The sequence below is a fragment of the Ochlerotatus camptorhynchus genome, unplaced genomic scaffold (assembly GCF_037179485.1).
Source record: "Ochlerotatus camptorhynchus isolate MF236.1 unplaced genomic scaffold, CSIRO-AGI_Acam_v1.1 ptg000112l, whole genome shotgun sequence".
NCBI lineage: Eukaryota > Metazoa > Arthropoda > Insecta > Diptera > Culicidae > Ochlerotatus > Ochlerotatus camptorhynchus.
Window position 1 is genome coordinate 702,798 of NW_027040602.1, and position 288,358 is coordinate 991,155.

At 40.1% G+C, this 288,358-nt stretch overlaps 8 protein-coding genes and 1 non-coding gene across 10 annotated transcripts; 5 read left to right on the forward strand and 4 right to left on the reverse strand.

Annotated features, from left to right (window-relative positions):
- The first annotated feature begins 14,992 nt into the window (after nucleotides 1-14,992).
- On the forward strand, nucleotides 14,993-23,245 carry sano (serrano). The gene is made up of 4 exons (XM_065219870.1): nucleotides 14,993-15,990; nucleotides 16,051-17,088; nucleotides 20,926-21,292; nucleotides 21,483-23,245. Exons 1-3 carry the CDS (start codon nucleotides 15,374-15,376, stop codon nucleotides 21,257-21,259), a joined length of 1,989 nt encoding a protein of 662 aa, XP_065075942.1. The 5' UTR covers nucleotides 14,993-15,373; the 3' UTR covers nucleotides 21,260-21,292; nucleotides 21,483-23,245.
- A 9,666-nt stretch (nucleotides 23,246-32,911) lies between these two features.
- Nucleotides 32,912-34,015, reverse strand: LOC135699519 (microtubule-associated protein RP/EB family member 1-like). Of its 2 annotated transcripts, none has more exons than XM_065219798.1 (4): nucleotides 33,799-34,015; nucleotides 33,299-33,739; nucleotides 33,111-33,228; nucleotides 32,912-33,050 (listed from the first exon to the last, which is right to left on the reverse strand). In XM_065219798.1, exons 1-4 carry the CDS (start codon nucleotides 33,917-33,919, stop codon nucleotides 32,975-32,977), a joined length of 756 nt encoding a protein of 251 aa, XP_065075870.1. In that variant the 5' UTR covers nucleotides 33,920-34,015; the 3' UTR covers nucleotides 32,912-32,974. The 2 variants fall into 2 exon arrangements, with proteins under 2 accessions (XP_065075870.1, XP_065075869.1); XM_065219797.1 differs by having other exon boundaries at nucleotides 33,111-33,231; nucleotides 33,799-34,014.
- A 351-nt stretch (nucleotides 34,016-34,366) lies between these two features.
- Nucleotides 34,367-93,412, forward strand: Atat (alpha-tubulin acetylase). Its single transcript, XM_065219874.1, has 8 exons — nucleotides 34,367-34,601; nucleotides 59,073-59,516; nucleotides 75,215-75,364; nucleotides 75,637-75,881; nucleotides 81,056-81,167; nucleotides 81,427-81,583; nucleotides 91,139-91,182; nucleotides 91,886-93,412. The coding sequence occupies exons 2-8, from the start codon at nucleotides 59,410-59,412 to the stop codon at nucleotides 92,661-92,663; spliced, it is 1,593 nt and encodes a 530-aa protein (XP_065075946.1). The 5' UTR covers nucleotides 34,367-34,601; nucleotides 59,073-59,409; the 3' UTR covers nucleotides 92,664-93,412.
- A 5,838-nt stretch (nucleotides 93,413-99,250) lies between these two features.
- Nucleotides 99,251-138,115, reverse strand: dos (daughter of sevenless). The gene is made up of 7 exons (XM_065219859.1): nucleotides 136,985-138,115; nucleotides 108,468-109,846; nucleotides 108,338-108,407; nucleotides 107,987-108,268; nucleotides 107,716-107,907; nucleotides 107,552-107,653; nucleotides 99,251-100,305 (listed from the first exon to the last, which is right to left on the reverse strand). Exons 1-7 carry the CDS (start codon nucleotides 137,057-137,059, stop codon nucleotides 100,021-100,023), a joined length of 2,385 nt encoding a protein of 794 aa, XP_065075931.1. The 5' UTR covers nucleotides 137,060-138,115; the 3' UTR covers nucleotides 99,251-100,020.
- Nucleotides 117,029-117,150, reverse strand: TRNAY-GUA (transfer RNA tyrosine (anticodon GUA)). The gene is made up of 2 exons: nucleotides 117,114-117,150; nucleotides 117,029-117,064 (listed from the first exon to the last, which is right to left on the reverse strand). It is a non-coding gene; the product is annotated as a tRNA-Tyr (tRNA).
- Nucleotides 138,116-138,373: 258 nt separating the features above from the next.
- Mulk (acylglycerol kinase-like protein Mulk) lies at nucleotides 138,374-140,923 on the forward strand. Its single transcript, XM_065219799.1, has 3 exons — nucleotides 138,374-138,604; nucleotides 139,620-139,755; nucleotides 139,816-140,923. The coding sequence occupies exons 1-3, from the start codon at nucleotides 138,495-138,497 to the stop codon at nucleotides 140,884-140,886; spliced, it is 1,317 nt and encodes a 438-aa protein (XP_065075871.1). The 5' UTR covers nucleotides 138,374-138,494; the 3' UTR covers nucleotides 140,887-140,923.
- LOC135699522 (polyisoprenoid diphosphate/phosphate phosphohydrolase PLPP6) lies at nucleotides 140,785-142,218 on the reverse strand. Its single transcript, XM_065219800.1, has 4 exons — nucleotides 142,160-142,218; nucleotides 141,867-141,999; nucleotides 141,647-141,802; nucleotides 140,785-141,581 (listed from the first exon to the last, which is right to left on the reverse strand). The coding sequence occupies exons 2-4, from the start codon at nucleotides 141,894-141,896 to the stop codon at nucleotides 141,087-141,089; spliced, it is 681 nt and encodes a 226-aa protein (XP_065075872.1). The 5' UTR covers nucleotides 141,897-141,999; nucleotides 142,160-142,218; the 3' UTR covers nucleotides 140,785-141,086.
- A 4,786-nt stretch (nucleotides 142,219-147,004) lies between these two features.
- Nucleotides 147,005-161,248, forward strand: Urm1 (Ubiquitin-related modifier 1). Its single transcript, XM_065219801.1, has 4 exons — nucleotides 147,005-147,247; nucleotides 147,525-147,592; nucleotides 160,638-160,768; nucleotides 160,849-161,248. The coding sequence occupies exons 1-4, from the start codon at nucleotides 147,186-147,188 to the stop codon at nucleotides 160,915-160,917; spliced, it is 330 nt and encodes a 109-aa protein (XP_065075873.1). The 5' UTR covers nucleotides 147,005-147,185; the 3' UTR covers nucleotides 160,918-161,248.
- A 42,932-nt stretch (nucleotides 161,249-204,180) lies between these two features.
- Nucleotides 204,181-204,885, forward strand: LOC135699559 (FACT complex subunit spt16-like). The gene has a single exon (XM_065219834.1). The coding sequence runs from the start codon at nucleotides 204,181-204,183 to the stop codon at nucleotides 204,883-204,885; it is 705 nt and encodes a 234-aa protein (XP_065075906.1).
- The last annotated feature ends 83,473 nt before the right edge of the window (nucleotides 204,886-288,358 follow it).

Sequence of the window (288,358 nt, forward strand, 5' to 3'; positions counted from 1 at the left end):
CGTCTGACATCGATTTCCGGCCTCTAGGCCTCTACACGTCATCCCTTTTTCAGTTCCTGTTCTCACATTGCACAACAACTTCTTATATGGACAAGCTTTCGAGACATAACATATTAAGTAAGTTCATGTGCACACTAGCGCCGCGTAGTGAGAGAGTTCTGAAATAACCTGACAATCATCCGAAAGGACTTAGTCACCTGAACAACTTTGCTCAAGACAGTAACCTTCTATATGGCCAGGTGCTCGAGATACAACTTATACAGGAAGTTCACTTGCACGCTAGTGCCGCGTAGTAACAGAGTTCTGAACTAATATGGCCACCATCCGAAAGGACTTGGTCACCTGAACAACTTTGCTGAAGACAGCAACTTTTTGTATAGCCAGGATCACGAAATATTCTAACTTGGGTCCAACGTTCTATATATTATAACGCCCGTCATTAGTAATATAAAATTGAAGCGTCTCTACCGGCGTAGTTCTCAATTAAACCTGAATCCAATGAAACAGGCTTGTTGGTCTATCCCAGTACAACAAATTTGTCCAAGACAGTATAGCTTTATATATTGAAATAAATGAGATAATCCACCACAGCCCCCATAAGTGAAAATCCCATAAGCTGTGGATTTCCTTATTCGCGGATAGCCGGCAATAAGGATCCGGCAATAAGGGATACCGGTAATAAGGAATCCGGCAATAAGGATTCCTGACTGTAATTCACTATAGAACAAGGCCTCGTCCTGAAGTATGCCCCATGAGTGTGGAGAAGAACCCGCCCTTTATCCACGAAATGTTAGCGACAGGAACTTCGCAATCTCACGCTCCCTATTCAAATCGTTTCAATCGGGTGCCCTTTTGGACCCTCTGTTCCCTTTTGTATACGTATTTAATTTAAATATTAATAGATGTCAACCTGAAATCTAAAGTTCGTCATCCATTCGGCATGTTTAAATTGATCAACAGGCTTCTGATTCTAATTCATAAACAGTGCTGTCAACAATATCACTTGCGACACTGATATCTGATATTACTTACCAGCATAACATCGGTTGGTACGGATTTGATATAGCAAAAAATGTGGATGTCACTTGGATGCAGTTGAAAATCATACATTCATCTCAATAAATTTATCATTGTTTGGGTTCATTGCATTGTTCATAAACTGTGTAAATTCTTGTCGCTTGTCGAAAACTCCCTTACTAAGAAAGCGAACTTCATTTTTCGTCTTGAAGTGAATTTTGAAATTCTCTGTAATTTGGACCCTGGGCTAATGATATAAACTATTTAAGTTATCATAATGCAAAATGCTTGTGATGTCTAAAATGCATCGTGGGCTGCATAAATTCGTGCGTTGGAAAACAATGATCAATGCACCACTACTATAATAGGTATAAATAATATTTTAAGGTTTCAATTAAATTCCAGGTAATTTCGCAATTTTCCGGTTTGATTTCAAATCCCGGAAAATTGCCTGTAATTAACCGATGGAAGCCGCTTCTGCCGGTAGTCACAAGTACAAGACCACCCACATTGAAATGTATGGGCTTGGCAGTTTTGATTCTCAGAATGTATGTTGTTTAAAATACTTTATTAAAGTGATTTTTAGCCGAGGGCTAGTTCATCACATGAGAATCTATGAAAATGTTTAGTTATTGTTCGATTACACAAAACTTACGAAACTTATCCCGATCATTTATGTACTGTAGTAGTACCCGCTTTGCAGTTAAATGTGATAATGCTGAGGACTCCATGAATCAATTATTTGTTTCCTTACTGGAAGACCGCTTAACTACCACGGAGGGTGTTTCCATCTGTGAGAAAAAGCTAGCAGTAGGCTCACTAGCAGCTTTGAGAATGATTAATTAAAGTAAACATTGTTTCCTTCTTTATTAGTGTACAATGCAAAATGAAAACCTTCTAATTCAGCACAACTAGGCAACAGTATCAATATTTTTGAAAGCCAAAATAGAATTCTCGTTACGTTGAGCAAAAAACTTCTCTCAGCAACTCAGCAATTGAACCGTGCACAGTAAATCAACATTTAAAAAAGCTCCCAGTCTCATGTGAAAGCCAACCGAGCCCTAGGCTGAGATGCCGCAACAGTTCCCAACTCGAATGTTGCATGAAACCAATCGCAATCAAAAATTAGGATTCGATGGCCACCATTCATTCCCTCATTCGTTTCAATTTATCGATCACAGCAGGCTGTTTATCAGGACTTTCGCTTTTTACGCCCTTATCGCGTGTCACAGCCTACTTGACTCTCGCGGCACGCAGCTTCCACGTATCGTTGATTTATCGGTTGTAATCACTTCCCTTCGGTAGGGCTCGTAATCGTCGGCAAACAGCTATAAATTCAATCTGACCTTTTTATGTCGCTTTCGGAATTATGCATCATAAAACACCACAGTTCCAATCTTCCCGGAACAAGCTACGGCAAAAGCCACCAACTCAAGGGCTCTTGTTAAAGGAAGTTCAAGGATCCGTTCGGGCGCGGACCGCCGGCCGCCGCTGCCGCATTGCACAGATTTCTTGATGTTGCCTTTTTGTCATCAAAGACGACGCGCTCGCGGAGAAAAGGACGTGCTTTGGCATTTTCACCGCTTGCTTTTCTCTTCTGTCAATAGAAAAAAAGCTCGCTTTCCGTGTCGAACTCAAGGCTTGCTGCCTCGGAAGATGCGAGCAAATTATGGTGCCTTATTAAAATCCTATTTAATTCCGAGGACATACCGCCGTGAGGGAATTTATTACCCGCACTACTCGGCTGGCGCCTTCTCCCCGGTTCTAGACGATTGGTAACTTTTCTGGAACGTTGTGACGTGACAGCGATAATTATTAATTAATTGGAAATGCAACGAAGAAGAACGTGATAGTTTTTCTTCCCCGCTGTGGTTTCGCGCCCTACTGAGTACCAACCGCTTGATTGCCGTTGATGGCTGGTAAGTGGTGCTCTTCGCTGTTAGTCTGGGAAAAGCGAAGAACATCCCTAAATCATAAAGAAACCAGTTCCAGACTTCTATTTATGCTATTCAGCCTGGCGCTCGCACGTTCTTGGTCTGCGTGCAAAACTTACTGAAGCATCCATTTAATTAGACCACACGGCACACACCACAGCCCTAGTACTGTGCTCGTGACACTTGACCTGTTTTGTTGATGTTAACGCGTACAACGTTCACATTGACATTGACGAGGTCGCATCAGGTGGTCGCAGTCGAGGGTTATCGCGATCAAGAACTCTTGATTTTATCCTCAGTTCCTTAGTAAGTAGGGGCGCCCATCAGTGCCTACTACGATAAAAAAAACAAGCAGTAATTAAATGGAAACTTTGATTTTTTTTTTTCGCTGCGATCTAATCGTGTGCAGACGTCGAATAAAGTCGGTGGCTTGATTTTGAACTGGGACAAACACATCCCATTAAACTTTGACAGTAGATTCGAAAATTTTCTTTATGGGCTTACCTCTCACGAAAATGACATTCTCCCGTAACTTTCTGTCATAGCAGACGAAATCGAAACAAAGTTCCCCGTTTTCCTCCAGAGAAGCGGGTGAACAAGGGAACAGACAATGCGGCTTTATGATTATGTCTTTATTATTCAAAACCTGAATGCTGTTCCTATGTCACGATGACGGCAATAGTGATGATGATGATTATGATGACGATGGCAGCGATTAAGGATGATGACAACGTTAAATAAACTTCACACTTTCGACAACGACGATTGAGGTTTTTGACTTTGGTTGGCGAAGCGCCATCTCACGGAGGAACGCCAAATTGAAAGTGATTGCGCCTCGTCCATGCTCACCCCGTCCAAGGTTGTCACTTTCATCGCCCTCTATGGATATTGGGTTGGAGTGTTAACAATGGGGCTCGCTAATGGGGCGACCTTTGTTGGTGATTGGAGCAGAACGGAATGACTCGCGAGTGAGAAAGAGTTGCGCAATGATATTTAACGATAATCAATCGATCGTGTCACGTTTCTTCTTTATTTGGAACCGATTTGTGAGCCTTTGCACTGGATGCCGTGGATGAGACAATTGTGACTGATGTACAGGTCAATCGAAGTAACGACGGAAAATTTGAATACTAATCAAAGCAAACGTTTGATAAAATTTTACTAAAATTAATCATCTTATCATTTATTTATTTATGGGTAATTCACTTATAAACAACCTATAAAATATTAATACATGCTCGTGCGAACCTCTCCTAACGGTTCAATATTATAGAGGCCATAATTGCGTTTTCACTTGTCCTACACAATAAGTGACGACCTGTCAGATCTTTATTTAATTTTTGGGAAGCAAATTGATCCATTCCGCGGATGGATTTATAGATTTAAATTGGTCACACATGCCTCAAGTATTGCGTAACTTAATTGACAGATGCCTCGCTTTTTTCTGTCATTCCGATGACGCAATTAGCCCGATTGGGAGAATAATAAATACATCACCGCAAACAAGTCAATTTTATCCTCTCGAGAGCCACCGTACCTTTACCACCATGAAATTGATCGTCTCCCTACAGACGACGCTTCATCATATGCAAATTTTGCCATAATTTAGAAATTATGCTGCCCTCCTTCCCATCGACAGAAGCGCAAGCGGTAGCATTCTCATTAAGGCGTCCGTTCAAACTAGGAAAATTATTGATTCAATTATCCATCTCCGTCATGATGTATTTATCATCATCCAAGCGAACCCATAGTTGATTAGCTCTCCAAGTGAAGGACTAGACGGCGAAGGGAGGAAACAAACAACTCCGGTGGATGCTCGCTCAATCAATCTCTAATACATACTCTTTTCATCGTCCAACTGCACCCTGATACTAATCGCACCATCCATCCAGACCCAGACGCACAGGGACTCCCCGATTCGAGTCGGAAGCCACGTTTCAGAGTTGGGAAGCAATCAATTTTGAGTGAAAACAGAATTAATCACTCACCTCTTTTCGAGACTCTCCTGCCAGCTCACTCACTCAGAGGCATCGAAGGAGGCGACGACGACGATCTGCCATGGTTACCAATTGACGACGATACCAATCTGAGATCTGAAAGAGGGGGTGTTCAAATTCTAAACGGAAAACTTTCAACTCCACCCGGTCCGGTTCGGTTTGAACGGATGCACTTTGAGGGAAAGTGTAAGAGGAAAACCACCTCCAGAAGGGAATGACATGAAGGCAATTAATTTTTAATCATAGTCAATTAATATGATAGAATGATTAGATTATACTACCGGCTTGTATGTAAGCAAGCAGAGCTAGGTGATGTCTTCGGGTAGATGATCTGTAATTGAATGATGTGCGGAGTGATGATGAAATTTAAGAAGAGATTTACAATTTGAGCACTTATACGTGCAATTGGATTCAGCTCAACCGTGAGGGCTTTGATAGTTCAGTAGGTAGAGCGGTGGAATAAAGTAGGTGTTGATTTGATAGTGAATCTCCATAGGTCACTGGTGACCAATTCCTCACCAGAAATTACAAATCTACTCGTACAATTTTGTGCACTCAAATCAAACTTGTAGAGTGAGATACCGAAAATTCATGGTATCCTGTATATCCAAAAAAAGTATTACATTCAGAAAGATGTTCGGTTTCTCTTGTTCAAAGCCTAGATTTTTTTTGTAAAACAACTGCTGTGTCTTTACCGACTGAGCTAACGGAGGCCCCTAACAAACCAGTACCGCTGGTAGATCACCTATTCGTGGTGCGTTACTGGTATAAGGCCTGTACTCGAAAAAAAATGCACCAGACAAAAGTGTTCGCCAAAAATTTATTTTAAGTCGGATTTTCTTGAAAATTTCAGGGAATAAACTAATATATATGGATTATGTTTCGGCATAATTACTTTATTCAATTTTCTCTCCATCGCTGAAGCCCGCACCTTTCCCTTAAAACCCCTCATTACATTTTGTGCAATGGTGGAGCCGACCTTTTTGGTCACTTTGATCCATTCTTTCTTCAACTCCAGTTCGTTCTTAAACACCTTGGACGATTTTCGAACTTTTGCCTTCATTATGGCCCAAAATCTTTCCACCGGACGAATCTCTGGTGAATTTGGGGGGTTGACGGTTTTTGGTACAAAAACAACGTTATTGTCTCTGTACCAATCCAACGTCGATCGCGCGTAATGGCATGATGCCAGGTCCAGCCAAAACTAATGTCTCGCCTCCGTGCGACCGCAGGAAGGGCAACAGACGCTTCTGGAGGCACTCGGTGCGGTAAATTTCGCTGCCAGAGCAAGTATTTTTTGGCGAATTTGTCCACTTTCTTCTTCCTTATGTCTTCCGGAACATCAAACCGTGATTTGGCAACGTAGAACTCCAGCCCCGGTATCTGCTTTGCGTCTGCCTTGATGTAGGTTTCGTCATCCATAACCACACACATCGGTTTCGTTAACCACTCTCGATACAGTTTCCTTGCGCGGGATTTGGCCGCCGTGTTTTGTTGATCACGCCGGTTCGGTGCCTTCCGGACCTTGAATACACGAAGCCCAGCTCGTTTCATGGTTTTCTGAACGAACCAGGCGGAAAACCATTCAGAGCCGCGTCGCGAATCGAAACGTTTGGATTACGCTTGAAATAATCCAACACCTTCCGGGCCTTCACAGGGTCAGCTGTCTTCGATTTTCGTCCACTTCCAGCCCGCCGCTCGGTCGTCTGGGACTCCTTAAACGATTTTACCACCCGAGACACAGTTGTATGGGTGATTCCCAGTTGTCTTCCGATCCATCTCATGGTCGCAGTCGGATTTTCCATGACGGTGCGCAAAATTCTCCGGCGATTTTCTTCTTGTTTCGATGACATCTCAATAACCACTGAACCGATTGTTATGAAATTTTGCACATGTAAACAATTCACTCCAAACTAGTTATATCCAGATTTTCATCAATGTTTACCCACGGATAAAAATGGTGCATTTTTTTCGAGTACAATCCTTAAGATCTACTTCCGAACCCTACCCCTGACAACTTCAAACTAGGGGAACAAGATTTTTTTTTTAATCAAAGGAACACATTTTAGTTCTTGTTACATTTTATATGCTTGTGTGCGTGTGGGAGAGAGCGAAACAGCTCGAAATCGTGTGGAAAGTTAGATCAGTGCTCGAGTGTTGAGGTGCGGCTTCTCGATAGTTGTTTTGTTTTGATTTGCTAGAAGCATCATCGCCGCTAAGTGATTAAGATTAATCTCACTAGCACAAACGAAGTGACAGACGGAGCGGCTCGAAAACTTTGGTGACTAACCTGCTATTGCAATTTTTCAGTGTACCACATGGCAACACCACTACTACTGGCTTGTACCACATGGCAACACTACTAATGGATTGTACTAGAATGTTTTGGTTCTATTTCCTTCACTCTACTCTAAACTGAAATGCATAAAAAAATGACAAAATGATACGCACTCTTTGCACACTGTCAAAGAATCATTTCTTCGCCAGTTAGTCGTCTGTCACTTCGTTTGTGTCACTAGTAGTGAGAGGTGAAATCCCAATAGGGCCGGAGCTGTTGGTCGAAGCGGAGGCACCAGTAGCAGTGTTTTATTTTTTTATGATGATGCTGATCTGCTGCTGGTGATGATGATGTGTGATGCGTTTAAAAAAAATGAGAGGTTGAATCCAAGACACGGCCTAAGATTCGGCGTAGGATTACGATGATGTCGCGGCAAAAGTATAGAAAATATAAAATTGATTTCTTAACTCGGTATCAGTGAAAAATATGGATTGGTTGAAATTCGGAAGCAATTTGAGAGTTCTGTTTTTTGAGGTGCTCTGTCCATGTCCATGTAGTACAAGCCAATCCTGGACAATATGTCTTGGATTCAAACCCTTTATCAGTCATTTGTGGTCCTGAAAAGGACCGATGGGTTGGAAGCTAGGAAGCTAGTTAAGAGCAATACTGTGGATATTTTTCCTCGATGTTCTTGGAGATCATAGCGGTGCGGAAATGAAATATGTATTAGTGAAAACACATCAATCACAGAATCTTAGCCTACCGGACGGTACCTATGTTTATGCTTTTTGATGCAAATTTCAAGCCCCTTCTATTAAGAGAATTCGGCAAGGTTTTTCTTTGGCATAATGCTCTTAATATGAGGGGCTTAGATTTGCACTAAAAGGCATAACGATCGGTACCGTTTGACATGCTCAGTGCTCAGTGCTTGGTATCAATATTCGGCGACTGTGTTAGGGAAATCACTTTTCCCATCACGGAAATGCCTCGTTTTCTGATGACAAAATTACGCATTTAGGTGCACAAAACGTACGGAATTTTTGGTTTATTCAATAGATAATAATAAAAAAGCGAATATTGATTGGAGGAATTTCTTGCTCAAATTTTTGCAATCGCGAGATATTCAATTATGTATATACATTCGAGATTTTTTGCTTTTTCTAGCGTCCTGATGTGGAATTCGGTCATTGCGTGAATTTGTATGTATCACTGACGCATTTGACCACAAACTTTTTGTTGCTGGGTACATTATTATCAAAAAGCTTTGGGGGTGATGTGGCTGGCAGAAAGGCGAGCGAACGTTCAATGAAAATTAACTCTTAAACAAAAACAACTTATGGTGATCCTAAAAAGGACTGTTTTGTCGTAATGGTTGAGTAATGCTGAGCTATTAGGGTGTTCACCATGGATGAGGATGGCGAGCTGTATGATGTTTGGAGCAAAGGTGACGCGCTTGGCATAGATGACCCGCAGCGACTCACGAAGAAACTGATTCCGATCCATAGCGGTGCGGTTTCTTCCTCCTTCTATGGAGGCTCATGTGGTATCTGCAGCTCGCTGATTGCAGGCTGCCTTTCGTTGTGTACTAGAGAACAATGTTCAACGTCACACGCTGAAAGGACTGTTCTGTAAGGCCGCAGGAAATTCGATTTTTAAATCTGTGTTTGGAATAGCGCTCTTTTCAAGCAATCTGAGAAAATTGTGATCCGGAGATGAACTAGCCATAGGCTAAAAATCTCCTTAATAAAAAACTTAACAAAAAAAGGATTATTTTGATCACCATTGCAACAGTTGGACATTTGTGTATTTTTCAATAGCTGCCTATTGAAAATTAATAAAGTGTTCGTTTTAGCAGATTGGTAGATACATTTCCAATCGTTTGGCTTGTTTAGAATTAAAATCCATCTGCTATTGACAGAGTTATATGTGGTCAAAACCTGACCTCTTTTCGTAATGCGGACGGTTTTGGTTTTTTGAAATTGCATCCCCAGTATGTTTCCGAAAGACGTAATCCTACGTCAAAAATCTCATGCTTTGTATGCCTTGTTAGTAGTGATACGACTCGCTTTTTATGCCTTGTTAATAGTGAAAAGACTCGGAGGAGTAGTCACAGGTTCTGTTGAGTTGTGAAGTTGTGAATTTATATCAAATTTTAAATTAAAATTAATTTTTTTTTAAGAAGGAATACTTCAAGATAAGCTTAACTGGGTAAATTGTTCAGCGCTTATCTACTATAGTGCAAGGTAAAAGTGGTTGTTGCTGATATATTTTCAATTAACTCGGCGCAAGTTGTGTATCAAATGGACATGTGCCTAATCGTATTTTATAAAATACGCGTCCGAAATTTTTTTTTCATAAATTTGATGTTTGCAGATAATTTCGCTGTTCATAATGTTATGATGATTAAGGTTTTTTGCATTAGAAAGAGTGCCAAAATTTGTTTAAGGTTGTGTTGGTGTTGCCATGGGGATTGTATTTGGTAAGCTTGTTCCAGTTAATAGCAATCCGTTTGTTTCCTGGTTTTGCGGTTTTAGTTAGAACATAAGAAAAACGATACAGTCGGTATGGTGTGCACCCGAATGCACGAACATAATTTAGTCTTTTGAGGCAAAAGACAGGCTACTATTGTAGAAAATCGCAACTGATAGATATTGGGCGGTTTAACGGCGCCGGTGGTGTAGTGGTAAGCGTGATTACCTCTCACCCCAGAAGGCCTGGGTTCAATCCCAGTCGGCGCCGCCGGGATGTTCTGAGGCATAACATCTCTGATCACGCCTTCCTTCGGATGGGAAGTAAAGCCGTTGGTCCCCGGTTCATGAGTTGATGGGTCGATAGGTAGGGTCCAGGTGTGGGAGCTGCCTTCCTGGCACGTCGGTAGCATTGGTGCTCAGCACGGAAAACAAGATCGACGGAAAAAACAAACCAAGGGAGATATTGGGCGGAACGTTTAGAAAAAAATAGGTCGCACGCTTGATCAAGTTTGGGATACTTTATTGACTGCTTTCATTTGACTGCTGCTTGCTGAGCATACCGATTTTTAAGATTTTATACCGATTTAAACATTTTTTTTAGTAATCAAAATTATTACTGCCTGCCCGCGCTCGAATTTTGGAGAAAATTTTTGTGATAGACTTGGATCTTTTTGAATACCTCATATTTTTTGAGCATTCAACATTCTAAACAATCATCTCTAAAGATGCCTTATGCTTGATACTCTTTCGACTAATGTGTGCATTTCCCACCGTTTTTGCCTACCCATCAATCGAGAAACAGTCGATGGCTCTTTCCGGTTTTCCTAGGCAATCGAGAAATGTATTTTAAACATTATTTAACTTCCGGAAGTTTTTATTCATTTTTAAGCTTCCTTTCTCCCCTCAGTTTTTTAACATTTCCGGAGCTTCAAGGCTGCTATCAAATTTTTATTGCGGATCCACACTAGCTGCAAACACATTTAAGAAGTTCTGAAACTTCAGAAAAGTCCAGACTTTTGTGTTAGTTTCGATAAATTAAAGACAGTTTCAAAAACTTCAGTTACAATTCGAAAACCCGGAAATTTCAGAAAAGTCCAGCGAAATCCAGTGAACTTAAGGAAACATCATAAATCTTTTGGAATCTTCGCAAGTCTAAAGAACTTCAGGGAAATTTAATGGTTTGAACTTTAGTGAAGCTCAGAGAACATCAGGACAGCTCAATTAATGTCAATGAAATTCTGAGAAACTCAGGCAATTTCCGAAAACTTCAGCAATGTCCATGCAACTTTAGGAAACGTGAGGGAAGTTACATGAACATTATATCATTGTGAGAACATTTTATGGGAAGTTCTATGCTTTTTAATGGCAGTGTCGATAACTTTTAAAAATTAAAAAAAAAACGGGAAGATCAGAGAACTTCAATGCTAATGTTACAATAAATTCAAGAAAATTGCGAGAGATCTTAAGATATTTCGTAATCTTCAAGAAAGTCCAGAGATCTTCTAAAATGATTAGAGATATTCCGTTAGTTTTATTATAATCAGGGAAGCTCCGAGCGCTTCGAGGATGACCAGAGAACTCCGAAACAGCCCCTAATTTCAGGTAAATTACAAGAACTTTTAAGGAATTTCGAGCAATTATGGAATATTCCTAAGTGCATTTCATGAATGTTGAGAAAACTTCAGGGAAATTTAGGAGTCTTCAGGGATGTTTTTTTGAATATCAGGAAAATTTTCTGGATCATTAGAACATCCCCCAGGAATCTCCGAGGGAATTTCTTTCTTCTGGAATTATGTCCTTGTTTCTTTCGACTGTTCCGTAAGCCTTCCGACTTTTTTCAGATGTTTCTTCCAATCTACCTTAGGAAGTTTCTGCCAGCGTCTCCAGGAAGTTTATTTCGTCTTCTCAAGGAAGTTCAATTAATTCTCCCAGAAATTTCTTTCGTCTTCTTTTGGAAGTTCGACCATAAGCCCCAGGTTTTTTTGTTCGAATTCTATTCACAATCACAATCGTTAAAATTTTTGCTTTCAAAAACGGCAAAAATATAAAATTAAATAAATAGTAAATACCGATAAATACCGATTTTGTAATACATTTGATACCGATAAGCTTTAAAACAATCTGGCAACGCTGATTGTTACCGATCGGGTAACAGTTTTTCGTTGCGTAGAATTGTGAGACGATAGGAAAAGAAACAGTGTTCAGTGTCCCATAATGAAGAGGGCCACGATGGAACAGCGGATAGAGCAAAACGCATAACAAAAGGGTGGTGGATGAGCTATGATTAAGAGGAGAGAAGGTCAGTGAGTCTGGAGCTGTGGAACAGAGTGTATCAGGTGAAATTTGGATGGGGTTCAGAGACGTGAGGCACGTTGTTAGAGTGCACTTTTGGAAGGTAGTGTGTGAAGAGCATATAAGGCGGTGATAGTGTGCCTTTCGTAGGCCGAGATTGATGCCCACCCCAACAACTGCCAACAGGCTTAGACCAGCAGTCAGGGATGTAGACACGTCCCCTTCAGAGACGGCGCAGAAGTCCCGGTATCAAACAGTTGTGAGTTTCAATATTAATAGAATTAACTACACGCCACTGACCGTATCGTACGTGACTCTTTGATTCAGTCCCAGGAGGAAGCTATACTGATGGCCATTGGAACCTTTCGACTATTGCTCGGTTAAATGTATCGTTCAAAATACAGATCTGGAAATGACTATCTTGTTATAAGTATAGTTTTCACCCACTAGGATCTTGATCCTTGGATAATGACTACGAACATTTAAGCTGATGGGAGCTGGTATCGGAACTTGTGGCATCCGGAGAGCCGAGTCTCATGGCTTCCGTAGCATTATGGGCCGCAGAAATGAACAACATTCCCATGGATTTCCCCCCATACGATGCCCTTCTACTTGAAGCTCATAAAGGGCACCAAGTTAGACACGTTCAAATATTATCGGTTCAGAACAAAATTTAGAACTTATTAAAATTGACTATCATAATTCAATTCACTTGATATTTTTCTACAGACGCTTACTTTGAACATTCCCATGTGGACATTATGGTCCTAAAGGTTTCTTTTAAAGAAAATCTATTATTTCACCCTAAAAAATACCAATAGTATTGGAACCATTGAATTAGAAAGCATGCATTAAGCACTCCTCGCAAAAAATAGAGAAAATGTACTTCCCCTTCCCATTCGTCACTTTGTTACACTACCTAATGCATTGCTTGTCACACATTTGTAACCCCCCCCCCCCCCCAGACCGTGACGTACTTAATGGATGCTCCCTTAGAGGCTTGAACTAGTTTCAAGTGGATAGTTAAAATGATTTTAATCACAGATTATAAAAAAATGTGGCGATATTGGTGACGCACTCATTAAATGGGTTAATGAGCTGAACGATAACCTTACAAAAATGCTCCATTTTCCATGTTTCATTTTATCGTTTAAAAAACCATATTGTTATTTTCAAATTATTGTTATTCATAGATTCGGTGGTTCGGTAAACTATGATTAATCTGTTAAATGTTTAGTAGTCTTGAGAATAAACAGTTTCGTTGTGTTCAGCTTTTATTTCATAATATATACAGTCAACAACAACATACATTCTTCCACAAATATGAAACACTTCCATATGATGAACACGCTAGACTGGCTGTACAGTAATTAAATGTTCGTTAATTGTAGGGGACTGTTCACATTTAAAGCTCTTTGGTTAAACAATCGTCTTCTAGGATTCTGATGTTAGAGAAAACGGATCAAAAAGACTTGGTTTACTTCATTTTTACATTTTAGATCACTGAAAAACATACATTTTGTTATATCCTTTCGTAGGCAGATTTGAAATACTTACCCCTTACAATGAATTCACACTTCATTTCAAATAAACTAATTTTATACTTTAAAAAATGATCAGATCACGCGACTAAAATTATCGAACTGATGGAGCAAAAAACAACAAACACAGCACTAGCAACCGGTCATAATCAAACGTTACTACGATGAAAATAAAACCTAGAAACAAAATACTTAAACATATTTAGCGATACTTACGAGATATTTAAAAATATTTAATAAATATTGGAACTAAAGTTTAGAGTGGGATGCCCCTAGTTCCTACCCATTCCTCTCTTGACCTGCGTTCTGGCGCGGCTGGCGCTAGTATCGCCTAGTTTGAGGTCCCCAGTTTTTACACATTGAGGATAATTGCTAGCCCCAAGCATCGTCTATTGATTCTTTGTGTAATTACAGCTGATCTGGCAATAACGCTCATATATAGGGAATCCCCTGATATTTCGCACATAAGCCCTTTTCACATGTTGCTCGAGAATTAAATTTTTATTTCTTGCCATACTTTGGAATCCTTATCCACAAATATTTTCCAACTCCATTCAATTATTTCGAGAATATTTAAATTTGAAAGAACTGGTCATGTTTACTGCCTATAATCCCATATCAGTCCCATATGGAAAAAGTAGACATTGAGAAAATGGCAGTTGAAGTAACGAAGTGCAATTCTCATGTAAATATTTGAAAAATTAAGGTAAATTAAATGGTAAACCAGTTACAATGAAGCTTGCATGCTTTGTTATATCTGCGAAAATATGGCAATACAAAAAGCATAGCTGTAACTTAACCTCTGGGCGATATAATTTCAGAATGGGACTGATATGCGATTACTTTGTTTGATGGGACAAACTGACTTGATGTTGTTTTCACATTTTTCATGATCAAAGTCCGTAGTTTTATCATTTATATGAAAGTAGATGCCAATTGATAGTGGATAACATAGTTATCTTAAAATTAACGAAAAACCATGTGGGACTGATATGCGATTATAGGCAGTTTATGAGAAGGAAAAATCTCCTAAGAATAATAAATTCTGATTTCTAATTATTTATTTTGTTCTGCGCATAATGTTCGGTGGCGTCATCAATCATTCTGACATCTTGTGAGCGCCAAGAAGTGAAGGTTCAATTCGCACTCCAGCTGGTGGAACTTTTCATTGATTGTACTGTACTGTACATGTGGTTGAAATTTCATCAGAAACGATGATGCAAAATAGCCTAATAGCCTAATCATGCTAAATATTTACCAATCTTCAAAATACCGTAAAATTACAAAATTGACAAAATTCAAGGATCATGGAATTTGTTTAAGTCCCGGATCGTAAAATTACACTTAGCTTGCGATCTGGAACCACAAAATGTGTCCATTTATTTATTTCGTATTTCTAATAAAAAAAAAATAATTATAAAAACTCTAACCAATTTCGAATTTCCCTCCCATTTTCAGACAATGCCAGCAGCTTGAACCGCTAGCTTCCACCACGATCAACCCAGCTCACCCTGTTCGCTTCCACCATTCACCGTACCAACCCGGCCACCATCACCGATCCACCCTGTCCCCCGGACGGTTCCCGCTGCGCTTCGGCACCGTGTCGCAGCACGACGAGACAGTTACTCCGGACCATACGCGCTTACCGCCGCCATCGCCGCCACCCCCGCAGAAACCGACCGAAAATGTGATAGTGCCACAAGCGGCGAGCTTCAGCCAGCAGATCGCAAACTACTTCCTCCGTATCCGCCGTCGAACGACGCAAGTTGTTCACCATCAAGATAGCCATCCCAGCCATTCCCTGTCCCCAGAAGGATCCAACACCGCCAATTCCAACGCCACGATGGCCGCTACGGATGGCCAGATCATACTGGCTGCATCCCGCTTCGGCGATACGCAACCAGTCTATCTGAAAGATTTCGCCAAAACCGATCTACCCGCCGTCGGGAAGATCGTCAAAGGCCAGTACTACAATCTGGGCGTGCCAACCCTCTCAAACCCTTCGCTGCAGAGTACAGCCCTGTTTTTAAATGCCGGCAAAAAGTACCAAATCCTAGCCCAACCCATCAAGATCAAGGAGGGTCGCAAGAGTACCAACGTCGGTCCGAAGGTCCTTATTCCCGAAACTTACCCCGGGTTCTTTGAACTCCTCAGCGAAGATGGTCGATCGACGCGTTGCATAGAGAGTGTCCTGGAGCTGTCGAAACGACGGAACTTCCGGGTGCTGGTCCGTGAGACGGTCCGCTGCAATCACAACAGTAAATCGCTGCATGCCGGCGAAATTCTCACCACGATCTCAGACAACGGCAAGTATCTGCAGTGCAAGACGTCCAAGGACGAAATCGTCAATTTGCCATTAGAAGCCAAAGCCAAATTCTCACCTATTGCTAAAGAGGATAGTATTAGCGGTGTACATACAGTCAACAATCTGTTGCAGAAACGAATGCCAGTAACTGTTAGGTAGGTTGATCTTCACTTATTTTTTTTAACAGCATTTTAATCACTTTTATAATTCTACAGATTAGTCCACGGTACGGCACCCAAAGGACTGAAGCAACCATTCGTACCGGAACTGCGCCTGTTGGGTTGCGTTGAAGTGGATCGGATATTTGCGTTGCCCCTCCAGAAAGACATGGATTTGATCTCGGTCCCTCTAAACGCCAAGATAAAGATCCAAAGAGCGAAAAACATGGACCAACTGGATCACTTTATCGAGTATTCTCGTTTCCTGGACAAGGCGCAACGTCTACTGGTAGACGCCCGTGATCGGCTACAGATCATCGACCTCAAGCTAGGCGAGAAAGACAAGAAAGAAACGGCCAAGCAAACCAGCAACCGCAAGGTGGCTTCGACCCTATCCGGCCTGACGGCCAACGGGTACTTATTGAAGAAAAGCAACAGCTGTGATTCGAATCGGTATTCACCGCCCCTAGGTAGTAGTAGTCAGAATGGATCCGTCGCCGACGAGTACGACGAAATTGATCAGATCTACGACTACGTTCGTGGCCTAGCACCGTTACCGAAAAACCTCAACAAGTTCGAAGCGATCGTGGAACCGACCTCGACGAACAACAGCTACATCCCCGTCGCCACTCACCAACATAACCTCAAAACAGTCGAAAACATCAAATCCACCAGCAATAGCATCAACAACAACTACAGTCACTACGATACCGGCAACTACTCCAACATCATCAAGCACACCAACGGCAGCAGTATCATGAACGGCAACAGTCTGGAATCGACTAAGCACAGCGCCACAATGGCCAACGCAATCAACAACAACCATATCATCATACACCGGGAGGAACACAAACCGATTCCACCGCCAATAGAAACCATCCCCGGGAAGAAGTTGCCGGAGAAGCGTCAACGGCCGACGTTGCCAAAATTATACTTCAAAAACAATCTCGGGGTGCACCACCAGAAGAGTCCCACGTCGGTGGCCGTCAGTCCGATGGGTGGAGGCCCACCGACGCCAGGACATCCACCGTTGAACGGATTGGGAACACCGAAGGAGATTGCGATCGAGCCGCAGAGCCCACTGTTCCATATAAGGTGAGTCGAGAAGGGAATAGAAAATCCGGAATTTGATTTTTTTTTTGTCGTTCACTAGAATTAATGAAACTATGAAAGTAGTCAATTTCAAAATATTTCATTGGAACGTTACCGAAAAAACACGAAAGTATTTTTTTAAATCTACTTTTTTATCCAATAAAATTTCTCAATACAGTTGACGTGCTTTATGGAGTGCCCCAATTCTCACAATAATCCCTCAGATGCAACTAAGGATTTTACTCAGAACTAAGTATCTTAGATTACTCCTCAGAAATGATTTGAAATTTTACTTAGCCTCCTTAAAATTTGCTTGCCCTCAGTACTCTCCCTAAATATCATTGAAATTCTACTCACCCATTCCCTTCCCTTGCTCCCCATAATTGGTTGAAACTCTCGTCTAAGTTATCCCTTGAAATTATCCTCAGATCTTGATCGCAACCGTTCATGAGATTCCCATGGAAATGTTTATCAGAATTCCTTTAAAACGTCATAGTTCTCACTGAATTCCTCTCAAAGTTCCCTAGAAACGCTCTTAGCGACTACATGAGTTTAAAGTTAGGATTATTTTAGAATTCTTTCTAAAATCTCTTCAGAATTCGTTTTGAGTCCGCTTCAGAATAATGTTAAAACTCACCTCAGAACTAACTTTCAGCAAATTCTATTACAATAATTTTCAAAATAAGCTTAGAATTTTGGCCATAATTCTTTTGGAATGTTTTGACGTCCAACAGCTCGAGCTTTTTGCTTATTTGCAAACATTTTAAATTTACTATGGCTGAAATCTCAAATAGCAAATCTGACAGTTAGACAGTAGATTTTACTGTCACTTTCCCGGAATGTATCAAATCCGAATGCATTGTGCGCCGCACTTAGATACTGAAGATTCTAAAATCTTAAATAACAAAATCTTAGTGCGTACTGTCGTAAGATGACAAAGGGGCGTAAATCCGAGGGGGGCGACACATCTAAATCTCAAATTTAGATGCTCAACAAATCTCACACTAGCGAATCAATCTTCGAAAAATCTTCTTTCATTTGTCGCATCTACTTGCATCGCTCATCATCTTTTTGCAGGAAATCTTCAGAATCGTCATCAATCTTCTTTCTATCTACTCAGCGTGCGCGCAGCTAGCCACAGCAAAACACAATCTTTTCTGCATCGTAGTCGTCCCCCTCGCGTAAATCCTTATTGAAATTTATCAGACAACATATAGGGCTTGTTGTTTTGATTTAATTTTGAAGCCCTTTGCCTCTATTTTTCGGGTGGATTTTTTTTACACAAAATTGAATGCAGATGACTTCTAAATGTATTTACCTTTCCGTACGTACTGTAAGATTTGTGAGAGAAACAAATTGTTGAGATATTGTTAAAAATCTAACACTGCTTCTTGACCCCAAACTCGGCTTATGGATTCTAAATTATGCCTAATGCATTGAATCGCCATTGAATTCACTGCGGCCTATCGGATAAAGATAAAAATTCATTCGATCGGAGCGCTTCGGTTGTTCTTGAGAAAAAGTGGGTTTAAGGTGATTCCATGTAGAGTCCACAAATGGCCGCCGCGTAGGCTATACATGCACTTCCACTTCGAATTTTCATTACATAAATCTCGGAAATCGGTGCCCCATTTCACCTGAAATTTCTACTTCATGTATGCTGCAGTGCAGCAAACATGGAGTAACCATTTGAATGTTGCACGTGTCGTAGAAGCTGATATTTGTGCACTTAAAGTTTCGAAGTGGTTTCGAGAATAAGGATATCACAGCAATTCACCTTAAACATTCATATCACACGTTCTAATTGACTTCGTTCGGTAGCTATTGAACTAAAGTATCGTATCAAACGCACAATTGACTTATTAACTCTGAAACAATGAATTTATTTGATGTTTTCTGCTCGATAGGCCCAAAATGGGCGATTAGGCCAGTTAGTAGTGCTCTACCCTACTTTAATTTTTATTTAATGATATTTTTTTTTTATTCCTTATTACGGAGATTTTTAGCCTTTGGCTAGTTCATCTCCGTTTAATGATAACTAAAAATTGCAAAAAAATCACATGATATTTTGAACGTGATTGAAATAAAGCTAAAAATGTGAATGCAGGCAAGCAATATATCATTATTCTTCTACCACTCCGATCGAGCTATGTTACAGAGCAAGTTTGTCATGGTAGTCGTAGCAACCGTTTTGTCTGTATTGTTGGTTGCTTTATGTGTTTGGATTGACTGAATAGGATATAAGAGAAACATACATTTAGGCGTTTCCTGGGCAAGCTTTTGTTATCATCGGTGATCAACAAACGATTTTTATGAATTTTGAGAACTTGATTGGATATGCTCAAATTTAGCAAAAATCGAGATTAATGATTATTGTAACTAACTCTTTGATTTATTTGGAGTCGCAATAATTTATAACATCGAAAATTACCAATTTCCTATACATTTTTGTATGGCTCCTAGGGTGTATTATGCAATTGGTTCATTCTTAGCTTTATATTGTAACACGATACATAACACACATGATTTAGAATTAAGCTGATTCTTACAGTTTGGTGGAGCCGTGCTTTTAAATAGTCTTTATATTTCCACTAGTAGGGTAACTGATGATGGTTGGACCTATTCAGGTCGGTATCACACGACGTCAAAATTCATGTCGTATTTTTTGTATGAATTCAACATATAATTATGAAAAATGCATGCTTAGGGGAAAGATCTACCTTTCTTGTTCCTAATAATAACATAAAAAGTTAAATATTATGAACAAATGATTTTATAAAACGTTTTTATTCAGCAAAGAATTATGATGTTGGTTGGACCTATACTGATCTTGGTTGGACCTAAAAAATGATGATGGTTGGACCTATTTTTACAAATGCTAGTTTTTAGCCCATACTTGTTCAAAAACTTTGTTTATGGCTTGCTATTATGAAAAAGCCTTTTTATACAGTTTTTATGAATCTGTTATTTAAAAAAAATCAACGAATTTGAGTTTCACTGCGTTTTAAAAAAAAAGTTCACTTTCCACGCATTAGCTATTCATCATGGCTCATTTTCTCGGAAATTACTGGTCCGATTTGAAAAAAAAAATCAACGTCAAACCACAGACAAACAGACGTAACTCTTCATTGTGTATCTTCGTTCATGCATTTAACGGTTGATTTGAATATTATCAGTTCCGCGAACTACTCGCCGCAGCGCTGGCATCGGATCACTTTGACGTTTCTATATATTCTATAGAAATTTTATGCAATATTGTTTACGAGTTAGCGAACAAGCTTGTTTTCCGCGAGAAGCCAGATAGATGTCGTTACTGAGGTTATATGTTTTGAGATACTATGTTTTCAAGAACAAGTTTTTCAAAGAGTTACGTCTGTTTGTCTATGGTCAAACTGTAGGTATTGTGGCCCTATTGAAAGCTATCAAATATTTTTGGAATCGGTTAACTGGTTCCGGAGATATGGCCGGAACAAGTTCCAGGGATATGTACCATGGACCTAAATTTGACATGGAAGGAATAAAACCTATGATGCGACACTTCACATTACTTCCAAATTCGATAACAAGATCAATAACAATATTGAGTGGACCACATTAGCCACTTCCGGGCATGTTCTGGGAAGTGATTATAATAGTATTCCCTATATTAGATATTATTATAATAGTATTCCCTAGGAAAGTCCAATAGGTTTTCTAGACCGGGAGTCGAACCCACCGCCTCCGATGTGGCAATACCGTGCTTTAACTGACTGGGCGGAGGCACATCTAGTGATATTTTTATAATCAAAATCAAAATCTTCCATTAAACAAAAAATAACACCGCGAACATCTACATTCCAGATACAAAAGCCTCAGCTCGCTGCAGCTGGCGCAGGACTCCCATCCGCCGACACCGATCTCACCCTCGCCCAAGGGCAGCAGCAACACTCAGGACAAGAACCACATGCTCTCCAAGTCGGCCAGTACCGGGCGCGAAGGAACCCTGGATTCGTCCCGCAGCGGTGGCCGAACGTCCGGCGATTCCAAACTGCCGGAGAAGAAAACCCGGCGCCTGAGTCGACCGCGCAGTCTTTCGAATTTGGTGTGGGACCTCCGTCCGCACAAGTCAGACAAATCGAAGAAGAAGCTCTACCTGCACCAGTTCGATCGGCAACAGGGGACGCTCTACTTGTAAGACGCACAGGGTGTGTAATGTTATCGTAAAATGGTAGGTTTTGAGTATACAGTAGTCCCACGATATATGCGGGCGGTGTACCGTCCACCCGTCGCTATTTTTCGGTTGATTGTCTGTTTATGAAGGACAGGCGAGAAACAGCGGTGGGTGGATGGTACCACCTGTATGTAGAAAAATTCCAACAAATGTGTGAACATTTCTAAATTGGATTTGCTTTTTTCAGTTATAAAGATTTCGAAAAAAAAATAGTCAACTGCAGGAGAAGTTCATGCAACTTCAGATAACAACACAAAATGAAACGAGGTGCTGCACCCCCAAAGCTCCTCTTCACGTGACGGCGGTATTTGGAATTTCAATTTGAGAGCAAAAACATAACAACAACAAACAAACAAACAAACAAAAAACAGTTAACTAATCACTAGATGTCTTTAGCGATATAAAACAAAACAACAACAAAGAAGAAAATGTTGATAGGAAAGTCATACAAACAAAACAACAACATGTTAAATAAATAAATACAAAACTTAAATACTGTTACTAATGTGTTCGATGTTTGAAATTAGTCTCTCTGGCGTCACGCTACCACGCTGTATTTAGATTAACGTTAAACGACACTGCGACAAAACAAAGAAAAAAAGGCTAGTAAATGTTCTTGTTTACTTGTTGTATACATAGTACAGTACATACAGACAAACACACATACATCACCATCACTGTCCAGTCAGTAAACGAAGGAGATTAATTACAAACAATGCTATCGAATTACCAGAAGAGGGCAAGCAGCAGGAAAGGCATTATGCACGAAGGTGTGGCGCAAGCGTTAAATTCAGTTTCCAGATCGCATGGAAGCAAAGGAGAACAAGAAACGGATATATCTGCTGAACAACAGAATAATAGTTTTACTTTCGCCATTCGTCGATAAGGCTGTGGTAATTATTACTTTAAAAGACGTACTGCTTAATAATCTATTCCAGAGGACGATTTGAACGACAGAAACGAAAACAAGTTAAACACGTGCTGATTCGATCGAATCGATTCGTACAATTAGATAAGTTTATTGAAGAAAAGGACACCCTTTAATTATCTTTTATCGAATACTTCTCTCAAAAAGAAAACGATTGTGTTTAATCAATTGAAAGGTTTAAGTTCTTTTGCTTTTCCGAACAGAAATCGCAGAAATGGTAGTCCCTCTCGCAATTTGCCCCAAATCACCCCCACCCCCCCCCCCCCCCTTCCACTCGAATCAACAACATGACTAAATAAATACTAAGAATGCTCAAATTTATTTAGTTTATGGTTGCTGCACAGCCCAATCCCTTTAAAACATCCTAAAACTTATTTTCATACAGTCACAAACTCACTAGCTGAATTCCATTTCGAAGCAAACAGCGAAAAGCAAATGAAATTTTCACTTTTCAAAAGTCATCACTATTATTTTTTATTTAGTCCCTGAAAAGTCTAACTATTCCAGTTAATTATTAAACAAAAGAAGACAACTAGCAATTTAACAAATCTAATTTGTAAGATTTTACAACAATGCGGAAAACGAATGTATGCTGGTGTGTTATATTATTTTTTTTTTACGAGAACAGTGAACAATCAGTCAGGATTCTATTTTTCTTTTAGTTTTCGTCTCGTTATTATCACTGTCAAATCAACTGTATACGTTTGAGAAGATTTTGCTCGCCGCAAAATCGGACGAAGATTGTTTGAGTACGGAATTCAAAATTCTCTAAGATGTAAATTCTAGATTCTAGCCTGTTCGTTTGAATCCAGGCAAGGCATTATTGATAGCCGCGCTGTTTTTTCCTCCAATTTCCTCTTTGAGACAAACAAAAAAAAAAGAAACTAAACGCAAACACACTATAGGTGAGAAAAAAAAAGTTCTAGCTCTTAACAATTCTTCATTAAACAAAAGAAATGGAAGCTTATTGGAAAATATTTTATTGGAAGAGATGAGAAATAAATATGAAAAAATGATTAAAACTATTGACTAATTTGCAAATAACAGACGATCCGAACATCCTGTCGATTTGTTTTTTTTTCTACTGAGGCTAAACAACTGTATACGTGATTTTCTTGAGCCCCTTCCTGGTTGATAATTAGGCCTATTCTGCGCTGCGTGTGAGGTGACAGTGAAGTGACAATTCTCGCGTCCCTTTTCAAATAGACCAATGTAACATATCCACCATTTTGAGAAAATCGAAGTTGAAGTTCGACAGATTATTATTTTAACTGTTTAGAAACAATACAGTTTGCAATACCATTTTGAATGTAGTCAGTGAATAATAACGTTGAAAATCCATTAGAAACGGTAAAATCACAATTTTACTTTGAATTTCATGCTACATTATAGAAAAAACCACATGTTGACTAGTCAAGTTGTACATCGGACATGTTTCCTTTGGTTTGTTTTTTACCCAACTAACAATTTTCGTAATGTAAACGCTTTACTCATTTCAATTATACAGTCTCAAGCTGTATTCAAACGTTATACGATATGAGGAAACCTTTACTCAACCTCTATACAAGCAAATCTGGCGAACTTAGTCAGCTACTTATGGCTGTTGGAACGGTCGGGAGAAGCTCTTATTGCATATCCATTAACGCTTCTATACAGCTGTTATCCTGCTGTTTAGTTGTGTGTGAACTTGAAAGGCGCTTATTCAAACTTTTCCCGGTTATCCAATAATCACTACACAGCTTTCTCTTGAAGCCGGGTTAAATACTGTTTACGCTTTTTTTATGAAGGAATTTATTGAGTTTATTTTGCTGTGAATCAAATTAATCGAAATTAGTTACAAATCATCACCAAATTACTTACCCTGCACCGGAACCTGGAATCGAACTCGAGACGACCTCTTTGGCAAACCTTGACACTACCAACTGTGCTACGCCAACACTTTGAACTTATGTAAACAAATCAACATTCCCTTCTACAACAAAATTGCTGAGTAGAGGCTTTATAATAGTGAACACGAATCACTTTTCTCGACTAGTTATAAAAGAGCAGAGTAAAAGCTGTAAAACTGCACACGTCTAAAAATAAACCTAGTTGACTGTGAAAATGCTTCCGAAGTTGTTCTAACACAGTTTATAAGCTGAGTACAGGTTGTTTAGTTGTTGAAAAAGCACTTTTGATGTTTATGTTATTCAGCAAGAGTGGTTGGTTGTTTAGAAGCCATCAAATGAGTAATATATTCACTTTGTTAGCTTTGTTTTGCAGCTACAAGTTGAAAGTTGATTAGTGTGTGTATAGAAGTGACATTAGCGTTTATTGGCTTATGTTATTCAGTGCGACTGACAAATTGAATAATGGTTGTGAGAAAGTTGAGTAAACGCTCTCCAAAACTATTTTGCTAGCTTTTGCTTGTAGCTGTATCTGCAGCTTCTTTTCAGCTACTTTACAGTACAACGCTGGAAAAGTTGGCTTACAAAGCTGAAAATGTTAGTTGGGTACCTATCGACCCATCAACTCATGAACCGGGCACCAACGGCTTTACTTCCCATCCGAAGGAAGGCGTGATCAGAGATGTTATGCCTCAGAACATCCCGGCGGCGCCGACTGGGATTGAACCCAGGCCTGCTGGGGTGAGAGGTAATCACGCTTACCACTACACCACCGGCGCCGTTCAAATCGGACATGTTACATTGGACGATTTTTCTCATTGACATAATCAAACGGACGTTTTGTCTACATGATACTAGAATCCCTTTCACAGATTTCAGCGTAGAATACCTAACTTTAGGTTGGCCCCGCCTTTAGAAAATGAGCACCAATCATGTTAGGCAGTCCGAATGACCGAAATAACAATCATGTACCCATCATTTCAAACTGTACATTGGACAATTTTTGACCTATGATTAAATAAATGAAATTAAATTTGGATGGATGTGTTTGTATCACATACAATGATAGAAAAGCAATAGTTTGTATCGCTTAACTCTATTTGTTTACATTTGTTACATTGATCTATTTGAAAAGTGACGCGAGAATTGTCACCTCGGGTGACGTGAGTCTCCATGCAAATCAAATGGAGAGTCACCTCACCCAAGGTGACAATTGTCACTTCACGTCCCCTCACACGCCGCGCAGAATAGGCCTAAATAGGTTGGTGCCCGTAGCCTCGAGTAAGTATTCGGTCCCCTCCTCTACTAAGACTAGTGTTAAGAAACATCGTAAAAAGTTCAATAATTTTTATATGGACGTCTCTCTGACTGTATAAAATTACAGGTAATAGTTAGCTACATACTTTCTTCAGGAAAGTTGTACCAAGTTGATTATTTACAAAAATATGAAAGGGCAGGTTGACGATTGACGACCTACTTTCTTTAAATTTTGATATAGCCATTCATAATAAAAATCGATAGCGATCGTCACTATTTCATGAAGAAATTATAAGATCCTCTAATTCTAATCGTGAATCATTTATAAATCTATAAATATATAAATTATAAAGACTGTATCATGTAAAATGATCTCAAAAAATTCATTCTAATTCGGATATTTTTGAAACTCTCAGTCGCAGCTAATAAACACATATTAGGTATGTTTTTGCATAGTTGGTTTATTCAACCTCCTCTCCTAGGCGAAATGTCCGCACCTTCTAACACACTTTCATCCATTCTTTATTCAAATCCTTGTCGTTTTTTAGGCCTGGAGAACAGAGTTTGCCCTTCATAATAGCCCAGAATTTTTCTATTGGGTGAAGTTCTGGCGAATTTGGCTTTGTACCACTCCATAACTGGTTTCGCGTAATGGCACGATGCCAGATCCGGCCAAAACAAATTGTCACCTTGGTGGGACCGGAGAAAGGATGGCAGACGCTCCTGGAGGCATTTTTCTCTATATATTTGGCCGTTGATGGTGCCGGTCATTATGTACGGCTTGCTGAATTTGCCGCACCCACAGATCGCCTGCCACACTAAGTACTTCTTGGTAAATTTGTCGACTTTCTTCTTCCGGAACTTCTCCGGAACATCCAGGCGGGACTTGCCGACGAAAAACTCCAGGCCGGGGATCTGCTTGGCGTCCGCTTTAAAGTAGGTCTCGTCGTCCATTACGATGCATTTCGGCTGCACCAACCACTCGCGGTACAGCTTCCTGGCGCGGGATTTGGCCACCGTATTCTGTTTATCAGTTTGGTTAGGCGCCTTCCTTACCTTGAAGACATGAAGTCTGGCCCGCTTCATTGTCTGCTGGACGAACCAGACGGAAGAATTGACCTTCTGGGACACGTCCCGAATCGTCATCCACAACTGAAATTTTATATACCTGCTAATCTATCTTATTGCATCAACATTTTGACTGTATCCCATAGGAACGTATTTTTCACTTTTAGGACCACAATTAAATTCCGGAGAACTTCTAGATTTGGGCGTAATTGATTTTGTAAACAAACACGTCAATCGCCGATTTCTCGCGAATTAAAGCTCAATCTTAAAAATTAACAACACAAACAGGTAGATGAATGATTCTTCTACCATTTGGTATAGTTTGTTTGCAAGATTGAGCGTTTATTCGAGAGAAATCGGCGATTGACTTGTTTGTTTACAAAAGCAATTACGCCCAATCTCAAAGTTCCCCGGAATTATGGACAGACCCTGCACTTCAGTCAGGGAGCGTATAGGGCGTCGTTGTGCCAAATTGGTCGTGGCACATTTCGAGTTTGAGAGAGTGATTGCATTTAGATCAAAAGTGCCTGAGAAAAATGCAAGTACTTTCGCGGATTACCCGAAGTTGCGATAGTGAAGGTATTATCACATACAAGCAGACATAAAAATCTTAAAATGTTCATCTAAATCGCTTTTAACGGTCAATTTAAATGTTTCTTAGTTGGTAGTACCGCCACTTGCGGTGCACATAATCAATTCCCTAGCGTTTGACGTTTACACACTACAGTCATCTGTTGAGTTCAATGTGTTGTGTCTGCTTGTCTGTGATATAACATTGAGGTAACGTTAAGATAAAATCAAAACATTGAGAAATATAATGCATCACTTTCAGAAATACTTCATTTCGCAACCGATGAACCATTTTGACGGCCATATGAGTACCCAAGTAACCATATACTCGCCCCGTAACGTGGGTAGATCACCTTTTCGTGGTACGTTACGGGATGTAAGATCTACCACCGATTCCTAGTCCTGACTACTTCAAACTAGGGGAACAGGATTTTTCAGTAATCAAAGAAACACATCATAGTCCTTGTTACTTTTTTATGCCTTATTGATAGTGATAAGTCCTCGGGTTGCCTGGACCGAGGATGATCTTGAAACAAGGAAAAAAATGAGTTAGTTAGTCTTCACCTATATGATTCCTAAACTTCTATTCGTTGTTCCCTAGTTTGAAGTGGTTAAGACTAGGGTTCTGATGCATGGTCATTATCGGTATCTTTGTTAGTTTTTGTTGCTAAGGAATAATCCAATTTTGACTGACAAAGGGGCGCGCCTTTGGAGGGTGTTTCAACACTCCGAAGGCTATAAATAGTGGGACCTTTCAATTAGAATTGATTCCTTGCGATGAAAACAAGAATGACAACTGTATCAAAACCGAATACTTCATCATTTCTCAATAGTGATGGAGTAATACGACATGCACTAAACTAAGAACACGGGATATACTACAATTAATTATATGATTTGAGTAGTAGCTATACTGAAGATCCGAGAGATGTCGCCCCTTCAGTGGCAGGAAAATCATTTTTGCAGTATGAAGAATATCAAAAAATCCACGATTTGTGACTAAACATGCTTTCACAGAAGAAAACAAATAAACGAGATGTTACCTTATCACCATAGTAATGTACTCGTGCAATTTTTGTGCACTAAAAACTGCCCATAATGACGATAATGAATAAAAACTGAAAATTTCCATGCATTCCCAAATAGTTTCCTACAATTCCCATACATTCGAAGTGACTGGCCCTCTGGATGTGGATGATGTCAATAACAACAAAACATGATTAATAGATCAAATTACTGGTCGCAGTAGTTTCATGCCCCGAACAGAGGGGAAAAAAAACATATAGTCGCAATATAGCTTGTATATTCTTACTTTACTTGAGTATAGTTAGTTGGGGAATCTGATGAAACTGTCACTTCTTGAAACTGATCCCTTTCGTATTTCTTTCATTCTCTTTTCGCACACGGAGCGCTCGGTGGACCAGCGACTGTGGACGTGAGCCTCGTCCCAGATCACCATGGCAATTCAGTGACAGATGGTGGACATGAAACCGACCACACCAACCAGCGAGGAAGGAGTCAACATCGAACCAGGAACGGAAATTAGTGCGGATTTATCTCCCTCGGTAAACAAGAAAAGCCCGGAAAAGGCGGAATAATGTTAGAATCAACCAAGGACGATCTACGGCAGGAAATTTCCGGTGAAGCACGGAATAAAATACGAAGCGTTAGAGAAAAACTCTAAGGGATTCCAAAAGAAGCAATTAACGGCGGCGGAAGAGCAGAATATGGTGAGAGCTGTCCAAATTAAGGTGATACTCTAAGGAAGCCTTAGCGTGAAACTTTAAAGGCACAAATCTCAGCTTCCACAAAACAAACAAATTTGAAATTGCTACTCCTTGTTTGCTGTCCTACTACAAGCAGAGAGTAGCAATTTCAAATTTGTATGTTTTGTGGAAGCTAAGGCTTCCTTAGAGTATCACCTTAAATATCAAAATTAAACTAAATAGGGCAGAGAACTACTTCGGCCTAATAGCCCATTTTGGGCCAATCGAGCAGAAAACTTCAAATACATCCATGATTTCAGAGTTAAAAAGTCAATTATGCGTTTAGTACGATACTTTAGCTCATAACTTACCGAACGAAGTCAATGAGAACGCGTGATATGAAGGTTTGCACACATAATTCCCAAAAACAAAAGAAGCGCTCCGACCGAATCAATTTTTATCTTCATCCGATAGGCCGAGTTTGGCGTCAAGAAGCAGTGTTAGACTTTTAACGATATCTCAACGATTGGTTTCTCTTTATCAAATCTTGCGGTACGTACGGAAAAGTAAACAAATTTGGAAGCCATCAGTAATAATAACATTCCGTTTGGTGCTAAACTGCGCTAGATTAAGAAAGACTAAGTGCGGGTTGTGCCTAATAGGCCGGAAATGGGGTAGTTAACCCTACATGCCAGGTTTGAAAATAATATTTTCGAACCTGGAAGTGTGTGTATATATAACCAATATCCATTAACGGTGATGCATACATGCGGGGCTTATTGTGAGTGAAAGTAACCTCGGAATGGGCGTGACTCTCCAAACATTCTGAAATGAGTTGCTGGATCTGCAATAGACCTATCACCTTCTAACTCCCGGACTAAAGCTGTCTACAATGACCATAAATGCGACATTTTAGAGAGAGTTCTTCCATAATAACACTGCCGACCAGTGGGGAATACACACACACACACAATTAAATTATGGGCAGAAGTAAATAAATGAGCTAGTTATGATTTCATATAATGAGAATCCTGCCCAGAACATGTGAAAAATAACATAAAATATTATTGTGCCATCGGCGTGAAGAAATTTAATAAAAAATAATCACCATAAAAACTCAAAACTACCTCTCGCTCATATGGTCATATCTCAAAAACAAGAGTTTTGGCCAAGTTTGGCTCAAATAGGTGACATCGACCACAGGTGGTGTACCCACTTGACCTGGAATGACCCTTATAAAAATATAAAATTAAAACTACATAAACCAATAAATGCTGGGAACCCAATTGAAGCGATTTGGATGGGGAGAGTGAAAATGTCAACTCTCTGTTGCTAACATTTCGTGGATAAAGGGCGGGCTCTTCTTCCCATTCATTGGGGCATCTTCCTGTTGGATGGCTCGTTTTCTGACCAATTGACTCATTAAGTTGTTGGAAGGAGATTATTAACTGTCCCAAGGAGATAAATAGGCGAATCGCCTATCAATCCATCCATCCGTTTTTGGCCCTTCATGTCAACCATTTCAAGTCCGTGCATGGCTCAGGGATCACAACGAATTCTTAAGTTTAATTTTCAATAGTCTTGTGCAGAAAAAAAAAAACATTATTCATAATAATAAAATTGTTCATTCATAGAAAATAAAAATAAAGCTACAGTAATGACCCGATTTTGTCAGCCCCCTTTTTGAAATTGTTTTCTAATGTTTGACATGGGTTTCGTACTTTTTCAATGGTCTTATTGCACCAAAGTAAACCTTAAACATCCATCTTGAAGATGATTGAGAAAGATTTGGATTGAAAGATAATAGCAACAATCAATACGAAACTAACGATTTTAAATTGGCTCACCACTTTAGTAGCCTATTGGTCCCAAGCAAACGATTAACGTACCCTATTCTAGTTGAAATTCTATTACTACACTATGTTTGTTTTGATTCGCTATGAAAGTTTGACAGATAACATCAGGGGTGTGTGGATTCATGCAGAACATGCAGGGGTGAGTGAAATAGCTTGGGACTGCTTGGGACCGTTGTTCTGGTACTGAGTGAGCCAAAAATAATAATGATTTTCTTCGGGACCCAGTGGTCTTAGAGTTACCTCTATGATAATAGTCAGATGTGCGGAGGGGGCTGTCAAAACTGAGTCAATAGTGTAACAATTTAAGTGACCGAATGAATAAGATAAATGTTTCCCGGTTTTCCCATCGAATTCCCGGGTTTTACCCGGTTTTCCCGATTACTTTTCAAATTACCGGTTTAGCGGCGCCGGTTGTGTAGTGGTAAGCGTGATAACCTCTCACCCCAGCAGGCCTGGGTTCAATCCAAGTCGACTCCGCCAACATCTCTGATCACGCCTTCCTTTTCCTTCGGAAGGGAAGTAAAGCCGTTTGTCCCCGGTCCATGAGTTGATGGGTCGATAGGGTACAGGTGTGGGAGCTGCCTCCCTGGCGTCGGTAGCATTGGTGCTCAGCATGGAAAACAAGATCAACGGAAAACAAATCAAGGAAAAAAAAATTACCGGTTTTCCCGGCTCGGTGGCAACCCTGCACGTGAAAAAAAAATTCGTTCCGAAATTCGTGAACCTTAAGTCACGAATATCGGAACTAGTCAATTTTTCGCAGGCCAGTGACAAGGTCTATACCAACAGCAGCGTTTGACAGTAGGCAGCATGTCCCGGGCTCAAATTATTTATTTTGCTGTGCTGGGCCCGCTGTCACGGTATGACATGTTGCCTACGCGCTTGCCACTGGGCTGATTTTTCGTTTACGAAAGTACATCATGAATCAAAATCATGTCATGGTGAACATTGTTCCACAAAGTAAACGTAACGCCTGCGTTATGGCGTACCGGACACCAGCAAAGTCAATAAAAGTCATAGAATCGTGAACTCTGTTCTGAATATCATGTTCTAGTTGTGGTAAAAGTGATTTATCTAGATAGAGCTGGAATAAGTGCCTAACAGCTTTTGTAAACAATTACTTCTATCCATGATTTCTAGAAATTCAAGGCTCGCCCACGTAAACCAACATCATCATCGGGTAGGGAAAGAGTTCCCCTATCCGATGGTTATAATCGTCTGTGTGGGCGTGCCTTGAGTTCCTAGAAATCATCGATAGAAGTCATTGTTTACACAAACTGTTAGGCCCTTATTCCAGCTCTATCTAGTTATGTTCTTGAGTTGTGCTTGGTATCGGGAACCTATTCTGGAAAACGGGAACATGGTTGATGGGCTGTTAAATATCAACATTAAAATAATTTCCAATATTTTAAATGGAGTGAGGAAGTGAAAGGAAAACAACGAAAGACTTGTTGCAGGTTTCACCCACACCCCAAACAAGAAGCAGATCTCCATCCAGCAGATGGAATCGACACACTTTCAGCTCAACAAATCAACACCACCTTTGACTTCCATCGGAGCAAGAACATCAGATGCGTTCGGGGATGCTTTTCTTCGAGGTTTACGGCCAGTCATTGGCATTGTGTCGGGCCACCATGCTGATGATACGGCTGAGCTGCATTCACTAATAATCAACACACTATTCTCGATGGATCCCAGCACTCTGTGAGGATAAATTAGACAACAACTGAAAATGACAGCTACAGCTGTACATGTGATCCAAGTTTACGATTTCAGGAACGGCCGAATATTGTTGTCACATTTACTAACATTCATTTAAACTACATTTGGCCATTTGTGTTGTACTTCACAGCATTATTTTGCACATTGACGAAAAGGTTTCTCTGTTGGTTTCTGTAGCAATTTATAGATTTTAAAGGCAGTCAGTGGCCTAAGGTACCATTTCCTATCACACCTCACAATTTTAAGAAATCAAATCTCAAGATTCAAGAGGATCAGAAATTTCGGACATTTTATGTTCCTCCGCAGTCAAAATAAAATGGAATGCAGAAAACAACCAATTATAGTCTTTACGTACCTTCACAAAACCATTATATTTTGACTTGTGAAATCGCGAACTGTAACAATGAGACTGTGACTCTCCAAGGATACACCCAAGTAACCAACAAGCCCGCTAATTCGCCTTTTTGCAATATAAGGCTGATACATGCCTAACATAGGGCATGTTAAGCTTTATATTAGAAGCATATTAGCGTTATATTGCAAAAAGGCGAATAAGCGGGTTTGTTACTTGGTTACAACATTAGCAACAAGTATTTCAGTAAAAATCCTTAACACATCTAAATTTATTAAACTATGCGCAACCAATTAAAAATACTCACAAAAGCAGACCAATCTTCTTAAAAATCTCATTCTTCCGAATACATGATTTCCTTTGCACGATCACATAGGTCCCGATGCAGTTCGTTATCGTCATCGTTAATTCTGAAAGAAAGAGTTTCAATAAACGTAAGCAAAATCTGTCCAAAGCGCTTGTCAACCTACAGGGTCTCGATCAAGGTCAACTTCTGATAGTAGTAATCCCGTTCCAGCTCAGCGGTTTCCATTTTGAGCGTTAAATCATCCCGTTCCTGCATCAGAGTTTGCACTTGCTCCATCAACTCTGCTGTGGAACAAAGAGATAAAAATTGAAGATTTCACAAACTGAAAACAAACTTAGTTTTATAACAAACCCGATATTTTAATTTCAGGAGTGGTCTTCTTTTCACCGGATTTGTATGTCGTCTTCAACCCACCACCACCGCCACCGGAACCACTTCCAGTCCCCTTCGGTCCACCACTGACGTTTGCCCGCTGATTGGGTCGCAGCGTGTTCGGCGTACCGTATGCCATCGAATGGTGATTCCGTGCTCCAACCGGGTCGTACTCCTTTCCGTCGTAGTTGGCGTCGAAAAACTTCTTGAACCACTGCAGGAACTCAAAGTTATCCTGGAAGCGGCCCTTGATTAGCCTATCGATCGGGACCGCTTTCTCCACTTGCATCGAGACCAACGTATTTTGGAAAATTTTCAAATTGTTCAGGAAATCATGCTCCAGATTGGTGCAGTATTTGACGCGTTTCAGCGGTACACTCCCAGGGAAGAGAATGTCCATCATCTGGCAGTAGGCGGCGCCTTTGAGTGGTAAACGAACATTCATTAGAGATGGCGGTAGGAATAAAAAACATGCCTACCTGTGCATAGTTCTTCGATTTTTTTGAACTCCGACAGCAGGGTTCGATTAACCCATGCTAACATTTCTTTCCGGGACAGATTATCCGTCGTAACACTGGTACTATACACGTTTACAGCCATTTTTGCTACTCACTTAACTCACTTACACGACAATGCCAAATTGTTAACAATAGTGCTTTGTGATCATGGGCTGTTGACTGATGATGGGCCAACCCCAGCAATGCCTACTGCGGTTCAGTTCAAATTGTATCACCCAAGTTCTCTCTTCCCAACTGAGATGGAAGCACACTCAGTTTCAAAGCATACTTTGGTTCGAGCTTTTCCACGAAAAAGCAAATAGGTAGCAGTGTACTAAACATGCACGAATCGTCGACGTCGCCATCCAGACAGAGAGCTTTACTTGTTGTTTTCCTTGAGAGCGTCGATATTTATTTTTTCGGGGGGCTATGCGTCAACGCCGTAGTAGGACTCTCACGTGCTCTTCTCTCGTTGGGACCGTTGGTTGGCGTCGTGCGCGAACGTCGAGCAGCGGGAGAACGTCGTCGCCTACTGCCATCGAGCCAACAAGCCCCATCAGTCTTGTGAGAAATCGTGAACGGTTCAGTTTGGCCTCCAGTAGAGTTTCGGTAAACGCTTGCTTTGATCGGTTCGGTCTGTGTGTTACCTTTTTTGCTGTGAGTGTGCAATTCCATCGGATATAGGTGCAAACATCTGATCAGGCGTCGCCAATAGCAACTGCTTTAGTTTACGGGCTGCTCGTGACATCGCTAATTGAATCATCATCTTCATCGCCGCAAAGAATGTGAGTATACGGCAAAGAATAGAACAAACAGCCGGTGCTATTTTTAGGGAGCAACTTATCGGTTGAGAATGCAGCAGTAGCTGTCTCACACCTCGCACGTGCGTGGAGAAGTTCAATGTTTTCGGCAAAGGCGGCTGTCTGTCCATCTAGTAGACTGCGACTAGCAGGGACGAGGAGGAGGAGTTCGACCAACAAAACGATGGATGCTGAGATGGAAAAGCATTTTTTGTTCACTACCTTCTCAAACATGGAGCGGAAGTTTCCTCACTCAACACGCGCTGTTTTTCCGGCTATACACTGCTGATGGAGTATCGATTTTTCCATCGAGTTGAGACCAGCCTACACTCTCAATACGAAAAGGTGCGAAGAATCATTTGGAGGTTGCAAACATGCCCGAAATAGGAACTTCATCGCAAATGCGTGAGTGTTTTCCGAATGTGGGCATTTAGAAGCTTCAATTAATGAGGCAGACTTCCAGAACTGGTCTTGTATAAAGACTTAGGGATGATAGTATGCAATTAATGTGCACAAATTTATTCAACTCAGTAGGTAGGCACTGACGAAAACAGCTTGCTCATGATAACTCATAAATAATTATAAGAAATTAGAAATTTTCAACCCAAACAAAACACAATTAATCAAAACCACTTGTCACTGTACTTGCTGCAAATACCTCTTGGTAGTTGCTGGTTAGGGAGCATCAGCACGATTTTTAACCCGTACATAAATGATTAATTTTTGCTTTCTCTCTCTCGGTTCAGCTCTACCATGTTAAATTGACAATGAGTTTTTTCTTCTTCTGTTCGTGAATGGTTAGGTATTATTTTGACGGCCGGATTTAAGCGGATGATTCGCTGATTGCGATTAAATTGATGTTGTATGAATGGGATGGAAGGGGTCTTCTTCCGATATGACTGATTGGTTTGGAATTGAAACATACGCAATCAGTTGGATTGGTCGCTTAAAGGCGATCATGTGTATCGACTGTCGTCATTCGAAACAAGAAGTGATTTTAATTTTGTTCGAATTGAAAAGATTTTGGCCACAATCACTAGAGGTAGAAATGACCATTTAATTCTACTTCGATGATGTGATTTATTGAGAGCTGCACACATAATTGGATAATTGGATTGGGTGTATTGAGATAAACACATTGGAACTATTTTAAATAAGTACGATTACATTAGCAAAAATCACCATCTTAGCGCCCCTTGGTGGGACTTTGTATGGGAGTGAGCTGTCAACGAATAGATTTAGTGTCAACGATCAAAAATTTAAATCTTGATTTAAAAATCGAGATGAATGTCTACGGGATCGATGAAAATATACGAAGCTCTATCAGATGATATATAAAAATTGGTATATTTTTCGAAGTTAAACAACCCAATTGTTGATCACGATCTCCATCTTTAGAACTTGCACATTTCGCAAGAATTGTTAGCTCCTAATGAAATGGTTCATTGTATTTATTTAAATCGATAAAAGTAAAATTGATTTCAACACATGCAATGAGTCATTTCTTAACACTCCGAACACGATCTTCCGGTAAAATATGTAACGGCAAATTGGCAATGTTTGAAAAATAACTGCTCAGAAATTTATCGATAGATTTTAAATCTATTGATAACGTCAGTAGTGTGCTTTGGTCATTTTTTTTTTTTTTCTTTATTTGAGAGATTTTTAGCCATAGGCTAGTTCATCTCTTAGTGCTTTGGTCAGAAATTTTATTGTTTTTGCTATGGTCATTCATGTCGGTTTGTCGGTGGTAAGAAGTTACACTGAAACAAATCGACATATACGGTTTATTGGATCCATCTTATAACATAGCAATGTCAGAAGATTTATTCATCTATGTGATGATTGATAGATTCCATTGGATCATCACTTAAAAACTATGACTGTGATATGGTATGATTTCTATAGTAATTTCACATACAGTACATGGCATTCCTTTACTTCGAACGTGGTTAGTGATGGATAAGATGTATATAAATATTGTCCGATGTATTTTATGGTGAAAACCTGTTGATATGTCATGGGTGGGAACAGACATCTAGAAACTAATGGAAATTCATATATGTATATTTTATTGGAGTTGCTTTTAACGATGATTGAAGTTTGTTGATGTATCGCGTATAACTAGACATGTACAAACTATTGGACAGTCATTTAAGTGTGCACTATAGGAAAACATGCATATCTCATTGGAATTGGTCAATCAAAGCAAAAGCAAAGCTGGTCATGCGACACCTAGTTTTTAGATCCGCAATTACAAAAATGATGATGTACAAAAAAAAAATCATGCAGTTTGACAGATATCAAAACGTCATTACCATTTTCACCCATTTCGCAATCAGTGAGTCAATCGTCAGTTTGATTCTTCAATAGATTCCTTTGATTTTTGACGTTTGAAGATTGTTAACAGATCTATCCTAATAATTATATAGTCATATATATTTGCCTTTTAAGAAATCTAACAGCAAACATTTGTTTTGGAATGATTTTTGGGATGAATATCGCTCCCAATAAAATACATATTAGGGTAAACGCTCCTATAGTTGCGGTACGTTAGAAGCGTTAGGTTCCTATAGTTGTGTATTGAATCTCCATGCACAACTATAGGAACCTAACGCTTCTAACGTACCGCAAGGAGGAAGGAGCGTTTACCCTATATGATTGTTCTGCATAAATTATCGAAATAATTTTCAACGATGCACGTAAACTACACGATATCGTACACTAATTGTTAGTCGAACTGAATATTGCTAACAACAATGATACTGTATCGAGTACTGTGCTGAATAATCTTTACTTGCTATTGTCCCATAAGATAAGAGGTTCTGGAGAAGAATGTATTGAGATTGAAGAAAAAAATATTCTAAAGGGTGTCCACGATGAAATTGCCACACACAAAATTGATTCGCAAAATTCGAGTTTTCATCCGATTGCCATCAAATTTTCAGGGATTGAGAAATAACTATTAAACTTAATTTTACCATTTTACTCGTATTTTATTTACAGTCCATACGCAAATGCCCGCACCTTGGCCTTAACCCCGGCCATAAGATTCTGCACAACCTGTGAATCAACCGTTTTTTGCATGTAAACCCATACTTTCTTCAGTTCCTCGACTGTCTTCACTACCTTAGGTCGTTTAAGAAGGTGCTGCTTCATAATCGCCCAGTACTTCTCGATGGGGCGGAGCTCCGGAGTGTTGGGAGGGTTGAACATTTTCGGCACGAAATTGACCTTATTGTCCGCATACCACTTCAGCACGTCCTTGGAGTAGTGGCATGAGGCCAAATCCGGCCAGAAGATTGTTGGGACGTTGTGGGCCTTCAGGAGAGGAAGCAGCCGCTTCTGGAGGCACTCTTTTATGTACACCTGTCCGTTCATCGTGTCCTGGGTCACGAAAGGTGCACTCCGCTTCCCGCACGTGCAGATGGCTTGCCAAACCAGGAATTTCTTCGCAAATTTGGACATCTTCTGAGTGCGGACATGCTCCGGAACGCTGAACTTATCCTTGGCCGTGAAAAACAGGTTGCCGGGGTTTGAAGTCGGCCTTCACATATGTTTCGTCGTCCATGATGCAGAATTCAACTATCGTCAGCATGTTGAGGTACAACTTCCTGGCACGGGTTTTGGCGGACTTGTTCTGCTTCTCGTCGCGATTAGGGGCCTTTTGTACCTTGAACGTTCGAAGCCTAGCCTTAGTTTTGGCCTTCTGGACAAAACTTCGGCTTAGGTGCAGCTTCTTAGCCACATCTCTAACGGAGGCGTTCGGATTTCGGTTGAAGGCCCAACTACGCGGTTGTGATTTTTGGTGTTGTACGGAATACTTTTTCCTTCACTTCTGGGCTTCCGATCGGTGGTCAACCGTTCCTCGAACCGCTTAATCACTCGCGACACCGTGGAATTCGCGATTCCCAACGTTTTAGCGATGGAACGATGCGAGAGATCCTTGTTCTCGTGATGAATGCGCAAGATTTTATCACGCACGAGCTGTTCTTTCGACTCCATTTCCGCGAGTTTTGATCACAGGACTTTAAAACTTGCAGGATGTAAATAATGCACTATGAACTAAATCCACCCAAATTTTCATTAAATTCTACCCAACGGTTAAAAAGTTAGAGCAATTTCATAGTGTGGCAATTTCATCGTGGACACCCTTTACTAAACTGCAATATTTACTTTGCTAAGATTGTAATTTTAAGCTTTCTACACGGCTTATTCAGATTCCAGCACTAGAACTGGAACTTCATGAACCAGTTCCATGAGCTCATATAATTAAGTCGTTGTTTTATTGCACACAGGAACATTAAGAAAGATTTTAAACGAAACCACCGAAACGGAACATAAATTTGTCAGTACTATTTTTCTTCACTCTAGCAAAACGAGCATAACGTTGCACTACATTTCATGTCGGGAGAGCTGTTCTTACTTCATGCTATCTCTATCTCGAAGTCAGCCTATCTCTGCGAGCTCTATATGCGCCTGCAAGCTCTACCTCGAAGTCAGCCGTGGCCTAGTGGAACCGAGCAAAGACACCAAAAGCATCACACCTCACTAGTCCTGGATCGATTCCCAAATCAGCTACGCAACTGTGAAGGCACTAGAAACACCACCTCCCACTGCCTGATGTTTATTTTTCGATTTATTTTTAGAACCGATAAAATATATGTGTCAAAACAAGAAGTAAATTTCATGGGTGGGTGGGAACAGACAATGTTTCATGTACATTTTAATTAAATTGATTTATGACATGTATATGATATTGTAGTGAAAAGTAAAGCTTATGCTTATGGGTTTCAACTCCATTTCAGTTAATTCTTATAATATGACCGATTTTCATTTCTCATATGACGATCATAAAAAGTTACTTCCACATAACAGGAATATGTTATATTGGTTCAGTGTAGCACCGTAGTGAGGGTTTAGCGAAAACGCTTCCTCTCAAGACAGATACAAGTAAAAGTGGCGAATTTGATGTGTTTGTACTTAGAACTCTTCAGGGCAGATTTAAGTGCCCCTCTCTAATTAAATAATAAAATATGGTTGTTGTGTTGTTATGTATGTTGTTGATCCAGTGAAGGATATATGTTCAAGACTAACAGAAATATTAAAGATTGAACAATTTCCACGATCCCTGAAAAAGAAATCAACATTTTGAGCCTAGGAAATTGTCAAGGGTCTTGGATATGAACAATCTTAAAGGATGAATTTTCAAGAGTATTTCGATTATATTGGTATAAATTCAAACTTTTACAGTTTATTCGACTTTGATGATTTGCTTATACGGTTTGGCGTTGGAAGTCCTATTGACAAGCATAGCTTTGATCTTTTCAGGACATTTCGGTACGTTTGGGATCTTCGATACCTTGAAAAAGGTTTGAAATGAACCGAAACGTCGGCAGAAGATTAAAACTATAGTTTCCAATACCCCGAAGACTGCAAAGCAAAGCCGAACGTAGGTATCGTAGGTGGTACGAATTCAAAACTATTAAGAGCAAGACGGATATCTATGACTGGACAGATAGTAAATATGAAATAACTACTCTCCCAAATAAAGACATATCCCGCTCCAACAATTAAGGATTGTCCTGACCACGTCCTTACAACTGGTAGGATAGGAAAGGTATGTTAGTCCAACATTTACTTAAGAGAGATGCAGAGAACTCTACGACCCCTCATAAACACAGCGCTGTTACAAGATTTTCTAAATTTGATCCGCGAAATCCGCGATTTCTCAAATGAAATCCGCAATTTCTCAAAAGAAATTCGCGATTTCTCAAAAGAAATCCGCGACTTCAAATACTAATCCGCGACAAAAAAAACTGTTTTCATAGCATTTTAAGCTTATTGCTTATAGCATATTAGATTTTTGCCTGCTCTCAACAACATTTTAATTGAGAGCTTTCTATGCCTGTACCATCCTATGCCCAAGGAAGTAGAGACATTTTCCAACCCGAAAAATTAACAGACCGAACAGGAATTGAACTCAGTCGCCTCCAGAATGGACTTGCTTTGTAGCTGCGCCTTTACCGATTGAGCTAAAGGAGTATCGTTTGTATCCTTTGAAAAAAATAAATAAATAAAAAATAACATTGTATCACCTTCAGCTATTTATGTATAGTACCGTATGCGTGATAATGTTTGCACCATTGAGCAATGTCAAAATTAAGTTTTTTTTATTGATTCAAAGGGAGATGTTTCTCAGAGTCTTAAACTATGTTAATCATCAATCGAGTTTCCAGTTGCTGCAATTACGGCCTCCACACGCTTCCGGAATGCACGGCAGGTTCAAATAATGTAGCCTGGATCCATTTATCCACAGGTACCGGTCAATGTTTGTCTGAGGCTTGCTGTACTCGGGTGGCGTTTAAAACAGGCTTTGGCCTTCATGACGCGCCATATTGAGTAATCCAGCGGATTAAGATCGGGGCTGGATGGCAGCCACATATCCTTCGCCCAGAACGGAAGATGTTCCTGCAACCACTTCTGAGTGCGGTTCGAGGTGTGGCACTGAGCCCCAGCTTGTTGAAATAAAACATTTGGCTTCGGACCGTACTGTTCTTTGATCCACGGAAGAACATACTTACTTAAAATCCCGATGTAGACCTCCGCGTTGATCTTGTCGCCTTCTGGAATGAACACCGGGTCCATTTTTTTGCCATCGGAAGCCACCAATCCAAACACCATAACGCTAGCAGGATGCTTGGTCAGATACACGTTCTTGTGCTCGTCGGCCACGTATTTTACCGGAAGAGAACTAATATACCGGTCGGTTCTGGAATTTGATACGGGATCGACGGTAAACATGCTCTCGTCGGTGCACAGGATTACCGGATTTTTTCGCTTAAGGAAAACTACGTCCACCGACAACACGCCTTTCGACAGGGTTTCGGTACGTCCACGTACTTTGCCACTCTGGGGGACGTGCTCAAGGAAGCTTACGACCAGGAACATCACGTTGAAATCATCTCTTTGGACATCTCCAAGGCTTTCAACCGGATGTGGACGCCAGCCGTCCTGAAAAAACTAACAAACTGGGGCTTGAAGGGGCATATGATGTATTTCATACGAAACTTCTTGACCCACCTGTCATTTCGTGTATTGGTTGGGGAACACGCGGTCGAAAAGTTTCAGCGAGGAGACCGGAGTCCCTCAAGGCTCCGTTATCGCAGTCACGTTGTTTCTGGTGGCAATGAACGGGGTATTTGACCGGCTACCTGTGCGCATTTATATATTTGTTTACGCTGACGATGTGCTGATTGTGGCGACCGGTCCTACACAGATCCGAACCCTACGGCAAGCGCAAGCGGCAGTCTCTGCCGTCGTCAAATGGACCGACTCGATGGGTTTCCAGCTATCCGCCAGGAAGAGCATCCGATGCCACGTATGTCCGTCTCAGCACCGAGTCAATAGCACCCCAATTACGATCCACGACCAAGCCAATTCGGACCATTCGAGCGGCATGGGACCATTCGAGTGGCATGGGAAGCCGTAACAGAACTGCCTTAATCCGCAAAGTCAAAGGGTCAACTGAACCATGGAGAGAACTGGACAACCTGAGGGATTAACGCGTGATTTCGCGGCTTCGAACCGGGCACACTAAACTCTACTATAACTATGGTGGCCTGCTGTTCCGCAGAAGCTTCATCATCTGTGGGGTACCCTACACCGTCGAACACATGCTGTGCAACTGCCCGGAGTTCCAAAATCTTCGGGAGTCACTCTGCCTAACTTCCAGCATCAGCGATCTGCTCGGGAACGATACTTCGGCCTCGGCAGCCCTAGTAACCTTCTTAAAAGAAGCCAAAATCTACCACTTGGTATAGCAGGAATTTCTTTCGGGCGTCGGGACATCTCAGCTGGATGGATTTCCCCTATTGGACCCATGCCAGCTGAACTCTGTTTTGCTTGGATTAATCGTTTGTAGCTTGTCTTAAATCATTTTGTTTTCTGTTGTTCCTCTGTTTCATTATTTTATATATTGTTATTTTTTCATATAAGTTGAAGAGCCAGCAACCAAAGTTCTTTACTAAATGTTAATATACCATGTATCTAGAGGTAACTCACTCTGAGCCCTCTCCTTTCTTCGGAGATGAACTAGCCATAGGCTAAAAATCTCCTTAATAAAGAACTAAAAAAAAAGCTTAAGGAAGTTCAAAATTTTCTTGCATCGTTCGACTCGTAGCTCCCGGATGCGGTTGGTAATCATGTGAGTTTTTTTTTCTCCGTGCCCTCGACTTCGCCCCGCAATCTTCCTTTACGATCTTCCGTGCAGTAAAGTCACTGATCCCGTGTTCCTTTGCCATTTTCCTTATTGAACGTACTAGATTCACCCGAATCTTCCTTTTGATAGCAGCGATAACCTTCGGAACCCGAGCTGACCTCGGACGACCTGTGGCCACCTTCGCGGATAGTTGTCCTTTCTTTTCTCGGTCTAAAACCCTTTTGACGGTCCACCGGGACACTCCCACGACGATTGAAATGTCTTTTTGCGACATTTGCGTGGGACAAATCACGAATACGCTGCCACTTCGTCATGGTGCAGGTCTTCATCAACCGATGCCTGCGGTATATAATTCGTGCCTGGTGGCCTCACAACTGGATCTCGAATGCCGAGCTCCATCGTCGATGTCATCAGAAGCCGATAGCAACAGAAATTCGAGAGCGAAAGTGGAGGTGGGTCGGCCACACACTTCGACGGGGCGGAAACGAAATCTGCAAGCAAGCGCTGGATTGGAATCCGGTAGGACATCGCAGCAGAGGCAAACCCAGGGGCTCATGGCGGCGGAGCCTCAATAAGGAAATTAAGCAAGTCGATAGGAATCTGACCTGGGCCCAGGTCAAGGCAAAAACGAGCAGCCGCCCAGGATGGAAGTCTTTCACGTTGGCCCTTTGCACCGCTGGTGGTGCACAGGACCCTTAAGTAAGTAAGTAAGCTAAACATTAGAATAATTAATTAACTAGAACAAAGATGAAGAGCCAAAGGCTAACCAATTGAAATGTAGAACCAAATGTTGAAACATAAAAAAAAACCAGCAAATAAACGTAAATTTTACTACTTTTATTACTCCATATAAACCATATAATTATGTTCCTGAAAAAAAATAACATATTTCAACATTTTCAACACGCTCCGCTATACTTTGTTAGTTTCATGCGACAGCCACATAGGGTAAATGACGGCTTCGGCAATACCTTCTTAACCTATTATCGTCAAAGTCCTAGAGCACTCAAATTTGGCCAATAGGTGCTCTGAAACACAATGTATCCACATGTCAAAATTGAGCTCTTAAGGACGTTATTTACCCCCTGACAAAAATAGAATAAGGTATTGCCGAAGCCGTCATTAACCCTAGTAAGGAAACGCAAACCCTGATCGGTTCCAGATCGCTCTCTCGGATTCATAAGGTCAACCGTCTTACAAATGAAACTGCTACTACCAATGTATGTTCTTCGTGTTTGGCTTTATTACGTCCCCACTAGGACTTTATGCCGGCTCTCAACTTCGTGTTCTTTGAACACTTCCACTGTTGTTGATTGAGAGCTTTCTAGGGGTGTACCATTTTCGCAAAAATATTATTTCATGTCCACGAAGGCCGAGACATTTTTCAACCCGAAAAATTCCTCCTCCAGCACGCCTTTACCGACTGAGCTCAGGGAGGCCCCCAACTACCGATGTACAACATTCCAAATAGGGAGATGCGATCGTCCTTAACTCGAGGCATATTCATGACCATTCAGCGTTCGGTCGTAAGCTAGAGCCGCTGTTGCGCGCATAGTCAATTGTTTTCTTGTTCTTCCTTTGATAGATCATGTTGCTCGTCGGAGTAAATTTCTAGAAATCTCCTAGTCGATGTCATTCGTTCAATCGGAAATCTACTTTATTAAGAAAAGGGAAATCAATCGGTAGAGTAAACCGTGACGACGACTTGGCACTAGGGTGGCCCAAAATGACACTTTGTCTGGAAACTTCAAATCGTCCTGGAAACTGGGCTTACCCTCCAATGATAGCCATTTGTTCACAGCTGAACAGATATTTCTAATGCATCGACGTTTAGTGCAACCCAACCCTTTTATATTATTACACATTCCTTGGGGTCCATAGGGGCTGTTCATAAACGACGTAGATCGATTTTTGGAGGTTTTAGACCCCTCGTCTACTCCCGCGTAGACAATCGTTCATACATTGTTTTAGAAATTTTTATGGACCGTAGACATTGGTCAAGCCTCCCCCCCCCTACATAAAGACTCTACGTAGTTTATGAACAGCCCCATACGATGTGCGAAAATTTTTCACGGCCTGCTAGATGCTCCATATACATTTTTCTCATTTATCATTTGGGTTGCTCTAAATTTCGATACATATTTATAGAGTGCATTTTAAATAGGTCGTATGTAACTAACGAAAACAAAGTAACATTTTAATTCTACCAGACACTACTACCAACCAGTGGAAACTAACGATTTTAAATTGGCTCACTACTTGACTAGCCTATTGGTCCCAAGCAAATCGATTAACGTACCCCATTCTAGTCAAAATTCTAGTACTACACAATGTTTGTTTTGATTAGCTATGAAAGTTTGACAGATAAAATGAGGGGTTCATGGATTTTCCTATGTTTCGAGGGGTGCATCGATTAGCTTGGGACCGAAGACAGTACCAGAGCTGAGTCAAAAAGTTGAGCACGTTTCTTCAAGACCTACTAATCTTAGAGTTACCTCTATGCTACTACTCTGCATACTCTTCCTAAAGGCAAAATTTGACCCCGCTATCTCATTTCTGTTTCATTTTCTCATAAAAAAAAAAACTATTTGTCGTATTTGCCCACTAATCAAAACATCTATGTTTTGTCAATGAATGTTACATAAGACACCTAACATCTATGGAGGTGTCAATCGTCGTACGTAACAAATTTGTCAGAAGCGTCCTGTTTTTTTCCTAATAAAGCAAATTTTGCAAATCTTCAATGTAAAATGATGGTGGGTGGTCTATAAAATGATAATTATGCTTTCCGTGAGATAGTACTCATGATAATACATTTTAAAACCACTAAAATACGCACGGTCGAATGTAACACCACGGCATGCAAAAGGTCGTATAATATTGATTGGTTAAAAATCGTTTTTTAACAGGAACGCTATCAATACCTTGCTCAGTCAATAACATCACTCCTGAGATGTTAGTTAATGGGAATTTTGAAATAAATACCTATCTCATTGAAAATAGAAACAATTTTGTGTTAACCAAAACAAAACACCTCGTTTCTCTAAATGACAAAATTTTTACATACGACCCAATCAAAAAGGACTCCAGATTTGTTCAGCTATGTCTATGAAAATTCTACTTTTTAGCGAAAATCTCATCGGGCTACCTTTAAATCACGTGAGTCCCCAGGTTTCCAGATAAAGTGCTATTTTGGACCACCCTACTTGACACAAGAGTTGACGTAATCTCCGTTTTTCTCGCGGTTGACCTTACCGAACGACGACGGCCGCAGAATCATGATCGCGAAAGTTCGCAGTCTGTTGTTGTGCAGATTCTTGAAAGATGACTACTTCAATCTATCCATGCTGTTCGCATGTAGTGAATCATCGTGCGTGTGTGTATTGCAAGGTACAAGGGGGAACGGGGGAGACTATCAAATTGGTCTGATGAGGAAGCTGATATGAATCTTTATGAACAAATCAGTCGCGGACACTGGCATTGTTTAGTGCAGCACACCGCATCGCATACCGACCGCGGGGAGGTAAATAAAATCAACCGCAGCGTGGTCGTCCGCCTCCACAGTAGAGGCCATGAAGTAGGGCCTACGCGTGCTCGTGAAGCGCGAGCCCGGAAAGAGGCGGGAAGGCGTTTGAACGTGTTTAGTTCGTTTGCCTTTCTAATTAAAGTGAATCATAAATGAGTCGTTTGCCGGAAATTGTAATTTTGTACAACATTTTAATATATTTCATTAACCATTCACAATTAAGTCTACTGGAGTAATCCCTCTTGCAGAGTGTTAAGTCATAAATAAACCCAAAGTTGGACGCAGGTTACTTTGTCCGCATACCAACACTACATCATCTCCCCGTTGCTGCTGCTGTTGTTTACATTGAGAGCTCACGCGAAAGAGCTGTTTAGTAAATCTCTCAGCAAGCGTCTACTATTCCACATCGAACAAGCAGCGTGTGTTTTAAAGGCAGTCGGAGAGCTAAGTTACCGCTGAATGAGTATACTTGCGACGCGAGAGCCTTCCTCGGTGGGGTTAGAAATCACAGTAAGCTGAGCGTACTCGACGAACAGAATACAATCAGACGTCGTGCTAGAAGGTTGGTAATTCAATCCGTTCCGCGCTTTCTCATAGAGGTACCCTTTGTAGGTGCTCTGATTTTGTTAGTGCTTTTCTGTGTTTGTTTCGCTGTTGTTATTATTATTACGGCAGTGCATAAACAGTCGTTGTGTTTTCCACAAAAGCCTACTACAAATACAACGCCCACGTATGTGGTAGCATTTTCATAATAACGTCAAAACTGTTATGATATCGTCGAGGAACTTTGATCCATGGCAGGAGTTGCCATAGCAGAGCTTGTATTGCAAAGCTACTTCGATGGGATCGAAACAAAAAAAAACAGTGCAAAAGAGTGGTAGTGAATCATAGTGCAGGCAGCTGAGGTGTTTCTGTTTGTAGTTGGCGCTATGCGACTTTGCTGTATTTTTTTGTTTTAGTATTTTGGGGCGCTATCTTGAGAGGTTTCCAAGTGCCGCGAAGTGAAGGAGTAAAAGGTTTCTGCTGGTGGTGACTCATTGCTTCAGGGGAGAAAAAAGAAGTCGTTCGTTACTTGCGGTTATGCCGTGCGAGTGCCGATTGCCGATTGCCGCTAGTTTCAACTACAACGGTTGTGCTGTATCACTGGTTGGAGGGCGCACCAGCCCGTAAATAAGTGGAGAAATACGGTTTGTTGCGGGTTTTGTACCAAATGAGCCCGCGTTCACTGGGGCGCGATATCCAGGCGGATGGGTTAGGTTAAACCGCAAAATTTCTGCTGCCAGGTTTGATTTGATGGATTGTACTGTAAATTAACATAAGGAGCGCAGGTACATGGAAGGAGTGATAACAGAGCGATTGCATACGTTTGCCTTGGCAGTGACTTTCGGAAGAAACCTTATCTTCGATTGCTCATGTTTATAAGGTGTTGCGACCAGACGTTCGGTTTCTGTATGATTGAGCGTACATTATTTTTTTTTATTAATTAGGTAGAGATTGACTGCCGCTCATGGCAAGTCCGTCCCATAGCACAAATCAGCAAGCCGAGAAAAACGCATTTTAAGTTTGTTTCGTATCATTGCTTCTTATGTAATGGGACAACCCATTTGACTGTATTTTCTCAAACTTTTCCAGAACAAAGTTGTTGAGTTCATGCAGTATAATGAAACTATGGGTGATTAGCTAACACTTCCATTGAAAATCTTAGTTTTGTCAAAAACGCAAATGGGACCGACTTGCGATAAGCGGCAGTTGAATGCAGTGAATTTTTTATGTTGTCGAGGTTGTTTGTGCTATTGAAACATATTCTGAATAGATTATTTATTTACTATTTCCGATGAAGGATTCACTGCAGCTTTTAAGCCTAATAAAAAGCAGTTTGCTGATCAAACATTGCTATTCTATTAGTATAGAACCAAACAAACCTGAATCTTCAAACGAAACAAAACTTACCATTAAAAATCAATATCAAAACTTTGGTAATTTATAGAATTGAACATTGAGGAATTGTAAACAGGCTTGCAATTGCTCATTACAGCTAAAATGCTAGTTTTCGTAATTATGAAACCATGGGATACAATAATGATAATTTTTATTTGTAAGAAGCGAGAAGAGGTGGTAAAGTTAAATAATTCTAACGTACAAAATTCTGAATGAAAGTCCTGAGTATTTGCATAGTTTCTTTTAATTTTTGAGGTCATCTCGCTCCAGAAATTTAACACTCGCCAGATGTCGTACAGAGATTTACAGATGCTCTTTTCATCAACGTGGTGTGAAAATATGGAATGAACTGCCTATGAATTGCAAACAACTTTAAAAATCAAAGTAAACAATTATTTTCTAGATGGAACTGATCATCTCTCAGTGTAGTAAGAGCTTTGAGAACACATGCGGTTATTTGCACTACGCTTTATACATATATAAATAAATAAATAAATCTGTAAACGTAATTTTTTTTCCAAAAAGTCACATGGGACTATTATGCATTTATGGGTAGTATAGAAACTATTTAAAACAGTTTCGAAATTGATGTTTTCTTCAAGGTGCAAGTCAGCCGTACTCAGAGCAAATAATTTCGCTGCGTGTGAATTTTAGTAACTCATAATTACCCTATACTGATCAAAGTAGTCTCGCTTTTTTCAACAAATACTAACCTTCAATGATTTTTTTTAATCGAAACAGACGTCATCTACTGCACCTATCTATTGCACCGAGGACATGCTCAGAAGATATTCGTTTGCTGGAAGGTAGGGACAATCGTAGCCCTTTTTATTGACATCATGACGTTTCTGTTCCTCCTGGGATATGAGCTTCGTGGCGACGTTCCTTGTGCTTTTGGATATTGCAAATTCAGAGAAAAATTAGCATTTGGCGTCAGATTATCAGCTTTAATAGATTGCTGTGGCTGTCAGTTGCGTCGAATTATTTTCCGTGAAACGGAAATACTACTTCTGTTAAAATTAGAATGATGTCAAATTCCAATTGTTGCGATAAATTGCAGTTTATAAGCAGAGTTGCGACCTATCACAATCACGATCATCAAACAGCTGATGGTAGTAACGCTTTGTACATTCCTATCAATGTGCTCGTCGAAGCTCTCTCCATGACCATCCATCAAGTTGATGAAAGAAGTAAAAAGCAACTGGTGAATGTCGTCTTCTGTTGTGATCCATCACCGATCTGGTCATTCCTGACAATCACGACACTCATCTGTGCTCGTTTTGAAGCAGTTGCTGCTTTGCTTGCTTATGTGAGTGCTTTGGTGAGTGAACCCAACAGCTTCCGTTTAATGTTGCTTGGTTTGTTTGTAACTCACACACTCGCGCCTGCCAAGACGAACTTGGAATGCGTAGGCATTGTTTTCATTTTCTTCTGTCGTTTCGCTTTTTCTCATGATCGTACTGCAGAAGTCTTCACAGTTTTCGTTGTGCTTTTCATTATCAGCAGCGAGTGTAACGTTTTGCTTGTGAGCAGCGACCATTACTGGTGATTGTTGTTTGCCATGCCTCTAACTCTCACTGCGTGACAAAACGATCTGTCAGCGATAGTCGGTTGATGCGAAGACGAGTGTCACGTGAGTGTTATGATATTTTGCATCACTGTTTATAAGTCAATGATGTTAGCGTATGGACACTATCCGCTCTTGAGCTAAAGCGCAGTGTATTCAATTAGGAATTCAGTGTTAAAATTTTCCTGTCAGCTTAATTCCAGGCAAAGTCAGCTGCAGATTCTTGTTGGTGGACTCAATTTCTCATGCTACTCATGGGAATTGAGCAAAGTGTTCCTCTCACCACTGCTAAATACTCAAAGAAGCATTAAACAGTACAGCTCGGTGACGGTATCCGTTGACTCAGACCTGGTGGTCGTCTTGAATCAGTTTTCAGTTGCTTATGAAATTACTGTTGAAAAATATTACAAATTTCTACTCAAAACTCAGATTGCTATGTGTATTGGATGTTGATCAACGCGAGTTACTCAGAGTTGCTCACAGTTATTCAGAGTTACTCCAAATTAACTCTGATTTTACTCATGATCAAAAGCTGTCTTGCCTCTTGGTTTACTATTATCCGTCAATCTTAAACTAAAAAATATCTTCCACTTTTTGGAAGTTTTAAGTTGACTAAAATCAGTTACAACATCTGTCAGTAAATCGAGATTTCTAATTTCTACGCTAATCCTCTTGCCGGTTTAATCAATTCTAAAAAAGATTGATAGTTGTATTTGTAAACAAAATCTTCAATCTTCTGGGATTTTTTTTTAAATTTGTTAGATTCCAAGACTAACATATACGGACTTGGAGAAATTTTCCCGTCAAAGAGACTTACAGAAATATTCAACGAGCAAAAAAAAATGTCAAATTAGAGGAGTTTACGTATTCTCGTCAATCTAAGCATTTTCTCAGCGTCACGCACACATATGATGTGTTTGTTTGTTTACATTTGTCTGCTGATTGTTTCTCTATCCATTCCAATAGAAAAATGAGGTTGCAATCTTTGTAATCAAATTCGTTCGAAGCATTTACCATTGCGCGACAGATGACGCGATTGTGTCGGTCTCATAGCGCTCGTATGAGAAAATGGAAGAGTTGCCAGTCTTCTTGATATGTTGTCTTCGGTTTATACTCCGTTCACATTACAGCGTATATCACGTGATATACGCTGTCTTGCAATGAGCACTCATACATCTAGTTTTCACTGGAAATCCTATGTATGAGTGCTCATTGCAAGACAGCCTATATTACGTGGTATAGGCTGTAATGTGAACGGGGTATTAGATCTAATGTTGGATCTACTCAGTACAACACACCAGCGTTGCCAGATATAACGATTTATCGGTATTTATTTCGATTTCCGAACTAGATACCGATATACAGATAAGGTTCCTCCGAGGGGGGCGACTCTATCTACGATGCAGGGAAAATTGTGTTTTGTTGTGCTTTGCTGCACACACGCTGAGTAGATAGAAAGAAGATTGATGACGATTCTGAAGATTTCCTGCAAAAAGATGATGCGCGATGCAAGTAGATGCGATAAATGAAAGAAGATTTTTCGAAGATTGATTCGCTAGTGTGAGATTTGTTGAGCATCTAGAATTGAGATTTAGATGTGTCGCCCCCTTCGGGTTCCTCAGAATACCGATTTTTGAGATTTTATACCGATTTATACCGATTTTTTTTTAAATAACCAAAATTATTATTGCCTGCCCGCGCTTGAATTTCGGAGAATTTTTTTGTTAGAGACTTGTATATTTTTGAGTACCTCATATTTTTTGTGCCTTTAAAATTCTAAACAATCATCTCTAAAGATGCCTTATGCTTGATACTCTTTCGACTAATGTTTGCATTTTCTCACCGTTTTTGGCTACCCATCAATCGAGAAATAGTCGGCTCTTTCCGGTAATTCATAGGGAATCGAGAAATATGTTTTAAACGTTATTTAACTTCCGGAAATTTTATTTATTTTCAAACATCCTGAAGTTTTATCCACCTTTCCTTGAATTTTCTTCCACCTTACCTTGGAAGCTTCTTCAGCCTTCGCTCGAATGATTCTTTCATCTTCTCTCACCAGCTTTATTAATTAAAGCGATTAATTAAAGACAGTTTCAAAAACATCTGTTAAAATTCGAAAATCTGGAAATTTCAGAAAAGTCCAGCGAACTCCAGTGAACTTAAGGAAACTTCATAAATATTTTAAAAACTTCACAAGTCCAAAGTCTTCAGGAACTTTAGTGATTTAGATCAATTAATTTCATTGAAATTGCTGAATTATAAAGGATTTCCGAGAACTTCCGCAATGTCCTGAGGGGCTCATGCAAATTTAGGAAACGTAAGGCATGTTACATGAACATTAGAACATTTTATGGGAAGTTCTATGCTTTTTAATGGCGGTGCCGATAACTTTTAAAAAATTAAAAAAAAATCGGGAAGATCAGAGAACTTCAATGCTGATGTTGCAATAAATTCAAGAAATTGTGAGAACACTTAGAAGATTTCGTAATCTTCATGTAAGTCCAGAGACATTCAAAGATGATTAGAGATATTCCGGTAGCCTTATTAAAATCAAGGAAGTTCCGAGCGCTTCATCCAGAGAACTCCAAAACAGCCCCTAATTTCAGGAAAATTACAAGAAGTTTTAAGGAATTTCGAGGAATTATGGAATATTCCTAAGTGCATTTCAGGAATTTTTCGAAAACTTCAGGGAAATTGCGGAGTCTTCGGGGATGTTTTATTAATATCAGGAAAATTTTCTGGATCATTAGAACATTCCTCAGGAATCTCTTTCTCCCGGAATTATGTCCTTGTTTCTTTCGACTGTTCCGTAAGCGCTCTGGCTTCCGACTTTCTTCCAGTCTACCTTAGGAAGTTCCTTTTGTCTTCTCCAAGAAGTTCAATTAATTCACCCAGAAATTTCATTCGTCTTCTTCTGGAAGTTTGACCATAAGCCAAAGGTTTTTTTTTGTTCGACTTCTATTGGAAGGTTATTCCGAGCTTCTTCTGGCTTTCCATGGAAATTGCTACTTCTGAAAATTAGCTTCCGGTTTCCGAAACTTTTTTGGCTTTCTTTGGATGTGACATCCGATTTTATCCGATAGTTTATTTAAATTTGCACCACAAATTTCTCAATTCGTGTCTTGGAAGTTTCCCGGATGTTTTTCCAGTTTTTCTCGAACTTCATCCAGGAGAGCTTCTTTCGTCTTTCTCTGGATGTTTTTTCAGCTCCATTCAGAAGCTAATTCAAATATTCACCAGAGTTTTCTTCCGGAATTTTCCGATCATAGTTAAAAAAAAATTGCTTTTTTTAACGGCTTTCTCAGTCTTAAAACACTGCAACGACTACGATGTAATCTGCCGGACATTTTGGTCATGGGTTGTGGCTTTTTTCAAGGGAAAATATTGTTTGTCACAACAACGACTGATTTTCCATGTTTTGGTTTCATTTAATGATATTTAATTGAAAAAAAAAACGCTGCTTGGTCACAATTTTGATCACCACTTGAGGACAGCGATATTTTTAAATATTCAATTAAAAAAATTAAAGAGTGTTTTAAGACTGAGAAATTAACGGCGACAAAGCAATTCCCCTCAAATCCCAGTCGTCATTAAAATTTTCGACGGCAAAAATATAAAATTTAATAAATAGTAAATACCGATTTTTTAATACCTTTGATACCGATAAGCTTTAAAACAATATGGCAACGCTGCAACGCACACTTTACCTCTCTTTTTTGAGCGGATTTCAACACAAAATGGAATGTTTCTACCTGGGAGGGAGACCCGGACTCGAAACAAGCCAGTATTGGAGGATACCATTAACCAATGTTTTTGCCAAAATCTTTGGTGGCATGATAAAATACAAAACAGAAAAGGACATTTTAGCACTGCACCCTGAACAACGTCAAACAAGCACTACACGCTCAAAGTAAAACATGCAATATTGCTACGGATTCACTTGGGCCTACGGATGAAGATAAAAATGGAATGGAAAACTTTATTCGGTCTGATCGCATATTTTTATTTTTGAGAAAAATGGGTGCATTCTCATATACTTTGTTTGGTAGCTTTTGAGCTACCAAGTTGTTTATGCCGAAACCTTTTAAATAGGGGAAATGCAGGTAATGTCGGCCTAAGTGTCCCTAATTTGGGCCCATACATAAATTCAGCAATCGTCTAAATTTTCAATAGCAACCAAAAATATCCATTAGTAACATCCCAATAACGCGTTCATCTAGATAAAATTGATAAATAGCAGATTTTTAGCGATGGGCCCAATCTTAGATCCATAGGCCAACATTAGAGACATTTCCCCTATTTAATATTTTCAGCTCAATAAGCCCAAAATAGGGGATTAGGTCGAAGTAGTTTTTCTACTTCTTCTTTCTATTTACATAAATTTAAGTTTTTAGTTATCGATAAACTGTGCTATCCAAGCATGGCTATTTATGACAGTCAAGAAGTTGACAAAAAACTTAAATACCTTGGACTAAGGTAATTTTATAAAACTACAAAGTCGTCGATTTTTCCTATATTCCAATGTTTTCAACCATTTATTTTAGCTTAGTAGCAAATACATATATTACCAATATGGTTCACTCTTTCGTTTTATCGTCGACACGATTTTCCACCAACAAGTGCGCCTATGCGTCAGAAAAGTTAACTAATTTATTCTAAACTCATAACGAAGGGTGCATCAAAGTTACAGCAGATGTATAAAACAAAACTTGCTCAACCAATTATTTTCGTGTTCTCATAAGTATCTACAGACTTAAGCAATGTACACAAATTATTTCACTGATTGTAATTAATGTAACAGAATTGTATTGTTCATGTGTAATGATTGCATGTCCCTCACCCCTCGACTGAAATCAAATGCATGTTGGTTCCTTATTTTGACGTTAGATGGTGTGTTTCCTGCGTGACGTTTGGAAAAGTGAAGAGTGAGCTATAAGGAGCTGCAGCGTGACGTCCCAAATGAACTAAGTTTTAATCGGCTGAACATTTTTGACAGTTCAGTGGTACTGTTTACAAGCACTTTTTAAAGTTTTCTCCCATACCTCTCCGTGCAAAATTTAGAAACTTTTATTATTTTTCTAGTTCTCATATTCGAAACGAGCGCTAACGTTAGATCACCGATAAACCGACATGAAACTTAAACTTAACCCTTGATCGAGAATCCATAACGGCCTATTCAAATGTGCAGCGATCCCATCTGTCAAAACCATAGAAATGTATTATCTAGATTAAAATAATTTGTCCGAAATAGATTAGACACGAACCAGCTCATAAATTGTGTACGCGTGTTCGTGGTTAGGATAAATATTTTCCGCGAACACGGCGGCAGATGTCAGTTTGGTGCTTTGATCTTTGTAATTTGTATGATCGTTCATGTCGGTTTGTCGGTGGTTAGCTCGCCAATATAGTTAATAAAGTATATTTGTTATAGTAATATAAAAGAAAAACATAGTCGAAATAATTTATGAGTTTCCAACAAACTTCTTCGATCTCAGCCGATTCCAAGATGCTACAAATGTCTACAAACTGTTGTTTATGATTTTTTTGGGGTTTGAAAAACTCGTCCAATTTAAATTACAAAAATTATACAAAGTATTGCAATCAATTTATTTCACTTGAAAAACAAAACAAAATAGGCCACCGAAAACAAATCCAATGAGAATTGAAAACAAAATATGCACAATATACAATAACCACTTAAAACAGATGATTTCCTGGAAGAACTGTTCCGTTACACGCATTCAGCTACCGGCAAAATTGCTCAAAGCAGAAGAAAACTACAAACACACCTGCGAAAAAAGGTGCAAAAACTTCATTCATCTAGCGTTTTTCTTATCTCTATCCGCAGCAAGTTCGCATATTTTTCACTTCCCGCGTGCACATGTAGGTATATACAAACATAAAATTTTGCACGGAAGATTAAATGGAAAAATTGAAAAAAATTAGGCCATCACGATGGCAACCAGCATCACCGCGCGCCTACTTGGATCGGGCTCGGTGTGTGCCGTTCTACAAATTTCAATAAAAGGGAAATTAGCCGGTATGATTCGGACAAATTTCGCGATATTGACTCTCGATTTGCTCCAATTCCGCTCGAAACTTTCGTTTGGAATAACCACCCCACTTGTCGCGTGATTGCGATCTGGAGTAAGTGTGCGCGCGTTGGTGAAAAATAAGCAGTGAGTGGGATAATTGTAGCATTTAAAAAAAAATGAGCTGAGTAGTTGGGGCACAATTGAATCGCAACTCCGTCGCAGCCTACTTCGTGGCGTTAGTTGTTGTTATTCTGGCATCACGCAGTTGGCCTTGTTTCCATCTACGGCCGTTGACGACGACGGCGACAACAATGCTGATGATGCCTACTATGGAAAGGTAGATCAAGTTACAGTGACTTCCCCCCAGGAGATCATAGGAAGTAGTTACATATAGGAATAGGAATTTCTCGACTCAATGGGCAAACCTTGAAATCGTAGGTAGAATAAATAAATGCTGCCTAGGAACAGTTGGATGTTTTAAGGGGGAAATTGTGCCTAGTGCGATGAGTATTTGGGTCGCGTCAGAGGCGTCAGAATGCTATTTTTTTTAGTTCGACAGCGCACTGTTCCCGATATTGGGGCTCGAGTGTTTTGGTTTCAATTTCAGCAACATCATTGGTGGCGGTCGTCGCCAAGGTAGCTTACAAAAACAAAAACAAAAGGTAAATGGGAGAGTAATTGATTAAACCTGGGAGAAAGTGAAAATGGTATTTTGTAGCTACTGAATAGTTATCAATTTTGAGGCACAAATTCATCAATCACTTGAACATTATTTATCTAAGATTGCTTCTGTGGTGATTTGAATGTCAATGCTTCCATTTACTTACCAACTGCCTGCGAAATAAAAGTTCACAACTTCCAACTGCCAGCAAGTGGCAAATCTAACATCTAATTACATTTTAAAAAAAATAGGAAAAGCCTAAAGGCGAAAAACGAGTGAAAACGACTCGCAGTTTATTTATCTCTTCAAATCGACCACCGAAAATGTGGGTCATCGAACTGAATGAGCGCGCGCGCGTCGTCTTCGATGGATGAAGATCGCTTCAATCAGCGCCTTCTTGGATCGCTGCATGCATACAGACATATGTACGCCGAAGAGATGACTCCAGCCGGTATTGAACCCGGGAAGAAGACCGTGACGCTACCGACCGAAGACGACGACGACTGGACCAGGCGTGTAGTTGAAAGTGGGTAAAAGTCGCGATAAAATGCACAATTTGATGTCGGTGCTTGGTTGGGCCGTTGGGGGCTTTCGCTTCGGTTTCTATTTCTTCTCTTGAGATCTGACTTTCGATCCGGTCGCCACTTCCAACTACGACACGAAAATGACGTCGTCTGAAAAAGGGGACTTAACGCCTCTTTTCGTCTTTCTTCATCGGTAAGATGGAATAAATTACCACGATGCTAATCCACACTAAATAAGCAAGTTATTATTCTGACGCCGTCTATGTACAACAAAAGAAAAACTAGTTAAGGTTCACTATTTCGTAACATGCCGTTGTTGGAAAATCAAATTAACATATCAGAAGCGAACGAAAAGTGGGGAGTCACATGAGAAATGATTTTCAAGTCAGAAAGGTTCGACGCACTACCTAGATTCGCCTTTACGACCCAAAATCCTTTGAGAGGTTATGTTTGCGTTTTCTTGACTCCGGGGGCAAGGCTTGCGCCACTATTTCCTTCAACTTGACTTTTGTTGCCGAAAAGAACAAGAGTGCTTGAACTGGACAGAGGCTTCTGGTAATTTTTATAGCCACTCCTCACCACCATGTTGCAGCCAGTTGTTGGCAAAGGAAATCGATTCGAATAATTAAGAACACATTTTGGGTGAACGGTTCTGGTTGACCTCAATAGGCGCCGTTTCGTCTGCCGTTGCGTAAGATTCGGAAATACACGTAAATAAAATTGAGTTGAAAAATGCGATGAAAATGAAGTGGCGCTTCCTAACAGTGTCTGTTTTGAAACCGAACCTAAGCGATCGAAGTAGCTTGTGCACGTGCTTTCACCGTTGCTAGGGGTGGAGTCAAAGCTAGGCTATTCTAATAAATATGAACGTGAAAATAAACATGCAACCTATGAGCACTATCATAACAGTGCACACCACTCATCAAATACCAATGCATCGTACGGACGGACAATGCAACAACGACAGACAGTGGTGAAGCATTTCCCGCTAATTTTCCACTCCGGTTATTTTCCTCTTACCGGCAGTCGTCGGTCAATTGGCGGGCACAAATCTAGATCAACAACAAGCCGTGTTTAATATCTAGCATTATTGAAATCGACAAACTACATGGATCGAAGGCGGATGACCCAGGTAAAAGAGTTAAAAGAAAATTTTCAATTACCTACATACCTTCCAACGGACGACAAGTGAACGGACGATGGTTAGATTAGTCGAAATTATGTAAGGTGGGCTTGGTGCTGCATTTTGGGATTAGTCGAGCGAAACGGATGAGTATGGTTTTTTAGGCTCTCAATCCTCACGTAATTGTAGTACACCCAACCGAGAAATGTAAGATTCTATTACTGCTTTGCATATGTTTGTAATGTGGTCAACAGAAGGTATTTTAAATAATTTTGCTATTTATTTAGCACGCATAAAAATTTGGTTCTCGAGAAAGTTTTACACAAAAATATTCATTCTGGAAAAACTTTCTTGTACGCTACGATCCGTTGTAAGAACTGACATAACATATGTTGTAAGAAAACATACAGAGGATGTAATAAATCGTCCCTTGCATTTGATGGTGTATGCCATTTGTTTTGCATGTAGGTACAGACATGACAGTTTTCAAATGACACTTTTCAAACCCATTCAATGAAAAAGGCCAAATTGCTTTTTTCTCTGGTCAACCTGAACCAACCGGTTGTCGTAGGCCATTGTATGTTCATAAAATCGACGTTCGTTATCCGAGGAAATGCAATCAGGTCAACGGTCTTCTAATAATAAAAAAAAAAACAAATCCATCATAATTCGAATCGGATTAGCATCGAAATCGATTCGTTGGGGAGTTTCCTCAAAGTCGTAGTAAACAACAAACACAACCACAAATCATATAACACCCCTGCACAATTACACTCCATTCTTTTATCATTCCCTTTGAATCAACCTACATTTCCTGACCAATTGTAACGAATTCTCCTTATTCTTCTTCTTCTTCCACAGAACATCTTATTTTGTACCCAGCCCAGGATATTGTGATGAATCGTGCTTAATAAATTTATTAACTTGCGGTCATTCCACACAAACCGTTCGGAAAACAGATCAAAGGAAGCCACACGTGCGGCGGTGCTTAGTGTTTTGAGTGTTTGGCATTTGAAATGCATGCCTGTCAATTTCCGTAAGGTGAAGAAACAACGGCGGGAGGAAATTTCCAGTGCAATTTACGTTCAACGATTTCTCCGGGTTTGAATTTCGGTGCTGTGCAAAGAAGGGAATAGTTTCGTCCCGATCGATTTTAATTACAAAAGTGTTTGGAAGTTACCGAATATAGCAACACAAGATGGAGTTTCGTTTCAACTGTCATCCCCTGTTTCGGCAGCGCATCGTGCGGATTGACAACTCACTCCTGCCGACTGGATTCGTGGCGCAGCACAGGCGAGAAGCTCTGTAAGTTGTATGGCTCATTTTTATTTCTAAGATATCTCGGGAAGATATCTCGGGAAGGGATAAGAAAACCAACCTTATGACAGTTTTTTGCAGCAACCCAAGCAGAAAGTCTTATGCTTCAAGAAATATGTCATCAAGCGTATTTAGATATGGCCTCAAAAATAATATGAAAATAAATCCCGCAAGGTATCTTCGTTCCATTTGAATTTTAAAACGAAACATTTTGCATCTCGAGCAAGCAAAACTTTGAATTGGTTTACTTTATAGTTGTCAAAATAAAGGGACTAACTGGTAAGCAAATAATCAGTGCAAGTGTGTGCAGTGTAAATGGAAATGGTGTTACATTGTATCACTAATTAGCATTACCAAGCAAGTAGGTCAAAATTATTACCGGTAGCCATGGAGTTTTAAGAAAATAAATGGATACCGATAGAAAAAATAGGATAAATAATTGATTTATTGGGCACCCCTGCCTTTCAAGTTGAAAGTCACGAGTCCAATTCTCATCCACAGGTACAAATAACCTGGAGAGTGGCAAAGAGGCTACCCTACAAACATTCAAAGCTATGTAACAGCTTATTCTACCAAAAATAAGCTTATTCTGTTCTAATTAGGAATGTTCAACTTTTATTTAACCTACATACAGGGCTGTTACAAGATTTACATTTCAAGATTATGGACACAGGATCAAGTTTCACGGTTTAGAAAATAATAGAAATTTTGAAGATTTAGATTTTTTTAAATTATATGATCCTGGATTTAGAAAAATCTTCAAGTTTTAGGGTGTTTTATTTATTATTAAATATTCCGTACATGGAGTGGGGAATTAGGGAGAAGATTGGGGAACGTGAGCAATTTTCATGTTCCAAAACTGGCATAATTATTTGAAATGAAAAACTTTGAAATTTATCGTTGCGAACTTTTTTTTTTTATAATTACTTTATTTGTACAGGCTCAATCGAATAAACTTTACAGAGCCGAGTTATCCTTTGCGTTATACATTATTACTGTCTTAAATTTAAAGTTAAAGGAACTGGACCGAGTACTCGCGGTTGTCTCGAGGTTAGTGGAGATTTACAATTTTTTGGATGGGAAAAGGGAAGAAGGAGGTTTGAAATGTGGTTTACGATACAACTATTTAATTAATCCTAAAGCATGAAATTATTTCTATTCATCTTGAAAACAAACATTGAAAAAAAAAACCCACACGTACAAAATACAAACTAAGCACAAGGTTAATCAAACTTACAATCTAAGGTTAATATCCTTAAAGTAAACATATATGAGTTTCATAAACTCCAGATCGCGTCTAGCCAAAATATCCCGAACTGGAACATTAGGTTGTCTACCTCGAGCCCGAAGGGAATCATAAAAATGTGATCTGACTCCACGATACTCCGCACAAGACCAAAGGATGTGATCAGCGTCCTGGTAACCTTGTCCACATTCACAGAGATTGCTGTCTCCCAACCCCACACGGAACAAGTGAGCGTTTAGACAATAGTGATTGGACATGAGACGAGACATCACGCGTATGAAGTCTCGACTCAAGTTTAACCCTTTGAACCATGCAAACTTCGACACCTTAGGGATAATTGAATGTAGCCATCGTCCCAAGCTCCCTTCACTCCATTGATGTTGCCAGCTAACGAGCGACTGCTGACGATAAATAGAGAAAAAATCACTATAGGCGATCTGTCGATCATAAATGTCGCCTTCCATAGCGCCCACCTTCGCAAGTGAATCCGCCTTCTCATTGCCCAAAATTGAGCAATGCGAAGGGACCCACGCGAAGGTGATGATGAAAGAGCGCACGGATAAAGTACTAAGCAGTTCTCGTATTTTCAAGAGCAAATACGAGAAGTGCTTTACCGGCCTAATGGAACGGATAGCCTCGACAGAACTGAGACTATCCGTAAAAATAAAGTAGTGGTCTGGAAGAAGTGAAGCAATAGTTTCCAAAGTGTAGTGAATTGCAGCCAGTTCAGCCACATACACAGAACAAGGAGCTTCAAGTTTTCGAGAGGCGCTATGAAATGCATTAAATACACCAAAACCAGCGGACTCCTCTATTAGAGATCCATCTGTGAAAAACGTTCTTGCAGAATCAACATGGCCAAACTTTGCAGCGTATAATGACGGAGCAATCATAGGACGATGATGCTCTGGAATTCCGCGGATTTCCTGCGTCATAGATAAATCAAAATTGACTGAATTGCCGAAATCGGAGAAGATTACACGATTGGGAATATTTCTTGAAGGGCTGACATCCTGTGTTAAATATAGGTAGTACAAAGTCATAAAACATGTTTGAGGATTTAGCTCCAGAAGCTTCTCAAAATTTTCGATCACCAGTGGGTTCATTACTTCGCAACGGGTGAGGAGCCTAAGAGATAACTCTGAAAAACGGACGGATAGTGGCAACATGCCCGCCAGCACTTCGAGACTCATAGTATGAGTCGAGTGCATGCATCCTAACGCGATACGAAGACAACGATACTGGATCCGTTCCAGCTTGATGATGTGCGTTTTAGCTGCCGACTGGAAGCAAAAACTACCGTACTCTAAAACCGATAAAATCGTTGTCCGGTACAACGTCAGAAGATCTTGTGGATGGGCTCCCCACCACGTTCCGGTAATTGATCGAAGTTGGCATTTTCATCTCAGATACTCAATGTGGGATCTCCAGGTGCATTTGGAATCGAACCAGACCCCGAGATATTTAAAAGACATGGAATGAGTGATCGGTTTACCCAAAAGTTGAAGCTTCGGTTGTGCTGGGCTATGCTTCCTAGAAAAAACGACCAACTCAGTTTTCTCCGTGGAGAATTCGATACCTAGCTGAATAGCCCAAGTAGACAAATTGTCCAAGGTATCCTGTAAGGGTCCTTGCAGGTCAACCTCTTTTGGCCCTGTGATAGACACTACGCCGTCATCTGCAAGTTGTCTCAACGTGCAATTGTCACTAAGACAGACATCAATTTCTCTAACGTAGAAATTGTACAAAAGGGGGCTTAAACATGAGCCTTGGGGGAGACCCATGTAGCTAAATCGAAAAGCTGTAGAGTTTCCATGAGAAAAGCTCATATGTTTTTCTGACAGCAAATTGTACAAAAAATTATTCATTAATGGAGACAATCCACAAGCGTGGAGTTTCTCTGAAAGAACTTCAACGGATACTGAATCAAAAGCCCCCTTGATATCCAAGAATACAGAAGCCATTTGCTCTTTCTTAGCAAAAGCCAACTGAATTTCCGAGGAAAGCAACGCGAGACAGTCGTTCGTTCCCTTACCCCTACGGAAACCAAATTGAGTATCTGAAAGAAGGTGGTTCGTCTCAACCCATTTGTCGAGGCGAAAAAGGATCATTTTCTCCATCAATTTCCGAATACACGACAGCATCGCGATGGGCCGATACGAATTGTGATCCGACGCGGGTTTATCAGGCTTTTTAATGGCTATCACCCTTACTCGTCTCCAATCGTGGGGAACAATATTGAGCTCCAAGAACTGATTGTACAAGTTCAACATGCGCCTCTTAGCGACGTCTGGGAGGTTTTTCAGCAAGTTGAACTTGATTCTATCAGATCCCGGGGCAGAATTACCACACGAAAGGAGAGCGAGTGAAAGTTCGACCATTGAAAAAGGCTGACTGATTTCGTGTACCGAATTCGCGGTTTCGCGAGGAATCAACTGCGACGGCACGGAATCCGGACACACTTTTCGCGCGAATTTAAGAATCCATTGATCCGAGCATTCCTCGCTTTCGTTGTTAGTAGACCGGTTACGCATTCTTCGCGCCGTACTCCAAAGCGTATTCATAGACGTTTCGCGCGACTAAATACTTGAACGAATCTAATTTCGGAATAAGACTTCGACAATTCCACTGTAGAACAGTGATCAAATCCCCGACCTCGTTTGGAAAATTATCCATCGAAGGAGATGATAGCTGCAAGAAGGGGCCATTTTGAAGTCAATTGCTTCAAGAAGGATTTCACAGTCGGAAGCAATGTGAGGACAATGCTTTTCAGAGGATCAGAAATGTTGAGGTATTTGAGAATACCGTCCACAATGTCATCAAATGAGAACAGCCCAGATGAAGAAGGGGTTTCTGTTCTTAAAATTGGGGCATCAGGGGTTTTGGATGTCCCCGGAAGAGGTGGAAAATCCTGGGTATAATCAGTTCTGCGGAATCCAGGAGGAGTAGAAGTCTCCTTTTTTCCACCACTCCTTGATTTGGGCAAGCTGATTTGGGGTTCTTGATCTGCAACTTTCCGCGAACGGATGCGTTTTCGTTTCCGGGCAGAACCTTCCGGAAAACTGAAAGAAACTCCCTCCTCAGCCAAGTCAGAGCCAGACTCGTCATCTGACAAAAGAGCGAAGGGATTTGTTTCGTTGGTCGATGGCTTGGCTGTCTTAAGCATTTCTGCAAAAGACCGCCTGGAACGTTCCTTAAGGGAGCGTTTCATTTTGTCCCCGAGCTGTTTGTACGCCGGGCACGACGAGAGAGCATGAGGAGGAGTTCCATTGCAGTACACGCATTTTGGTGCAGTAGCTGCGCAGGTGCCATCCTCATGCTTCTCCCCGCATGTGGAGCAGCGTGCCTTGTTGCCGCAGTGGGAGGCCGTATGTCCCAACCGCTTACAATTCCGGCAGTTCATGACCCGAGGTACAAACAACCGCACAGGAAGACGAAGTTTTCCCAGCTCGATGTATTGAGGAAGGGCAGATCCAGAAAAGGTCACCCGAAACGAGTCTGTGGGGGTAAAACTCTTTTTACCCTCGCTGAGCGATACTGACTTCATTCTATGAACGGCCAGTATCTTTACCGGAGGAAGCAAGGGGTTCTTGAATCGGCCATCTGCTTGCTTCTCCAGTATCTCGGGGTTCAGGCTCGCCTCAGTGACCACGCCTTCGATCTCCACATCAGAAGCTGGAATGTACACCCTATATTCCAGTGTGAAAAACTGGGAAACAGCAATTTCATTGGCCTGTTTCAGGTTAGCGACGGTCACACGAAGTTTGTTGTGCCTAACCTTCGTTATTTCGGTCACGGCAGAGAATCGCTTTGTCAGATCATCAGATATCTGAACAACATTCAAGGGTTTGTTTTTGGGCTGAAAATAGACAACCCATGGGCCAGTCGAGTCATTCGGGTAGGCCCGCAATCTGGTGCTTTTCTCATCCTGCCCATTGACAGACTGAGACGACGAACCAGGGATGACATCATCATTATTCTGAGATGAATGGTCATCCATGTCGTCTTCTGACAAAACAATCGTTGCGAACTTGAAATTAATCAAATGGAGTGCGCTTTGAGTATCATTTGAGAACGGTTGTGTTTTTTTTTACTTTAAATGGTGTTGCTTGTTTTTGTGTGGTTTACATGTATAAATTTTCAAGTGACACAGATGCGTCTTTTCAACTTTAGTACATTTGAGATTTTAATAATTATTAGTTCCTAGTCCTATCAGGCCTATTTTAAAGTATGACCACCTTGGTGGGATTGGTTTGATTTGAATTGGAAAAAGGAGACAACTTATAACTACTTTTTACAACTACAACTAACCTACAACTACTATATACACCTAACCTACTATATACAAATTGCTTATCAAAGCATTTTTGATGTATTGCATTTCTGCACAAACCTAGTCTTAATGTCATCAATTTTGGAATCTAATTTTGGAACATTTGCCTCTTGGTGGAGATCTGAAATTTTTGTGTCAAAGGGACGATCAAGAATCATCCTAAGCACTCTGTTCTGAGCGACTTAGATTTTGTTCCTGTGAGTCTGTGCACATGATTCCCACACCGGAGCTGCGTAGAGGATCGCAGCGGTTTTGTTTTTGCTCCGCTTAAGAGATGAACTAGCCTATGGCTAAAAATCTCTATAATAAAGAAAAAAAAAAAAATTGCTCCGCTGCGTGCCTTTATATTGTTTTATTTTATTTTTTTTTTTTAGTCCGGCCTGTCTTTGTGCTGGCGTGGAGTTTTTTTGGTGCTCGCATTTTGTTGGGTTTGTGTCCCGGACGCGATGATTTGATTTGGAAAGATTTGTGCAGCTGTTTTCCCCCTGTTGCTTGGGTGGGTGTGCTCTTGCTTTCATTTGTTGCCGGTGTGACTCGACCGCGCTGATCTATTGTTGGGTTATTGCGATAAGCATTGTTTTTTTTTTTGTGCACGGAGTGGTTTGAAGAGGAAATGAAATAAAATGCTCTTGTTTGAGCTTGGTCTGTGGCTGATCGGTCATGAGCGTGCCAACCAGAAGAAATGAAGTGATATGGATGAGAAGTTTATCATATGTGATTGTGCGACTGGAGTCGACCGAAAAAAAAAGGTTTTGATGCCGCTTTGTGAGGGTGGCGTTATACAACAAGCGAAATGAGGTGAATATTTGTCAGTGCTGTGTTGGGAGAGCCGATCTGATAGATTGGTGGTGTGGTGTGTGCTGGAAAAGGTTTGCGTGCCGAGAGGAAATGGAGCGATATTAAAAAAAAAAGGTTTGATCTGCCAAGTTGCCGTGCAGCCCTGAATTTGGTTGGAGGAAAATATGCATGGAAGCTTCTGGAATACGCTCCCGGACAGTAGGGTAAACGCTTCTATAGTTGTGGTGCGTTGAAGGCGTTGGGTTCCTGTAGTTGTGTATGGAGACTCCCGTATACAACTGTAGGAGCCTAGCGGTTCTGACGTGCCGCAGCTGGGGGAGCGTTTCCCCTATGTGGTCGGGATACATACGTGTATTGATTTGGTGAGTGTGTTCCAGTTGAGGTTTGTATCGTGATTTTCGTTTGCTTCCCGGCGCGTTTGATCGGTTTGTAAGGTCTGTTGTGTGAGATGTCGTGATCGCCGCCATCGAACATGCAGGTTTGACACTCGGTAGATTATATTAGGGCGTTGCGTAGTTTTATTTTTTGTATATTTTTCAGTCGTGTTTGATCCATGTGCTACGCTTTAATTGTATTAAGGTTTAGTTTGAAGCTTCATTCATAATGAGGTACGATATTGCTTTCGAACGTGCGGGCAAACTGTTGGAAAATGTGGAATACAAAAGCATTATTTTCGGTAGAATATAACTTTTGCTCGACCAAGGTTCATACAGATATTTAAGTCTTGTTGGGGAAGGATGTTAAATTGCTTCATCCGCTTTGAAAAACATTGTTAACTGCTTTCGGGGGCGTCATTTTATTTGAATTGATTTTTACCCGGGCTTGATATATCGTCAATCGTATCATAAATTGGTCGGTGTAATATGAATGGCACGGTGGCTTTAGAGTAACCCTTTTTGCTTACTGAGTAGAATATCATGGGTTAGACCCAATCCTGAATTGATCTATCCCGGGCCTCTATTGTAAAAAAAACCATTACTGATATAATTTGGGCTGAACGGACAATAATTTGTTTAGATAATATATGACATACGTTAGATATTTGTCAATAATTGTATTTGTTATTATGACTGCATGGAAATAACAGCAACTCGATGATTAAAACGGAGCTCGTTTGCCTAGTGTCAAACGTTTTTGCTTACTGAGCAGAAGACCGTGGGTTCGACCCCAAGCTCCTTCGTGTTATATGATCGTTAGGACATCAATTCAGCTTTTCGTTTACCAAAACGAACCCTGCTGCAAACCCAACTCTATTATCCAACATCCCAGTCATTCCTTGTGGGAGTGCAGAGGTTTTCTCGGCTTCCATCAAAGCGAGTGTCACGTCAACACATTCCTACCTACCCATTCCTTTCTTGACCTGTGTTCGGGCGCGGCCGGCGCTGGTATTGCCTAGTTTGAGATCACCAGTTTTTACACATTGAGGATGATTGCTAGTCCCAAGCATCGTCTATTGGTTATTTGTTTAATTCTGGGATTTTGGCACTTTGAAAAGTTTCTAGCTCTTGGACTTGGAGTTCGAAACTTGGAGGCTTTGATATTTTATGAGATCTTTAAGTAAATCTTAAACTTCAACTTTCAAAGGTTTTGAATGTAAAACTGATTGTCATGTCTTGAAATCGTTTGCGGAAATAACGTTGTTGTTTTACCAGAAATAACATATTTTAACGCAATTAGAAAACAGCTGTCTTATAAACATGAAAATTATCCAAAATGTTCTGGAATACTCAGGAAATTTGATTTAGTTAAATGAGTAGACACCCTGCATACGAATAAGCTAAAATGTTCCTTCAATTTCCTTAAATAAATTCACATTCACTAGAGAAGATGCCGAAGGCATGAGAAGCCCCAATAATTTAAAATAATATTGGTAGAAAACAACAAAGATACATCATTCATATTGACGGCAAGATTTGAGATGGTTCCATTGTTCTGAAACTTACTGATTTGTTACAAGTTCTCAACATTAGTTAGATTAACTTTGACATAAACTTATGTTCACTGTCATAATACCAAACCTGCAAAATGCGTGTTGTTGCTGTGACACATCTCGCCTGTCCCGTTGCAGTGAAGCGAGCTTGATCGTAGCATCACCATACATTTTGCAAATTTCAATTCCATTGTTGCATTTAAATTAAATACTGCATTTCCAGATAAAAAATTTAAAATGTAGGCATCTTAATCATTCTGTACTGGTAATCTTACTTCTAAATATTTTGCTATTGATAATGGAAAACTGAATGAATTGTAAAAAAAACTGGAATATTTCAAACTTTAACTGTTTGACTTGATGCGCCAAAAAACTGGATTTATCCAGTTTAAACTGGAATGTTGGCATCACTGCTGATATCATTTGTAACAAAGTTACAAATATATATTTAAAGACATAAATAAAAAAGAAACATACAGAACCCTATTGCAATACTAAGTTCACTTGATCAACACGTTCTTAGTCTCTGGATCTACTCTAAATAGAATATCAGATGAGGGTTTCCAACTGAAAATCGGTAGGTGGAGTTTATGCCAACGGAAATACGGATAGAGTAAAAAGAGAACTCACCAATTGGATGATTAATAGATCAACTGCACTGAAGTGAACAAGGTCGAAGTCTGAGTAGAACGGATACCCAGAAAGAAATAAAAATGAGTCAGCGTTCGGCTATTGCCAGAATAGATATTGTGAAATCAGTAGACATTATTGAGAATCTTGGTTAGTAAAATGGTGATAGGATAAATATTTATTACTAAATAGTAGCTTTTACAGAAAACTAATATCTAATGCGAGAAGTGCGGTAGTCTGAAACCACGTGTGTGAAAAACACAGTTTGTACAGGTTATTGTCCTAGACAACCTTACAAGCTACACGTGGTGTATCTCTGTACACCGAACACCAAACATAAAGCTCGACGATCTGATACACCCAGGACGGACGGGGGAATCGCGTGTAATTGCATCGAAGCCATGACCACGTGTAACGATGACGTATGCAACCAGTGGAAACCACCACCCACTGGCGTCACCCAGCGTATCACCGAACCGCCAATCCACCCAGGAATAAAAAAACAGGTTAGACCAGAAATAAACCCCACCATTTTTCAAAACCCTACTAACCATACATTAGTTAAACAAAAGTCTATAAAACCTACACAACAATTTATTTCAAGGCTATCGACCCTAAGGTTACTTTGAGGGGATCTGAAGCGTAGTAGTTTGTTTTAAGTATCTAATTGGAATATTCGCGTGTCGTGTATGTATTCCTGTAGTCAGCTAAAGGCAAAAGAACATAGGAAACCTCTTCTGCCGATATGATGAGGCTCTTCCCCTTTTATTAAGTTTAAATTTTTGGAGTTCGGAAACCACTTTACCGCCTTCTGAGTTCGGATTGAACTCGCCATGAGATCTCTAAGCCGGGACGGGTCCAATTGAGAATTGCTTTCTTCACGGTAGACACGTCTACCTGGCGCTTAAGTGAAGTCAGTAACCAATTCCCTGTCCAAAACACCCGACCCGTTATACATTATACACATACAAATGACCATAAACGCGATTTTCGCGACAACATTGAATGTTTTCGCGATTTTATCAACTGAAAGTTCAAATCCACAAAAATCGCTAAATCCGCGAAATCCACGCTTATTGTAACAGCCCTGTATATATAGTAAAACATAAGAAACGCATGACATTATAACCCTTGATAAAGGCCGAAATTCTATGCCGAAACGTCGGGAATTTAAAAATCAATTAAACCATAAAAGCCATAAAAAGATGGATTCTGCAGTCCTTTCATTTTTCCATGTAACGTACTCTCTATAATTCAATATTTCTACAACTTGATGCCTCCTTTACACATTTATACAGTGTTATTTTAATTCAAAACTTGATACATCAAAAGTAGACGTTAACATAGGAAAAAAAAAACTAAAAAAAAAACTTTAATTAATCCAGCTATGGTGAAATCTGACCCTTCTTACTAATAAACATTTCACCATTTTTATATGATATGATTTAAGGTATCGCATGATGGATTTTAACCCACTTTCCAGGGGTTTAAAACATGACCAGATGTAGCCAGTGTAGTCCTGGGCAGTTAAAATGACTGCCGTTGAACTGGATTTTTAATTCTCAATTCATTTGAGATGTCACATGATGGATTTTAGTCGTTTTAGTTTCATCAGTCTCATCATATTCCGATCATATCTCCGGAACAAATTGACATGTTCCAAAACTATTCAAAAGCGTTCTATATGATCTAGAGGTGAACTAGCCTTAGGCTAAAAATCTCTATAATAATGATTAAAAAAAAATCTATATGATCTTAGTAGCTTTCATTTGGTGGTTGTTGTGTCCTATTGGGGGGTTCAGTGGATGACGGGAAATACGACTTAGTTCCCTAAATCCGTGTTTTTCGGATGTTGTTCCGTCCATATCTCCGGAACTAGTAGACCGATTCTATAAATATTTAAAAGCGTTCATTTGGTGGTTGTTGCGTACAATTCAGTTCAATGGTTGCCGCGAAACACGTGTTAGAAAAAAAGAAAGCGAAACTCGTATAAATGTGTATTAAATGCATCCTAAATGTATACTTCCACCAATTATAACGCATGGGTAGCTCCTACATATATGCAACCTAAATTTCTTCATGCATAAACCATAACACCTAATCTAGAAAAAGAAAACATCAGGAGAGGGCAGAAATAAAACGAGACAATTTAATTCTACTCCGTGACGAAAAATGACATAGGAGACAAGAACCTCAGCTAGCTCGTTTCTCGATTTTTTGTGAAATAGGTTGAGACAGCAATATCGGAATTCTCTTTCGGAATCGTATGCTGAACTGTTTCACACATTTCGTTCGGGAACATTTATTCTCATTTCAGCGAAATGATTATCTGAAGAACTGCGAAAGAACTTTTTTTCAAATGAACTTTCCACCATTGCATGCACACACATACATTATCCAATCTCGTCGAGCTTAGTCGGGCCTCGGATCGAAAGTCGGTTTTCCAAGCGATAAGTATACACATCTTTGTAAGAAGGGTAAACAAATCTTGATCAACAATAGAAAAGGGCCCATCAGTATTTGTAAGTAAACCGTTCTACAGCCCTTTACTCACAAAGCGAAGGCCACCCACGCAAACCAACACCACCATCGGATAGGGGAAACTTCTACACTTCTACCTACATGATGATGGTGTTGGTTTGTGTGGGCGGCCTTCGATTTGTGAAGAATGGGCTTTGGAACGGTTTGTTTACAAATGCTGATGGGCCCTTTTCTATTGTTGATCCAGAAATGATAACTGGTGATCATATTGAGTTACCACGACCCATCAGTTTCTGCTGTAATCGGGGAAATGGGGTGTACCGTACCTTCTACGTTTCAATTTTCGATTCTCAACAATCCTTTTTCACGATATTGTAATGAAATAATTTATTTCAATATTTCATTAAATAGTGTTAAATAGTATTTTTGAAACGTTTTCCCTGACAAATGTAGAAGTTTGCGGAAGTAATAAAATATGCAAATTTTAATTGTTCCTCGAAATCAGCATTCACTGTGGTGCTGTGTTTGGCAAAATTACTTATTTTATTTTATTGTGAGTCTTTGAATTCGAAATTGAAATCAGATTTCGATCAAATGAACGTATTATAAAAATGATGTTATGTGAAAAACTTATACTAATTGTCTACCTTTATTAGGCATGTATATTTTTTTATTACTTTATTAAAGAGATTTTCAGCCTTCGTCAATATTAGGCATATTTTTAACTACTTCGCGATAAAATATGCAGTTTTTTGCATATTGCTTTTCATTAAAACTTGCATGATCAACTTCACCCCAGAATTGAGATTTGCAGTTCTAATCTAATTTTCATTTTCATTTTATGATGTACAAGGGGGTCAGGAGCCATGTCACCGATGTGAATATTCACACCATCCATAATACACCTGGGAAGGGAAGAGGAGTGAGCAACACAGCATCTTTACCCATGGGGGTTAAAAAAGTTCTGCAAGGTACACTTATGGTCAACCAGCTGCTCAGGGATTGTAGAAAGGAAGAGGGTTGGGTAGGCTAAAAATGCAGAATTAGCTGCCGTTACGATTGAATGCGCATGTTTAAAAAACGTTGATCCAGGTACCTATCGTATAAATTTGAATATCATCTAGTTATGGTTATTGTCAATAATACTTACATTTTGATAAAGATGATGCTGCCTATTTTACCTTATATGTGATATTAATAATCACAGAATCCAACTTTGAATCGTAGATCAGGTCCATTAACAATACACTCGTTCCGAGAAGGGGGTCATGGTACCACTCATCATGTATAGTCATCTTCTTCTTCTTCTTCTTCAGATTCGCTCACCACCCGGAAAGAACGTTCGGTGTGGTTAGTAATATCAAATAGTGTTACATGCAAACGAAAAAGAGATACAACAAGGATTAGTTTTTTAAAGCAATAGTTTCATCTGAATACCCAACTAACCATATCTCAGTGACATTTTCTCACTCTGAACCTACATTTAAAGTTATTTTGTGATTATATGGTTACTTTGGTACTCACATGAAATGTTGTGCAAGTACCACAAGTTTAACAACGCCCAACTATGGACAGCTCAATGTTAATACAATTCACTCTTTGAATCAGCGTGCACCACAATGATAATCTACTAAGAAACTCCTAAGAATGTATAGAGATAAAGCTCAAAATTACAATTTTAACTGATGGTACTTTATAAACATCAAACTGTCCAATATTGGACCCTGCCAACATACGGCGCCAGCACGGTAATGTGGGCCGTCAGAATGGTTCATCGGTTGCGAAGTGAAGTGCTTCTCAAACTGAAGCGTTACATTTCTCAATGTTTCAACGTTATCCTAACGTAAACTTAATATTATCACCCATATGCCCGTCCACGCCCGAAACCCATCCACCACACAAAATCAAATAAAAATGTTTCTGTATGGCAAACACGTCCAGAAATAAACGAGAATATGGGTGTATATCTTCACTGTAACAACTACGGGTAATCATCGAAAATACTTGCATTTTACTCAGGTACTTTTGAGCAAACTGCAATCACTCTCTCATACTCGAAATGTGCCACGACCAATTTGACACAACGACGCCCTATACGCTCTCTGACCAAAGCGCAGGGACTGGAAGCAACACCCTTTATGTGAGCAATAAATAAATCAATCATTTGAGAACTTCTAGCACAACCGTGCACATACCAAATTTCAAGAATTGACAGTCTTAACCCTTTATAAGGCCGAGCACACCAAGCATGCAATCAACTCCTACTACAATGAAATATGAAGTTCACGTGGTATAGTAAAAACAATTTTATTTTTAATAAAATAAATCAAAAATATTGTATGAAAAAGTTTCAGTGCCAACATTTCAAAGGGGCGTAGTTGCTTTTGTAAACAATGGCTTTAGCCGTCGATTTCTCGCAACTAAAAGCTCGCCCCTTTAAATTAATGCTAGCTGGTAGAGGAAACATTCATCTATCTGTTGGTGTCATTATTGTTCATGAGTGAGTTATTATTCGCGAGAAATTGACGGCTAAAGCTATTGTTTACAAATGCAATTACCCCCCTTTCCACCCAAATTCAGATTCCCTTCAAACATTCTCAAAGAGGGGTATTTTTTTTTCTGAGCCGATATCAAAATTCCTGGATTTTTTTTTAAATCTTTATTTTAGAGATTTTTAGCCTTAGGCTAGTTCATCTCTTAATTCCTGAAATGTTGACTACTGATTGAACAAATATTTAAGGTTTATCTGTACAATTTTGGGTTTGATCGATTGGGTCTGCCGGCATCTAGAGGAGTTTTAGTACATCTCTTCTTATTTGAGAACCTTTTTTCAAACTGCTATACTTATAAGAACAATGAAGCAAATGAGCTGAAATTTTGCTCATTTAAGAAAAAATTGGTTCTTTCATTTGGTTTTAATTTTATAAAAACACGTTTAGCACGATCAAAGCTACAGTTCAATTTTGTTTGGATCAAAATGGCGGTTTGTTGACATTAATATTGCTGTCAAATTCTCGTTTTACATTTGTTGTGGCTCAAAAACATCTGTAATATTGTCAAATGTTAGTAGTTTCCACCAGTTGAAACAGGAATAGAAAGCTGTTGCGTACCATTTACTGTGGATTGTAGGTGGAAAACAGAACGTGGAGGAGCTGAATTAACCGTGAATTACGCCAGCTGCTACGATTTTTTTTTTACTTTATTAAAGAGATTTTTAGCCTTAGGCTAGTTCATCTCTAGCAGCTGCTACGAGAACCACCCCTCCACACCGCAAAAATCGGGCAACTACGGTGGGCTGGGCACGTCGTAAGAATGTCAGAAGACAACCCAGTAAAAAAGTTTATCAATAACGACCCAATTGGAACAAAACAAATCTTCCAATGGCTTTCATCGAAACGTTTTCAAAACAATCTAAAAAAAAAATCGTTCATGAGCATTTCTAAATGGCGGAACGACTGAGAAAATACCCCCAAATAGAAATCCAGCTGTGGGACTTCCCCTCGTTCCTATTTATCTCATTTCAAAGTTAATTAATTCCGCGTTCAATTCAATTTGAACCGGAGTCAGCGTAACCGATACAACAACAAATGGTACAACTCTGCTGACTCCGCAAATAATTCGATTCATTTTCCACTATAATAGCAATAAAAAAACCCAAAAGTGGTGAAAAGCGTGCACGGCTATCACTGTTGGCATCTCCGATACCGGTTATCGGCGGATAGTTTGAATTATAACAATCTGCACTGTAATCACCTCGTTCATTAGCAAAAATGGCAGATCTATCGTACGCGTCAACTTATCTCATCTCGTCTCAACTCTACTTGAGAGTTGTATTTCGTTAATGGCTCATTAATGCATCGACGCCACGTCATTATCGGATGAATGCAGTATATTCTGATCCGATATCACAACGTCCGATCCCTCAATCAATTTATGCTAGAGTACGGAAACGTACACCCGCTTGCCGATTCCGGATTTGGTCGTACAATTTTAATTTACGACCGATACGCGGTGACCCCAAATATGGTATCGCGTAGTCCACTTATAACTGGTTCCCACGTTAGGAGCCAGTTGTTTTTGGAGTCAACCGAATCGATCGAAAACAATGCGATAGGTCGTTGTGGGCGGTTGCGGTTTTGCGGCCAAATATGAACGATATTTCCGAAGCAAATGGGACTTAATTGTCTATTGTTGATGAATTAGATTTCGTAGATAAAGCATCAAATTATCCCTAATTATTATTGTTTTTTTTTTTCATTCATTTGCAGCGATGCCACAGCACAAATCTCCGAAATCATCAACTTTGTCGGCCAGTTGTCTGCACAAGCACAGGGACTATCGAATCCAGTGACCAACTCACAGAAGCTTCGCAATTCCGACCACCACATCTATCTGATGTTTGAATCGAATCAGAAACAGTAAGTATGAAAAAATGTGCGTTGCTTTTGAGCGGGTTCCCTTATCGGCCAGGTCAGGACTTCAGTAAAATTATTAAAACTAATGACCGAATGGCAAAGGGAAAACTAGCTCAATTTTCCTCACGTTAAAAGAAATGGAAACCGTTGCGTGCCGCGTCCTCATTTCGCTTTCATGCTGCACGAAAGCAAATGCTTTAGGACAAAGAAGGAACAGATTCTACAATATCCTTTGTTTCCCTTTCTATTTCTTTTCTGGTGAACCATCATTACAGTGGACTGGTCGTCGGTATTTTGAAAGTCGGTCGCAAATCCTTGTACGTGTTTGACCAGAACGGCGAGACGATTAACGTGACGGCGCCGTGCGTACTGGACTTTTACGTGCATGAATCGCGACAACGTGGCGGACTGGGCCGGGAGCTTTTTGAACATATGCTCAGCGAGGAACACATCCATCCGGAGGAGATGGCCATCGACCGGCCGTCGGAGAAGCTGCTCGGATTCCTGCAGAAGCATTATGGTGAGTAATGATGAAAATGATGTTAGATAGGGTTGTCGAACGTCTTCAGCAGGGGGAAGATGATTTTCCAAGCAGGGGTTAACTATAGCTTTCTAGACCCTAGTGATGGAAGATGTGTTGGGTTGGTTAAAGATATCATGGACCTAAAATAAATTAGGATTATGAAAGTGTCTACATAAGGTTTAGGGGAACATTTTAAGATAAGAAACATACATTTGTTTTTTTCAAGATCCCGGAAAGAACTTTAGTGACTAAAAACCATCATGATACTTACAGAAAATAGCATCATCTAGAACTTTTAAATTTTTATCGATTTCGAATCACCCTACACGAAAAAATTTAAGCGTGTAAGCTCTAGCATGTTGAAACATGCTTAGAATCTAATTCTAAGCATGTTTCAACATGCTAGAGCTTACACGCTTAATTTTTTTCGTCGAGATTCCAATAACTAAGTAGTTCTGCAATTTATTTTGCTAAGATTCAGTAATACAATTGCCGAGACTCAGCTAACAAACAGATATTTTGCAGCTAGTTTAAGTGTGTACACAGTTAGAAATTATTACCAACTTCGGTACTTTTATCCGAACTTTCAACAGCTGAACCGTTCGGTAAAACTCAGGGATTAATTTTAAGGCTTGAAAACAAGGGAAACTTCACCACAATGGCGATTATTTAAACAAGGCTGACAGTGTTTACAAAATTAAAATTTAGTGAAACAGCTTTTGAATTGAGGGTCAAAGTTTTACTGAACGTTCGGCTGTTGAAAGTTTGGTAAAAAATACCGAAGTCGGTAGTAACTTCTAAGTGTGTAGACATAATCGCGACATCTCAGACTCGTTTTTTTTTGGATGTCGAATAAAATTCTAGAGATGAAGAAACTTCAAGATTCTGATACTTGAAACGTTTTCGCAATGATTCTGGGTCTAAGAGATCAGATAAATACTCATACATTTAGAAAAAAAAAACGTAGATTATTTAACTGTCAGAGACTTGCCAACTTTTGTCAACATGTTGCGACTTTTTGAATATGAGAATCATTTTAGAGATGTTGGAGTTTGATAAATATTCTTTTAGCTGTGATAATCATCAAAATTTTAGCCTGATGGCCCATTCGTCCCAATCTTATAAAAAATCCTAAAAAACTGCTTACGTAATTATTGAATTTTCCCTTGGAACAAATTCAAATTCACAAGGCATGAAAAGCTCTTTATAAAAAACCCTTTTTTTAAAGCTTTATTTAAGAGATTTTTAGCCTTAGGCTAGTTCATCTCTAACAATAAATAACTGTGGAAGGCGTTCAATGAAAACTAACTTTAGAGTCGCGCATAAGAAGCGTCATAAACCACACAAAAAACAAAGAATCAAGGCATACTTCTAAATAGAAGGTTTTAGAAAACTAAAATTAAAAAAGGTAAAGAAATGAGTCTTTTCAAATTAATTTCTAGATTTGATATTTTATTAGGAAAACTACTATGCAAAGTTGCTAAAGTAGGTAAGGTCTTCACACTCGCTAGTTCCGTTTGAATTTTAGAGAGATGTTTTTTTCTTAATGCAGGCATCGTTTAGTAGACCAGGGTGTCTACTAATTGTGCTTTAAATAGAATGCCTTGGGTTGTCCAAGTTTTTCCAGGACTTCAAAGTAAATTTTCCAGGCATTTAAATACACTTTTAAGTGTGTTGATTATTTCCTTTTAATTCCGTTATAATTGCTTATCTTTTGAAAGATACGCGTATTTCGTCTACTATTTGCAGACTTCATCAGTACCAAGTACTCAACACCACTGAAGAATCTATCGTTCATCTAAGACTTATATACTAATCAATAGGTACTAAAGATCAGCAAGTATTCAACGATCACGGGAAAAAAAGAGTTCCCATATTCGTGAACCACAACCGTGAACCATAGTTCACGGTGTATATTTGAGAAAATTTTGTTCTGGATAGTTGGCCGTGATTTTTAGTTCACGGTCCGTTCCCGTTTTCGGGAACGGATTTTTTTCCGAGTACAGGCAAATCAAAGAAAACAGCTCATATTTTCGAAACCACTAGACTTAATGGGTATCGAGATTTCAATTCAGGTAGTAATCGATAAAAGAACAAGGAACCTTTTAGGCGTACTTTGACAACTCTTACACCAGTAACTGGTACCGGTGAATTACTACAAAAACATGACCAAACCTTTGAATTCAAAGTTTAGAAGTTTTGGCCTAGATTTAGTATTCAGTAGCAATAATACAGTCACCCCAGTATTATGGGTCATTCACAATTAGGGGCCACTTCCATTTGATTAACACGCAGAACTGACTGACCCATAATAGTGACTAGCTGGCCCATAATACTGAGATGACTGTATATACATTGGTCAACCGAAAAGGACTTTGGAAACAAGGTTGTTGAAATACAACATTTGGCTTCGGACCGTACTGTTCTTTGATCCACGGAAGAACATAGTTACTTAAAATCCCGATGTAGACCTCCGTGTTGACCTGGTCGCCTTCTGGAATGAACACCGAGTCCATTTTTTTGCCATCGGAAGCCACCAATCCAAACACCATAACGCTAGCATTTTTTTTCTTTATTTAAGAGATTTTTAGCCATAGGTTAGTTTATCTCTACATAACGCTAGCAGGATGCTTGATCAGATACACGTTCTTGTGCTCGTCGGCCACGTCTTTTACCGGAAGAGAACTAATATACCGGTCGGTTCTGGAATTTGATACGGGATCGACGGTAAACATGCTCTCGTCGGTGAACAGGATTACCAGATTTTTTCGCTTAAGGAAGTTCAAGATTTTCTTGCATCGTTCGACTCGTAGCTCCCGGATGCGGTTGGTAATCATGTGAATTTTTTTCGGTGCCCTCGACTTCACCCAGCAATCTTCCTTTACGATCTTCCGTGTCGTAAAATCACTGATCCCGTGTTCCTTTGCCATTTTCCGTATTGAACGCACTGGATTCACCCGAATCTTCCTTTTGATAGCAGCGATAGGAACCCGAGCTGACCTCGGACGACCTGTGGCCACCTTCGCGGATAGTTGTCCTTTCTTTTCTCGGTCTAAAACCCTTTGGACGGTCCACCGGGACACTCCCATGGCGATTGAAATGTCTTTTTGCGACATTTGCACGTGGGACAAAAATCACGAATACACTGCCACTTCGTCATGGTGCAACTGTCAAACTAAGTAAATCATTTTATTTTATACACAGCCTACTACGGTATGAGCTATAGGTTACGTGCATGCAAAGAAAACCAAGGATACAATGCCTGGATACAGGTGAAACGGGAACCTTATTTGTACGATGGTGCAAACATTATCACGCATACGGTACACGTATTTCGGTTACAATGTGCAGATTTCTTCAGAGTCTTGTACTAATAGACTAGTTTCACTAAAGACGTCAGCATTCATCAGGATTTTCCTCGAAATTCAATTCCCTTGCAATTTATCTCGTTATTCTATTCATACTCTCCTCAGAATGCCATTGGAATGATCCTCAGAATTTTCATTGAAATATTTCCAGAATTTCCTTTAAATTCTTCTCCTTGCCTTGGAATTCTACTCACAATATTGGAATTCTCTCTTTATTAACTTGCAATTTTCCACATAAATCCCGCAAATTCTCTTCAAAATTAGTTTAGAATTCTAGTTAGAACTCTTTTGGAACTGGCCTCCAAAGTTCTGATGGAATTCTTCTCACATTTAATTGTATTCCTCCTAAGTATTCCCGGAAAAGTGTCATGGAATTATGCATATAATTGCCTTCGTATGTTTCCAGAACTTCATTGGAACTCTTCTCAGAATTATGGTGAAATTATCATGAGAATTCTCTTGCAAAATTTTCTCCGGATTTCTTTGCAAAATTTCCTTTGAATGATATTCAGAATTCCCAAAAAAATCTTTTCAGAACTACCTAGGAATTCACTTTAGGTTTACCTGAAATTTGAAGTTCCTCAGAACTACCTTGAACCCAGTCCTTAGATTTCACTTGAAATTTTCCTCACAATTTTGGAATTGTCCTCCAAATTCTTTTCAAATTATCGCTAAAGTTCCATGAAAATATTCTCATCAAATTCAGTCATGAAGCTAATATTTTCTTCAAATCTGGAGTCTTGGAAAATGTTCAATGTTCGATATCTTGAATATTTATCTTTTTAAAAGACTCCTGAAAATTTCTCCAAGTTTGGTTCAGGTTTTTAAAAAAATTGCTAACCATAAAATCTGTAAAAAATATTCATCTTCCAGAAAATAGGAAAAACAATTTAAGTTTCAGATTTGTTTTATACTTTATTTAGTGATATTTAGCGGTTGGAAGCCTGCTTTTAAAATGTATTGTGTTACTGAAGATAAATCTGGCATTATTAAGTTTAAGAAAATACAGTTAATTGCATTTTAACATATTTTGATTTTTTTAAATTGTGTTTTGAAGTACTTTAATAAATTATTTTCTTAACATTTTGCTTGACAAGGGATTAAATATTCCATGAAGAAGAAAAGCAAAGTCCCTGAAGGACTAAATAAAGCAAAAAGAAGAAGACTTTTGATTTCAAAATATAACATTTTCGGAATTGATAATCTTGTTAATTGATTAATCGAATCGAAATCGGACACCACTCAGTATTTTTTTCTTTTCATTTTTCTTTATTAAATAGACTTACCTTGCACTGGTTCGTCCCTGAAACCACCCAGTTAAGTTACCTTACTTTTGACTAAGACTGTTAAAGCATTTGGTAATTGAACACCACGGGTGCATTCCTTGTCAATGTAATTACCGCTAATTTTCACACAGAGAATTTCGCTGCAAACACCATGCAACCTGACTGGCAAATGATCCTGCAAGCCACAGGAACAGGAGCAATCCTCGTCCATCTAAACGGGATGGCAATCGCCGTTTTATCAAGGCAAATATTTGTTTCACTTTTCCGCACTGGCCGGAAGAAATTCATTAGATCGCAGGAGGCGTGTTTCCATGCCACAGACACGTACATATGGCCAACTGAACAAACACGTTCGCTTCATGCTCGTCACGCAAGGCACACTCTGACTAAATACCCCATGGAAGTAATTTATTATCCACAACTACGTCCAGCAGAGAATGCCAGCAAGCGAACTATTGTAAATTTTACACTAAAGGTTTTCTTTCTTTTTCCGTTTTCCAACTTTTCCATTTTCCAGGACTCTACAAGAAGATACCACAAATGAACAATTTCGTCGTATACGAGGGTTTCTTCACCAACAAGGAGCATGCTTCGGACATCGACGGTCGCCGTATGCACATCACTGCTAGGTAAGTCCATCGCAGTTTTACCGAAAACAAATATAAAATATGAAAATCACGCCAAGAAATTAACACTTTGTGGTGCTTTACGTTTCAACGGAAAACTATAAGGAGAGTTTATGGGGCGCGTTTTTCTATTTAATCACAATAATCTCAGCCAGTAACCGGCAATTTGTGTAGCTAATCTTTCACAATGCTTTACCTTCTTATTTCTAACCCCTCACTTCAATCAATCAACAAACAATCAACCCCCTCGCACCAACAACAGTCCTAACACGAACCTCTTCGGGCCCACATTCACCAGCGTCGGGGACCAGAGGAGGTCCAGTTCGCAAACGCGTCAACCGATCGTATCCCCGCCAGTCGTTCAGCAACCCCCGGTGGGTCGCTATGCGGCAAAACGACCGTCCTGCAGTATGGCACAGGTAACTAAAACAGAACAAACCGCCTTCTAACGTTTATCAACTACTAAATTTGATGACAATTATAAACATCCTTGCACGCTTTAACCCATGAACAAGCTCTAAACGCTTAACCATTTTTCCCATTGATATTCCATTCACGGAAAGCTTAACTATTTTCACTCGGCAAGCTAACTTCCGCTATATGCTCCTGTTCGTGGCTTTAAGGGAGAACAAAAAAAAAGAGGATTTAACTTATATCTTTTTATAGTTTTTGGAATAGTTGAACGAAAGTTGGAACTGAGTGTGATAACAGCTGGCAGAACATTGGCCACCACACCGAAAGCTATTAAAATGCAAATCTTGACGCCTTCTAAAAACGAAAACCTTGCACGCCATTTAACTTTAACCAACCACCCCATGCTGGATTGTGGAACACCTCACTTAACTTCTTCGGTAGGTTGTGGGTTATTAAATGGAGTAATAAATTAAAATGGGAACAGCAAGAATCCTTGGCGATGTTTTCTTGCCGAGATATGGGTTGATAGTTTGGTTTCTTTCGTTGAGGTTGGTTGATGTGATTGCAGCAAGGGTAAATTGAATTTTATCTGGATTGATTAAATAACAGGAGCAAACTTGGGAAATTATGTGCAAGCAAAAAATAAACCTAACCAAGGTATTTATGAGGCAAAAAAACATTATTTTGTGCACATTCAAGTGTGTCCAAAATTTCTACAGCTACTTGGATTTTGATACGTACAGTCAACATCCATAAAAATCAAGTCTTACGATATTAGTTTCACTAAATTACAATTATTGGGTATTAACCTAAGCAGCAATTAAATTAGGGTCGAAACTGAAAAGTCCACATTTTAAGCAAAAATTCGTACGTCGATTTGGCGATTTGCTCGAGAATTTGTTGTTAGGGGAAGATTGGGATTTTGGTTTTTCTTTAAATGGCACCTCTTTTTTATGTATTAAGGATATGATCAAAATATGGTTATGTTATTTTTTCAACAGTATTTTGTTATAGAAAAAAAAATGCTCCGGATATATTCCAAATGCAATTGAGAGGTGTCTGATAAAAATAATTTATTTAAATTTTATCTGCTGCTTTATTTTATTTATTTTTTGATCTCTTCTAGAAAAGGAAAATTAGAAACTTGCAATAAAAATTGCTACCATATTTTGAGTATTTCTTGAAATGTCAATCTATAATGTTTCGACGTAACAGCTGCCAGTCGCCATATCGCTGGTAAAACGCAGTGGAACTGACCTGTACGGCAGTGACCACTACCCCATACAAATTCAACTCTCGGCGACCTTCGTCTCGGTGGTAACACGGAGGCCGCGATGGCGGTGAACAAGCGGACTGGGAAAGCTACGGCGCCACTGTGGAGACTCTACTACTACAGCGGAACCCGAACAATATCGAGGACCTCTCGGACGCCATATACGAGGCAGTAACGGCCACCATCCACAAGACCAGCAGCGTACCGGGGAAAAAAGCGATCCCGCTGAATGGATTTCCTGGAAGGGATGAACGCAGCGAATCAACACCCTTAGTCGCAAACGACGCACGACACCACTTTACGTCCAGGTTAATGGTTCCACGGTTTCCGATCCGGAAACGGTAGCTGATGAACTTGGTACCTACTTCGCCGAGCTCGCAACCAAGTGACAAGTATGACAACAAGTTCAAGCAGAAAACCAAGTCATCGACCGCATCCATCGCAGACTTCTTAGTACCCCCCGACACCGCCAGTACCGGTATAAACCAAGCTTTCTCTTGGCATGAACTGCAGCATGCCCTTCGCTACAGCAATGGGAAGTCGGCGGGACCCGACGAAATCGGATATCCTCTACTCAAGAGGCTACCGGTACCAGGACAGCTACGGATGCTAGACCTCTTCAACAAGCTCTGGCTCACTAACGGGTACCCAGCAGTATGGAAGGAAAGCTTGGTAGTTCCCATCCCGAAAGCCAGGGTAGCCACCCGTGAAGTCAGCAAATTCCGTCCATTAGCGCTAACATGTGGTATGGCAAAAGTCCTAAAGCGTATGGTCGATCGAAGACTGAAGCAACACCTCGAAGCTGAAAATTTCTTTGATCACCGACAGCACGCTTTCCGACAAGGTTTCGGAACGTCTACCTACTTTGCAACCCTAGGGGAAGTTCTCAAGAACGTCTACGACAGTGGCCTGCACACCGAGATAGTATCGCTCGACATATCGAAGGCCTTCAACAGAACGGGACAACCCTCATCCTTAAGCAAATAATCGACTGGGGTCTTAACGAATCCATCGTTCACTTCATCCGGAACTTCTTGTCCAACCGCTCATACCGAGTCGCAGTCGGCAACAGCAAATCCCGGATTTTCGGATCGGTTATCGCCGTTTCCCTGTTTCTCGTGGCGATGAACGGAGTCTTCCGTCAACTACCGAAAAACATATATGTGTTCGTCTATGCCGACGACATCCTCATCGCCACCACCGGACCCACGCCAGTACGTACAAGGATGAGAGTCCAAGCGGCAGTCTCCGCCGTTGCCAGGTGAGCCAACTCAGTAGGCTTTGAATTATCAGCCTCTAAAAGAATCAGGTGCCATGTCTGCCCTTCTCGACACAGAATTAGCGGACCACCGATCAAAATCGACGACCAGTCCATACCGCTGAAGAAGACAGTCCGAGTTCTGGGAGTTCTCGTTGACCGATTCCTCAACTTTGAACAGCAGTTCAATGCAGTCGAGAAAAATTGCCGCAACCGAGTGAATCTCATCCGGACCATTTCCCGACGTGGCGAGTGCAATTATCAACAGTCGCCTTCTATGCGGGTTGGAGATGACCTGCATAGCAACGGATAAGCTTTTAGCTACGTTGTTAGCACCAGTCTACAACATCTACGTCCGGATTGTCTCTGGCCTACTGCCATCCACGCCCGCTGACGCTGCATGCATCGACGCAGGCATCCTGCCTTTCCGCTTCCGTATAACCGCAGCTATCGCAACCAAAGCCGCTGCTTTCATCTCGAAGACATCCGGAAATCAAGGGATCATCTCCTCCGCACGGCTGCCAACGAAGATCTCCCTCCAGTGGTCAGGATCTACTTGCAAGGAGACAAATGCTGGTAAACACCATTACCGAAAATCAAAAACCGGATTAAGGACAGGTTCAAAGCCGGAGACAATTCATGGTCATGGTGGTCATGAAAAGGACTGTAACTGAAATAGGGGGGGGCACTGCGGAATACCAGCCAGCTCTGAAGCTGACTTTCTGGCTAAGGCAGGACCATCTGCCCCTCGCTATACAAACGAAGTACCGTTACACGATGTCAAGCGCTGGATCGTGAGCAAAGTACGGGAAGCTTGGGACGCAACCGCTCCCTCTTCATCAGACGGATCAAAGGGACGACGAGGAAATGGACAGAACAGTTGAACCAGCGGGATCAGAAGATAGCGTCGCGTTTGAGGACCAGTCACACCAAGATCTCGCACGCCGTTCCACAGGACTTGCGTAGGTTGTAGAACTCCAGCCGTATGCCCTCAGTATCAGAACCTGCGAGAATTCCATGCGCGACCTTCTGGGTGATGATTCCTCCACACTGGCAGCAGTAATGCGCTTTTTTAAAGGATGCTGCATTGTACTTTAAAGTTTAGTCTTTTTTTAATTCCATTCGGCTGTTGAGACATCTCGGCCTGGTGGGGGCCCTCCCGGTTCCCCCGGTGTGGAGCTCTGTCTTATTCAGATTTTAATGCTGTGTCTTTAATATGTCGTGTAAATGTACGATCGAGCCAGGAACCAATTTTCGGTTGAAGTAAACACTATAAAAAACTACTCTGTTGGGGGTCCTCCTTCTGAGGCCCCATCTTTCATGGACGAGATGTACTGGCTAAAAATCTTAAAAATAAAGTAAAAAAAATCTATAATATTTCTAGGTATCTAAAATCTGTCGCTCTATTTATGTGCATCATATATATACTACATACTTCTTTGAATTGTTCAATGAAATAGTTGTAGTCATAAACCACTGTGAACTAGCTAAACATGTTGTATCTACTCGAAATCCTGATCGTCTCGAGAAAGTTGCCATATTCGGAAAAGTTGTTAAGCAGAGATCTTCTGTTAAGTTTGGAGTTCCATAAATACGTACTACTAGAGTCCGTATGAACGACAGGTGTATTTTACATTTCTATATATTTCCATACATTAATCGCTTTTTAAATTTGTGTATTCGTCAAAATTGATTAGAAAACCAAGATCCGCTGGGTAATCAAGAGCTTATTCCAGAATTATCTGACTATATGGCATTTACTGTACATTAGGGTGGGTCAACTTTACAACTACCTGTTCCCCATTGCTCTTTCATACAAACTTGACCCACCCTTAGGTAGGCCTTGTAAAGTAAAATCTGACGAGTCAACACAACGCAAACGGATCTAATGTGGGTGGCCCTTAACCGTTCACCAGTGCAAGCGCGTCCCTAAACAATTTCTACATTGACCAATGAAATAGAAAGTGAAACTGATAGTTTCCACTTTCCCTAGCAAAGCTAACCCACTTGAAAAGCGACGCATGGCAGGACCTTTTTTTCTCTGCATTGCTGGACAATGACCTGCATTTTGTCCTATAAAAAACTAGCCCACACACCTTGCCCTGTTTGGCTTCCATTCGAGTCAATGCCAGCCAATCCTTTTTCCGTGGCTTTATGAATGCATATTTCTTAGCCCTATCGTGTCAGCCTCTTCCTGCCAGTCATAGTAGGCCAATCGTGTCGTGGCCGGTCAGTGTTAATTTTAAAATTTGCGGCGAAATTGTGTCACATTTGCCGCATGCTTTGTTCCGTTGTTATATTCACAGCAGAATCGCATGATTTCGCTTCATTTAAGTGGTTTGCTGCTTGCAAGTCTACTTTAAAAATTCACCAGCACACAAGGTCATCACTGACGTGCTAATGATGACGACGACGACGACGACACAGGCTTGGCACGTAAATAGGTACTTACATAGAATTGATTTTCGATTTACAAAAAAAAAAGGCTCATCGCGCATTAAATTGATACGTTCACACAAGGAAATGGATACATCCAATGTACAGCAATCACTCATTCATTCAAGCATTCTGAGCAATCCTGAGTGTTGGTGCAAAGGACCATCACTTTACAGCAATGGTTGCATCAAATGGAAGGATCATTAGCCACGTCATGTTCAAGTAGAACATCCATCAGGGAAAGTGTTCTTCGTTTGCATCCTTCCTCACCTGGCCTGTAGGGGAAGTTTAGCATATGCTGCTTTCTGTTTTAAAACCATTAGAAATCATTTACAGTGATTTTGATGTTAATGATGATGACAAGTTCGTTTATTATTCTCCATGCAATAATTTGTAATTTGCTTCTTTTTCGAGAGTTTGCCAGCTTACAACTTAGTATTCTTGAAGCTCCGTAACGTGGGTAGATTACCTTTTCGTGGTACGTTACGGGATGTAAGATCTACCACCGATTCCTAGTCCTGACTACTTCAAACTAGGGGAACAGGATTTTTCAGTAATCTAAGGAACACATCTTACTCCTTGTTACTTTTTATGCCTTGTTGATAGTGACAAGACGAGGATGATCTTGAAACAAGAAACTATGTGATTCCTAATCTTCAATTCGTTGTTCCCTAGTTTGAAGTGGTTAAGACTAGGGTTCTGATGCATGGTCATTATCGGTGTCATACCTTAATTTTGCTGCTAAGGAATCCAATTTTGTCTGACAAAGGGGCGCGCCATGCAATAATTTGTAATTTGCTTCTTTTTCGAGAGTTTTGCCAGCTCTCAACTTAGTATTCTTGAAGCACTTCCACAGTTATTAATTGAGAGCTTCAGGGTGTCGACTACATGGATAATTTTAGGGAATTCCATTTAAGACCTGGACATTTAGGGAATCTCAGAGATTTTTTTTTTAAATATCAGGGGAATCTCTGACTGATCTCGCTAGCCTCATACAATTTAATAGGCATATCCATTAAGGTTAAAATCCCTCAAAAATATCAGAGCCTTGATATAAATCTCTTTGCATCTTTGAATAGAGCTATGCATTGTTGGTTGTGACAAAATTTATTCTCCAAGTGGATAATTGCGTCACTGTGTAAACCGGATGATGTTCAACAAAATGGGTTGGGGCTGTTCATATGCTACGTTGACATTTTTTTAGAGGTTTCAGGTTTCTTCCAGCATAGACAACCGTCAATACAAATGTTTATAAATGTGTATGGACCGTAGACACTCGCCAACCATGAGAAAGAAGTCATGAATGAGAAAAAGTTTAAATTACCGATAAGTGAAATTATTGAAAGATATAATTCCGATGCGCTGAAGGCACGAAAAAATCGGGTTGTCAGCGTTTGGTTAAACGTGTTTTCCTGAACAAATTTTCAACGGAGCTGAGTTTTGACGTGCGCACCGGAAATATATTTTGCAGGTTTATAGATAACTGTTTCATATGCAAGAAGGAGACGGAACCGATTGCATATCTATCCCTAGCGGAAAATCCTAAAACAGTCAGAAAAGCAACTAATAAGGGTGTGGAAATTGCCATGTTAAGCCTGGTACACAGCTGAAAAGTAATGACGTTTTTACGTGCTACGGGATAGGACACGGAATGCTAAAGAAACTACTTTTCCTTAGCATTTCTTGACCCAGTACGCAGTTCAAAAGAAATCGGTAAAGGAAAGATCGATTACATTAGTATCTTGATCGACATGAAGGTGGCGCATTCTGAATGCAATTTCACTTTCCTTGCGGAATAATGGTCTGATCAATTATTCCATTAGGTAATTTTAACGTTTGCTGTAAAAACTATGTTTTGTATGCATTTTAACAACATACAAACTGATAATTGTTGATTTTATAATTAAACGACACCCCCCTATGATCTCAAAATTTAGCAAAAGACACCTCCCTATAGCTGTAAAATTTTTTTTTTTGGGAATATTCCTCAAAAATTACTTTTCCGTTTTCTTTCAGCTGCGTACCAGCCTTTAAGGTGTTTCGCTGTGAGATCCTTATTCTTGCTACCACTTCGAAACATTAGTGCACAAATATCAGCTTCCACGACACGTACTACAATGAAACTGACAAAACTTGTCAAATTCGAGGTGGAAGTGCATTTATCGCCTACGTAGCGGCCATATGTGGACTCTACAAGGAATCACCTTAAGGAGAAACTTTTGGTGATTAAGCAAGCATCCTACACTCTGAAAAATCTTCACGTCCGATTTACGTGAAAACATAGGTGGTTTTCGTCCACCCTATTTTTATCGTAACTTTTACCGGAATGACACGTAGCCAATCAAAATCCAGCTTTGATTATCTACGTGATTATTCAAGTAAATAAGACCCGATTTTCACATACTGCTTGCGTGAAATCGAAGTGAAAATTACTGAACAACTGGTAACTTTTACGTGATATTCCGTTTTGTTTAAAATGCTTTTCACGTAATTTGTATGTGAATTTTGAATGATAATAATGGAAAGTATATATAGAAGCAGTCAATATTATGCAATTTTATCGGGCAGATATAAAATCCACGTGTTAAAATTAATGCTTATATCTGCTCATAAAATTGTAAATTATTGACTAATTGATTATTATGAGGTAGAAACCGAGGTAGAAACGAGGGGGCGACACATCTAAATCTCAAGTCTAGATGCGCACTAGCGAATCAATCTTCAAAAAATCTTATTTAATTTCTCGCATCTACTTGTATCGCGCATCATCTTTTTGCAGGAAATCCTCAGAATCGTCATCAATCTTCTTTCTATCTACTTAGCGTGCGCGCTGCTAGCCAGAGCAAAACACAATCTATTCTGCATCGTAGATAAAGTCGTCTCCCTCGGGTAGAAACGTGTATGAGTTTTTTTTATTTCTGACAAAATTTTAACAACTGTTTGCAGCGATGTTTGCAGACTCAAAATGCTGATGCCACCGTCTGAAATTATAAAACTAGAAAAAGGCGACATATCCACACAGACAAACAGACATAACACTCGCAAGTTGTTCATCGAACAAGCATTTAACGGACAATTTGAAAGTATCGTAGTTGGTAGTACCGCCACCTGTGGCGCGCATAGTCAATTCCCTTGCGTTTGATGTTTACACACTACCGCCATCTGTTCAGTGTAGTGCCCACCACAGTATACTGAACAGATGGCGGTAATGTTTTAGCGACGATGTTTTACAGTGGGAAATATTCAATGCGTTATGTCTGTTTGTCTGTCAATTAATGTAAAAGAATCAAATTACCGTCCAATATTTGCAGCAAGCTGCTGGAAAATTTTGAATCTTTGAGGTGTCTTCCACCACGCTCGGTGACGTCATATTGATTTTGTTTGCCTACCTGAAAATCACGTAAATCCCGTTTTGCGGAAATATCGAAGTCCCAAACACACAAACACAAATACACCAAATCTGTTTACATTAATATGCGGTCGATTTCACCAACATTTTTAGTGTACATGACGTGCAATTCAGGTCAAAGTTACTAACGTCACGTAACATTTGAGATTGTCTAAATACAGATCAGTTGCGTGATATTTCACGTAAATCGAACGTGAAGATTTTTTAGAGTGTAGTGACAGAAAATGCATGTGGGTGGAATCAAACTGATTTATATCAAAATGGTTACCGTTTCGTTCACACATCGCGTTCAAAGAAATAGAGAAGGATTAGTAATTGACAGATGCGCGTATTTCTTATACTATGTGCAGACTTCTTCAGTGCTTGTACTAATACTCGACTGAAGAAACCATCGCATCTTACCGAATATATAGTAAACTTAGATCTAATCTTATGTAGAAGCAGGTGGAGTACGAATGTTATCAAAAGGCTTTACAAAGCTCTGATAATGTATAGCTCCCAGGTTTACAAACAAAGTGTTAATTTGGGCCACCCTTATGTTCACTCATACCGCCATAATTCGAAATAGATTGAATGATTGGCGAAGAGAATCTATCATTGGTTTATATAAATTGATTGAAGGATCTCTTTAGAACTAGGCTAAATATCAATATTACTATGTGTCTTTCGTTCAGCCACTATGAATAGTTCATGTGAATCAGACATCCATATCGTTCTGTAGAATCAGTCGTTCGGTCTTCAAGCAGAATCGTTAGGTTTGCTCGTTTGTTTTCCATGCAATAAATTGTTTGCCGTCATATCAGACCATCTTAAGAATCCTTTTTGCTTGCATTCTAACTGGGACAAAGTAATTTACCCATTCTGCGGTTGCTTTGGACGCAAACTAATTCATGCACTGGCACTGGGACAGCGTACAAGTAATTTTCCTCTAAAGTGAGCATATAAGTGCCTGCTATATTCCTCGCGCAAATCAAATCATTTTAATGCATGCATGCAATTCTCAACATAACGTGCATGAATGCTACTCGATACAACACCTATCATTATTTTGGTGTCAAAATTTCAGTGCTTAACTTTATGATTACTATCTTGTGGGTGGAAAATAATGAAATTGCTTATCCACTGTGAAATTACCTCAATCGTTCCAGTATAATAACAGTTTTCTGTGTTCGTTCCTATTTCAGATAATTCACAACAGTCCCACGGCAGTATCAACCGAGCCCGATAGGTAAGTGTAGCGTGATGAACTTTGTTTTTAGTAAACTTTTAGCTTTGTTTTGTTCTTTATCGGTTTCATTTTAATTTCGCCATTATGTTTTAATTTCAGAAATTTTATATAGAACTCCATCACTTCACCAGCAAAAACGTATTTAGTTCACACAAACACACAACGGATATAGCTATTAGCATACGTATTTATGGTTTTCGATTTAGTTTCAATTCTCGACCCGGCAGCGTAAAATTATTGTGATCCGAGTTTACTTTGGCCTTCCCCGCGAGGACAACCAAGAACCAACCAATCGTGAGATGAACCTTATGGAGTATTTTTTTTAAATTTTATTTGGTATAGAAAATGCTTTGACTATTTTGTAAGATCTTTTCCACCCAGCGCTACGAATCATTTGTGCAATCATAATTTTAAACGAAATAGATAAAAACAGAAGACGGGCTTCTCTTGCAATATTAATTGTTTTGCCTACATTAATTGATTTTTCAATTCAGTTTTTATATTATTTGTCATCTTCGTTTTGTCGATACTTAATAAATTGCACGCATTTTGTTTTACAAAATTGTTATATAATTGAAAATTATTGGTATATATTCTAATAATATCACCACCCAAATGCTAGTAGAATACTTACAATTGCTAACGGTAGTTACTAACCAAGTTTGAACGCAACCAAAATCGGTTTGTCACTTTGTGTTTACAGCACTTCCTCTTCCACTAACAACCATCATGCGCCTCCAGCTACTTCCGCCTTTACTGCTAACAATAATGAGTACGAAAATCATCATCATGACCATGATCATCATCATAATCATCCTGATTCGAACGAGTATGACCAGCAGCAGCATGATTCAGATGCGGAAGCACAACCCAGCAATGACGGTGTTGCTGAGGAGGTCCTATCGGCTAATTTGAAAAATTTGTCCATGTCGGAGCCAGCCGACTACATTGACCATCAGGCCAATAATCATCATCAACACCACCACAAATCGGGTCAAGAAGTGAAATTTGCCGATGAATATGCTGACATTCCAGATTCCGCTGATCCGGATCCGTACAGCTTCCATCCGCATCATCTCGAACTAACGCCACAGCAACAGATTCCGCACCAGGATCAGCAGATGATGATGACTAATCGTGAAAATTCTGCTTCTCCCCAATCGATCAGCCAGCAACAGACGCCGGAACATCCGGGTCTGAAGAAACCCATGCGCTACACAAAGCAACACACCGGATTGAAGAACATGTCTTCGGGAGTGGGAGCAGCTGTGACTCCATCCGGAAAAATGGAATTCGACCAGGAAGAGAACGAAGGATTCGGCTCGGTGAAGATCAATCGACCGATCGGGAAGTCAAGTACGCGGAACAGTCTTTCCGGGGACAACGATAATGAATCCGTCCACTCGAAGGGTTCCGACAGTAGCCATCTGACCGACCATGGACATTTCGATCTCAAATTCTACCACAATAAGTTGTGGTAAAAAAAAAACATTCCAAACCTCTTTTCAACAAAGAGCTATCACTCTTTTGATCCTGTAGACCAGAAATGTAAAATATCACATTGATCTCATATGAAACTGAAGATTTAAGAATCGCATTTCACTTAACTAACGGAGGTTGCATGATTTCGTAGTCGGAGTAGCTTATCTCGCATTTGAACAGAAAACCACAGAACGATATTTATTGTTGTGTAGATGTCAGAGCTTGTTGTATCTAGTAGCAATGTTTAGTTATTGCCAAGTAAGTAAAAATCGTTGCAAAAAAAAAAAATGTTAATTACTTCCGTTTGGACCTTGTTTCGTTACCAGCGATTGAATTTTGAATTTTGTTTTGTTGATTTTTGAAACGATACCCTATCAACTCAATAGTCAACTGTAATTCGTTGCAGAAATATTCAGGAAGACTTCCTGAAAGATTACATCATCCATTAGGAGGATTGTTGCTCCATACTACTATTACTACTACTACTACTACTACTACATCCACTACTTCTAATTCTCGATGATCCTGATGATTCCAACATAAGAACGAAAACCAAATAAATGTGCAATTTAAAATTAAAATTTCGATATTGTAGGGCTTTAGAGAACAAAGAAAACAAATACAACACGTGCAAATTTAGTATTAGATAAAAAAAGATAAAGGGAGGAACGCTAAATGATCTGAAATGGGTTTACCTATCTATGAGCTATTAATAAAAACAACCTCTAGCAACTATGAAACTTCAGTCAAATATCTACAATAAATGAAGGCTAAGAAATTGTTTCATTTCAAGGATATCACATTGTTGTTTAGTAAGAAAACAAATATTTATCATTTTTTATGTTCTGATTGCAGTCACTGTCATTGGACAAACTCTTGAAAACAAAATTGTCCATTTGATTTGATCCACAACGACGTAGTTTTTGTCACCTCACAACTGACAGAGAGTCACGTCGACTCACAGATGAGTAAATAACCTGATCATAAGTCCAAACATACAAATTGTTATTTATTGTTATTGTTATTGTGTCATGCTGGAGGGGGCATTGAGTCTGGTCGCCAGTGTAATTTTGGTGACCAATTATACACCTTCCATGCAGCAATCAGATAGATAAAGATAAGATGGCTCTTAGATAATGACTTATGCGAGTCGATTGAAATCAGCCGAATATTGAATGAGGGTTTAGGTGATCCTTAACATAGAAGCGTAGATGCATAGATGAAGGATAAGAGAAAGGAGAGAAAAAGGTATTGAAAAACAGAATTGGTAGAGAATGAGTGCTGATGAATATGCATTTATGTTTCATTTAGTTATAATTATTATCAATAATACTTATTGTATTATTGTATTGTATATAATCTAGTTATGATTATTGTCAATAATACTTACATTTCGATAAAGATGGTGCTGCCTACTTTACCTGTTATGTGATACTTATCATCACAGAGTCCAACCTTGAATAGCAGACCAGGTCCACTAACAAAACACTCGTTCCGAGAAGGGGTTTATGGTCTTCTTCTTCTTCTTCTTCAGGTTCACTCACCACCCGGAATGAAGGCTCGGTGCGGTTAGTAATATCAAACAGTGTTACATGCAAACGAAAAAACGAAAAAGAGATACAACCAGGATTAGTTTTTTAAAGTAATAGTTTCATCTGAATACCCAACTAACCATATCTCAGTGACATTGTACCACTCTGAACCCACACCTAAAGCTATTTTGTGATTATATGGTTACTTTGGTATTCAGATGAAATGTTGCGCAAGTACCAGAAGTTCAACAACGCCCAACTATGGACAGCTCAATGTTAATACCATTTACTCTTTGAATCAGCTTACACCAACATGATAATCTACTAAGAAACATCTAAGACTGTATAGAGATAAAGTTCAAAAATACAGTTTTAACTGATGGTACTTTATATACGTCAAACTGTCCAATATTGGACCCTGCCAACACACGGCGCTTGCACGGCAATGTGGGCCGTCAGAATGGTTCATCGGTTGCGAAGTGAAGTGCTTCTTAAACTGAAGCGATATATTTCTCAAGCCTGAGTGGAGCAAGGATGAATCCTAGGATGCCAGTGAAGGACGCGACTGGTCAGTTGCTCACCGACCCCACTGATCAGCTGAAACGCTGGTTTGAACACTTCGAACAGCTTCTACAAGTTTCGTCGGTCAACCAGCCATCAACATCTCGGCATGAACCGCCAAGAGTGCGACGCATCACTCGCGTCAATTCTGAGGCGCCATCCCTACCGGAGATCGAAGCTGCTATCCGAACCATGAAATCCAACAAGGCTCCCGGGGTCGATCGCATATCAGCAGAGATGCTCAAAGCTGACCCCATGCTATCTGCACAAATGTTGCATCAACTATTCTGCAATATCTGGGACACCGCGACTTTTCCGGCTGACTGGATGCAGGGCGTCTTAGTGAAGGTCCCAAAGAAGGGGGACCCAACTGTATGCGATAACTGGCGTGGCATTATGTTACTGTGTTGTGTTCTCAAAGTTCTATGCAAAGTTATCCTCAACCGGATACAGGAGAAGATCGACGCGACTCTCCGACGGCAGCAGGCGGGATTCCGTGCTGGAAGATCCTGTGTGGACCATATTGTCTCGCTCCGCATAATCTTGGAGCAGGTCAACGAATTCCAAGAGTCCCTTTACTTGGTTTTCATTGACTACGAAAAAGCTTTCGACCGACTCAACCACGAAAACCTGTGGGGCGCCCTAAGGCGCAAGGGAGTTCCGGATAAAATCGTCAACCTCATCGAAGCTCAGTATGAGGCTTTCACGTGCAGGGTGCTGCACAACGGAGCCCTATCTGACCCTATCCGGGTAGTCGCTGGAGTGAGGCAAGGATGTATTCTATCACCGCTACTGTTCCTCATCGTAATCGACGAGATAATGGTTGGTGCGATCGACCGTGTGCCGAACCGTGGGTTGCTCTGGCAGCCTATTACAATGGAGCATCTAAACGACCTAGATTTGGCGGATGACGTTGCTTTAGTATCACAACGGCGTTCTGACATGCAGAGTAAGCTCGACGATCTCGCCGAACGCTCCTCAGCGGCAGGTCTCAACATCAACGTCAGCAAGACTAAATCGTTGGATATCAACACGGGAAATCTATCCAATTTTACGGTAGCTGGTCAGGAAGTGGAGAAGGTTGAAAGTTTCCAATATCTTGGCAGCCAGATAGCGTCGGACGGCGGAACCAAGAGTGACATAGGTGCACGGATCAAGAAGGCAAGGGCTGCTTTTGCGAGTTTACGAAACATCTGGAAGTCAAATCAGATTAGTCTCCGCACGAAGATCCGAATTTTCAACTCTAACGTGAAATCTGTACTGCTGTACGCTAGCGAAACATGGTGCGTATCAGCGGAGATCACACAGAAGCTGCAGGTGTTCATCAACCGATGCCTGCGGTATATAATTCGTGCTTGGTGGCCTCACAACTGGATTTCGAATGCCGAGCTCCATCGACGGTGTCACCAGAAGCCGATATCGACAGAAATTCGGGAACGTAAGTGGAGGTGGGTTGGCCACACTCTACGGAAGAGCGGAAATGAAATCTGCAAACAAGCGCTGGATTGGAATCCAGCCGGACATCGCAGCAGAGGCAGACCCAGGGGCTCATGGCGGCGAAGCCTAAACAAGGAGATTAAGCAAGTCGACCGGAATTTGACCTGGGCCCAGGTCAAGGCGAAAGCAAACAATCGCCCAGGATGGAGATCTTTCACGTTGGCCCTTTGCGCCAGGGATGGCGCTCAGGACACTTAAGTAAGTAAGTAAGATACATTTCTCAATGTTTCAACGTTATCCTAACGTAAACTTAATATTATCGCCCATATGCCTGTCCACGCCCGAAACCCATCCACCACACAAAATCAAATAAAAATGTTTCTATATGGCAAACACGTCCAGACATAAACGAGAATATGTGTGTATATCTTCACTGTAACAACTACGGGTAATCATCGAAAATACTTGCATTTTACTCAGGCACTTTTGAGCAAACTGCAATCACTCTCTCATACTCGAAATGTGCCACGACCAAATTGGCACAACGACGCCCTATACGCTCTCTGACCAAAGCGCAGGGTAGTCCAAACATACAAATTGAATTTATTATGTGTTGTACATTCAAAAGGGGTTAGAATCTGTTTTTATGTGTGTTAACGTAACACTCTCATTTAGTGATTTAACGTCAATCGTTCAAGCGTTGTCGCATAATTTTCAAACAAAACCGACGTGGAGATTGTTGAAGAAGGTTAGTCGAGTCACTTTGTATATATGGAATGCAAATAAACAAGTTTGATGTTTGCCAATTCATGAACATACGCATACAAGCAGTTAATGAAATGTTATAGAATTCACTTAAAATTGAATAAGTTAATTTTCCGGACGTTTCCGGTTGATAACCGTATAACATTTGAAAGTTCTATTCCTCTTTGTTATAATGGTGAAAGAAAACTTTTCGAATGATTCCGGTTGCGTATTTTAAACCACTTTCAATATAAAGAGGCTGTTTATGGTAGAGCAACCGCCGGTTTCTTGAATATGCAGCTTTGTCAATGGTAAAGGCCCAAGCGCACCCCACACTAATGCGAACAATTACTTTACCTTACCCAAAATGCTTAAAAAATGTTTATAATCCCTGCTAAACTTTAACTGAAATGGTTATGGAACTTTACATGAACGTTTGTGTGATAAAGTTTTAACCTTATGTATTAAGGTTTTTTTTTTGAAGGGAACCTTACAAATAATGGGTTGTTAAGAACCATTGCTATTCCAAATTCGTGGGCCTCCGAGAACATTTAAGGGCGAACTGATGGTTCTCATTCAAGGACTCTTATATTGGTTGTAGATACTGTTATATGTAATCACTAGTTTTTATTCGCGTTACTCGTCTCCGGACATCTCAAATCACTCTGGATGTTTCGTCTTCTCCAATAACAGGTACGACAACTGCCAACAGAGAGACCTTCCTATTTACTTCAATTCAACGAGGAGACCTTTACTAGAGTACGTTAGCTGCAGTAGAGAACGTATCGTTGGCGATCAGCTGGAGTTGTTTCTTGCAAAATAGTTTGCAGTATTTAAGGTTGTTGATGTTGCTTGCGTATCCTAGCTCATATCGTCCTTTTTGAGAAAAAAAAACAATTTTCTCATGATGTCCACGTACGGGCGAGGCTTGAATAAGTTCAACGTGTACTGTGCGTGTAACGTGAACATGCAGACACTGAAAATGATCGTGCGTATGCGCCAACAGGAGCAATTGTCTCGTTAAAGACTAATAGCTATCACTATCACTGGAACCACCGTACTGTTTTAAATTTTCTATGGCAGACGTTTCCGGTCCACATTCAAATCAGTGTCAACATTTCAAAGAGGCGTAATTGCTTTTGTAAACATTGGCTTTAGCCATCGATATCTCGCAAGTAAATGCACACCCCTCCAAATTAGCAATGCTAGCTGGTAGATGAAATATTCCTCTGTCTGTGTCTTTGAAGCGTCATTAACTTTCATGAGTATGCTTTTTTCCATGAGAAATCGACGGCTAAATCCATTGTTTACAAATGTAATTACGCCCCTTTGAAATGTTGGCACTGAAATCAACAATTTTAAAGAAAAAACTCCAACCGTCACTCACGAAGTGTCAAACATAACAACAGCAGCAACTGAAAAGTTGTTCACAGTGGGACAGATATGCGTACATTTTTCAACTCGTCAGAGAAATTCGCAGCATAAGTATCACAGAAGATTTTGTAATGGAAAAATTTCTTTTTATGCAAAATTTTGACAAACTTTCTATGGAATAGTTGTATTACGTTAGTTTTTCGAAGCACAACCAAATTTTTCCGTGAAATTTTACGATAGCAGCAAAACGTCTGTTCAATTTAACTGCAGTTTTCTCATTTTTGTCTTTTGTAACATGGTACAGTTATGCTTCTACCGGCAGTATATTGATTAGAAAAATCTGTATAACATCACAAGAATCGGTATTCTGAGGACCTTTATCTATTTATCGGTATCCAACTTGGAAATAGATGCATCTGGCAACGCTGGGAGGAGTATTGAATTAAGTTGTGACAGCCCCCTGATTTTTTGTTTAATATAGCTTAGCAATTGATTCCGACTTCCTTTAATACTTTCTTTTAATTTTCCCTTGAAGTCCTATTGGCTACCCCTGGAAGTGTCTTCCACCTCTCCCAGATTTCATTCAAATTTTTACTTAAACATCTCTCGGAACTTTCTTCCGACTTCCCCAGATGTCCATCTAGCTTGAAGTGTATTTTAACTGACCCCAGAAGGTTCATACAACTACCTCCGAATGTTTCTACCAACTTCTCCTGGAAGAACCCGGACGAGGTCGTCGACTCCGGGGAATACCTCGTACTCGTTGTATTTTTGCAGATTTTGAGGATAACTTAACGAAGCGACGATAAGAAGGATAAGAAGCGATTGTCCGAGACCATTGGAAAATAATTCTTCGTATAATTCGGCGTAGATTCGACCAACAGCCTTCCTTACTCTTTCCCTCTCTAAAGGAATTTCGGATAAAGAATCTGTACTCGTTTACACTTTGAAGCTGACGTCTATTGAAATGTTTTATGCGTTAACATATGAAATTAGAATCAGCGAGCGTAAGTTTACCTAGTGACAATATATTCCCTACCAAGAGTTAACTTTTCTCTAATCAACGGGTGACTTTTATAAAATCTGAATAGCGTCTAGAGTAATGCTTTTTACATATACGAACGTGAATATAGAATTGAGACTAAGACAAGTACATAGTTTGATATTTTGTGCCTAACTAAAGTATACTCAAAATATTACAAAACATTTTTTTCTTTTCTTTTTCTAAAAACAATCAGACGGCTATACACAGAGGGATATAGTCTTATACATTTTGATAATTGTTCTATTCAACATGGTGTGTAGTATTATAGGAAAATTGAATTCGTTGTACAATTCGAACCTCTTCTTGCAAGGTTGAAAAATACTTGTTCGCTTTGTGCGTGCGACGATCGTGTCTTCTACCTTTAATTTGTTCGATAGGTTTTCATTTTCGTTTTGTTTTGCAAGGAAAAATTAATGTGATATTTCCTTTCGAAATCACAGAGTTCGTTTTTTTTTCAATTCACTTTCCAGCAAAGACTGGTTTGTGCTTTTCGTCTTGTTTTGGGCTTGTTTCAGTTTTACGTTGTAAGGCATTCAGATAATTGCACTTTTAGATAATTAGAATTGAAAATATGTAGCGTTTCCCAATTTGTGCGTTTTGATTTGATTCGGCAATTTAGGGGGGAAGTGGTTAATGGAATGCGTCGGTACTTACGTTCGAATCTTAGTCCTTCAGCTTCCGATTGGCTTCCGAGTCCTCACGGATTCGGTTGAGAGCATCGGTTTTCACGAAATCAACCGTCGTGTAGGGTGTTCGGGCGACGGGTGGAGGAGCTAAGCTACTGGAACCACCGGGGCCGTTACTACCGATGTGATTAGTTCCCGAATGGCCACCGAGTCCACCGTGATGGTTGGACGGTTTCTGTGGACTGTTTGAATGATCAAGGTCGAGATACTGCAAACGGTCGTCGTTTTTTCCGGGAGTACGTGGAGAAATGCCCGATAGATGCTGCAATGGGAAAAGGGAAAGTAGATATGTTGTATAGGTACAAGTCTTCCAGAACCTAATGAGTTATGGATTTAATAATTCCATATAGGGGAATTTACGTATTCTCGGCAACCTAAGCAGCGACCTTCTTTCTATAGCCTTTTTCTCTATGGAACGCACACATGTGCAGTATTGGTTTGTTTACAAACATTTGCTGCCAGCTGCTCTAACAATTTCAGTCGAAAGAATTGTCAAAAACTGTTTTGAAACGCTTTTACAAAGCTCCAATCTTCTCTAGTGAGAGCGAGTATTGTCGGCAACCAGTTTTTCTTCGGCAACCGTTCCATTTGAACTGCATGTAAATCTGCTGTTCTATTATCGGCAACTCGAAATCAGCTACAATTTGTAGTGCGTGTGTTTCATTCATTTCAAGAAAACCCTGCTAGATTGCTTTTTCTCAGTGGTAAAAATATAGTCAAATTGAAGCTGAAAGCATAAAGAATCGTTTGCATGCATTCAGCGAAGTGTTTTCGTAAGAAAATCCAGTGAAAATAGTGTTTCAATTTGGGTTGCCGAAAATAGTCTGTCATGCCGAAGCCGTCATTTCCCCTATGTACCTGATTGGCGTGAGAAACAAAATCAGTAAAATAAAACCTACTGAAGATTTCAACTCGAATCGTTGGATTCAGAGTCCAAAGTGCTAACCATTACACCATGGAACAAACAAAAACCTGAATGTATCCACCTATGGTGGATTCTTACTTATTCAAATGCCGACTAAATTGCTCAAGTCCGCCCAGGGAAAAGAAGTAATTGAATTACCTAAATGAAGTTCAGTACAGAATAATACGGGCCTACCTGAGCGGTCGATTTAAAAAATGAAAGCAAATCGATATTAAAGTTTGCAGTTCCTATCATTATGAAAACTCATTTTGCTTTCAATTGTCGCGACAGAAGTCTGATTTCATATTGTGCTTTCATTATGCAGTCAACTAACTAACTTAACTAGTAATTCTGCTGTTAATTTCTTGTTAAAAATCTGATTTAAGTTCATATGCTGTTGAACTAACGAATACTGTTTATTTGTTTTGTTTAACACATTTTAGGTCATTCGTGACTAAACCGAGGTGAGATTTGAGTTAAAGTATTTCGGTGTGAAAAGCATGGATGCTAACCATTTCCGCCAGGCCCGTCTTCAGTTAAACATTATGAATGCAAAATCAGTAATCAAATTGATTTCATTGAAAGCAGGATTAGTTTTCCGTTTGATTCAACAGTGCAAAATGTTGCTCTCATTTTTGCTGTGTTAACCGTTAAGTCAACCAAAATGAGATCAAATGGAGTATTCAAAATAAGTTACATCATAACAGCAAATTCTGATTTCAATTTGATCTCTAACTTTGCTCGGGTAGGAGCTCAATATGACAGCCAATGAGTTTATTCTTTTCTTATGTTATTTGATGTGTCGATGGGTTTCTTTAGATGTAAGAAAATTGTCACTTCTCCAGGTCACTCGTAACATGTCTGGATATTATCCTGGGTACCCCATCTGACTACCAATTACCTTTTTTTTTAAGTCTTATGTGATTTGATGAGTTTTGGCACAAATCAGAAACAGGCCACTTCCCTCGAAGCAACCGATATGACTAACATTGAACTTGTTTTAGAATTCTCATGTTTCGCATGATGGTTTTTGACCCAAGTCAGAACTTGAACTTGTTTTTAAATTCCCAAGTGATTTTATTTGTCGCCTGATGTATTTGACACGTGTCAGGTCGAATCTAGACTCATAACCCGTTTTCGCCGGCACATGTTCCAACCATATCTCTCATATTTGAAATCAAAAATATTGAAAAGCGTTCCACAATTCCTTTCATTTTAGCGACTGTTATTACGGGTGTCACTACACGGTGATAAGGAAGTGATACTCAGAATAAGAGCCGTGATTGCCGTACAAATCAAATGGGAATCACTTCACCGTGACGAAAAGTGACAAGTTTTCACCGTGAAGTGACATCCGTAATAAGCCCCACCTATCTTCCATTTTTGTTTTGTCTCACTGGCCGCCACCTGGGAGTACCCGGAACATGTCCGAATGTGTTGCTGGGCACTCAATATGGCTACCAATAAACTTGTTTACGAATTCTCATGTGTTTTGATGTGTTGCATGATACATTCACGGTTCTAGACAAAAAATATTCAGTTGCGTTCCAAAGGGCTACGGGGCCTTTTATTTGGCACTTATTGCGTTCAATTTAGTGATGTGCTTGCCGAAAAACATGTCTTACAAAAATAACATACACACACATACAGACATGGAACGATCTCGTCGAGCTGAATAGATTGGAATATGACACTCGGATCGAATGTTGGTTTTCCAAGTTATATGTATACTAGACTGGTTCAAAATATCGATTTTGCTTCACCAAGCTCATACTGCACTGGCCCGTTGAAGTTCATATGGGTAAAAGTGAACTTTTTGTTCTCATCGTCCTAGCACTTGGTCGGCAACACATTTTACTGAGATCTCAGCAAACATTATGTTTGTTAGCTGAAATCAGCAGCGCAGGGGGGGTCGATAGATTAAGTCCAGATGTGGGTTGGGAGCTGCCTCCCTGGCGTCAGTACGGAAAATAAGATCGACGGAACACAAATCAAACTGTTAGCTGAAATTCAGTGAAACATTTTCCTATACTCAGCAATCAAACGTCACTTTTGCTGAAATCTCAGAAAAAATGTTCAGCAAAAGTTGCCGAGATTCGGCAAATAAAATTAAGTTTTTAGTGTGATCGGTGTGCAGTTGTCTACAAACAGTCAAAGGATCTTTGATTGTTGAACTGTGCTCTACCCCATTTGGCATAACGGCCATTCCCAACTAACCAGTTCAGCTGATTAAAAGTTGAATAAGCAATTTATTTAGGTGCAGGGGTTATTGTTTACCTCGATAAGCTCCAATTCAGCTTTCAATGTTTTTGATCTGGCATAACTGCCGTTTGGCATAAAAGCATCAAATAATAGTTACACGTTTAAATTATAGTGTCGCAAAACAAAGACATTGTTGCTGATATTGTAAAGGGTGTCCACGATGAAATTGCCACACTATGAAATTGCTCTAACTTTTTAACCGTTGGGTAGAATTTTAATAAAATTTCGGTGAATTTAGTTCATAGTGCATTATTTACATCCTGCAAGTTTTAAAGTCCTGTGATCAAAACTCGCGGAAATGGAGTCGAAAGAACAGCTCGTGCGTGATAAAATCTTGCGCATTCATCACGAGAACAAGGATCTCTCGCATCGTTCCATCGCTAAAACGTTGGGAATCGCGAATTCCACGGTGTCGCGAGTGATTAAGCGGTTCGAGGAACGGTTGACCACCGATCGGAAGCCCAGAAGTGAAGGAAAAAGTACAACACCAAAAATCACAACCGCGTAGTTGGGGCCTTCAACCGAAATCCGAACGCCGTTACATCTCCGTTAGGGATGTGGCTAAGAAGCTGCACCTAAGCCGAAGTTTTGTCCAGAAGGCCAAAACTAAGGCTGGGCTTCGAACGTTCAAGGTACAAAAGGCCCCTAATCGCGACGAGAAGCAGAACAAGTCCGCCAAAACCCGTGCCAGGAAGTTGTACCTCAACATGCTGACGAAAGTTGAATGCTGCATCATGGACGACGAAACATATGTGAAGGCCGACTTCAAACAGATCCCCGGCAACCTGTTTTTCACGGCCAAGGATAAGTTCAGCGTTCCGGAGCATGTCCGCACTCAGAAGATGTCCAAATTTGCGAAGAAATTCCTGGTTTGGCAAGCCATCTGCACGTGCGGGAAGCGGAGTGCACCTTTCGTGACCCAGGACACGATGAACGGACAGGTGTACATAAAAGAGTGCCTCCAGAAGCGGCTGCTTCCTCTCCTGAAGGCCCACAACGTCCCAACAATCTTCTGGCCGGATTTGGCCTCATGCCACTACTCCAAGGACGTGCTGAAGTGGTATGCGGACAATAAGGTCAATTTCGTGCCGAAAATGTTCAACCCTCCCAACACTCCGGAGCTCCGCCCCATCGAGAAGTACTGGGCGATTATGAAGCAGCACCTTCTTAAACGACCTAAGGTAGTGAAGACAGTCGAGGAACTGAAGAAAGTATGGGTTTACATGCAAAAAACGGTTGATACACAGGTTGTGCAGAATCTTATGGCCGGGGTTAAGGCCAAGGTGCGGGCATTTGCGTATGGACTGTAAATAAAATACGAGTAAAATGGTAAAATGAAGTTTAATAGTTATTTCTCAATCCCTGAAAATTTGATGGCAATCGGATGAAAACTCGAATTTTGCGAATCAATTTTGTGTGTGGCAATTTCATCGTGGACACCCTTTATAACATTTCGAATGTAATTATTTGCGCATAAATTGATTCTTGTATATGGTATGAAAAGGGCGAAAATGCGCTGCCTCTCGGATGCCACAAAAAGCACGAGTCCTCAGTTCGCTAGAAGTCTGTCTTCGGAACGCTGGAGCAACCGTCTTCTGATAAAAGCAACACAACGAAGGGCCTGGTCAATTCTAGACGAAATACGGTTTAAATAAAGTTCTTTTTCACATTTATGCCAAATGGCCATTATACCGAATGATATCATTACAAATAGCATTATATCAAACAAATAGCATTATTACAAATAGCATTATATCAGGGTAGAGCCGTCGAACTGTGTGCAGTCAAAGTGTACAGATTAATTGTCAAGTATCAAGAAGACTGGCAACTTTGCCAGAATCCAAGTAGCGCTGTGCTTGAGTGAAGGCTGAAACATCGCATAGCAAAATGAGCAAATACACAAACCTTTCTTCAGAGGTTGTAATCTTTGCTATCAATAGAGTTCTTTTTCATCAAATTGCCATTATACCAAACGACATTATTACAAATAGCATTATGTCAAATAGGGTAGAGTCGTCGAACTGTGTGCAGTCAAAGCGTACAGATTAATTGTGACAGTGTAATCATGGTTAACAGGCAAATTGTTGACGGCTGTGGGGATTTTTATTTTTATTTTCGGACAAGTTTGGCCCGAGGATTTCAGACTAAATGATCAAAACATTAAAAAAAAAGTAGTCTTAAGTTTCCCGGTTTAGTTAAGGACAACATTGATAGAAACCACAAATGTCCGCGATCATGGCTGATTATACGAGGCGAATCAGCCATGACAACGGCCATTTGTGGATTGTATCAACCTTGTCCTTTAAGCTTTCAGATTAATTTGAAAAATGTTTTTCACGGTGAAGGAAAACTACAAAGAAAACCAAGAAAAACCATCTTCCCGTAAACTAAATTTTTCACAAGATTTTGTATCTGTCACTGGTGAAAAGAGTGATATCTAGATAGGCCTGGAATTAGGGCCTAGCAGCTTTTGTAAACAATGACTTCTCTTGATGATTTCTGGAGGAGGTTGTTCATTGAAACTTCCGGTCTGCTTCGTAGCATAGTGCTTGCTAAGAGGTGCCAGGTGGTAACCCACTGATTACCTGACGATCGGCCAAATTTGGAAGACGTCTGCATTGAATTGTCTCACATTGTAATATTCCGCCCACTATATCACAATCTGAAGAGTAGCTGAGCGGAATGGAGACAAGGAAAGCATTGGGTACAGGACCAAGTCTCTCCCGGCTGGCGCCAAAACAATGAACCTGGAAGCAACTGAATCAAGTTGTCATGGGGCACGAAATGATCCTGTTGCATGGCTTGGAGCTGTTGCAAATGGGGGGGGATTTGGTGCTAATGTTTAATTTGTTTCTGCATAATTTCAGGTATATGGGTGGGGGGGGGGGGGTTGTTCGGGGGTGTGCTAATATGTCATTTGTTTTTGTATAATTTCAGGTGTTAATATACCGCACGGTTCAACCAATTATGGAACGGTCAATGTTTAGTGGCAGGTATTGGTATACCGTACGGACCAGCCATAGCGTTTTTTTATATCCCTATTTAATGTATCGGTGTACTAGTTTGGACATTTTGCGCCGGCTAGTCACGATTGCGGCATGCTATACGGTCTGGCATGTGTTAACGCTTAGGCTTGGTAGGTCCTCACCTAACACGATGGGTTGGTAGTGGCCACCATGGTGAGGGCTGATAAATTACAATTACAGGATCCGGAATATCATTTACAATTGAGCGTTTTTACCTTTCAATACAGCCCACGTTTCCACCAGAACTTTGACATACGCTAGTAATTTCGGCTCGTACGCCATATTATTTTGTTTTGAACAAATCATTCGTCAGGTAATCAGTGGGGCACATCTTAGCAAGCACTATGCTACGAAGCGGACCGGAAGTTTCAATGAACAACCTCCCCCCATTCTAAATGATATTCCGGATCCTAAATACATTTTTGAAATGATAGTGTATGGCTTTAATAACAAGCATTACCGCGCACTGGTAGATCCAGAAGAGCGATTTAATTTGGACGTGAATTTCTAAAGTTAAAGTTACTTTTTGAGTGATTACAACACAAAAAATCAAAAACAATTCTAATTGTTTATAAAATAAATATGAATTTGAGATTCCAATGTGTTTTACTAGAGAAGTTGATTGTTTGTTTCCATGTATATAATTTATTTGCAAGAAAAAACGAACACCAGAATGCACAGGAATAGCCACGAAGAATTGCATAGTTGATTCGATTGCATTTCGTATTCCTCTTGTTTCTTATTCATACGAACGAAACGTAAATTTCATAATAATAACGTATCATTTTCATACGAAACATTTATGAAATCTATATTTGTCTATTTCAAAAAACATAAATGATAACGGAGGTGTTCGTTCATATTTCTATCGTATGAAATTCAAAATAAATTCTTTTGGTTAAATTCCATAAACATTTCGTATGAAATTCAAACGAATTATTTCCTCAGTGTATGGATCTAAAAATTGCCATCGTTAAAAAAATAATGTTCTTCAATCTGTTTGAGAACAATGCATTATACCAAAGACTCCACGGTTCGATTTTGGCACGATCTGATTTTTTCTCTTGTCACGGTCCGGTTCTGGCAATAAAATGGGTCCGATTTGACATCATGTTTCTCGAAGTGATGAGTACGATGAGTAATATGCACCACAACAAAAGTCTATTGATCACTAATGATAAATTGATCAAAAATGCTTTGCTTCGAAATGTACACATGAACTCAATATTAGGAACATTTAGGCCGACATCATCATGCTATACAAACCAAATATGGACATATTTAAAACGGCTTACAAGTCTCCATAAGTTATTTACCTGCATGCTGTGCTCTTGGGTATTTCCATAGACGTTTTCGTTGTGATTTTGGATATTGAGCGAAATGGGTCCTCCCTTGCGCCGCATGGAATTGGTACCAATCTAAAACGTTGAATTCAAATTACTACATTGTGACCATTAAACATCCATAGAACATCACATACCTGCGGAGTGGTTGGCTTCCTCGTCCGATCGACCGTCGGTGGAGGATTCTTCAGTGCCACCGATGGAGTCGTCGCCGCCACCGCGGGTGTCAAACTGACCTGCTTCAACGCTTGGTTCACACTCTCGACCGATTTCGTTATGTCGACAGTGGATTTTGGTTTCAAATTACGATTGATTGCCGGTGCGTCACCCTGCAAAATGAGAAAATACATACAATTATCTTTTTGTGTTCGGATCCGTGAAAGGTATCGGCGACGAGCAATTAATTACCTGTTCACTAAAATCGAACCGAAAGACATTGCCTTCGACGCGCTGCGGTGCGGCATTGGTGTAGCAGTGGGGCCGCAATGTCGCACGGCCCAAAGTTCCACATTGGCTATTGGTGTCACCGGTAACAATGCTGCCACCTACCAAATTCGGCGTACTGGAAGCAATCAGATCGCACTGATTGATCGGAGAAAGCAGATCCGTGTCCGGCAGGTGTTTGTTACTGCCACCGATGTATTGCCCCGGTTGGTGCGATCGAGGAATGTCGTAAAATTGCTCTACGCACTGAAATTGGGAGCATGATACCAAATAGGTACGTGTTTTGATGATTTATGTAGGACAAAGAACACTCACCGAACTAGCGTCCTTCGGGCCAATGGCTGGAGAAGCATTCTCGGTGTCGGATGATTGGATCTCCTTATGTCTAAGAATGAAAGAGTCATATAGTATTTCAAAATTACTGTTTCCCACGTTTAGAACTCACTTCTCAATGCTGTCCAAGATCAAACTGGTTCTCTTTGGTGGTCTTGGCGGAGCCAGTGCAGCTGGAAGTCCAGCTGCCTTCGATTGGTCATCCTGTGATACTCGGGCGAACCTTTGGACGTACGTCCACCCAATTGCATCGTTTTCGATCGAACTGTCCGAAGGCCTGGTATTGCGGTCCTTGGTTCGGGGTGGATCAGCTACAACAGCGGCACTCTCATCATCCGTAAAGACGCTCTCCGAATCCGATGGACTCGATTTACCACTACGAGACACCTTGGAACAGCTACTGTTACCATGTTGAGCCGGGCCGCTCACATTGTTCCGCTTCGGGGAGTAAGGTTGCTCATTGTTGATCAGATTGAAACCGGAACTCGGATGACTCCTTGGAGTGTCGTAGAATCGTGGATCCAACGAGTTCAGCGGAGTTATTGGTGAATGCTGCATCGGACTGCCGGAGAAACACTCATGGATCGGAATGTACGGTCCAGAAGAGGTGCTCAACGCCGGAGAAGGCTGCTCAGTGCCACTTTCGAAACCTGCGGCCATTCGCTCGTTCAGTTTCAGATTTTCCGGAATCTTTTTAACGCTATTAGCCACCACAGAAGCAATAGTCTTCTGATCCGAGTTGAGCGATTGAGTTCGCATGTGATTCGCCACCGGAATCGGACCCGTGGCTCCCTTCTCCGGCGAAGTTGGCTTCCCACGTAACGACTGAGATCGTTCGATCGTACCCAGATTCGAATAAGCTTCTACATTGTTATTCCTTGCAGCATGATTTTGGTGGCTCAACTTCGAATCGCTGATAATCGTTTCCCTATTACTGTACTCCGAAGCTCGTAAGTTCAACATCTCTTCATTCTGGTACGTACCGTAAGGATTGTATCCCATCATCAGGGAGTGTCTCGGTTGTGGTTGCACCTCATGCACCTCTCCCTGAGACGAGTGGTTCAAGAACGAAATTTCCGTTTCATTAGAATGGTCCTGTTGATGATCATTGCCCGAACAGTTCCCTGGAACGTCCGCTGCCATGTTCACTGCATCGCCGGTGTTGATCGCATTGATGTTATAGTACGGTCTCTCCTCGTTGGTCTGCGTCTCCTGCAGCTGGCACACATGGCAAATGCAGTTGACCCACCCACGCATATCTTCCTCCGTATCCGCTGCCAGGTAGTACGTCCTCGTAGGAGTCTTCACGTCAAACATGTGTGCATACTTCTCCTTCTGCCGGTCCAACCGCAGCCCTGCGTCCACCTGTTCGCACTGATCCAGATCGATGATTCCCTTCAACTTCCGGCACTTGCGATCCGTGTAATACTCGAGCACATACTGCCCGGGCAATTCGCCCTGTTTCAGCGTAAACCAACGACGTCGCCATCGCTAAATAATACGAATGGAATAGAAAAACACAGGAAGAGGAACAGTTTTAATTACGGCGAAAACGAGACAATGTTTCGGGTGGAAATGGTGTGGGGGAGGACACAACGAAGGCAAAACAACATGGATTTAGTTGTGCAGTTTTGTTATGGTAGACGGCTGCTGAGAAAACCGCAAAAAGAAATCGAGGTAAGAACAACAAACGGACACCTTCTTCCTCCTCACCGGTCCCCCTGGGCATTATTATTCTACAAACGATGGAAAAAATGAATGAATCATAAACCTGATTGTAAAGTGACGACGGCGGGTGAGCTATGGAAGGTTGCATTGAATACTTAAGCGATCGGGCATGGGTGGGGACAGCAATAAGACTATCTGTGACATAACAGTATGCAAGCAGGCAAGTGCGGATGTGGCATGTGCAATGTCAAGGGAAGATAGAGAGAACACCGTCTTTTGTTTGCAAATGAAAATGCTTTAATTAATTGATAGATGGTAATCCACTGTGTATTATTAAACATAATTATTGGTTGACGAGATTAATCCTTCTCTTACACTTTTAATTTTTGAATTGGGACTACAACAAAACTCACGGTCTGAGCTTTATGCTGAGGCCAGATTAGAACTATCTTGGATGATACCTATTGTGGCTGACTGTGCATAACTAATATAATATTATGCAAGAGCTTAGGACCTTCAGTTAGCATAGTGAGAAAAGGCACGCTATTACCAGGTGGTGAGTTCGATTCCTGGTTTGGTCTAGGAAATCGTTCGGGTTGGAAATTTCGTCGACTTCTCTGGGCATGCAGTATCATTGTGCTGGCCACATAATATACACTAAGCTCTCAATTAATAACTGGAAGTGCTTCAAGAACACTAAGTTGAGGACAGGCGAAAGCTCTTTTTTCAGCTTGGTTCATCACTTGTCTTTTATTTAAGAGCGTCAAAACACAGTTAGAAGAAGAATGATACAAGAGCTCTTGTTTGAACGCAGTGCATTCAAATCTTTCTTACTCGATATCAACTAACTGGATGATCTCTCAGTGAATTTACATTTCTCACAAATTTCTCGGTTTATGACATTCAGCAAAAAAAAAAACGAAAGTATTCAATGCTTATTTGTTCACTAAGTGCAAATTTGCTAACTTATATGGCTCACTTGATATATTAAAAAATCATTGATCTTTATAATGTTGTAATCCTTTATATACGTTTTAAAATCATCCAACAGTTATAGATCAGTTAATAATAATTACAAATCTTTGAGTCTAGCCTGCTCGTCAGGTTGAAGTAATCTTCAAATGTGGAATGATTGTTATCGAGTTACTTAGAAAAATAAATTTGCATTACTTTTCTAAGCTCAGCACATCCTGAGCAAGAACCGATAACATATGAATATATTAACGAGGTATGATACCTTATTTTGTTATGATTGTGGTATAAAACCTTGTTTTGATATTACAGTGCTTTCCTGATTTTGTCAGTCCCTTCTCAAATTTTAGGCTGACAAAATCGGGAAAATTTTTCGCATTATTTATGTGATCAAAATTATTACAGAATAATGAAATTTTTATAGGGTTCGGGGTGCTATGGGATAATATGACCAACAGCGCTTATTTACATGTTTTGCAAAACAAATTTAATGGAGTTTCACCCATAATCACTAGAAGAGCTGCAGAACAGTCATCTGGGAAATTATTTATATCAATTAGTATTTTAATAGTACGAGAAAAAAACGCTGTTGGTCATATAACACCGGGGTGCGTTTTACCCCACTTTTTTAACTAGTTCATTTATTTACTAGGCTCAGTCGTGTGTGACACTTTGCGGAGCCAAAATCCGTAATTTTTTAATTAACATTTTAAACAGCAGTAAATCTACACAGAAAAAAAAAAAGTTGTTGAATATTACATCCAAACAGCTCCACAGAGATCATTCCGCCGGTTGTGTAATATTAAGTTGTAGGATGTACATCGATTTTGCGAACAAAATTACATCCATTGATGTAATATTGTATCTGCTTTTTGCTATTACATCATTATTTCATACATCAGCTTGAATTACGTTGATCGATATTACAATTTTTTTTGCTGTGTAGGTTAGTATTGGGTACCAATTTAGTTAGGGTATTTAGTTAAACATTATGAATGCAAAATCAGTAATCAAATTGATTTCATTGAAAGCAAGATTAGTTTTCCGTTTGATTCAACAGTGCTCTCATGTTTGCTTAAGTCAACCATATGAGAACAACTGGAGTATTCAAAATAAGTTACATCATAACAGCAAATTTTGATTTCAATTTGATCTCCAGCTTTGCTCGGGTACCGGCTTCTCTCCGACTGTAGCACTCGCTGTCCTCCGTCGGGTGATGCCGATAGCATACTGCTTCCGATTAGATGGTTCTGTAAGCACTCACGACTCGCATGGCCATGAGCCAGAACGTACAGCTCAGTTTCCTTAGGTATCTAGCCAGAAGACGTCTCTTGATATTGCGAGGAATAGAGTAGTTCAGCATGATTCTAGCTATTGTGTTGATGGCCTTCGAAGCATTCTCACAGACATATTCGACGCTTCTTTTTGGATGCCTTCTCGACTCTCTCGACCATTGTCCGAATTGCATGCACCGTTGATCTCGCTTTCCGGAATCCAAACTGCCTCTCCGCCAATCTAAAACAAAAGCTGATAGGGCTGATTAGGTTGAAGCATTGTCCCTTTCAATTGACGATGCTATTTATCTCCGTTGAATTCGAGAATTTGCGATGGCAAAATCTCTTGAAAATTGAAAGTCAATAAAAACTTGTATGTACAATTCAATAAAATATGTAATGCACTTTTTTATTTTCTAAGAATAAATTGTCAGCAAAATTGAAGCAATGTTTTTATTACAATTGCAAAACAAAAAAAAATGCAAACAGCAATTTAGGAGAATATTATATTAATGCAAATGAATTAAAATGTAAAAGGTTCATGGGATGAAAGAACTGTGCGTTGAATTGATTGATATTTGAATGCAGTGGTGTCGCCGTAACCTCAATCTACCTGTGCACCAACTCTCAAAACATACACAATTATCAAAATATTGCTTCCAATGGATAGATTTCGAGTAAACTAGAAGATTAAGAGTATTTTTCAACCGATTCGAGTATGAATATGAATCTGGTTTTGAAAGTGTGTGCACAGGTAAAAAGTGAGGTTACGCGACCCCACTGTTTGAATGAAAAGGCACTTAAAATCATCAATTGTTAATTTTATCCCGTATGCACATTTTACTCCCGCTTTCCCTAACATTCACATCATAAAAATCATTCACAGCGTAAAGTTTGAGAATTCATGTTTAAAATCTAAAAAATTTAGTGAAATCTGCTGGCTGACAAAATTAAGAAAAAAGCTGGCAAAATCGGGGGTAGACAAAATCGGGAAAGCACCATATTCAGTTAAATATCAAATAAATACCGTAATAACAAAACTGGAGATGATCTTTCAGTTTTTAGACAATAACACCAAACAAATATATTGGATTGGTATTAGAAGACCTTTTAAATAACAAATTATGGAATTCTTGTATCAACAAATATTATATTATAATAACTAAATTATTTATTAGTTCGTTATTCGTAGAGCATTTTTGAGGTATTATTTTTGGTAGGGGAAATGGATGTAATGTTGGCCCAAATGCCCCTAATTTGGGCCCATACATAAATTCAGCAATCGACTAAATTTTCAATAGTGACCAAAAATAACCATAAGTACCGTCCTAATGACGCATTCATCTAGATAAAATTGATAAATAGCAGATTTTTAGCGATGGGCCCAATCTTAGATCCATAGGCCAACATTAGAGCCATTTCCCCTATTTTACCTCTTATGTCAGGCTCATCAATGTCGTATTTCCGGAGTGATTTGAGATTTGGGCGTAATTGCTTTTGTACGCAAACACGTCAATTTTTGATTTCTCTTGAATAAAAGCTCAATCTCACAAACAAACTATACCAAATGATAGAGGAATCATTCCTCTACCTCATAGTGTTATTACTTTTCGAGATTGAGCTTTTATTCGCGAGAAATCGGTGATTGACATGTTTGTTAACAAATGCAATTACGCCCAAATCTCAAATCACTCCGGATTTAGGTTTCCAGTTATGCTGTTATCATACCTGAATTTGGTATTCATAAGTTATTTTCTCCTGCTCGTGATACTAAGTAACTTAGTCATGGAATATTTGTATGGTCACTAGGCCGAACGCTATTGAGTTGAATAGGTAATTTGAATGAATTGTAAATAGAGGGAGATTGAGGCAAGACATTGTTTTAGAAATATGAGTTCTAGGGTAATTTCGGAGATCTCGCAGTAATACAATATTTGAACACTCCGTACTTTGTACTAACAGAAATCTTAAATAGTGGGATTAAGAAAATTGAGGCTTCGACATTTGTAAGGAGCTAAGAGGAGCATTTATTTCAGAGATTTGTGATTTATAAAAATCCTGAAGATCCTAGATTAAAAAATAATGTGATTGAAAACAATACCATTATTGCCATTTAATTTTCATTTGGAAATTCCCGTCTTTTTCCGTTTTAAACCTAAAAAAATGTCTCGGTTATTAATCATCGAATATCTAAGAACACCACAAACATATTGATTTTACATGTGAAGACTGCTTCTATAACGTTTCAAATACTCATGGCAAAATTGCTAGAATTTGGGTTCCCATTTTTTTTTTTCAAATATTCCAGATGTACATAACCGAAAGTTCTTTAAATTAAATATGTACTCGATAATTCTAACAAGTTCGATCAATTATCTTCCTTAATTTTTTTTTTAATTTTTCAGTAATCGCTTGGTATACTTTTCAGAATTACCTTAGTAGTTTTCGCTAAACGATATTGAAACTCTCCTGAAATTGCTTTGAAACACACTCTAGATCCCGAATTCTGAATATTCCTTCAAGGCACAACCTAACCTTGAACTTTGTGTTCAAATCTGGAAACTTGAAAGTCTGGAATCCTAATCTCTTGAAAATCTGAAAATCTCTATAACGTTTGAAATTTGAAAGCACAATAACCGACATGTTGAGACTCTTTGTCCAAGATTCATTAAAATGTCTTCAAAATTGATGCCTATCCAAATAGTTTTCTGTAATAGCAAAATATTGAAGGTTTTTGTTGGTCTGTAATCCTGATTTTGTGTTTGTGTGAGATGGTGTAGTGAACAAGCAGCTTTTACCAGAGTCAAGTAGTTCGTACAAAACCTTATCTTGGTTTGATGTGTTGGCGAGACTGTATTTACTTAAACAAAAATGAGCTAAAATTAATTTTACGCATGATGTCTTCCTACGACCACATTACAGCATCTGGTCATGGCATGAATCCTTACATAATTCGTTCAATTTTCATACAATACTGGATGAAAATCTTACACACCTCGGTTGTGTGTAGCACATGTATGATTCTCGAGAAACTGAAGCTCGATTTCCTCACTATTGTATAATTTTTCAATCGATATTTCTCGATTACTTTTTCGAAGGGACTTATCAGCTTTTGTAAACAATGCATTTGATCGTCGATCTGGGGGGATAGGGGAAATTTTCCCCAACCTGATAGTGGTGTTAGTATGCGTGAGGGAGCTACCGACGATCAAATGCATTTTTTACAAAAGCAGATACGTCCCTTCGGAAAAGTAGTCGGGATTTTATTTATTGTATTGCCATGAAAAATCATATTTCTGAGAAAAGTGAGAATACGTTACATTTAAAAAATACTATTTTGGTCCAGAAACTTGGGAGAATGATCAGGGCTTCAACAACAACAAAAAATTATATGAATCTGAGGAGAATAACTATTGATCTTTTAGGAGAATTTAAAAGGAATTAATGTGTTAATTCAATGAGAAAAATTAACACAAAATTCTACCAAACATCCTAAGGGAGTTCGAACCAGGATTTCAAGATAAATTATGAAAAATGTAATGTTCTAAGAAATTCTAAGATTAATGGAATTTATGGAGAAACGAAAGGAAGGCCTGTATTGAATCCTTTGGTAATTCTTAGAATAAATAAAAATAACTTCAAGGAGAATTCGTAGGTGATCCTTAGAATAATTTTATGGGAGTAATGAGGAGAATATTAAGTGAATTTTTAAGATAATTAAAAGAGAATTTTGGCGAGTATTTATTGAGAATTATAAACAAAGCTGATAATTTCAAACGAAATGGATTTTGTCAGATGACTTCAACTTCGCCTTGTTAACTGCATATGGACTACAAATTGGATACTTGTATACTGTTTTTTCAGCATAATTGTCCCATTCATTAAAACAGCAAGCTAAACAAACAATCCAATGTATAACTCTGTTATGCCACACAGGACAGTATAGAGGTTTACGAATTACGCAAGCTGAGAAATGTAATAAGTTAAGACAAATATTGGGTATGGGTATGATTAGCTGAAGCTGAGTCATCCGCGAATACCGATAATAACATGAGATTAGGATGCAATGACGAATTAATCAGAATGTGTCCACTACAATCATTTAATTTATAAACGAACAGCGTCTCACACAAATGTATGACACATCGCAGATCAAATCAGATAACGGAGATGCTTGGCTACACGCACGATTCCACAGGCGAAGGGTATATTGTAATGACCCGATTTTGCCAGCCCATCCGCGCATCAGACTTTTATCTTTCAATAATTGCAAATAATCGTAATTCCAAACAAATCTCATCAACCTTAAGATGGATGTTTAAGGTGTACTTTGGGACAATAAGACCACTGAAAAAGCGCATGGTGTTCGTAGAACATTAGAAAACATTTTCAAAACGAGGGCTGACAAAATCATCAACTCAGTGCCAACATTTCAAAGGGGCGTAATTGCTTTTGTAAACAATGGCTTTAGCCGTCGATTTCTCGCAAATAAAAGCCCACCCCTCCAAATTACCAATACTAGCTGTGACAGGAAACATTCATCTACCTGCTGATGTCATTCATTTTCATGAGTGAGCTTTCATTCGCGAGAAATCGAAGAAGAAAGTCATTGTTTACAAATGCAATTACGCCCCTTTGAAATGTTGGCACTGAACTCAGCACAGCTGTTTTACTCGCTATCTTTGATTGCTATCACTGTCATTAATTGAATGAGGTTGCATTGTCCGTTGCAATTTTTTTGTTTTGAAAAAAAAATCTATCCTTCGAACCGGATTTGAACCAGTGACCTATGGATTACTGCTGGGGACCAACTACTCTCTTGGTGGTCGCTTAAAGCCCGACTACTACAGTCCACCGCTCTACCAACTGAGCTATCGAAGGTGAGTTGAGTAGCCACCGATGGAACGGTAACAAAAACCACCTACTGGAAGTCAGTAGCACAAAGTAGCTCAGTGGCATGTTCTGCCACAAAGCGGTTTGTGTAAACATAGCAACAAAGTTCACTTCAAAATGTAGCCGTACGGTCATTCAGCGAAGGTAGAAACAGTGGAGTGGTGGGAAATCAAAACAAACGAGAAGCAAGATAATGACTGGTGGAAAGCGAGAAAGAGAGTTATGTATATACGACAAAATGAGCCGATAGCTTAACCTAAGTGAGACATGGCAATGGTGGTAGTGGTGGAGCCGAAGCATAAACAAACATTCACTTTTTCGCGAGCTAGCTGATGTTGGCTTTGCATTTTGCAGATCTTAAACGAGAGAATAAAGCTATTAATAAATGAAAATTGGTGGGGTACAGCCGACTGTTGTGATTATAAAAATGCAAGCCGAGCAAAGATAACTGTTGCGATCGGAGTGGGTGGGAGGTCGATAAAGTTGGCCAAGGCCCCTCCAGATCAAGGTTATTCATATTGGACAATCCCGTCAAGCGACTATATTGACATTATGCAGTGGCGCTTTAGGTATCGTTTTCAATTTATTCCAATACAACACTGCGCTACTTTTGCACACAAACTGCAATTTGCACGACCTGAGTATTGAGGAATCTTGAACTTGACATGGCATGATCGTTTGTGAGACCACCTTCATAGTCCGTTGTAGGATATTTTCTACTACTCTTGGGTGGTCCCCGAAAACTGACCATCAGGTGGTGGCAGCGCACCTTCATCAAAGGCATCGAAGATCGTGTGTCGTTTGGCTTTTGATCTTCTTCTGTTGCTGGGATTTAATTGGTTCTGGCTTCAGCGTCGAGATGGGTCTAGAAAGAGCACAGTAGAATAATTTGTAGCTTTATCTATATGTCGATGACATGGATTAGGAGGCATGAGAATGCCCCAGGGAGGCAAATCCGGTGGAAGAAATGCATTTAAATGCTATTGGAACGAAGTTGATGAAGATGAGCATGATATGACTTCGGTAAAAGGTTACACGGTAAATTGAGAGAATATATCATCAACCGTGATCTAAGCATCTGCAATTCTTCTTCTTCTCCTTCCACAGTTATTGGTTGAGAGCTTTCTGTGCCAACATGAATTTGTATATTGTGTGGAAAAAGCACAATGAGTAACCAAAAGCACCAAAATAACAACAGAACAAATCTAGACGAACATGTGAAGAGGGTCAATGAGCCAAGTGTAAAACAATGTCTTTAATCGTCGATGTCTCACGGATCACAAGAATCTCACGTAATCCAACTACACCATATCTCGCGCAACATTTGAAAAGGGCCTATCCTCGTTGATCGATCCTCTTCATCGAATTTCTCTTTGGTTTACCACGGCAACGAATTCCTCGCTAAGCTCGCAGCACAGTTCGACAGAAGATGATGTTAGCTTGCGTCTGAAACAACACACTCAATGCAACATTCATTTACAGTCGGGTTATTCGCGGAAGAGAATCGATCAACAATGATAGGCCCTTTTCTCGTGTTGCGCGAGAATATGCTAGAGCAAACCTTTCTCTACCAGATGCTGCTGTTAGTTTGCGTGAGTATTTTGTGATTCGTGAGAAATCGACGTTCCAACGTTCGTCGAGAAATCTCCGCTACAAAGCAAGGACAAACGACAGACAAGCCAAGCTTTGATTGGTATCAAATTTCTCGCAACGTCAACAATACATTTTCCCCTACTCAGCTGTCGTCACTTAGATTAAATTGCTCCGCTTTGTCGGAATCTGATTCCCACCAGCCGTTCGCCTGCGTGGTCACCACGATTAACGGTTGCGCTATTTAGAACTCGGAAAGGTAAGCGAAATTCACTCGTCACCTAATATCATCAAACAATGCGGGAAGGGCAATCTATTACTGACGTCTGCTATTTGTTTTCCTGAGGGTGCCACACGACGAGAAAATAGCAAAACGTCATTCCGCAAGACGAAGGCTGTAATCAAAGCTAGAGCTTTTATATTCGATTAGCGACGCCATCCTTCGGTCTAAAATTAGACGTCCAAGCAGGGTTGCTTCAACTTCCTTCGCAATAAAAAAAAAATGTTTTTCGGAATTATGAAATCATTAGATGTTATTATTATTATTATTATTACTTTATTGAATTTATTTGAAGTTCTTTTATTCAGGACCACTGGGTTTTGTTAGATGTTATGATGACATTTTGTACTTGTAAGTTACAAAAAGAGGTTGTAAAGTATGTGCTACATGACAGTTTTGCTTTTCGAGAGTCACAATCAGCGATTCAGCTCACGAATCGTGAAATCGGTGATTGTGACTCTCTGAAAGCGAAATTTACAGCTTTTATGTCCTTTAAATTTGTCGAATCTCTTAACGGAATCCCTTTATGAAGAGCGTTGAGTGGGTTGGTTTATTTCCTTTAAATTCCGTTATAATTGCTTATCTTTTGACAGATACGCGTATTTCGTCTACTACTTGCAGACTTCATCAGTGCCAAGTACTCTACAACACTAGTGGTGTTGAGTACTTGGCATTGATGAAGTCCGCAAGATGTAGACGAAATACGCGTATCTGTCAAAAGATAAGCAATTATAACGAAATTTAAAGGAAATAAACCAACCCACTCAAAGCTTTTATGTGACAAACACATAATTTACAACCTCTTCTTGAGTACCTAGCTATGCTTCCATTTATTAACGTCCCTTTAAACAAACCACCTTGAAGAGGTGGATATAGTTCATTCAGGACGGCCAAATCGTAACCAGCACTAAGCCGATTAGCATCCCCAGGTAGCGATAATCACGGGCTACTTAGAGTTGACTATAAACCTATTTGCTCTGTCATCATCATCACTGACACTAGCGACTTATAAACAATAGTGCATTAGTGACGACGATGATCCCCCGTTCTTGTTCGCATTCTTCTTCTTCTTCCTCGCATTTCAAGCTTATTGCGTATGGCATATTAGCTTATTGCGTGCTCTCAACTTAGTGTTCTAGATGCACTTCCACAGTTATTAATTGAGAGCTTTCGATGCCTGTACCATTTTTTGCATTTGAATAATTGTGTGGCAAGTACAATCATACTCTATGCCCAGGGAAGTCGAGAAATTTTCCAACCCGAAAAATTCCTAGACCAGACCGGGAATCGAACCCAGCCACCTCTAGCATGGTCTTGCTTTGTAGCTGTGCCTTTACCGACTGAGCTAAGGGAGGTCATTCTCTACACCCACGGGACAAGACATTGCAGCATGCTAGAATGGTAAGAATTACTTCTGAACCCGTTAAGGGTGCCATTTTGACGGTACAAACATCGCCAAAAATCGCATATATTGCCCTTCGGTTGCACCCCAAAAATGCATACTAAACGCATTCTGATCCCGTTATTGTCATTCTCTACACCCACGGGACAAGACAATGCAGCATGCTAGAATGGTTAGAAGTACTTCTGAACCCGTTAAGGGTGCCATTTTCAGATTTCAGGGATCAGAATGTTCTTGTTCGCATTACTGACGGCAAATATCACCGCCAGCAATCCCACCGGGCACCGCGTGGAGGTAAGAATCGGATTTCAGGTGCACAGAGGTCGCAAATCGACTGATCAGCTGGCAGAGCCCGACAACCATTGATAGGCGTTCTTATCAGGCTTGCTTCCACTCACTTGCTGTAAAAAATGATTTTCGGAATTTTGAAATCATTAGATGTTATAACGATATGTTTTGTACTTGTTAGATACAAGAAGAGGTTGAAAGACAAATGTTTAGCACATAACACCTGTCAAATTCGCTTTCAGATAGTCAAAATCAGTGATTTTACGACTCGCGAGTGCTCACTCTGAATGAACGCTCACGAATCATACAATCGCTGATTGTGACACTCTGAAAGCAAAATTGACAGGTTTCATGTGTCAAACGAATACTTTGCAACCTCTTCTTTTAACTTAAAAGTACAAAATATCATAATAACATCCAACAGTTTTATAATTCCGAAAAACATTTTTTTATAGCAAGTGAGTGGAAGCAACCCTGGTTCTTATGCATCTGCTTTACCCGGCTTTACCCTACTTTACCTAGTACAAGTAAAACATAAACATCTAATGATTTCATAATTACGAAAAACATTTTCTATAGCAAGATGAGTGGAAGCAACCTTGCGTTCAGGTCTTACTTTTGAATACTATCAGGGGCAGCACAGACTGGTTTGGACAGTTTTGACGCATGCCATGAAACGGAAAAGTCAATTCCAAAAATAGGAAAGCACTTTCCCTGGAAGATGTGTTTGAGAGGAGATACATTTGAACTGGGTTTGGTGAAACGGAAAATGCCGAGAAAATGATGATTCTTGGAACGGTTTCGTCGTTTTCTGACCTAACGTTCAACAAATCAAACATTATTTTTCATTAATTCGTATAATACGCTTTACACCCAGTTTTCTTGCGCTCGGCAATAGCCAACATTGAGGAACTCATCTAGAGCTGAGATGGATTTTTATTTTTTAACTAGTTCGTTTATTCAGTAATGTTTGATTTACATTTTAAATAGCAGTATTTCTAGGTTAGTATTGGGTACCAATTACTCGTGGTGGGCTCGAGGTTAATGGGTAACAATTTCGATTGGAAGGATCTAGGTAGGAAACTGGTTTCTGTAGCCTCCTTCAGATACTACTCTCGGACCGTTGACCAAATTCTGGCTGGGCAGGGGCAAGTAGCACAGGAACAGGAGGATAATAAGACTGGGACACAATGGCGGGATATTGTTTGGAAAGGAGGGGATGGTCACATCAAACTCTAACATCAGACAAACAAAGGAATTCGTAGATCGCTTGCTTGTAGGGAGATCACGTGTTCCCAATACATCTCTTACTTCACGGAAGGGTTGTCTACCTCGGGCCACTAGGGTATCCAATAGTCGTGCTCTGGATGCGTGATCGATGTCATCATAACCGGTTCTGCACCTACATATATTGCTGTCAACGAGGTTTATTCTATAGAGGAGCGGTTCCACGAACAAGTGGGAAATTTTTCCAGTTTTTATTTTTTGTATTTTTTGATTTGCATGAAACCTTGCATACAAGTTTTTGGGGAAGAAAAACGCCGTTTTGCATACTTGGTTCGCCATTTTGAATCTAGCCTTACTTATGAGAAGGGCCTATGAAAAATGCACATGATATCTTCAAAAAATTGTATCTCGGAAACGGTTTGTCCGATTGGTTTGATGTCTTGCGCGAAGTTTTAGACAATTGTTGGTGTTATATGGAGAAAATATGCACGGTAAAAAAAAAGTTTGGTATTTGTGTTTTAAACTAAAATATAAATTTTCCCTTTAAAGTGACATGTCAGTATTTTTTTTATTATCTTTATGTTATAGCTGACTAAAAATGCTATCTAGTGCACAGTAGGTTGTTCTGGAGAAAAATAGGTTACGATGAAAAAAATTGTTTTTTAAAAAAATACAATTTTCAAAAAAGCTATTAAGAAAAGTCAAAAAAGTTTGTCACCCTAATTTTATGAAAGAACATCAAATTTGCAAACAAAAAGTACTTCGGTAACATTTTTCTAAGATGCACCGTTTAGAAGATATTACTGATTTAATATTGTTTTTTTTTATAACTTAATAAGTTTTGGCCCTTTTCGGATGTTTTCCGTGTTTTTCCAGTTTCAAAAGTATTTTTTTCGGAAAGATTGGAAAATTTTGAGTTAAAATGACACTGACAGCTTAAAGATTCGAGTGAAATTCTCTGCCTTAAAAGTATTTTGAAAAACAAGTTACAAAATCCCACTATCAGGAACAATGATTTCTTCAAATGATTTTTGGTGCGTTGTGCTGAAAACGTGCTAACAAGTATTAGATACAGGTAATCAGATACCAGTTAGCTGTACTACGTACAGTTGGTGACCATAACGCTGGCCATAACGAGGCTAGCTCCGTCGCTGACCGTTCCTTAATAATAAATAAAAAGAACGCAGTAGTCACATTCCATCATACTAGAGGGCTGCCGACTGATACCTCAATCAACAACCGCCGCACTCTTTATTCATTCCAGGTATATACAATTTACAATCTTCTTCAATAACAATATACCTACGCCAGCAAATCTACCTCGCTCCAACTCTCCAAACTCGTACCTGAAGGTTCGACGATACCTGAGCGTTCAACTCTACCTATCTTCCAACAGTCTTTACCCAGCATTCTATGATTTCTACCCGTGAGCTGTATAATAATGTCTGACTCGGTTCTGAATTCATCCAGTATCTACTAGGGAAAACCAAACAGTAAATGCAGAAAGGTTGCTAGTAGCATAGTGATTATAGTAATTTCAGCTCATAATCCTGTGTTTTTGAACGAGATCCAGTGTTGTTTGATAACATAATAAAGGAAAGTGTAACACGTTTTGGTGCAAAGGTAATTTTTAAATACACATTTTAATTATATGTTTTGTGATATTTTCGTACAAAACTAACAATTGGAAAATATTTTCTATGTTACAGATTACAAAATGAGTAAAATAAGGTGTATTCGCCCATTCAAAGACATTCAGTGTTCAAAAGAGCTGCGATATCTCACGGATGGTATCATCCAAAAACTAAAATCAATTGGATTTTCCAAGGTATCCACACTGAACACCAAGGATTTTCGTGTTTGTTCGTCTTGCCGTCTACATATTGATTCAAGAGCTCACCTCACCCAAAACGAGGAACAAAGCGTAGCCGGCGGCTCAAGGATGCCAACTGTTGAAAGTTTGGTCACGATACCATCAGAGTCAACGCTAAGCACAATTAAATCAAATGAAGACTTCACGATGCCTGTAGACGTCGAAATATTCAACCGAGGAATAGCAGCTATTCGTGTTTCGCCTATAGATTTAGGTAAGGTTAAAAATGTTCACTATCCTGAAAAAAAGTGCGCTGAAATCGTCGAAGGTGTACGAAGAATTCTTTTTAAATTAGACGCTAAAACAGAAAAAGCAAACGAGTTTGATGAAGTCATAGAAAACATGAAAATTAAATTTTTAAATTCAGCCACAAGGCAAGAAAAACTATCAATTTTATCATTGTTGCCAAAATCATGGTCAGTACAAAAAATTGTAGACGAATTTAAAACCAGTAGAAATATGGCATCAGATGCAAGAAAGGAAAGAGATAATATATTTGATTCATCTCAAGGTTCAAGCTCTGGAAAAGTCAAAGTATGGTATTGACGCTGAATGGCATTTCTTCGCAACATCGCACGGAAAAGGTCCATGCGATGCTATTGGAGGTACGATAAAACGCATGGCTACCAGAGCAAGTTTAGCCAAAGAACGCGAACACCCGATAAAGACTGCAAGAGAGTTGTTTAATTGGGCAAACAAACGAAAAGAAGAAGAACTTACAAAGTTGTCATTTTGTTATTCTACTACAGAAGAATACGAAAATATGTCTTTGCAGCTAAATAATCAATATAATAATGCAAAAACAATTCAAGGAACTCTAAAATTCCACTCATTTCTTCCTCTATCAGAAAATACAATAAAGGCAAAGCTTTATTCAAACTGTCCTGACAATGATGCCAAAATATTCAATATTGTTAAGAAAGTTGTGCAAACAATAATTTTATAAAAATACAGGAATAAAAATAAACTGATGATATCCAACATATAATGTTATTTTTTATTGCGCACAATCACCATCCCTGAAAAATAAGCTTAATTCGCTCTTTTGAATCTTGCTAATTGAGGAGCTTACATTTGCAGTTCTCAAAAAGGTGTATCTCGAAATCGAGTTGTCTCATCGGTTTGATGTCTGTGGCGATGTTCGGCAATAGAGAGAAAATATGCACAGTATAAACACATCCAGTTTAAATGGATTAAACTGTTAGGCGATATGCAAGAGTTGAATGCACATTTTCAGCACAACGCACCAAAAATCACTTGAAGAAATCATTGTTCCTGATAATGGGATTTTGTAACTTGTTTTTCAAAATACTTTTAAGGCAGAGAATTTCACTCGAATCTTTAAGCTGTCAGTGTCATTTTAACTCAAAATTTTCCAATCTTTCCGAAAAAAAAATACTTTTGAAACTGGAAAAACACGGAGTACATCCGAAAAGGGCCAAAACTTATTAAGTTATCAAAAAAAAAACAATATTAAATCAGTAATATCTTCTAAACGGTGCATCTTAGAAAAATGTTACCGAAGTACTTTTTGTTGGCAAATTTGATGTTCTTTCATAAAATTAGGGTGACAAACTTTTTTGACTTTTTTAATAGCTTTTTTGAAAATTGTATTTTTTTAAAAAACAATTTTTTTCATCGTAACCTATTTTTCTCCAGAACAACCTACTGTGCACTAGATAGCATTTTTAGTCAGCTATAACATAAGGATAATAAAAAAATTATTGACATGTCACTTTAAAGGGGAAATTTATATTTTAGTTCAAAACACAAATACCAAACTTTTTTTTTACCGTGCATATTTTTTCCATATAACACCAACAATTGTCTAAAACTTCGCCCAAGACACCAAACCAATCGGACAAACCGTTTCCGAGATACAATTTTTTGAAGATATCATGTGCATTTTTCATAGGCCCTTCTCATAAGTAAGGCTAGATTCAAAATGGCGAACCAAGTATGCAAAACGGCGTTTTTCTTCCCCAAAAACTTGTATGCAAGGTTTCATGCAAATCAAAAAAGATGAAAACTACTCGTTGCTTTAATGATATGGAACCGCTCAGAGATGTGCGTCTAGCGAGTAGTGGTTGGACATAAGTCTTGACATCACTCGAATGAATCCCCGACTTACATCCAGACCTTTGAACCACGCTCTCGAAGAAACATTTGGAATAATGGAATGTAACCACCGCCCAAGAGAGTTACTTGTCCAATCGTTTTGCCAACTTAAAAGAGAACTCTGACGTACTAATGAGAAAAATTCATCATGTGAAATTCTTCTATCATAAATCGCCTTGTTGTGCACCCAACTTTGCGAGAGAGTCTGCCTTTTCATTGTCTGGGATTGAGCAATGTGAGGGGACCCATACAAAGGTAATCATATATGATCTTTCGACTCATCTGCTCCCTTACCTTTGAAAGGAAATAAGATGAGTGCCAACCTTGTTTCATCGACCGAATAGCCTCAATCGAACTGAGACTATCCGAGAAGATGAAGTAATGGTCTATGGGCATATCGGAAATCATCCCCAATACGAAGTTGATTGCTGCTACCTCAGCAACATAAGCGGAACAAGGTTCCTGATGTTTCCGAAAGGCGGTTGAGTATTCATTGAAGACGCCGAAGCCAGTGGATCCATCTATGAAAAATCTTCTATTGCAATTGACTTCTTGGTACTTTTCAGCAAAAATGCGGGGAATTGAGATAGGTCGAAGTTAGTCTGGAACTCCTTGAATAGCCTGTTCCATGGAGAGATCATAGTCAATGGGGGAACTGTAGTTAGTAAAGCATACACGAGAGAGGTTATAGCAAGGAAGGCTAATATCCGATGACATATAATTAAGATAGATTCGCACGAACCTAGACTGGATGCTCAATTCGAGCATTTCTTCGAAGTTTTCAATCACAACGTTGTTACTGACACTACATTTAATCAATATTCTTAATGAGAGCTCCCAGAAACGGTTCTGCAGGGGTTTTACGCCCGCTAGGACCTCTAGGCTCATATTGTGTGTTGAATGCATACAGCCAAGGGCAATACGTAAACAACGATATTGAATACGTTCCAATTTGATTAGGTGGCTTTTTCTTGCCGAGAGGAAGCAAAAAGAGCCATCCTCAAGAACTGAAAGAATAGTCGTTTTATATAGTTTAATGAGGTCTTCCGGGTGAGCACCCCACCATGTCCCAGAAATTGTTCGTAGAAAGTTGATCCTTTGTTGACACTTTTGTCTCAAATACGTTATGTGGGTACCCCAAGTGCATTTTGAATCAAAACAGACTCCAAGGTATTTGAAGGTTAAAGATTGGCTAATGTCTCTGCCCAAAAGATTTAGACGTAGTTGGGCTGGAAACCGCTTCCTTGTAAACACTACCAATTCAGTTTTTTGCGGTGAAAACTCGATCCCTAAATTTCTTGCCCAGAGAGACAAGTTATTTAGGGAATTTTGCAATGGTCTTTGCAAGTGATCTGAGATGGATGTGTGAAAAAGTAATTATTTTTAACCGCTGGAACAAACAAAATGCAATGGTTTGTTATTTTACGTGCCTATTGATCATGAATGAAAACATATAGGGTGTCCCAGAATGTCTAAGCACGTTGTGTTTTGTGTAGGAATAGGAATTTGAGCGGGGTTTACTTTGTTTATACTCTTTAGTATGACTATGATTGTCCTGAAAAGAACCATTTGATATGAATTTTAGTTGGGACATGTTCAGAAATTTAACTCTTTTGGAAAATCTGGGTGGCCCTGAAAAGGGCCGATGGTAATACAGGCTTTGGAAGATGATGATGACGTGTAGGCAACTGGATCAGCAAATCAGACCGGACAATCCCATATTCTTCGGTTCAATGATTGGGCACTCGCAAGAGTCTCAGCCCGTCTGCTGCTGAACAGGGGTTGACCGGGTGTCTGCGACAGGTTTGAAATCCACAGAATATCAGTTCCACCCAGCTAAAGCTCCTCCCCTTTTAAGTTTTTCCGTTAAACTCGCTCAACAAGTTGGTAAATCTTAGCCTTTAGCAGAAAGACGCGTGACACTTGTTTCACATCATGCTTCTTCTCTGTGCCTGTTCAGATAAATTAGTACTTTTATTTATTTTCTCTACTGCGCTAAATCAAACGAGTAGAAATAAGTAGGGATATCGGTTACGCGCTCGAATAATTGAAAATTCGATAAATATTTAATCGAATAGCTGGGAAATTCTTTCCGATTAATCGTTAATCGAATAATTGGACTTTTAGGCATCCCTAGAAAGTAGTGTGATTTCATGTTTTTTGGTGGTCCTTCAAAAATGTAGAGCAGCAGAATTGCAACCAGCAAGTGTAACCCAAGATCCAAAAGCGACGCGATGCTAGTTTTCATTGCTATGACGACGACTGAAATAAGGGGTTTAGAAGCATAGGGGTGAAAGTCAATTCTCTTCATCGATTTTCTCTATTTCGCACTATTTCTGCTATACTCTTCTATCATTCAGAACAACAATCGTATCAATGAATGCGTTTGCCGTCGAGTTATAAACGAAACAGTCGATGGAGAGAATCGATCAAAATAACTTGCATCCCTGCTTCCAAGTTTGGTTACAAGATTACAACTCTGGAGAGCATTTTGTGTGGTCGTTGGAGGCGTGTGGTTCTGGTTATGGCGATGTGCAAAATGTTACGCAACGGCACACGCCCGAAGATCGGAGGCAAATGCCACTTCGACTTGTTTCGTCTACTAACGACTCTCTGATGACAGCAATACTACATCAACTTGTTTCGTCTAGAAACGATTCTCTGATGACTGTGTTGGGGAAGCAGCTTGTGCGTTTTGGACTAAGCTTGACATTTACCACTTTTTCAATAATTTTGTTAACAGTCAAAAGCATTGCTATCGATGCGTAGAAATATTTCTGATCAATTGGTGATAAAATTATTGAAATCGGTCCAGGGACAGCTGCGTTATTAACGTTCAAAATCTTTCATAATTTCGTTACATTTTCCGTTTTTGGTTTTAACAAAAAGGCACCACCATATAGAAATCACATACGTAGTCCTATGTCAAAAACGATAACGTAACTCTGTTTACAGCAAATCCGATTTTTATTTCGTACTCATGTTCTCTACAGCATTCTCTTACAGTTTAACGTAGACATTCCGAGATCCGATCAGTCGTAAGCCACGGAGCGGATTATTGATCTCACGCTACTCATTAACTTTAGCACAGATGCCTTTCTAACAATTTTTGATACTTTTTCCCAGTCTATCGCAAACTTTGTAACGGAATCCGCTCCCTTTACATGTTTCCGCAAATATGCTTTGGTCAGGGCCCAAAAAGTTTCGATTGGCCTGGCCTGGGGACAGTTTGGCGGATTCATCTCCTTGGGTACTAATTGGACCTTGTTGACTTTATACCAGGCTACCGTCTCGTTGGAGTAATGAACCAACGCCAAATCCGGCCATCATGGATAATAGACGATTGTTTAAACACTCACGCACGTAAACATCGATTGTAATTGTCTCCGTTGTCACAAACGGTTTAGAAAGCATACCACACTCACAAATGGCCTGCCAAATCATAGCCTCTTTACCGAATTTTTCGGTAAAAATCGACTTATCCGCTTCGTCAACACTTCGGTCATCACGAACGGTGTAGTACCGATCGACAGGAAAAGTTTTGTAATAAAATTTAACGTATGATTCATCGTCCATAATCACGCACACCGATTTCCGCACAGCTATTGGTCGTATAACTTCCGAGCCCTCGGTTTGACGGATGCGGCTTGTTTTTCACTCCGCTTTGGGTTCTTCTGCTTCTTATACGTCTTTAGACTCATTTTTGCCTTGGCCTGCTGGACGTCACTCTTCGAGGATCCCACTTTTTAGGCCACGTCTCGAACCGAAGCAATTTTCTTGCGAGTGAAAGCTTGCACGATTTTCCGGTCCAGGTTTCGGTCAGCAAGGTTTATTTGTTTATTTGTTATGGTTGCATCAACAGACTAGAAATAGTCCCAATTATGTGTTGTAAAAAAAAGTACAGATTATACAGACGACATACATATTTGTTTGTTTATTTAATAATTCAACTGACAATTAATGTCTTAATGAATAAAACTTAATCTAAATAGTTATGGTCAACGAAACGAAAACGGTCAAGTTACCGGTGACAAAATTCATTTCCTGATACGCTAAAGTCAAATTCGCAATAAAAGTAGTTAAATTGTCGGCTGATTACACGAATTGGCTCATTCTGCGTATAATTTCTGCCTCGTGGCTCCAAAAACAGAAATTCGCGTTGACGAAGAGGTCTCTCAGGAGTATACATATTTAGCTGGGCCAGCAACGTTGGACAGTCGATGTCACCCGTGAGAAGCTTTCCAGCAAACATAGCTTGAGTGACCGTCCGTCGCACCACTAGCGGTTCGATGCCCAGAGGACGGCAACGCTCCTCGTACGGTGGCAGGTTCGATGAGTCACGCCAGTTCAAGAAACGAAGAGCATATCTCACAAACTTTCGTTGAACAGATTCGATTCTAGCGATCCAAGTGGCTTGGAAAGGGCACCATACAACTGCACTTGATTCTAATATAGACCGCACAAGTGAGCAGTAAAGTGATCTGAGGCATAACGGGTCCCGGAACTCATCGGCAATTTTGAAAATAAAACCCAGTTGGCGATTGGCTCGGGTAATGATGTCGTTATAATGGATTTTGAAGGTGAGCCCGCAGTCCAGAGTAACACCGAGATCCTTTATTTGTTCTACACGGGCAATGCAACGTCCAAAGAGCACATAGTCAAACATAATTGGTTCGTTTTTACGGTGATAGAAGATGACGTTGCATTTTTCGATGCTCAGGCCCATCAAATTTCTCGTGCACCAGTCAGCGAAAATACATAGCATACGCTGGAGATCCCAACAGTCCGAGAGGCTTTTGATAATTTTGTAGATTTTGGCGTCATCTGCGTAGAAAAGACGACATCCAGATGGTAACAACAGAGCGATGTCGTTTAAAAAGATCGAAAACAGCAGAGGTCCCAGGTTGCTGCCTTGCGGGACTCCCGAGTTGTTTGAGAAAACATTTGAATCCGTCGCGCCAATCTTGACTCGTACAGAGCGATTCACTAAGTACGATCTGAACCATTTCACAGCCGTAGACGAGACACCTAGTATCTCCAACTTAGCAAGCAGGATTTCATGATCCACCCTGCCAAAAGCGGCTTTTAAGTCCATGTATGCAGCATCAACTTGCCATCCAGCATCCAAGCTTCGCAGACAGTCAGAGGTAAACTGCACCAGGTTCGTGGAAACCGATCGCTTGGGGTAAAAACCATGTTGGTCCGTATCGATATAATTTTTACAGCACATAAACAGAGCATCATTTACAATAATCTCGAAAAGTTTAGAGCAGGCGCACATGGAGGAAATCCCACGATAATTAGCGACATTCCGTTTGTCTCCTTTTTTGTGAATTGGAAACAGATAGGAAAGCTTCCAGCGGGAGGGGAATTCATTTTGCTGTGCCGAGAAATTAAAAAGTCGCGCAAGTGGAAGGCAGAGGTTGACTGCACATCGTACTACAGTTACTACAGTTACAAACGAAAATAACTAGGAAAGCATTGTCAAGTTACTAAAAATTTATAAGTCTTAAATTTTACACTTAGCTGTTGGGCATCAAGCGCCTTCGGTCAGCAAAAAAGGCGGAGAATCTTCGGCGAAGCATATTCCGTGTCAAGTGGAAATCGAACATCGACGCTACTCGGTTGAACACTCGCTGCAAGCCGTAAATAGCGCTCCCTATGCTATAATTAGTTCGAAGAAGTGGAAGTCTCAGCAGTTGCGTAGTGATCGAGGTTGAACACTTGTTGTAGAATTGCTTCGCAGTCGATTCTTCCTTGCAGAGTATCGGCGAAGGTTAAGGCTCTGAAAACATCTCTTCGGATACGTTAGGGCTCGACATTGATCAATTGGCAGCGATTCTCGTAGCTTGGAAGACGAAGTGGGTATCTCCAAGGCAGCTTACGGAGCGCGAAGCGAAGAAAACGTCGTTGAACAGATTCAATTCGCTCGGCCTCATTATTGTAGTTCGGGCTCCAGACAGCAGAGCAGTATTCCAACGTAGATCGTACGAGAGAGCAATAGAGCGATTTCAAGCAGTAAATGTCCGTGAAGTTCTTAGTAATCTTGAAGACAAAGCCTAGCGTTCTGGATGCTTTGTCGACGACATACGATATATGGTGTGAGTCAGTCTAGAAAAACGCCTGTCTTTCACGCAGTGCACCCGTACGATAGTCGTGCCTAGTAGTTTGTAGTTGAAAATAATCGGTTGTTTCTTGCGTGAGAAAGTAATAACTGTACACTTAGCTGGGTTGACTACCAGTCGGTTTAGACTACACCAGTCAGCAAAGATTTCAATCTGATTTTGGAGAAAACGGCAATCGGCGAGTGAGCGGATGCGCAGAAAAACTTTCAGATCGTCTGCAAACGATAATCGTGGCTCTGTGATAACATGGTGAACGTCGTCGAAGTAGAGGAGAAATACCAATGGTCCCAGATGGCTACCCTGAGATATACCGGACTTTGCGCAGAAGCTTGCTAAGCGACAAGTACCCAAAGTTACTGGCGCTCCGTGAGGAAAGAACAAAACCATCTCAAAAGATTTCCACCGATCCCTAGCCTATCAAGCTTAGCGATCGCAATTTCATGGTTCAGCTTATCGAAGGCTGCCGTAAGATCTGTGTAGATAACGTCCGTTTGGGTCCGAGCAATCAAACTGTCTGTGATGTAAGACGTTAGGCACAGCAGGTTCGTAGTTGTAGAACGCCCAGTTATGAATCCGTGTTCGGTTTATACAGCTATTTTATAAGCTGTTGAATGTAAAACATACATTATAGGAAATGTTTCATCGTTTTTTAAAAGATGTTTGCACTTACGATTTTCAAAGGGCGTATTCACGCACAAATGCGCCCATTGATTTATTTTTTATTTTGCTTAAAATTTCAGAAGTACCTGGTGTACTCAATTTTAATTGAGTTTTTTTTTTGTTCTACAATAACGGTCTGAGGAGCATCGTGATATTACGAAACCTAAGAAATAAGTATTGCAAATGCAGATACACAGCCAGGAAGGCTCTGAGAAGGCAAATATTACTTAATTAAATTATTTTGAAGAACTTAATAACTATACATTCATAAATTGAAATATTTATGTGTCTAATTTGTTAAAAATTTACGAGAACTGCAATTAGCCGTGACATGCTATCTCGTGGAAACTCAACGGAATGGGACAAACGACAGCTCATACTGAAATATATATGTACTTCTATAGAGCGGTTCCATATCATTAAAGCAACGAGTAGTTTTCATCTTTTTTGATTTGCATGAAACCTTGCATACAAGTTTTTGGGGAAGAAAAACGCCGTTTTGCATACTTGGTTCGCCATTTTGAATCTAGCCTTACTTATGAGAAGGGCCTATGAAAAATGCACATGATATCTTCAAAAAATTGTATCTCGGAAACGGTTTGTCCGATTGGTTTGGTGTCTTGGGCGAAGTTTTAGACAATTGTTGGTGTTATATGGAAAAAATATGCACGGTAAAAAAAAAGTTTGGTATTTGTGTTTTGAACTAAAATATAAATTTCCCCTTTAAAGTGACATGTCAATAATTTTTTTATTATCCTTATGTTATAGCTGACTAAAAATGCTATCTAGTGCACAGTAGGTTGTTCTGGAGAAAAATAGGTTACGATGAAAAAAATTGTTTTTTAAAAAAATACAATTTTCAAAAAAGCTATTAAAAAAGTCAAAAAAGTTTGTCACCCTAATTTTATGAAAGAACATCAAATTTGCCAACAAAAAGTACTTCGGTAACATTTTTCTAAGATGCACCGTTTAGAAGATATTACTGATTTAATATTGTTTTTTTTTTGATAACTTAATAAGTTTTGGCCCTTTTCGGATGTACTCCGTGTTTTTCCAGTTTCAAAAGTATTTTTTTTTCGGAAAGATTGGAAAATTTTGAGTTAAAATGACACTGACAGCTTAAAGATTCGAGTGAAATTCTCTGCCTTAAAAGTATTTTGAAAAACAAGTTACAAAATCCCATTATCAGGAACAATGATTTCTTCAAGTGATTTTTGGTGCGTTGTGCTGAAAATGTGCATTCAACTCTTGCATATCGCCTAACAGTTTAATCCATTTAAACTGGATGTGTTTATACTGTGCATATTTTCTCTCTATTGCCGAACATCGCCACAGACATCAAACCGATGAGACAACTCGATTTCGAGATACACCTTTTTGAGAACTGCAAATGTAAGCTCCTCAATTAGCAAGATTCAAAAGAGCGAATTAAGCTTATTTTTCAGGGATGGTGATTGTGCGCAATAAAAAATAACATTATATGTTGGATATCATCAGTTTATTTTTATTCCTGTATTTTTATAAAATTATTGTTTGCACAACTTTCTTAACAATATTGAATATTTTGGCATCATTGTCAGGACAGTTTGAATAAAGCTTTGCCTTTATTGTATTTTCTGATAGAGGAAGAAATGAGTGGAATTTTAGAGTTCCTTGAATTGTTTTTGCATTATTATATTGATTATTTAGCTGCAAAGACATATTTTCGTATTCTTCTGTAGTAGAATAACAAAATGACAACTTTGTAAGTTCTTCTTCTTTTCGTTTGTTTGCCCAATTAAACAACTCTCTTGCAGTCTTTATCGGGTGTTCGCGTTCTTTGGCTAAACTTGCTCTGGTAGCCATGCGTTTTATCGTACCTCCAATAGCATCGCATGGACCTTTTCCGTGCGATGTTGCGAAGAAATGCCATTCAGCGTCAATACCATACTTTGACTTTTCCAGAGCTTGAACCTTGAGATGAATCAAATATATTATCTCTTTCCTTTCTTGCATCTGATGCCATATTTCTACTGGTTTTAAATTCGTCTACAATTTTTTGTACTGACCATGATTTTGGCAACAATGATAAAATTGATAGTTTTTCTTGCCTTGTGGCTGAATTTAAAAATTTAATTTTCATGTTTTCTATGACTTCATCAAACTCGTTTGCTTTTTCTGTTTTAGCGTCTAATTTAAAAAGAATTCTTCGTACACCTTCGACGATTTCAGCGCACTTTTTTTCAGGATAGTGAACATTTTTAACCTTACCTAAATCTATAGGCGAAACACGAATAGCTGCTATTCCTCGGTTGAATATTTCGACGTCTACAGGCATCGTGAAGTCTTCATTTGATTTAATTGTGCTTAGCGTTGACTCTGATGGTATCGTGACCAAACTTTCAACAGTTGGCATCCTTGAGCCGCCGGCTACGCTTTGTTCCTCGTTTTGGGTGAGGTGAGCTCTTGAATCAATATGTAGACGGCAAGACGAACAAACACGAAAATCCTTGGTGTTCAGTGTGGATACCTTGGAAAATCCAATTGATTTTAGTTTTTGGATGATACCATCCGTGAGATATCGCAGCTCTTTTGAACACTGAATGTCTTTGAATGGGCGAATACACCTTATTTTACTCATTTTGTAATCTGTAACATAGAAAATATTTTCCAATTGTTAGTTTTGTACGAAAATATCACAAAACATATAATTAAAATGTGTATTTAAAAATTACCTTTGCACCAAAACGTGTTACACTTTCCTTTATTATGTTATCAAACAACACTGGATCTCGTTCAAAAACACAGGATTATGAGCTGAAATTACTATAATCACTATGCTACTAGCAACCTTTCTGCATTTACTGTTTGGTTTTCCCTAGTAGATACTGGATGAATTCAGAACCGAGTCAGACATTATTATACAGCTCACGGGTAGAAATCATAGAATGCTGGGTAAAGACTGTTGGAAGATAGGTAGAGTTGAACGCTCAGGTATCGTCGAACCTTCAGGTACGAGTTTGGAGAGTTGGAGCGAGGTAGATTTGCTGGCGTAGGTATATTGTTATTGAAGAAGATTGTAAATTGTATATACCTGGAATGAATAAAGAGTGCGGCGGTTGTTGATTGAGGTATCAGTCGGCAGCCCTCTAGTATGATGGAATGTGACTACTGCGTTCTTTTTATTTATTATTAAGGAACGGTCAGCGACGGAGCTAGCCTCGTTATGGCCAGCGTTATGGTCACCAACTGTACGTAGTACAGCTAACTGGTATCTGATTACCTGTATCTAATACTTGTTAGCACGTTTTCAGCACAACGCACCAAAAATCATTTGAAGAAATCATTGTTCCTGATAGTGGGATTTTGTAACTTGTTTTTCAAAATACTTTTAAGGCAGAGAATTTCACTCGAATCTTTAAGCTGTCAGTGTCATTTTAACTCAAAATTTTCCAATCTTTCCGAAAAAAATACTTTTGAAACTGGAAAAACACGGAAAACATCCGAAAAGGGCCAAAACTTATTAAGTTATAAAAAAAAACAATATTAGATCAGTAATATCTTCTAAACGGTGCATCTTAGAAAAATGTTACCGAAGTACTTTTTGTTTGCAAATTTGATGTTCTTTCATAAAATTAGGGTGACAAACTTTTTTGACTTTTCTTAATAGCTTTTTTGAAAATTGTATTTTTTTAAAAAACAATTTTTTTCATCGTAACCTATTTTTCTCCAGAACAACCTACTGTGCACTAGATAGCATTTTTAGTCAGCTATAACATAAAGATAATAAAAAAAATACTGACATGTCACTTTAAAGGGAAAATTTATATTTTAGTTTAAAACACAAATACCAAACTTTTTTTTTACCGTGCATATTTTCTCCATATAACACCAACAATTGTCTAAAACTTCGCGCAAGACATCAAACCAATCGGACAAACCGTTTCCGAGATACAATTTTTTGAAGATATCATGTGCATTTTTCATAGGCCCTTCTCATAAGTAAGGCTAGATTCAAAATGGCGAACCAAGTATGCAAAACGGCGTTTTTCTTCCCCAAAAACTTGTATGCAAGGTTTCATGCAAATCAAAAAATACAAAAAATAAAAACTGGAAAAATTTCCCACTTGTTCGTGGAACCGCTCTATAGCTCTATCTGCTCCGGAAAATTCGGTGACTGTGAGAACGAATGTGGGAGCACACAAAATAGGCAAATATAACACCATATAAACCTCACCCGAAAAAATAAATACAAGGCGATACAGGGAAAAGTGACTCACCGCTCGCCAGATTCGCTTCGTCGGAGGCGATTTGATCAACCAGCCTTCGTGATAGACCTCTTTATTCGTCGTCATCTGGTTGCTGCCGTTTCTGTATACTCTTCCTCTCCCGGTCCCGATCCCGATCCAACCCAGCACCGACTTTCTTGTTCTCGTTTTTGCGTGTGATTCTAACGATTTACCAACGCAAACAACAGTCAAACGATAGAGTGATGATGATGGAGAAGAGAACAAAATCTTCCGGGAGATTACTCCCCTCTTCTACTTGTTGCTCTGCTCTGCCGGATGGCCCCCACACCCTAAATATTCTGGAACAGCAACTCACAGCAGACACAGTCCGAACTTTGTTGTTGGAACACAATTTATTTGCCTTCGTCTTCGAGTGTAATTGGATTTTTTTTTCTGCTTCACTGGAGTTTTCCACCAGCTGCTGCTGCTGTTGCTGCTATTCGTTTACAACAGAAGCGTATAAAACACCAATCCAACAAAGCAAGCCGATTGAGAATTTTCCTTTTTCAACCAACTTGGCTACTATGATGCTGCTTCTTTTTACTGCTCCACGGACAGGCGAGGAGCAATTTGCATTCAACTTCTTCTTGTTTCCTGGCGTTTCCCTTCCACACAGCTCCGCCCTTTTTCTTCAATATTTTCACTCTCAGATTTTTTTTTTTTTTCGCCTTTTTTGATATCACAAAATTTTTACTTCCCAGAAAACTATAACCGTACGATAAGGCACTTCTTTCTTTGGGTAAGTTCTTTCTTGACTTCCGCCTCGCACTCACACGCACTTGTCGCTCCCTCAATCCAAGCAACCCGAGCTGTTTTTTTTTATGTCGATATGCTGCTGAACTCTGAAGGGAACTTGTTTTTTTTATCTTTGTACAACAAGAAACACTCCGAGGCAAAAACACGATAACACAGATTCGTTTGCAAACAACGAAACAAAAACACTGGCTTTCGAACCTTCACTTTTAAATTATTAACATTTTTAAGCACAAATTTTGGTTGAGAAAACATACAAAGAACAGATTTTGGTAAAACAGTGATCCGCGGCGGGTGGAGCAAGCCAACCAGCGGAAGATAGAACTCGAACAAACTGAACCCGAAGATGGCGATGAGATTTCTGTCTGCTAGCTTTTTTTTTCTTGTTCGCTGCTTGCGCTGGAGTAACGATTCTTTGCGCGGGTTGGTTGGAGGGGGTGGAAGGTCGAAAGGCGGTGCAAAAGGGAAATGTCAAAAATACGCACGAACGTGGCAGTGCTCCCAGTTGATACAAAATGGCGTAGTAATGGCGTGGTTGTTTCTGAAGGGGTTAAGCAGTACGCGAATCGGAAGAATCAAAACAAACTGCGGTGTGTCAAATCGTGTGTCGGAGGCGAAGAAATAAATCGCAATCACGCTGATCTTGTGCAACAATCTCGAGGAAAAGTTCATTATTTTATGTTTCGGGTTAATTTACCGGAAAAATATATGCAATCAAGTGAACAAAGTGTGAAATAAGCTAGAGGAGATGGCATTCATCATCCGTTTTGCCAAGGGCGTGAGGAATCACTGGAAAAAGTCGACCGTCTTGGCTGGCGCCGTGGCTTACGGAGTTTCATACTCGCACGAGAAATATGAGTGAGTATTTGATAAGAATTAACCTATTTATGTATGGAATAATATTGGTTTTAGGAAGTGTTAGATACCCAGAGGAAAGTAAGATTTTTATTTAAAAATTGAGGAGCCTTTCTACTAGTTTTAATACTACTTTGCAAAGAACCTTCGATTTACTTGGATCGATGTACAAGCGGGAATGCTTTAGTCTCGGCTTTAATTGGTTGGTTTGAAATAAAAATGTAGTAAATGTAATCTCCCTCACGTATCCTGAGCACCTCCAATAGTGTAAAGAGTCAACGTAAAAGCTTTGCATCCTGAGCGCAGTGTGGTCAAGTCTACGAATTTTTAGACCAGAACATTCTACAGATTTTTCAGATTGTAATGGATTTTTTTTTTAATTTCCTTTCTTTTGTTATCTTTTTGAATGAAGGTTTTTGAAAAAAAAGGCATTATACCCCGTAAAGACTATGGCTTATATCATGTAATATAGGCTGTCTTGCAATGAGCACTCATACATAGGATTTCCAGTGAAAACTAGATGTATGAGTGCTCATTGCAAGACAGCGTATATCACGTGATATACGCTGTAATGTGAACGGGGCATTAGGCAAAACGCTAGTATAGCTAAATTGATCATTAGGCAGAATATAAGAAATTAAGCTTCATTTTTCCAGTCTCAAGAAATACACTCTATATAATGTTTTCCATAGATTGCGAAGCTTTGGACGTGTTCAGATAATCAGGCTTGCAAAAAATGGTGAAAAGCTAAGAAGACAAAGATCTTGTGTTACCATAATCGCACCCTTAAATAATCGATAGTTGCTATTCATTCCAATTTCTGGTTAAAAACATACAGGTTCAATTTTATGGTGGTATCACATTTCCCGGAAGTTTTCCACCGAACCGTGCTAACGAAAATGTTTAAGCGCGACGCCGAATAACCGTCCTTATCTTAAGAGTCCCCCTGAACTCCTTCGTATTTCGTCTTCCAGTTTTGGAAAAAATGAAAATTACAAATCCATAAACTTCATTACAGAATCAAACAACTTATGCGTCACTACTGCACCGAAGCATCCAAGTACGGTGATGTTCTGATCGGCACCAACGAACGACTTCAGAAGGTACTGGTCATTGTGAACCCAGCTGCCAATCGGAAATCTTGCGAGGAAGACGTAAGTTATTGCTGTTATACTCTGTTGCAGCTGACCTTATCCGTTTCTTTCCCACCGCAGTTCCACGACTATTGTGAACCCATCCTGCACCTGGCGGGCTTCGAAGTCGACGTCGTGAAAACCGATTCCGAGGGCCACGCTCGTCGCTATCTGGAGGAACTGGCCACCCTGCCGGATGCGATCGTCGTTGCCGGTGGCGATGGAACCGTGTCGGAGGTGGTCTCCGGTCTGAAACGCCGAACAGATGGTGCCGAGTGTCCGATTGGGGTCCTACCGGTGGGACGCACGAACGGTTTGGCTACGGCGCTGTTCCGAACTAGCGACCAGACTACAACGCTTGAGAATGTCCGGGCAATGGCAAATGCGGCCTACGCCGTCGTGGCTGGGAAGAAGGAAAAGATGGATCTGATGAAGATTGAAGTGCTGCCCAATGAGATCGACGAGACGGTACCGGAGAAGCCGGTTTACGCTTTAGGAAGTCTTCAGTGGGGAGCGTTTCGGGATATTCTCGCCCTGAGGGATAAGTACTGGTACACGGGCTCGTTGAGGGATTACACGGCTTTCCTGTTCAATGCATTCGATGGAAAGCACACGTGGAATTGTAAGGCCAAGGTGACCTACACGGAACCCTGCCAGGGATGTAGCAAGTGTTACAAAGATAGTCAGCAGGAGCAGCAGCCAAAGAATGAGCCAGCCAGAAGGTGGTGGTCGGTGTTTTTGCCCAGAGCGAAGACCACGCCAGGCGTCGATTATTCCAAGGTGGTGAACGAAAGCTGCTCCGTTCCACATGAGCTGGAAGTGGATCCTGCAGAATTGGTCTTGCATACGACAAACTCGCAGATGGGATCAAAGGAAGGTACAGATTCTAAGCTATGTGTAAAAATTGGAAATCCCGTGGATTCGACGTTTAGCTTTCTGGGAGACAGCTGGTCCAGGATATGGAACCGACGGTATACCGAATGTCCCACGGAGAAGAGCATAGAAGCTAGGACTGTGTATTTGATTCCGGAAAAGTTGAAAGTCGATGACAGTGACAGTGAGGCGTACTATTCCATTGACAACGAGGCGTACGAAGTAAGGCCGGTTCGAGTGACGCTAGTGCCGAGGTCGGTGGAAGTGTTCACGTTTTAGGAAATTACGTTGATGTTAATAAAGGCTTACAATGTAAGTACGATTTTTGTAAGTGTTGATGACATTGGCCTTTCTCAAGGATCACTAAATTACTTAGTCGTCCAGAGCTATGGCTGCAACTTTATTTCTATGGTACTGCTAGCGAAAACATGATGATGATTATCCATTACATAAGCGTCAAAATCTTTCTTTGGAACCTCCTAAACTCCGTACTCCGCACCGGACATCTTCTCATCGGTCATGTAAGAGATCACCCAAACGCAACTTTCCTGATTGAGCCAGATGATGGAAATCAGGAAAGCGTTCAGCAATCCCACGAAGATACCGGCGATGACATCAAGAATGTGGTGTCTATACAGAAGCAATCTGGACAGGCACATCGAAACGCACCACGCCAGTAGCGGTGGCCACAGGACAAATGTGACCGGGTCCAACCAAGTCAAGAAGGTGACAATGTAGACAGCTCTGGATACGTGTCCTGACGGGAAGCTAAACTTGTCTGGGCCAATGCAGAACGGATCATCGTTAACGGCCGGCCGACGGCGGCGAGTTGCTGCTTTGATGACAGCCACAATAACGATATCCGTGAGAAGACCAATGAACAGGTTCACCTGCATCTGATACCATTCCGGCTTGTCAATCATCCAGCAGAAGGCAAGCCATCCCGACAGCCAAGCTATGCCGTGGCATGAATACTGAAATAATGTGCATATTTCATAATCTTATCAATCCAAACAAAAAGCCAATCATCTAATCCTACCTCCAAAATCTTACAGTGCGTCCTCAGCGATCTGAGAGCAATGAAATTCAACATGAAGCTGACGAACCGTTTTGTCATGATAACGTCCCATTCCAACAGCTTTTTCAGTGCCGGCGGAATGTTCCGACCACCCTCCATTCTCGTCCGGTTATCCACCTATTGATATCTCGAACAATTATCTATCTATAAACAGCTGATGATTCATATTTGCTCAACTTACACTCTCCTTCTGCTGTGGATTTTGCTTCATCTTGGTTTATTTTTGAATCAGTTCAACAACAAGAACGATAACTTCCAACGCACCACCGGGCTCTTGGCTTGACTCACCGTCACCGATTGGGATCTTTTCTAATCTGAAGAAATACAGGATTGAGATTTAGGTTGTATAATTTGGCGTTGATAAGATTCGTCGCAGCGAATTAAAGTACGGTGAAAAGTAAAATAAGTGCAATGCAACACTTATCACGCTTATCACCAAAGATTTCCGAATATAGACAAAGTTTTAATATTTACCTCTTACGATGCGGGGCCAATTGGATGAGATTCCAAAATGTTCGTCTTCGAAGTTCAGAGAAAAAAAAAAGAAACTGAAGATAAGCGAACATGAGAAACGTCAAAGTCAGGAAAACAAAAAATTGCCCTTCAGAAGTTTTTTCCTTGGAAAGGGGTCGCCAGAAGGTTAATCGCTTCACGGTAGCTTGTACACAGCAAAAAAAATGTAATATCAATCAATGTAATATCAATCAATGTTATTCAAGCTGATGTATGTATGAAATAATGATGTAATAGCAAAAAGAAGATACAATATTACATCAATGGATGTAAATTTGTTCGCAAAATCGATGTACATCGCACAACCGATGGATTGACCTGGTTGCAGCAGTTTGGATGTAATATTCAACAACTTTTTTTTTCTGTGTAGCACCTCAATCAATCCACATTGGGTTTAAGGGTATAAGCAACAATCAATACGAAACTAACGATTTTAAATTGGCTCACTACTTGACTAGCCTATTGGTCCCAAGCAAACGATTAGCGTACCCCATTCTAGTCGAAATTCTACTACTACACAATGTTTGTTTTGATTCGGTATGAAAGTTTGACAGATAAAATGAGGGGTTCGTGGATTTTCCTATGTTACGAGGGGTGAATCGACTAGCTTGGGACCGAAGAGAGTACCAGAGCTGAGCCAAAAAGTTGAGCCCGTTATTTCGGGACCTTCAAGTCTTAGAGTTACCTCTATGGTATAAGGCATTTTACGAGACGTTTCAAGTCAGCTGTTTTTTTCTGTTTACCTATTTTGACGTTTACCATCGGGCCGATTTGTTGACATATCACAAACAAAATCAAAACAAAAACATCAGACGTAAACAAGAACAATGCCTCGAGCGCGTTCGAGTGGCCCGCCAGGAACTGTCATCAAGACGTCACGTAAAATAGCTTATTGAGTGTACTGAGGTATTTTTTTTTCCTTGAGTATAGTCAATATTGTTTTCCGTGCTGAGCACCAATGCTACCGACGCCAGGGAGGCAGCTCCCACACCTGGACTCTACCTATCGACTCATCAACTCATTAACCGGGGACCAACGGCTTTACTTCCCTTCTGAAGGAAGGCGTGATCAGAGATGTTATGCCTCAGAACATCCCGGCGGCGCTGACTGAGATTAAACCCAGGCCTGCTGGGGTGAGAGGTAATCACGCTTACCACTACACCACCGGCGTCGCTGCGTATTGAGGTAAATGCGTATTAGTAATCTGCATTAAAATGGAACCGAAATCCAAAATTTCATCAATTTTGGTACACTGGAACTATTTTAAATAAGTACGATTACATAAGCGAAAATCACCATCTTGGTGGGACTTTGTATGGGAGTGAGCTGTCATCGAATAGATGTAGTGTCAACGATCAAAAATTTAAATCTTAATTAAAAAATAGAGATGAATGTCTACGGGATCGATAAAAATATTGTTGTGTTCAGAAAACGAAGCTCTATCAGATGATGTATAAAAATCGGTAAATTTTTCGAAGTTAAACAACCCAATTGTTCTCAAGAAAATCGATAACGGGAGAAATTTCCAACTGATCTGTGTTTTGAGGTATATACAGGATACGCGGTATATACAACAATCAATACAAAACTATCGATTTGAAATTGGCTCACTACTTGACTAGCCTATTGGTCCCAAGCAAATCGATTAACGTACCCCATTCAAGTTGAAATTCTAGTACTACACTATGTTTGTTTTGATTCTCAATGGAAGTTTGACAGATAAAATGAGGGGTTCATGGATTTTCCTAAGTTTCGAGGGGTTCATCTATTAGCTTGGGACCGAAGATAGTACCAGAGCTGAGCCAAAAAGTTAAGCGCATTTCTTCGGGACCTACTAGTCTTAGAGTTACCTCTATGGTATATATATGGATGTGGTGAAGGAAATCCCCACGTCATTACATTTCTTCAATCGCAAAGAAAATATATTTTATGATGGCAACAAAGATAAAGTACGTATGCTGGTGTAGTGGTGGAAGGTGCGTCGCTAGTCATTAGCGACCAGGAAACGGACACGGGGTTGGAGATGTTGAATGAAAATAACGAAATGGACGTGACGACCCCGACGGCCAACGAGAGTAGCGGAGAGCATGCAACGGGAAACGACGTTCAGAAGCAGCAGCAGCGGTCACGGTTCGGGTTCAATGAAAATGAGGAACAAATTCGGGAATGAAAGAAGTTGCGTGCACGGGAGAAGATCGCTTTGTCACCGCTTCGATCGCCACCCAGAAAAATCCCATGCAAAAATGCATTTTTATATCTTTTTTTTTTGTATTTTGGTATTCCATGTTACTCGGCTCCGCTAAGTTATTTTTATAACATTTGAGCCTGCCAAATAAAAGAAATTAAAAAAAAAACCAAAGAGGTAACTACTGCACACAAAAAAACAAAAATTGTTTCAATAAATATAATGCATTTTTAAATTGAAAGTTTCCAAAAATCCGTAGTTTCAACTACGAAAACATTTAACACTAAATGGATCCTTTTGGATAGAAAGTGTTTCTTTCACTTTCGACTTGTAATTCTAAAAGTAAAATTTTTCAATAGAAAAGTTGTTCAACTTTCAAAAATATGTCGTCATAGCACGTTTTCACTGGCAGCACTGAGCCTTCATTTGCCACCTTTTTCGATAGGCAAAACTACATTGCGAAGTTAGCCGTCTACTGCAGAAAGTTGGGTCAAAAAACAAAAAAAGTAAGTTAAAATCTGTTGGAATCATTGTTGTTTCCCAAATTTGTTTATTACGAACATTATTTTCCTAACAGAACTCCCATCCAACGGACTGCTTTCCCGAAGTAGGACATTTGTGGAAATAGATTTCGGCCATCCTGGAGGATTTGGAAACGCAGCGACTATCGTTCAAAGAGGTAAGTAGCAGTAATATTTATTTGCAAGTTTATTGGTTGGTGCAACTGAATGTTATTTTAGATTCCAAAATAGTGCTAAACTGCGATCTGCATTGAAAACCACCTGTATTAACGTTCCGGTAAAATTGATGGAATGAACTCGCTGTATCAGCTGAAACAATAGATCTAATGTGGCTGTTCCGCTGGGGAAAATGACCAAGTTAACAAGAACCTCCATCCTTGGAAAGGTTTTGGGAACGCATCATGAAGGCTCCGTTTCTCACCGCCTTCATGTCGATCGTCGTCATCTTAAAACTCGGCAGCAATCTATGGTGGTTGCATAAAACGTTTGTTTTTAATTGTTAATTGAATTGGTAAATATACATAATTATTGAAAATGATAAAATATATGAGTTTGGATACTTTCTCTTCAGTTATGAGAACTAGTTCTTTGAAAATTACTCTAATTTGATGTAAAAATTGTATATTCTTGCTTTGAAACCAGCATCTTTTGGTGTGCAACAATTCATACGTCAGTTTAAAAACCTTGGTTTTTATTTTGACAGTTCTACAATTTGATTTCAATTTTGCAACTTTTAAAATTAACAAGAAGGGAAACATTTGATTTGAAAGGTAACACATTTTTATATTGAAAGCTCGGGACTTTCTACCAAAAAGAACCAATGCAAACTTTTAATTCTACCAATGGTTTTTTTTTTCAATTCTATTAACGATTATATATATTGTGTTCCTTATTAAAAAATCACATTATATGATTTTAACAAAAATGAACAAAGAACCCATAACGTAGACACAATATATACTTCCGGTTCCGGTATGGATATGCGGGTATCACGCGGGCGTTTTTTTTTTTAAACTTTATTAGGGAGATTTTTAGCCTTTGGCTAGTTCATCTCCAAAATCATGCGAGCGTGTTGAAACCGTACACGGATAGAAATCTCCTTATACCTTTTGGCAAATTTCCATTGCTGATTATTCATAAATTGTATAAGTCGACTAATAAGCAGACGCCTTGCAAAAAGTTAATAAAGATCATGTGTCAAATGAAATGTATAAGCGGTCACACATACCTTTTAAGCATTCTAATAGGACCTATGTGGTTTGTCTTATGGAATGTATAAGGCTGATGCTTTGGCAAAAATGTATAAGTGAAACACATGAATTAAATAATTGATTTTCGTTTCGTGTATACGGTTTCAACACGCCCGCATGATACCCGCATATCCATACTGGATCCGGAAGTATATATGCTCATCTGGATTTTAAAGAAGCGACGCCGAATAAAATGCCCGCTTATTTAGCGTCCACATTGTGCAAAAATCAAGCTAGGTGATTACATTAACAAGTTATGAACATCAGCGAGCCCCTCGAAAGACACGAATAAACGTCAACAGTTACTGGCAGTTCGAGCTCAGCTGCTTCGTGCCGCGGTTCCGATTCAAAACGTGCCTTTGTTTACGTTTGCATGCGTATCACGAAGATCACGAATCTAATAATTTTGTATTCGTCTGTATTCGCGGTGTTCACGATTTTTTTTCACTGATTCGTTTGTGCATATTTCCCATCGTACACCATCGTCTGAGGTGAGCGTGAGAGTATTATTCTCGAGTAGGTAAGTGCGAATAATTTGAGCTGTCTTCGTGCCTCTGCTTCTTCCCTGTGTTCTAAAGATTGCAACCTGTTTATACTTCTATGTAGTCACATTTTGTTAAATTATAGTTCATTTCATAAGTCTAACCACAAAGCTTAAGTACTGAACATCTTTAAATGAGAACCAAGTTCAACTCTGCCTTTTTCTGGTTGATGTCACCGTAAGATCGTGTTTCCCCTTTTCGCCAGCAGAGAATCACGCATGTGATCTCGGGATAGCTTCTCACGATCGGTGAATTTTAAAAAGCAACCGACCCTCGGTTCCGAGGTTTAGTCTGCTTCGGGCGGTGGAAAGTGAATCTGGTGGTCTCTTGTTAGTGAAAAGTGGAATAGCGAGGAACCGCGTGATTTTTCCCTCACACTGAAAATATCATCGCCTATATAAAGATCTGCAATTCGTGTGTTATTCTTATTCTTCAATCGTGGCTACCTTAGTGGAACGTTACCGCACCGGCACCGGCAGCAGCATCACCATGGACGATACGATCGACGAGGAAGTAATCTCCGCCGGCGCTACCATTACGGTGGAGTTTAGGTGAGCCATTTTTATCTGCACGATCCCGAGCGTGAATTTGCGTGCCTGACTGGTATTTAACGTGAAGATCAAAGAAAGTGTTGTTCGTAATTCGCAAAATGCAAATCAGACTAGAAGATGTTGTTGTACTTACCTATATACCTATTGGTAGGCGTGTGTGAATGAAGAACAAAACTGTTTGCATGTAGAAGGAAAGAGTGGAAAATGTTACGTTCTAATTTTAATCGAGCGGTCTTTTGTCCATTTCTCCTTATGTTTTACGCGAACTCGACGGCAGCGGTGGCGCTGAGACGCTGTTCGGTGGAATCAAGGAACATGTGGTCCCGCTGGATGGGTCCAAGATTGGTGAGTACGAACACTGTTTGTTTGGTTTAGAGTAAGACGGTAGAAGGAGAGTAGGTGTTCCATTAACTCATTAACGCCCAGTGATCTATTTATAGATCAGCATATTTTTTTCTTTTATCATGGCTTAACAGAAAATGGGAACGTAAAATATGTTTTCAATATCACTTGTATGATCCTTGGAATATCCTTAACATCTTGTTTTCAAATAATATGAGAATAATCCTTGGGTTACTCATGTCCGGAAGTCAACAATGACTGGAGCGTTAACGGGTTAACGCTAGTTTATAACTGAAAGTTAGCTATGTAAAAATCGAGATCATAATTTGTATCTCGATGTTGGAGGAGTTATTGACGATTTAAAAAAAAGTTGACTATGACCTATACTGCCGTTATATGCATAACTGTCCCATGTTCTATGCAATCCTTATGCACCGTGGAACTTTTATGCGTATAACGGCAGTATACTGCCCATAAAAGCATAACTGTCCCATATGAATAGGAAATCAAGCAAAGATGGGACAATTATGCGAGTATCGGCAGTATATCAACTGTGCGAAATAATAAAAAGAAAACATTGATGCGAGCTTTTTGCTATCTGAAGTGGAATTCATGTGGAATTACAAGAAACCCTATGCTGATATTCAATTTGCTTGAAGGTCTTGCAACACTTCAAGGATACTATTTTTCATTATAAGGTTCTGACAATGAGCGAATTTGTAGTGTAAATCGTCAATTAGTTAATAATTTGATTGAATCAGCCAATCACAGAATGTAAACATGTCGCTGCTTTTATAAAGATAATGCATAACTTTAGGCGTTATAATCCATAATAATATGATCAAATTATTGAACATCTCAAGCTTGTATGTTTGGCATTTTTACTGCATTGTGTTTTGAACTTAGAATTGAACAACCTATTCTCACCTTTTCCAGACCATCCGTAAAGCTTTCAGCGGAGAAGTGCATCGTATACATAATTCGTATGCAAGTTATTATGAACACCAATTTGTCTGCTGCTCCTTTTTCCGCGTATATCTATTTCTGTAATTAAAACTTGATTTCGAAAATTTGTGTTGATGACTTTATAACTGTTTCGTCACACGTCTTATCATGTTTAGGTTTAAGGTAAATACAGGAGGAATGCCGTTTGACATTATTAACGCAGGCAGGAAAGACCATCGCCTTGTCGAAGTACCTTTGCTAGTTTCAAAGGAGTCTGATAACGCACCCGATATCTTCACGCAGCACTGTACACCATCCATCGTAGCCATGATCAGTCTTGTCAGCTTCCCGGGAAAACCGTTCTCGTCCATAATCTTCCATAGCTCTTCACGGTCAATGGTATCATAAGCGGCCTTGAAATCGATGAATAGGTGGTGCGTAGGAACTTGATATTCACGACACTTTTGGAGGATCTGCAGCAACGTAAAAAGTGAGTCCGTTATCGATCGCCCGTCCACAAAACCAGCTTGATAACTTCCCACAAATCTGCTTGCTAGCGGCGATAAACGGCGAAAGATGATCTGGGAAAGCACTTTGTAGATCGCGTTAAGAATAGTGATCGCTCGATAGTTCTCACATTCTAGTTTGTCGCCTTTTTTATATACTAGGTATATTACTCCCTCTTTCCACTTCTTTGGTAGCTGTTCTGTATCCCAGATCCTAACTATCAGTCGGTGCAGACAAGTGGCCAACTTATCCGGGCCCATTTTGATAAGTTCCGCTCCGATACCATCTTTCCCGCCGGAGGCAAACCAGCCCAAGGCTGAAAACTTAACCTAACCATCTATCCCAGCTGCTTTGTTGTTCTTAAGCTGCCGGATAACTTCATATATCGTGGGAGCTGGCATGTCCCCCTCATCCGCTGTACCGACGAAGCCATTCTTCCTGCCGCTTTGGTCCTCCGCCTCTGCGCCGTTCAGATGTTGATCGTAGTGCTGCTTCCACCTTTCAATCACCTCACGTTCGTCCGTTAAGATATCCCCTTCCTTATCCCGACACATTTCGCGGCACAAAACCTTGGCGGGATGCGTTGAGTTTCTTGTAGAACTTGTGTGTATCTTGAGAAAGATTTAGCTGCTCCATTTCTTCTCACTCCAGCTCTTCCAGGCGGCGCTTCTTATCCCGGAAAAGATGGGTTTGCTGTCTTCGCTTCTGTTTATATCGCTCCACATTATGACGGGTTCCTTGCTGCAGCATGGCCGCCCGCGCTGCGTTCTTCTCGTCCAAAACCGTCTGACACTCTTCGTCGAACCAATCGTGCCGTCGATTCCGCTCCACGAACCCAACGGCGCCTTCAGCAGCGCTGTCAATGGCTGCTTTCACGTTGCTCCAGCAGTCCTCAAGAGGGGTTTCGGTGAGTTCTCCCTCATCCGGCAACGCTGCGTCGAGGCATTGCACGTACTCAGTTGCGACTTCGGGCAGCTTCAGTCGCTCCAGATTGTACCGAATGTTGTTGTTGAATGTCAATAAATCGGAAAGAATGCGGGTACTTCCCAAGAAATTGAGAGACTTGCAGTTCCATGTTCCGAGTTTCCAATCGTTAGTCCGTTTCCGTTGCTTGGGTCTATGCCGATTGTTCCGGTCCGTATTTACATTGCTTGCTTCCTGTACTTTTGTTTTTTTTTTACGGCCTGCAACAACCCCCATCGTCTCGCCGGGAGACCATCGTGCACAGCACTGTTTAGAGTCCCACGTTGGCACCAGGACGTTGATCAGGCGCTCCTAACATTGAGAACAGACGCCGTTTCGAGCCGCACCTCCATGGTGAACAGACGCTCGAAGACTGCACTCTCTGGAGAGAGGAGTCCCCTCTTCCCTGTCAGCATACGACCAAGGTCCCACCGGGGTTGGTTACTCGATCTTTCCTATGGTTACTCGTACCCCAGCCGGCCCCGCGGAGAGGTAGGTATAGTAGACAAGAGGCTAAGGACCGCTAGTGGGGTCTATTTTATACCTGAAGATAAGCGAATTATCAATGCACAGCTAGGGGCGAGTCAGCCGTACTCCGAGTTAATATTTTTGCATAGAGTAAATTTGAGTTACTCATAATTACTCAAAAGTGATCAAAGCAGTCTTGTGTCAACAAGTTAAAAGACAGTGAACATCCACTGCAATCCAACGAAAGCTTGTGATGAGGTTCAGGAATCGGTTCCAGACTCGATTCCGATGATGGTGGATGATATTGTGCCTATCGTATCAAGCAGATGGTGATAAGACTGCGTAGTGGTGGTGGTGGGCTGGTATGGCAGTTTCGTGGCTACATAGAACTGTTTCCGATGCTCAGGTGCTTCCTTCTGACTACGTCAGTAGTGGACAACAAGGCTGCGCTTTGTCGAACCGATAAAAGGGGAATCCCTTAAAGCCCACGCACATTGCATCCGGATCGGATGCGTTACGGCAAAGTGACTGCTAAATCTATTGTCAAACTGTCACATTTACGTCAACGCAACGCAAACGGATCTAATGTGGGTGGCCCTTTATCGCTTAGTGGCGTCGGGTAAGAATCGCAGAACCCTTCAATCCAACACCTGTGACTCCGTGTTATCATTACGCTAAGTTCTAAGATTTTCATTCTATATGTGTCATTAATTGAGTTGATTCAAGTATTGCACCAAGGAGAGGATAAGCTACCTATTCATGAAGGATGGAATCATTTACCATTTCCTTGAATAATTTAGTAGCAAAATTATTAACATTAAAAGAGAATGCTAGTTTCTTGTGTTTATTAAATCCCAGCGAATGCTTGCATTTTCAACAGGAAATTTCTTATTGTAATTTATTTAATGTATAAACTACAATGTGCAATTGCAATGATAATAAAATTATAATATAACACGTTACTCAGAAACTGCACAATTGCTGCATTGAATTCTATCACTACCCCAGTAAAAATCATTGGAATATTTTGAGAGCCGTTGTTATTTCAGTCGCGGTCCAGACAAACCAAATGTCGTCCAGCAAATATTCATAGATGTCCAACTTATTTTTAATCTGAAAACGGTATGAAACAATTAAACGATTAAATTTGATAGGCGATGGGCTTTATCACTAGATTACATGTTGGAAGACGAACAGTTACGTAATTTGAGGATGATGTTCCTGTATGAAACGCGGTTAGATGATATTGCAAACAACTTGGGAAAGAGCACAACATAAAAGGACAAAAACCTGGCTACTGAGTCTGCTTGTATTGAATTTTGAGCAACTCGAGTTACTCGAAGTAACTCAATGTTAACTCCGTTCTAACTCATGATCAACAGCTGTCTTGCCCCTTGATGCACAGTGGTCCAGAATGCAGATTTAGGTGAAATGATATATTTTGAGCCTGAAATTGAAACTTTAGACTAAAAGTATCTTCTGCAAAGTTGTTCCTTATAGTTAGGCCCTTATTTTTATGACAATGCATTCTAGGGTGGTTCTTATTATCAATAAAATCAAAAATCTAACTTTTTTGTTTGAATAAATTAAATTTTTGACAATGTTATAGCTGAGCTATTTTCTAGCAATTTAGTATGAAAAAATGTATCTCTTAAATTGACCGATTTAGAGCTATTGTCTTGAATTGAGTTAGGGTGTCTCTAAAAAACAGTTGTTTTGCTCTAGTTTTCTTATTTCAAATTTCTCAGCAAAGATGTCTTCAAATAACTTTTAGATCTTTGCTGCAGGCTCAAAACATATCATTCCACCTAAATCTGCATTCTGGACCACTGTGCAATGGTACGCATTGTCCAGCCGTTTACCAGCCAAGGTGAGGACTTGCTGACGGGTAATTGAGAAAAATTCTGCAAAGGCGATTTATCGATCAAAAACATCGCCTTCCATAGCGCCCACCTTAGCTAGCGAGTCCGCTTTCTCATTACCCGGAATTGAGCAATGAAATGGGACCCAAACTAAGGTGATAGTATAGGAGCAGTTAGTTAAAGCACTCAGTTTCATCGTATTTGGTCAGGGGGTAGTGAGGCAATTCGCTCTACTGCGTAAAATATAGCTGCTAGTTCTGCAACGTATACGGAGCATGGTTTCTGCAGTTTATAGGAGGCGCTATGAAATTCTTTGAATACTCCAAATCCAGTGGAAGCGTTTATAATTGACCCACCTGTGAAAAACTTCCTATTGTTACTGACATGGTGGTACTTGTTTGCAAAAATTAAAGGAACAACCATCGACTTATGGTGATCTGGTATTCCACGGACTTCTTGCAACATGGTCAGATCAAAATTTACAGAGGAACTACTGATTTGTATTGTGTATATGTAGCATTGAAACAAAGAGAATAATCGTAACTCTAAATTGAATACCGTAATTGATCACATAAAACGGATATATGGAGAATAATTCTTATATTAAAGAAATTTGTCAAACTGATAGTGTTAAAATCAATAGGCTATGATGATGCTATCGTTTCGCATAATTACTTATTACAATGAGTGTGTTGTTTAGTTTTGGGACATTTTTGAAATCTTAAATAGGAAAATGTTAATTTTGCTTTCGAGTGACTTTATATGAGATATTCTTATAGGGTTCCCTAAATCCTTGTACGAAATGTATTTTCAGCAGATATTATGGAAAATTTTATTTTGACGTAGGACTACGTCTTTGATTTCTATATGGGGGTACACTTTGTGAAAACCGAAAATGGAACATGTAACAAATTAAGAAAGATTTTGAACGTTAATAACTCAGCTGCCCCTGGTCCAATTTCAATAATTTTATCACCAATCGATCAGAAATATGGCTACGCATCGATAACAATGCTTCCGAATGTTGATTTTCAACAAGAAACTATTGAAAAACTGGTAAATTTCCAGCATTGTCCAAAAGCGTCGAATTAACTAACAAATCCACCAATTACCTACATGCATATGCCGCTTCCCCAGCACAGTCGTCAGAGAGTAGTAAGTAAACGAAACAAGTCGAAGTGGCATTCGCCTCCGATCCTCGGGCGCGTGCGAATAGGGAGGAAGGAATTGCGTAATATTTTGCACACTCATCGCCATATTCAGAACCAAACGCAAATTCTTCAAGATAACCACCATCCGTTGTCTGGCTCGCCGTGGCGGTGTCTGACGTATCTCCGGTTTGATTTACGAGGTGTTCCTGAAAAATGAGATCCGTGATGCTGTCACCTACACTAAACACGCCAAGCGTAAGCGGCCATGGATGGTTTCGGAGGTTAAATCATCTTGGCAAAAACGGCTCTTTTCAGGGCCACCAAGCTTATTACAGTAAAGAGTAGGAATAGAATCCATCTGCCTGTTTGTCCATATTCAGAACCAACGATCACACAAAATGCTAGTGTAATTAAACTGGAAGCAGGGGTACAAATTTTTTTGATCAACCTTGATCAACTTTGAATCGCCACGGCCGGATATTTTCGATGGAAAAAGCAACAATCTAGCATCTAATTCGACGAAGACGGCAGGAAACATTTCTTGATCAACAATAGAAAAGGGCCCATCAGCATTTGTAAACAAACCGTTCCCCTATCCGATGATGGTGTTGGTTTGTGTGGGTGGCCTTCGCTTTGTGAGTAAAGGGCTTTGGATGGAACGGTTTGTTTACAAATGCTGATGGGCCCTTTTCTATTGTTGATTCAGGTTTGTGAAGCCGAGTTATTTACGAAAGAGAGTGTCGATGAAGACAATCGATCAATGTAGATAGGACCTAATGAAAAGTAACACAAGATTTGTTTTCCGTACTGAGCTTCAATGCTACCGACGCCAGGGAGGCAGCTCCCAGAGATGTTATGCCTTAGAACATGCCGGTGGCGCCGGCTGAGATTGGACCCAGGCCTGCTGTGGTGAGAGGTAATCACGCTAACCACCGGCGCCGATATCTATCACGGCGAAAGAGAACGACCCAAATTTGAGTTTAGTTATCTCAGAAATATGAAATAAAGTGCAGGAACTCAGCGATGAGTAAATTTGCCTCATGTTTTCCCAGGTTTTTCCAGGATTTTCCAGGGAAAAATTCCCGAATTTGAGAAAAGTAAAAATTGGCTTAACTCAGTCTATGGAAACTACTCCGAGACTGAATAAAATTTTCGCCAATTTCCTCATTTTGTGGCAGATTTTTTAAGTTTTCCACAGGAAACCATGAGACAAATTTACTCATCGCTGAGCTCCTACACTTTTGGCCATTATGAGTGAACTAAACCCAAATTTGGGTTGTTCTCATTCGCCGTGTACGCAAAAAGAAAATAGGCAGTGTCGCTATTTGATAGCAAACCACTCATAATGGGAGGAGTATTTGTAGCTTTTATACCACTTGGTTGCACATCATTCTGCTTTAACCTAAAAAGATATAAAGCAGCGCTGCTGTCTGGTATCAGCTCCCACTCTTTGCTCGACTGTTGAGCTGTCCAGTTCGTTTTCTTTTTCGCTCGAGTTCTCGCTTCGATTCGGTTTGTGCTGTCGCGTTGTGCCGTGGAAGCGTCGCCACCTTCGCGCGTTCTGGCAAGTTTACTGCAACTTGCCAACTCGAAACAAATGGTGCGTAAACGTACCAATGATTCAGCAGCGGGCCCTTCAAAGAAGGTGGTAATCCAGCACAGCGCGTCGCAGGATGACGCCGGAAAACGGGTACTGCAAGCCAACCAGTTTGCGGTGCTCCCCGAAGAAAATGGCGATGGTGACGTCGTTCCCATCGCTGCAAGAGAGCGGATTCCCCCGCTTTTCACGCCGGAGAAGGATGTTGCCAAGCTGCGTGCCGAGCTGGCAAAGCACAAGCTGCTGCCTCGCTTCAAGCTTTGCAGCATCGGCACCAAAATCATGTGCTCCAGCCTGGAGGAGTACAATCAAACAGGATGTTTCCTAAAGGAAAACAACGTTGACTTCTTCACGCACGATCTGCCATCGAGCAAGCCACTGAAACTGGTATTGCGTGGATTACCGTCGTTCGAGGCGGCTGTGGTTAAATCCGAGCTGGAGCGGCTTGGGCTCAAACCTGAGGCGGTGTTCCCAATAAACCGGCGTTCCAACCACAACACCAGCTTCCGTGACCAGTTGTTCCTGGTGCACTTCACTAAGGGATCCACCAGTCTAGCAGCTCTGAGATCCAAAATCCGGGACCTGTTTCAGGTCATCATCAGTTGGGAACATTACAAATCCCAACATCGTGATGTTACGCAGTGTATGAACTGCCTCTCCTACGGCCATGGCACCAAAAACTGCCATATGAAGACTATCTGCGGCAAGTGTGCTGGAACTCACTCGACTGCGTCCTGTGAGCAAGATGATGACATCGAGCCAACGTGTGTCAACTGCGGTGGTAACCACCAAGCCTCCAATCGCGGATGTCCCAAGCGAGTGGAGTTCATCAATATCCGTCGGAAGGCTACGATCAATAATCAGCCCGGTCGCCTCCGTAATCATCGTTCGCCTCCTGCACGCACGGAAGTCCAGTACCCAGCTCTCCAGCCCCGTCGACATGTTCCGAACTTAGAACCACTTCCGCTCAACAACCAACAAGTCAAGCATGTGAGTATTCCTAACAATCGAACAGTCCAACATCGTCTCGCTGCTGCTGCTGCCCAGCCAATGCCAGGTCCCTCCACCGCCCCTGGTTTATCATACGCTGGTGTTGTCTCAGGTGAGCCTGTCGACGATTCTCCGTTCTCCTCGGAGGAACTTGTGACGCTCGTGGCCGAAGTCATCATCATCTTGCGCACCTGCAAGACTCGATCTGAACAGCTTCATGCTGCCCTGTCCCTTGTCACTAAGTATGGACCGTGAAGCCATCAAGATCGTAAATTGGAACGCTTGCTCCTTGAAGAGCAAAAACATCGAGTTTGTTGAGTTTCTCAATGAACGAAACATCGACATTGCCATCATAACTGAAACCCACCTGAAGCCTGAAACAAACGTCTACCTTCCCGATTTCCGGCTCGTGAGGCTAGATCGAACCAACTCTGGAGGAGGAGGAGTGGCTATTGCAATAAGGAGAAACATCTGCTGTCGACTGATGCCCAGCTTTCAGCTGAAGATCATCGAAGCCGTAGGGGTGGAAGTTTCTACTCCTATCGGCCCCATCACCATCGTCGCGGCTTACTGCCCCAAACAAGTCAACATCAGGGACGGATCGGCAGCAGATCTGCGACGAGATATTATCAAGCTAACACGACGACGGGAAAACTTTATCATCGCTGGTGACCTGAACGCCAAACATCAAGCTTGGGGCAACAATCGGCGCAATCAAAACGGCATTATCCTGAACAACGACCTGCAGGAAGCGCAGTACAACATCTTGAGTCCGGAAACTCCCACCCGGTTGAGTCGGTCCGGTGTTCACGCTACCATCGATATCTTCATCAGCAACATGGGCAACAACATCGCTCAACCTATCACCTATCAGGAACTCAGCTCGGACCACTACCCGGTGGTGACTGAGGTGGGATCCTCCGTAAATCGATTTGAAGCTTTCCGGCGCAACTATCATCGTGTTGACTGGGGTCAGTTCCAACATTGCGTCGACACCGCTGTAGACTACGATGTCCAACCGGAATCGTCCGAAGATGTTGACCGGTGTCTGCGCTCCATCGATCAAGCAATTTCCCGGGCCAGGGAGCTACATGTGCCAGTATCCAGACAGGTGAGTAATACTCTGAACCTTGACAGGCCTACTAAAGACCTCATTAGACTCCGCAACACGATTCGTAGGCAGTACCAGCGTACTGGGCTGCCTAACCTGAAGACCAATTGCAACCGTTTGAACAAAATCATCCAAGCCAGGATGGTGGATCTCAGAAATATCGATTTTGCAAACAAGATTCGCTCTCTCCCAGATTGTGCTAAGCCATTCTGGAAAATGGCAAAGATTTTGAAAAATAAGCCGAGGCCCATTCCTCCCCTTTCCTCTCCTAACCAAAATTCGGACCCATCTTTACTAATAACCCCATTTGAAAAGGCCAATGCTCTTGGACAACACTTTGTAAATTCACATAACCTTGGCCACGCCATGGTGAGTCCCCACGAGCCTGCAGTATCACAGGCAATGGCTAGTGTCGCTGCCACCCCCGTAGTTGTCCCTGACGAAAGTAGAATATCGGCTGATGAGGTGATAGCAGCGATTAAATCAACAAAGAACATGAAGGCCGCTGGTGTCGATGGAGTGGTCAACCTCGAGCTGAAAAACTTGAGTGTTGACTTCTTCAAGCACCTTGCAGTGGTCTTCAACAAGTGTTTAATGCTTGGCTACTTCCCTGCATGCTGGAAGTTAGCCAAAGTTATTCCAATTCACAAACCTGGCAAAGACCCTACCAGTGCCAAAAGCTATCGCCCCATCAGCCTCTTGTCCTCCATCTCGAAGCTATTCGAAAAATTGATACTCAGCCGTCTGCTGGTGTTTTCAAATGATAATAACATCTTTCTCAAAGAGCAATTCGGGTTTAGGAAAGGCCACTCTACCATCCACCAACTCGCACGGGTTACTAACATCATCAAGCGGAACAAGTCCGTTTCCAATACATTCGCCATGGCATTGTTGGACGTCGAGAAGGCGTTCGACAATGTCTGGCATGATGGTCTAGTGTACAAGCTGCATCGATACAACTTTCCGAACTACCTTGTGAAGATCATCAAAAACTACTTGTCGGGCAGATCATTCCAGGTCTACTTGAACAATGTCTCCTCTGATACGTTCAACGTTGATGCAGGGGTCCCTCAAGGTAGCCTGCTTGGGCCTATCCTATTCAACATTTTCACGTCAGACGTTCCTCCCCTGCCGGGTGGTGGTATCCTGTCAATGTTCGCAGATGACACCTCCATCATCTATAAGGGTCGAGTGATCCGTGCTCTGGCGAGTAAACTACAATCAGGCCTGGATGTTTTGTCCGACTATTTTAAGAGCTGGAAGATTTGTATCAATGCAGCTAAAACACAAACCATTCTGTTTCCACATTCGTATTCACCTCGGCTTGTTCCGCCTGCTAACGTCAAGATCCATCTTGATAGCACTCCCATTGAATGGTCGAGTGAAGTAGTCTACCTTGGTCTCACCCTCGATAGCAAATTACTATTCCGATCCCATGTGGACAAGACATCCACCAAGTGTAACATCTTGATCAGGTCGCTCTACCCTCTGATAAACAGGAAGTCCACCCTGTCCCTCAAAAACAAGCTTGCTGTCCACAAGCAAATCATTCTGCCGGCTATTGAGTATGGTATGCCAATCTGGGAGAGTTGTGCAAAGTGCCACCACTTAAAGCTTCAGAGGATCCAAAACAAGATCCTCAGAATGATCCTTAACAGTCCACCGCGAACTCGTAGTTCTGAGATTCACCACCTGGCCGGTCTTCAAACACTCGAGGAGCGAAAGACTTCCACGCTGGAAAGGTTCAGAGTCGCCTGTCTGCGATCAAACCACCAGATCATTCGTGATTTGGCAACCTAGTTTAAGTAGTTAGGTGCTCAAGTAGGTAGGTTATCAAATTTTTAAATTCAAACCAAAACAATCCCACAAAGGGTATCCTGTAAATTAGCGCTAAACGCAATCATCACATTAGAATAACCAATTAACTAGAACAAAGATGAAGAGCCAAAGGCTAACCAATTGAAATGTTAAATCAAATGTTGAAACATAAAACCCAGAAAATAAACGTAAATTTTACTACTACTACTACTACTACTGGTATCAGCTCATTTTCGCTTCGGACGGCGTGGTCAGCAATAGCAGCAGTAGGAAGGTGGTTAGTCCACTTTTCTATAACCTAACGAGCAACAATTGACTGGTCGTGGCAAAGGAGGTGCCAATCGTCACCGCAAATTCTTCGAGATAACCACCATCCGTCGTCTGGCTCACCGTGGCGGTGTATGACGTATCTCCGGTCCGATCTACGAGGTGTGTTCAAGGTGTTCCTGAAAAATGAGGTCCGTGATGCTGTCACCTACACTAAACACGCCAAGCGTAAGTGGCCATGGATGTCCTCTTCAATAAAACGGCCCTTTTCAGGGCCATCAAGCTTACATTAGTAAAGAGTTGGAATAGAATTTATCTTTGCTTGTTTGCACAGCAAAAAAATAATTTTGGTATCACGTCAAAGTGGATGCACTACAATCATGTCGAAAATATGGTGTAATATTACTTGCTTAAAAGGACAAAATTATCATTAATACAATGCATGAACTGACATTACGCTGCTTTTACTGCATTTGTTTATTTATGTGGTCATAAAAATTACATGAAATTTTCGACATGATTGTAGTGCATCCACTTTGATGTGATATCAAAATTATTTTTTTGCTGTGTGTCCATATTCAGAATCACAAGCCCCCAACGACCACACAAACTTGGAAGTAGGGGTGCAATTGATTTTGATTGATTCTCGTAATCAACTTTCTCTTTGAAAAAGATTACTACAAATTTGGTACGCCTACAATTCAAAAACGGAAAGAGTTGAGATAATAGATATTTGATCAATTAAAAGAACTTAATGCCTTCACATATTCCGTCCACTAGCGGTCCTACGTCAAGCTTCCGTTCGTGCAGACACAGACCCTTCTACTTTTTAATTATTTTTTTTCAATGCAGTTGCGTTGATAGAGATGAACTAGCCAACGGCTAAAAATCTCTCTAATAATGTTAAAAAAAAAACTATGCAGTTGCGCCTAAATGTAGACATTTTTTTGAAGTTCAAGAAACTTCGTAGAAGTTTGGCCAAAATTGTAGAACCTTAGCGAACTTTGTAGATAATTTGGAACTTCAGGGTTTGATTTGGGATTGTACTGGAAGTTTTGGGATTTTTAATTCGTCCAGTTGTTTAAGAAAATTCCTAGAGAGGCACATTTGTAGACTCAAGCTTATATTTTCTTTGCCTCTTTTCTGCTGCCAAATACGAAAGCGTTAGATGTTAAAAACGTAACGTGCCGAAAACGGAACACTACTGTATAACCTTTCAGTACACCTCTAGGTGTACGAGAAAGGTAAAATGTGGTAAAATGCTGACAAAAAGAACCTGAAAACCTTTTTATATTCAGTAATGTTAGTGAAAATTTGATTTACTTGTCACAATGCACCTAACCTAATTGATGCATTAATCCAATTTCAGTGCTCCTGGAGGAAATGCTCCGATGGCTTCGGGACAACCTGCTCACCGGTGACCAAAACCTATTCCTGCAGGAGAACACCGTGCGGCCTGGCATTCTGGTCATGATCAACGACACCGATTGGGATCTGATGGTAAGTGCAGTTCAAAATCTCCTCATTCATCTGTTTGAAAATATAAATATGTGACTTTTTTTTCTATCAAATTCCCACAGGGTGAAACCGAGTACATTCTGCAACCGGGCGATCATATTCTGTTCATTTCCACCCTCCACGGAGGTTAGACGTAGCCCGCGGGAGTCGGGATCTGTGATAAAAATGAAATAACAGTTTAATTTGTTTTTGTATAAGAAGTATAAGCAAAAGGGAAGAAAGAAAGAGGACACGTTTTGACTGTTCACACATACATACACACAAAAATACAAGTATAAACACTAGATGTTTCTTTTCTTTTTTGCTTGGTTTAGTTCATTAACAAAAATGAAAGCAAAGGACATAAATCCGTGGTGGATCGTTCCCATTGTGTATGAAATTAATTTTGTCTGTAAGAAAAAAAAAGAAGTTGAAAAGCAGAAACAAATTTAATTAAGCACGTCAGTATCGTTTTATACAAAATGAAGCAAAACAAAAATAAATCAAAATAAAAAATAAAAATGTAAAAAGAGAAGAAAAGTCATGAAAAAAAATATACTAATGCAAGTGTTAATCGTAATTGCTTGGTTTTCTTTTGCCTCTACGACTACGCTGCCGGGGTACGCATAATTGCCCCATGTGCTGTGGAGTTTCATATACACATGGGCCAATTGTGCGTCCACCGGCAGTACATTGTTCGCCTAGAAGACGAAGAAAAAAGTGTGACGTGTTTGTCGACGCGCGGGCTGAAAATAACGACAGGCAGAATTGATGGGTCGGTCTCAAATTTTCGTCAGCTGTCCCATTCATCAGGCATCTGGGTGCAACCTGACGGCGGGTAGGGTAGTTAGAGTTTGCAAAATTGCAGAAATAGCCATCATAGAGTTCGATTTAACCGGCGTTGTTCATGGTGAAAATTCGCATTTTTTTATATTTTGGAAAAAAAAGACCGAGCAGCTGATGCAGGTTGCGTCAGTTGGTTTGAAAATAAAATGAGTGTGTGTGAAATAGAGAAAGTTTTTCACCGCGACTCTGAACACGCGCGATCCAACCACCCGCCCACCGGACAATAACAATAATCCATTTTGACTCGGAACATGACAGACAACGGGACGTCGCAACCGCAGCAACCGGGTGCAAAAGAGCGTTTCCTAGGAAACCTATAAAAGTACCCTTGAAGTAAGTGTTACCCACGCCCTGCCGGTAGTCGACGTTAAGGAAATGATGCGACGGCGGCGATGATGATGATGGTGATGGTGGGATAGGGCGGGTAGGTATCGGGTCATGCGTGGCAGTTTAGCTCAGTGCTCTCGAGTTTTGGAGCTGATTTTGTGTATATGTCTAGTGTGCGCACACAGGGTGTCTAAAAATAACGCACACGCCACTGCTACAAAGTAAACATATTTTCCAACTCCGACACGTCTACGACGATGGTTAATCCTATGTGTATCAGCTTGTGTTAAGCTTGGTTAGGCGTTGTTTTGATATTTACGCCAGAACGTTGCGCGAATGACAGATTCAGGGTCAAACGATTCTGAACTCCATCCAAGGTCAATCGATTTGCGGTTGTTTATGTATCTGCGAATACTTCGATCTGAGTAGGCCTCGAGTCGATCAGGTGATTCGTAGTAGGCCATTGCCAAATGTTGCATAGATTTGCTCACCTGTGGTAGCGCCAAGTTCAAGAGTGCAATTTGGCAACGACCAACAATTGATAAAGAAAAAGCGACACATTTTTTGACCAACAATCGTGCATAGGTGGGTCTAAAATTAGCCAATTCTCGTTACTGCCAATTTACGTTTGCCATCCAAGGGAAATAGAGCTTACCGGCCGGCTGGCAGATCTTAATTGCATCCAAAGTCCCGTCTCGCTCGATCCAAACTGGGCTAAGGGGTTTTGCGGGTAGAAAGCCGAAAAGTGAAGGAAAAGTATTGCCAGGCGAAAATAAATTCAAAAACCCCAGAACGAAAATAGATTGATTTGACCGCGTGTGCTGCAGCTTTACCAACTTCGGATTGATTGGTTTATGTCTTTTATAGGGGAGCGTGCGATCTCTTGTAAATTGGGCCACCTAAATGGACCTGATCTCCAACTAACCTGCAGTTTGTAGCGTTCCCGGAACCGGCAAATTGCAACAAAGAAAAGTGCAAATACCTTCCCGGCATTTCGTCGGTGATGTCGAAAACCTGAACACGGCAGTTGAATTCCTTGCGAAATTCCTTTGCGTCAAGTCGTGTGCCTTCTGCCGATCGCAAGCATTAGTAGTAAACAAGCGAATTATTCTTGGCAATTGCAGCAACCGATGTAGGTAGCACAGAGTGAACCATGATTGCATCGACTTGCGTACACCAACTCTGGGTCAAGTTCTTTTATTGTGTCATCCGACATCACGAGCTGAATTCGCTTCCTACTCTTCTGTTTTATCGGGTTTGTCAACAGGAAGCATTCCGCAGTCGTTCCTGTCTGCCTTTTTACAGCTTCTGTTGCTGTTCCTTCCTTTTAGCAATCAGCAATCAAAGCGAATCAGTTCATGGCCTACTGCTGAAAGCATCAAAGCAAGTGGTCACGGGAAACTACGCCTCATCAACCAACACGCAGTGACCGGCTTGCTTTTTTTTGACTTAATGGCACCAAGGTGATCGTGACAGGTGTTGTGGGAATCCCCAACAAGCCGGTGCGATCGTGGGTCGTAATGGATGTGTTTTCATTTTACACTGTTGGTTTGCTGTGACGTCAGTCAGCTTAACGATCGAGCGTCGAATCGAGAAAAGCCGGAAAATCTGTCTCCCGTTAGAGCGAGGTGTAGTTATAGTTCCTAAAGGTGGGCGGTTAAACGATCACGACAGGCCACCGTTGTTAACTGGGATTGGCACTACTTAGGGCTTTGGGCTACACTGGGTTAAGGAACTGTTCTGCTTGCCAAACGTGGGTACAACTACCTTAGCAGTATTTAGCGTGTGATGCGCGTAAATCGTCCGCGGGGAAACGTGTGGGCGGCCGTTGTGGTTTAGCCGAAAGATTTATCGTGTGCATAGTCAGTGTGCGGAAAAATCGAAAATGTGCAAGCTCAAGGCACGGTTCGGCACGAAAACACATCTCTAGTATGACGGTAGGTTACTGCTACATTTTAAAATCAACATATGAGTTCTTAGAAAAAAAAAGAATCAATATTTTTAAGAAAAAAAGATCATTTGCCTATCTAGCTACATTCAGGGATTCAATACCGTTCAAAAGGTAACGAGTGTTTATTTTAAACCGAACGACGTACTTTAAGTCTTGCTTTGGGGAAAAACAGTCCATAAATCTTTTGCGTACATTTTTCCTTTTAGGTTTGACAGGCACGCCTTGATTGAAGGGAGAGGTCAGCGACAGCCTTGAATATCTCAACGCGCATCAGCAGCAGCACCTTTCTTTGTTTATGCCTGCCGGAACGACGACGTCGTTTGAAAATTTCGAAAAGCATCATCCGCAAACAAAGCAGCCCTTGGCAGAGGTTGGTCGTCCCGCGTCACCATGGTTGCTACGGATCCGCTGTGGGATATAATGTACATTATAGGTACCCAATCGTTGGCCAATTTGAAAATAACCTCCGCCATTAAACGAAAGATTCAAAACGCGACTTTCAAATTGAATACCCACTTTTAGATAATCTACTAACTCACGAGCCGAGAATTATTACTTAACGGTTCTAGTCGGTAGAATTATTTTTATATGTGAACAGCATCAGGTTAATTAATTTGTCTTGTAAAACGAGAAGTCTGATTGGTCGATGAACCCAGCGCAAATCCACAGCAGGCGGTGTTCGTGTGAGCTGGTGTCGGCCAGACCTGCTCGGCAGGCAGTAATTTGTCACGCGGCGGTTCCGCCATTTTCCACTCAAGGGGTTGTTTTTTGCCTGCTGACTGAGTGATTCAAAGTAGACATGATGGCGGCATCACACAACTGTTCTTGTTCGATTGCGATCACGATGGCAACGGTTGTGAGAATGGATTATTTTTTATGGCAATGGTAATTTTGTTGAAGCAAAGAGAAAATTTAATAGCTAGGTAGAGGATATGACGGTCACGTCCATTACTTTACCTAAATATTATCGTCACGCTCATGTTTACAGGAGGATGCATCGTGTTTCAGGGCATGGATTGACTAAAATGTAAACCCCTTATGTGGTGTTTACTTCTGTGCGGATTTGCTAGCGCACGTGCTAGTGTATGAGCAATATATCCGAACATTTCAATGACTAGCAAAATTCTTGAATTGTCAAAGAAAGATCTCAGTGTCTATACTGGTTAAATAACGAACATTGTCCATGTAAATATCACTTGATGCTAATAGGAAAATTTCAAGAGGATATGTGTCGATTATGTGGCATAGAAAAGGAAGACTCTGAGCACCTGGTATGCTGATTTGCAGCAATATTCAATAAACGGCATATTTTTCTGAATAATACCCCAGACAGACTATGGCTTATATCATGTAATATAGGCTGTCTTACAATGAGCACTCATACATCTAGTTTTCACTGGAAATCCTATATGTATGTATGTATGAGTGCTCATTGCAAGACAGCCTATATTACGTGATATAGGCTGTAATGTGAACGGGGTATAAGCCATAGTCTGTACGGGGTTTAAATTTTGTGAGGCTATTCAGGACCGTTGAGCAACGTCTGAATGTATGATACCTACTACTTGCGTATAGAAATGATTATATGATTACCTTTAAACATTAATTCATATATATTTTTTATCTTTCTCAAAAGGAATGATTCACACGATAAAGTTTATATTTACAAGGATGTAATGTGATTGAAATGCGTACGTTTATCAGAGACCTTAGGGTTTTGAATCTAATTTCGGTCCTACTAAGCATAACCCACAGTTAACCTCTCTTTTTCGAACGGATATGAACTCGAAAATGGAGTGATTCCACTATGTATGACTTCCAAATTTATTCACCTTTCTATACGTACCGTTGGATTTGATAAAGAGTCTCTAACTATTGAGATATTGTAAGAAATGTGACACTGCTTCTCGTTCTACGAGTTTCAATTTTTAAATCAAGATATAAAGCAAAATAATAACTTCACTGTTTGACACTAAACTGACAAACTGACAGCTCGCTCCCATACAAAGTGACACCAAGGAGCGCTAATAAGGTGATTTTTGCAAATGTAATCGTACTTATTTAAAATAGTTCCAGTGTACCAAAATGGATGAAATTTTGGATTTGGGTTCCATTTTTAATGCAGATTACGAATATGTATTTACCTCAATACCCTAAAAGAACCCAATTCCGTTTAACGCATTGAAACGCCATTGGCTTTTCTAGGTTTTTTTTTTGTTCTACGAATGGAGACAGAAAAAAATGGATTTGCTAGGAGCGCTTCTTTTGTTTTGAGAACAATCAGGTTAAATATTCATACAACGAACGCGCAGAATGGGCCTAATTGAACGTCGCGTGAAAGTGGATCTTAATGAAGGCCTAAGTACTCTTTCGTAGCTTTTAGTTTTAGGATTTCAAAGATCGTCGGTTGCAGTGGCTTGCTTACTGAGGAGAAAAAACGCGGTCCCAGATCCTTTCATATTAAAAATGCATGGTAAGATCGCTTGTTTATGGTGTATTTTGTAAAACTTTTCGTTGTCGTCGGTGCCGGGTTTGAATAGTTATAAAAACTTGAGTAACGCTATAATGTGATATGAGAGGCTCGGTTGCCTTAGAGCAACCGTTTTTGCTTACTGAGCAGAACATCATGAGTCTAATCGCAAGCCCATCCACATTCAAGATTCGTCAATAATTAAAATGGAGCTCGTCTGCCTAGTGGCAAACGTTTTTGCTTACTGAGCAGAAGACCGTGGGTTCAATCCCAAGCTCATTCGCGTTACACGATCGTTAGGACATCAATTCAGCTTATCGTTTACCAAAACGAACCCTGCTGCAAACCCAACCCTCTTACCCAACATCCCTGTGATTCCTCGTGAAAGTGCAGAGGACTCCTCGGCTTCCATCAAAGCGAGTGTCACGTCAACACATTCCTACCCATTCCTTTCTTGACCTGCGTTCAGGCGCGGTTGGCGCTGGTATTGCCTAATTCGAGATCACCATTTTTTACACATTGAGGATGATTGCTAGTCCCAAGCATAGTCTATTGGTTCTCTGTGTAATTACAGCTGGTCTGGCAATAACAGAGTAGCAACCGTGGGCGGTCAATCATGCTCATGCTCATGGCAACTAATCAAAACATGTTTTCCCACCTACCCCATATTCGGGGGAAAGATGAAAAATTGACCACTTTTCATACCGTCAGCCCACGACGTTTATATGAACCTCCATTGATTTTGGGACTGGCATATGAGTTTAATCACACCACAAGATTTAAATTTGATGTTTACTTTATTGGTCTAGCGAGCTTTGAACGTAACTGTTGATTTTTCCGGACCCCCAGTGTACCTTAATTTAGAATTTCTCTGATTCTTAAAATTGGTATGAGCCATGCTTTTCAAAATGTTCTTATAGGGTAATGGAGGTATTTTGGACCGCTTTAGGAAGTCGTTATACAATTTCTTGAAAAAAAGTATAATTTTGTTACAATAAATGGTTAATTCATTAGGTCATTACAAAAAGCTGAATGTGTTTGTCAAAACAAATCGTTGTACAACGCAATTTGACAAACAAATAAGCAGGAAATATCACAAATACTGTAGAAGCTTTTAATTTCATTTTGGACCGCTAAATTTTATTTTGGACCATCAACACAACATATTTTGGCTAATTTTTCTACTTCAGGCTGTAAAAAGAAAAAAGAGAAGTTGCACGTTTATTTCATTTATTTTATTGGATCAAACATATTAAACGGAATACAGTTAAGATGATGAAAACTGATCTATTTGCTCTTCACGGTTTCTGATTATTCGATTTCATTGCTTGTTTGCTCTCATCTCGTTGTTCTTTTTCTGTTGTTCTTCCTCAGCTCATATCTTCTTCTTTCTTTGTTTCATGGTTTTTTTGGCCTTCGATTTTTGTGCTTTTTTTTTTATTTCGCTCTTCAGCCTTCTTTTGCTTTTCTTTAGCTTCTCTTTTCTTCTCTTCCTCAACAGCTTTGTGGTACAGTAATCTACGACGTGAAGTGAGAACAGGTGGACTTTAACGTTTATATATATCATATTCCCTTTTCTGTGTGGCGTTTTTGGTGATTCCAAAAATTCTAAAAGCAATCTGCGGTGCAATTTAGAATCATCCTTTGACTCCAGTACATCATCTACCGGTGGGTCATTGTCGATTTGCGAACTGACTTGATTTTCCGTAACCAGTGCTGTCTCGTTTTTGGGTGCTTCAAGGTCGATGTAGTGGCACTCAAATGCATCATCCGGCTGGTCTATAAAATATATATATTTTTTTTGTAGTGATCCAGTGGCAGCAACTTGCTTAAACTCTACACTGGACCCCTTTTATTGAAAAGTTTTGCTTCTATGAGCCTCTATTTTAAATCAACACACAGACGTTCCTAGGCTATGGTGCCCGTTTGGTCACTGTTGTTTTTGTGCTGATCCAAATAGTTTTGATAATATAATTGCGCATTCTTTTTTTTTAAGGTTGATTTTGTCCCAGTCTTGTCTTCTGTCGTCACTTATTTTGTCATTTTGTCTTGTGTATTAACCCCCACTTGTCTTGTTTATTGTGTCAACTTGTGTCTATTGTCCTTCCCCATCTGTTACTCTGTCATGACTAATTTCATTGATATGTAAAAATAGTAATATCAATTACAGGATAATATGGTTATTTCTCGATTACTTTTTCAAAGGGAAGCACCAGCTCCTGCAAACAATGCATCCGATCGTCGATCCGGCGCAACCGGCAGCCCGCACACGCTTACCAACACCACCAGCAGGTAGAGGAAAATTTCCCCTATCTGATGATAGTGCCAGCCCGCGTGGGCGAGCCACCAGTTAAGCCAAATCGACGACCAAACGCACCGCCTACAAAAGCCGATACGCTCCCTTAAAAAAGTTATCGAGATTTCTACTAATTAATGAATTATTGACAATTACCTCTCATGATCCTTGGCTCTGATTTTAACTTACCACTTTTTGATTATTTATCAAATACCTCTCCCAGAATATATAACTCCCCGATGCCTTGTTGGTTTCTGGTCTCATTTGGATTGGTCCTGAATTTGTTTGACATCCTGTTCGAAGTAATTCTTTGAGTTCCAGCTTGTACGTGTCTCACGTCATATGATTCGCCATTCATAAAGATAATGGGTTAAAAGGGAGTAAAACATAAATAAAGGTAGATTAGTATTAGTTGTACTTATCCCAACAATAGAAAGAAGCATAGATGACTTAGGTAGTAGAAAAATAAAACTAATATATAACTAAAAGTGCAATGGATAAGTGTTAGTTTCGGGATCATTTTAGTGTTAGTAGTTATGTTAGTTTTGATCCGTATTCAGCCCTGCCGACCCCTCCAGCACTATTTGCAGCAATTGTGATCAGATTATGCGACACTGCTACTCCTACTATGTTAGATGTATGACTTGTCAATTTTCGCAACGCAATGTCTTTCAATAAATCACTCAATCTATTTGATGTTTGAAAATTTGCTCAAAAGGGCTTTGTTGACACTTCATACCTTACCGAAAACTAAAGCACAACAATCCTAATTATTATTTCAAACCTATCAACATATTTAGCACATCTTTCCTAAAACTTCACTTGTTCGTAAGCGCCTGGTTGAAGATATGACTTTCGCTATTGACATTGTCTGTAATTAACAAATACACTAAATAGGAAGATTTATTATACAACTTCATAGGCTAGTCGCCTCCCTAAGCGGACCCCCCGCGTCCTATCTCTTATGTTAATTAACTTTCTGAATTCTATAATTGAAGTTTATTTAATAAATAACTGAAATCTCTAATCTACCTACACAATCATAACCCATGCTTTTAAACTACAATTTAACGTGTTTCAAGTACTTCTGGCTTTTACATATATTAATTATATCTTTGTTCGTCCCAGATGACACCTTCAAGTGACTAAAATGCTTCATTTTGAAGTTAGTTTCCTAGCGGATTTTTAAATTATATAGGGTATATGCTCCAACTACGCTCACACGTTTCCACTATGGCGTCCCACAAAATTACGTATGGATATATCACAATAGAAGCACGCCACAGTGGAAATCCCGAGCCACATTTATCCCAAATCAAAATGAAGCACATATAAGATTAGTTACAATACCATGTACAAAAATGATGTTTAACATTGTTTTCTGAGTAATACTTCAATGAGAACAACAATGAAAGCTTGTCACGCAAATAGAAGGAGCAAACCCAAATAAATCTATCTGCGTAAAAATAAATAAAATAAGAGTGATTTGCGGAAAAACCCGCCAGTATTGCACCCAACGTCAGAGCCTATACGTAAGCGTACTACGACGCGGCTCTCAATTAAAGGAGTAACAAGTGTGATACTATCACTGCTATTTAGACTAGATCTTTGGTTCTCACATGCAGTGGTTTATTAGAGAGGGGAAGCTTAGTAATCCCCATTGCCTGCCCATGACGCCATTCTATCGCGGCATGAGCCAGCAACGCCGACCATAAACCCACCGTCTCCAACACTCCACTAGCATGAAATTAAGCCCGCCCACCAACAGCAAGGTGCAAAAACTAGCCAAGGGGAGGGATCATCCGGCTGGTCTATAAAATATTCTGCTAATATTTCTTCCTTCGGTTCAGCATTGTCCATCATTCGATCTTCGATTTGTTCTTGGTAAGCTGAAATAGAATGTAGATGTAGAGCAGCTTGAAAACCCGTGCGAGAATCATTTCGTCCAGCGAATCATAATCGTCCATATCACGGGTCCTATATCTCTCCAGACGATCGGGTCCTATCAATTGAAGTATTTCTTCAGCTTTAGATCGAATTACCGGAAATGTTTCGACAGTTACAGCACCAGTTGTTCCATCTGCAAAATAAGGATGCTGACGAACATCATTTGCCGCATCTGCCGCTTCAATCTGTCCTTCATCCGGTTTTGATACTAAGCGATTACGGCCAAGGCATTTAGTGTAATCGACGTTATCCTCATCAAATGGAAACAAGCCGCAACATTCAAACCAAACCCGAGCTGTTGCAAGATTCTTATACAATTGGCGTACAGGCAAACTAGATGGATGCCCAACTTTTGGCACTCATCTGCGGTCTCCAAGGCGGAAGAAATATATTTTTGACATATTTGAGGAAACAAGACGTCGTCAACCGTCCAGAGTCAGTTTTTCCTATGCCCCAATCTGCAGGCACACTCCGAGTAACTTCAGACGGAATTTCCTTGTACGGCAAAACCATTTACCCATCGGCTTAACAGGTAAACATAACCGTTATGTTTTTCTTCGCAGGCCACGATCAACTTTGTAGATATTCCTTTCACCTCGCATGGTGATCACCTTATCCACAGCTGGGTCGAGATAGAAACTTGATTCATCGCCATTCAAGATACACTTTGCAGAGAATTTCTACAAGGTCCTCTTCCAGCAGAATGCCATAAACTTCCCGGAGCCACTTCCTTATGTCTTGCTCAACAACATTGTCACTCGCGTTTGTGACATCTTCCGGCTTCCGTATAGCAAGCTCCTTGTGTCGGTTCAGGAAACTTTTACATTTTAAAAATAATAACTCTTAAAAGTTGGGTTCAATTATGCCGCCTCCTATTGATTGTGGACCAATTCAGCAAGAGCGTGAAAATGAGTGAGTTTATTTTCAATTTACTACCACTAAATGGTAGCTTTTACTGAAAACAAAAACGGAAGAAGCTAAGTATTGTAATAATGTTCATGTAACTTTCACAATATTCTAAAATGTTTTAATTTTAATGTGGAAAAATGTGCAAAATATAGGCAGGTGGGCCAAAATATGATTGTGGGCCAAAATACATTCGTTACCCTATTAGTTTACACAAATGTACAAGCAATGATCCACTATAAAACAATCATGTCCAATCTTTAATAACACGTTCACATTACAGCTTATATTATTATCACGTAATGAGCACTCATACATAGGATTTCCAGTGAAAACTAGATGGATGAGTGTTCATTGCAAGACAGCGTATATCACGTGTAAGAGATGAACTAGCCTATGGATAAAAATCTCTTTAATAAAAAAAAAAAAAAGTATATCACGTGATATACGCTGTAATGTGAACGGGGTATAAAGTGAGTAATTAAAATTGTCACAAATGGTTTTCAAGCGAAATCACACATTTGTTCGGTTTCGCAGGGAGCTTTGCTACAGTGGATCGCAGTGTTGTGGAAACACACCGAAAACGAATAAACGAAGAAATATCTTACATTAAGGTCAACAGAGGATCAACTTTCCCCGTTCAATTTGCGGCACATGGTGGGGTGCTCATCCGGGAGACCTCCTAACGCTATATAAAACAACTATTCTCTCTGCTATAGAGTACGGCTCTGGCTATTTCTCTCGGCAAGAAAATGTCACCTAATAAAATTGGAACGAATTCAATATCGTTGTCTGCGTATTGCTCTCTCGACGTTCTGGCAGGAGTAACACCTCTCCAGAACCGTTTATGGGAGCTCTCCCTCTACCTAATCAAATGCGGAGTGACGAACACACTTATAATTGCAAATTTTGAAGAAATTCTTGGGCTGAACACACAATCTCGATTTATGAGAATTTACCACCCCTACATATCGTCGGATATGTGTTTTCCTTGTTATATTCCAGACCGTTCTCACTTCACCAATCGCAGTTCCTCAATTAAATATAATCTGACCATGAAACAAGCAACTCATGGGATTCCCGATCAACTTCGACCCTTTATTATCCCGCGCATTTTTACTGAAAAGTACCAACACGTCAATTGTATGCAAAGATATTTTACAGAAGGGTTACGTCTTAATGGATCGACTGGCTTCGGTGTCTTCTATGAAAACTCTAACGCCTTCCGCAAACTCCAGGAACCTTGTTCCGTTTTTGTTGCTGAGCTGGCAGCAAAGCATTTAATTCGTTTATGTTTTGTGTATCTCTTTATTAGTTTTTGTTTGGCTTGTCCCCCGTCTCGATGAGTCTCGTGGTCGCCCACTGCACACTTAGAAATTATCGCTGACTTCGGTAATTTTTACCGAAATCTGAACAGCTGAACTGTTCGGTAAAATTTGTGCAATTCAATTCAATTGCTTTTCAGCTACTTTGAAACTAAATCTACAATAAAATGACAAGATTTGATCATTTAAACAAGGTTGAACATGTTTTCAAATAATTTTCAAATTCAATAGCCTTTAAAAGTCAAAGTTTTACCGAACGTTCAACTGTTCTGATTTCGGTAAAATTTACCGAACACGGAACCAAAATCTTAGTGTGTGGTCACCATAGACCAGACGAATCTAGAACCACACTTCCGTTCATACTGGCGACATCGCTCTGATGAAACAACGAAACCCTACCCCCAAGCTCCTCCCCTTTTCCTATCATTCGACAATGTACCCTTTTAACCTCGAGTAAGCCGCGAGTATTCGGCCCAACTCCTACTAGACATAGAATTAAGTGAATTTTGTTACAAACAAAGAACAATGAATTATCGGCTCCGTAAAGCTAACGCGATTGAGCCTTACAAATAAACGAACTAGATAAAAAAATATCACTTTCACCATAATGGCAGGTATTTCGTTAGTTTATTCGTTTTCGGTGCGTTTCCACAACACTGCGATCCACTGTAGAAAAGCTCCCTACGAAACCGAACAAATGTGTGATTTCTCTTGAACGCTCTCATTCTCTCAATGGAATACCAAGCTTTCGCTCTCCCTTTTTCTCTCCCTCTCAAAGTTATTTTTATACGGCGTTGCAGTAGCAACATTTCCATCCATCAAGAGAACTGTTGTTTGCTTATGCTGTGTATATAACTAGAACCTTGCCAGACACATCGGTACTGTTTTGCTACTGCGTACTAGGTAGATGGAGATGAGGAAACTAGTTATTGAAATTCGTTCATGATAATCAAAATAAAAAGGACGTAATTCTGATCCATCCTGAAAAATGAATCTTTTTTTACATATTTTTTCAGGACGTTGAATTAAACGCTGGCCGCGGGGCGGATAAAATAATACTGTTCATTTGTCGTCAATCAGTGTAGACCGTTTTACAATAGTGCTGTTGCATGTAGATATGTAAGAACATGCAATTTGAAAACATACGTTTTATTTGAAATTATCAATAAATGTAAACTACATTACAAATATCTAAGAAATAAAAATTGTTTTAAACTCAACGAGATGAAAGCCTAGCAGTTAGTGTTCTCCTTACTGTATCTTTAGGCATCGTTAGATCTATACGCTCACAATAATTATTATACACTCTCAGCATTCTATTGATTGGTCCATTTTTACCACAATTCGTTCTGTGAAGTGACACTTGAAATACATTTCGAGTTCTTAACATGCGTGATGGTACGTAAAAATTTAAGCTCGTTAATATTTTTTTCTGAATTTACGCGTTATGAAATAATATCATTAACAAAGTAAATCATGGAAATTTCTCTTCGTTTCTTAAGTGTTTATCAAGATGCAACGGGTCTCATAAGAAGGAAGGGGAAAAGAGATCCAGCCTTGTTTCCTACTGTTATATGATGTTCACACTATGGACTTGTAATATGTTTCAAGCCCTTTTCATGATACAAGCGCTGTATCATGTTTTTAAAACGTGTTATTCCCATACGATTTTGACAACTCTGTATCTACTGCTTGTAACTAGATATTCTGAATAACATGTTTAAAATGGGGTTCGACCTTCTCGAATCAGATCTAAAATCGCGCTTCATCGCAGCCCTGCAATAGATTTGACATCTCATTATGCATCATCATCGCGTTCGCTGTCAACAAACATTTTGTAGAGGGTTCCGATGTTCTTTTGCTTGAGAAAAATTTATTAAATTCTTTCGTTTGTTTTAATTTGCAAAGTATCGTTTCGTCCTGGAAAAAGTGCTCACCGTGCTTCTTGCATCATAAGGTTAGTTTCTCTTACAATGAAGCAAGCAATAATTGACTTTTGTTTTGTTTTTTCTTCAGCTCTTCCCGTGTCCCCTATCCAATCGAACGTTCCGATTAATTGGAACGATTCTCGTACTCGTGTGTGTCTCGTTTCAGTGTGATTATGGAATTTGACCAAAAACGCAGAAAGTGCAACCGATGGACAACAGAGCACATTGATATATTAGTAGAAATATGGGCAGAAAAAATTGATGATCTGCGCGGTGCTCGGCGGAACAACCATGTGTTCCAGGAGATGAAGCTGGCTCTCCAGGAAAACGGTGTAGAGGCAACGGTGGAAGACATCAAAGTCCGCATACACAACCTCACCTCTAAATACTGGTAGTTAATATGCATGTTTATTGTTTTTAATGCAATATTGTTGTTATTCCTATAATTTTGAAATTTAACACAGGAAAGAGAAATCAAAAATTGGGCCATCAGGCGGTTCCCCATCTGAATGGCCTTTTTATGAAAAAGTTCATGATATACTTGGCAAGCATGCCATTAATAATCTGGAAACGTTGATCGAGGATAGCATAATGCTGCCAGGTAATTCGTATGAAATGATAATGAAAGACAGTTTATTGATTGAAAACCATACAGAAACAACCGAAGAAATCCAGGTAGAGTCGGAAGAATGGCTGGATTACGAGATGAGGTCAACTGACCTAGACGGGATACTAACTCTATCTCCGGGACCATCACATTCGGGAACTTCGCAATCGACTCCACAGACTGTAAAGAAGAAGAAAAATAACTTTCAAGCCGAGATTCTCAAACGATGGGATATCCTAGAAGATCAGGTTACGACACAAGAAAAACGACAACGGGAGATCGACGAACAAATCTTGCACCAGGAAGCACGTCGGACAGAGCTGCTTGAGAAGTTTGTGCAGGATTCAGCCGAGCTGAAGGACGCATTTATAAGTTACTTAAATAGTCACGTTTAAGATTTGCTTGTTAAATACAGTTTTTAAATGCGCTATGTAATATTGTGAATTAAATTTTGAAGAGGGAAAAAGGGGTGGGTTTAGTTTGCATGGAGAGTCACCCAGTGTTGCTGCAAAATTTGGTTTATTGTATAGTAATTATTTTCTTTTGAGGTTCTTTGTTTATAATTTACTACGGCACTAATCTTGATGGTTGTATTTCGTTTACGAAACAAGCTGAAGCATGCCTAATCTCTTCGGCACTCGCATTTCTGTTTCCGATTTTTGTTTCCATCGTGGGTTGAACCAAAACGTTATCATCCTTTTGTTGATTTAACAACCATGATATATTTAAATCATCGTTTCGTTCATTTAAATAGTTGTGCAGAACACAACTACTTTTTATGATTAAAGACACATTGTCCATCGAATTGTCAATTCCCTTTCCCACTCTTCTGAAGCGTGCTTTCAGATGTCCGAAAGCGTTTTCGACAACTCTTCGGCACTTAGAAAGTGCATAATTAAAATTACGCTTTAGATCTTCTTGTTGTAGCTGGAAAGGGTATGGCTTCATCATATTAGCTGAAAGCCGGAAGGCTGAATCTCCGATCAGCACAATGGGAACCTGAACACCGTGAATGATTTGTGTCATTTGCTGCAAAACCGGACTGTGCAGAATTTGCTGCTTCAATTTGGAAGACTCGTACAGCTGCGAATCGTTGCAACGACCAGGACTGCCAAAGTTGATATAGAGGAAGCGATATCTAAAATAAAAATAATATATAATTTTGCTTGAGTACAACATCACAAAAACAATTTTATTTTATTTTACCTGTTGTCAACTAGAGCCAGCAAGTTCGTGGAATACCACCCTTTATAATTATGGTAATCGACGGCGTCTTTGGCATGCGGATGGACTTCGATATGACAGCCATCTAAAATACAGAGCGTAATGTATCAAATAATGAAGAATAAAGCTGTAAAATTCAAATGCACATAGGCTCAATGAAACTGACTATATATTTGACTGATATATTTATATAAGTCGTGGTTGATCTTGTTGATCATCAAACTTGAACTCCACGATGATATGCAGAACCAACAACATCTGAATGCCACAATACACTACAGAAAATATAAAAATAACATGTACTTACCAATCGCCCAGAGGCATTGGGGAAATCCAAGTTTTTCAAACCCGGATATGCAGTCCTCCACTGTGTCCTTCACTAACGGGAAAAAGTTCAAAAATTTAGGTTGTAGGGTATCCCATACAGCTTGGCAAAATTCCAGCAAGATACAGCACGTTGTCGATTTGCCGATACCAAAAAGGTTTGCAATCGTCCGGTACTCCGACGACGACCTAAGGGCATACACAGCCACAGCGATCCGCTTTTCCAAAGGTATTGCCTTTCTGAAGACGGTCGCTTCCTTTTGTAACGAAGACAGCAAACTGCAAAGCTCTTGGAAGCAACCACGGTTCATGCGGAAGTTTTCTTTAAAAAAATCATCTCCATTCACTTGGCAGTCAACTTCCCAAAAGTATTGCGACCATTCCTGATATATCAATAATAGATCTTCGTTAACTAACACACATTTGAAGAAAAAAATACCTTGACCCAAATCCGAGGAACCAATGCATTCTTTTCCACCACCGCCATTAAGAGCGTCTGCTGCTTCCGAAGCTTGAAAATCGTATTGGCACATTCCCAGCGTTTCCTCCGAAGCCGCGTCAGTGATTCCTCAAATAAATCATTGAAGACCCTCATTTTTCTTTCAACATTTTAAAGAAACATGAAGATGGCAGCGTGATTTATTTCCATTTTTGGATTGAGTCTTGTACTTTAAAAATAAAAAGTGGTTTTCCGGCAAAGACAATGTAAACAAAAACATTGGAAACCTAAATAACCACCGAGCTGTCAACTTGTATCACCAAAAACATAATGTGAACGGTTTTGTTGCAGGGTTGTATTAAGTATCGAATGACATGTTACAACTCTCTAATCTGAACAAGGCATTACTGTTACTGTTACAAATACAGGGCGGACTCGATTATCAGGAGTCTTGAAAAAAATTTCACTCCGGATAATCGAGCCATAAAAAAAAAATTTTTTTTTGGCCTTATGTGGTCCCATTTAATGTTTTAGTGGTCCCATTCAACGCTATTGAAGGATTATGGAATCGGACCACTGGTTTTGTAGATATGGCCGGAACAAGTTCCGGCGTTTATGGGCTATGAGGCAAATTTGACTTGAAAGGAACAAAACTCATTAAGCGACACATCAAATTAAATCAAAATTTGATATCAAGATCAATGGTGGCAACAATTAAGTACCTTGGACCATATTGGCCACTTCCGGGCAAGTTCCAGGTGCTTCCAGAAAAGTGGCCAGAACCAGACTTGAATAATAACCTATCATGCGACACATCAGATTATATCAAAATTCGATAACCAGATCAATTGTTGGAAAAATTAAGTACCTTGGACCATATTGGCCACTTCCGGACAAGTTTCAGGTGCCCCGGGAAAATGACCAGAATCGGACTTGGATAATAACCTATCATGAGGCACATTAAAATCTCGAGATCCTGACCAGATAGAAAATTACTGTCTTGGGCAAAGTTGTTCTAGAGATCATAATCTTTTCGTTGGTGGAGTAGTTCAGAAAATTCTCACTACGTGGCGCTAATATATACATGCAATTTTCGCATATACAATAGCTCGAGATCCGAGCAGATAGAAGTTACTGTCTTCGACAAACTTGTTCAGGGTGTCAAGTAGTTTTGGCTGGTGGACAGTAGTTCAGAATTTTTTCACTATACGGCGCTAGTATAAACATGAAATTCTCATATAAAATATCTCGAGATCCTGACCAGATAGAAAGTTACTGTCTTTGCCAAAGCTATTCAGGAGATCATAATTTTTTTACTGATTAGCAGTAGTGCAAAATCTTCTCACTAGGTAGTGCTCGTATACATGTTAAGTTCTCGCATGTGATACATCACTAGTTCTTGACGAAATAAAGAATAAATGTCTTTGGCAAAGTTTTTCAGGACAGTTGGTGGACAGTTTTTCAGAATTTTCTCCCTACTCGGTGCTAGTATACACATGTAATTCTCGCATATACAATAGCTCGAGATCCTGAGCAGATATAAAGTAACTGTTTTCGGCAAACTTGTTCGGGGGGTCAAGACTTTTTGGCTGGTGGACAATAGCCTAGAAAATTTTCACCACAGCGCTAGTAAACGTGTACAATTCTCGCGTATGCTAAGCTCGAGATTCTGAACAGGTAGAAAATTAATGTCTTCGAAAAAGTCGTTCATGAGGTCAATGCCTATTGCTTGGTGCACAATAGTTCAGAATTTTCGCACTACGTGGTGCTAGTATACATGCGAAATTCTCGCATGTAAAATATCTCGAGATTCTGATCAGATAGATTTCTCTAGTGGACAGTAGTTCAAAATTTTCTCACTACGTAGCGCTAGAATACACGTGAAATTCTCGCATGTGGTTTGTTTCGAGATCCTGACTAGATAGAAAGTTACTGTCTACGACAAAGTTATTCAGGAGGTCAAAGTCTTTTGGCTGATGAACAATAGTTTACAATTTTCTCATAAACTCTAGGCTTTAAACTCCTGAACAACTTTGTTCAAGACAGTAACTTCTATCTGGTCAAGAACGTGAGATATTTTATATGCGAGAATTTCACTAGCATCATGAAGTGAGAAAATTCTGAACTACTGTCCACCAGCCAAAAGACCTTGACCTCCTGAACAACTTTCTATCTGATCAAGATCTCGAGATATAGCATATACGAGAAGTGTACATGTATACTAACGCCACGTGGTGAGAAAATTATTAACTACTGTTTACCAGCCAAAAAGTCTTGGCCCTCTAAACAACTTTGCCGAAGACAGCAACTTTCTAGTAGATCAAGATCTCGAGCTATTGAATATGGGAGAAAGGCACGTATATACTAGCACCGCATAGTGAGACAATTCTAAACTATTGTCACCCAACAAAAAGATCTTGACTTTCTGAAAAACTTTGCCGAATACATTTACTTTCTATCTGGTCAGGATCTAGAGATATTTTATATGCAAGAGTTTCACATCTATAGTAGCGCCGCAAAGTGAGAAAACTCTGAACTACTGTCCACCTGTGAAAAAGCCTTGACATCCTGAACAACTATGCCGAAGACAGTACCTTTCTATCTGGTTGGGAACTCGAGATATTTTATATGAGAATTTCACGTGTATACTAGCGTCGCGTAGTGAGCAAATTCTGAACTATTAAGCACCAAGCAATAGGCTTTGATCTCCTGAAAAACTTTGTTAAAGACAGTAACTTTTTATCTGGTCAGGATCTCGAGATATATCACATGCGAGAATTTCACATGTATACTAGCGCTACGTAGTGAGAAAATTCTGAACTACTGTCCGCCAGCGACAAGGCTATGATCTCCTGAACAACTTTGTCAGAGCCAGTAACTTTCTATCTTGTCAGAATCTTTATGTATTCCATGTTGTAATCAATTAAGTCAAATCCCACGTAGTATGGTCACAGTTTTCGCGGTTTCCATTTACACTTTTCCTATTATCCGCATTTTTAGGTGTTTACTGTAATCAAAGTTTAGCTTGTTTGGACCAAAACAAGTTTTTTGAGGAATACTCGTTGGTTTCAGATCAGCAACAAAATGGCAATGGAAAACTCATGTGTGTTGTACAAAGTACAACAGCGCGAGTAACGGAGGGTTAAAGGCCCTTTGGTACATTTTTTTTACGGATCTTCAAAAAATTTGTTCGGTTGCCATTCCCCGTCCCCCCTTAAACGTAATTAATTTATTTGTTAATTAGTGAACGGACCATCATGGGATTCAGTTTTTGTATGTTGTTTTGGCACATGATATGTTTGATTCCTTTCAGGTCAAAGTTAATCCAAAACCCCTTAACGCCGGATTTGTTTAACAAAGGCACACAAACATTTAAATATAGTCATTTCCCGATCTTGTCAGACTGAGTCGAACGATGAATGTAACTCGTCCTCGGATCGAAAGTCGGTTTTCCAAGCAGTTTATGAAAAATAATTTGCAAGATAGGCAAAAAAAAAATACTCCGGATAATCGAGTCCAGCCCTGTTTTTGAACTGATTCTATATGATTTATATAAGTTTCATGGTATGGAGCCCAAACCACACTGAAATATTCGAGCATTGATTTCACGTAAGCTATATAAAGTGTTTTGATGGTATATGGGTCTTTAAAATGATAACTAAATCTTTTTATGAATCCCAACATATTATTTGCTTTGTGAATTGTGGTATTAACATGATCTACAAATGTCAACTTCGAGTCAAGAATTACTCCTAAGTCCCTAATTTTATCGCACCTTATCACCAGCTGGCTTCCTAGAGTACATGTAAAATCTAGAGTAGTGTGTTTTCAGGAATAAGATATAATATTGCATTTTTTAACATTAATATCCAGCAGACGTGCGTTAAAAACCAATTGTAGAAAACATCAATTTCATTTTGAAAATGTAGTAAATCAGTATTGTTAAAGATTTCCATGTACAGTTTCATATCGTCAGCATATATGAGCACATTTAATCGATTTAACACAATCTTCACGTCATCCACAAATAAAATAAATAACAAAGGACCTAAATGATACATTCACAAGTTTTTCGCATCCTCGTAAAGCTGCGGTTTTCAAATATTTTTAATTTCATCCGGAATGTTGACTTGAATTTCGGAATGCCCAAAACTCTACAATTTCACATATCTTCTAATCCTATGATTTTCGATGATTTTGATCTTGGTTGATATTGATGCTGGTTGATTTTGAGAATCGAAAATCACGGCTGATATTGGTCGAAAATCACGTGTGATTTTCACACCAAAGTGGTGTGTGCGATTTTCTGTATCATTTTATCGAACGATATTAAGTAAGCTCGATAGCTTAATAATCGATTTAATCAAATAACCGAGATGTCAGGATATCGATTAAAAATTAATTGATTATTTTCCTGATACATGTGGGCGTCTATAGTCGAATACCCGCATATAGAAAGAGAGACGGATTAGTAATTTCCATTTAATTCCACTACATTAATTGCTTATCCTTGACAGATACACGTATTTTGTCTACAATGTGCAGAATTCTACAGGATCTTGTACTAATCTGGATAGTGCGGACTCACTCAATGTGCTTGATACTTGGGAGCCAGTGTAAACTGTCAACCGGGAGCCAAACATTCAAAAGCAGCAAATGAAGTTACTGTTCTTATCCATCGTCAAGCATTGTAACCTCATAAAAATGATCCATACTTTTTCATTACACATACTTAACTTTAAGCTCAACGACAAAAACCAGCCGGCTCAGCGATGAAAGTATAAAAACCAGCATAGTTTTCAAGACTCAGCTGAGTGTTGAATTGCAGTAAAACATACTTTGGCGAAACATGTAGGTAAACAAACTTTGACAGAGTAATGGGAGCTCGAGCACTTCTGGCTCAGAGCTTTTGGCGGGAATCAACTGAGAAAGAACAAAACAGTTTTAAAATTGAGAAAATTTTCAAGAAGTTTTCCTTTGGCTTGCAAAATAAAATCGAGCGATTCCGCAGTACCCAGGTACTAATATTCCCGAATTAGTACAAGACACTGAAGATGTCTGCACATTGTTGACAAAATACGCGTATCTGTCAAGGACAAGCGATTAAGGTAGTGGAATTAGATGAACCAGCCTAAGGCTGAAATTTTCTTGTTAATTCCACAAAGCCCCGTAACGTGGGTAGATCACCTTTTCGTGGTACGTTACGGGATATAAGATCTACCACCGATTCCTAGTCTTGACTACTTCAAACTAGGGGAAAAGGATTTTTCAGTAATCAAAGAAACACATCTTAGTCCTTGTTACTTTTTATGCCTTGTTGATAGTGATAAGTCCTCGGGTTGCATGAACCGAGGATGATCTTGAAACAAGGAAAAAATGAGTTAGTTAGTCTTCATCTATGTGATTCCTAATCTTCTTTTCGTTGTTCCCTAGTTTGAAGTGTTTAATACTAGGGTTCTGATGCATCGTAATTATCGGTGTCATTCTTTAATTTTGTTGCTAAGGAATCCAATTTTGACTGACAAAGGGGCGCGCCTTTGAAGGGTGTTTCAACACTCCGAAGGGTATAAATAGCGGGACCTTTCAATTAGAATCGATTCCTTGCGATGAAGGCAAGAATGACAACTGTATCAAAACCAAATACTTCATCATTTCTCAATAGTGATGGAGTAATACGACATGCACATAAACTAAGGACACGGGATATACTACAATAGATCAAATTACTGGTCGCAGTAGTTTTATGTCCCGAACAGAGGAGAGAAAACATAATCCACAATATCGGAATAGCTTAACAATTGAGCATCCGATAGAATTACAATCAACTTGATCATTTCGTCAACAAAGAACTATAAGATCTGGGGATATGATGGTTTTGACAATACCTTTACTCATTATCGTCATGAGTATTTATTTTTTGCATGCGAATACATCATGTTTCAGAACACTGTTTGGCCAAAATTGAGCACTGAGGGACTTGATTTACTTTGAGGCTATAGTAGGCCATTTATCCTACTCGAACTAAACAAATCAAGTTTTTGATCCAGGAATGTTGGAAAATTGGAATATTGAAATTTTAAACTTTCGTTAGGGTGGGTTAACTTAACTTCCTGTTCCACGCTACTCTTTCGATCTGTAGTCAGGTCCCAACAACTGTGCCATATTTGAACGATTTTGTTTATACTCTGGAGTTACAGGATAAGTTTAAAGTTTTATGGGAAACGGAACTATTTATTTGCTGGTTAAAAATTTAAAAAATGCTTGATTTTTACCAAACCTAGGATTGAGATTGGGACAACTTTGTCGAAGATAGTAAATTGATTCAACTTTGCAAGTTCTCCCGCAAATCCAGATCGTAGCCAAATTCATTCAAATTTTGCGCAGTTGTTGATGATCCTAATAAAAAAAAAGTACTGTGGGGAGCAGGGCTGTTAACCAATCCTAAGATGTTTTAAATTCAATGATATAAAGAAGGTTAATAATGCATTACTTAATCAGTGCCATGCTCCTGATGTGTTCGGGGAATATGAAGGTACATATACCCGCATAGGATTGCACATTCAATTCCTCATCCAAGTTTTCCCGCTTGAACAAGTTTCGTTGTGTAAGCATCCATCACTTCCGCCATCGCATCGGAGCATAAAATAGCAAGAACAAGACAGTAATTTAGATGTCTTCACCTGAGTTTATCGCAACACAAAGGAACATAAACAGCAACAGATGCACAAATCCAGAAAAGGGAGAGAAAGAGCACACCACCCCGTAACGACAAGTCACGTGATTTTGCTCTGCCACATCAACGTGACGAATGCGTTGTGATACTGTATTCCGTTTTCTTATTCATTTCAACTTCCACCTCTAGGAAATGGAGGTTACCTAGCGGAATAAACTTTTCCCAGATCCACCTTCCTGCAGCAAACCTAATCCTTCCTGACAATCCTGGCTGTAGACGACGACCGAGAAACTGCTCTCGCATCACGTTTCACAGCTTCATTAATTGGTTATGTTTGCTTTCATAACCTCAAAATGAGGTTAGGTTTCCCGTATTTCCGCAGCCACCCACGATTCGGTAAGGATGGGTCGGATGCGGTGCAGCGCCTACTGCTTCTGTGCGTGTGTTTCATCATCGCTCCGATAAGCAAGCAAGTGCCTACTGTTGCACGAGCGAAGAGCAAAAGTTGAGTGGAAAATAGCTATACACTAGGTAGGGAACGAGCGAACAGTAGTTGAACACGGTTTTTCTTCGTCACCAGGAAAGGAACATGGTCCCTTCAGAGTCGAGAAGACAGGTGAAAATGAATGTACATTTTTCATCCTGGCTTCTGCTCTGAGAGTATGGAGGGAATTATAAATAACTCCATAATACTTCTTTTAATCAGAACTCCAAACAGCATATGAGTTTCGCTGCAATTTTCAAGCTCGTTAATTCACTTGCCATCAACGAGTGGAGTCCGAAATTTTGGGAAACCTTTCAAACAGTAAACTTTACCCAAAACAAATTCAAACGGCTTTCCGCTTGACCAGATGAAAAATGATCTCGACTCAACTGGACCTGATTTCCGAAATGCAATTCCCCTTCATTTCCCAAACAGTAGTGAACTGGTGAAACCAACCTAAAGTGCAATGTGTACATTTGCAACAAATGCGGTCGGGCACATGAGTCCTAAGCTCAACGAAATCCCGTGCGGCTCGACGCTGCTCGGCGTTGGCTCTAATAATTATCTCTCCGTCGGAATTGGAACCTACAGGGAAATCTAAATTTATTTCATTTTATTTTATGGAGTCGAGTAGCGGTGAGCTTCGTCCAGGATAAGCACAAACCATCCATCCATTGTATTATAGTGGGTAGATAGAGACTAACCTAACCTCAACATTGTTCGAGGGTCAGTTTTCCGCATTCCATTTCTTTGCACTGAAGCTTAAATGGTCCCTTGACTGTTTGGGTAATGATTTTCAGGAAGCGCGGCAGAACTGATGGCGGAAAGCGACGCTATTCATGACACATTATTTAGGGAGATGGCTTTAATAATGCATTCGTAAAATGGGACATTAGAAACGTAGGATTTTCAGAATACTTGAAAAAGTTTGCACTTAACATTCGGCAACATTTAACTCCTTCAGTTTACGTTATTTTCAAGTTTATCTTTAACTAAATAACATCCTATTTGAGAAACACTGAATCTGTCATGAATTCATACACAACTACCTTGAAAAACTAGGAAAATCCTGGAAAACAAACTGGAATTTTTGGGGGTAGATTGAAATTCTAGTATCAAGTATCAAGCAATACTTAAAAATAAGATACACCTACGTCTGATTTCGGCTTATCAAGAGGAGAGTATGTAGAGTATATAAAAGTATGCCAATTAATTTCAAAACATTTTATCATAGAACCAACTTCATCTTTCTCCTTCTTCACTTTGAACATAATAATTCTGGAGTGGATTTACCTTCAGTAACAACATACATTCTGAAACTTGAATTTTTGGGTGGTTCTGAGATATAGATTAGAAAATAAAACTTAGGTTTTTTTAAACCCTTTACCTAAGAGAAATTTTCAAGAATGTGGAACAAAAATAAAAATTGAATATTTTCAAAGAACCATTTTGACGTAGAACTACGTCTTTGTTGACTATACTGGGGTGCAAATCAAAACATATGTGTGGTGAAATAGTGTTAGGCTTTGAACGCTTGTAACTTTGTCATTTATAGATGAAAATAAAATCCAAATACGCCAATCGATAGGATATTACAGTACAAATCTGCTGAAATAAATGTATTTTTTTTTCAATTTTACACAAAAAAAAAACATTTGAAAAATGTACAAATTATAATGTTATCCCTGTTTTTATGAAATAAACGATTTTCCCTAACCCAGTCGTCATAATCGAGTATCATTTGGTTGTACATCGTTCTGCTCGAATCTGAAAAGATATAAAACAGCGCTGCTGTCATGCCTCTGCTCATTACCGCTTTGGACGGCGTGGCACTAGGTCCTGCAGCAAGCAGGAGCAAGTCAGCGGATTATGGGAGATCATGGCGTGACCACCTACCACAATGAGGAAATGAGGAACTTGGAAAAGTTATACATGCAAAACACCCCCACCTTAAACGACAACCCGAAAAAGACATGGACTTATCACTTTATTTCGGGAAATAAATTATAAGCAAACTACAATTATAAGTAAAAGCAAAAGTTAAATTCCATTAACTTTTTACCCGCTTACGGTAGAGCCAAAACTTTGAAATTTGAGAAACATTTTGCTTAAAAAAGGCATACATTCTATTCTGCTGGTGAATTACCAACAACTGACTGTAAAACATATCTGGTACCTCTATATATGCGCTGCTGTCATGCCTCTGCTCATTTTACGGTTAAAGTCCCGTTAAAACAAAGACACACACACACGCCTCTGCTCATTACCGCTTTGGACGGCGGTGTTGATATTGCGCTCAGTTGACTCGATGGTAGTTGCGCCGGGAAGCTTCGAATCGGTTTACCGAGGATCCAACTTCGGCCACCACCGGGTAGTGGTCCGAGCTCAGCTCCTGTAATGCCACAAGTTGCGAAACGTTGTGTCCCATGTTGCTTACGAAGATGTCGATGGTCGCATGGACCCCAGACCGAACCGGGTGGGAGAGTCCGGGGCCAAGATGGTATAGTGGCCCTCTTGCAGGTTGGATGATGTTGAGGATGATGCCGTTTCTATCCCAACAAACAATTGAGAGCTCTTATAAAACACCTGAGTTGATCAAACGTTGAATAATAGCTTCCAGAGTTGAACAAGAATGTAGTTGTATTGCCAAAGCTGTTGGAGCACTCTTAAATGATTGTTTACGTTCGGTTTAACTATATGCTTTATAAGACCTACGATAACTTTTATAGCACCTTAGTGGAACTGATTCACAAGAGCTATACAGAATGTGGAATAAACGCATCAAAACAAACAATTGAGAGCTCTTATAAAACACCTGAGTTGATCAAACGTTGAATAATAGCTTCCAGAGTTGAACAAGAATGTAGTTGCCTTTTTGGTTGAACGCTTCAAAACCGCTTGCTGTTCAATTAATATTTAGGAGTCATAAAAGAGTGTAACAAACGCCTCTCAGGTTTCCTCTCTACTAAATTTCAGAGCAGCTGTCAGGAAGTGTCTACAAACGTTGTATAAAAGTTGCTTCTATCCGATTGTTAAGGAGTCATTGAAAAGTGCTATAAACGCTTTTCACCGCTTGCTGTACAATGATTATTTAGGAGTCATAAAAGAGTGCAACAAACGCCTCTCAGGTTTACTCTCTACTAAATTTCAAAGCAGCTGTCAAGAAGTGTCTACAAACGTTGTATAAGAGCTTTCACCAAAATAATAAAGCATATTTAAAATCTATAAACGTTGTATAAAAGTTGCTTCTACTCCTATACCGCGTATACATATAATGCTGTAGTTGAACAGGTTCTCCAAACCAGTGTAAACAAGAGTTTTACAGAAGTTGTAATAAACAAATTGTACAGTTATTATTCAGCATGCAGTTGAATAAAATCACAATGGAAGCGTTTCTTCAACAAGAAATTGATTTTGGGTAAACGTTTTACTGAATACGTTAGACAACACCTTTGTGTTGCAGTTGTATAGGTTCTCCAAACCAGTGTAAACAAGGGTTTTATAAAAGTTGTGGTGAACACATTGTGCAATTATTATTCAACATGCAGCTGAACAAAATCAAAACGAAAGCGTTTCTTCAACTGGAAATTGTTACTTGGGATTGCTCCGACCGTTGCCCCAAGCTTGATGTTTTGCGTTCAGATCGCCAGCGATGATAAAGTTCCCGCTCCTCCGGGTGAGTTTGATGATGTCTTTGCGGAGGGCCACTGACGACCCGTCCCTGATGTTGGTTTGCTTGGGGCAGTAGGCCGCGATGATGGTGATTGGGCCAAGTGATGTGCTCACCTCCACTCCGATGGCTTCAATTGTTTTCAGCTGGAAGTTTGGTAGCAGCCGGCAACTGATGTTCCGTCTTGCAGCGATGGCCACTCCTCCACCTCCAGAGCAGGTGCGATCAAGTCTGACGAGCCGGAAGTCGGGAAGGAAAACGTTCAGTTCGGGCTTCAGATGTGTCTCGGTGATGATAGCAATGTCGACCTCCTTGGTGTTGACGAAATCGAGTAGCTCTCTATGCTTGTTCGTCAGTGAGCAAGCGTTCCAATTTACAATTTTAATAGCTTCACGGTCCATACTTGGTGATGTTGTGACAAGGCAGCATGAAGCTGCTCAGATCGAGTCTTGCAGGGGCGCAGAATGACGATCACCTCTGCAACCAGCATTACTAGTTCCTCTGATGTTAACAGAGATTCGTCAACTGAGTCACCTATTCTCAGTCGATAATGACCTGAAACAGGTCACGTATGTTGCTCTTGAGCGCAGCAAGGGTGGTGGAGCCCTTCGTGAGGTGGACCAGAAACAGTTGGTCACGATAGTTGGTATTGGGCATAGGCCGTCGATTCATTGGGTGGACTGCTTCTGGTTTCAACCCGAGCCTCACCAGCTCATCTTTTACGGTAGCCGCTTCGTACGACGGCAGACCTCGTAAAACAACCTTCAATAATTTCATCGAAGGCAAATCGTGAGTGTAAAACTGCACTGTGCTGTTCTTCAGCAGGTTACCGACCAACTTATACTGCTGTAGGCTGAAGCACATGATCTTTGTTCCAACGCTACAGATTTCACATGAGCGAGCTCACCACTACCATATACTTGCAACTAGAAACGCTCTGCCGAAAAATACTCCAAAAGGGAGGGGCCTAATTAGCTATTCTGCAAGTATAAAACAGACTGTAATTCAGTGAACGCGCTCAGTTGCATTGCAATTCGATTAGCTGTGAGGACAGTCGTCACAACTAATTTGAAAGTCCCATAAAGTGGACGCGGACATCGGAATGAGAAGCATTACCAATGGCAACGACATCCTTCGAACGTTACACAGCTGAGTTTGACTACAATGATCACCTGCGTCATGCTGCTGCCAGGAAAGCCAACTGTGCACGCTGTCTCTGGATATACCCAAGTACACCAGTTTGTTCGCTTCGATCCAAAATGGCAGTTTCATTTGCGACGGAGATGGGCACCACAAATTTGGTAGGATCCTGAAGGACGTGGACATCGGAGGCTCTCTGAGTAGCTTCACCATCTTTCGGACGTTCCACTGCTATCGTTCCGTTAGGCTAATATACAACATTGATCACCTGCATCCCGAAAGTACTAGCATGTATATATTTCTACGCTATACAATTTATTTTAAGATCTCTAGATGGTGGGTAAAACAGGTTCACATAATTGAAATAATTTTGATCCATGGAGAGAAATAACAGCAAAGAATCATCGATCAGTGCCAACAAATAGCGCCAAAATAAAAGGAGTGCCAAAAGGCAACGGCGATTAGTACCTATTCGTTCCGTATCCTCGAACTCCAACAACCCTTTCGATGTACTTTAGGAAAAAACAACAAACGGTCCTTTTCAGGGCATTTGAAAAACAAAAGGCTCTTTTCAGGGTCACCAATTCAAATACAGAAGGAGTTAAGATAATAGATTTTCGAATAAGTAAAGTATTCATCACCTATTTATCCATCGGCGTATACTTACAGATATAGGTAAGGCATCATTCAGAATTGAATGTAACAAAAAACTTAAAAAATTACTATTTACTATTTTTCATCAACTACACGGTAGCCGTCCCAAACGATCAAAAGGACATCAGAAAAACAAATAACGGTAAGAGAAAGAGTTAAGATACCTAATAGATTATCGATCAATTAAAAGAACTACGGTCCTACGTCTAGCTTCCGTTCGTGCCTCTAGGCACAGACCCTTCTTCTTTTTTAAAATTTATTTACTAATCCAACAATGACACTAAAACCACTATAGTTTCATAATATCATCCTCAAACTAAAACCTAAAACCATGGACATTGAACCAAAAAGGTTTGCAAATGTCTAGATTAGATTTTATCTGACTTATCCAGAACCATTCATGATAGTTCATATTATGTTTCGAAACATTTGTGTAGCTTCATTTTGAAGAAAAGTGACTCCATACTGTTTTCGAGCGTTGCTGTGGTAACCAAACTGCCATACCAGTCTGGGTGGGAGGAGGTGGCCTACTGTACAATTGCACCACACGGAACAGCAAATGATGCATGAGATGATTGCACAAACGAGCATAATGTATAGATATTGTGATAATTCCGCCGCAGTATCTGGAGCCTCACTCAGGGATTGAGACGATTGTAGTTTGTTGTCCTGCGTGTATACGGTGCGAATTAAAGCCAACAATCAAAAGCCATCGCGCGCGCGGTTCTGGTTCTCATAATCAGCCAGCCAGCATCTAACCGGGTTAAATTTGCCTTTTGCGCGGAGCCATCCGAGCCTCGCATTGTGTTGTCAGAAGGTTCTCATACAGCAACAAATATAGCCACTGGAGCTTGATTAATGCTATTGTTGGGTTGGGTCAGGCCACCGAGCTGCCTACTGCATTGAGCGAAATGTGTGCAGTGCATGGGTGCACTTTTAGATGCTTTTATGAGTGCATGGTGCAGCGTCGAACGTGCTCTTCCCAACGAGCGAACATAAGTTATTACAACGATAAAACTTACATTTTCTGTATAATTCATAAGGTAAACAACGCAGCAACCATCGGATCTTAATTCCCATTAATTAACCCTCTGCTGCTTTCAATTTGTTTGTCAAATTAAAACATTACCATCGCAGTTTGCCATGCCAAGCCACCACCACTTGCCAGGCCATAATTTCTCCAGGGAGATGCTCCATCTTTCATTGAGCTCTACATTCAGTTCATCAGGACTGAAAGAACGTGTCTTCCAAGAAGAATGCGCAGCTTCCGCTACCATCCAGTAGAACAGATTCCGAGTGCATCCACACTGACTGCGTCGGTCGGGAAAGTATGGCAATAGCAGCAGTAAAACCCACAAAACCCGGAATGTACTATTTTCACTTACTTTGCATTTGCTATATGTGTATCTTATGTATAGGATACGGATATAGATGCACTGCAAAGCGGAAGAGTTTCTCCCGGTGGAAATCTACGACGTCGTTCCGATGGTTGGCTTGGCGAAGGTTTGCTTCATTTTCTAATTAATTTTAGTGGATTACATTTAACCGCATTTAGGGCGAGCTAAATATGCAACTATTTGTAAAATTAAACGTGCACCTTCTTCATTCTGTCTGTTCTCTGCTGCCTTGGTAACAACGTGACTACTTAGATCTAGATGCAACGTTGAAGGAGAAAATTAGTTGATTCGGAAATCTAGTTTGCTGCGATCGTTGCCTGCTTCGTTTAAGATGAAATATTAGTTTTGCGGGTTGTAGCATACATGGAACAGTTTTCCAGAGTAGGTACCGTCTTCACCGAACCGAATCTGCAAATGCATGATTTTTTTTCCCCACAAAAGCTTCTTTGGACGGTAGAGATCTGTTTGCGAAAACAGTCTGCAAAAGAGATAAAATATAAAATTCACATCCGTTCTCCAGGACTGCGGCGCACCACCTCCATCGGACGACAGAGATCACATATGAGGAAAAGGACTTTTTGCTGTATACCCCTTAGCCGAACATTACGATGAGGAATGGTTGTTGAATTATTATTGTGCTACGTCTGTGTGCTCGTATAATGTGATGCGCGGCCGTTGGGAGAAACCTACAATTTGGCAAAGGTTCCTTTCACGATGGTGTGCAGCTAAAAGTGGAGAACACTTGGCATCCCTTTGCTGGTTTTCTGTAGACCTCCCCTACAGTTGCTCCAAGGTTGCTTGGAATGTAATGAATTATTCTCGAATTTTAATTATTTTACGTGTACTTATTACATTCTGTGCTTTTACCATGGAAAATGAAAGCATTCAATGCAGAACAGAAACACAAGTATAATTTTCAATCGAACGAAATTCCAACACTGCACAACGCAGTAGGCCATCCTATTCGTACCCGAAAAAGAAGCAGGCGTAGGGAAAAACCGCGTGATGCTCATTCGGTTCCAGTTCGCCAGTTTCGTGCGGAGAACCGTTCCGGTTTTGATGTCATGGCGTTGCCATGGAACGACGGAGTGAACCAAAAGTCACCACCGACTACTGCTACGACGACGACCCGGAAAGTCGCATCGTGTGCCACCATCCAGAACGGCCGGCGCACCACACCACCCTCTGCACCTCTGCAGACAGTTGTGTAAATGTGATAAAGGACCTTTCTCCTCCTTCTGCTGGTGGCGTGTGATGTGGAATCTGTGTCAACGGTTCAGGACTTTTGTTCCGTTCCGTTGCCGGAGTGAGTGGGGCGACCAACTGTACATTATTTTGCGCAAACACTCACACACAGCCAAACTCACACTCACTTTCCCAAAAGAGCGAATGCCAGAAGAGAAATAAAATTGCACCGCTTACTACGAGTGGGTCCTGATCTGTGCCGAGGGATAGGACTCCGAAAGGGCAAAAGTTGAATGAAAAGTGTGAAAAATTAATCCTGGCTAGAGATAATTTATGGCCATTTGGGTCGGGTAACGATTTGCCATTTATTCGCCTTGCATATACCGAATGTGTATACGGTGGTAAAGTGTCAAGGACCAAAGGCAAAAGCAGCAATATCTAGGACTGTAAATTAAGTTCGAAACCATGCAAAGTGTATAGAGTGAGAGTAAGAGCCAATTGTGTGCTTCGTTTTTAATCCACGGGAATAAAGTTGTACAAGTTTCTGGTCCTCTGTCTGTATGTCTCCTTCGCTTCCTCCTTCCTAGGACAGAGAAGGCAAGACTTTGGGAAAATTTGCTTTGGGATTCGAAGGGAATTAACAGCGTGAAATATCTTCCTGCAAGGGTTCTGCTGCCGGTACTGCTCAGTTTAAGAGGATGCTATTAATCATCCCATTGACAAGTTGGATTTCTGCAAGTTCTACCGAACATTATGGGGATCAGAATTGAAACATCATCCGCACAACAAACGTGTGGCCCTTTTGCGTGACTCCATCAAAGGGAGCTCGCATTTCCGTATTATGATCATAATCATCTGGCAATGGGTGCTCTTCTGCGCCACGCCTCGCTCAACCCAGCAGGCGACGATTCAATTTGTATTCATTTCATCGAGTTGAAAATACAATTTCTTTGTTGCACACACACGCGAAAAGTCGCGTCTTTTCGCCATCATGGCATTATCTTCATCGCGTGCATATCTCCATATAAACGTGTATGCGAGCGAGCGAATACGCGTCTTGCCCGTGCGCTTTATCAACCGAACGTGGCTGGTGCACTGCATCGAGCATAACTTGCAGGCGCTGATCAGCACCGTCATCATCGTCGTCGTCACCGGCGTGCCACCACTCTTGTGAAGCTCTTCGTTTTGCGTCGTTTGAAGAGGAGATGCAACCGAATGCAAAGGAAATGCAATATGGTTATACGGTACGGACCAGACGTGCCATATGTTTCCGTGCAGAATGGCGGTACAGTCAACTCTCCCTGACTTGATATCGCCCCTGCCCTTGGTTACTTCGATTTCTTTTTTCAGCATTAATTCTGGAATCAGTAATTCAATATCCTTCCTTACATCCTACCTCAGATATCGAATTAGGACGGGTTGACTGTTTGTCTAAGGATGATGAAGTTGCGCGAAAAGTGTTTCCTTATTGAAACATATAATAGAAAGACATTCTTGGAAACAATACGCAGCTTGCTGGTACTGCTGTTGCTTCCATTGCGGATTGTGAAGAGAGGATCCAAGGCCAGGTGACAAGTGCAAAAGGCAGCGTCGCCTATCAGTCACGTTTCGGGTTGCTTCGATTAGATGCGTAGGAAACACGAAGTCTGTCTTCTGGTGGTATGTTTATGCGTTAACGTGTTTCCGGCGAATATCGTGATGTTATGAATTTGCTGAAAAACCAGTCACCACACCACAATAGGGACAGTTGATTATCTCCTGGCCTGGAAGCATGTAGTGGTAATATAGACTCAAACGTTTCGGCGTAAAAGTCACTTCACTGTTATCAGACTCAGGCTTGGCGGAGGCCTGGGGAAGTGATTTGAATGGAAGTTAATTGGAAAAGTTTTCCGACCAGACAGCAAACTGATTAAGCCGAACGAACACACCAATCAGTAGGAGGTGATGACTGCACACCGTTATCATCATCGCGTTTAGGGAAAGCGTAACCTTGAGTCACGCTGATGAACTGGAAGTTTTGCATCCTACAATGTGACACTATCGGAGCTGAATTATCAAAAGGATGGTGATTATAAACTGTGGCTGGTTTGCTTTTAAAATGTTTGCTATTTTAAGTGGACTGAAAATGGTTTTACATACGTCAATCTATTCTGTTAGAGAAAAGTTTGAAAATATGTGCTATTTAAATAGTTAGTTAGACTGCATTGAAATAGTTTATTTTGATGAATTTTATCTTAGAGATGTTTAGCTACCGGCACGCATTTATATATTGCTTCGGGCAAATTTTCCGAATTTGTGAGAATTGTTGAATTCAAGCTTATCGCGAATTCGTGTAAATTGCTGAATTCAAGCTTGATGTTCAATTCTGGCAATATTCCAAAATCGACACTTTATGTTGCCTGTAGGGGAACTAGGGACTAGATTTTCACCCTAAGCTTTTTCAATTAATTGATTGTGAAAAATCCACCAAATCAAACGTTTATCGAATGCATAGCATTATTGAGGGTATTATTCATATAATTAAATAGAATTTGGCATGGAGATAACTAAAAAAGTGATCAAAATAGGAACATATATTTTGTGTTTCTTATGCATCGAACATATAGGTATGGGGCAAAAAGCTCCATAGAAACATTGGACAGAATTCCATTGAAATTATTCTCACGATTCGTATCAGCATACTCCTTAAGTTTCATCGTAAGAATTTTCTATGATTTCTCTTCCGGATTGTGTTTCCTTTATTCACAAAATCTCCATGCAATTGTCATCAGCGTTCACAAGACAATTGACACTGTCTTCAACCAGCTGTCGCACAGACTGTATATTTAACACTAGATAACGGACAACACACCCAGGAGAAATTTTCAGGTTGCCAAAATTTGCACCGGCTGGAGCGGGATTCGAATCCTCGCTTCGTGGCACTCACAATACGCCTGAACGACGGGTGAAGTCGCACGACCACGAAGCTCACAAAGATTCAGAATTAGCTTGACATTCTCGTTTGATTTCTTCACTTCAGTGTGAACTGTTTTTCAGAATTACCTTAAAATTCCAATAATGTCCAACGCTGTTGGACTTTAATAAAGTAGCAAGTTTGGCCTTTTATTTTTTGATTAGATGGTAAATCAATTGCAGTGTAAAATATCAATACAATAAGCAACATGTTTAAAAAATCTGGGAAAATCTGGAACATATTTAAAAAATCTGGAAATATACCTGGTCTGTCTGTGTATCTGGCAAGACAACTAAAAATCTGGAAAATCCTGATAAATCTGGAATACTGGCAACGCTGCCTACCCGCCACCACTGGCAAAAAAAGATGATCACCGATTTGCTCATGTACCCGACGATGTGTTTGAAACAGTTCTATCGATTGTACCGCACTAAAGTCTTTATCCGAAGGAAATTGCAGCTATTGTTACCTCTACCACTGTATGTGCTCCTGTCATAGTCGACTTGACGATCTCGAGGAGGCACGGGTATGGGATGTGCTGCTACTGTACCTTTCGACCAATGACAGTATGATTGATGGTAAGCTCCCATCTAGAGTTATGTACTTTAACTAATTATGTTTGTATTACTTTTGAGTGATGCCATTTTTATATGTAAGCTACAATAAGAGGTTTTGAGGAATGTGTCGTTATGTGATGTATTATTATTATTTATCTTTATTAGGGAGGCTTTCAGCCTTGGGCTGGTTCGCCTCCAAACGTTATGTGATGTGATGTGAATGGAACCCACCATCAGTGCAAGGATTACCAATGTCTGCAGATACTTTACCGGTTATAAAGTTCTGACTGATGGTTTGTTGCAACAGGGTGAATCAGCTTCATTGAAGACCTTTGGAAGACAAAACGACCATCTGTAATCACGTGATAAGAGACTGGCAAATCCACTAACCCTCGTCCAGTCAACAAATCCTTTGATTCCCTTAGGCTGCCCCTCCCCAACCTAATATATAATATAATGTTTTAAAATATATGATTTACAGTGATGATCCAATTTTGTCAACCCCCCTGAATCCGAATTTTAATTATTTTAGATAATAGGAATTGTTATTTTAACTCTCTTTCTTTGATAAGATAAATTTTAATCTTTTTGTTTGGGTGCTTTAAGGTCTTGTTTTCTGTTTTATTTTTGAAAAGATTATCAAGGAGGGGTTGACAAAAAGCGTTATTTATGTACTCAAAAACGAATTATTTCAATGAATTTTCCTGTACCAACGAACTTACCTTTTGATGATGACTTACCCCATCCGAAATTGCACTTTCACTTTCCTTATAAATTTCCTCTGCTTTTTACTTTAATTTTTCCCTATCCTTTGCTAGCAACTTCCAGACTCTTTCATCCATCTCCTCATACCTTACAAAATCTTGCTTCAGTGTATCCTTCCACGTAAAGCTAGGTCTACCCTTTTTTTCAAATAAACTTAAATTTATAAACCACTCACGGTCCGCCGGCCGGATATGAACATAAACTTGTATGGAAGTATCGAATAGTCCTCCGGTTCCGAAACTACGTGTAATTGGCAAACTCCAGAGACGTAGACTTAGTATATCCTTGGGAATTAGTTGAGTCACTGTTATAATTTCACCATATTCCACTAATGAATGAATTCCACACTATTTGAAACTGGCAATCGTTTGCTGGGCCGAATGGAAACATTTGAACCGAATCTTAAACCGAATGATAGAAAAAAAAATCCAAGGAGAAAACAAAACTTGACGTCCGTTCACAAGCAAAGCCTACTTCGTGTGAGAGGTTTTGAGGAATGTGTTGTACACATAAAACCTGCATATTTTGCATTCAAAGAGTCACAATGAAGAATGGATGAGATAAAATAATAAAATCGTTTATTTTGACTCTCATAAAGCAATATTCACAGGTTTTATGTGTCAAACATAAACTTTACAACCACTTCTTGTTACTTACAAATACAAAATATCATAATTATGACTCCATAATCCCATAAATATGTTTTCATGCGAAATCAATGGAAGTAGTATGTGGTTTCATTAAATTAGCTAATCCAAAAGATCGAAACGACAATTTTTCATAAATTTCTCTACGCATGATATCAACGCCGCCTTCTGTATATTTGTTCAACTATCAGCATCAGTATCACCAATCTGATTGGCTGGCCATGACATTTCGTAACAGTTTGTGTTTGGCTCTTTCTGATGTTCATATTTTTTTTTAATTCTGGATCGCCCTACCAGTTCTATCCTGAACATAGCTACGAAAATTGAAGTAAACTGCAACACTCTACTTTTTAGTTAGGCACATAAAATTTTAGATTTTAACCTATAAATGCAAATTTAATAAATCCTTATATTCACATTCAATTGATATGCATGAGTCACCAAACTACGGAAATAACGTCAAGTGTAATTTATAAACTCAACAAAACAGAACCGATGCCATTTTGCAGCAAACTTTTCCCTTCAACCTATCACAAAATTTCCACACCGCATTGGACACGTTGCGAATTCTCACCACCGACCGCGTCAATCCCGGCCTTTGACATGCACCTAAAAAAAAAGGCCTACATAGGTACAGACGAGTCATGCACGGCAAACACTCAGTCCCACCGACCGGTGCAGACACAAACCAATGAGACATGGAAAACATCACGATTCCATACAGATATATATGATATTGTTTTTCAATCAAATCGTTTAATAAATTTTATATTTTATTCAGCTCGATTTCACCTTCCGCTATCTCTCGCAAGTTTGTTTTTCTTGTTTTAGTTCTTCTTTTTTTTTCGGCGTTGAAATTTCGTTTCCACTTCAGGATTGGCAGGAACCCCAAAAATCACTGCAATTTATTTGAGCCCACACTCTGAGTTTCCGGGTTTTGCCACTCGAATGTGTTGATAGGTTGTTGAATAATCAGAAATTATTTTCCTGCACTTGCCCAAAGTCGCTGTGGTAAAAGTACACCATCATTGCTCATTTTTGTTTTTTGTTTCAGGCAGCTAAAAAATTTGGGCGAGGTCGGGAAAACGAAGAGAGGCGGGAGCCATCACTATTTAAATGTGTCTTTTGAATATCACGGGTTCTTATCAACGCCTACATTGAGGAAGTGGGGTTGCAAAAAAAAAAATGAATTATATGGAAAAATTAAATACTGATCGTAGTGCTCAATGATTGCAGCTTTCGTCGATCACATGGCCTACGTTGATTGTCAAAAAGTCACTGATATTTGCAACAACCCCATCGGCTGAAAAAGTTGTTTTCCTGAACATCGTACATTTCCACTACATTGAACATTCCGAAGAGTCCAGGGGCTGATTTGCAAAGGACGTCCAACAGAATGTGCAAAACAGACTTTTGAGTGTTTTTTTTTTTCGGAGGTTACACTTTTCCATTGTTTTGGTGGGTGTTTTTTTTTTTCGGGTGGTTGGAGGTTGATATAATAGTGGTGAGACCACCCATGCCACGTGTCGATGGCTGTGTTAATCGAACCCCCTCGGTCACCGTTCAACATCGAGCGCGGTTGAAGCCACTCTAATAGTGGAAACATAGTGATAATGAGAAATAGAACCAGGAAGCGTCAAACGACAATCACTTCAAGTGACATCAGGAAGCATTTTTTTTCCTGCAGATATTTATATTTTTTCCATATAGTTTGATGAAACGCGCAGTGTACAATGTTTGAAAAGTGTCTGGCTGACAAGCTTTAATGGGTTTTGCTTTTGATCGGGGTATTGGTAGATTCGTTTGATGCGAGCAAATTTGGTGAAAAATGCTACGTGAAGAAAGAAAAAAAAACTCACGGGTTGGTTGGCACACAATCGTTTTGCGATTTGTTATTTATAAATTAATCATCTAAATTGATATTTGATTATGAACACGATGGAATTTTCGACGCTTGCAGGATACTGGAGCAAAAAGTTTGAAGAATATTTGCTAGTTCAAAATTGAGTGTTGAAACTTACCTGCAATTTTATCGTTCGACAGTCGAGTACTTTATCTTTCTAGAATACAAAGATAACAATTAAAGTACACATTTTCAGCTGGTTGTTGTTATCGTCAATTTTGAAAATAATGTCGATTATATGTTTCAATGTGAATCCTTTAAAAATACTAAGATGTGTGAGTCAACTTTACAACCCCCGGCTCTCCACTGCTCTTTCTATCTGTATTGAGGTTTCCAGCAAACGTGACAAATTTGAACGAATTTGGTTACTATCTGGATTTTATTGCATGGCCAAGGTATTCGAATGGATGGTGAACCGTCGACTCAAGATGTTCCTTGAGACCAACAGCTTGCTCGACCACCGACAACATGCCTTTCGACAAGGTTTCGGTATGTCCACGTACTTTGCCACTTTGGGGGACGTCCTCAAGGAAGCCTACGACCAGAAACACCACGTTGCAATCATCTCATTGGACATCTCCAAGGCCTTCAACCGGACGTGGATGCCAGCCGTCCTGGAAAAACTTACAAACTGGGGCTTGCAGGGGCATATGATGTATTTCATACGAAACTTCTTGACCGACCGGTCATTCCATGTATTGGTGGGGAATACGCAGTCGAAAAGTTTTAGCGAGGAGATCGGAGTCCCTCAAGGCTCCGTTATCGCAGTTACGTTGTTTCTGGTGGCAATGAACGGGGTATTTGACCGGCTACTTTGGCGCATTTACATATTTGTTTACGCTGACGATGTGCTGATTGTGGCCACCGGTCCCACACAGATCCGAACCCTACGGCAAGCGTCAAATGGACCGACTTGATAAGTTTCCAGCTGTCCGCCAGGAAGAGCATCCGATGCCATGTATGTCCGTCTCATCACCGAGTCAATAGCACCCCAATTACGATCCACGACCAAGCCATTCCAACCAGGAAAACAGTTCGCGTTCTCAGCGTACTGATCGACCGAACGCTCTCCTTCGACCAGCATTTCCAACAGATCAAAAAGGACTGCCGCAGTAGACTCAACCTCGTTAAAACGATCTCTCGGCCTCACCGGTCCAACAACCGCGATGTTCGGTTCCGGGTGGCGCGAGCCATCATCATCGACAGTAGGTTGCTTTACAGGACGGAAATAACTTGTATCGACTCCGAGAAGCTGGTTAGAACCCTAGCACCGGTCTAAAACAGCTACATCCGCATCATATCTGGTCTCCTGCCATCAACTCCACAGCAGACGCCGCATGCACCGAAGTGGGTCTTCTTCCTTTTGGCTTCTGCTTGAATGCATGTATTGCCACAAAAACCACCGCTTTTTCCGCAAAGACCTCCGGAAGCAATAGGATCTTTCTCCTCGACGAGGGGAACAGAGTCCTCCGCACGGCCACCGACATCGACCTCCCACCAGTGGCCAAAGTCCATTGGCATGGAGAGAAAACTTGGCACTCTTCAAGAATCCAATTGGACAATCGGATCAATACCGCTTCAATGCAGGGGATGCATCCGTGATTCTGTGCAGATCGGTCGCCGAGTTACTTGGGTTCAACTATGCCGACCACGTACACCGTTACACCGACGGCTCCCGATCGATAAGCGGAGAAGGTATCGGAATTTCCGGAGACGGTATTGCAGTCTTCCTCCACAGTGCTCGTTTTTTTCGGCCGATGCTGCAGTGATCTTCCGTGCCGCTACGACGCCAGCCAACAAACCGATACTTATCTTAACCGACTCACACAGCGTCGTTCAAGCGATCACCTCGGAAGCACCAAAACACCCATGGATCCAGGCTATTATCAAGTACGCCCCACCGAACACCGTGTACACACTGATTTCCGGACACTGCGGAGTGCCAGGTAACGAGTCTACTGATCACCTTGCCGGAGCCGGGACATCGGGTCCCAGACTCACCGACAAGGTACCCCTAGAGGACGTCAGACGGTGGATCATGCGGACCATTCGAGCGGCATGGGAGGCCGAGTGGTTCCGCAAAAGAACTGCCTTCATCCGCAAAGTTAAAGGGTCAACTGACGCATAAAGCGAACTGGACAACCTGAGGGATCAACGCGTGATTTTGCGGCTTCGGACCGGGCACACCAAACTCTACTATAACTATGGTGGCCTACCGTTCCGCAGAAGCTGCATAATCTGCGGGGTACCTTACACCGTCGAACACATCCTGTGCAACTGCCCGGAGGTCCAAAATCTTCGGGAGTGGCTCTGCCTAACTTCCAGCATCAGGGATCTGCTCTGGAATGATACTCAGGCCTCGGCAGCATTAGCAACCTTCTTAAAAGAAGCCAAATTATACCACTTGGTATAGCAGGAATTCCTTTCGGCCGTCAGGACATCTCAGCTGGATGGATTTCCCCTATTGGATCCATGCCAGCTGAGCTCTGTTTTGTTTGGATTATTATTATTTTTATATCTTTATTAAGGAGACTTTCAGCCCTGGGCTGGTTCGTCTCCAAGTTTCGATTATTTGTTTGTAGCTTGTTTTAAATCATTTTGTTTTCTGTTTGTCCTCTGTTTCACTATTTTATATATTTTTATTTTTCCATATAAGTTGCAGTGCCAGCAACCAAAGTTATTTACGAAATGTTAATATACCATGCATTTAGAGGTTACTTATACTCATTCTGAGGCCTCTCCTTTCTCTGGAGATGAACTAGCCATAGGCTAAAAATCTCCTTAATTAAAAAAAAAAACTATCTGGATTTGCGGGAGAACTTTTAAGTTTGTATGGGAAACGGAACGAATATATTAATTTGTTTGGCGAAAATTTGAAAATTGTTACCATAACTCAAATTAGGCGTAGCCAAATTCGTTCAAACTTGGCACAGTTGTTGGGAATGTAAATGCAGATATAAAGAGCAGGGGTTGTGATCCACCATACAAACTTGACCCACACTAATTATCTTTCATCGTTTCAGTCCCATATTTTCTTAGGACATTTTTGAAACTTTTAAATGAATTTGGTTCTTGAAGTACAAAAATGAATACCATTTTTTTTGGGATGATCTAGGGCGTCCAAATTATTCTGGAGTTTTGATCCTCATATTTTTAGGTTCAAATGCGACGTATAGGTTATTTTATCGAGTGATATATATTCAAAAATCCTCGGAGAGCTTAAATACATCATTTGAAATACAAAACAGCATATACAAATTTCCAAATCATCCTGGAAAATTGATCTTGAACTACCTTAAAAATTGGTCGATGGAAAGCTACGATTTTTTTTTTGTAAAATACGAATATTATGGTATATATGGCAACCCGGTATTTCTGACAGCTTGAATGTTTTGGTTTGCAATCGCAAAAATAACATCGGTCTGGCAACAACAAAAGGAGGAATGCTGGTGAAATGGACCATGAGCGGTCTCAGCCGTCCAACAGGACACAACAAAAAAAAAAGGCCGGAGAGCAATCGAAAGTGTTCCCGCATCGAAAACCGTTGGTTGCTACAGTTGAACGGCCCCGAAAATGTCGAATATCGTGCTCGATAAGGATTCCTTCTACTGACGAATAAAACGCCTCTACGCCAACTGGAAGGAACCAGAGTTTTCCCACGTTCGCTGCAGAAGATGGATTGGAGAGATCGAAGTAGTCCGCGCTTGAAGACTGACGTGTGAATTTTTGCTGCGTGTTTTTCTTCCGCTGATTTATCAATTTTAACTTAATGTCTGTATTGCTTGTAAAATGTCGCGAAGCTATTAAATCAATGTTTAAAAGTGCATAATAGATACGCGTGTGAATTGTGTACCAGATGAGTGAGATTCAAAGCTCTTGCCGGGTAGCATGAGCAGATGGCTAATGGGGCACGAAGCAGAGGGTTGCCAATATGGATGTTTCGTTGAGTTCCGTTTCCCGAAATGTGCAGCCACGGGGGATCGTCGAAAGCCTGGAGTAGGTGTATTTTGCAAGATTCATCCATGTAACATGTTGGAAGAAGCAAACAATGATATGTTTAGGTCTTTTCTATTATAAATCACTTCAATCAGTATTAGTTTACCAGAACGATCCCTGCTGCAAACCTTTCTCCACATCCAACATAGAATAGAATGATGATGGTCCCACCTCTTACCCCTACAATGGTATGAGCGGGACGATTTATCTTTAAGATAAATAAATATGTCATTTTAACCAGGTTAGCAAACAAAATCGAACTGGTTACAGTTACAGATATAAATTCCCTCTAGAGTTTACAGTTGCTTCACAGCAATATAAATGTGAAAAAGCTCAGGCGTCCCCCTCTTAGTTCGCCTTTTTGTCCACCTAAAATATTCATAAGTATTACAAGCAATCAAGAGTTAATGAACAATCAACAAAGCATCCTATTAAGAAAATTCGGTAAGATCATTCCATTGCATTATTTTATGATTCTTTAATATTGTATAAATATTTACATATTACACACAACTACACATAGTAACTCGGAGCGTTTGGTACGGTATGTCCACGCATCCTTCCACCCCTGTAGATTCAAGAAATGTTCCCATTCATTTTCAAGAATCATCTTTGCGGCAAATACAACGCAGTAGGCCTGGCCGTATTGATGTTTATATTATATCTCAGATATGCTGTAAACATCAATTAGACAAGAACAATGATTAGACCTAATCATTTTCCAGGATGCTTTGTCGTACTGGCTGCGTTTGTATTAGATTAGATTAGATTAGATTAGATTAGATTAGTTAGCTGCAGAAGATGGGTTGTATTCTGACGGCGGTTGGCGTAGACGAGGAAACCACCTACAGCAAATCCACCTCGCTGCAGACCAAGCTGCTGGGATATGAGCTGACCGATACGATGACGGTTCTGTGCGAAAAGTCCATCTTTTTCCTGACCAGCAGGAAGAAGATCGACTTCTTGAAGCAGATCGAGAAGGATAGTGAGGAGGGCATTCCGTCCGTGAAACTGTTGGTTCGGGATAAGAACGACAAAGACAAGGCCAATTTTGAAAAGCTGCTGGTGGCGATCAAGGGATCCAAGGATGGCAAAACGTTGGGCGTCTTCTCCAAGGACAACTTCCCGGGTGAATTCTGTGAATCGTGGCGAGCCTTCGTCAAGGGCAAGAGCTTCGACACCGTGGACATCAGCGTCCCAATCGGGTACATCATGTGCTCCAAGGAGGACCCCGAGGTTATCACCATCAAGAAGGCCTGCCTGGTGACGGTAGACGTATTTAACAAGTACCTCAAGGATCACATCATGGAGGTTATCGATGCTGATAAGAAATTAAAACATACCAAACCAACTACCTACCTACCTACCTGGCAGCCAGGTGGCAATTATAGCTTGAATTTCAATGTTTTCAGCGACAAGAACTATCTGCACTTCGGATCGATCATCTTTATCTGCACTCTCGGATCGATCCTACTGCTCCAATGTCGTCCGAACGATGCTGGTTAATCCGACGGAAACGATTCAGAAGCACTACACCTTTCTGCTCAATCTGAAAAAGGAATTGCTGAAGGTGATAATTCTGGGCAAGAAGCTCTCGGAGGTTGTCGACGTCGGAATGGATTATGCCAAGAAGGAGGATCCCAAGCTAAGACGTTCGATTTTGCCATCGGGTTGGAGTTCCGGGAGAATTCGATTCGAAGTAACAATTTGGGTTTTATGAAGGTTCTGTAGACCATGATTAAGATTTGTAGAGTGCTTTAAAACCACAATAAAACTTGCAATGTTACTTGGGTAGTACCTCAACCAGTGAAATTCGATTTAAAATTGTAAGTTAATTAGGTTGAGTGGAAGCAATAAAGATTCAGTGTGATTGTGCCGTGAAAAGTAGTTCGGTACTGTTCAAGTGAGTTTGGTTTGGTAAATGACCAATTGACCGATTGCTGGGGATTTGTTGCTGAAAAGTTGGGTCCTTACAAGGCCACATCTTGCCACTCTCGAGCCTGGTCCTCTACCAAACCAAACTCACTTGAACAATACCGAGCTACTTTTCATGGCACAATCACACGGAATTTGTATTGTTTCCACTCAACCTCATTAACTTGCATTTTTAAATCGAATTTCACTGGTTGCATAGGCGTAGCCAGATAGGGGCAGGGGGGGGGCGACTGCCCCCCCTAAACTCGGCAACACAAAGGCTTTCGAGGAAATGGCGTTCGGTGAAATGGCATTCGGCCAAATTTTCCATGGTAATTTTTTTTTTCGCCCCTCCCTAGCTCGAAACCTGGCTACGCCCTTGGGTTGAGGTACTACCCAAGTAACATTGCAAGTTTTATTGTGGTTTTAAAGCACTCTACAAATCTTAATCATGGTCTACAGAACCTTCATAAAACCCAAATTGTTACTTGGGTACGATCGAATTCTCCCGGAACTCCAACCCGATGGCAAAATCGAACGTCTTAGCTTGGGATCCTCCTTCTTGGCATAATCCATTCCGACGTCGATTTTATGTTACACATATCCGAAAATAAAACTACTATTTTACTTAATTCTAATTTAAACAGCAATATGACTTCAAATTTACATACGTCACATCATTGGTGCCCTTCACCGCCATCAAAGCATATCCATCGTTGCCCCAGTAGTTAGGCCAGGAGTTCTTGATTAGCCAGTAGTCTTCTCCTTTGAGTTTTCCGTATTCAACCACCACCACTGAAAGACTTATGACTGGCATCATGACAAACGACAGCTGACTGAGAAGTGAATTTCTGGTCTGAGTTCCTCTGAAATACACAGTCAAACAGCACGTAATGTTGTGAACAACTTCAATGACAGCTGTCCAGCAGTGCTCCCATTTTATTTAACGAACAATCCAATGCCTAAGAGATTGTGCCGAAGATGTGCAGATGGATGTGCCCAAACTGCGCCGAATCTACTGTCGGCACTCTGTGCTGAGTTACATACCCCTTGGAAATTAATAAATTATTTAAAAAACCTTCCGACGACCTCAGTACAGAATTTGTTCATGCGGTAGAACATTTCAAATTCTACATACTTTTTTATGCAAATCTGTAAAAGATTCTAACATTTTCTGACTGGGTGTATACAGTTGTAAGTATTAATACTGATACAATATATTTATGCTGCTCAAAACCTAAACGGTCTGGAAAGGCTTGGGCATTTTCACCGGTTGCCAGATTTCTATATCAAAAATCTATGTGCCAGACCTCACTTAGCTCAGTCGGTGAAGGCACAGCTACAAAGTAAGACCATGCTGGAGGTGGCTGGGTTCGATTCCCGGTCCAGTCTAGGAATTTTTCGGGTTGGAAAATTTCTCGACTTCCCTGGGCATAGAAGTATGATTGGACTTGCCACACAATTATACTAATGCAAAAATGGTACAGGCATCGAAAGCTCTCAATTAATAACTGTGGAAGTGCATCTAGAACACTAAGTTGAGAGCACGCCATAAGCTAGTATGCCATACGCAATAAGCTTGAAATGCGAGGAAGAAGAAGATGTGCCAGTTTTCCGGATTTAGCATCCACCTGAATATGAATATAGTCTGTTTAATCCATTATTGTGAAACCCTCTTCCGTACAGACTTAGAAAGGTCTCAATTAGGTTTTTAAGAGTATTAAGGTAATGCATATTCATAATATGCGTTAAAAATGGAACCGAAATCCAAAATTTCATTTTACGCTGGACCAATTTTAAATAATTGCGATTACATTAGCAAAAATCACCATCTTAGCAACCTTTGGTGTTGTTATGGGATCGAGCTGTCAGTGTGTTAGATTCATGTCAAACAGTGAAGTTATACTTTTGCTTTAAATCTTGATGAAATTCTATGGGTTCAAAAAAAAATCATTGTGCTCTCGGTAACCGATAATTTTTTTCGAAATTGCAGAACCCAATTATCAACTGTGACTCCGTTCTAAGAATACTTTTAAAACAGGCGTAAAGTTTCAGCTGGGACCTAATCGCTAAAGCAGAAGAACGCCATTCTTTTAGCAATAAAACATCGAAACGTTGTTATTTTTATTAAACATTCCACACTTCAGTGAGTTATTTTCAAAAAGGCAAATCCAGCTATTCACCTAGAGGAGAAAAAAATGAAGCACGACAGTGCACCTGAAATATTTTTCCCGATGTGCTACTCCTAAACTCATGCCTCGGTGCATCTTACACCCATACCTGAGGGAACCGAGTCTGTGCTCCATCAAAACGATCCATAACCATTCTTTTTGCCTAGGTTTACCAGACCAGGTCCACTCTCAGGCATATGGCCTATCGTTTCCATTCGCCGTCCGACGACACACGTCCAGTCAGAGCAGCAGAGGCGGGCGAAATCAATTAACACTCCATAGAATTTGGATCGGACTCGGGACCATCCCGCCATCATTATTATGAGATTGAAAGTTTTAGCTCCCCGGTATGGATCGGATCGAAACAATGTTTTCCGGTGTTCCCGGGGTTGGTTCGGGGCCGGTGGGGGCGACGGATCGGTAAAGCAAACATGGTACATTTTTTAGAGAGGCAGAATAGGGAACTTTAGTGTCCGTACATTCTGCCCACGTCCGAATGGGGATATCGTCCGGAATGGATGAAACGAATGCGGTCAGAAATGCTGCAGTGTTGTTTAATTTTCATTTAAAACCGTTATTGAAATGAGATCAATTAAATTGTTTATTAAATGGAGAATGCTTACGAGCGGTCGGTGGATCGAGTCTTTTGGTTTTCCGTTTTTTGCTCCTCCAACATACAGGATGATGAAACAATGAGCGAAAATGAACAGTTGATGGAAGTGGCACATTTTTGAATTTCATGAAATTTTAACCGTGTCTATATAATTCTGAAACAGACAACAATTAGCTTCGCTTGTTAAAGTGATTGCATCAACAAATCCTGAATTTAATTTCAATAAATCGTCTGCCCGTCCAGGAGGATGTTGTTTCACATCCATTCGCACGCAACAAACCAACAACAACGTGAACCATCAACCGGGCAATAAATACAAATTAAATTAATGTCATCTGACCGCACGTGAGTAAAACTGCAATTAGTACCGTCACACACATTTCAAATCGAAGCAACCAGAATTGGGCTTTCGATTCCCTTCAACTGTCATTCCCTCAAACTCCATCCACCGCACCTCACCGGTTCAAGCCCACAGCAAATTAAAAACATTTGTTCAATCAAGCCAATTTGATGAGGTGGCAAACGAGTAGATAGGTAGGTACTTCAGTGTACAGCCAGCAAAAAGTAGCATACATCGACAGAAAAAAAGTAAAACCGAGAGTCAATTCCAACCGCCCATTGGGTAATCGTGTTACAGTTAACTTCAACTTTTGCGAGTCGATCTAGTGAGCTGTGTGTTGTGAAAGAGTAGGGGGGAAAAGTTTCAAACTGACAGAACGACACCCAGCACAAAACTCAGGAGGCGCATGCAAAAGGAGCCGCTTGATTGATTTGAGCCTGGGCAGCTGAGATCAACACGCTGAACACTGTTGTTGGTTGGTGGGTGCAAGGATTAAGTGAGGAGTGGAAAGTGTCGGTGGAAAAATGCATCACCACCAGTACTCGGAACGACAAACTTCCGCTCGATTAATCATTGCTGCGGCTTGGGTGCTGTTGCTGCTGCAGTTGCTGTCGGTGACGGTAATTAAATGTTTTAGTTTTCTGCATGGGCAGAGTTCAGAAGTGGTTTATTCAAACTATTAGAAACTGGATAATTACCTTTGGCGTGTTCCATTGCAGGGATGCGTTCGGATGGTGGCAGCGGAGGCAGGAGGCGATGGAGATCCGCAGTTGAATGCGATATATTTTAGCGTGTTGATGAGCGAAGGGATGGACGTGAATTCTCGGGCAGAGCTGTTACAGAGGGCGCTGGATGGCGTTCAGGTTCGCATGGAGAGGCTTGGAACACGTAACGCGGAGATTGAGCAACAATTGGCCCAAGTACTTTTGTTGATTCATCAATATCTGGTCAAGCTACCGCTGAGTAACAAAACTAGATCGGCGATGTACGAACGATTGTTGGAGATTATTAAACCAATAATAACAGAGGAAGCCAATTCTGGACTAAACAGATTTTAATTGATTTTATTTGATTACCTCTCCATTATTCGGAGGCCTCTTATAACTATTATGTTTATCGATATTTTATTTATTTACTGTCGTCAATAACATGTAGACCGGTTTGTTACATCAATAATTACATTCTTTGTTTTTAACAATAATGACGAATAAAAATAACATATCAAATAAATAAAGCAGTGTTTGCCTCAGTAATATTATATTTTTACGTGCTTAAATAACGAATTAAATTGATCGAGATCCGTACACCTCATATGAAAAGTAGGTGTTTTGCAAATGCCCCACGCTACCTATGTGAATGGAATAAGTAATAATCTGCATGGGTTTATCTCCTTTTCACGCACCCAGATTTTCCAAAAAATAGGTATAACAAATAAAATCACCCATTGATTGAATAAATCTCATCGCAGATCGAAATCCTCCCCACCCCCCACAAGTCATCACCAACCGCAAACTTCGCAAGTCAAATCCACCCACACAAACCCGGTTACCTGCCGTACCGTGGGATCTACATATTTTTGTCGTTCTCCGCCCGTGTGCTTCTGCTGCAAATTCATTAGATCTGAAATATATGCATCTCCTCGGAAGGACCACCATTTCTTCCACGTCACCGTCATCATCATCATCCTCATCCTGTGGTCGTCCCTCGTTTTCCCATTGCATTGCATCATCGCCTACTAAACGAGAGACCGGAACAGAGCCAGAGCTTCAATATCACCGGCACAGCCAACTCCGATCCGACCCTACAGAGGACGAGTGGTGAGTGAAGAACAAAAAGACGATCCAAGCAAGCGGAAACAAAATTATCATCATAATACCGTATCCTTATCCTTATCACATATTGTTATATTCATGAGGGCAAACAGCACCTCTGCCCTTCGTCTTTGTGTGGTTCCTTCGTCCCCTTATTTGGTTGATGTTCTGGAGAAGCCTTCGCCGCCGCCTAAAGAAGGATCTTCGGATGGTTGGTTCGAATTCTTGCTTCCCTGCATGTGATCGCTTTCCCTCTCTTTCTCGGTCTGTTTGCGAGTGTTTGTGCTGTCAAAGCGAGAGGTCGGATCGGAGCCTAAAACTACCCGAGAGCGATAACTATAAAGTTTTGAAATTGATATGTGTAGAAATTTGCATACTGCCATGAATCCTGCCGTTGGTTGCTCCCTGCTTCCTCGACTTCTCGCCAAGCAAACCACACGTACCTCGAATAGATGTACGTGAAAATTTCTGACTTTCTTGGGAAATTGGAATGGAAAATGGTTCACGGGACGGGGCGGGATGGAAAGGCGCACATTCATGTAAGGGCAGGAATTTGACACATGAGCTGAATTCTTCACAGCTCACTGATTCGCCTGAAATAATTTGTGCAATGTGTAAAGTCGTTTGACTGCTTCAGTGCGCGCAGTCAAGTCTTTTGCATGCATGCCCCCGGCTCGGTTCACTTGTCGTTAATTCGAGGTGCTCATCAATTTACTTTCTTTTGTGGTGTGCGATGGGGTGCACTTTTCACACGTCACCACCATTAATTTACTGAACTGGTGTAAGGGCAATTTCACGCACTTTCACACATTTGAGTTTATTGGCGTGGAAGACAAAGACGCTTTGATTGATATCCGCGTCGTTAACTTTTGCTTGGTTCAGTAGGCCACGCGATGACACAAGAGCATTAGGTGCCTACTTCGATTTACATTAGTATTTTGCCAATCGATACCAAAGCCTCGTGTTTGTTTGTGATTTAATTTAACAATTGTTTATTGAACAGAAGCCATAATTTCCTATAACCTCAAGACCCACAAATGCTTCCCACATTAGCAGAATCGAAAAATGTAAACGATCCAGAGCCGGAAAGGACACATCTAGATGTACGTACGGTGATGATTTGACAAGTCTAGTTTTGCGGTTCACTTGGCTTTCCACGGTGCGATGCCTCGGCACTCGGGGAGAGGATGATGGAGATATGTGGGCAGCCTGTAGAGATGGGAACCAACTTGATAGACAGAATTTAGTTGCTGGAAGGCTAATGGATTCGATCCTTTTTTCGGAAATCTTGACACGAAGGGCAAATGAGGGTGATGTGTACACCATGCTTTCATACATACGAACACTTATACGGCACAAAAGACTTGAACGTAACAAAAATCCAACAGATCGAAGGAGGCGGTGTGTGGTGCGGGATGAAACAATCAGGAATAGGAAAAAATACGGATTTTTTTTTTCGCCGCCTCCTCTGATTGGCACTTGCCTTGGCAGCTCAATCTCGTTTTGGTGTGTGCTCTCTTTGCACTCTACGCTGAGGCCGATTGAACCGACCGAGGGAGCAAATGGCGATGGCCCGGCCCGGTGGAGGATAAAATGTGTATGCGGTTGTAGGCGATATCCTCCTATCCGTCCGTGTGCCAAACGGTACATATTGGAGAAGAAAATGTGAAAAATGTGATATCCAAATTAATCAATCAATCATTGTTGGTTTTATCGATGAGTGTGTACTTTTTATTTTCGATTTCGGTTGCTAGCCGATGGATGGGTGGAGGAGGATGTCAGCATTTGATTTCCATGAAATTGGTACTTTGCGCTATCCGGTGATGGGATGGAACATAAATCATCGATCGGATAGAGTGTTTGATAGCTTGATGTGGCAGCAATTGCAGTTTTGGTGGATTTAGAGCACTTCACTTACTGGAGCTTGGTGGTAGCTCTTTTGAAATGGTATTATGTTGTTACATTTTGCTTTACTTGGATTATTTTTTTTTCCTTCATCCCAGCAATATTATACAACTCAGTAACCCATAACTACCAGACACAAGTCTTGACATTGACCGCGTGTACATCACTCCTATTAAGTATATGCAAAACCCGCAGTGAAACTTTCTCGTGAGGTCATTCGACTCGGCAGTTTGCTTTGCAAAGCCTCCTTTTCCACCTTCGCCGAATAACGGTTTCAGCCATCTGTTTCGACTTGACGCATGTCGTCCGACCTTCTTTCAATTCAAAGCAAACTCCCGCCAGCAAGGACACACTATCGAACGAGTATTCCGAAATTGGCGTTATCCAAGAAGTTTGAGTTCGCTGATCCTAACCCTTAAAGGTGAATGGTTGGCTGCTAACCGCTCACCCCTGTCCTGGAGAGGAAAATTTATATATGACCAACCTCCGGAGTCGTCCGTTGGGTGCCGCGCTGTTTTCATAAACAGGCACCCAGCAGAAAACTTCAAAATGTCTAGTAGAATAAATGACGTGCCGCCTTCGTTCGGTTCATATACGGTCCCATACCTGCACTAGGTGTATGTTATGCTACGGTTTAAAGTATAAAGTATAGTTTGCCAGTTCACCAGCTGGACTACTAAGGTGGATTGCCTTCCCCTCTCAAATGAACTCGATGACGGGCATGATTCCAGGGTGGAAGAATGGCGTTTGTTGAAGGGTTTGTTAGTCAGTTGGCTCCACACGACGACACGATATGCAATGCACATATCTACCTACACAATTTCTGTTTTTGCGCCGAAAAACATGGCACGGGAATGTTGGACAGGTTGAAACTCGAAAATTCCAGGATAAACATGTCAAACCGTTGCGAAATGGTAACATGAAAACCATAAAATTTGCCAATATAAGAATAAATATCTTTTTCCATGGTTGCTTTCCGAACAAAGAGAGGCAAAGGTGGCAACAAATTAAGATGAATACCCGTTCTGGCTTCTTGTAACATATCTGCTAAGGATAGAGCCATTTTCACGCTCTACCACTTATACTGACTGTTGTTATGTTGTAGTTGGCTTTGGCCATGCAGAATCAAGAACAGAACATCTATATAGCAACAATCCGGTGGGGCTGCTTAATGAAATTGTTCTCATTCGCACCCAGAGCCAAAGTAACCGAGTCAGGTCTGCTGAATAGTAAAACAACCGACCCGGACACTACCTCCTTGAATCCATCCGACATCGTGAATCAACTGAGCATGGATGCTCTTCGATGAGGAACACGATAAAATTTGGATATTTGCAAAGCGGGTCTCAACTTTTTTTTTCGAATGGCGTACCCCTTATCAAAGAATCTTCAAAAAATATATAAAGAAAGAGATATGGATGATCCTAATTAGCGATTTCCTTTTAATTCCACTACCGTAATTGGTTATCCTTGACAGATACGTGAGTTTCGTCTACAATGCGCAAACTTCTGCAGTTTCCTGTACTAATACTCCATTGAAGGAACCATCGCATTTTGATATCTTTTGACATCATTCGATTACGCGCGCGCACGCTGGAGCACATAAGGGACTTATCAACTTAGCGAAGCCTAGCTGGGATCATCCCACCGCCTGCTAAGGCTGTGGAGTACAGCCTTCCTGGCTCTTCATAGGAAGTTAAAAAGAACATTTAACATTGAACAGAACAAGACGGCACCGTGACGAGGTCCAAAGGCTCATCCCGTGTGGAACCGTCCCGACAGCCGGAAGAAGACTTACAAACAGAAAATGACAAGGTACTGACTACTAACAAAAATCCGAACAAAACAGAGCTCAGCTGAATGGGTTCAAAAGGGGGCTACCATCCAGCTAAGATGTCCCGACGGCCGAAAGAAAATCTGCTAACTAACTAAATGGTAAAAGTTTGGTTCTTTGAGGAATGTGAAGAGAGCTGCAGATGCCGGAGTGTCGTCCCCAAGCAGGTCCTTGATGCTGGAGGTGAGATCGAAGGAAACCCGAAGATCCTGGAACTCTGGAGAGTTACACAGGATGTGTTCCACTGTGTAGGGAACACCGCAGATGACACAGCTTCTCCGGAACGGAAGCCCACCGTAGTTGTAGTACAGCTTGGTGTGCCCCGTCCGCAGCCGCGATATAACCCGTTGGTCTCTCAGGTTGTCCATTCCACTCCAGGCCTCGGTTGTCGCCTTGCTCTATCGGATGAAAGTGGTCCTGGACTGGTACCACTCGGCTTCCCACGCCACTCGGAAGATTTTTGAAGGTTGTAAATCCTGCAGAGGTACCTTGTCTGAGAAACCTAGACCCGAAGGCCCTATTCCGGCAAGTTGATCTGCTGATTCATTCCCGGAACTCCGCAATGTCCGGGTATCCATGTGTAGACCGTGTTCTGTGGTGCATATTTTATGATCGCCTGGATCCAGTGATGTTTAGGTGTTTCCGAAGCCAGACCTTGGATGACACTGTGCGAGTCCGTTAGAATCAGAATGGGCTTGTTGGCCGGTATTGTTGCAGCACGCAAGATAGCGGCAGCCTCAGCTGAGAATACCGAGCATTACGGGGGAAGACTGTTCGATTCCGACTCCGTTGCTTGACTGTGAGCCATCTGTGTATCGGTGAGTGTGATTGGCATTGTTGGTTTCGAGTAACTCCACCACTGATCGACGGAGTACTATCGACGCATCCCCTGCTCTGAAACGTTCTTTAATTCGAATGTCCAATATAATACGCGGAGAGTGCTAACTTATCTCTCCATGCCAATGGACTTTGGCCACTGGGGGAAGGTCGGTGTTGGCGGCCGTGCGGAGGACTCTATTTCCCTCCTCGAGGAGGAAGACCCTTTGAGAGCAGTGGCTTTCGTGGCGATGTTGATGTGTAGACGGTACCGGAAAGGGAGGAGACCTGCTTCAACACAGTCAGCGTCTGCTGGAGTGGAAGGCAGGAGAACAGATACGATCCGGACGTTGTTATTGTAACCCGGGCTAAAGTTTTTGCTAGTTTCTCCGAGGCGATACATGTGATTTCGGTCCCGTAGAATAACCTACTATCAATGATTGCTCGCGCCACGTGGAAACGGATTTCCCGGTTGTTGGAGCGGTGAGGACGGGAAATGGTCTTGATTAGGCTCAATCTGCTGCGGCAGTCATTTTTCACCTGTTGAAAGTGCTGAGCGAAAGAAAGCGTTCGGTCAAGCAGGACGCCAAGAAAGCGTACGGTTTTCCTGGTCGGTACCGCTTGATCATGGATCATGATTGGGGTACTGTTGACTCGGTGTTGAGTTGGGCAGATATGGCATCGAATGCTTTTTCTGGCCGACAGCTGGAAGCCCACTGCTTCAGTCCATCTGACGACGGCGGATACCGCCGCTTGCGCCTGCCGTTTTGTTTTCACGGGTGTGGGTCCGGTGGTTACAATCAGCACGTCATCGGCGTAAACGAATTACCCCATTCATCACCACCAAGAAGAGGGTAACAGCTATCACGGACCCTTGCGGGACCCCGGTTTCCTCGCCAAACCTTCTCGATTGCGTGTTTCCCACCGTGACTCGGAAAGATCGGTCAGTTAGGAAGTTCTGTATGAAGTGCAGGATGTGCCCCTTCAAACCCCATCCTGCTAACTTGCTAAGAACGGCTGGTGTCCAAGTGCGGTTGAAGGCTTTTGAGATGTCCAGAGAGACGACTTCAGCGTGGTGTCCTTGATCGTAGGTTTCTTTGAGAACGTCCCCCAAGGTTGCGAAGTATCTGGACGTTCCAAAGCCATGTCGAAAGGCGTGTTGTCGGTGATCAAGCAGGCTGTTTGACTCGAGGAAAGTCTTGAGTCGACTGTTGACCATGCGTTCGAGGACCTTGGCCATACAGGACGTGAGGGCAATCGGACGGAACTTGGCCTTTGGGATTGGCACTACGAGACTCTCTTTCCATAGCACCGGGTAGGAATCGCTGGACCAAAGCTGGTTGAAAAGCTCTAGCATTTTGACCTTACCTTCTAGAGGGAGGTTTTTTTAGATGCGGGTAGCCGATGTCGTCGGGACCTGCCGATTTGCCGTTACTGCAGCTCAAGGAGTATTGTAACTCTTACCAGGAAAACGAATCGTTGATTTGTAGTTTTACCGTGTCGGGCGGGATGCAGAAATCAGCTACTGATGATCGTGTGGGCTTGGCCGAAAGTTGAAACCGACTGTCATACCCGGAGATGGCCGAAATTTCGGCGAAGTACTTCCCGAGCTCGTCAGAAACAGCGGCCGGTTCTGCAACGGTCCACCTGAAGGTTTATCAGCGCCGAATGTCGCTTCCCACTGAGCGCGTTTACCCTGCTCCAGAGATCGGCTATCGAGGAAACTGGTCCAACTGTCTTGTTTTGCTCCTCTTATTTCCTTCCTGCATTGCGTATGCAGCGAGCGGTACCGGGTGAGTGCTTCTTCCCTGCGTGGGTCGTCATTCGGGATCCGTTTCAATCTGCGGAGGGCTTTCCGGCGAGCTTTGACGGTTTTCTTGGTGGCGTCGGTCCACCAGCGGAGGGCTTTGCGTCCGGGAATTCTGCTAGTTTTCGGAGTAGTTCCTGATGGCACATCGTGGATCAAGGAGGAGAAATCGGTAATACTTGTCGGGTTGCGTTCCAATAACAAGGACTGAACGGTCACTTGAAAACCAACCCAGTCGGCTTTCTCGTACCTCCAGCGTGGCCTACAGATGGTTTCTGGAGCGGCTGCGGAATGCACCTGGATTTGGATGGGGTAGTGGTCGCTACCGTAAAGGTCGGAGTTGGTGGTCCAGAGCATTTTTCCGGCTTCGTCTCGGCTGACAGCGGAAACGTCGATGGCTGTGGCATGACGTCCATTGAAGAAAGTAGGCGAGCCATTGTTGAGAATGACCAGGTCCTCATTTTCGAAGAGGTCAGCTAGAGCAGACCCACGGTTATTTGTCTTCGGACATCCCCAGCTGGGGTGGTGCCCGTTCATGTCACCTACAACGATTCTCGGTTCTGACAACTTATCGATGGCACATTTTAAAATGCTGCTGAGGCCGTTCAGACGGCCGCAGGGCAGGTAGGCACAGGCGATGGAAATACTAAAGGGGCTCGTAGCACCCCTATGGCTACCGAGTGTCGGAAGTTACTGCCACGCTGCATAACCCAGTTGTACTTGCCTCCCAGCGAACGGTCCATCCGTTCCACCGTCACCTTGTTTACCTACTGTAAGGCGATGACCCATGGTAAGCTGTTGTGGCAAAGGAGTTCAAGATCGGCGATGTGCTGGAGAAACCCGTTACTGTTCCATTGAAGCAGGAAGTTGACGGGCTTCGGTAGAGCTGGCTTCGGGAAGGCGGTTGCCGAGTCAACACTTTCGTTACTTAGGTTGACAGAGTGCCGGATATCGTAACAATCCGAGGCGTTATGATCGTCCGCATCTTCCGCTGCGTCGCTCGAATACTAAGTTCTTACATTGTGAAGTTTTAGAGATGAGCTAGCCTAAGGCTAAAAATCTCTTTAATAAAGCAAAAAAAAAAACATTGTGAAGTTATTCGATGGCTCGGTGCCCCAATGAGTGGGGAGAAGAGCCCGTCCTTTATCCACGAAATGTTATCAACAGGGAGTTGGCATTCCCACTCTGCCCGTCCAAATAGCTTCAATCTGAGGCCCTGTTGGACCCTCCCTTCCCTTTTGTATATGTATTTAAATGTTTATGTTATGTAAATGTTATATATAATGAATCATCACTTATGGGAGTCGATTGTTAAGATTATTTTCAATAATACTTATATTTCGATAAAGATGATGCTACCTATTTTACTTCTTATGTGATACTACTTAGAATCGTAGACCAGGTCCATTAACAATACACTCGTTTCGAGAATGGGTTCATGGTACTACTCATTCTGTAAAGTCATTCTTCTTCTTAATGTTCGCTCACCAACCTGAATGAACGCTCGGCAAACGAAAAATAGATGCAACCAGGATTAGTTTTTTAAAACATTAGTTTCATCTGAATACCCAACTAATCATATCGTATCTCAGTGACATTTACTCACTATGAACCTACAGTTATTTTGGGCTATTTGTGAAAAAGTTGTTTTGCTTTAATGAAATCCCTTACAAATTTATAAGGTTTTAAAATGGCTTTTATGAAGAAAACTTTTTGCCTGAATTGTATTTATCTAAAACCATTAATGCATTTGCATAAGAGACAAATATAACATTATATGGATGGAAGCAAAAAACCCGAAACAGAAAGAAAAAACCATATTTTCGACATTTTTTTTCTTTAACTCCATATAACTCGGAACCAGTAGGCTGTGGAAATTTTACGTCTTTGAAGACGTCAAGATAAACAACTTTGCCGAACACATCAAGTCTCCAAAACGTCAGAGAAAGAAGTTAGATTGTGGCGCCATCTTTGCGGAAGAGTTTTGAACTATCTGTTTATGTCAAAAGATGGTCCTTATTATGATGAGAAACTTTGCCCAAGACACCAAGTCGCCGAAATGCTTCGTTTCGGAGTTATTAATTTTGCTCCGGTAGATAGCATTCCTGTGTGTCGCTGATTGGTTGCAGGTTTTCTTAAATTTCATGAAACACCAGCCATCCATATTTTCTCGTCTTCAACCAAATAACTCGAACCACAGAAATGAAATTGGGATGGGAGGAGGGATCCATGCCCTGGCAGCATGCATAATTTCACCGATATTGTTAATGATGAAGCATCCAGTCAACCATCCAACCAATGCGCCATCCTGCCATACAGATGCCACAGCCGGAACCGTGTTCTTGGCCGGGTGATCTCTGAACATGAAGCCAACGTCAATGAATGAAACCGATGCGGCCACAACGCAACCATTCAGAACGATAGAGAACCATGCCGGCAATAAGTCCAATTTTCTTCCCAGACTGTGTGAAAGTATGACAGCATCAGCAGAAGCAGCCAGCCACTGGGAAAATGATTATGATAGCGAGCGGACACATACAAAGAAGGACAGGATATTAGTTCCAAGGAACAGCCAGGCAGACATGTGTCCCGCGACCAAGTCTGCCAAATAGAATTAAGACTTGGGCCATCAAACCTAATTAGCTTAATTATCATAATGTCCTGGGTGATAGGATCATAATCAAGTCGAATGGTTTCCTCCTCTCGGCCCTGCTGCGAAGGTTGGAAGTGAGATGATTTTCGATTAGTCTTCATCTTCACGGATCTACGCAGTCCATCTAGCCAATCAAAGCAACCTCAGTATTTGATTACATTGCTGGCCACACTGGCCATACAATGTTTTGTTGACATTCTCTTAGACTTACTTTAGCCGCGGAACAGATAAAATCTGTTAAACTTTATTTCAATAAATATGACTGAAATTTAACACGTCAATTGTGATATTAGTGGTAAACCAACACGAGTTAACTGGATGGAGGGAAGCTCACCGAAAAACCGCAACAACCTTTGCAATGGTTGGAAGTATTTTTTTTCCACCGGCTAATTAAGCTAATTACTGCTACTGCATACTCAGAAAAATGAAAAACCCTGATTGATTCAATTCAATCACAAAATGTGACATGTCTGGTTTGCCGTGGTAGTGGTTTCACGATTCCATCAATAACAAAACAAAAAACGAAAATGAAAATTTCAAATTCTACACCCATCGGTGACACGTGTCACACGTTTGCAACAATAATATACACACAAACTATGCCGGATATGGACAATCACATTTTCGCAACATCGGAGCATCGATCTAAGTAAAGGATTCTTGTTTATTTTCGAACATTTATATTCAATCGAAGCAGGCTAGGTTTGCAAATAAATGCTTCTTATGATTATGATACGGTATCTACATAGTAGGCGATGACTGTATAGTTGAACGAAGAAAACGTGACCAGATAGAGGTAAACGTGCACGGAACGAGAGGGAGCTCTTATTGTACAGATGATCGGATAGGGTTACCACCAGCAAATCTCTGTCTAGACCTTTGAAGGTTCATTTGATTTAAAACCACACACTTAGAAATACCTGATCTTACACGTGACGGAATCCATTTTTGACATAAAGGATGAGACGTAAACAAACACGTCATCTAAAATTAAAGGCACCGAGACTGAAAAGTTCGAAAGTACGTTTGATTTAACTGAATTTCGCGTCTATTATGACTCAATTTTATGTCAAATTTGACGCTCGTATATGTCAGTCTCAGAGCACCTAAATTTACATCAATTTTTCTAAGTGTGTAGCTTCACAACAGAAAAAGAAAATTGGAAAAATGTACCCACGTAAAACAACGGTTAGGGGTACAACTTTGTCCATCATTATGCTAGAGGCCACTCCCCTCCCCTTGGCTAGTTTGTGCACCTCGCTGTTGGTAGGCGGGCTTAATTTCATGCTTTATAGTGGATGGTTGGAGACTGTAGGTTTATGGCCGGCGTTGCTGGCTCATGCCGCGATAGAATGCCGTCATGGGCAGGCAATGGGGATTACTAAGCTTCTCCTTTCTAATAAACCACTGCATGAGAGAACCAAAGATCTAGTCTAGCAGTGATAGTATCACACTTGTTACTCCTTTAATTGAGAGCCGCGTCGTAGTACGCTTACGTATAGGCACTGACGTTGGGTGCGATACTGTCGGGTTTTGCCGCAAATCACTCTTAATTTATTTATTTTTACGCAAGGGTTTGCAAGGGAATTATACTATTGAAATATTTCAGAAAGTGCCCATCGGTGCTCCTTTTATTTGCGTGATAAGCTTTCATTGTTGATTGAAGTATTACTCAGGAAACAATGTTAAACATCATTTTTGTATATGGTATTGTAACTAATCATATATGGGCTTCAGTGTTTGAACTATGGCTCGGGATTTCCATTGTGGCGTGCTTCTATTGTGACATACGCATACGTATTTTTGTGGTGCGACATAGTGGAAGCGTGTGAGTATAGTTGGAGCATACACCCTATATAATTTAAAAATCAGCTAGGAAACTAACTTCAAAATGAAGCATTTCAGTGACATGAAGGTATTACCTGGGTCGAACTAAGATATAATAAATAGGTATACGTCAAAATCAAAAATACTTGAAACACGTTTAATTTTAGATTACAAGCACAAGTGCAGGTACTTAAGGGGGGAGTACACTTTGATTTTCAAAAAATGCATTTGTTTTGGCTTAAAATGTTCCTTGGGATGTATACTTTAATTTAGAAAAGACTTCAAGTCCGCCAGAATATTCCTTACCACTTTACGAAGCGATTTCCTAAAACATGTACCGGCGCGCTGAGAGAGCATTTTTATCTTTAAACGCGTTTATCTCGAAACGTGGTTTTTCAAACTGCCGTGGGAAATAACTCTAACCAGTTATCATCAAATTTGGATATCGCCTAGGTTTTCTTGTTCAGAATTAAATTCTGATTAGAAATACGTTTCCACATTTTTGATTTTGTCAAAAATGGATTTTTAATCCACGATTTTGTAAGCATTTTTTGCTTAAAAAATTAACGAAAATGCCTTACTTTTTGGACGTTCAAAGTGTACTACCCCCTTAATAAAGTATGGGTTATGATTGATTAGGTGAATGAGAGCTTTTAATAATTTATTAAATTAGACTTATGAGATATCATAATCATCAAATGAACTTAAATAAGAAACTTCAGAAAGTCTAATGACATTAAGTAAATTAACAAAAGAATTAGGATGCGGGGGGTCCGCTTAGGGAGGCAACTAACCTTTAAAGTTGTAGAATAAATCTTCTTATTTAGTCTTGAACTTTAATAAGAAAACGCAAGCAGATCAATAGCATTAAGCAGATTAACAAGGAGAGGATTAGTTTAGGAAATAAGTAAAAGTAGAAGTATGTGACAATTAATAACTTTTAAACTTTTGGAGGTATTGTATTCCCCTGAGTTTGTTGTACTCGATTGCTATATTATTCTCTCGATACGATATAAGAGATTTCCTCTTATATATGCGGTTAAAGCATTTGAGTTAACTTATTTCTTAGTGTTCAAGTATTTACATTTGTAAACAGCAGTCAATGTTATTCTATGAACTAAACCCTACGTAAAATCGATCTTTCCTTATGTGGTATTGATGCATGTTTAACTTTTCGCGGCTGTCGGAATCAACGCGCCTACGTCTACGGAGCTTACGCAGAAGTGATACGCAATTCGGTAGAGCTTGTCAAACGCTTTTTAGCTTTTCGGTGCGGTCGCGAAATCTTGAAATGATTGATACGTTCTTTAAATTAACTAATTTGATACAAAGCTCAGTAGTAAATAAGTAGAATATCTAGGGAGGAAACCAAAAGTAATCAATTTGCCAACGTAGGCTATAAAATTTATTTTGGTGGCACTCTTTAAATGATAATAAGCCTTTTTTTCTCGCACGGCTGTATCTAAGCGCACACGTCACAGCATTTTTTCTCTAACTATCTTGAAACAATACACACGGAATCCAGTGTTCAAGCGACCAACATAGGCTAGTCCTTCTGCTGTATTGTCAAAGATAGAAGCAAAATATATTCAAATGGGTCAAGTCTTGAAAACTAAGCGGTCACGCAGCTCCAGGATATCCAATAAAAAAAATAACCCTAGAGGCCGCTCTAATGTCACTTGCATCAAAAGATTGGTCAACACATATTGACATATTGATATATTCAGAGAAAAATCAGCATTTTGCGTCAGATTAGCAACTTTAATAGTATGCTGTGGCTGTCAGTTCCGTTGAATCATTTTGCCTAAAACGTCAAAATATGATAACTCCCTTTCCTAAAGCTCACGGCCTACTTGTTTAATAACGATTTTCTCTAAACAAAGAATAGCTCTGGAAAAAGGAATTTTCTTATCAAAAAGTATTTTGCAGATAATGATAACTGATTGCATGCTAGATCATGGTCGAAAATCTTTCATTTTAGGCTCACAATCAGAGAGTGATAAAAATTGAAGGAATTATTACTGTCTATCCGAATATCGTTTCATTGTATTTCAATGTTTTCACTCACATTCATCGTCACCCAAACAAACAACAAGCAATCATTAAGTTTGTTGTTTTGTCAACATGCGCCCTCAGGGACCGGCATTTATGTCGGCTACTGTCACTTGTTGTTAGTAGAGATATGGATGTCATTTTTCTGACTCGAAATGGGATCGATCGAATTGATTGTTGGAAGAGATGACGGATGACTCCGATAGGAGAATGAGGAGAAATACCAGGCGAGATGTGTAGTGGTGCGATTCTTAAATGCATATTGTAATATGTAGGGAAGTTTGAGCACTGCGGAACGAAAAAATCAAATTTTACATCAGTCTACATGTGCGTGACACTTTGCATCAACAGGTCCAGTTCCCCTAATATTTACATTATTTGATAAGTCACAGGTAATCATGGCGCAGTAGGCCACTTTTCTCTGCATATTGTTTTCGAAAATCAAATGTCATGATTATCTGGGATATGTCAAATTCTGTAAATATTTTGATCTAGTGCAATGAAGAAAATTTGTTTTCCAATTTGTGCAACCTGGACGTTCGGTTTATTTGTGATAATGTATAATTGATATTGATGAGACAAAATTCAATAACTCATTGAGGTTGGCGCTTTATTTTAACAATTCACAAGCGAAACTCGATAATGCAACTTTTGGGTTTGTTTCTGATACTATTAGTTCGTTTTCGCATTTCAGACCTCAAACATTGATAACATCCCAGTAGAACTGCTTGTTGAGCGGATCGTGCAACTTTCTCCAAGTCCATACCTTATCCTTGGATGGATAATTGGACGCGTATAGATACTCTCCGAATTCAACGCTCCTGATCAGATAGTGTCCTTCGGGTGCATGTTTGATCTCCCACAGGCTGTGCAGACTGGTCGGCCCTGGAATCCACGTCAGAACAGTACGTCGATCTTTATCGAGCGCCAGCTCATCCGGAGCGGCACAGAGCGGCTCGTTGTAGTGATGGTGAATGATCTCGTAGTTGTTTCCCTCTCGCGATGGGACCAAGCGCCACTCCTTCAACCGACCGTAATCGAGACTATCGAATGAACCGTATGGTTTCCCGGTAATCACATGTCGCCGTTCCGGATCCTTCTGGTCCGTCGCGAATAGATGCGTGTTGTGGTACACGCTTACCAAGTGCACTCGCTGGTGATCACTTCCGAGGCGTGGATGCAACATGTTGACGATTCAGAGGTCACACTAGAACTATACTCGAAACGATGACCGTCCGAATAGTATTTAAAGCATAGTTCTCGATTTTTTTCCCTTTGCCTGCCTTATCATCAGTTTTGTTTATTTGATTATTGACTAATCTCAGTAGACTGCAAGTGGTGACTTTTAACGTTACAGCCTACTTTGTTCACTGCAGACGAACAGAATCATATCTCTTGGGCACCCTATTCCGTCTGTGGTGCAACATCTTGACGGCATTCGAAATCAAACAAACATTTGCTGGATTATGAATGCATCGGTTGTTTGTTAAATAAAAGAATAGTCCTATGGGTGGTGTATGTAAGACATGCATCAGCAGAAGGATGATGGTGATGGTGATAGAAAGATATTGGTACCACCAGTAGCCGTCGATGGCGATGATGATCATGAAGATATTTCCTCAAGTAAGAATGTAACGAGCCAAAAATGAAGCTGTTTGCAGCTGTAGAACAGAAGAACGAAGGAAAATAACAACTTTATGTAATCAGCTGGTTCTGGATGTCGTAGTTTTTCTTCTCGATAGCTCGACAGTTTCATGCACTCACGTTGTTGTTGATGGCGGAATGATTGGTGCGGTTGTCTTGGCAACGAAAATAATGTTCAAACATGAGCGGTGTTAACTTGATTGTCTTATCAGGGTTGAAGGAAACATAAACAGATGGGCAAATATTTTTCAGAACTGTCCAGAATGTGTGAGTTTGTTTAGGCTTTAAAATTACTGTTATTTCGTTAAATTTTAAATTTTGCGGGCAAGTGGATTTAATCGTCTAGACGGAAGGTTATGGTGGCATTTGCGTCAATTTTTTGATCGTATCTGTTTATAAGGGCAGTCGTATGTTTTTACTCCTTTAGACTTTTTTTTTCAGCCAACATGAAAAATATATATAACTTTTTGAAAATTCGACCAAATCATATCAAATTTTAGATAAGTTGAAAACTCATTCAGGGGAGACTTGATTCCAAAAGATTATTCACTGTTAACCCTGAGAAATGAGGGTGAAAAGATAAAGCTCGGGGAGACTTGATCCCCATAATTTTCACGCATTCGATCCCGCACACAAATTACTCTTTTGTTAATAACTTTTCATTCAGTTCATGAAACTTGATTTTACTTTAAACAAATTATAAATTAGTAGTAGTAAATTTCAAAATTTGAATTCACACCAATTAGTTTGTTTTCATTGATAGTCTAAAAAGAGCAACATTTTAGTTTTTGTGAAAAATAAGAACAGATTTTGACCTAAACGAAAATCAACTGTGTAACTTACTACTCTATGTACTCTATGAACTTCAAACTATTTTCTATAGGTTGTTTCAAGAAACAACATGGGAAGTTATTACCAAAAGAGCAGTTTTTGTGAATAATCGTGCATGCCAACCCTGCCGAGATGTGTGCAAAAAATAATATTCAAATGCATATCATAAAAATGGGATCAAGCCTTCCCTAATTATTAAAATTGCGTTTCCTGGCAAATTTCAGAAAATGTATTTTCAGGCATGTATGTATCATGTCACTTGGGCTACAAAATGGTGAGTTGACAACCTGGAAGGAGCGAAATACCTAGCCCTGGTCCTCACAAGTTCCTACTTCACGCCTCCTCGAGTCATATGATAACAAAAGACTACCAGCTGAAACATGGACACAGCTGGGTGGCGTAGCCTGGCCAATGTTGCCAGTCCGGCAATAGCAAAGTGAAGAGGTGCGACGCGAACACTGGCGCGGTAACCATAGTACGGTGATAGAGGAAATACATCACCAAACCTGTTCATCATGGAGGTGCGGCTCAAAACGGCGTCTGTTCTCCATGTTAGGAGCGGCTGATCACCGTCCTAGTTCCAGCGTGGGACTCTAAACAGAGCTGTGCACGATGGTCCCCCGGCGAGACAGGGGGTTGGGGCAGGCCCAACAAGCCGCCCTGAAAAAAAAACAAAGTTGCAAATACCGAAGAAAGAAATACGGATCGGAACAATCGGCACAGACCTACGCGACGAAATAAGGACTACGATTGGAAACTCGGAACATGGAACTGCAAACCGCTCGGCTTCCCGGGTTGCGATAGGTTCTATGACGAACTTTGCTGGACGGGACAAAAGGTATGGAAAAGCGGGCATCGAGCGGCTACTTTCTACCAGATCTGTGGCACCACCAACGAGCTAGGAACCGGCTTTGTAGTGCTGGGTAAGATGCACCAACGCGTGATTCGTTGGCAGCCGATCAACGCGAGGATGTGCAAGTATATGATTAAGGGCCGTTTCTTCAACTACAGTATCATCAACGTGCACTGCCCACACAAAGGGAGACCCGACGACGAGAAAGAAGCGTTCTATGCGCAGCTGGAGCTGTTCGCAACGGGACGTCAAAATCGTCATCGGCGACATGAACGCTCAGGTAGGACGGGAGGCAATGTATAAACCGGCTATCGGGCCAAACAGCCTGCATGCCGTATCGAACGACAACGGCCAACGATGCCAAGTTGCAGTATGCATGCGCTCAAAACTCTCAACGGTGCATAACACACGTCGAAGTCGAACACCGCGACCCAACATTGATCAACTACGGGACGCCGGAGTTGCCCAGGACTACGCGCAGCAGCTGGAAGTTGCACTACCCATGGAAGAGCAGCTTGGCGTAGCTTCTCTTGAAGATGGCTGGAGGGACATCCATTCCGCCATAGGTAGTACTGCTGCAGCGGCACTAGGTACTGCAATCCCGGACCGAAGAAATGACTGGTTTGACGGCGAATGAAAACTGTTAGTAGAGGAGAAGAATGCAGCACGGGCGAGAATGCTGCAACACCGAACGAGATTGAATGTGGAGCGATACAGACAAAACTCGGTTTTCCGAAGGAAGAAGCGTCAGCAGGAACACCGACATCGCGAGGCGATGGAAAATCTGTACCGCGTAAACGACACACGGAAGTTCTACGAGAAGCTAAATAGTTCGCGCAAAGGCTACGTGCCGCAAGCCGATATGTGCAAGGACTTGGACGGTAACCTTCTCACGAACGAGTGTGAGGTGATTGAGAGGTGGAAGCAGAGCGGTTCCATATCATTAAAGCAACGAGTAATTTTCATCTTTTTTGATTTGCATGAAACCTTGCATACAAGTTTTTGGGGAAGAAAAACGCCGTTTTGCATACTTGGTTCGCCATTTTGAATCTAGCCTTACTTATGAGAAGGGCCTATGAAAAATGCACATGATATCTTCAAAAAATTGTATCTCGGAAACGGTTTGTCCGATTGGTTTGGTGTCTTGGGCGAAGTTTTAGACAATTGTTGGTGTTATATGGAGAAAATATGCACGGTAAAAAAAAGTTTGGTATTTGTGTTTTGAACTAAAATATAAATTTTCCCTTTAAAGTGACATGTCAATATTTTTTTTATTATCCTTATGTTATAGCTGACTGAAAATGCTATCTAGTGCACAGTAGTTTGTTCTGGAGAAAAATAGGTTACGATGAAAAAAATTGTTTTTTAAAAAAATACAATTTTCAAAAAAGCTATTAAGAAGAGTCAAAAAAGTTTGTCACCCTAATTTTATGAAAGTACATCAAATTTGCAAACAAAAAGTACTTCGGTAACATTTTTCTAAGATGCACCGTTTAGAAGATATTACTGATTTAATATTGTTTTTTTTTGATAACTTAATAAGTTTTGGCCCTTTTCGGATGTACTCCGTGTTTTTCCAGTTTCAAAAGTATTTTTTTCGGAAAGATTGGAAAATTTTGAGTTAAAATGACACTGACAGCTTAAAGATTCGAGTGAAATTCTCTACCTTAAAAGTATTTTGAAAAACAAGTTACAAAATCCCACTATCAGGAACAATGATTTCTTCAAGTGATTTTTGGTGCGTTGTGCTGAAAATGTGCATTCAACTCTTGCATATCGCCTAACAGTTTAATCCATTTAAACTGGATGTGTTTTTACTGTGCATATTTTCTCTCTATTGCCGAACATCGCCACAGACATCAAACCGATGAGACAACTCGATTTCGAGATACACCTTTATGAGAACTGCAAATGTAAGCTCCTCAATTAGCAAGATTCAAAAGAGCGAATTAAGCTTATTTTTCAGGGATGGTGATTGTGCGCAATAAAAAATAACATTATATGTTGGATATCACCAGTTTATTTTTATTCCTGTATTTTTATAAAATTATTGTTTACACAACTTTCTTAACAATATTGAATATTTTGGCATCATTGTCAGGACAGTTTGAATAAAGCTTTGCCTTTATTGTATTTTCTGATAGAGGAAGAAATGAGTGGAATTTTAGAGTTCCTTGAATTGTTTTTGCATTATTATATTGATTATTTAGCTGCAAAGACATATTTTCGTATTCTTCTGTAGTAGAATAACAAAATGACAACTTTGTAAGTTCTTCTTCTTTTCGTTTGTTTGCCCAATTAAACAACTCTCTTGCAGTCTTTATCGGGTGTTCGCGTTCTTTGGCTAAACTTGCTCTGGTAGCTATGCGTTTTATCGTACCTCCAATAGCATCGCATGGACCTTTTCCGTGCGATGTTGCGAAGAAATGCCATTCAGCGTCAATACCATACTTTGACTTAAATTTACAAAGGCTAGAAAAGTTTTTTCGGTTTTTATACTGTGAAGCAACACCATCTGACATAAAATAATTTTTTTTTATGTTTTTATTTTGATCAATTTGTAAAAAGTTTATCATTTTATCGATAAACAAATTGACAGCGACTGAATCATGTCTTAGTTCTTCAGAAATTATAATGAAGCTAAAATGTTTAATTTGCATATTTTCAGTATAATATATTACGAAAGGATGGATTGTGGCCTGTTGCACGTTCCAATGGTGTGATTGAACTTCATCCTGCAAAACGAAGCTGTAATTTTCAGAAAAGTCACAAATAGCTAAAAATTCACCATCTTGCAAGTTTTCTTTTGTAGTTTTCAAAAAATTGGATTGTTCGGTTTTTACAAAATCATGCGGAATCAAACTTTCTAATTTTGAGCTGAAAAATGAAACAAACTCATCGGTTTGCTTTACAATAGTTTCTAAATCACATCTGTCAGTGGTAACCCATTGTTCGAATGAAAGCTTTTCAACAAAGTTTTCTTCCAGTTGTTTCAATAAACTGTCTTCTAAAACTGAGGTATCTGGGCAGTTTTTACATCTTCGTAGATGGCAATGAGTTGTCTTATTTTCGCAAAGTAATCTATTCGTTAATGTTTTTAGATCATTCAAGACATTGTATTTTTTTAAGCTATGTAGAATTAAATTGACATTTTCATGCGTAGTGCAAACGCAAACATTATGTGTTCCTGTGATAGTCAATAGTTTACATTGCCTTGGCCGGAGGCTTGCAAATGATGAAAACCCTATTTTTACATTGACGTACATTTCATTAAAGCGATTAAAAGCTTCTCTCAATGTCATCATTAACAATCTTTTCTGAACAGCTAATCTCTTATTTCCTGTCTTTACGCTAACAAAATCTCTTTGGCCTGGCATTGCACGGCTTATATCATCGTCCTCAAAAAAATTCAAAACCAGTTCTTTTGTTTCATTACTCAAAGCTTTTCCAGAGCTTGAACCTTGAGATGAATCAAATACATTATCTCTTTCCTTTCTTGCATCTGATGCCATATTTCTACTGGTTTTAAATTCGTCTACAATTTTTTGTACTGACCATGATTTTGGCAACAATGATAAAATTGATAGTTTTTCTTGCCTTGTGGCTGAATTTAAAAATTTAATTTTCATATTTTCTATGACTTCATCAAACTCGTTTGCTTTTTCTGTTTTAGCGTCTAATTTAAAAAGATTTCTTCGTACACCTTCGACGATTTCAGCGCACTTTTTTTCAGGATAGTGAACATTTTTAACCTTACCTAAATCTATAGGCGAAACACGAATAGCTGCTATTCCTCGGTTGAATATTTCGACGTCTACAGGCATCGTGAAGTCTTCATTTGATTTAATTGTGCTTAGCGTTGACTCTGATGGTATCGTGACCAAACTTTCATAGCTTTGCGAATCAGGTACATCAGGTATGGTCTGAACAGTTGGCATCCTTGAGCCGCCGGCTACGCTTTGTTCCTCGTTTTGGGTGAGGTGAGCTCTTGAATCAATATGTAGACGGCAAGACGAACAAACACGAAAATCCTTGGTGTTCAGTGTGGATACCTTGGAAAATCCAATTGATTTTAGTTTTTAGATGATACCATCCGTGAGATATCGCAACTCTTTCGAACACTGAATGTCTTTGAATGGGCGAATACATCTTATTTTACTCATTTTGTAATCTGTAACATAGAAAATATTTTCCAATTGTTAGTTTTGTACGAAAATATCACAAAACATATAATTGAAATGTGTATTTAAAACTTACCTTTGCACCAAAACGTGTTACACTTTCCTTTACAATTATTATGTTATCAAACAACACTGGATCTCGTTCAAAAACACAGGATTATGAGCTGAAATTACTATAATCACTATGCTACTAGCAACCTTTCTGCATTTACTGTTTGGTTTTCCCTAGTAGATACTGGATGAATTCAGAACCGAGTCAGACATTATTATACAGAGAGTTGCAGCGAGGTAGATTTGCTGGCGTAGGTATATTGTTATTGAAGAAGATTGTAAATTGTATATACCTGGAATGAATAAAGAGTGCGGCGGTTGTTGATTGAGGTATCAGTCGGCAGCCCTCTAGTTTGATGGAAGGTGACTACTGCGTTCTTTTTATTTATTATTAAGGAACGGTCAACGACGGAGCTAGCCTCGTTATGGCCAGCGTGGCCATGGTGGACTAGTTCCAACAAAGACCATGTTTACAATCACCAACTGTACGTAGTACAGCTAACTGGTATCTGATTACCTGTATCTAATACTTGTTAGCACGTTTTCAGCACAACGCACCAAAAATCATTTGAAGAAATCATTGTTCCTGATAGTGGGATTTTGTAACTTGTTTTTCAAAATACTTTTAAGGCAGCGAATTTCACTCGAATCTTTAAGCTGTCAGTGTCATTTTAACTCAAAATTTTCCAATCTTTCCGAAAAAAATACTTTCGAAACTGGAAAAACACGGAGTACATCCGAAAAGGGCCAAAACTTATTAAGTTGTCAAAAAAAAACAATATTAAATCAGTAATATCTTCTAAACGGTGCATCTTAAAAAAATGTTACCGAAGTACTTTTTGTTTGCAAATTTGATGTACTTTCATAAAATTAGGGTGACAAACTTTTTTGACTTTTCTTAATAGCTTTTTTGAAAATCGTATATTTTTAAAAAACAATTTTTTTCATCGTAACCTATTTTTCTCCAGAACAAACTACTGTGCACTAGATAGCATTTTTAGTCAGCTATAACATAAGGATAATAAAAAAAATATTGACATGTCACTTTAAAGAGAAAATTTATATTTTAGTTCAAAACACAAATACCAAACTTTTTTTTTTTACCGTGCATATTTTTTCCATATAACACCAACAATTGTCTAAAACTTCGCGCAAGACACTAAACCAATCGGACAAACCGTTTCCGAGATACAGTTTTTTGAAGATATCATGTGCATTTTTCATAGGCCCTTCTCATAAGTAAGGCTAGATTCAAAATGGCGAACCAAGTATGCAAAACGGCGTTTTTCTTCCCCAAAAACTTGTATGCAAGGTTTCATGCAAATAAAAAAATACAAAAAATAAAAACTGGAAAAATTTCCCACTTGTTCGTGGAACCGCTCAGCAGTACTATGACGAGCACCTCAACGGTGAAGCAGCAGAAAACGAAGGTGGCACGGCATCAGACCTTGGAGCACGCGCAGAAGGCGACAGGCTACCGGCCCCTGATCTTCAAGAAGTTGAGGAGGAGATCGGTCGGCTGAAGAACAACAAAGCAACTGGTGTAGATCAACTACCAAGTGAGCTATTGAAATACGGTGGTGAAGCACTGGCTAGAGCGCTGCACTGGGTAATTGCCAAGATTTGGGAGGAGGAGATATTACCGGAGGAGTGGATGGAAGGTGTCGTATGCCCAATCTACAAAAAGGGCGACAAGTTGGATTGCTGCAACTACCGCACGATCACACTGCTGAGCGCCGCCTACAAGGTACACTCCCAAATTCTATGCCGCCGTCTGTCACCATTTGCAAGAGAGTTCGTGGGGCAATACCAGGCGGGATTCATGGGTGCCCGCGCTACCACGGCCCAAATTTTCGCGATTTGGCAGGTTCTGTAGAATTGCCACGAATACAACGTGCCCACACATCATTTGTTCATCGATTTCAAATCCGCATACGACACAATCGATCGAGATCAGCTATGGCAGATTATGCACGAGTACGGATTTCCGGACAAACTGACGCGTTTGATCAAGGCGACGATGGATCGAGTGATGTGCGTTGTACGAGTATCGGGGACACTCTCGAGTCCCTTTGAATCTCGAAGGGGGTTACGGCAAGGTGATGGACTTTCGTGTCTGCTGTTCAACATCGCGTTAGAAGGTGTGATCAGAAGAGCTGGGATAGACACGAGTGGTACGATATTCAGGAAGTCCATCCAGCTCCTTGGCTTCGCCAATGACATTGACATTATGGCACGGAACTTTGAGATGATGGCGGAAACGTACATCAGACTGAAGGCTGAAGCTAGACGGATTGGACTTGCCATCAATGCATCAAAGACAAAATACATGAAAGGAAGAGGTTCTAGGGAAGACAATGTTAGCCTCCCACCCCGAGTTCAGATTGACGGTGACGAAATCGAGGTGGTCGATGAGTTCGTGTATTTGGGCTCACTGATGACCGCCGAAAATGATACCAGCAGAGAAATTCAAAGACGCATTATGGCAGGCAATCGTGCCTACTTTGGACTCCGGAGGACGCTCCGGTGGAATAAAATTCGCCGCCGCACGAAGTTGACTGTCTACAAGACGCTGATTAGACCGGTGGTCCTTTACGGCCACGAGACCTGGACTATGCTTGTGGAGGACCAACGCGCCCTTGGTGTTTTCGAACGGAAGGTGTTGCGTACCATCTACGGTGGAGTACAGATGGATGACGGAACGTGGAGGGGGCGAATGAACCACGAATTGCACCAGCTGCTGGGAGAACCATCCATCGTCCACATTGCAAAAATTGGGCGACTACGGTGGGCTGGGCACGTCGCAAGAATGCCGCACGACGACCCAGTGAAAATGGTTCTAGAAAGCGACCCAACAGGAACAAGAAGAAGAGGCGCGCAGCGGGCAAGGTGGATCGACCAAGTAGAAGGTGACCTGTGGACCCTTCGCAGACTACGAGGCTGGCGAACTGTGGCCATGGATCTAGTAGAGTAGAGACGACTTCTTCGGACAGCAGAGGACAACAAGGCCTTAGCCTGATTGGTAAGGTAAGTAATGTATCATGTCACAGGCTCGAGAGAATTTAAAAAATGTCATATGAAAAGTCCTGTGTGCATTCTCCCTTATAATAACGCATGTAATCAAAAATAGAATAAGAGAAAAGCGGACTAGCAGGTTTTGCGCCAAACGAACTGTCTAAGCCAGAGCCAATCGAGCAGCGCTCATCTTGATTACGTTGTCAGTGTTGCGAGCAATCGCCTAGGCATAGGTTGCCAAGGTAGTTTGTTTTGAATCCGCTCCCCTCTTATCCTAGGCCCTCTCTAATCAAAAGGGGATCAAGCCCACCCCAAATTTAAAAAATGTGTTTTTGGTCATCCTTTTGAGAAGTTAAGTATCGCTTTGGAAGCTTTAGAGCATTCATAAAGTAACATAAGAATTTTCTTTGCGAGCCTGTGCAAACACCGCTTCAAGTTTTGATTTTCTGCTGTTATCCAAATTTACACAGGGGATCGAGGGTGTCCACAGTCTAAATTTATAACAATTTTAATAAGCCCACCATGGATGGAAACTATGGAGCTTCAAAGATGAACGGTGGTATGATTATGCTAATATGAATTGTCACGAGTTTAAAATCATAACCGAAACATTGAAATTCTTAATTCTTGAAAAATTTAAGATAATGTATAATAGTCAAAAATACATGACAAACATCATTTTTGCATAGTTCTACGTTATACCATAGAGGTAACTCTAAGACCAGAAGGTCCCGAGGAAACGTTCTCAACTTTTTGGCTCAGTTCTGGTACTCTCTTCGGGCCTAAGCTAATCGATTCACCCCTCGAAACATAGGAAAATCAACGAACCCCTCATTTTATCTGTCAAACTTTCATAGCGAATCAAAACAAACATTGTTTAGTACTAGCATTTCGACTAGAATGGGGTACGTTAAACGTTTGCTTGGGACCAATAGGCTAGTCAAGTAGTGAGCCAATTTAAAATCGTTAGTTTCGTATTGATTGTTGGTCATACTGCGGCCGTATCTAGCACACAACCCTTGTATGATCTACTATGAGCATGAGCATTATTGGTATAATAATTATGAGCACGAAACAACAACTATACACAAACTATAAAAGTGTGACGATGCAAGTGCTTATAGTTTATTATACAAATAATGCTCATGCTCGTAGTTTGTCATCCAAGTGTATCCGCGGCATAATTCACATTCTATACACATGAAAAATTGCAAAAGTTGTCCCACACTTATATAAAAGACAACTTTATATTTGTTTCAAGGCTTCGGGGAGGGGAGGTTGAACCCTAAGCCCCCCCCCCCCTGTGTGTTGTGCCATGACACCGATAGACTAACCTGTAATTGCTGTGATGAAATTTGTGTTGTTGTCACGAACTTGAGAAAACCCAGGTAATCATGACGTTTGATTATTGTCATAATTACCCGCCAAATAATGTAAATATTCACACCACTTCCCAAACTGACCGCTACAACACCAAGTTTATGAACATTTGCATAGCAACCACATAGTAAATGTTTACAATGTTAGAGCTATATTTGTGAAATTTAATCCGCTTCCATAGTAATCACCATACAAACTTCAAACCGTTTACGCAACTTCTAAACCTACATCAATCAATAGCATTTTTTGCACAGGCTCATATTTTGAGGCTATGGATCAAACTGGAGGGTGGCCATAATAATGGACACGTTCCAAAAATGGAAGATAGCTATGACAACCGTATCTTCTTTCATCGTTTGCAACCCAGAGTAACAACAAGGCAAACATTTAAATCGATACCGTTTAAAGGACAACGCATCGGTTGCTGAGTTTTTCTTTTTTTCTCGCCTTTGTATTGCCATGAGAGATTCTTAGCCTGTTACGATGGGGGTGGCGTGGGAATAGCCGCTTCTTCATATTCATGAGGTAAGGCTTACCGGGTCCTCGAAGAATCATATGGTTTTATTTGGATTTATGGGTGTGCAGTACCCGAAATGGGGAATCATGAATCGAGGGTTGACAGTAGTTGAATTGGGACGTATGTAAATCATAAACATTTTAATCATCGACGGGTGTCGGTTGGTTCGGAACTCGGGGAAAGAATATGAGTGATGTCTTTTTTATTGGTTTTTCATGTCACGTGGAGTTATTTTTATGATAAATAGACGATTTCGACGGATTTTCCCCTCCTCGCCAGAACTGATGGACTCGCAGGATTGAGATCTTTAAGATTTTTAAATGCTGGTTTCCCATGGAATGGATCTACCATTTATGCCAAACTCAAGAAAAGCCTCCTCCTTGGAACACAATCACGATGAGCTGGCAGTAAAATTTTCATTATCATCAATCTTTACGGGCGGGAAAAAGTGTTACGTGATGCAGTGTAGCACGGGATGCGATGTTGTGTGGTGAGAAGAAAGGACGACATTTTTTCTGCTCTCATTTCTCCTTTCGACTAGAGAAGAAAGTTCCAAAATTATATCACCATTGCCATCTGGGGAGGAAACTGGGTGGGGTTCGAATCACGTAAACTTTTTTTTTGTGCTGTGTGCTTTGTCGTTGATTTTAAGTGGAATGATAAGGGGGAAGAGAATGGACTGGAATGAGGTGTAGAGTGGATTTATGTATTTCCTTACGATGAGGTAAATAAAATCATGTGGCTTAGAAGAATGTGACTTTAATCGAATCGAAACGGTGAATTGTCTATGCATGAATTGCTTCCTGAGAGAGTAATGGTTCAGACAAGGGCAAATCAGATGAATAAACATCGATGCACTTTGTATATTTTTACTAAAATATTATGTGGTTATGACAATGAACAAAATCATATCATTCAATCAGTTTAAATTGAAGTTTTCTACCACTCGATCTTTTTCGCTGTCTCGTTTTTTTTCAAATCTCTGATAAAATCTACTCTGAGCTATCCAGCTTTTAACGCCCGCCATAACATCAATCAATTAATTCGTAATATTCGTTCGCCATCCCCTTGAGGACGACTTCTGTAGTTTGTTTTGTGTAAGTTGCACCATTATTTGAAATACGGGTACTATTGGGGTCTGCTTAACTGCCGCCCTCGCTAGAGACTACATTTCAGATTTAAATGTGAACCGAGTAGTGAACTGCTGGTCTGAGTTCCTCTAGTATATTCAATTAGAGGATGTTCCTGAATATACAGTCAAACAGCATGTAACGTTGTGAACAACTTAAATGACAGTTGTCCAGCAGTGCTCCCATTTTATGTAATGAATAATCCAATGCCGAAGGTGTGCAGATGGATGTGCCTATGCTGTGCCGAATCTACTTTCGACACACTTTGCTGAATGGCTTACCCCTTGAATCATTCCCAGTTTGTATATTGCTGGTTTTTATGGCAGGTTAGGCTTTGGTTTTCAAATTTAACACATTTCAAATGCCAAAGAACTTTTTTCCAAATCTGTTTATGTTCAGCAAAGATACGAACAACTTATAACTTAATAATAACTTTAAAACTCAAATCATATTATTAATCTCCTTGATGAAAGCTAACATATTCTTCATTTTAAGAAGCTTTTCTCATGTCGGAATCAAGTGCATGTAATTGTTTTCAAATTTCAAAGGCATCTCTATGAAAACATTATGCTTCGATTGTCATCAGTCTAATGAGCATGGTTTTCATTTGAAGATATTACTATTTGATGATGATTTCATAGGAGATTTATCCTTCCTTTCGAGGAATACTAATTTAGAAAAGTTTTCAAGCTGGTGATCTTAATACCAGGATTGAGTTTGGAAACCAAGTTTAAATTTCTTAATATGAGATCTTCCTAAAGACAGGATGTCTGAATGTTTCCATATTCCAAAATTTTATTTTTTACCAAAAAAGTACGGTTTTGATATTAAAAAAGAAACTGCAAGATATAAAAAATAAATATATTGAAGATTCTGTTTTGTTTTCGATCTCTCTTCTCAGATGAAAGTTATTCAAAATTAAAAGTTCTAAGAAATACTAGGATAAATCTTTCACTTTTCAAAAATCGAACTAATTACCCACCCCTAATGGCTTCCGGCCTATTAACGTTCGCCCTAGTGGCATTTGGCCTAATGGCATTCGGCCTAATGACCCTACACCATGTAAAACACACGGATGGAGTACGATCCGACCTCGGATCTGACAACGACATGGGTTTCCACGGCGCACGGTCACTATCGCTTCACACTATAGGAATCGTATTTGAATATTCAGTTGTCACCAATTAAAAACCCTGAGTGATGCGAAGTGATTTTTTGTTAAATGTTGGCAACGCTAAAATAATCGATAATTCGCTATCGGTTTGGCAGCAAGGGGTGACTCTTCGATTGTTCGTTTGCGTTCGTAAATTCGTGAAAGAGAAGGGAGAAGCAAAATGGAATCAATTTTTGATCAAATAAATTAGAAAAATAGAAATAGAAGCTTATTTTTTTTATTAAATCGCGTCATAAATAGAATGATTCGAGGTGAGCATGATTATTTTTAATATTAAAGGACTGCAATGCTTGTATCCGTTTCATCATAAGGATTAGTAAACAAATTCGTTCGATTTGACAGTAATTTCGATTGGTTCGGTTTTGGGGTTCGTCTTTGCATCATGCTATTTGGGCAGTGATCCAATTGCCAAGTAAAATTTATTACATGGTTAACAGTGACAGATGGAAAGTTTTCGATTAACCCTGCTATCCGAGCGTGGCTATTTCTGACAAACAAAAAGTTAGATTTTGACAACTGTTCCTGAGTTCTACTCAAAACCCGGTCGATCGATAACACAGGAACCACGAGTTAAATTTAGTTGTACAGAAAGAGAATTATGACAATGAAAAATTTAATTAAATTTAAATATTCACGTATTATTATTTCATATTGAAACGATTTTTCTTACAGTTGTCATGATGTTTCATTATCATAGAGATAGAGAGAGAAGGATTAGTGATTTTCATTTAATTCCACTACCTTATTCCACTAAGACGCCCACATTCATCAGGATTCATCATGGCAACCAAATCGTTGGAGCCAAATAAATTCATCGGATTGAAGAAAACCATCGCATCGCTTCATAAGACATAGCATTTCTGAAGAAATGCCAAAAATATAAGGTTATACCTATAAGCCATAGGATTAAGGTACGGACACCCACCCCACCCATTGTAGTAAAGAGGATGGAAGCAGAGTTCATCAAGGATAGCTTCAGACGACTAAAAGGCAAACTGGACATGAAGACTTTATAATGTTATTCTCTACATCTCAAATTGGCCAACGAGTATCCAATTAAATTCCAGGAGTTTCTATCTAGGGCTGAAGGGATCACATGATCGCGAATAGGATAGGAAACGGAAGCTGCACAGTAGGAAGCTAAACAGACTACGCTACCATTCTCAACGGTGACGGACGACACACCGAACGGGTGAGCAGATCCCATCCACCATCACCACGACGCCGAGGGTTGTGTTGGTTGACACACCTCAACAAGGGATTAGGATGCGCGGTTACAACCAAACCAGATCATCATTGACGTGGAGACAGCGATTAGCAAGACACTGCCAACATCATCACAGAATGTGGTCAGGACTATCACATTGAACATAATCAAGGATGGACAGGAACAAAGTCGCAGCAACGAAAAGGAAATTCGGATACTATGCGAAAGCAGACAAGGGCAACGCGGTCGTTATCATGATAAAAAATACCCGGTAAAACTCTTCTTGGGAGGGAGGCAAAGCACCAAAAACAAGCGAAATGAAAAACCGACGCGACACCACAGCAACACAGCTACTCGAAACAAATTCTTGTCCCAGATTTTTCACGTTAATTACAATATCACTAAAAAAACTTCTTAATACCCCGTTCACATTACGCACTATATCACGTGATATAGAGCGATTCGTGATATAGCAGCTATATCACGTTCTATATTACGTGATATCCCATACAACGATCTGTCAACCTATATCACGAAGAGTGCTTGATATAGCTCATATCACGATCCATGCTTGTCAGAAATTGATTAAGTGACTGCTAGCAACACGGCCACGATAGAGCTGGTCGGCATTTTTTTCTTCAAAATGTCATCTTCAGAATTCTGACACCTTTCCTTGAGTTCGTTCAGTCTCGCGTTCCATTTTTGTTTTTAAATTTCGCGTTCCATTTTAGCTTTTTTTTATGTTACGAGTACATTTTCAATTGCTAAAAACATTTTAAATATTACAATGGAGGAGAAAAGAAAGCGCACGAAGAGCAAACGAAATCCTTGGACACCCGATCAAGTTGATCTGCTACTCGAAATGTGGGAAGTAAAGTTGCAAGATCTGCGTGGGGCTCGAAAAAATAATCATGTTTTCGAGGAAATGCGGGTTCTTTTTGAGCAGCATGGACACGCGGTTACAACGGATGAGATTAAAAACCGGGTGCACAACTTGACAGCCCGGTACAAGTAAGTCTATATCTGGTATATAATTGAATATTTATGTATTCTAGTGTATTCTTCCTATTGCATCAAACGTAAGCGCGACAAGTCAAAAATATTGATATTGAATTTTCAGTTTGCAATTCATAAACGTTGACGGAACGGTCAGGCCGGGTTATCTAGTAATTATAGAAAAGCAACTAGTACTCTTGCCTCTATCTAACCACCAACAAACAGGTCCTGATCGTCATGTTCAGGTTTGTGCATTTACCAGTGAAAGATCCTAGTGAGTTTTATTTTTTGGCTTCGCAATGCCTTCGTTTTCAGTAATACTGCGTTTAAGGACTTTACAGAAAGATGCTGCTGAGGACAAAAAGAAAAAGTGACTAAATATACCGGGTGCACATCTCATGCAATAAGTAAAGATGAAGAATATAGAAAGTTAAAAAAAATAAATTTACGGAAAAGATTCGCTTTGACTGGGATTAGATAATGTGTATACACATTTAACAAGGGATGTTTTACTTCGTGGAACTTGCATGTCACCATGTAGTCACTGCTATCCTCGCTGCTATCCGATGGTGTTTGTCTCGGTGTTTGTAATATCGAACTAATTCAGTAACCTATCTATAGATAGGTTACTGAATTAGTTCGATATTACAAACCGGTTAGGTTACTGAATTAGTTCGATATTACAAACACCGAGACAAACACCATCGGATAGCAGTGACTACATGGTGACATGCAAGTTCCACGAAGTAAAACATCCCTTGTTAAATGTTTCGCGGGAATTCTCAAAGCACATCCCGATTTTTTTTAATACATCGCAAATTTCTCGAGTTTTCAGGAACAAAAATATATATGTGCATGTGTACTACTACTTTTATGGAATATTGGTCCAATCTCAGGCAATACAAATGGAGTTCCCTGCATATACCTACTATGCAATGCGTGCTTTCTCATCGAGAACGGACCATCGAGCTATAGAATAACAATCCCATCCAAAAGCGGTTTTCCATTAGCCATGACATTTATTTTTGCTATGGTAGTATAACTTGATATCGAGTTTCTGGACTTCGAGTTGTAGATAGTTGACAGTATTAAAATGTTAATGTTCTTTCCAGTGATATTGTGAATTCCTGTTGGACAAATTATTTTTCAATACCCTGATGTGAATCAACAGCTAGTACGGATCTTATATTTCTTGTCGGATGTTTGGCACAAGATAAACGTACGAGTACTTCAAAACTCTCGCGTATCATTTGAATAGGGCCTAGCACAAACTACAAACTCTATCACGAAGAGGAGAATTTCCACTAAAACGCCGTCCAGACTGGAGAGTTGTAACATGTTATAGCGCTTTCTTGATGGTGTTTTCTGTGTTGAAATTACTTGAAAACCGTTATAACATGTTATAACTCTGTAGTCTGAACGTACTATAATAGTACGTTCAGACTACAGAGTTATAACATGTTATAGCGCTATCTTGATGGTGGTTTCTGTGTTGCAATTATTTGACAACCGTTATAACATGTTATAACTCCTCAGTCTGGCCAGCGTTTAACCAATGGTGTTGTTGGTTTGCATAGGCAAGCTTCTATTTACGCATAAGGAGTTTTACAAATCTTGATGAACATTTCAAATGGTCCTATCTGCTTTGATCGATTCTCTTCATCGACTTTCTCTTTTGATAACCACGCCTACGCAAATACATTTGTTGCTATTTTCGCCACACAGTTTGATAGCAGACGTTTCTATCTTGTGCTTCGAACGTTGAATACAGGAGGGAATGCTTTTGAAGTTGAGTTATTAATGGAAGAGAAAGTCGATGAAGAGAATCGATCAATGCAGATAGGACCTTTTGAAATGTTTATCTAGAAATGTTGTTTACAAAAGATGATAGGCCCTTTTTAAATGTCTAAATTTGTTATTAGTTGAATTGACTTAATAGTTAAAATATTAAAAATAATAACTGAAAATCTATGGGCATATTTTCTTCTTTCTCAAATATTGATATATTCGTTAGTGAGTCATGTAACACAATATCAAAAGCAACAGTTCATGCACCCAGAACTGATAATCAAGCCAGGCTATAGATAACATAGAGAATCGATTATTTCCCTATTATAGTTCTTACCAATTCTTTAAGTTTTACCTTAATTTTTATAGTTGAATACTAAAACAAACCAATTAATTTGTTTTCCAGGAAAGAAAAAACCACCATCGCTCCCTCCGGAGGCTCGCCTTCGGTGTGGCCATATTATAATCGGATCCATAGGATTTTAGGGAGCTTCAAAATCCATAATGTTGAGGAAGTGATTGAGGACAGTATTTCAGATGATTACGGTATGTTTATTTTTTATTTGTAGTTTCAAATTCAAAAGCAATTACTAATTACAGATACCCGTGAAGAATGGATTCAGGAGGAATCATTTTCAACCCAAGCGGTGGACTATGATTCAGGTGATGCAAGTGGATCGTATGCTGAGAATTCCCCGTTGGCTTCGACAGGACCGGAACGTTCAGCTGCGAAAAGGAAAAAGACCGTTAGCATGCAGCAAGAGATTCTACAAGAGATCAGAAAATCTAATTTGACCTTAGAAGATGAGCTGCGGAGATCCAAGGAAACCGATGAAAAACTTTTGAAACTTGAAGAAGATAGAAATGATCTTCTTCGAGAAATGACAAACAGTTCTAAAGAACTGAATGATGCTCTCATAAAATTTTTATCTAATTAAATTCATAAATTGGAGCAATAAATACTTAAATTCATCCACCTATAGTAGTATTTAACCGTTCCGACTTAATTAAATTTCAAACAAATCCTGGGATGGGAGGGAGGCTACTCGGAACCCGACCGGAATAGACCGCTTCTAAAAAAAATAATTATCGCTAGTGTTGCTTGGGTTGATATCACTCAAGCACACGCGCGCACACACACACACACACACACACACATAATGTCGAGTTGATTCGATAGGTATATGATACATGGTCCTCCGTGCGTAGGATCAAAAGTTGGTTTTTCAAACGATGTGTATATTAGGGTGAGTCAAGTTTGTATTGCGAATCAAAACCCTTTTATCCCCACTGATTTTCGATCTGTTTTGAGATTCCCAACAACTACATACTGTGCAAAATTTAAAAGAATTTGGCTACGACCTGTATTTTCGGGAAAATTTCAAAGTTTGTACATCAAAATGTATGCAAAAGGGAACAAAACTGTTCAATTGTTGGTTAAAAATTAAAAAAATGATCAATTTTGACCAAACCTCAGACTGATTTGAAAAACCATAACTCTAAAATGGCCATATGGGGCAAGACGAGCATCAGCTCTAAACCACATCTTTTGACAATTATATTGGTAAAAATGTGTGTAAACTATAGACACTGTATATAGACCGGACAATGTAAAATCATGCAATCTGGTAGCCCTGATAAATGTCATCAATTTGAAAAATAAATCTGGCATCACTTGAATTTGTTCAAACTTTCAGGGAGCAGCTCAATAAGCCAAGAAAAATATTTTTGTTTTTGTTTTTCCTTTGCTTTTGTTTTGATTCCATTCGTGCATAGAAGCTGTTAAATAAAAGTGCTGTGTAAAAATAAATCTCACAAAAATCCACAAAACAAATCCGCTCACCGAAATTGCGGCAATAGCACGCGATGTGAAGTAGATTCCGTGGGTTTCTTCCGTTTTCCGAAAAAGGATACCATCAGACAGATTTGGCTAGCATTCTGTGGCCTTCCTTAACTTATTGATGAATCAAGAGCAGAGATTCAAATGCCAGTGGCCGGATGTTGTTTTAAAACATATAGCTGGGTAGAGTAAACGCAAACCGTAGTGGATGTTGAAATTGTAGTCCTGTTGAGAGAGAGGAACCTTTTCACTATCACAAATCCAGCCGCGTACAAATAATATGTTGGAAAAACTTACATTGAGAGAAGCAAAATTTTACTAGGAGTTCGCCTCTTTGTTTATATTTTGCATTTTGTTAAAACAACACTAGATCACAATACTTGCTCCTTTAAAGCAAACCAAAGGATGACAGTCCGTTTGGTTACACTTTTTGACAGTTCGTTTGGCTGCATAAGACAAACGTTGTCCAGTCTATATACAGTGTCTATAGTGTAAACCACTTCTTTAGTATGTTCTCATGTTGCATACTGCAACAATTGAGTACTTTTTGCTCAGTTTTTGTTAATGTTTGTCAAGTATACTTGCAAATTTTAAAATAATGATTTTTGTCACACACCGGGACAGACAAGAAAGACAAGTACTCACTCAAATAATTAGCAATTGACTCTCGAATCAAATGTGCCATGGGATCAGTGTCCGACAGCGTAACAACTTCTTCCGGTTGTTGTTTCTGATGAATGGTTTCTTTTTCCTGCAACTGTTGTAACCATTGCTGATTGACAACATCGCTATTCTCGTTCAAAAAATTGTGGAGAACACAGCAACATTTGATTATCAGTGGAACTTTATCAATATGGTTGTCAAGGCCTTTTCCGATGCGTCGAAATCTGGCTTTTAGGTGGCCAAATGCGTTTTCCACAACCCGACGAGCTTTTGATAACGCATAGTTGAAGCATTTTTGTTTTGGTGGCGCATCTGCACGAAACGAATATGGTTTCATCACCATGTTGGACAATCGAAACGCGGAGTCACCGATCAACAAAACGGGTACATCTACTCCACACAATTGCGTTGAATACTGATTCAAATTTGAAGAGAGTAACGCCTTCTTCAAATTGGACGTTTCAAATATTGTTGATTCGTTGCACCTACCGGGGCTTCCAACACTGATATATTGAAATCGGTATCTGCAAAAAAATATATTTTACAAAATGTTTCAAGCTATTTTCTCACAGGATAATACCTGTAGTCAACGCAGGCAAACAACACTACAGAATACCATCCTTTGTAGTTATGGTGGTCTAAAGCATCTTCTGCGTTTGGACAAACTTCAATATGGCATCCATCTGAAAGCAAATACGTATACGACACTCCAATTATTCAATTACCGACTAATCAATCCAATATCAGCTAATATTGAACATCAGCAATCCAATAATGAAAATAAATCCCCAGAAGTATCACATAAATATCTGTAACAATAGTTTGATAATATAACCTTACCAATTGCTCCGTAGCATTGAGGAAATCCTAACTCGCCGAAACCATCCACACATTCTTGAATTCGATCTTTTTGAAGTGGAAATGAATCCATATACTCATGCCGCATACTGCTCCAAACTTCCTCACAAAACTCTAGTAAGATTTGGCATACCGTCGATTTTCCCACACCGAAAAGATTTGCAATGGTTCGGTATTCGGCTGATGAACCAAGTGCATAAAGTGCAATAGCCACTCTCTTCTCAAGTGGTATACATTTCCGTAGAGTTGTATCCTGTCGTGACATCCCTTGAACTTTCGTACAAATGATGTAAAAACACGCCTTTGTCATCCGAAAGTTTTCCTTAAAGAACGGTTCACCATTTAGCTGCGCATCATTTTCAAAGAATTGGCACGTGCGATTCTAGAAACAATCTCTAATAGTTTCTTAAGATCAATTATCACAAAAATATCTTACCTTCGTCCAAACTGATCTGATTCCACTACTTCGTGCCAGCTGCTCCGATAATGCAAGTGTTTTGCTTTGCAGTTCCAGTACTCGACGAATATGCTGCTTCCGCATCCGCTTAAACAATGCCTCTCGCATAGAAACCATACGAAGCAATTCGCGAAGTGAATTAAGTCGTCGTATATGATGAGCCAAAATGATTTTCAGATTGCGCTTGCTACTCTTCATTTTTTTAAATCCGTTGATACTGTGCGAGGCACTGAAAGCATCAAAATAATTGAAATCTTTGATAAAGAACAGCACAAGATACGTCAAATTTTGTTTTGATTTCTGATTGTCAATAAACGTCAACCTGTATCATCTCAACGTAGTGTGAACACTTTCACATGATATCGATATCATCTCGCTATATCACGTGATATAGAGCGTAATGAGAACGGGGTATAAGACGTGATAGATCTTAATTTACACTTATCCACACGCGAAAACTAATATTTGTTTGATTTGGTACAATTAAAAAATATTCGAAAAACAGATGAAATCAGCGCCAGCGAAAACAAAACCAACCGTTCGCGGGCAGAGCCTACTGCGTTTTTTTTTTCACCGTACAGACAGCTTCGAGTAGACCCCTTACAGAACATAGTGAAAAGCGTTGAGAAAACACTGAAGGAGTGCAAATCAATATTAGGAGATGAAGCAGGTCATATACGGGAATCCAATCCCATTCTGCCCAGGATCATAGGTCTCCCCAAAGTCCACAAACCGGGGAATGAAATGCGAGAGATCGTTTCTACAGTTGGAACCCCCCACTCACAAACTAGTGAAGTGGCTAGTCACAGAGTTCCAGAGTATGCCGAATCAGTTCCAGAGTAAGGCAGTTAGTGATTATGAGATTTATGGTATCTTTCGACGTCACAGCTCTTTTTCCAAGCGTACCGGTCAAGGAAGCGATCAACCATTTGGAGGACTGGCTATTAACACGAGAGGATGCAGCATGGAGAAACAAGGTGCGGACTTATCTTAAGCTTAAGCTGCCTTCATACATACTTCTCTTTCCGAGGTAACTTCTACAAGCAGACGAAAGGACTCCCAATGGAAAACCCCCTATCCCCTTTCTTGTGTGAACTTTTCATGGCCAACTTGGAGACAATCCTGAAGGAGAAAGGAATATTACCGAACCGTTGGTGGAGGTTTGTTGACGATATCTTCAGTGTAGTTAAACGGGAAGCCCTTCCACAAATTTTAGATGAGATCAACAGAATTCACAAGGATAAAAAATTAACTCACGAGGTAGAAAAAGACGAGAAACTCGCATTTCGCGATCTTCTAGTCATCAGGGATTTGTCATCATCTTTTTCGCTTGAATACGAAATTTACCAGAAACCAACAAGCACCAAAAGACTTATATCGAAGACAACAAATCAAGAAGACTGGCAACTTTGCCAGAATCCAAGCGACAGATACAATAGCGCTGCGCTTGAGTGAAGGTGAAAGCAACGTATAGAAAAATGAGCAAATACACAAACCCTTCTTCTGAGGATGTAATCTTTGCTATCAAATTCGTTCGAAGCCTTTACCTTTGAACGGCAGATGACGCGATTGTACCTGTCTCATAGCGTTCGTATGAGAAAATGGAAGAGTTGCCAGTCTTCTTGATTTGTTGTCTTCGCTTATATCCTATACTTCCAACCATTCGTTCGAGCAGAAAATGGACGCCTTCCACCACATGATTCATCGGATGTAGACTCTTCCACTCAGTGATACAAGAAAGGTTAAGGAATTACAGTACAACTTCGAAACAGCGAGACTATCCGTTAAGGCTACAATCCAGGCAATCATCGATAAAAAAGCGAGAATTCTATACAGGAGATTATTTGCAACCCTCACCGCAGCACCTGAACCCTGGAAACGAGTGACCGTTCCGTTTGATCAAGATATTACTTGACCGCAGTTAAAAAATTCGGATTAGATTTAGTTTTTCCCAGTAGACATAACCTAGCTTCTAAGTGTAAATGTATCTGGGTTAATATAATATATTATATATTAATATATTATATTCGGTAAAATGCGATGTTTTCTTCAGTCGAGTATTAGTACTAGACACTGAAGAAGTCTGCGCCTTGTAGACGAAATACACAGATGTACGCGATAACCACGGATTAACAAATAAGGTAGTGGAATTAAACGGAAATTACTAATCCTTCTCTCTCTCTTTATACAGGTATTCCGCTAAGACGCTCATCAGGTTTCATTATCAGATTTTGGATTTATCCTAAAGTGTGATTTTTCAAATATTACTTGAGATAATCATTTTCAATAAGGCAACAATGTGGTAATCATTGGAGTCTTAAGACCCAAGCGCAATATGGGCGGTAGCGGAATGGAAACGGAAACTTTGACAGTTGTCACAAATGACATCAAGATTTTTTTTTTTTTTTTCCTTTGGTTTGTTTTTTCCGTCGATCTTGTTTTCCGTGCTGAGCACCAATGCTACCGACGTGTCAGGAAGGCAGCTCCCACACCTGGACCCTACCTATCGACCCATCAACTCATGAACCGGGGACCAACGGCTTTACTTCCCATTCGAAGGAAGGCGTGATCAGAGATGTTATGCCTCAGAACATCCCGGCGGCGCCGACTGGTATTGAACCCAGGCCTGCTGGGGTGAGAGGTAATCACGCTTACCACTACACCACCGGCGCCGTTTAAATGACAAATGCCTAACCGAAGATGATTTGGTTCTAACTAGTTTTTAATCCAACAACAGCCTACTCAGATCGGGATTTTCCTCTGCCACCACCGTTCCGAATCCACTGTCATTGCGCTTGAGCTTTTAAGATGAAATCCTTCCATAATATAATTTATTAATATTTTATATAGCATTCATTACATCATACGTTTTTATTACATTCACTTCTACATAAATCGGAGCATTTGGTACGGTATGTTCACGCATCCTTCCACCCCTGTAGAATCACGAAATACCTCGCTGCTTGAATGTATTTATTTAAACTCGAAGCATTTCTCAGAATTTTTGCGGCAAATGGAACGCAGCAGGCCTGGCCGTTTTGATGTTTGTACGCATATATGCTGCAAACATTAATGTTGACAAGAAAAATTATTAGACGTCATCTAATCTTATCATTTTCCAAGACGCTTTCTTGTACTGGCTGCGTTTGTACTAGAGTAAACCTAAGAGGAGGAGGAGACAACTGGCTTCTTTTTGTCTGTGACGTGTTCTGCTTCACTCGCGGAAGCGGCCGTGCACACACTATTTCACTATGGGCGACGCAGTCGACTGCCAAAATACAAGAAAATAATTTTTTTGTTATAAAAATTCTCGCATTTCTATACGTTCACCCGGCCAATCAGATGTTGGTTTGCGTTTGACAGAAATTTGGTTAGAAAAAAGCCTCCCTATTGTTTCCTCTTCCTCTTAGGAGTAGACTAGATTACACTAAAATATAATTTAGTGGTTAGTGGATTAGAGGATGGACGGTTTAACCAACAATCAATACGAAACTAACGATTTTAAATTGGCTCACTACTTGACTAGCCTATTGGTCCCAAGCAAACGATTAACGTATCCCATTCGAGTCAAAATTCTAGTACTACGCAATGTTTGTTTTGATTCGCTATGAAAGTTTGACAGATAAAATGAGGGGTTATTGGTTTTTCCTATTTTTCGAGGGGTGATTCGATTAGCTTGGGACCGAAGAGAGAACCAGAGCTGAGCCTAAAAGTTGAGCACGTTATTTCGGGACCTTCTAGTCTTAGAGTTACCTCTATGGTTTAACTGCAAAATCACACTTTATGTTGATTAACTTTAAATTGAAATTCTTAAACAATAAAATGATGCCACTGGGAAATAGCCAAATTGGGTTGTTTAGGGGTATTGAGGTAAATACATATTCGTAATATGCGTTAAAAATGGAACCGAAATCCAAAATTTCATCAATTTTGGAACACTGGAACTCTTTTAAATAAGTACGATTACATAGACAAAAATTACCATGTAGCGCCCCTTGGTGCGACTTTGTATGGGAGCGAACTGTCAATGAATAGATTTAGTGTCAACGATCAAAAATTTAAATATTGGTTTAAAAATCGAGATGAATATCTACGGGATCGATAAAAATATCGTTGTGCTCATAAAATGAAGCTTTATCAGATGATATGATATGATGATATATTTTTATACTATGTCTTTACATATTAAAATTCTATATGCCAGAAAAGCTTGTTTAAAGATTTTTACTAAATGTGCATCATATATTTAAATGAATTACAAATTACACAATCACCTTCTCTGAATTCCAAAACAGTCAGTATTTGCTGGCCCAACATGTCTTCGTCGTCGTACCGCCATTCCAGAAGCTTGTCATCATCGCCGTCGAAACGTAAAGCAAATATTTTCCGACAGCAACATCCCAATTAAAACCAACCCGCGACAGTTTTTCCAGTTTTTCGCTGTTAAAAAAAAGTAGAACATCCACATTCCACACAGCATCCTCAACGGAAGAGAGAAAAACTGGATTGTTATTCTATTTCAACACCGAAAACATTGCAGCAGAAGCATTGGATCACTTCTTTCTCTGTCTATTGACACACTGACTGCCGGGATGAGTGGCATGAGTGTTGATAAATACACAAAACAATGTAGATTAGGAGTGTATAAAACGCTCCCTTTGCATTTCTACGAAGGCAGGATAAAGTTATGGGCAATCCAAGTAGCTATTTGACGTTTAATGCACCATTTAAACTGAAGGAGTGTGAGCAAGAGAGAAGCAGATTAGTGGGAAAACAAACCATCCATTCATCCCCTGTGTGCTGGATAGAGAAAGGTGATTAAACGTGCCCCGTAACGTGGGTAGATCACCTTTTCGTGGTACGTTACGGGATGTAAGATCTACCACCGATTCCTAGTCTTGACTACTTCAAACTAGGGGAACAGGATTTTACAGTAATCAAAGGAACACATCTTAGTCCTTGTTACTTTTTATGCCTTGTTGATAGTGATAAGTCCTCGGGTTGCGTGGACCGAGGATGATCTTGAAACAAGGAAAAAATGAGTTAGTTAGTCTTCACCTATGTGATTCCTAATCTTCTATTCGTTTTTCCCTAGTTTGAAGTGGTTAAGACTAGGGTTCTGATGCATGGTCATTATCGGTGTCATACCTTAATTTTGTTGCTAAGGAATCCAATTTTGACTGACAAAGGGGCGCGCCTTTGGAGGGTGTTTCAACACTCCGAAGGGTATAAATAGCGGGACCTTTCAATTAGAATCGATTCCTTGCGATAAAGGCAGGAATGACAACTGTATCAAAACCGAATACTTCATCATTTCTCAATAGTGATGGAGTAATACGACATGCACTAAACTAAGGACACGGGATATACTACAATAGATCAAATTACTGGTCGCAGTGGTTTTATGTCCCGAACAGAGGAAAAAAAAAAAAAAAAAACGTCAAAAAGGTCTATAGGAACACTCTACTGTGCAAGTTTGACAGCGGTCAAGTACCGCAAATCAAGAATAAAAACAAAATCCTGAAAAGCATCCTTCCTAAGTAATTTTTTATGTCGTTTTGGTAACCATATTTAAAAAGGGGCACAAAAAAATAAATCTACCCAAAATTATTGATCTTTTAACTTAAATTTGGGTGTAGCATCTTACTCGCAATTGTTGTTAAAAAAGGAGCGAGAGATTCGACTCAGTCATGACTAGTAGTTCAATAATAGGTAGTCTCAAGTTTTTGAGTGAAATGAACTTAATTTTGGGTAGAAAAAAACTTTGTTAGTTAATGATTCTTTTGCCATGGTTGATTACAAACTACTTTAAGCTGTTTGCTCAAATTTATATTATAGCACGGAAGATGGGATATGCGGGAAAAGATCTTAATTTTAGGTTGTTTTTTTTTTTTTATTTCAGTGTGTGTATTCTATTTTTTGTGCAGTATATTGTAATATTGACGCTCTGGGCCACGTCACGCCTTTGTTGTGGGGCATATTATATGATAGATAACATCTCCCTGTCCAACTCCCAATGTTACGGATGTACGCGATTGTTCCATTAATTAAAGAGAAAACGTTAAAAATATAGCCGTTTTTTCCTAAAGCGGGGCGTATTACACCTGTTTACCCCAGCATTGTAGGTATTCCGCTATTTCCAGAGTGATTGAACGTGCTGAAAACTTAAAATTCGAACTCGTTATATGTTGAACCCCTTTTCGGCCGCATTCGAAGCATGACATACTCCTTGGAAACAAAACTCAATCTACGCTGCTGAGCCAACGCCGACTGCGACCATTTGACGAATGTTTTGTATGTTTAACAGATAAAAGTATCACAAAGCAAAGCAACCATATCAGGATGGATGCCGGATGGAATCTGCGGAGATGGTGTCTTTCTTCGTTCGTGAATCGCCGGCGGATGACACACATATGTACGGAATAGGTAGGAACCGATTGTTTTTCTCACGAAGCTCGTAGGGTGCGACGCGACGGCGAAAGGACTCTCTACAAGACAAACGAGATGAACAGCTAAAGCCAGGATAATACATCACATATATGAGTGTGCTTTTTGATGAAAAATGACATCCTAAATTAATATCTCTCGTTATGTCGCTTGTTTGGAGCCACGGTCCGGGACGTTTTTCCTCGCATAACCGTTCATAGAAGAGTGCGAGCCTGGATGTGACTCACTTCAAGTCGGCACGTAGTGGAACTGTTCATAGAATGCTGACGAAACATAATTGCAAACAATGGACCAAATTTATGATAATTAAAGACCGGCTTCACAAATTGGCATGTTTTCGGAAATACTAAACGTTGTTCAGGGATACAATCCTAGAGCTTGAGTAGATCATGCTCACAGCGACACCTTAGTGGAATAAAATTGCTCATTCTGATTTCCACTGACCCATGAGAATAAGCGTTCTCCGTAAAGTCCTAGATTTTTAATAGTTAATAATAGTCAAACTGCTTTATCGTAGACTATTTTTTAAAGGTTTTAGACCCCCTCTCTATGCTTTGACAATTTAAAACGTGTTTTTGAACCATAGACGCTTGGCAAACCGTTCCGTATTTTATGGATGCTTAGTAACATATCCATACCTTTTATACAGATTTTATACATTATGGTGAAAAGGGACGTCAATGAAAATGTGTTCACTGTGTTCCGGTAGTATAGTGCAATGAACACATTTGTATGAACGTAGTTGTGGTTTTGAACGAAAAAAGTGCTTTTGATTCTCCAAAAGATAATGACGTCCCCTTTCACTTTAAGTTAACATAACAAAAGGCTTCATAAGTTTATATAGTACACTAGACAAGGGGTAATCAACTCTGCACATTGTGCCGAAACACAGCATGGCACACTTGAAACGGGCTCACCGTCGTTTCATAAAGAACCCTATTTGTGATTTAAATTTGCGCCTTCGTGGTTGGCAACCAATGTGCTCGAATCAGTAATGATGGGTGTTAAGTGGGTGGGATTTACACGTCAGTGATCAAAAGGTCAACTTACCGATCAAATCGCGAAGAAAATTTAGAATATATAATTTTAGAATCAAGAAATCAGAACCGGAATAAAGACGGAAAATAGGAAAATTGAGGCTTCTGGATCAAGAAAGAGCACCCGCTCGATCTTTCCCGTTCAGACCGCCGAACAGTAAAGTCTACATTTTAACAAGTGAATATCGAAGCTAAATTCGGAGTGATAGTTAATCAATTGAAAAGTAATTTAAAAGCAAGAAGTGCAGTGAATTGAATGGAATAGTAATTTATAGTTTTTATGTATTTCCAGAGTTTATTTAAAGTAAATTGATAAATTAAGGAAAAATCGTGAGTCGTGAATAACTTGAAAATCCTGTAAAGTAAGCGCGTGGTGAATTTGATTGCAGTATATAAAACTAATCATAAAATTTTAATAGGGAAGAAAACGTGAGTCCAAATAAAAGAACTGATAAGAAATCAGACATTGCAGTTAAAAAAAACGTGAGGTAATTGCTGGAAAGTCGTTTATTTCGTGTTTGGGGGTACTAATGTGAATTCATCCACAGTCACCACACGTGAACACGTGCACCATTGGGGTTTTGGCGAGTGCGTTTCGTGGAGATTGTGCGGGTTGGAAGTTTCTCCTAGCTACGGCTTCAACAGCATCCAAAAGCTATCCGCGTGCTATCGGTGAGACTGGGGGCGATCCCCTGGGACTATTCTTCGCCTCGCGGCTGCGTGCCGCTAAGAATAGTTGCAGAGAGCGTGGTCATCGGTGAAGGAAGTTCGGCCTCGCGAGCACCACTCCGGTACAACGTGGTTGCCACAATCCGCGAGTAATCTGTACGGGGAAAGCTTGCCACCGCCAGAGAGAAACGCCCAGACTCACGTCCCGGGTAGAAGGTATTGATCAGTCCCGATCAGAGCCCAGCAATCAAGTGCACATCTCCGACGTAGCCTGAAGAAGCCGCGAATCACTTTCCTGGTGTTAGAGAGCACCGAAGTCCCGCTCCGTGCGAACCGCATGGGCCTATGAGTCGGTATTTCGCCGGCCTGTATCAACGAAGTTTCATTCACCATCGGCGCCGAAGGCCGCCCCTTCCCGGTGCCATCGAACGCTATCTGAGCATCCAAATTGTGTGGTGGGTACACTGCATGGTCCCTGAAGTCGGCACTCCGCCCGGCTTGCATCATTGTGTGACGAACCGTCGTCGGAGTGGGCGTCAGCAAAATATCCGCCCACAGGAAACTGGGAGTCCCCTTCCTGAAGAGCATTCAAGTCGTCCGTCCGGGCAACCCGCACCCCTGAGCGTCGAACGGCGAGGATGTCGTTCTCGGTCAACCAGCCGTTGGCCGACCAGGTAACCTCCGATCAACGACGAGTCCTGTAAGTACCTGAACCGCTTTTTAGTACCCACACGAACACACCCCACCACCAGCATTAGTAGGGAAAACTATTATATTAGTAGGGGAAGAAATGGGGGGAATCTATTGCAAGTAGGTTGACTCACGTTCAGGGAACACACTTACTGAATGACGTCACCCGTTAGGAGAAAGTAGGAAAAGGGAAGGTTTTAAGGAAATCACCATGCAAACATAAATCCAACTTTTATAGACTTTGGAAATCAAAATTTAAGCGTTTCAATTAAACCATTTTAATGCATGAGAAATAAATCGTTTTCTATTATTTTTCAATCAAAACTTTAAATTTAGTTTCAATTTATTGAATCGGAATACCTACTATAATTCGAATTTAAGGAACTCTTGGGATTGGAAATTGGGAAGGAAGCTTTGGAAGGTTTTGGGACATTATAAGAGGTGGATTCCGTTGTGGGGTTGAAAAAGAGCTAGCTGGGCAATCCAACCTTGAGTTCTGGCAGACGACTCTCGTCGTCTGGCGCATAAGTCGGAATTTGGAGGCCCTACCAGGATCCTCCTTACACACTATTCGGCTCTTTAGGACAAACGTTGACAAGTAGGATAAAATCAACATACTAAAAAAACGGCATCACTGTCGAGAGTTGACGTTTTGCCAATCGTTGCTAAGGTTGACTTCTTTATTTACTCCATTGGGCTTCACATTGGGTTCGGATTCCAAGGAAAAATGCTGTGAGTATTGTCTGCACCTGTCTGCACCATGAAACTAAGTTTATCTCATCCGATTCATAGCGAAAATCCCAGCGGCTCGTGGTTTAGTCCAGAATAGCTTCACGCCAACAGTGTTCTTCCACACCATGGTCGGTCGAGAGGGTCGATACGACAGTCAAGAGAGTCAAAATGGGTTCCCTCCATCAACGGTTGGTCAAATGCCTGTCATCCAATACGACGGTACGGCGCCGAATGCGATCGGCGAACTGAATGGACAAAAATACTCTGAACGACGATAATATTGTGCCACCTGCGGAAGATTTTTGTTTTGTTTTACAAGGTTGTTATGCAGAACGAATGATAAAGAAAAAAAAAAACCACATCATAGGGGGTGTGTGTGTGTGATGCGTTTTGCATTTCGGCCAGTTTTCTCCTACGTTTTTCCTTAGTCCTTGCCAGTCATTGGTTTCAATTGGTGGACTTCAAGGGGAAATCTACAGGACTTTATAGGGATGTCCCAATGGGTAAGTCACTCAGCACATTGTGCCGGAATTATATTCTACACAGCTTGGGCACATCCATCGGCACATTTCCAGCTTACCTTCGACACAATCTCGTAGGCATAAGATTGTTCTAAATAAAATGGGAGCACTGCTGGACAACTGTCATTGAACTTGTTCTGAACATTACGTGATGTTTGACTGTATGTTCAGGAACATCTTCTAATTGAATATACCAGAGGAACTCAGACCAGCAGTTCACTTATAGATCTAAATACGAAATGTAGGTTCTAGAGTGGACTGAAAAGGAAGAGGCAGTTAATCAGACCTCATTAGTACCCTTAATTCAAATAATGCGGCAACTCAAACGAAACAAACTAAAGAAGCCTATTCATCACCCTCTATAGACGGTCTTCAACAATTTTCCCCACCGGTTCCAACTCTTTCCGGCCGAAAGGCTAGGTTTCTGGTCTGCCTTTGAGGGCATTATAAAACACTAAAATACAGGACTTTGATTACCCTATGGATCACAAAACACCGAAATTTCGCACACTTGCCACTTCCCGCGTCATCCTCAATCCGATGTATCGTTGCGATTTCAAACCAAAACGTATTAACCCCAAATATTCCATCAGGTCTGGACGATTACCTTAGCGAAACAGTATAGGATTTATAGGAACAGATCAATGCAATCAAAAATGCAATTACATTCTATTCCGTGAGTACACCCCATAAGTAATTTGCACCATTTCCGAGGTATGACAGATATTAAGTGGGGGGACATTTGATGGTTTTGATTGGTGGTACCTTGTAGAAGGTATCACATCTGCAAAGGATGTTGTTTCTAGGGTGGAAGTGAACTTTCGTCCGTTCGAGTTCTGGGTTTGATTTTGTCAGGGAGCATTTTACTGGCAGCTGGTGAATATTTCGTCCACCGTCCGTTTTTTGTGGACGGATCGTATAGGTTGTATTGCTTCCAGTTCCTCTTTCGCTGCCCAATCCGCTGTCATTCTAATGAGGATGATATTTAATATTTGCCATGAACCATGAACCATGAAGATAAATTGCAAATGTAAACAAAATCACAAAAGTCTAACTTCAGGGTTGCCAAGCTCATAGGATATTGACACCTCGATTGATACACTTCAGCCTACTTCGGAATGATCGGGACAACGCTTGGCAAAGCTTTTGGCACTGCCAAACCTCTTGGCACAGATTAAGGACTAGATAATATCTCGTATTTTTTTCTGCTGCATTTTGAGCAAACCATCAATCTATGAAATGGATTACCAAAACTACTGACAAAAGCGGGCTTTAAAAAGAAGAAGTACGGCGATGTAATTCATAAGAGATGAACTAGCCTCAGGCTAAAAATCTCTATAATAAAGAAAAAAAAAAAAAAAAAAAAAAAAAAAAAGATGTAATTCATACTTTAGGGTCCGTGTACCTTCCTCAAAAGTGTCCTTTGCTCGCTTTCTACTTTGTATAAACAATTTTCACACTGCCGTACTATAACGGATCTATCAACTCTATAATTTAATCTCCTCATCTATCGTATAAAATCTCCACTTTAAGTCTGATATTTGACGTTAAGCATCTCCAATTCTGTATATCGCTAAATCCACGCATGAAGTAATAACACATGATTAGTTAAAGCAGATCATTTTCGATTTTGTATTGATTCTTCTAGGAACTCCCTGAAGGCCCCTTGCATAAATCCATTTTAAATTTATGTGAATTATTCTTACTATTTCTATGCAAATAACCTCAGAAATTTCATAAATTTCTGCTTAGAATAATCTGGGACTTCTTCCTTGAATTCAATTGGAAGTGCAATTCGTATTATCCTTAGAATTTCCATAGTATTTCCTCAAAATTCTCAAAATAAAAATCCTTAACAGAATAACTTTGAAACTCTTCTTTGCGATTGAACCTTCAAAATTCGATTCCATTGGAATTATAGGAATTTATTTCTAACTCTTTAGAATTTTCTTGGAATTTCAGAATTAATTTTGAATTGAGCGGGTTAGAGGGAAAGGGGTGTAAGGGACTTTGATCGATTCTCTTCATCGACTTTCTCTTTCGTTAATAATTCAGCTCCAAACACATTCCTTGATTCGTGTACCATTATGGATGCTAGATGAGAACCTCCTTTGTCAAACTAGCAAAAATAGCACAAAATCTGTTTATAAAGCTGTGACTATGAAAAGAGAAAGTCGATGAAGAGAATAGATCAAAGTCACTTACACTCTTTTCCTTCTAACCTCCTTAATTCTTATTAGAATTGGACCTAGAACCCTCGTCAAATCATCATAGAATTCTTCTCAGAACTCTCGTTAAATGCACTCTCAATTATATTGGAATTTTGCGTCGCTAATAATTTAAATAATAATCAAAAACGACGCTCGTATGTGTTAAGTCAAGTTTAACTTTACATATAGGTAAACCTGGCTTAAGATTTAAGCGGAGATGAAGAAATCAGTCCTCAGAGCACTTAATTTTACATGAGACTTTCATAGTCAGTACTTTGGTATTTTCCTCTGGTATATCTTGGTGTCATCCCTAGAATCCTTTAAAATTCTCTTAAAATTTACTTCGAATTTTTTAAAGTTCTTAATCATCCATTGAAAATCTATCTCATACCTTTGGAAAGTTTTCAAGGTTTACAATTTATTTTCTGGGAAAAGAGGTATCGGAGACAAGGATTTTTAATCGAAACTGAAGGCATTTCCCAGTGCCATGTACTAAATTTAAACATATTATTGATATTTTTAAATTTCACTCTATTTTAGTAGTGAAAAAGTGACTTTTTAGTCACTATTTTTAGGGAAACAGTGACTTTACTGACTTTTTGGTCTAAAATGTGGCTTATTAGGGACTGGCTTCAAAATAGTGAGCAAGTCACTAAAAAGTGACCTGCTACCAGCCCTGCATTTTGTATTACATTATATACGGTCTACTTGTGCCTTAACGTGCCGAACAGTTTTACACATGTTGTTTTTCGGCACAGTATGCGGAGTTCATTACCCCTTGCAAAATTCACTTCTAAAAGATTTCTGGAAAGCCAGAAGGAACTTGGATGGAATTTTCGGGTGAAATTCCTTCTTCCAGTGGAAGACTTCTGAGGCCACACTTAGAAGATACTTTTAAGAAAAGTTCGAAGAAACATCCGAGGAACGTTGGAGGAAATTTTTGGGGAAAGTTGGAAGACACTTCCAACAAGATGTTTGAAGAATGTTTCGTGCAATGCCAAACGAAACTTCCTGGAAAATCATAAGCCGAAAAAACCATAAAGGGATTCCGTTAAGAGGTTCGACAAATTTAAAGGATTGATGAATTTGGTAGAAACTTCAACCAGATGCCGAAAAACTACAAGGGACAGCCCTATGGGGTTGTATGCAATGGTGACGTAGGACTACGTGGTCTTATATAATAAATCTTATTTTTTAACCGCATCAGAAGTTTGTGATTTGTGTAGGAATAGGAATTTTAGCGTTCTCTCTGTTTATACTCTTTAGTGTGACGCACTTGGCATAGATGGCCCCCAGCGACTCACGAAGAGCTACTGATTCCGATCAATAGCGGTGCAGCTTCTTCCTCCTTGATAGCTAACTGCTTGTGGGGAGCCTTTCGTTGTGTACTGAAGAACACTACCATTCACCACACGGTGATTGAATAAACACCATATGGTCAGACCAGATGGAATTCAACTTTGAAATCTGTGTTAGGGAAATCGCTTTTCGCAGGCAATCGGTGATAATTTTAATTATCATAGCAACAGTAGTTTTCAATAATGACATTTGAAAAATAACAAAGTCTTAAATTAAACAGATGCGTAGAAATATTTCTGATCGATTTATGTTAAAATTATTGAAATTGGTCCAGGGGCAGCTGTGTTATTACCGTTCAAAGTCTTTCATAGTTTAGTTACATGTTCCATTTTTGGTTTTCACAAAGTGTACCCCCATATAGAAATCACCGACGTAGTCCCACGTCAAAAAATAATTCCGGAGGATGTCAGGCAAAACATCCAGGGAGAAAACATGTAAATCTTCCGGGAAACATTCCGACAAAACATATGTAATGCTTATCGATCTGTAGAAATTAACATTCTTATGAAAAACTATCAAAAATTATACCTGCGAACTAGAAAAAATATTTCTCGATTTTCGGGAACTTCCGGAAATAGCAATCAATTTGATTTCCGATCTCTGGGTAGCCAAAAATAGCTGGGAAATGAAACCACTACTAAGAAACCTATGACCATGTAGAAAAATAGATATAGAGTTGATAGTATACATATATCCTTGCGTACTAAATAATTCTTTAAAGAAAACTTCGTCAAAATACGTAATTTATAAATTCATGAAAAAAGTGGTTAACTGTGAACTGTGAGACACTGCTCTTAAATTCTGTATGCATATTGTATAATTGACAAATAATTGGTGAAACACAGGTAATTTCTATTCATTTACCAATTAGTTTGTTCCTCTTCAAGACGTTCTTTTCGAAGATGGAAAGTTAGATAACATATAGAAAGTGAAGTACCCCCGTTCCATCTTCTCGCTTTTGCTCCTAGTTTTTTTTTTTATATCGCCTCTCTTAAGAAGATTGTATATATAGGTATTATCTGGCTCTAGGAAGCCAGCTTTTGTTAGTGTAACACTTGAATCACCCACTTAAACCGTTCGTTGGTTCGTTCGGATGTTTGGTGCTAAACATTGCTATTTTTCTTCCCCCCAGTAACACCCTGCTATTGCGAAAGGAGGAGGGGGTTTCTAGTGACACTCGTGATGAGCGTGAAAAACCGGAAGACGACGACGACAACGACGACGACAACGACGACTTCTGACGGTAGTAATTTTCCATTTTCGCGCATCCAGCTTCGGCTAATAATTCATGACAGTCAAAACAAAGCGGAGAATAAATAAAATTAAAGCACATGTGCTTAGGAGGCGGCCGATAGGATACCGTATCGTAGGTGGCTGCGAAAGACCGTGACGTCGTGGCAAAGCTTTGACAGCGGAACGGTTGCATTTTTCTTTTCTGTGACTGTTGAGATTTAGAACAGCAGGACACGAATGGATTAAGTGAATGTGTATAAAAGTAAGAACTTGAGCACACATTAGCTGACAAAGTTGTCATGTTGTACAATGAATTTATCACGTTTGCTTTCTCTTACTAATGGACGTTCTAGGCAGACTTTTTCGATTATCCAAGTTTTCGTTTGCCAGCAGAATCAAAATTCTCGGTAAGTATTGTAATTTTCATTCAAATGGTTATCTGTCAAACTATCACGTTTTACAAGTCGCCAAGCCAAATGAGAATGGACGTGTCAATAGTTCCCGTTCTCCACCGAGAGCGACTCGCGATGCAACCAAATTAATTCATTATGTTTTATGAAAATTGTACAACGTCGTTCTCCCGACTGCTGACTGTAGTAATTAGCTACACTTTAGACAATTACTACCTTCTCGTCGTCTTGAAAGAAGCAGAAGAACAGGAAAACCGTACAATGACGATCGCTCGTTCGCGTGAACCGAGATAACATTTAAACTGCTCATCTCAGTTCTCCGGAAGAACGGGCAAGCCAAGAACGAGCGTTTACTCCGAATTTGCATATTTACAAAAGACAATCGCATAAGGCAGTAGCGAACTCCCAGTCGGCCACCTTTGCCGTTGCCATGGTAGCGATAGTACTTAACTGGAGAAGGCGACGTAACCCGGAGACAACGTAAAGTAGGAGAGTAAACTTTAAAAATTAAAGTAGGAATCAAATATTAATAACGTTTACACGAACTGTGAGTTTTATCAGGAACGAGTGCGACAGAGAATCGAGTGGGAAGGTTTTAACGTGGATGAATGAGGCAGAATGAATTTGAAATCGATCCAAGAACACATAATGGATTGTAGATAAGGCTTGCATTTCATTTACATTTTACAATGCTTTTTCTGCTAAATGAACATGATTGCATGATAAGCTCAAGGGCCACCCACAATGGACACGTTGAGTTTGCGTCTCAGTGGATTTGACAGTTAACCGATGGGTTATACGTCAACGGAACGCAAACGTATGCATTGTGGGTGGCGCTTCAGACCTTAGGTAAAAGTAGTCATCGAATAAAATTCTTGCATACAGTTCCTCCTAACTCTTCCACAAATCCAGTCAAGTCACGTACCAATGCACAGTGGTCAAGAATGGGAATTCAGCCGGAATAGTAATCATAGAGCTTTTGATGTAATATTGAAACGTTTGGTCAGGTTTTTAAATAAATTAATTAGAGAGGGCTTTTTAAGCACAAAATCATCACCTTGGAGTCTTAAGTCTAAATATTGCAGCAAAAGTTCTAGGACTATTATTCCGGCTATATTCCAATTCTGGACCACACTGTAATGCTCCATCCCATCGTGTAGTGCCATCGGCAAGAACGAGTTAATAGCACTGAAGAGAGGCTTTTTAATTGTTCGTTTAATAGGTTTTCCGACCGTATGCACTCATGTCATCGTAGTAGACCATGCTTTTCCGTCGTTCATTTTTCATTCTTTGAGCCGCGTAATTTCCTTCTCTTAACATTAGCTATCCGTTCGTTGGTGGCGCTCTTCCAGGATCACATTCAATTAATGATCGCCTTCACCATCGCTGTACATGCTCAGGCAGGCTCTAAACGATTGCATTGATTTCTGCCATCATTTCATTCTAGGATTTGTGCTTGAAGAGAATGCACATTCAAGCTTTTGTAGTTTTTGTGGTTGTGGAAAAGTTCGTTCTTTTTTTTCTGGAGTGAGCATTCGTTAGCAGTAAATTGCACCAAGAGCTCTATGTAGGCTGAAAAAGGTCGATACAGGAGTAAATTCTCTGACGTGACATCAAAGAATGCCATGTAAATTTCTAGCTATTTAGTAGAGCGTCTTTGTACATTTTAACACATTAATACTAAAGTGTAAATAAATTTGCGCACAGTCTACTGATTTCATCCCTGTTAGCTGCTCTTCAAAATCGCATTCACGTGTGATCCAAATCCAACGGACCAAACGTCCAGTTTCCATGGCAGCTGTACGATGGACATTTTCTCGTATTCCTTCTCTGGCCCATGGACGCCCCACAAAAAAAAACTTGGTAGATAAAAAATGGAAACTTACTCTTGTGACCACGATGATGCATTTCACGTAGCCACATTAGCCCGGAGAGTTCTCTGACCAGTGGAAAAACATCCCACTCAAATGTTTCGTCTGACCGAAGCACAGCCAAGTTTTGGCCTCTGCTTCCACCACCAAATGGCCTCCAGTTAGTGCAAGGATCCGGAAAAAGTAACAGCTTGAAGCTGTTTAATATTTATTTTTTGATATCACTTTATGGGGCATTTCTCTGGGTCGAGCTTTTAGCACCCATTTTCCTTCCATACGATTGTCTCGTTATTTCGGCTCGCAATCAAACATCCTTTTTACCACTTCTTCAAAAGTGTTTTGCACAACTTACCTATTGTCACCTTTTGCTTCCGGCGTGCGGCGGTGGACCAGATGTTGTTAGGAATGCAACTGAGAACCTCATGGTAAAAAATGCGTTCTCCTAAAAAAAAAAAAAAAACCGACGCCGACAAAGTGCAGTCATTTTTCCGTTTGTCACTAAGCTCCAAGCAAAGCAGGCGCTGCCTTCTCGATAACGAATTTGAACCAGTCGCCGCCGCCTCCCATGTTGCATCATATCGCGCAGAGGAGTCAAGCGGCTCAGTGTGAAAATGTGGAAAGTTTTGAAAGTTGACATCTGTTACACCACCGACGACCGCCCGGTAGCGTTGTTGTTACTCGGCATCGTTTTGCCAAAAAGGGTCCTACTACTGCACCTACGAGAGACAAATCGCGACACCTAACGAGGCGTTTGCAGTTTTCCTGTTTTTTCAGTTTTCCTCTTAAGAGTGCGGAAGTGCGCGCCGGAATGCAATTTTGAGCGGATTTGCATTTGACACGACACCACCAGAAGCGACAAACCGGGAAGCGTGGTGCAATAAGCTTTGTTTATGAGGAAGATAGCGATGAGCGATTTGCTAGAAAGAGACTAATTCTGGGAAGGTAAAATTTGACTTGAGAGTTACATTTTTGCTCATTTGTCTTAAAACTTTGTGCCGCTCGCCAATCTGGTTGCACAGGCTGTTTCTGGTGGATGTAAATTGCTGCAATCGTATTAGATCTTTCGATCGTTATACCTATTTTCCTGCCAAACCTTCGGGTAAAAATAAAAGAAACCATTTTATCGCTCGTAAAAATACGACCAGCCCATTTCATCCATCATTCTTTTCCTAGATGCTCAATGAACTGTATGAAAACGAGACTCTCTCTCCCGTGCAATTCGCAGACGTTCCAACTTGTCGAGGTATTTGCCGCATGTACAGTATGTGATATAAAAATCTTGAAACTCCCACCCCGACTATCATCCAGACCTCCCTGGAAACGACGGCGAGGACGAGTTCACAGAAATTGGCAACATTTGAACTCAATAGCTGTCGAATGTCGTTTTTGTCATCACCATTCAAAGGCATGAGCATCTCGTCGTTGGAGCGATGTCGCACACCGAAGTAGGCACCGCCAGGAATAGCAGGCGGCAGTTAGGGACAAAGACAAACAGTAGGCGGCGAGCAGGCCTACAGACACACTCGAGCAATGATTGTACGAGTAAAAATATTATGTAAATATTTTCCTTCTATTTCCTAGCAATTTCTTCACCCTGGAAAAAAGGCAAACAAATCGAAGAAAATGAAAGAAACCTTCTGATCTTATTTTCTGGATGGCCGTGACGTGTGTCTGCTGTGAATGCTCTTCTTTTCAGCTTTTCGGTTGCCACGAAGCGACTAGCAAGTAATACCTAGTTCTCAGAACCTAGGTACACGCGTATCAATGTTTTCCATTTTTCATAATATTTTTGCTCGCTTTTCACATATCTGTGAAACGCTTTTTCATCTTCATCGTGAGTGTGTTATCAATTCTTTACCGTTCGCTTTGCTCTTTTGCTTCCGCATCTATTCTTCCAGAGTGGCAGCATACAGTAGGCGACGACGACAGCGTGAGGTGGTGGAAGTTTTATGGCATAGAAAAGAGCCATCATGGCTGCCTCCGTTTGGGGGAGTCGTTTATAGAATTCTTCATAAATCTTTTGCCAACAACTGTAGTGATATGTCATATGTACGCGACCTAGTTTTCATTTCTTTTGCGGACTGTACAATTGTGTATGCAATTGAGTATGTCGAATTGTAATCTTGAAAGTACTTGTTCGTCGGTGGAATGTTGGATAAGATTGCATGCAGAAGTATATTGATTTTTCACTTTTTTTCCAAGGTATTTCTCTAATAATCAATGGAATTTGCAATATTGAAAATAACGCTTATATGTATTCTGTATCTGTATTCCCAGATTTCTGTTAAATAAATAAAAAAAATCTAAGCCATTGCAGATAAATCGGTTTCTGTGCATTATGAAGTATGACAGAGATTGTTCGGTACGAGAACAATTTTATCGAAAATTTTACATATGACTCAGTGAGATCTATTGGAGCAGGGATTTCATGACCTCATACAGAGTAGAGGGATTGTTCGAAAGCGAGATCCCCACTCAGCTATAACCCTGACCTCACTATCTGCTACAAGGCATATAATAGTCTGCCTGGGCAACCGATGGATGGACTTGTTAACGTCTGGAAGATTGTTTTGCGCAATCCACAATGTAGTGGTTGATGACATAGCTTGATCGGATCGGTGGAATGACATCACACAAATTTCCCCATTAATTAACATTTGTGTTGGTAACAAACTTTCAAACAATTTTATCTTTTTCTTAAAACCGTTCCTATCAAGTTGTTTTGGAGAGAGAGTTTGTGAGGAAATTCATTTTAGTTTAGGGAATATCAGATAGACTCAGGGAACACCTCAGAGAAATTTGGGAGGACAGGAACATTAGGAAGGCCGTTGAGTTGGGTTTAAACTCGACTTGAACAGTTAGAAGGCCAGTTTGTGCACGACAAACATTGGCTGATGGTCCCAGCTACACGCCAGTGGGATTGGATCCAGCCTTGATCGGGTTAGCATGCCGCAATTAGAGCCATTTCCAAAAATAACACATGAAAACATGTTGTATATTGTATAGCAAGTTTTCATCAAAAAAAAAAGTGTTATAAATAGGCAATTGAGAGTTGCCATACCTAATTATAACTTCAATATACGATACAAGTAATGTTCTTGTTTGTCGTGTTATAAACATGTTTTGATAACAATTATGAAATTTCTCAATGCATTTTACAAACTGCGCTACAATATGGCTGAAAAATGAAGCAATGTATAGAATGAAAAAAAAACATTTAATTTGTGTTTTCAACATCACACGTACGAACAGAGAAAAGTAAGATAATTAAAAAAGAAAGTTGATATTCTATTTTTTTTGTTTTTTGCAAAGTTGCGGAATTTTATCCAGGATTTTTTATGCAATTCAATTTATAATATCAAGCTTTTTATAAGAGCCAATGAGTTTTTTAGAAGTAGAATGTATAGATTTACCATAAATTTGTAACCACATAAATGTTTGCAGTACGGATTCTAAGTTTAGGCACTTTATTCGCACGACAAAATTCCTCAGAAGAATAAGTTGTGTAAATTGATGATAAACAAATTCCATTTGTATGATGGATGAAATTAATTTACAACATGTCCAATACAGTAGGTTGCGTTATAGTCATAAATAAGTTGCGCATGTCAAGCATATGTTATATATAGATCCCACCTCTTGCGCTTTTTTCGGTATAAATAAGTTGTATATAAGTCACTAGACGTAAATGTTTACCGCTGATATTGTCATAAATAAGTTATGTAAACTAAAGCCCTACAGTAAAAGTATGGACGTCTGTCAAAAGTTGTTCCAATCGAACCGTCAAAATGCACCGCTTTGCTCGATTGGAACAGCTTTTTTCAGTTTTGTGGTGACAGTCGTCCATACTTTTACTGTAGGGCTTTAATGTAAACCCGTTTATGACAAATTGTGTTGCTTGGGATCACAGTGTAGTGACACCCGTAATAGACTCCATTATCGATAACTTTGTCTTACAGCCGACGCTGCAACATTTCGTTTTAGGAGATCAATCAATACAAACACAAATACAAATACAAAAAGGTCAAAATTAGAGCCATTTCCCGTGTTTGGGGAGTTAATACGGTTCACATAAATTTCGTAATCAACGTGGCTGTTTAAAGTTTTTAACCGGTTTTATTATCACTTTCAACACGTTTTATTGTGTAGTAATCAAGCATTCACGTTTTTAAAGACATAGATACATATAGTAAATATCTGCCATCTTTAGAAGTTTCATAAAAAAGTTGTTAATGTAAAATCAATTAAAACAGTTTATTCTCATAAGAGTAGGCTGTGCGTGCGTACGGACGTGACGTTTGTTTTCTTTGCCGTGTTTCAAAATTTGGAAAAATTTAAAGTTTATAATTGTCCCGTAATTGGAGCACAATTTCCGGGATTCGAATTGCCAGTGATTACCAGTGATTGCCTGTTAAAATGAAATAGTGCTGTTCCGTGTTGTATTTTACATACCAACTACCATTGATATGTACCTGGATTCGATTGCCCGGTTCTGGGTTGCCACCAATGCCGAGATTCAAGATGTAATTTGCACAAGCAGCTCAATTCCTGGTGCAAATGGCCAATCATCAGTTACGGAAGATAATTCCATTCGGAACTCAGCGAGTGCACGTACATCGACGGTGTGCAGGACCTACAAGCTCTACGTATCTGCGATATCCCCCAGTTTGTTCCTGGAGCCGCTGTCAAGCCACCAAACCCTCAACGTCCCATCGTTCGATACGATCATGTTGCTGAGGAAGGACTACATTCAAGTGTTTCAAGTGCCAGAAGCTTACAGGCAGCTTGGAGGCATTTGGTGAGATCGATCCATAACATTACATATTACTGTTACATTCACTCTTAACGTAACTCGGAGCGTTTGTCGCGGTATGTCCACGCATTCTTCCACCCCTTAAGATTTACGAAATGCATCGCTGTTTAAATATACCGTGTCAGCACAATATTTGACACGTTCCTAATGATGAAGTACTCGTATATTTTTAATAGCATCTCGATTTTGACAAGATATTTGTTAAAACCTTGTTACACCATCGTCCCTAGATTACTGAAACTTACATTTGCAGAAGTAACATTTCAAAAATAATTATTGAAAATAGTCGAACATTATAAATTGCGTCGATTTAGGAACTGCTTCGAATATGGTAGCTTCACGGTTTATTTAAACTCGGATCCTTTCACAAATCATCTTTTCGGCAAATGCAACGCAGTAGGCCTGGCCGTTTTGATGTTTATGTCATATCTCAGATATGCTGCAAACATCAATGTTGACAAGAATAATGATTAGGTCTTATCTAACCTAATAATTTTCCAGGATGCTTTCTCGTACTGGCAGTGTTTGTATTAAGATTAGATTAGATTAAAACAGTTTATTCTCATACACTTTACTGATATGTTTAAATACCATTATCTCGCACACAATTCTCTCTCTATCACGAACTCAATCTCTCAACATGCCATGTATTTTGATGACACACGATACATGATTTCCCTCTCACAGACATTAGAATAGAGAACCTGGAACTTGTTGGTACTATTATTTATACATTTAAATTTATTCGACATCCTTTTGAGCAACACATCCCAAAAAAAGCTTCCTAAGCCCCATCCTTAACAGGATTCATCGCCTTTTCTGTGATTGGGCGGGGCTTAAGAAGCATTTTTGGTAAAGAGAATGGTTGAAAGTACAGATTTCGGATGTCAGATTGGGCTCATCGCTAAAAATCTACTATTTATCAATTTTATCTAGATGAACGAGATGATTGCACAGTGGGCAAAAATTGACAAAACCGTGACTAAATTGAATATCTTGGCTGCCAAACGGTTTCAGTCAACATGTTATACATATTCTCAAAGGAAAAACTCTGCTGAATCGATTGGTGGTGGAAACTTTTGTTTACCGAGATAGAGGGCCGGGATCAACCCGAGTTCCCGGTTTAGTAGAAAATGACACTATCTATCGACATAATTTTACACTTTACTTAACGTATATTACTGGAAATAGATAGTACTAAGTATATATAGTTTAAAGGCACCATATACGCCCTCAGGAAAACTCTACTGGCCTATAGTTTTTTTTTTCTAATCTTTATTTGAGAGATTTTTAGCCAAAAGCTAGTTCATCTCTACATACTGGCCTAAAGAAGGATCCGGAACGACCGATAAAGTGGCCACATTATAAATAATCTCCTAGAACCTTGTGATTTTTTTCTATGATGTTCAGAATCAAGAGATCAAAGCGTATTTAATATGGAGGTAGTTGGCAGCCAAGATATTTAATAAAGTCGCGGTTTTGTAAATTTTTACCCAGTGTACATTGGGACGGTATTAATGGATATTTTTGGTCACTATTGAAAACTTAGTTGATTGCTGAATTTATGTATGGGCCTAAATTAGGGGCATTTAGGCCGACATTACATACATTTTTTTCTATACACACTAAGAATTATCTAATTTTTCACGTGACGGAACCCATCTTTGATGATACGTAAACAAACATGTCATGTAAAATTAAGTGCTCCGAAACTGAAAAATTCGTTACTCTATGAAAAGTACGTTTGATTGAGCTAAATTTCATGTCTATTATAACTCAATTTTGTGTCAAAATTGACGCTTATATATGTCAGTCTCAGAGCAACTAAATTAAAATGATTTTTTTTAAGTGTGCAGGGCATTTTCACGCCAAATAGCCAATTGCTATTGCTGAAAAAAGTATCGAAAAAATAAGAATAGAAAAAATGACGGAATCTATCATTGACGCAATCCTTTAGGATGTAAAATATTTCATGTCAAATTGAGTGCTCATAAACTGAAAAGTTCGCTACTCGACGAAAAGTACGTTTGATTGAGTTGAATTTCAAGTCTGTTATGACTGAATTCTATGCCAAAATTGATGCTCGTATATGTCAGTCTTAGAGCAATTTACATGATTTTTTTCTAAGTGTGGAACGGATGATTCTGACAGTCTTGTCGTATGAGGATGACTTTATTTGTTCACAATATCTTCTTCTTCTTCTTCGCATTTCAAGCTTATTGCGTATCGCATATTAGCTTATTGCGTGCTCTCAAATTAGTGTTCTAGATGCACTTCCACAGTTATTAATTGAGAGCTTTCGATGCCTTTACCATTTTTGCATTGGTATAATTGTTTGGCAAGTCCAACCCGAAAAATTCCTAGATCGGACCGGGAATTGAACCCAGCCACCTCCAGCATGGTCTTGCTTTGTAGCTGTGCCTTTACCGACTAAGCTAAGGAAGGCCCCCATATGCAATCATGATAAATACATGTTGTAGCTGGAAATCGTGAATAACATTCGAAAAGGTCTTAAATAATGGTTATATATAATTCTCAATTTTTAAAATAAATCATAGCTTGAGAACAGATGAATAAAGAACATTTTTTAACGAACTGTTTAATTTAAAAATGATGCGCAGTTTGGACACATGAATATGATTCAAAATTTAATAAAAACAAAAACTAAATACACAAATACTTTTAAGCATTGTAACATCTAACACTGTGCACCAGATTTGAGGACATAACTTCAGAATTCTACACAAAAAACAAAATTGAAAAAGTCGTGGATTTTCAGAAACAATTTAGCAGAGACGTCGCGTGCCTCATTTGTTTACCTGTGCACCAAACTATGTTCGTTATAGTTTACTACCACATATTACTATTTGTTTTATTTTTCAGTGCTCCATGAATTCGAGGGACATATTCTTAATTACTATATTAATCACTACCTAACGTAACATTTGAAGAGCCTATCATCTTGTGTAAACAAAACTTATATGGCCCTTTGCGCGCTAACCGAAGCAGGAGGAATTGCAAAACTTAACTAATTCTCGTTTTTATCACAAAGCTAACTCTTTCGACTGAAGTGTAATGAAGAATATCCGTCAAACACTTCCGAAAACATTTTCTGTCAAAATCTAGAGAAAATTCATGAAGTCCCCTGGGTAGCAAACTTGAATTAATCAACTCTTTATTCATCAGAACAACACTATCAGAATGAACCAGGGGAAGCTCATAGGTTTTGACAGGCGCACCGGCGCAACCATCGGTAATTGAGAGAGTTACAACTTAGAAGATAGTGAAAGCGAGCTTTGGCGCCCTCTTTCTGCATTACTCTCTTTGCCTGCAATCAGATATCCAAGTGCACAGCGAGAAATGCACGCTTTAGGCACCTATACATCACAAATGTTCTTCTAATTTAAACTCACACATTCAAACTAGCCTGCAAGTATGATACACGTCCAAAGCGTACCAGACTGCTGTTTCCGTGTTGCTCCCGTTTTATGCGTGACTGCTGAAAGCTTCAATTACAACTAGTGGTGCAAATCGCCATGTATTGTGGAAAATTTGTGGTATGTTTCAAGAGGTGATAGCAGGTCTGCTTGGCTTACATCAGGCATTTGCACATTCACAAACTTGCCACCCGCCACCCAAAAAAGCTCGCTTTTAGGTACACTATTTAACGAGTATTTTCATGGTAGTGTTATCGATGTGTTTAGAAATCAATGCATTAGGGATTAGGCAGACTATCCGAACTGAATTTAAGCCTTTTTTAAGCAAACAAAGGTCGAAGATTTAATTGAGCCACACTATAAAATAGTGTATTCATGGTCCCTTGTGGTCTGGAGTAAAGAAGTACAGCCATAATGTGACAAAATCCATACAGTTTTTTTTAAAATTATTCACACCTGTGTCGTGCACAGGTTGCACAAGTGGACGCGACGCCACTGGAATTTAGATTTCAAATACGATTTTGTATAATTTTTTTTTCAGTGTATAATTATATAAGATAGACCATGCTAAGGCTTGTACTCGAAAAAAATGCACCATTTTTATCCGTGTGTAACATTTTTAACCGTGGGTAAAAATTGATGAAAATCTGGGTATAACTAGTTTGGAGTGAATTGTTTACATTTGCATAACAATCGGTTCAGTGGTTATTGAGATGTCATCGAAACAAGAAGAAAATCGCCGGAGAATTTTGCGCGCCGTCATGGAAAATCCGACTGCGACCATGAGATGGATCGGAAGACAACTGGGAATCACCCATACAACTGTGTCTCGGGTGGTAAAATCGTTTAAGGAGTCCCAGACGACCGAGCGGCGGGCTGGAAGTGGACGAAAATCGAAGACAGTTGACCCTGTGAAGGCCCGGAAGGTGTTGAATTATTTCAAGCGTAATCCGAACCTTTCGAACCTGCTCTAAAGGCAAAGTGTTCCACCTGGTTCGTTCAGCAAACCATGAAACGAGCTGGGCTTCGTGTATTCAAGGTCCGGAAGGCACCGAACCGGCGTGATCAACAAAACACGGCGGCCAAATCCCGCGCAAGGAAGTTGTATCGAGAGTGGTTAACGAAACCGATGTGTGTGGTTATGGATGACGAAACCTACATCACGGCAGACGCAAAGCAGATACCGGGGCTGGAGTTCTACGTTGCCAAATCACGGTTTGATGATCCGGAAGACATAAGGAAGAAGAAAGTGGACAAATTCGCCAAAAAATACTTGCTCTGACAGGCCATATGCCAATGCGGTAAACTGAATAAACCGTACATCACAATGGGTACCATCAACAGCAAAATTTACCGCACCGAGTGCCTCCAGAAGCGTATGTTGCCCTTTCTGCGGTCCCACGGAGGCGAGACATTATTTTGGCCGGAACTGGCATCATGCCATTACGCGCGATCGACGTTGGATTGGTACAGAGACAATAACGTTGTTTTTGTACCAAAAACCGCTAACCCCCCAAATTCACCAGAGATTCGTCCGGTGGAAAGATTTTGGGCCATAATGAAGGCCAAAGTTCGAATCGTCCAAGGTGTTTAAGAACGAGCTGGAGTTGAAGAAAGAATGGATGAAAGTGACCAAAAAGGTCATTTTTGACGAACACTTTTGTCTGGTGCATTTTTTTCGAGTACAGAACTTACAACTTTTTTTCTGTTCTGTAGGACTATAACTAGAAAATTTTTGTATCAATGCAGCTAAAACTCAAACCATTCTGTTTCCACACTCGAATTCATCTCGGCTTGTTCCACCTGCTAACGTCAAGCACTCCCATTGAATGGTCGAGTGAAGTAGTCTACCTTGGTCTCACCCTCGATAGCAAATTGCTATTCCCATGCTTGGCATACACAGTTTTGGTCACGAACTGCTCATTTGCTAATAACTAGCAGTATATAGAAAAGAGTTTAAGCTCGCTATAGATATGTAAACATAAGAAGAATTTTATACTTGCAATTAACTGTATTTATTTTTATGTTGTAATAATGAAGTGAGAAATGCTCGCTGCACATCTCGGACTTTAAGTGCAAACATTCATTGGTGTTGATTCAAATGTTAAGATTTACCTACTCTTTGCAAATCTATAGTAGGACTAAGATCCTAATCTATCAATTACTTTAAAGAAAAACAAATTTCAACATTTGAGTGAAACGTTATTAACAAATGAGGAGTTGGTGTGTACAACTGTGCATGCCAAGCATGGCTATTCCGATCCCATGTGGATAAGACATCCACCAAGTGTAACATCTTGATTAGGTCGTTCTACCTTCTGATAATCTGTAAGTCCACCCTGTCCCTCAAAAACAATCTTGCTGTCCACAAGCAGATCATTCTGCTGGCTATTGAATATGGTATGCCAATCTGGGAGAGCTGTGCTAAGTGCCACCACCTAAAGCTTCAGAGGATCCTCAGAAGGATCGTAAACAGTCCTCCGCGAACTCGTAATTCTGATAGGCCGGTCTTCAAACACTCGAGGCGCGAAAGACGTCCACGCTGGAAAGGTTTAGAGACGCCTGTGTGCGATCAAACCACCAGATCATTCGTGATTGGCCAACCTAGTTCAAGTAGTTACCCAACAAACAATTCAAAGTCACAAATAAGCATACACATTGAATAAATGCTGTATAACAGTGTACAATGCTGAATAAAACAGGATGTCGAATTATGTGCTGAAAAAAGCTCAATGAGATCGATAGATGCGCCTTTATTCCGCCGTTTGCTCTGATATGATTAATTTCCTTATTAAAAGCTTTATAAACGTTGACTGTCTTCCTTATTCAGAACCAAAAGTTTGATCTAATAACAAACTGAATAAGTGTGATTTGCACATACATTGTCGCTTTAATTCGACTGTTTTCAATTGATTGAATAGAATGCTTTATTAAACGTCTTATAAATGTTTTCTGGCTCCATTATTAGATTTCATTGCATTGCTTTACAATATTGCTGTATAAAGGTGAATACACTCAGCAAAATAGCTCTTATACCACCCAACAAACAATTCAGAGTCACAAATAAGCATATATATTGAATAAATGCTGTATAACAGTGTACAATGCTGAATAAAAAGAGTTGTCGAATTATGTGCTGAAAAAGTTCATTGAGAACCATGGATGCACATTTATTCAACTGTTTGCTGTGATCTGATTAATTTACTTATTAAAAGCTGTAAAAGTGTTAAATGTCTTCCCAATTCAACGCCAGAAGTTTGATCTAATAACAAACTGAATAAGTGTAATTTGTACATACATTGACACTTTAATTCGACTGTTTTCAATTGATTTAATAACATGCTTTATTAGACGTCTAATAAATGTTCTCCAGCTCCTTTATTAGATTTCATTGCATTACTTTACAATATTGCTGAATAAAGGTGAATACAGTCAGCATAATAGCTATTATACCACTATGCGTCCATGTTGTAATCAAATGATTTGTAAATGCTTTATAAACGACGTATTAGATTCATTATTCGACAACACTGATTCAATCTAACAACAAGGCGAAATCAGTAGAGTAGTGGTTACCGTTTCCGCTTTCCAATTAGAAGGTCGTGAGTTCAATCCTAAGCTTAACCCTTTTTTTTATTTGTTTTCTACATCTAATTAATTTAAATAGTAATCATCGATCACATGACTCACGATAATGAATGCATTTATCTAGTTCAAAAAATAACCTTCCTTGGGATTGGAGTGGTGAAGAGGTAACATTGGTCTCATGTTAAACAACGATGAATGAATTAATCATTCCCACAGGGCCTTGAAGGAGCTAGAGTTGCGATCGGGAGTGCTGATTGGTATTTACTTTCATGCAAGCTTTTATTGATTATTGAGTTGCCCATATGATGAATTCTAGGATAGCTCAGATGACAAGGCAAGCGGCTGGTGATCGGAAGGTACATGGTTCGAATCCCATACAACGACATGTATAAGTATTTATAAGTTTTCTAATATCTGTGTGGTGCGAGCAACGGTCAGAAATAATGGATACAATAACACTTAAGAAACACACCCATCCTTTCCCAGTCTGTCCCCGTCCCATCTTTTTTTCTGGTTAATTTTCCCACAGTTGAATAATCGTTTAATAAATGTATAATAATGTCTAATTAAACATTACTTCACATGAGAATCAAGCGTATACAGAGCATCACTGTTTAAAAAGGAAGCAGTGATGTCTAATAAACGCTGAATAATCAAAAATTTTATCGTATGAACACTGTTACAACTCATATAAGTCGAATAAAAGCTTCTCGACATACCTTATACAACACCAAAGTAGTTCAATGTTGTGGTTGAATAAATTCTCCAGATTTGTGTTAACAAAGCTGGAACAGAAGTTGTTATTAAAAATAGTACAAGTACTATTAAGCATGCAGTTGAATAAAATGGCTAAGAAGTCGTTTCTTCAATAGACGATTGTTTGTTGGGTAGGTATGTAGGTTTCTGTGCTCAACTAGGTAGGTTATCAAATTTTTAAATTCAAACGGAAACAAGCCCTTAAAAGGGTATTCCGTAAGTAATACCTAGTTCTCAGAACCTAGGTACACGCGTATCAATGTTTTCCATTTTTCATAATATTTTTGCTCGCTTTACACATATCTGTGAAACGCTTTTTCATCTTCATCGTGAGTGTGTTATCAATTCTTTACCGTTCGCTTTGCTCTTTTGCTTCCGCATCTATTCTTCCAGAGTGGCAGCATACAGCGACAGCGTGAGGTGGTGGAAGTTTTATGGCATAGAAAAGAGCCATCATGGCTGCCTCCGTTTGGGGGAATCGTTTATAGAATTCTTCATAAATCTTTTGCCAACAACTGTACTGATATGTCATATGTACGCGACCTAGTTTTCATTTCTTTTGCGGACTGTACAATTGTGTATGCAATTGAGTATGTCGAATTGTAATCTTGAAAGTACTTGGTCGTCGGTGGAATTTTGGATTAGATTGCATGCAGAAGTAGGGGAAATGTAGGTAATGTCGGCCTACATGTCCCTAATTTGGGCCCATCGCTAAAAGTCTGCTATTTATCAATTTTATCTAGATGAACGCGTTATTGGTACGTTGCTAATGGATATTTTTTGGTTGCTATTGAAAATTTAGTTGATTGCTGAATTTATGTATGGGCCCAAATTAGGAACACTTAGGCCAACATTATCTGCATTTCCCCTATATTGATTTTTCACTTTTTTCCAAGGTATTGCTCCAATAATTAGCTCTAAACGCAAACATCACATTAGAATAACCAATTAACTAGAAAAAAGTTGAAATGTAAAACCAAACGTTGAAACTTAAAAATCCAGCAAATAAACGTAAATTTTACTACTTACTACAACTTTTTCGCAGACTTCATTTTCATGTTATGAAAATAAGTCCGACAAAATTTACAATTTTGAATGGAAAATGTCATTATGTGTATGTGCAAAGTTTCATGCAAATCTGAAAGGTTTGGGACAAAAGTGCATCGTATGGCTTACCACCCTACTAAAAAAATCCCTTTTTCCGTGACATTTATGAGGGATCGTGGAGTTCTCTTCATCTCTCAAGTAAGTAAATGTCGGACTCATATTCGTTCTCCATCCCCACCAGTTGCAAGCACGTGACCAGGACAGCTCTGGATTGTTGAAAGTAAAATCATCCTGTATCTAAGCGAAAAATATCCTAGATAGAAGATCCTAGAGGCATGCTTGGCATACACGTTTTTGGTCACGAGCTGCTCATTTGCTAATAGCTTTGACCACAGTCTACAAAACATAGTTATTTTTGAAGCAGTCAATAGAATACATCTTGTTATCGATACGTAAAAAATAGTAGGTTTTAGTTCTAGTAATCAGCTGTATTTGTTTTTGCGTTGCCAAAATGAAGTGAGAAATGCTTGCTACACATCTCGTACTTTTAGTTTAAAAATTCAACAGTGTTGATTCAAAAGTTAAGATTTAACTACTTATGGTATGCCTATAGTAAACTATGATCCTACTCTATCAATTACTTCAAAGAAAACCTAATTTCAACATCTGAGTGAAAAGCTGATAACAAATGAGCAGTTGGTCTGTTAACCTGTGTATACCAAGTTTGGCTAGCGGTAGTTATTAATTCGAAATTACTATTACTAATTAAGCATCGGATTTAGGTGGGTCTTCTGCTTAACAATGCTATGCTACGCTACAGTACACTGATAAAATTTATCTTATGAAAAAGGCTTCAACAGTCAAAAATTGGTAAAGGTAAACGTTTTTCGAAGAATTTTACATTCAACTATAGTACCAACAATCAATACGAAACTAACGATTTTATATTGGCTCACTACTTGACTAGCCTATTGGTCCCAAGCAAACGATTAACGTACCCCATTCTAGTCGAAGCGTACTACACATTGTTTGTTTTGATTCGCTATGAAAGTTTTACAGATAAAATTAGGGATTAGTGGATTTTCCTATGTTTCGAGGGGTGAATCGATTAGCTTGGGACCGAAGAGAGTACCAGAGCTGAGCCAAAAAGTTGAGCACGTTTCCTCGGGACCTTCTGGTCTTAGAGTTACCTCTATGATAGTACTGCTTCTTACAAGCTCAGCACAAATTTGGACCATGCGAGCGAAACTGAAAGACACCATTCCCGATCGTTTTAAATGGCCACAGCTCATTCATTTCACTTCATTTGTTTCGTTTGGCATTTATATATAATGTAAAATCGGAGAATATGCATGCAATTTAGCCATTCATTGCTTCTTCGTTTTTTTATTCTTCAACAAAAACCAACATACCCAAAAGCATCTCGAAGGGGAACTGAGTGAAAAATGTACCTCTATCTTGGAGACGGAGCAGCACTTTATCGGGAAAATGATACTCTGAATGTGTGTTTCGGTTCTTGGCCAGCACCCCACCACCAGGGAGGAGCGCCCTCCGGCCAGATAATCTCGTGTGTGGTGTTGTTGCAGTACCTTTTTGAGAAGTGAAGTCGTTCTGGGAAAAAGGGGTCATCTCTTTTGGGTTGGCAGCAGTTCTCGTACAGATGCATAGCCTTTCGGGGTTCGACACGGTTCAAAGCGTCATTTTTCGACGGAAACAGAAAGGAGAACTGTATAAGCGTAACATCAGCTTTAGTAGTCGGCAGCAGTATCATCCGTAGCTCCATTCTGCGCCGGCTATGGCACACAACAAAACCGATAAGTAATAACATTAATAATCCTGGTATAGATGCTGTTCGAGAGAAGAATACGGGTCCTTCGATGAACCGAAGCTTGAAATGGATGCCCAGCTTGGAGATGGAATGTATTTCGTGCAACATCTGCATTCTCGAAATTGGTGTGCTAGTGCCGTCGCTGTTGTCTTGAATTCGGTGTTCATCCACAGGGAGCGGTACTTTAATTTTGTTGGAAAATTAAAGCCCCAGCGGATTTTGTCGGAATTGAGTAAATTTTCGATCGGTGCAATAAGTTATAGTTGGCCATGCCTTTTTGAACGAAATCATGGCCTTCTCATTTTATTGCAGATTCCTGAACCAGTACACGAGTTCAGCAGTAATTCGGCTAATCCCCAGCATTTTAAATCGAATAGAATATCAACTATATTCACCCAACCGATGGAAAACCCGCATGGATCAATAACAATCACATTTCCTCACGCTAGACATCCAGCGCGGCACAGATGCTTTTGCTGTGGCTGATGCAGCCAGCATCCAGTCGATTGTTTATTTGTTTCTTTTTTTTTTCGTTCGTGTTTGCCGTTCCGCAATAACAATTCGAGTCCCTCAATACATATCTGTTATTGCCCGTTACACTGTCTGAGCGTCCGCCCTCCCTGTGTGTGGCAGTAGTGACCATCCTGTAAAAAAATTTCAAGACGATAAAAGCAGAACCTCATAAGAAACGCATTAAATTCATGATAAAATTGTGCAGAACGAGCGCATAAACAAGTGGCCTCTGCTTTTGCTGAGTAGGAGCATGGGGGAATAACCGCGGAACAGGAGGCGGTGGAAAAAGGATGCCTTAGTACACACATAAACAACCTTCAAATGCTCAGTTTCAATTGCGAGGAGTTTTGAGCAGGAGTGGAAAATCCGCCGAATAAGGCGCTTTTCGCACTGCACCAGATAAAAGAAATAAAAGCCACTAGCAACAACAAGGCTAGTCGGAGAAAACAACCGCCAAAAAAAAAGAGAAGATTGGGAAATCGCAACCGAATGGAGCGAAAATATGATGTCTGCTGAGGAATTTATCGCAGTGCTTTTCCTTTTCGACTTTTTGTTGGAGTACAACTGTGACGCAAAGCTACTCACACTTGACCTACTTGAGTGTGGTCTTCGGAAATTGGCAGCCAACTAATTTACAGTTGTTACGCAATTGTTAAAAATCACAGATCAAATCGCGAAGACACTCCTAGCTACGACACTGTGCCCACACAAAAGATGAAGATCCCGCTTGCCATAATCGCACGTGGTTTATCCAAATGACAGTTGAATTTCACCACTAAGTAAGAAGAAAATTTACAATTGCGAAAATAAATTGTATATCTTTCGCCTAAGCTCCGTAATAAGATTCGTGATTTTTATTGAAGTTTTTCTGTTCGCTTTGCTGTGATTTCTCCATCACTGAAATAAAGATCAGGGCCCACCATGTGGTTGCTCTAGGAAATTTTTGTTTCTCTGAGTGAGTGGTTACGTCGCCTCCTTTGTCTCATTTGGGAATGGCTTTTATTAATTGAGATCCAAGTAAACATCGCTTATTTTGTTCATGCAATCGAAGCAATGGTAAAAGGAAGAGTGGGAAATCGTAAGGAGGCAAACAGTTTCTGCTTTTTATTGAGTGGTTCTGTGGTTCAAGTGCGATTTGTGCAGTAGTTTCATTTAGCCCGTGAAGTAGAATTTTCCGGTTTTGCCAACCAAGAGGCGTTAATAAAAGAACCGTTTATTTTTCTCCATTGCTAAAGCAACCACTCCTGCAGATTGCGGTAGCGACTCAAGGAGTTTATTCAGTTGTTGAAGTTTCAACAGTTGGATTAGCACAGAAAATCAAGATAGATTGTGCGCATTGTGCTGATAACGATTTCAATCATTCATAATCATCCCATCCTAAGCGGAGTTACTCTACACGGCGAATGAGAGTTTAGCTCACTATTAATCACCAAAAGTGCAGAAACTTAGCGATGAGTATCATGATTTCCTGTTCTTCTTCTTATTCGCATTTCAAGCTTATTGCTTAGCGCATATTAGCTTATTGCGTGCTCTCAACTTAGTGTTCTAAATGCACTTCCACAGTTATTAATTGAGAGCTGCTTTCGATGCCAATACCAATGCATGAATTTGTATATTGCGTGGCAAGCACAATACTCTTTGCCCAGGGAAGTCGAGAAAATTTCCAACCCGAAAAATCCCTCGACCGGACCGGGAATCGAACCCGCCGCCTCCGGCTTGGTAATACCGTGCCTTTACTGACTAGGCTATGAGGCCCCGATTTCCATGATTTCCTGTGGAAAACCTCAATAATCTGCCGGAAAATGAGGAAAAGTGTCTTGGAGTTGTAGCACTAGACCGAGTGAATCTAATCTTTACTTTTCCCATATTCGGGAAGTGTTTCCTGAACACACTTGGAAATACTAGAAAAATATGAGGCAAATTTACTCCTCACTGAGTTCCTGCTTGTGATTTATGAGTTAACTAAAGTCAAACTTGGGTCGTTCTAATTGGCCGTGTACAGTACTTAAGAATTCAATATGTTCCGTTCCGTAATGGCAGTTTCAGAGATGTTGAGAGAGACGTGCAAAGAAAATTTCGGTTTTTGAGGGATCTTTTGGCAATGTCACTGGCAACCATGTTTCTTCGAGTGGCTTCAAATTGTTTTTTTTTATCACAAATAAATGTTGTTAACTGATTCAAAAATAAATAAATAAATATCAGATATCAAATATTTCGTGAAAAAAAAAAATTAAACACTTTTTTCATCAATGAGAACAATACCATAGAGGTAACTCTAAGACCACTGGGTCCCGAAGAAAATCATTATTATTTTTGGCTCACTCAGTACCAGAACAACGGTCCCAAGCAGTCCCAAGCTATTTCACTCACCCCTGCATGTTCTGCATGAATCCACACACCCCTGATGTTATCTGTCAAACTTTCATAGCGAATCAAAACAAACATAGTGTAGTAATAGAATTTCAACTAGAATAGGGTACGTTAATCGTTTGCTTGGGACCAATAGGCTACTAAAGTGGTGAGCCAATTTAAAATCGTTAGTTTCGTATTGATTGTTGACAATACTCCTTTCTGGTGAATTGAGCGTTTATTTTCTTGCTTGTTTGGTTCAGCGTTTGACGGTTCGTTTCGTTTTTCTTGCTTCAGTCTATGCAAGTTTCTATTCAACGTCTTTGGGCAGCAGCATTGCCAGGTTATTTTCATAAAAATCTGGACCAGTTAAAATATAAAATCTGGAAAAATCTGGAAGGCTCCATTAAATCCTGTTTTTAACATAAATCAAAGTGATGTGCCAATCTCTCGTAAAAATCGGTCAGAATGATCATCGGGAATTTATTCAAAGTACCAGAATATTTATGAATTACACGTTTGAATAAATTATATGAAACAAATAACTTGTTAGCATTGCTTAAATCGTCCAAAAGATAAGAAAAGTATTGACACAGTGTGCCCAAAAAGTTTGAATATCCATTACGCAGGATTTCAAAAATTGAGTTAAATCGTTGGTAACTGCAGAAAATATTCTTAGAATTGCTTTTCAAACTGTAACTTTTTTTTTAAAAAAGAGTGAAAAGCAAAGATTTTTTAAACTAATAGTCGATGTAGTCCTTACTTTTTGATGCAGTACCATAATATGTCTTAAAGATTTTAATAGTTTTAAATAATTCTAATATTACCCTGAGGTTGATCGGACTTACAATGTAATTCTTGACATCATAGTAGGCAGTAGGCAACTGTTTACATTACCATTTTGAATAATTTTATTATGTAACTAAAATGAAAGTCTGAAAGCGGAATTTATACATTTCCTGGGTACCAGATCATGAAACTTTTTGTTAGTCTGAATTTACATGAAACTCTTCGTCTTTTTTTTTCAGAGTTCCATTTGAATCATCCTAGAATTCCATCATACTTCTTTTCTGGATTCCCCTAAAATAATCTTGATAATATCCAAACATTTTCAGTAACATTGTAAGAGTTCTCTTGTTATCTCTTATAAATCACTCTCCGGTTCCACAACTCCCTCAAACTAGCAATAATTTCCAAGAATTGGCATAATTTTGTTTTCATCTTTCTCTATGAAATTCCATTAGAATATTTTTAATAATTTCCTTGGCACACTCTTCAGAATAACCGTCACACAATTCTCCGATAATTCCCTTTGAGCTGGTTTGTAGGTAAGGTCAGAATTGTTTTTGAAATCCTTTTCAGTATTTGCTAAGTACTCAAATACTTTGCCAAAATGGCATTGAAAGTATCCCAGAATTTGCCAGATGTTCTTTTGGCATAATTCCGATTAAATTTCTTAAAATTTTATAAAAATGAATCTCCATAGAAACATTGAACAGAATTCCATTGAAATTATTCTCACTATTCGTAATAGCATACTCCTTAAGTTCCATCATAAGAACTTTCTTTGATTTCTCTTCCGAATTCTATTTCCATTCTTCACAAAATCTCCATGCAATTTTCATCAGAGTTTTTAAAAGACAATTGACACTGTCTTCAACCAGAGGTTGCACATACAAAAAAACTGACAACACACCAAACCCAGTGGAGTAGGGAAATTTTCAGGTTGCGAAAAGTTCCACTGGCTGGAGCGGGAATCGAACCCTCACTTCGTGGCACTCACAATACGCCTGAAGGACGGGTGACACCGCACGACCACGAAGCTTACAAAGATGGATGGAACTCTACTCAGAATTAACTCGAAATTCTCCTTTGATTTCGCAAAGAATTTGCCTCACACTTCACTGTAAACTATTTTCAACATTACCTTAAAATTCTGAAATTCTAGGGCAATTCAGAATTCTAAAGAAATTCAGACTGCTGTAACTCAATATTCACAGGTACTTAAAAAATGCTAAAAAATATCAGATGCCTTTCAAATTTTCCTTATGAATTATCCTCAAAAATCTCACAAACATACTTCAAAGCCCTGGTGGTTGTCTAGATTCAAAAGCCTTGCTAATTTTCCAAGGCTGAATTTATTCATTCTGACAGTTTTCGATTTCTCTAAATTAAAAATATTAGGTATGTAAATTTCTCCATATTGAAATTTTGTTTTTTTTTTAATATAGAAAATAAATAAAAATTCCAATTAAACAAACTTTCAGCCCCACTATTTTCAAAAGTTTGAAGATTTTTTTCATCGAATAATCTTTAGAAAATGGCTACATTTTTATGATTTTGCAACCCATTAACATGCAAACATGTTGTAACAATTCCATGTACGATGTTGTAATAATTTCCACCGTCGAATTTATTTTTTGATTAGAGTGTAAATCAAATGCAATGATATTTTTAAAGCAAAATGTTTGAAAAATCTGGGAAAACCTGGAACATATTTCAAAAATCTGGAAATATACGTGATATGTCTGTGTATCTGGCCGGATGACCGAAAATCTGGAAAATCCAGATAAATCTGGAATACTGGCAACGCTCCTGGGCAGTGTGATACCCCGTACAGACTATGGCTTATATTATGTAATATAGGCTGTCTTTTAACGAGTACTCATACATAGGATTTCCAGTGAAAACTAGATGTATGAGTGCTCATTGCAAGACAGCCTATATTACATGATATAAACCATAGTCTGTACGGGGTATGAGTGTCTCTTGATTTGTCATTAGCGCGGTAGCAAAAAATAGGGAACTCATCAAGGTGTGCCATGGTTTCGTGAAAAAGTAATCGTCAATTATTTTCAACGGTTTGTTTGTTATTTTACGTATTGGACAGACGGTAAGAGAAGATTTTTTGTAAAATTCTGCAACACTCCCTACTGGGATCTAAAAGCTTGAATCGATTATGGAAAACAATATGTATTGTATTGTCAGGAACCTCACGCAAACCTTCGATGGTAGAGGCAAATAGGATTGGTGACTCGGGCAGTGACTGGGCTGGTCTTATGGCCCCCAGCGATCAATAGCGTCGAGTGGGTCAATAACATCCTGAATAAATGGATCTGTTGATAAATCGGTAGCCAGAGATAGCAACGTATGACTTGATTGCAAGGGGGATAAAGAGCAGGTCTCAAGTATATCCAGTCGAAACCGAAACTCGTGCAGCAGTTCATGAGAGAGTTGTCAGCCTAACGTGTTACAGTATCTTGACCATTTTATAAACCTGGATTGCACTATTTGAGATGGGAAAATCCGAAGTTACTTTAGTCTTTATCTTTACTTTCATTGATATGGGGTCGTCCATTAATTATGTCACACATTTAGGGGGGAGAGGGGGTTTAGAAAACTGTGACGAGCCATACAAAAAAAAAAAATTAAGGTCCATACAAAAAATGTGACAAAGGTTGAAAATGGGCCAAATTTTGCGTAACATAATTAATGGACCATCCCTATTAGTGAGGGCCGGAAAGCATACAGTAAACCCCTCATATCTAACTACGCCTATTAAATGGAGCACATGTTTTTGAATACATCTGAACATACCTACTTGAAAATATTAGAAACACCGAAGCTATTGCAGTTTGAAGCTTTACTTCCATTTATATGAGTGAGGGGGGTGGGGTATAGCTAGCCCCCTCATCTCTTAATATGCCTATAAAATTGAAAAATTGTTTTTGAATAATCCATCTGAACATACCAAATCTATATGTTACCGTTTTGGTTCCTGTACCCTATTGGTTCATTTTCGAGCGAGAAAAATCAGGAGATAGCAAGAGCGAGGAATAGGGTATATGTGTGTTCATTGTGAATTCAATCTGTATGTCAGTTTCTTGTATGCAATATTGTCTTTTTTTTATCCATTTCGTTTATTTGGAAGGCTCAATCGCGTTAGCTTTACGGAGCCGATAATTCATTGTTCACTGTTTGTAACAAAATTCACTTAATTCTATGTCTAGTAGGAGTTGGGCCGATTACTCGCGGCTTACTCGAGGTTAGAGGGGTACATTGTTGAAGGATAGAATCAGGGGAGGAGCTTGGGGTAGGGTTTCGTTGTCTCATCAGAGCGTTGTCGCCAGTATGAATAGTAGTGCTGTTCTAGCTTCGTCTGGAGTTCGACCGGCTATGGTGACTAGTGGGCGACGATGAGACTCATCGAGACGGGGGGACAAGACAAACAAAAACTAATAAAGAGAGACAAAAGACAAAAGGAATTAAATTCTTATACTAGACATTTGAAGAAAAACATAAACGGACTGCATATAGCAGAGATCACGGGTTGCCAACACGTCTCTGATAGGAACATAGGGTTGTCTTCCTTGGGCCTCGAGGGTATTCAAAAGTCGCTCTCTGGCGGCGTCATTATCCGTACATTGCCAAACTGCGTGTTCGATGTCATCGTAACCGTTTCCACACCGACAGATGTTGCTGTCCACGAGGTTTATTCTATTGAGATGAGCATCTAGCGAGTAGTGGTTGGACATAAGTCTACTCATCACGCGAATGAAGTCACGACTTAAGCCCAAGCCTTTAAACCACGCTCTCGAAGAAACATTAGGAATAATTGAATGTAACCACCGTCCAAGATTTCCAGTGTCCCAATCGGTTTGCCAACTCGAAAAGGTACTCTGACGCACTAAATGGTAAAATTCATCGTGTGAAATTTGCCTGTCATACAATTCGCCTTCCTGCGCACCCACCTTTGCGAGAGAGTCCGCCTTCTCATTGCCTGGGATTGAGCAATGTGAGGTGACCCATACAAAGGTAATCATATATGATCTTTCGACCAGCACACACATCTGCTCCCTTACCTTTGAAAGGAAATAAGATGAGTGCCTACCTTGTTTCATCGACCGAATGGCCTCAATCGAACTGAGACTATCCGTGAAGATGAAGTAATGGTCTGCGGGCATGTTGGAAATCATCCCCAATGCGAAGTTGATTGCTGCCAGCTCAGCAACAAAAACGGAACAAGGTTCCTGAAGTTTGCGGAAGGCGCTAGAGTTTTCATTGAAGACACCGAAGCCAGTGGATCCATTGAGACGGGACCCGTCTGTAAAATATCTTTTCATGCAATTGACTTGTTGGTACTTTTCAGTAAAAATACGCGGAATAATAATAGGTCGAAGTTGATCGGGAATCCCATGAGTTGCTTGTTTCATGGTCAGATCATATTCAATTGAGGAACTGCGATTGGTGAAGTGAACACGGTCTGGAGTATAACAAGGAAGACACATATCCGACGATATGTAGTGGTGGTAGATTCTCATAAATCGAGATTGTGTGTTCAGCCCAAGAATTTCTTCAAAATTAGCAATTATAAGTGTGTTCGTCACTCCGCATTTGATTAGTATTCTGAGAGAGAGCTCCCAGAAACGGTTCTGGAGGGGTGTTACTCCTGCCAGAACCTCGAGACTCATGTTATGCGTTGAGTGCATACAGCCTAGAGCAATACGCAGACAACGATATTGAATTCGTTCCAATTTTATTAGGTGACTTTTTCTTGCCGAGAGAAAGCAGAAAAAGCCGTACTCTAGAACAGAGAGAATAGTTGTTTTATAAAGCGTTATGAGGTCTCCCGGATGAGCACCCCACCATGTGCCGCAAATTGAACGGAGAAAGTTGATCCTCTGCTGACATTTTTGCTTCAAATACGTAATATGGGCATTCCAAGTGCACTTTGAATCAAACCAGACCCCAAGGTACTTGAAAGACAATGATTGAGTAATGTTTCTGCCCAAAAGATTAAGTTGCATTTGGGCTGGGTACCGCTTTCGAGTAAACACTACCAGTTCAGTTTTCTGCGGCGAGAATTCGATCCCTAGATTCCTAGCCCAAGAAGACAAGTTATCTAAAGAACTTTGCAATGGTCCTTGCAAGTCCACGGCATGTGGACCTTTTACGGAAACCACACCGTCATCTGCAAGTTGTCTAAGCGTGCATTGTTCTGCCAAACAGTTGTCGATATCTTTGACATAAAAGTTATAAAGAAGAGGGCTGAGACATGAGCCTTGGGGCAGGCCCATGTAACTAATTCTGGAAGTTGTCAGTTTTCCAAGAGAAAAGTTCATTTGCTTTTCTGACAACAAATTGTACAAGAAATTATTTAAAATTCCAGAAAGTCCACATCTGTGCAGATTGTCTGACAGAATTTCAATGGAAACTGAATCAAAAGCCCCCTTAATGTCCAAGAATACTGAAGCCAATTGCTCCTTGTGCGCAAAGGCCAGTTGAATATCTGTGGAAAGCAGCGCTAGACAATCGTTTGTTCCTTTGCTCTTGCGGAACCCAAACTGTGTATTTGATAGCAAGTTATTTGATTCGACCCAGTGATCGAGTCTCCGAAGGATCATTTTCTCCAACAATTTCCTAATGCACGAAAGCATAGCAATCGGACGGTATGAGTTATGGTCAGACGCTGATTTGCCAGGTTTTTTAATGGCTATTACTTTGACCTGTCTCCATTCAGGCGGTACAATGTTGTTTTCTAGCAAGGAATTGAATAAATCTAGCAAGCGTCTTTTAGCGATATCTGGGAGATTTTTCAGAAGATTGAATTTAATCATATCGCTTCCCGGTGAGGAGTTGTTCGATGAAAGAAGAGCCATAGAGAAATCCAGCATTGAGAATGGTCTATCCAGAGAGCCGCCGCTAGGAGACGCTTCTCGAAGAATATTTTGTGCTGGAACTGAGTCCGGACAGACCTTTTTAGCGAAATCGAATATCCATCGGTTGGAGTATTCTTCACTCTCATTGAAAGATGAGCGGTTACGCATGTTGCGAGCCACCCTCCACAAGGTGTTCATTGAGGTTTCTCGTGAGAGTCCCTCGACGAAATTGCGCCAATAACCGCGTTTTTTTGCTTTGATTAATTGTTTCAGCTTTGTCTCAAGCTTTGAATATTCCTCGAAGTAAGTGGAGGTTTTGTGTCTTCGAAAAGCTTTGAAAGCATCAGATTTTTCTACATACAATTTTGTGCATTCTTCGTCCCAACCAGGTGTGGCTGGTCTCCTCTTAAAGGGTGCACTTGGAACTTTTCTTTTTTGTGCTTCCAGTGAGCTTTTGTAAATCAAATCGGCTAGGAATCGAT

Bases quoted from the DNA above. Each gene is read 5' to 3' on its own strand.
- sano (XM_065219870.1), top strand. From the start codon at position 15,374: ATGGCCGCTACGGATGGCCAGATCATACTGGCTGCATCCCGCTTCGGC. The intron at 15,991-16,050 runs GTAGGTTGATCT...ATAATTCTACAG, and splicing joins CGAATGCCAGTAACTGTTAG to ATTAGTCCACGGTACGGCAC. The intron at 17,089-20,925 runs GTGAGTCGAGAA...TCTACATTCCAG, and splicing joins AGCCCACTGTTCCATATAAG to ATACAAAAGCCTCAGCTCGC.
- LOC135699519 (XM_065219797.1), bottom strand. From the start codon at position 33,919: ATGGCTGTAAACGTGTATAGTACCAGTGTTACGACGGATAATCTGTCC. The intron at 33,740-33,798 runs GTAGGCATGTTT...TACCACTCAAAG, and splicing joins AATCGAAGAACTATGCACAG to GCGCCGCCTACTGCCAGATG. The intron at 33,232-33,298 runs GTTTGTTATAAA...TTTGTTCCACAG, and splicing joins TCCTGAAATTAAAATATCGG to CAGAGTTGATGGAGCAAGTG.
- Atat (XM_065219874.1), top strand. From the start codon at position 59,410: ATGGAGTTTCGTTTCAACTGTCATCCCCTGTTTCGGCAGCGCATCGTG. The intron at 59,517-75,214 runs GTAAGTTGTATG...ATTCATTTGCAG, and splicing joins CAGCACAGGCGAGAAGCTCT to CGATGCCACAGCACAAATCT. The intron at 81,584-91,138 runs GTAACTAAAACA...TTCCTATTTCAG, and splicing joins CGTCCTGCAGTATGGCACAG to ATAATTCACAACAGTCCCAC.
- dos (XM_065219859.1), bottom strand. From the start codon at position 137,059: ATGACGACGAATAAAGAGGTCTATCACGAAGGCTGGTTGATCAAATCG. The intron at 108,269-108,337 runs GTGAGTGTTCTT...TCCCAATTTCAG, and splicing joins GCCCGAAGGACGCTAGTTCG to TGCGTAGAGCAATTTTACGA. The intron at 107,908-107,986 runs GTAATTAATTGC...CTCATTTTGCAG, and splicing joins GGTTCGATTTTAGTGAACAG to GGTGACGCACCGGCAATCAA.
- Mulk (XM_065219799.1), top strand. From the start codon at position 138,495: ATGGCATTCATCATCCGTTTTGCCAAGGGCGTGAGGAATCACTGGAAA. The intron at 138,605-139,619 runs GTGAGTATTTGA...ACTTCATTACAG, and splicing joins TACTCGCACGAGAAATATGA to AATCAAACAACTTATGCGTC. The intron at 139,756-139,815 runs GTAAGTTATTGC...TTCCCACCGCAG, and splicing joins GGAAATCTTGCGAGGAAGAC to TTCCACGACTATTGTGAACC.
- LOC135699522 (XM_065219800.1), bottom strand. From the start codon at position 141,896: ATGAAGCAAAATCCACAGCAGAAGGAGAGT. The intron at 141,803-141,866 runs GTAAGTTGAGCA...AGATATCAATAG, and splicing joins ATCCACAGCAGAAGGAGAGT to GTGGATAACCGGACGAGAAT. The intron at 141,582-141,646 runs GTAGGATTAGAT...ACATTATTTCAG, and splicing joins CGCACTGTAAGATTTTGGAG to TATTCATGCCACGGCATAGC.
- Urm1 (XM_065219801.1), top strand. From the start codon at position 147,186: ATGGACGATACGATCGACGAGGAAGTAATCTCCGCCGGCGCTACCATT. The intron at 147,248-147,524 runs GTGAGCCATTTT...ACTCGACGGCAG, and splicing joins ACCATTACGGTGGAGTTTAG to CGGTGGCGCTGAGACGCTGT. The intron at 147,593-160,637 runs GTGAGTACGAAC...ATCCAATTTCAG, and splicing joins GCTGGATGGGTCCAAGATTG to TGCTCCTGGAGGAAATGCTC.
- LOC135699559 (XM_065219834.1), top strand. From the start codon at position 204,181: ATGGGTTGTATTCTGACGGCGGTTGGCGTAGACGAGGAAACCACCTAC.